General features: G+C 49.9%; 6 protein-coding genes across 14 annotated transcripts; 1 reads left to right on the forward strand and 5 right to left on the reverse strand.

Annotated features, from left to right (window-relative positions):
* Positions 1-4,116: 4,116 nt before the first annotated feature.
* On the forward strand, positions 4,117-8,794 carry PITX1 (paired like homeodomain 1). Its single transcript, XM_062189764.1, has 3 exons — positions 4,117-4,285; positions 6,282-6,514; positions 8,252-8,794. Exons 1-3 carry the CDS (start codon positions 4,117-4,119, stop codon positions 8,792-8,794), a joined length of 945 nt encoding a protein of 314 aa, XP_062045748.1.
* A 14,194-nt stretch (positions 8,795-22,988) lies between these two features.
* Positions 22,989-55,268, reverse strand: CATSPER3 (cation channel sperm associated 3). Its single transcript, XM_062189114.1, has 8 exons — positions 51,612-55,268; positions 47,899-48,052; positions 30,273-30,512; positions 26,715-26,897; positions 25,983-26,123; positions 25,536-25,655; positions 24,711-24,868; positions 22,989-23,211 (listed from the first exon to the last, which is right to left on the reverse strand). Exons 1-8 carry the CDS (start codon positions 51,707-51,709, stop codon positions 23,112-23,114), a joined length of 1,194 nt encoding a protein of 397 aa, XP_062045098.1. The 5' UTR covers positions 51,710-55,268; the 3' UTR covers positions 22,989-23,111.
* A 102-nt stretch (positions 55,269-55,370) lies between these two features.
* On the reverse strand, positions 55,371-108,087 carry PCBD2 (pterin-4 alpha-carbinolamine dehydratase 2). 2 transcript variants are annotated; one of them, XM_062189113.1, is made up of 4 exons: positions 108,004-108,087; positions 105,748-105,879; positions 57,214-57,294; positions 55,371-55,602 (listed from the first exon to the last, which is right to left on the reverse strand). In XM_062189113.1, the coding sequence occupies exons 1-4, from the start codon at positions 108,085-108,087 to the stop codon at positions 55,507-55,509; spliced, it is 393 nt and encodes a 130-aa protein (XP_062045097.1). In that variant the 3' UTR covers positions 55,371-55,506. The 2 variants fall into 2 exon arrangements, with proteins under 2 accessions (XP_062045097.1, XP_062045096.1); XM_062189112.1 differs by lacking the exon at positions 108,004-108,087 and adding an exon at positions 105,954-107,090.
* Positions 108,088-111,665: 3,578 nt separating this feature from the next.
* On the reverse strand, positions 111,666-162,023 carry C4H5orf24 (chromosome 4 C5orf24 homolog). 5 transcript variants are annotated; one of them, XM_062189107.1, is made up of 6 exons: positions 161,902-162,023; positions 156,317-156,581; positions 117,117-117,613; positions 115,729-115,892; positions 113,793-113,923; positions 111,666-112,368 (listed from the first exon to the last, which is right to left on the reverse strand). In XM_062189107.1, the coding sequence occupies exons 2-6, from the start codon at positions 156,576-156,578 to the stop codon at positions 112,172-112,174; spliced, it is 1,251 nt and encodes a 416-aa protein (XP_062045091.1). In that variant the 5' UTR covers positions 156,579-156,581; positions 161,902-162,023; the 3' UTR covers positions 111,666-112,171. The 5 variants fall into 5 exon arrangements, with proteins under 5 accessions (XP_062045091.1, XP_062045092.1, XP_062045094.1 ...); XM_062189108.1 differs by lacking the exon at positions 161,902-162,023 and adding an exon at positions 161,361-161,518; XM_062189110.1 differs by lacking the exons at positions 156,317-156,581; positions 161,902-162,023 and adding an exon at positions 125,185-125,343.
* A 6,168-nt stretch (positions 162,024-168,191) lies between these two features.
* DDX46 (DEAD-box helicase 46) lies at positions 168,192-224,440 on the reverse strand. Of its 4 annotated transcripts, none has more exons than XM_062189119.1 (23): positions 224,281-224,440; positions 219,814-219,999; positions 218,386-218,529; positions 214,533-214,629; positions 210,199-210,364; positions 207,493-207,644; positions 205,411-205,524; positions 204,614-204,779; positions 203,564-203,684; positions 202,506-202,681; positions 201,495-201,616; positions 197,147-197,225; positions 195,360-195,442; positions 185,535-185,699; positions 184,537-184,699; positions 183,256-183,449; positions 180,664-180,801; positions 180,209-180,358; positions 178,818-178,991; positions 177,283-177,501; positions 176,842-176,986; positions 171,096-171,169; positions 168,192-169,964 (listed from the first exon to the last, which is right to left on the reverse strand). In XM_062189119.1, exons 1-23 carry the CDS (start codon positions 224,295-224,297, stop codon positions 169,917-169,919), a joined length of 3,093 nt encoding a protein of 1,030 aa, XP_062045103.1. In that variant the 5' UTR covers positions 224,298-224,440; the 3' UTR covers positions 168,192-169,916. The 4 variants fall into 4 exon arrangements, with proteins under 4 accessions (XP_062045103.1, XP_062045102.1, XP_062045100.1 ...); XM_062189118.1 differs by having other exon boundaries at positions 178,815-178,991; XM_062189116.1 differs by having other exon boundaries at positions 168,193-169,964; positions 214,533-214,632.
* Positions 224,441-229,159: 4,719 nt separating this feature from the next.
* CAMLG (calcium modulating ligand) lies at positions 229,160-243,521 on the reverse strand. Its single transcript, XM_062189120.1, has 4 exons — positions 243,286-243,521; positions 241,303-241,751; positions 235,476-235,541; positions 229,160-230,211 (listed from the first exon to the last, which is right to left on the reverse strand). The coding sequence occupies exons 1-4, from the start codon at positions 243,467-243,469 to the stop codon at positions 230,020-230,022; spliced, it is 891 nt and encodes a 296-aa protein (XP_062045104.1). The 5' UTR covers positions 243,470-243,521; the 3' UTR covers positions 229,160-230,019.
* Between the last annotated feature and the right edge of the window lie 272 nt (positions 243,522-243,793).

Below are 243,793 nucleotides of genomic sequence, written 5' to 3' on the forward strand. Positions count from 1 at the left end.
CAGGCAGGAGAGGCTGTGGAAAGAACCTGCCCTGTCCCCTGTCCTTTCCCCCTAGCTGCTGGGGGGCTTGGGAGGGAAACAGAGGTGGGCTGGGGCAGGGAGATGCAGAGGCCGCAAGGGCTGACCCTGGAGGAGGAGACCCTCCAAGGGCCCTTCTCCCAGGAAAGAAGCTGCCTGTCGTGTGACCCTCGGGTGCCACCCTCCTGGGCTCTCTCGCCTCCAGCGCAGCCATTCTCAGGAACCAGATAGTGTCCTGTGGACATGGGGTGAGCAGTGGACCAGGAAGACCTACGGGCCCTGCCAGCGGCTCACAGAGCAGGGCAAAGCAGAGTCCCCAGCTCCCAGCCCTCAGGCTGTGCCCCGTGGCAGTCACCCTGCCGAGCCCAGGCTAGGAACCCCGACGGGCGGGAAGCCTCGGACTGGGGCCCTCAGCAGCCTGAAGAGCCCACTGGGGTTATTCCAGCGTCTGCCGGAGCACCCCTGCTCCCTGTCGCCCGGTAACAGCTTGTATTCTGGAAACAAGAGCTTTTATTGGGGAGGGGGCGTTAGATCAGGCACAAGGAGGTAGGTGGTCCCCGCTGTACTCCCAAAACTGGGTTTTCTAGTTTGAACTTCTCCACGGACTAAGAGGCTTAGGACTGGAATGTCCCGGAGAGTCATGGATGGCCCCAGGGGCAGGCCATGGCACATTCCTTCCTTTTTCCTAAAATCCCTTGGTCCTGGGAGCAAGGATTAGAGTAGGTACCCCCATGGGTGGGGAGCAGGGTGCCCCCATGAGGACCCTCCAATGATCCTTCCCAAATTAAATTACTAAGCCACGCTTAGGCACCGCGTCCATTTTCGAGCAAGCCCAGCTTTTCAGAATGGGCCCCTGTGAGTCTGAACCCTGACAATGGCCCAGGCCCCTCTGCTGAGCCCGGCCAGGACCGTAAACCCCAACCTTTTTGAAAGCGACAGTCATTCCTGGCTTCGTGTGGCTGGAATGGAATGGGCAACGCGGTTCCCGCTCCAATAAACCCCTTCCTCTCCTCTCCTCATGTCCCCACTGGAGGCCTTAACAGCAGGCACAAAGTCTCATGTCAGACAGAGCAACTGAGGCACAGTACAGGTGAAGCCATGCTCAGGGTCACACAGCAGAGGGGGGACACTGGACCTCTGCTCTTACTCCTCTGTGTGTGTGTGTGTGTGTGTGTGTGTGTGTGTGTGAGAGAGAGAGAGAGAGAGAGAGAGAGAGAGAGAGAGAGAGAAGCACTCTGGGACAGTAGGTGGTGGGTGGATGTAGCTAGGGAAGGAGAGTGTGGCCAGGTCCCCTCTCCAGCCAAGCCCAGGACCGTGCCACAGCCTCCATCAACCATTTCCTTGCCCCTTGGTCCTTCAAGGTTGTCCAAGCCCAGCCGCACAGACACCCCCCACCCCCGCCACAGGCAGTCCTCACTAGCCTCAACTCTTCTCTGGGGCGCAGGGCACATGCCATACAGGGCTTCACCCACAAAAAGCTGAGGGCCTGTCCATCCACACAGGCGGGCATCGAGATTTCCAAATAAAGAGCGTGTTATGCCTGCCTGGAGCACCGCCCAGAGGGCACACAGCAGGTGCTCAATATCTGCATTAAATTGTACCCACAGTGACAGAAGCAAGCCCCTCAGACAGAGTAGCTGGAGCTGCTGGGTGTAAGATCCCAGGAGGACTCGCCTCTGTGGGCCCCCTGGGAGTGGAGAGGCTGTGACGCCCACCTCTGGATGCCCAAGGGCAGAGCATTTATGTCTCTGCCGCTGCCCAGAGATGCCCGATGCTCAGCTGGCTTGGAGCACACTGCCTTCCCTGCCAGCCAGCTGTCAGACCAAACTGCACACAAGTGCACGTGTGTGTGTGCATGGCACACCTGTGTGGATGTGCAGTACCAGTGGGTGCGCCTTCTCTTGGGCACTGTGTCCAGGCTGTTCTGCACAGTACATTAAGGGGCGCTCCCTAACACCTGGATGTAGGGGGCATCTGCGGCTGCAGGAGACGCGGCCAAGAAACGTGGTCAAAGGTTGAGCAGAGGGCAAATGCCTGGGCACCCGCGCGTTTGCCCACGTCCCTCTCTCCCTGGCCCAGACTAACTTCACCCTGGGGGTCTCAACTTGCAAGGACAGGGGCCTTCACTCACTCGGACCAGTGGCCAGTGTCCTCCTTCGGAACTCAGCCTTGGAACCTGCCTCCCACGGTTACAGACACTGGGTGACAGCGGGGCAGGCCCTAGGGAGCTGCGTGGGGCTGAGGCCTGATTCCGCCGGCGCCTGCTGCCTGCCCGAGGAACTCAGCCTGGTGGCCCAGGGGGCCTCCCTCTGATGGGGGTGGGGACAGGGGGAGGGCTGGAAGGCAGAGCCTGGGGAGCACCCCAGACGCAGGCACCCATAATCAGCCCCAAGCAGAGGCCCCAGGAGGAAATGCAGAAGCCAGGGGCCCTGGGCCCTCGGTGGGGAGCAGTGCCTCCCTACCAGGCTGCAGTCCTGCTTAGCGCTGCTCCCCTGGGCCACTAGGTCCCGCGGAGCTGCTCAGCAGGTGAGGGGCAGAGGGCAGCCTGGGGTCTGCCTGTGGTCCGAGGAGCGGGGGTCAGGGACGCGCCCTACAACCGCGGCTATGGCCTGTTTGCTCAAGGCGCAGAGGCCTCAGGGCCAGTTAACAATTGTTCAGCGAAATCCTTCGACAAACCTCACTGAGGACACAGGCAGGGAATGCCTCTTGGGAGGTGGGGAGGGTGCGGTCTTTGCCTGTCCCAGAGAGGGCTCCTTGTGCGCAGCTCAGCTCCCACTGTAGGTAAGGAGAGAGGGTCCAGAAGACCCAGGGCTGGGAGACGGCAGTCACCTGGCCTAGCCATCCTGTGCCCCAAGCCTTGGGAAGCCACCCTAAGAAGGGCAGAGGTTGCCCGGGCCAAACTGGCAGCTGCCAAGGCCAGGGCCTGGCCCACAAAGGGGCAAAACAAGGGGAGAGGCCAGGAGAGGCAGCCGGGCGGGCCGCGCTCCCAGGGTCTCCTGCCGCACTCTCTGGGCGCCAAGAGCCAACCGAAAACGTTGCGTCTGATTAGAAGCCATCATTTCTATCCCAATCCCGGAAAATTGACTGCGGTGCAGGGAGGGAGGCCGGAGGAGCAGCCTTGGGGGAGAGGGTCCGAGCTAATTAGGAGGCAGCATCCGGGGGCCCATTAGCGCGCAGGCTGCTGTCACTCAGCCGGCTGGGTCCCCCGGCGGAGAGGACCGCGAAGGAGGGGCCGGCAGCCCCCGACGAGGACCCCGCTGGGAGCGGCCCCCCGCCCCGGCGCTGGCTCCGCGGCGCCCGCTCCTCGAGATTCCGCTCGGCGAACACTCACTCGTCCCGGGCTGTGCTCGCCGGGGCGGGGGGCCTCGCGGCGGCCCAGACGGGGGTGGATTCTGTGCCCAGCAGGCCACTGGGGGCCCGAGGTGCGCCCGAGCCGCGCGGGACTGCCATGCCAGATGCGTCTCTTTTGTGCGGCCGAGGGAGAGCGCGGTGTGTCACCGCGGAAGCAGGGAGAGGCGCGGCGAGGCCGCGGGGGGCGGGGAGCGGCAGGAAGGTGGCTGCGGAGGGAGGGCGCGGACGAGGCAGGGCGGGCGGGAGGGCGCGGCGGCGGGGCGGCTCGGGGCTGGATTCCGCCCGCGCGCCCTCGCCCGCTCGCTCGCGCCCTCCCTCCCCAGCCCCCTCCCACCCGGGCCCACCCCACCCACCACCCCTGGCGCAGGGACTGCTGGAACCTGGCGGTGCACGCTGTCGCTTTAAGACAGACTCTGCTGGCGCCGTCCGGAGCCTTAGAAACCGGCCCCGGATCGGGAGCCGGAGCCGGAGCCGGGGCCGGGCTGGCGGCGGAGGCCCGAGCGGCGGGAGCGCAGAGCGGAGCGCGGAGCCAGGCGCCCGGTCGCTAGAAGCCGCCGCTGCCGCCGCCGCCCGCCCGGCCCCGCAGTCCCGGGCGGTCCATGGGGCGGGCGCGGCGTCGCTGCGGGCCCGGGCAGCCCTGGGGGGCAGCCGCTTAGGAGCTGCACTCTTGTCCCCGCAGGTCGCAGCCAGGGCGACCGGGCGCACGGAGCCCCGGCCCCTGGAGCGCCCGCCGCGGTCCCCACCTCCATGGACGCCTTCAAGGGGGGTATGAGCCTGGAGCGGCTGCCGGAGGGGCTCCGGCCACCGCCGCCACCGCCGCATGACATGGGACCCGCCTTCCACCTGGCCCGTGCCGCTGACCCCCGCGAGCCGCTCGAGAACTCAGCCAGCGAATCGTCCGACACGGAGCTGCCAGGTAAGCACGGTGCCCACGCGGCGCGCACGGAGCGGCCCGGGCGCGGGGCGCGGGGCCTGGCGCCCGCTCCGCACGACCTGGCTCGCTCTCCGCCCCAGGAGCGCCGGGAACTTTCTTTTTTCCCTTTCTCGAGCCGGCCGGGAACGCGGAAATTTACACGCACGCACAGGAAGGTGCTCCCACGCGGGAGGCCGGCAGATGCGCGAGCCCGTGGTGGAGGGTTTGCGCTGAGCCCCCCGAATGCTCGGAGAGGGAGGCAGTTGGGTTTGCTCAGAAGAGCGCCGTGGGGTCGCTCGCACTCCGGGAGGCTAGCAGACCGAGGGCACACCATGGGGGTGACGGACGAGAGAAAGTGCCGGGAGGGGCGGGAAGGGGCAGCCGACGAGAACGGGCGAGTGGGGAGCACAGTGTGGGCCGGGGCGGGGGGTGGGGGGCACCACCGAAGGAAAGGCGCCGAGCGCGGGCCAAGGGGCGAACCCCGAGGAAGGGATCCCTGCCCACGTGTGCGGCCGGGGCCCGGCCTTGGCTCGGGCGCCTCTCCCCTCTCCCTCCGCGCCGCTCTGCTGTCCGAGAGCTCGACCTGCGGTCCCAGCCGGGAGCCGGCCGGGCGGGTGTCCGGCGCGGGCAGTGGCGCGGCCAGTCCGCGGCGGATGCCAGCTGCCGGGCGGTCCCCTCTGGCCGGCCCCGCGGGTCGTGGGCGCCGCCTCCGCGCTCACGCCTTGCTCCAGGCCGAGGGGTCTCTGCGGGCTTCCAATCTGTCTTTTCTCCCGCTCTGCATCCCGAAGCGACTTTGTGGAAGGCTCTGTTCGCTTGGCCGAAATGCAGTCCGCGCCGGACGGTGTTTTTTGTGCTCCCGAGTTGTGAACGTGGTCTGCGGCTGGCTTTTCTTTTTAAAGTCCAGAGAAACGCGTAGCTAGAGGTTGATTTTTAAAGTCAAATCTATGAGGATGAATGAACTATTCTAACTGTACGGGCGTTTTTTCGATCTTGAAAGAATGATTGCACGAAGTGTAGTTGTCTGGAATTAAAAAGTCTCCACGCAACATTAATCTTGGTGAGATTTTAAAAAGTCTGTCCAACATGGCGCGTTTCTCCAGGATTTTCTCAAAATCGATTTCAAGCGATATTATTTGGGGATTTTAAATTATCGAACTAGAATGCTTCTCCGGGATTTAAAATTTATCACTGCAAGGGCGTTATTGGGAAGGGGTTAAAAAAATCTATCTACAGCGGCACACTGATCAACAGCAACAATAAAAACATCCCCGAGAAACAAATGGTGCGTGCGCCCGCACAGCTCTGCGCTCGGTGGGCGGCGTGTGTGTGCGGGGCCCGGGCTTCCTCGGCGCGCTCTCTCGGCCCCGTACCTGCTGTTTGTCCGCGTTTCCAGGCACAGCGCCATCAGCTTTTCTGCGCTTCTGTGTTTGGGTTTTAAATTCTTTTTCTTTCTGTGCCACGGTTCCTGTGGAGACGGAGAGGCTACAGCCCGAAGTCGCCCGCACAAGAGTGCGTCCGGACAGCGGGCTCTGCAGGCCCCGCGGCCGAGGCCTGCGAGTCAGGCCGCTTCCGTGCCCAGCGCGGGCTCCCGTGCAGTCCCGGGAGGAAGAGAGCGGCCGGCCTTGAGGCCGCTGCCCCCACTGCTTTCAGACTGGAATGATCTCCTTCACAAAAGCAGGACTCCCTCAGAGTTAGACCCCCAGAAGCCCTGGGGAAAGAAAGCGCAAACGTTTGCGGCTGACAGCGGCCGCAGGGCCGGCGCCGGGCCGAGCCGCAGGAGCAGGCCCCGCGCGCCGGGAACGCAGGCCCGAGGCTCCGGCGCTCTGCGCCCCGGCGCGCCAGGCCGGACGGCCAGCACCCAGCCGGCCCTCTGCGGGGGCACGATTCCCAGGGCCCCCGGCGGGAGGGCGGGCTCGTGGCCGGCGCTTCGGTGGAGCCGGGAACGCGTGCGACCGAGCGAGAGCCTGCGCTGACGCGCGCCCCGTCCTGCCCGCTGCAGAGAAGGAGCGCGGCGGCGAAGCCAAGGGGCCCGCGGACGGCGGTGCGGGCGGCGCGGGCTGCGGCGGCGTGGAGGACCCGGCCAAAAAGAAGAAGCAGCGGCGGCAGCGCACGCACTTCACCAGCCAGCAGCTGCAGGAGCTGGAGGCCACGTTCCAGAGGAACCGCTACCCCGACATGAGCATGCGGGAGGAGATCGCCGTGTGGACCAACCTCACGGAGCCGCGCGTGCGGGTGAGGCGGGGTGCGCGCCGAGGGTGCCGGGCTGCACGGGGCGCAGCACCGGAGAGCGCAGGCCCGCACGGGATGCGCACGCTCTCCGCTCCCGAGACCCAACCTTGGGCCCCGGGTCCACCGGCATCCGTGGGGCTCCAGGGCCGCTGGTGGCCCCTCGCCCCCCACCCCTGGGCTTTAAGGCGGCCCAGGAAGCCCGCCCATGCCCCGTAGGGCCCGGGCCCCGCTGGGATGTTGGGATACCCCGGGCCAGACACTGCGCAGAGGACTCCCTGCCGCTGGGGACCTTGGGAGCCGCTGGCTTCCCCCGCTGGAAAACGAAAGGGAAAGGCAGGTCCTGCCTGGCTGCCTCGCGGAGGTTGAAGGAATGTTGCCAGGGTTCAGGGTCTCAAAACAGGGATCCCATTCTGCACCCAACTTGTCCAACATCGGGATATTTTCCTCCTTCCCGGGCCGTTCAGCCAGTCCACCACTGGACCCTCTGGCCAGTGCCCTCCCGGGGTCAGGTGAGGGAGGCCGCTCTGCGGGCAGAGTAGCCCTCGGAGCCCTTTTGGGCTGGAAGGTGCCGTCCCAGGCCGCACTGTCTCCTCTCTTCTTACCCTTTGGGTTCCCAGTCAGTGCCAGGCAGGAAGAGAATCCTTAGAATCTTTTCTTCCTGGACGCACAAAGATTGAACCAGATCCCAGGAGTTGGGTTCTAGCCAGACCGGAGTCCCACCTGGCCCCCAGACACCGGGCCACCCCTCCCCTCCGCAGGCCAGCGGTGACTCTCTACAGGTTTATGGAGGAAGAGCTGGCTGGGACCAGGGAGAGCAGAGGCGCAGGGGTGCTGCAGGCTGGGGGGGGGGGGGGACTCTGCCCAGAACTGGACAGGGGCCAGGAGGGCCCAGGCATTCGGTGGGCAGCTGGATGGGTGCAGACCTGGAGAACCGAGCACTGAGAGGTCCTTACCAAACTTCGCAGGAGAAAAGGGGGAGGAGGGATTAGGGCAAAACTGGTAAGAAGCAAAAGGAAATTAAATATTTGCAGAGAAACATATTTGGCATATATTTAGGCAGCAGGAAAGAAATTAAATATTTAAGGGCAAAGCATAAGGATCGAGTATTCAAGAAAAAGAAAGAATCAACTATTTAAGCGTAACACTGAGGGTCAGACATTTGGAAAGAAGGGGAAAAAAACTAAATATTTGGAGAAGAATCAAAAGGATCAAAAATGGGGGCACAGCAGAAAATAGACCATTTGAGTGCGAGGAAGGGGGTTCAGATAGGGCGGCAGACCGGAGGGAAATACACATTTGGGAAACGAAAATATCAAAAATTGTCCTTCAAGATGGAAACAGACGGTGCGAGCGAGGAGAATCCAGGGGAGTTGGGGAGCCCGGTGTTTCAGTAAGAAAATAACACCGTTGGCGTTTGCAGGGAAGGAGAATGGATGGCGCATTCGGAGGCACCCAGGGCCCCGCTTAGGGGAGAAGGCAGGAGGCGGACTGGCTGAGAGCAAGAGAAGGGAACCGAGTATTTGTTAAAAACAAAAACAAAATCCAGAATGCTCGTTAGGAAGAGAAAATGGACTTAATTCGGGGAAGAGGCTAAAGATCAGGGGGAAAAAAGAAAAATTTAAAATAAAATAAATTAAAAAAAAAAAAAACATGTTTTCTCGGGACAGGACCATCAGGGCGAACAGGCAGGGTGGCGGGTGGAGGCGCAGGGCTCTGACCCGTCTCCCGCCCCTTCCCCAGGTCTGGTTCAAGAACCGGCGAGCCAAGTGGCGGAAGCGCGAGCGCAACCAGCAGCTGGACCTGTGCAAGGGCGGCTACGTGCCGCAGTTCAGCGGCCTGGTGCAGCCCTACGAGGACGTGTACGCCGCCGGCTACTCCTACAACAACTGGGCGGCCAAGAGCCTGGCGCCCGCGCCGCTCTCCACAAAGAGCTTCACGTTCTTCAACTCCATGAGCCCACTGTCGTCGCAGTCCATGTTCTCGGCCCCCAGCTCCATCTCCTCCATGACCATGCCGTCCAGCATGGGCCCCGGCGCCGTGCCCGGCATGCCCAACTCGGGCCTCAACAACATCAACAACCTCACGGGCTCCTCGCTCAACTCGGCCATGTCCCCCGGCGCCTGTCCCTACGGCACCCCCGCCTCGCCCTACAGCGTCTACCGGGACACGTGCAACTCGAGCCTGGCCAGCCTGCGGCTCAAGTCCAAGCAGCACTCGTCGTTCGGCTACGGCGGCCTGCAGGGCCCGGCCTCGGGCCTCAACGCGTGCCAGTACAACAGCTGACCGCCCGGCCGGCCACGCGGGGCGGGCCCGCGCAGGACGCACGCGGGGCCCCGGCCGCCGCCCGCGGACCCCGCACCAGCGCAGCCGCTCCCCACCTGCCCGCCTTCGGGCTGGTTTTGTGTTTGCTTTTCCGGACCCCACTCCGCCCTCCACAAAGAAACAGAAACGAACCAAAAAGACGTCGGAGAAAAGCGCCGCGAAAAAAAAAAGAAAAAATGGATGAGTTGCAATTTCCCTCGGGGTGGCGCGAGTGGAGTGCGTTCGTTCCCACGGGCCCCGGCGGCCCTCTCCGCGGAGGCGACGCGGCCCGGCAAGAGAACGCGGAGGCCCGGCGGCCGGGAGAGGACGCCCGCGTAGCCCGCGTCCCCGCCGCGCTGGACCCGGACTGAGCGGCTGCGCCCGCGCCCGCGGACTGGACGTGCGGAGCCCGGACACGCCTGAGATCCCCCGGCCGCGCACGAACCAGACGTCCTCTCCGAGCTGGCCGGGCCGAGCGCACCTTAGCTCGATTCGGATCCGAGTTGGAGGGGGCGTTGGGCCGGGGATGACGGTGCCCAGCCCGGGATCGCGCGCTCGCCGCTCAGCTGCTCGCACACGGCCTCGGCGCCCCGCGCGGAACCCTCGCCGGCTGCGCGCTCCGGAGCCTTGTTTTAAGGCCACCAAGCCGCAGCGGGAGGCGAGGGAGGGCTCGTTGCGGAGCGCCCCAGCCCCAAGCTCAGCCGCTGGCCCAGGCCCTCTGCCCCGCTCCCGAGCCTGGAGGTGCCCCCTGTCCGGGCGAACAGCCCCCTCCTCACCGCCCGCCGTGCAAGAGTGGAGCCGGAAGAGCGCGGGGCGCGGCCCCAGGGCCCCGCGCCCACTTTGCACACCCGCTCTCCGGCCCGCGCCCCTGTTTACAGCGCCCCTGTGTATGTCGGACTGACTATAGAATTATAAATCTGTCTATATCGACTTGTCCATGTACGTCTATTAAAACCATAGTCCGAGCGTGCTAAGCACTGCCGAGCCCTGACTGCTTCATTCGGCCGAGGAGGGAGAAAGGGCACTGGGCCGCCCCCCTCCCCCGGCTCAAGGGATGGAAATGCCGAGGCAGCCTCCGCTGGAGTCCCCCTACCCCAATTCCCCACCACCGTTCCCGACCTGCTCAGCCCCGGCCCCACCGAGGGCGCCGTGGGCCGCTGAGCTCGCTTTGCCCGGTGAGCACCGGCTGAGCCGCTCAGCCTCCCGGCTCTGTGCGCAGGGCCGCCCCGGCCAGGGCGCCTTCCCCGCCACCCCCAGGCAGCGGCACCCTGCACAGGCTGTTGGCGGCGACCCTCGGGGTTACCAGGGTGCTAGAGCCCTTGCTCGCTGGGAGCACTGGGGTGGGGGTGGGGGTGAGGGACGCTGAGAGCCTCCTGAGGCACGAGGTTGCTCTTTCTCCCGTGGGCGCGTGGCCCTGACAGCTGCGGGGGATATAGGGAGCTGGATTCTGCCTCTTCCCTTAATGTCCCAGCCAGGGGCGTGGGACTGTGCTGGGGGAGAGTGTCCGTCACACAGGGCTCACTTCTCACTTCCCTTCCACCCCGGCTCATGGGGGCGGCTGCGGGCTGCCTCCGCCCTCCCTTGGCTTTTGGAAACTACTGAACAAGACCAGCCTGTAAACTGCCTGTAAAATTCTGCTTCCCTTAAGTAAGTCACTTCTAATGGCAAAACAAAATGTTTGCAGCTGCAGCCGGTGAGCAAGGAGGGGCTGGCATCCTGCTTTAGGATCACCTTGTGATGCGGACTGGCACTGCCCTGAACTGGCCCCGGGCAAGCCCTGGCTGGGAGGAGGGCACGGCCACAGGCTCAGTCAGGAGCTAATAGCTGCAGGGCCCTGTGCACACACTCTCCAGCCAGGGCAACACGGCCTCAGAGGTCAGGAGTGTCAGCCCCATTTTGCACAGGGAACTGGGGTCCCCGACTCTTGAACTGAGCCCAGGTCCCATGGAGCCCAAGGACTGGAGATTGCAAAGCTCTTCTCACCCCTAGCTGAGGAATGAGCAGGGGACCTCACTGCAGGATGGCCCAGGCTGTGGGGTTCTGACAGGGACAGGGCCAGATACAGACTGGGGGGGGGGGGGAGGCTGGGCAGGGGGCTGGAGCCAGACCGCCCCACCCCCACCGGCTCCAGTCCAGAGCTCCGACCCCTCACTCTCTGGAAACATAAACACAATCACATCTGGACTCAGAGTGCCTCCCCCAGCCTCACACATCTGCCTGGGGGCCCTGGTCTCAGTCGAGGGCAGGAGGCTGGGGAGACCAAGAGGGAGGTGGAGCTGGAAGAGAGTGGGCAGCAGAGAGGAAGCCTCTCCCCAGGGGGAAGCGCGGCCGCCCCGAGGAGGGGGTTGTACAGTGGAGATGCAGTGCGGCTACAGTCAAGTGGAGGGGCAGAAACAGTCCACAGCAACCCCACCACCGTCAAGGGCTGTGACCAGGCAGGTGAGTGCAGGATCCAGCCTGCTATCCCTGCCCCCAGCTGCCCAGTGGTTGGCATGCAACACCGCACCCAGGAGGGCTGCACGGCTGCAGGGTTGGAGCTGGAGGACCCCGAGGGGCTGGGAGGGGGTGCATTCTGCAAGTCCTAGCTGCTGTGCCTGAAAGGGATTAGGGGAGGGGGCTGTGGTTCATTCATCAACAGGGACTCTGCTGCTGCGGGTGGGGCTGGGGATGGAGCAGGGGGAGAGACCCAGTCCTGGTCCCGCCGCGGGCAACGAAGCCGGCAGGCAGGTAGTACCAGAATGAGGACAGGCAACGGGGTTCTGTGCACAGAGGAAGAACGGGGGGCCCTGCTTAACAAAGAGGGCGGCTCTGGGGAAGTGGCTCCGTCTGTCTTCAGGTCAGGCACAAGCACTCACGGCACACACCCACACTGGGAGCCCCCCCCCCCCATGCCTACATGGCACCCATTGCTCTGCTGAGGAGCCCGACACGCTGAGATGATGGCAGGGCACTGGCCCGAGGCCACGCAGCAGGAAGTGATGGGGCCAATTCAAGCCCAGTCAGTGCCCACGCTCTGTCCCCTGCAACGGGGCTGCCCCATACCGAGCACTGGGAACAAAACACAGGGTGGTTCCTGACCTTTCGGAGATGGAAGTTCTCGTCCCCAGACACAGCCAGCAGCTCTGTCCTTACCTGGTCCTGACAAAGGAAGCCTCCGAGGGGGCTGCAGTGCAGAGAGGCCACAACTTGGGGACGGGGTGCGGGCAGGGTGGCGCCCAGGCACTGTGGGCACCAGAGGAAGCGGCACTCTGAGCCGTCACCGAGGGAGAGGAACAGTCACTGTGGCTTGTGTGGCCCCCACTGGACGCCGTACCGCTGTGCCCAGCTGCCAGAGTTGTCCAGAAGGGGAGGGGAAGCCTCACCTGCGAGATGTGCTTTGGAGGGGGCACTGCCCCCGGGGGGGGGGGCGCCAGGCCCAGGAGGTGCCTGTGTGCCCTGCCCCGCCCAGGTAAGATAGCAGCAGGGCCTGGGCCACCAGGATGCAGGTGTGGGACGTGAGGGAGGGAGGGGTTGCAGCCCATTGCCCTCCTAGGCTTCCGGGCCAGTGTCTTGGCCCGGGTACACGGGAACAGAGTTTGGGCTCCACCTCTGAGTCGCCTTGGGCAAGAGACTTAATCAGCATCTCTGAGCCTCTCTTCCATAAAAGGAAACAACAATCACTTCGCACAGTTGCCGAAGGCGGGAGGCGAGACGCTGCACGCAGAGCCCCAGTGTGGTGGTCTGTGGAGTAAACACTTGGTGGTCACTGCGGAGGGCTCCTCACTATGCTTCTCCGGATTATTAAGACGCAGTGTCCCGGCTGTCCTCTGGAGGGCCCTGTTCCACACTCCCGGCATTAAGAAGGCGTCTCTGTCCAGGCCGGTTCTGAAAAGGTCCTCAAAGGGAGAACCAGCTTGCGCCCCCCGCCCCGCCCCAGCCCCGCTCCTGTCTCCCGTGTGAGTCCTGACAGTCCTGCCGAGCACCCCGTCGGGCCCTCAGTAACAGCCTGGGGTCCTGTGCCCTGTCTTCCTACTGTCCTTTGTGGGCCAGGCCTGAAGGGGCAGATCTAGAGGCCAGCAGTCTGCAAGATGAGCCACAGGAACAGCTCGGGGCACCCTACACTGTGGGGTGAAGATGCCAGGATGCTTGCTGGTTCCCCATCACGTTAGGTGTCGCTAACCTACGGCCCTGTGCACGCACTGACAACCACAGCGTGTGCGCCAGGCAGCGACCCTGAACAGCGAGGCTTGCCCTCCTATGCGGCACAGGAAGTCTCAAAGCCAGGGGAAATTCGGAACTTGTCCAGGATGGCTCAGTTAACAAGGGTGGGGGGACAGCACCTGACCTGGGGCCCAGGATCCTACTCCCCTGCTCTAGGCAGGGCCTGCCGTGAACACGGTTCTATTTGAGGGGAAAAGAGGAAATGAAAACAACATGTCACTCTAAGAGGCTGGGCTCAGCTGGGCCAGGCCGAGGGTGCAAGCAGCAGAGGGCATGGGGCCCCAGGGTGGTGGGCAGGGGTGCAGACAAGCTTTCAGGTTTAGAGGGGGCGCTGGAGTGCCAGCCATGACATCTAAACGCCCACAGCTTTTCCTTCTCTGGGCTTGGGTTTTGCGGTCTCTGCCTCCCCAGAACCCTCCTGGGCCTCTCCCAGCCCCTGCTGGCCCTCTCCTCAGAGGAAGCCCACTCCTCAGGGCTCTAGCAGGGCCCCAGGTCTTGCCTTCCACTGACTGGGTGGCCCAGGGCAGCTGTTGACCTGTCAAGGGGCTACAGTGTGCCCTCGAGATGCTGCCACTGGAGCCCGTGGTGCTCCATCTGGAGGAGGGGGGAGAGGAGGGCAGGGCGGCCTTCCTGGAGGAGGAAGACTGCTCTGGCCAACATGGGCACAGCTCTCCGTGATGTCCTGTGCTGTCACTCCACACGCTTCGTTTCTCTTATCAGCTTCCTTTTATAGATGAGGACAGTGAGGCTCGGGGAGGCCATGTACCTGTCCAAAGGCACTCAGACCCCAGTCTGTCTGACCACAGGGCCCATGGACTCAATTACTGCCCCACTGCCTCCTGGTGGCTGCCCAGGCAGCTGGAGACAGGGTCAGAGGCAAGTACAGGGCCCGAGTCCAACAGGCATGGACAGCGAGAGCTGGAACAGGGTCTGCACACAGTAGGTGCTCAATAAACACTTGTTGCATAAACCTCAGTGCACCCATGAGACATCCTGCCCCTTCCCCTTCTCCTCTCTCGCCTCCTTCCTTCCTCACTAGCTCAGCCCTCCCTGTGAGTAGCCCCTGGCACTGCTCTCGTCACTGCTTCTAAAAGTGAGTCTGAACAATTTTTTAAAAAAAGAAGAATTCAACTTAAAACTGGGCAAAGAAAAGGAATAGGCATCTCTCAAAAGAAGATAGTACAAATGGCCAATCAGCATGTGACAGGGTGTTCGACATCACTGATCATTAGACAAAGGCAGATCAAAACCACTGTGAGATAGCACCTCACACCCATCAGGATGGCTATTTAAAAAAGAAAGAAAGAAAGAAACCAGGAAAGAACAAGCAATCGTGGATCATGAAGATGTCGAGAAACTGAGTTTCAGTGCATTGCCGGGTGGGAACAAAAAATGGAGCAGCTGCCAGAGAAAATGGAACAATTCCCCCAAAAATTAACACACAGAATGGCCACACAATCCAGCAGTTCCACTGCTGGGTGTGCACTTACATGAGAGCAAGGACTTGGAGAGACTTCCGTTCACCTATGCTCACAGCACGAGCTAAATCTTGTTCCTCACAGCAGCCACAATGTGCAGACACCACAAGGCTCCATCAACAAACGGGTGGACAAAGGATGGACATACATACACTGGGGTATATTCAGCCTTAAAAAGGAGGGGGATTCTGACACAGGCCACAGCGTGGACGGACCCCGAGGACGTGGACTGAGATAAGCAAGGCTCCACAGGCTGGATGTGACTGCAGCTGTGAGAGGGGCCGAGAAGAGGCAAGTTCAGAGTCAGATTGCAGAACCGTGGCCGAAGGAGGTGGCGCGGGGAGCTGTTTAAAGGCACAGAGTTTAGGTGGGAAAGATGAGAAAGTTCTAGAGATGGGTGGTAGTGATGGATGTACAACAAGCTAAATATGCTTTTTGTCATGGAAATACACACATTAAAAAGGCTAAAAGGGCAAATTACATATATCTTACCACTTTTTAAAAGTGGAATAGATGGGACTCGAACCAGCACTCTGACATGGGATGCAGGCACCCTGCATGGCAACTTAACCCACTGCACCACAACACCTGCCCCCACCTTATCCGGGGGCATGGAGAGGCTGGTGCCCAGGACTCCCTGGGCTGCGGCCACTACCAGAGCAGGTTCACTGCTCCTTGGCAAGTCTTGTCCCTGCAACCCTCAGCCCTCACAGAGTGGAGGGACCCCAACAGAGACAACTTCTTCACTGGGTGTCTGCCATGCGGCATGACTTTTCCTACTGCCTTTTCTTAATGGAACTCTCTGTCAAAAAGCAAAACCACGACAAGCTGCAAAGTGTCTGTACACACAGTAACATCCTTGCTCTTAACAATGAACAGACATTTCTGAATGTGTACAAGTATTAACATTAGCTACTTCGGGGAATAAGGAAATGAGGTTTTTTAAGTTTGTCCTTTGCAGGTTTTCTTCTTCTTCTTCTTTTTTTTTTTTTTTTTTTTTTTGAGCGTATATTTCTTTTGTCATTAAACAATATTATTTTTAAAATGTGAACAGCTGTGATCCCCAGAACAGGGAGTAATCTTCTGTCCCCAGCAGCCCTGCCCTGAGCCCCAGGCCTCAGTCATCGCGTACCAGGGATGCACCCACCCTAACCATTCTGCCTCCTTTAGGGCGAGCCAGCGTGACAGGTGTTGAGTAAACCTTTACAGATTTTGACAGACATGAAATTTTTCTTTTCAAATACATTCTTCTTTGAACGGATGTCAAGCTACTGAAGGCCAATAAGAGTGTCCAGAGAGGAGAGGAATTTGTCATGATCTTGGACTGCTAAGCGGAGAGAGCTCAGTGTCTGTAAAAGGGGCACCTGGCCCTGCCCCCCTGTTCCTTGCTTCACCTCCTTCTCCCTGCCCTCCTACTCCCCAACTCCTGCACTCGCCCACCTTGCCCTGGCGCACACCCAGCCCGCACACACACACACACAGTCCATAGTGCACACACACGCCCGTGCACACACACACTCAGGCAAACACACGCACTGTGCCTGCCAGCCAGCGTGATCATGGAATCTTTATTGAAGACGTCCAAATTACCAGGGTTTTACTACACTACTAAAAATAGTCACGCTTGCTTCGCCTGTTTAATAAGCACACCGTTTCTAATTTTTCTGCCTGAGTAAACCGGAGCATCGTTCCAGAAACACGTTTTCACTGAGACGAGGCTGGTGTTTTCTGCCTCGTGTACCCCCAGCTCTCCGCCTTCCCCTCCCTCCTCTCCGCCAGTGTCCCCCGCGTCCCCCTCGGCGCCCAGGCCCCACCCTCCAGCACGTTCCATACACAAAGGGGAACGCAACAGTAATTTGGACTTGGCTTTCACACAAAATGGCCCAATTTTTTTTAAGTGTTGGTAATTTGTCCTGAAAGTGGATCTAGGGAGTTGGGCAGGAGCGGCTTTGAAGAACGGGGTTTTATGAGTGGAAAATGGGGCCTGGGCGTGTGGAATGCGCACGCCGCCCCTCCGTGCCTGGACAGTGCCGCACGTGTGAGAGCTCCGTCATTGCCATTATCACATTATATCATTAGTGCTCATCAACATCAGACAAAGCTTATTAACCCAGTTCACTGCGCGGAGGGTTTAACGTCCCAGTGCCTTCACGCACAATGCTTGGCAACCTCTCCCAGGCACCGCGGCTACAGAGTGCTGGCCACGCCGTCGCCTGCCAGGCCGTGGCAGCCGGCAAGGGTTTCCCCAGAGCGTTCCCGCCTGTGGCCTAGCTGGGCACTTTCCAGGACACACTGGGATGGAGGCTCGTCCCCAGCCGGGCTCCGGCCTCTCCAGGCACAGCTTCTATGGGCGCACACCCTCAGCCCAAGGAAGGTGACTGAAGGAGGAGCCCATGCACAGTAGGGCTGGGGACCCCAGGAGACACCCTGGCCAGGGGCTGGCATTGAGCTGGGTGTCACCGCTGACTCTCCCACAGGCTGGCAAGGGGTGGCTGAGGCCCACCCAGGCCCCTGGGTTCCCAGAGACTCCCCCAGTCCCCCACGCCAGGGAAATGGCTGAGCCAAGGCTGTGGAGGGGCCAAGAGAGCTGGATTCCAGCCCTGGGCTGGGCTCCTCCCCAGGGCCTGACCTTTCCTCCCAGAGTCCAGGCCTCCCTGGGTGAGTCAGCCTGGCCTGAGCCCAGGGGCTTCTTGGGCTGGTGCTGGGCTTCCAGGAGTGCTACGTGACCAGCACGCGTGGCCCTCCAGAGGCACAAACTCCGTGCTCATCTCTTCAACCTCCTGCCCTCTGGGAGCATCTCCGAGTCTCGGAGGGTCCCTGTGGCCAGCCTCCTGCCCCTCCAGACTCCCCCACACCTCCGGGAAGCACCTGCACTCCCAGACACTCACGGGTCAGGAGCTACCACTTGGGTGAGACGCAGCCCCCGCTCTCTGAAGTCACGGAGTCCTGGGCTCCCACCAGCCACCTCCAGGGCGCTGAGGACCAGACGAGATCACACAGCTTACAAGCACAAGCTTGCGACAGAACCTGACTCCACTCCTGGTGTCACTTCTTACTCACTGCCACGTAAGCTCTGAGCCTCGGCTTCCTCATCTGTAACGTGGGGAAATGGGGACCAGGGCTGTGGCACAGTGGGTTAACCCACGCGCTGTGGTACCAGCATCCCATCTAGGTGCTGAATGGAGTCCTGGCTGCTCCACTTCTGACCCAGCTCCCTGCTAATGCACCTGGGAGAGCAGCAGAAGATGACCCAAGTCCTTAGGCCCCTGCACCCACGTGGGAGATCCTGGTGAAGCTCCTGGCTCCTGGCTATGGATCAGCCCAGCTCCAGTCATTGGAGCCATTTGAGGAGCGAATCAGCAGATGGAAGATCCCCCCACCCACTCTCTCTCTCTCTCTCTCTCTCTCTCTCTCAATCTAGCTCTCTGTCCCTCTAACTCTGCCTTTTAATAAATGAATAAATAAGGGGAAAATGTGTAAAGTTGTATGAGTCTGCTGTACTGAAGCCCAGGGGAAAGTGACATCGTAGCTGAACCCCTGTGTGCTCAGGAGTCTGGGATGTGCCTGCCACACTGGGTCTTCCTGCTGCTCACCACCTCCTTCCCTCCAGGCATCAAAACCGGCTCATCTCAGGCAGCCTGGTCACTGGCATCCAGGCATTAGGGCTGAGCACACAGTCCATGGCCCTCACCACCTGGAAACACGGGTGTCCACAGCAGAGAATGAGGGTCTGACTCCAGGTGGTGTCTGAAAGGTCCAGGGTGAGAGTGGGAGAAACAAGAAGCCAAAGCTGACAGGAGCAATCTGGAGCAACTGCTGTGGAACAGACCTGGTCCCCAGCCTTGAAGGGCAGGCAGGAGTGGGATGGGTGGGCAGGAGCAGAGGGGAGACAGAGCCAGGCAGCGGGGAGCCCTGGGAGATGTGGGGAGACACAACAAAGGAGCTTCAGGAGCCAGGGGCGGGGGACAGAGCCACCCTTAGGAAGGCAGTGGCAATCAACTCTGGCCAAGTCCCTATTTGCTGATAGTCCACACTGCCCAACTCACACTCAAGCCCTTGGGACCCTGCTCCAATCTACTTCCCCACCCTGCAGCCCCCACAGCCCTGCTTAGAATACACACACACACACCAGTACATGTGCACACACATTGGTACATGTGTATACACACACAAGTTCATGCTCACACACACGCTGGTGCACGTGCACACACACACAAGTGTGCACTCACACAAGTTTGCACACACAGGTACACGTGCACAAGCACAAGTGCCCACACATCCACCAGTACATATGCGTGCACACACAGGTACACACGTGCGCACACACAAGTACATGCACTACATGTACACACACATACAAGTGCACAGACACGAACACACACAGGTTGCTTAACTTTTTTTCAAGGTGAAAACTGTGTTGCTTTTCCTGATCATAAGATACATATTTGTACTAAAAATTGAAATAATTCAGGAAGATGATGGGAGAACAGAAGTGAAGACCACTTGCGCCATTACTGTTTACGATTCCCTTTCCAACACGAACATACACTGATACAGGGGCACCTCAGAAAGTTCCAGAAAGGGAATTACAAGAGACAGGGGCAGGCGCTGTGATGCAGGTCAAGTCCCAGCTTCCTGTATGCACGTCCTAGGAGGCAGCACGTGACGGCTCGAGGACCAGGGCCCCTGCCACCCACGTGGAAGACGCAGACACAGTTCCAGCTCAGCCCTGACTGCTGCTGGCATCTGGAGAAGAAACCCACAGATGGAAGATGGCTCTCCGTCTCTCCCCCTCGCTAGAGGTCAAGGATGCCTCTCCTGCATACGCAGGTCACTGCCTGGTTCTATCATCTTTGACGTCTGAGAGAGGAGAAACAGCTCCCTACCACTTTGTAGGTGTGGCCTTCTCCGTTCTTGTGGATACAGATGTTCTCACACCTGTACAGCCCTGAAGCTGGCTTTTCCCATCTAATCCTTCTCTGCCTCTTTCAAGTGCCAGATAAAAAAATACCCATCGCAGCCACAAGGCTCCCCAGAGGCCCCCTCCTGGTGTCCTCAGCCCCCAGCCGCGCAGGTGTTCTCCACAGCTGTAGGAGCAGGTAGGGGACCACAAAAGACTGACCAGCTACCACCAAGAGGCCAGCCTTCGGGACCCCTGCGCGGCCCTGGCCGGGCTGGGCGTCCTGCTGGGGAGCCCGCTCACGCCGGCTGGGCAGCTCCCGTCTGCGGCCGAGCCTCCACGTGGGCCGGTTGTACCGGAGCCCAGGCAGCGGCGACGTCCAAGCCAAACCGCGCTCTCTGCCCAGGCTGTAATTTCCTGATTAGGCGCCGCAGTCACCACCCTTTCTGCACACACTGATTGCTTCCTGCCGTCCTCTCAATCTCAGCGGCTCCCAGGGCTCCCTGGGCCAGCAGACTTCAGAGCTCTGACCAGGCAGTGAGAAGGTGCCAAGAAACTGGGCAACCAAGGCCTCCTCCCACAGCCAGGCCCTGCTCAGGAGGGAATCGTGGCTGGGTTTCTAAAGTTCAAGAAACAGCTTTAACAAGAACAAGCCAGGCTGCTGTGAGCCAGGAAGCACAGGGGTACGTGTGTGGCCTGCGTTCAAACACCGACTCCGCCCCTTGCGAGGAGCGCAGCCAAGCAGGTCTCTCCGAGGGCCAGCCTGCCCCCCTACCAAACCAGTCCCAGCCCCTCAGAGGGCTGGGAGTCCGTGGGCAGTCACATCACCTCTGAGCCTCAGTGTGGCCACCTGGCTAACAGGAAGGACAGCAATACCTGAGCACGGCTGTCACGCCATTGCAGACGTACACGCGAAAGGATCTTTCAATGGGATGCAGGCAAAGTAGCAACTGTAGTTCCACCATCACCAAGGCCTGCCCTCGGCCAGGGAGCCTCCTCCTCCAGCCCAGCGGCCCGTTCCAAAGGCATCTCTTTATCTTGGGCCCTGGTCCCAGGCACCACCATCGCAGTGGGGAGGCAGGAAGGGAGTCTGGGCAGTGGGCCTCACGGATGCAGAAGTGCGGGCCAGGAACGCCATGGCGCCCCCACCCCAGTGTGCACACCTCCAAGTCCGTCCTGTCTTCCAAGAGCGTTAGAGCAGACTTCACTCCCCAGGGGTCTCCTGCACACCTCCCTTGTGAGACTTCAGTTGCATTTTATAAAAAGTCAGTAGCGCTTGGTGCCACCACGCTCTGGGGTGCTTCACCCAGAGGCCCTGAAGCCCTCTTATGGGGTCCCGCCTTAGCCCGAGACATCTTGTCTCTACAGGGTGGGTCTTTAAAAGACTTAAGTATTTGCTTATTTATTTATTTATTTGAGTGGCAGAGAGAGACACACACATATACACACAGAGAGACAGACACAGAGAGAGAGATCTTTCTTTTCTTTTCTTTTTTTTTTTTACAGGCAGAGTGGATAGTGAGAGAGAGACAGAGAGAAAGGTCTTCCTGTTTGCCATTGGTTCACCCTCCAATGGCCGCTGCGGCCGGCGCATCTCACTGATCCGAAGCCAGGAGCCAGGTGCTTCTCCTGGTCTCCCATGCGGGTGCAGGGCCCAAGGACTTGGGCCATCCTCCACTGCCTTCCCGGGCCATAGCAGAGAGCTGGCCTGGAAGAGGGGCAACCGGGATAGAAGCCAGTGCCCCAACCGGGACTAGAACCTGGTGTGCCGGTGCCGCAAAGCGGAGGATTAGCCTGTTGAGCCACGGCGCCAGCCTGAGAGAGAGATCTTTCATCTGCTGACTCTTTCCCCAAATGCCCTCAACAGTCAGGTCTGGGCCAGGCCAAAGCCAAGAGCTCCAGCCAGCGACCCTCAGGGGTGGCAGGTGCCCAAGCAGTTGGACCATCATCCATTGCTTTTCCAGGGGCAATCAGGGAGACAGGTCAGAAGCAGAACAGCAAGACCCAATCTGGCGCTCTGACATGGGATGCTGGCGTCGGCCGTGGTGGCGTTACCTGGTGCACCACAATGCCGGCCCCTACAGGGGTATTTTTGGTGTAACCTGAATAAAATCCTACCTCCACGTGTTGCAAAGTATCCATGGGGCTCCACTCTTAAAAGGTACAATACAGCAACCCAGAGTCATCTTTCAAGAAGTCCAACCATGACTTGCCTGTGCTGGCGAGCACGTGCGGGGATCCGACTCCTGACCCACCGGACACCCCCCCCCCCCAGGTGCCCATGCTGGCTGCGTCACAGCCACTGCCCAAAAGCCCCGGATGCCCAGCCCCCAGCATTCACTTCCTGGCCCCTTCTTGCCCCAACTCCCGTACGCACTCCTGTGTACGGGGCTGTTTTGCCCAGCGCCTTGCCTCTCCATGGAGGAGGAGCACACCAGGAGCTGGCCGGGACGTGAGAACACGGCCGCTCCACACCAGAGCCCACGACAAGACCCAAGACCAAGACGCGACTCTGGGTGGGGGGGTGGGGGACACTCCACCCCATCTGTCTTCTGTCCTTCACTTCCCTACCTCCAAGAATCAGATCAGCAATGGCCTCTCCCAAGGAGCCTGGCTGGGGACTCCCTGCAGGGGCTGCAGGACACAGGAGCAGCCCTAAAGGGCGTCGGGACAGGGCCAGAGGCACACGGCCCAAGGGCAGAGCTGACCTGTGGAAGGCCCCTCTGCCTTGGGAGGCAGCAAGGTGCAGTTTCCAACATCCTGGTATCGGATTTCCAGGGGCTGCCGGAATAAACCACTGCCTTTCCCTCCACTCTACGGGGACTGCTTCCTGCAGATGGAATCCACAAGCAGTTTAAAAAACAAAGTCACCTTCCAACACCCCCTGCACTGGATCCTTCCCACAGGAGCTGGGAGTGACCCAGGTGCCCTGCATCCCACTGCAGCCCCCAAACAACCAAGCTGGTGGGCTGGAGACGAACAGCCCACTGAGTAGAACCATGTGGAATCCCAGCACTGGGACGTCGGGTGGAGGGTCCTGCTTTCCACAGCCAGGCCTGGGCAGGCAGAGCCACTTCTGCCCCCAGCAAATCAACTGCAAGTCTTGGCCAAGCCTGTTTGAGTTGGTGAAGGCCCAAGTGGGAATTCCAGTCCGCCAGTGTTTGCTCTGCAGGCACACAGAGCCAAACACAAATGCTGCTTTGGGCCCCGGCGCCAAACATCCTTCGGCTTGTGCCGCCCGCAGCGCTGGGCCAGCCCCGTGCACATCACTCCGCCCCCCTCTCTGGGCTCAAAGCCTTCTTCTTGTGCCCTGCAAGGTGGCTTGCCCAGCCCTGCGGCACCCCTGCGGCCTGGGATGCAGGCCTGCCGGGTTGGACACACCATCTGCCCACCATAACCAGCCACACTGGGAGCCAGGTCCCTACCACCCTGTGCTTCCTGCGCTTGGCTCACACTGTCCTCCCTGCCCCCTCGCCGATGGCCCGGCACAGCTGCCGGGTGTGTCCTCTGGCCAGGGCGAGCCTTGAGTTCCCATCTCCCCAGTCCTAGGTCTGCTACGTCCCGGGGGGAGTCAGACCTCAGGGGCACCTACCCAGGCCCAGGTCCCGAGGATGGGGAAGCAGCACGGTCGCAGCAACTCTGGAGAGGCTGTCTCGGAAGCTGTGTTTAATGGGGCGCAGCACAGCCTGCAAGGCCCTCCGAGCCCGGGGACCCGCGCCAGCTACTCATCATGGGACCTTTGCGAGGACTGGGACTTCTGGGGCAGGTCTTCGAGCATCAGGCTCAACACGTGCACGATCTCATAGTACAGCCCTTGAAGCCTGGAAGTGGAGCAGGAGAGGGCACCTGAGGTCAGGGCGGGCTCTGGGCCACCCTGGCCCCACCCACCACACCCCTGCACCAGCACGTGCACCACACCCGGCCCATGAGGGGCTGGGGGAGGGCCAGGACTGCTGAGGGCCAGATCAGGCTGGGCTGGAATCCCGAGTTTGCCCCTTGGTGTGAGTTCTGTCACCTCATGGCCCTGAGAAGGGTATGACATGGAGGCGCCAGTCAGCACCTGGCCCACTTCTGAGCCCAAATGGGCCCTCTGTGACCCCTCCTTTTTAGCTTTGCTGGTCTCTGAAACCCCCAGGGGCTTTTCAGCGAGAACTGGGTTCATCGTGCCTGTCCTTGCTTGAGAGCCCACTGTGGCTCCCTAGCGCCCGCGGCTCTCTGCTAGATGCTCATAGTGGCAGGCCACTGCCCCAGTTCTGGGCCAGCCTGAGCACTGGGCTTTACATGCATGCTTTTTTTTAAAGATTTATTCATTTAAAAGAGGGAAAGACAGAGAGAGAAATCTTCAATCTGCTGGTTCACTCCCCAAATGGCCGCAACAGCCAGCGCTGGGCCAGGCCGAAGCCAGAAGCCAGAAGTTTCTTTCAGGTCTCCCACATGGGTAGCAGGGGCCCAAACACTTGGGCTGTCTCCTGCTGCTTTTCCCAGGTCATCAGCAGGGAGCTGGATCAGAAGTGGAGCAGCTGGGACTTGAAACAGCACCCATATGGGATGCTGGTTACAGGCAGTAGCTCTACCTGCTATGCCACAATGCCAGCCCCTCTTTTTTTTTTTTTTAATTTATTTATTTGTTTGCAATGCAGAGGTGAGAGAGATAGAAATAGAGATACAGACAGAGACAGAGACAGAGATAGAGATAGAGAGACAGAGAGCATGAATATGAAAGAATACTGCCATGTGCTGGCTAACTCCCCTAGTGGGTGCAATGGCCTGGGCCGCTCTAGGAGAAGGGCAGAGCCTGGAGGTCCATCCTGGTCTCCCTGTGTGGGTGGCAGACTCAGGTAGTGGCCCATCTCCCACTGCTTTCCCAGTTGCACTAGCAGGGTCAGAAGCAGAGCAGCTGCCACACGGGACACCAGAGCCACGAGCGGCAGGTGGACTTGCTGTGCCACAACACCGACCCCGCATGTTCTCACCAGATCAGCCAGCAGCACCCTGTGTGACAGGCAGGAAAACGGGAGGGACCTGCCCGAGGCCACACAGGGAAGCACCAGCAGACCCAAGACAGGAGCCTCAGCTCCTGACTTGCACCCAACGCTCTTTCCTCTCTCCCTGAAAAGCAGGGAGTGAGGAGCAGCCTGGAGAGCCAAGCAGCTGGCATCCGGGTCAGGGTGGCGGGCGGGCTGGGGGTGCAGCTCCCTCAGCCACAGGCTGGGGGCACGGGTGCAGCCCTGCACCCTCAAGGAGGCCTGCTCCACCGGCCCACCCTGCACGCCAGCCTCCATCCCCCTCGTCCTCCTGGGGCATTGTGGCGGGGACTGACTTGGTGACTGTGGTGTCCTGGTTGTCCAGAGTGGACAGGTAGATGTCAATGAAGGGCAGACTCGTGCCGAAGTCGTCCAAGACCATGGGGTCCGTGTGCCGCAAGGTTTTCTTGAAGTTCTCCACCAGCTCGCTGAAGCTCTTGTAGTCGACGCTTTTCTGGAGAGAGACATGGGCGAGAAGGCCATGGTGAGTGGGAGGGACCCCCCCCCTGCCAGTGAGTGTGGATGAGCTGGGGGTCGAGAGTGCAAAGTGGAAGACGTGGCACCTAGGATGGAGGACACGCGAAGGAACCTGTGAGAGGCCGAGCACGGCTCAGAGGTCACCTGCTGTAGCCCTGGACAAATCCTAGGCACAGTCATGACAGGCAAATGACCCCACCTCCGAGAAGAGCCTGAGGAAGAACGTGGGGACACAGCACAGCACCCCGGCTCAGCCACGGGCACTCAGGGCACCAACACAGAAAACATACACCCTCCAGCCCTCAGCCCTGGGTCAGAAAATGCCCTTGTGGTGGTCTCAGAAACACGGGAGGCCCAGCACAGGTGACCCCTGACAGAGCCCTCACACCCTTATCCTCCGTGGCCTGGGCCGCCTGGCACCCAGACACTTCAGCAGGGACAGTCCTGCCACACAAGACCGTTTTGCTCAGGGCGCATGCTGCAGCCACAGCCCTCAACACCCCCAAGGCAGTAAAAGGCAGACAAGCCACCTGCCTCACCTAAGGCCATCTGCTCTCTGGAGCCAGGCCCCACCCCCGGCCACTCCTTCCTCCCTGCCTGTGCTCCTCTGTCCGCCTGCACACGGCCGGCCGGCCGGCACCCACCTGCTTCCGCATCAGCCTGCTGACCTCCTCCTGCTGCCGCTTCAGGATCACCTGCTTCTCTTCCATAAGGGTCACGTGCCGCTCCAACATCAGCTCTCGCTCAAACTTCTTGATGGAGTCCTGGAGTCAGAAAACAGAGGCTGGGGCAGGCTTTCGCTGCCCACCGGCCCCAGGCGCTTCCTCTCACCCTCTCTCCTGGCCCCCTGCACACACAGGGTTCAAGCTGCCCGTGGCAGGGGCAGTGCCTCCCTGGTCCCCCTGTGCTGTTGGCCACTACCATGAGGCAAGGCAAACGCACCGGCTTGGCGGCAAGAGTCAGGCTGGGCAAGGGAAGGACCCACCTCCCCACCTCCACTCCCGCTCAGCGGGAACACATGGCTTGGGACTCTCCCCAGAGACCTGGCCCGCACCAAACCTGACCCGGCATGCCTGCAGGTGCAGCCTCACCTCAGTGTGCATGATCATCACACCCACAAACATGCTGAGGAAGATGAAGGAGGCGATCAAGATGAAGGTGATGGTGAACGCCCGACTCAGAACAAAATTCCGGTTGTCCAGCTGCTGCTGCAAGTTTGTCCAGCCATCAACCTGCTCGGGCAGGGAGGGTTCAGTGTCACGGTCGGCAGGGTGGGTGGGCCTCCCCAGCTCAGCTAAGGGAGCTCCAGCCCCAGTGTACTTCCTGGCCCCGTCCCTCAACACTTCCCCACACCCTGGCTCCAGTCTATCCGCGGTGGCCCAGGGACGCAGGGGTCGCTGTGTGTGGACACTACCGGTCAGCACGCCAGGCCCACCTCTGCAGAGCACACACGCTTTTGGGAGTCCAACAGGGTCCAGGGTGGGCTGTGTGTCCTCCCTCCAGGCAGGTTTGTGCCCGCCCCTTCCCAGAAGGCCAAGGGGTGTGTGTTCACTTGTAAATTAATCTTAATCCAAGTGAACCGGCATTTGCGGGCTTTTTCTAAAATGTCGCATGACCCTGTGGACACCCAGAATCTCTCTAAGGACTCAAGAGTCTGCAGGCAGAGCTGGGCTCCTGTCTGGGGCTGCCCCCAGCTTCCCCAGGCCCACCTGAGCTCCAGAACATGGGGAGGACCCTGCGAGACCCAGGATGTCCACACGCTCCCGTCACCTCCGTGGTCCCTCCTCAAAACCCAGCCCTCGCCCCGCTCCAGAACACAGTACCGTGGCCAAGCTGAAGAGGGTGAAGAAAGCCACGGCCAGGTTCCCCCAGTTATTCAGGTCACCTTTCTCCGAAGCACCAAACAGGCAGAAGCCCAGGATGGCGAAGATGTACATGAGGACGAAGAACAGTGTGAGCACGGAGGCCACGGTGTACACGGTCTGCCCCACGGCCGTGATGAGAGTCTGTAGGGCAGGGGCACACGGCTCAGGCGAGGGCGCCCCGCTCACAGCCAGCCCCCGCCACCCGTGCTCGGTAAGTGTCAGGACAACGAATGAAGTGAATTGGAGCTGTGCCCAGGTTAAGAGCTGGATCAATCTAGCTGGGCGTTACGGGTGTCTGATACACACCTGCTTCTCAGCCAGGAGCCAACCCTGGCCGCTCTCAGCCCCAGGCCACCCTAGGAGTGAGGATGGAGCAGCCTAGAGTGACGCGGCTCCTCTTCCCTTCCCGAGTCTTCTCCCTGTGGAGCGGGCATGTCCTATCTCCCTACTACAGCACCCACTCCTGCGGAGCACAGCGTGCAGCCAGCTTGCACACCTCCCTTGACACGTGCAGACTTCATTTCATGAGGGCCGCGGCCAGGGTCCCATTCCTGGACACTGTAGAGCTGGGCCCACTCCCAAGCCCTCCGCTCCAGGCCACCACCCCCAACCACCAGTAGGCAAGCACCAGGAAAGGAGGCATCGAGAGCAGATCACCTGCTGCCCAGACTGCTAAGGCAGCTGCCTGCAGGGGGCAGTGGGCCAATGCCTCCCTCCTCCCCAGGGAAGCAAACTTGCGTTTGGGGACCGAGCACAAGAGCTGAGAGATGAAATTGCCTCCCTCCCTACTACACGCACAACGTCCAGTGAGCCAAAACCCTCCAAGACCACTGCGGATTGGGCTCACAGGCCGGGAGGAAGAGCCTAGGGTGGGAAAAGAGTCTGATGCACCTGCTGAGAGTGGGGAGGGGTCCCGCTGGGTCTCACACCTCCAGGCCAGCCTAAGGGCCAGCACCAACAACAGCTTGGCTCGGTCAGAGGGAAGCAACTTAGAGAGTGGCCCCCCAAGAGCTGGTCTTGGCCATGGTTCTTCAATGCACAAGCCCTTCAGTGCACAGCCCAGGAAGAGACGGGTGGAAGTCCAGGCCCCTGGGGGCGGATGCCAGGACCCCCAGAGGCTGGCAGCTCCTTCCCTGGAGTCCGGGGCTCCAGAGGCCCCCAGCCCAGCCAGGTCTCCAGGGGACGTCTCATTTTACCTTCCCAAATTCTTTGGAGAGGCAATTCCTGGAGCCCAGTTCAGCCTTCCAGGGCTCTGGGTCAAGCCACACTGTCCTCCTGGCTCGGGACATCATGGATACGGAAAAGACTGGCAGAAAGGGCAGCCCTGGGCACAGGCTCAGGGCGCGGAATGATGCGGCCTGAGGAAGAGGAGCCCGTGCTCATGCAGCCCAGCCTCTGAAGGCCGCGTTCACACTGAAAAGCAGAGTGATGGAGCCATGTGGCCCTGGGGAGCCCAACAAACAGAGCTGCTCTGTGTGCAAGAAAGGGACTGCTGCCTCGTGATGCAGGTTCGGTGGTGCTGGGTGAACGGGACTTCCTTGTAATTAAGCAGGGCCGGAGATCCCGTCTGGGCACCAGGACTGCCACTTCTTCAAGGCTTTTTCTGGACTTCAGTCAAGACAAACAGGTGGGGCCATCACCTGCAGCACCAGCATCCCAAAAGGGCACTGGTCTGGGTTCAAGTCCTGGCTGCTCCACTTCCAATCCAGCTCCCTGCTGATGCACCTGGGAAATCAGCAGATGACCCACATGCTTGGGCCCCTGCACCCACATGGGAGACCCAGAAGAAGCTCCTGGTTTCAGTCTGGCCCGTCCTGACCATTGCAGCTATTTGGTGAGTGAACCAGTGGATGAAAAATCCAATTCTGCCTTTCAAATAAATAACATAAATATAAAAAAATAAAAAGACAAACGGGCATAGATGTGCAGTCCTGGCCCTCAGCAGCTCCAGCTCCCCAGCCAGCCAGCCACAGGGGCCGTGTCACCCCGGGTCATTACTATGGTATCCCCAAGGCCACAGCACAGCCACAGCCTGCCTGGCTGGTGACCCCCAGGGCCCGTGTGGGATACAGGCTCAGCTTAATATAGAAAAGCCCTGAGGCCCAACATGAGGCATCTGTGTTCACAAGGACATAGGTGGGGCTGACCTGCCCAGCCCGTGGCCCCAGGCACATTCAGGCCTTGGCCTTCTGGCCCAGCCCCGCACATGCCGCTGCCTCCCTGCCTTTCTGCTCGCTGCTCCTTGCACTGCCTGAGCATCCATTCCTACAGCCTGACGCCCATCACCCCCTTCTGCACATGACCCCCGCGTGTTTCTGCACCCTCATTTTCAGGGCAACCTCTCTCCTGTCCTCAGCTAAAGAGCCACTCTTAGCCCAGGGCCTCACTCCCAGCAGCTCTCTCCCAGGGGGCTACCTGCCCCCTGCTGGCCTCAGATTCAGGGGCCACCCTGTGCCTTCTGGGAGCCCCTGCCTCCATGGGCAGAGCCTCTGCTCTGGGTGGGGTCGGCTGCTTGGCTACCCACACCCTCACATCATGACACCTCTGCCTCTAGCTGCACCTGTTCCTTCTCTATGCCACCCTGCTCGCAGCCTGGGGGCTGACACCATCTTCATGGGCCACCCACCATCCCCGAGCAAGCAGTGACAGGGACGGCAAGGGAAGTGGCCGCTGGGCCAGGTGACAGGGGACAAGAAGCCAGGGCACCAGTGGCAGGCCAGGGAGTGGGGCCCAGAAACAGAGGCCCCTTTCTCCACAAGCCTGGCCATGAAGGGTGGGGAGGGGACGCACACAGGCATGCGACCCCTGAGGGCCACCAATGAGCGCGTGTGGGTGTGGTGCAGGCAGCCAACAGTCCACTTCCCTTCTCCAGGGCTGGGGCCATCGCTCGGCAGGCTGGGCGGGCACATGCTACGAGGCCCAAAGATGGTGGAGGCAGAGCCAGGGTAGGTACACTGTGCCCAGGACGACCGCCTGAGGGCCTGGCATGGGCAGGGGTCAGCCCTGAGGCTCATTCCGAAGCCTTCTGACTCAAGGGAAGACTCCATGACTTCAGCAACCCAGGAAGACAGCTTGGTGGAAGCTGCACTTCCAGGGCTGCCTCACCAAAGTAAGGAAACTGTTCCCACCGAGCAAAGCGGCAGAACCGCAGATGTGTGGGCCAGCAGCTGGAGAGAGGCAGAGGCCACCGGAAGCCGGAGTCCGTGGCATGCACAGCAAAGGGTCCACAGCACGCAGCACGGGACGGGGAAAGGCCAGATGCCGCTGGGGTCGGGCACACCTTTCCAACTCAGCTCTGCGTGACCTCGGGCCCCTGCTTCTTCTGCAAAATGGAGCTAATAATTCCTTTCTTACAACTGCTTTAAGACCAAATGCAATGGTACCGGTAAGAGCGCCTGCCACTCCGCAGGACTCATTAGCTGGAAGACAGCAAGAGCATTGTGGCACCCCCTCCCCGGGGGGCTGCTGGGCAGATGGGCCCCCTCCCTGGGCTCCTCACACCAGGGAGGCACTCACCCGGATGCCCCGGCTGTAGGTGATAAACTTGAGGATGCGCAGTGACTGGATGCCATCGGCGATGTTGAAGTAGGGGTAGTGCTTGTCCTTGATCTTTCGGAGGAGGTGGGGGATGAAGATAATGATGATAATGACCACATCCAGCAGGTTGTAGCCGTCCTTCCAGTAGTCGATGGGGTCCACATAGACCTTCATGGAGAACTCGGAGGCGTAGATGGACACAAAGATGACCTCTGAGATCTGCAGAGTGGCAAGGCTTGGAGGATCAGCAAGCTGCAAGGCCCATGGCCATGGCCCTCTCCCTGCCTGGGCCACCCAATCAGAGAGGGTGCACCTAAGTCCCCCACGTGGGCAAGAACCCGGGCGGCCGCTCAGTGTACCCGTCTCCGTTCCCTATCCCACAGCCCTATGCCTGGGGCTAGGTCTGACCCAGGGTGCTTGGGGAAACTGATGGATGGACAGAATGACTGCATTGGTCCCATTCAGCGCATGGCAACTCAACGCATCAGGCAACCTGAACTCAAGGTTTCCCAAGAGAAGGTCCCAAGAGCTTGCTGCCCACCCAAATATACAAACTTATAGGAATACTCGAGACCATTCAAATACCAGCATGCATCTATTAACGTAATCATATGTACTTAAAATCAGTTAACTAAGTCATTTCTCTCTGAACCAATCTTTTCACTCTTTCAAATTCTTCCCATACATCCATAACACCAATGGCTTTGTTCTGCCAAAAGGCACTTTATTTAAAAAAAAATTTTTTTTGAGGTAGAGAGAGAGGTAGAGAGACTGAGAGAGACAGAGAGCTCCCAGCCACTGGCTCACTTCTTAGATGTCTACAACAGCCAGAGGTGAGCTAGGGCTGAAGCCGGAAACCAGGAACCCAAACCAGGTCTCCCACACAGGTGGCAGGCACACAGTCCCTTGAGCCGTCGCTGCAGGCTTCCCGGGTTTGCATTAGCAGGAGGTGGGACAGTAGCTGGTGCCAGGACCAAACCCAGGCACTCTGATGTGGGGCAAGGTGTGTTAACCGCTAGGGTGGGGTGAGGGCTCTGAGGTGCAGGCAGGTAAGGGGCACAGGAAGGTGCAGATCTCCCAGAGGGGGCAAAGGGAGTGAGCCTGGTCCTGAAGGGGTACTTTCTGAGTCAACCGCTTCCTTGTCATCCAGTTTGATGCACCGGTCTGTGTACCATCCAAATCAATTAATGCATTCACAGTAAAAGCTCTGATTTGAACACCTATCCTGTGCAGTGTTTCAGGCCCTGGGAAATAAGCAGTAAGACAGAATGCCCAGCCCGCAGGAAGCTTACCATCTACTAGGGGCAGAAAGAAAGGCTTAACAAACACATTCAGACTCTAGCAAGTACACCAGCCAAAGGAGACGGAGGGGCTGGTCCTGGGGGGAGGCGCTGTCCCAGCCACCTGGTCAGCAAAGGACGTCAACGGACGGGGGAATGGCAAGCACAAGGCAGCGTGAAAGGCAGGCCGTTGGAGGACCTGCAGGGTCAGGACGCCCGGGGCCCGCAGAGGGCGCCCAGAGCAGGAGCGCGGTGGGAGGGGCGAGCTCAGGTTGAACCTCTGCCTGAGGATTCTGAGCAAGGCAGCCATCTGAGTCGAGCACAGGAAGACTCGCTGCGGCTGCTCCGTGGAGCCAGCAAGAGAAGCAGCTGGGAGGGAACTCGCAGCAGCCACCCAGGAGACAGACGAGGTCACACAGGAGGGGCCAAGGAGCATGGCTGCGATGGAGAGAGGGGACGCCTCCCAGGCACAGGGCAGAGGGAGCGACCACTGAGGACAGCAGGACAGACAGAGGATACTCCAACAAGTTCACAGACGATGAACGAGAGGATGAAGTGCACATTTCCGGGAGCTTTTTGAAGATCCCTGGTGTGTGTCAGGTGCATCCCAGGAAAAGCCCGGCACCCGCAATCACCCCTTGGGCTGGCGTTTGAGCAACCGTCGGTCCCACATGCATCATACTCGTGGTCTCCACGTGGCCACCGCGTACTATTTCAGATTCACAATTATTCTAGAACAATACAATGATGAGCCATTTACTTAGCACCCAGAAAAAACTGAACATTACAGGTGGTCTCTTGCAGGTCTCTCACGGACCAAATCTCCTGCACCACAGTGGCAACCAACCCTATCCTAAATTTGAAGCTCGCCATGCATAAGTTAATATTTTTTTCAAGGTCAAAGTCACAGAGAGGGACATTCGCTGGTTCACTCCCCAGATGGCTGCAATGGATGGGGCTCTGCCAGGCTGAAATGAGGAGTTAGGAGCTTCATCAAGGTCTCCGGCGACGTGGGTGGCAGGGGCCAAGCACTTGGGCCATCTGTTGCTCTTCCCAGGCACATTAGCTGGGAGCTGGATCAGAAGTGGAGCAGTTGGGGTAGGAACCGGTACCCACATGGGATGCCGGCATCACAGGCAGCGGTTTTACCTGCTACACCACAACGCCAGCCCCATGCACACGTGATCTTACCAGAGCTGTCCCTACAAATATATTGTTTCAGATTCTTTAGACATTACACAAATAGCATACACACTCACGTATTTTTCAGCGATTTGCTTTTTTCATTTAAAATTGTGCTTGTGGGAGTCACTCACGTTGATTTCTATAAAACAAATTAACTGTTTCATCACTACTTGGCAAGTCCACTTAAATTACTGCAGTTTGTCTAGTGCAACCGTACAAAGTCTGAACAATTCTTGTACGCCCTAGTGCACACGTGTGTAGTCTCTCTTACACACCCGGGAGTGGAAATACTCAGCTGCAGGCTATTTTCTTTTTCTTTCTTTTTTTTTTTTTTTTGACAGGCAGAGTGGACAGTGAGAGAGAGAGACAGAGAGAAAGGTCTTCCTTTGCCGTTGGTTCACCCTCCAATGGCCGCCGCGGTAGCGCGCTGCGGCCGGCGCACCGCGCTGCTCCGATGGCAGGAGCCAGGTGCTTCTCCTGGTCTCCCATGGGGTGCAGGACCCAAGGACCCGGGCCATCCTCCACTGCACTCCCTAGCCACAGCAGAGAGCTGGCCTGGAAGAGGGGCAACCGGGACAGGATCGGTGCCCCGACCGGGACTAGAACCCGGTGTGCCGGCGCCGCAAGGCGGAGGATTAGCCTGTTGAGCCACGGCGCCGGCCGCTGCAGGCTATTTTCAACTGCACTAAATTTTGACAAACTGTTTCCTGAAGTTGCTGAACCAATTTACTTTAATATCAGCAACGTTGCTAGTTTTCTACACCCATGCCCACACTTCCTACAGCCATGCTTGCTCGTTTGTATGAGTCGGATGAATGTGAAATCGCACCCTTTTAGTTTTCATTTCTCTCATTAATGAGGTTGGGCATCTTTTTCTGTTTAAATCGTGGACTGTTTCTGATCTTTTGCCACAAATCCTGTCAGGTGGTTTTGCCATTTTCTGGTCAACGTGGAAGATGTGTTGTACATCTCTTGGATCCTAACCCTCAGCCTGCTACAGGCTCCTCGCTGGCTTTTCAGTTTTTCAATGTTCTATTAATTGCAAGAAATTTAAAGTTGTAATGAAACAAAAGTTATCAAACTTTCTCTTCATTTGCGTGTTTTTTATCTTGGGAAACAGCTCCCTTGTGAGATCGCATGCCTGTTCTTCTCTATTTTCTTTCTGCTTTTCCAGTTGGGTCTCTAATCCATCCAGGTGTGCTGTGAGATAAGCAAACATGTTCTTCTCCATGTGGGTACCCAGTCATTATAGCATCATAGTACCATTTCATGCAACTTCCACCATCGCGGTGCGCCTGCATCCTATCCACCACACGCCAGGCTCCACATGAGCCAGGTCTCTCTGGGAGCCAGGTCCCTGTGGGGGTCAGGTCCCTCTGGGGGTCAGGTCCCTCTGGGGGCCAGGTCCCTCTGGAAGCCAGGTCTCTCTGGGAACCAGGTCTCTCTGGGAGTCAGGTCCCTCTGGGAACCAGGTCTCTCCGGGGGCCAGTCTCTCTGGGAACCAGGTCTCTCTGGGAGTCAGGTCTCTCCGGGAACCAGGTCTCTCCGGGAGTCAGGTCCCTCTGGGAACCAGGTCTCTCCGGGGGCCAGGTCCCTTTGGGGGTCAGGTCTCTCTGGGGGTCAGGTCCCTCTGGGAGCCAGGTCTCTCCTGGAGTCAGGTCCCTCTGGGAGCCAGGTCTCTCTGGGAGCGCACCATTCCACTGTGTTTGCCTGTCCGTCTACCCCTGCATCATGGCCTTGCCTTATTATGGCTTTACAAAAAACCATGTTATCTGGTAGTCAAACCCCCTCCGTCTTGGTTTTTCTTTCATCTTTCATTCTTTCATCCACATTTTAGAATTATCTTTGACACAGAAAAATCAATGCCAGACTTTATTGGAATTGCAGTAATTTTACTGAATGATTGGAAGAGATGGTATCTTTAGAAAATTTGCCTTTTTATCCATAATTGGTATGTGATTCCATTTCCTTACTTCTTTTTGCTTTTTTAAAAAATATTCTTATTTCGAAAGACAGAGAAACAGAGAGAGGGAGAAACAGAGATATTCCATCTGCTGATTGACTCTCCAAATGGCCACACCAGCCAGGGCTGGGTCAGGTGGAAGCCAGGAGCCAGAAATTCCACCTGGTTTCCCATATAGGTGAAAGGGGCCCAAATAGTTGGGCCATCTCCTATTTTCCTTCCCAGGCACATCAACAGGCAGCTGGATTGGAAGTGGAGTAGCTGGGACTCAAAATGACACTCCAATATGGGATACTGGCACTATACCCTTCTGTGTCTGGCTTATCTCACTTAGCGTAATGTTTTCAGGTTCATCCATGCTGTAGCATGTACCAGAGTTCCATTCCTTTTAGAAGCTGAGTGATAGCCTGTTGTATGCATATGCCATGGTTTGTTTATCCATTCATCTACTGGAGGGCATTTAGGGTGCTTCCACCTTTTGTGTATTGTGAATAAAGGAGCCATAAACATGGATGTACAAGAGCCTAAGTGCTGGGGCTGGTGCTGTGGCATAGTAGGTAAAGCTGCCGCCTGCAGTGCTGGCATCCCATATGGACGCCAATTCAAGTCCTGGTAGCTCCACTTCCAATGCAGCTCTCTGCTATGGCCTGAGAAAGCAGTGGAAGATGGCCCAAGTGCTTGGGGCCCTGCACCCACATGAGAGACCTGGAGGAAGCTCCTGGCTCCTGGCTTTGGATCAGCACAGCTCTGGCTATTGCGGCCATCTGGGGAGTGAACCACCAGATGGAAGACCTCTCTCTCTCTCTTTCTGACTCTGCTCTCGGTAACTCTGCCTTTCAAATAAAAATAAATAAAACCTGGGCCGGCGCCTTGGCTTAACAGGCTAATCCTCTGCCTTGTGGCGCCGGCACACCAGGTTCTAGTCCCGGTTGGGGCGCCGGATTCTGTCCCGGTTGCCCCTCTTCCAGGCCAGCTCTCTGCTGTGGCCCGGGAGTGCAGTGGAGAATGGCCCAAGTGCTTGGGCCCTGCACCCGCATGGGAGACCAGGAGAAGCACCTGGCTCCTGGCTTAGGATCAGCGAGATGCGCCAGCCATAGCGGCCATTGGAGGGTGAACCAACGGCAAAAAAAGGAAGACCTTTCTCTCTGTCTCTCTCTGTCTCACTATCCACTCTGCCTGTCAAAAAATAAATAAATAAAACCTATTAAAAAAAATAACCTGAGTGCCTACTTACCATTCCTTTGGGTACACAGGCAGAAGCAGGATTTCTGGGTCATGTGGTAATTCTGTTTAACTTGTTACGGGACTGCCACGCTCCTTTCCACAGCGGCTGTACCATTTTACATTCTCACAAACAGTGCACAGAAACTCTGATCTCCACAAGGGCTACCAAGGACACTCGCCACTTTGCATTTGCTTTCTTCTGTTTATAAAAGCCATCTTAATGGGGACAATGTAATGTAATGATACCTCCCGCGGTCCTGATGCGTATTTCCCTATGAACCAGTATTGCTATTTCTTCATTTGCTTACCACTCATTTATAATTTCTTCTTCACTCACGTCTTCTGTCCACTGATGGTTGTTACAGCTGGCAAGTTGTGGAGGTGCATTGTATACCCTGGGTATTAATCCCTTACCTAATACCAGATACATGGCTTGCAAACATCTCTCTCATTCTGTGGGTTATCTTTTTATCTCTTAACAGTGCCCAGTGATGCACAAACGTGTTTCATTTTCACGAAGCCAAATTCATCTGCTTTTTTGTTGTTGCCTGCTTCATACCTAAGAATCGATTACCAAACCCAAAGTCATGAAGATTTGTTTCTCTGTTCTTCTAATATTCTTAGCTCTTATATATAGATCATCGCTGCAGATTCAGTTCACTTGTATACCGGGGGTCCAGCTCCACTCTTCTGCATGTGGCTATCAAGTTGTCCCAGCACCATTTCTGGAGGGCTCATCCTTCTCTCCATTGGCTGTGCTTGACATCCTTGACAAAAAGTCAGCTGTGGGGTGGGCACTTGGCCTAGTGATTAAGACAGTGGTTAAACGACCCATGTCCCATCTAGGAGCATCTGAGCTCAATACCCGGCTCCAGCTCCTGACTCCAGCTTCCTGCTAATGTAGACCCTGTGAGTTAAGAGTGATAGTTCAACTAACTGGGCCCTTTCGACCCATGCGAGAAGCCTAGATTGAGTTCCTGTCTCCCAGAGTTGGCGCAGGCTATCATGGGCATTTGGGGGTGAACCAGTGGATGGGAGTATTCTTTTAAATATTTGTAAAAAGAGAGAAATAGTACACTTGTCACAATGACACTTAGAAAAACCAGTTAGCTAGAGATATTTGGGTTTATTTCCATCTTCCAGTTTTACTCCATTGGACTGTACATCTGTCTTTATACCAGTCCTGCAATGTTTTGATTGCCATGTCTTTGTAGTAAGTTTTGAAGTCAGTAAGTACAAGCCATTCAGCTTTACTTTGATTTTCAAACACCGTTTTGGGGGGGCCGGTGCTGTGGCATAGCAGAGGAAGCCACTGCCTGCAGTGCCGGCATCCCATATGGGCATCTGTTCAAGTCCCGGCTGCTCCACTTCTGATCCAGCTCTCTGCTATGGCTTGGGAAAACAGTGTAAGATGGCCCCGGTGCTTGGACCCCTGCACCCTCATGGGAGATCTGCAAGAAGCTCCTGGCTCCTGGCTGCAGATCAGCACAGCTCCGGCCATTGTGGCCAATTGGGGAGTGAACCAGTGAATGAAAGACCGCCCCCCCCCCTCTCTGCACTTCTCTCTGTGTAACTCTTTCAAATAAACAAATAAATCTTTAAAAAATAAATAAATACTGTTTTGGCTACTTGGGGTCTCTTACACAGCCATATGAATTTGAGGATTTTCTTTCCACCTTTGTAAAAAGGGAGGGAGAGAAGGAAGGAGGGAGGGAGAGAAGGAGGGAGAGAGGGAGGGAGGGAGGGAGGGAGTGAGGGAAGGGGTTGTTGGAATTCTGACAGGGATTGAACGACATCTGCAGATCACTTCGCAGAGCCCCGCCACCTTAGCAAGATTGTCTTCTAACCCTTGACCAAACACAAATGTCTACGTATTCAGGCCTTAATTTCTTTTAAAAGTGTTTTGTAATTTTCAGTATTTACATCTCTCAACTCATTCTTATGTTCTTTATTCTTCTGAGATGCTATTGTGAAAGGAATTTTCATAATTTCCTTCCCAGACTGTTAATTACTACCATATTGAAACACAACTGATGTTTGCTGTTGATCTTGTACCTTGCAGCTTTGCTGAGTTTGTTTAATAGATCTAATAGTTTCTTTGTGTGTGTACAGAATTCTTTAAGACTTTGTACATGTAAGATCAAGTCACCTGGAAACAGAGATAATCTTAATTCCTCCTTTTCAAGTGACATGCCTTTATTTTTTCCTCGCGTAATGCCTCTGGTAAGAACTTACAGTACAATTTCAAATAGTAGCTAAAGCAGGGATCCTTCTCTTGTTCCTGATCTTAGGGGAAAGACTCATTCTTTCACCATTTAGTATAATGTTATCTGTGGGTTTGCTTTTTTTTTTTTTTTAACAAATGTCATTCATCAAAGCTAAGGAATTTCACTCCTATTTTGTTGGTTTGTCTTTTGGACTTTTTAAATCTTTGATGATTTAAACATTTCATCAAATGTTTTCTCTGTACCAACTGAGATGACCATGTGTATTTTTGCTTTTATTTTACTATGTTTTTATTGTTTGACTTTCGTATTTTTTATCACTTTTGTACTTCTGGGATAAATCCAACTTGGTTATGGCACATCACCCTTTTAAACATGTTGCTGAATCCAGCTCAGTAAGTATTTTTGAACCTATATCCATAAGGGGTATCTGTCCATGGTTTTTCCTGTGCTGTCTTTGGTGTCAGGGTGACAGTGGCCTCACAGGATGAACTCAGAAGGGTTCCCACCTCTTCTGTTTTTGGTAGAGTTTAAGAAGGATTGGTATTTTCCTTTGTTAAAAGATTAGAATTTATTGGTGAAGCCATCTGGTCCCGGGCTTTTCTTTGTTGGAAGGTTTTTGATTACTGATTAATCTTATAAGACTGTTCCAATCAGTCTGTTCTCTATTTCTTCTTGAGTCAGTTTGGTAGTTTGGGTGTTGCCTATTTCATTTGGCATAAAATTTTTCACAGTATTCCCCAAATAACCCTGTCATTTCTGATATTAATAATTTAAGTCTTACTTTTCTCAACGTAGCTAAAAATTTGTTAATTTTATTAATCTTTTTAAAGATCAACTTTTTCCCACTGTGTTTTTTGTTTTGTTTTGTTTTTTTGTTTTGTTTTGTTTTTTTTTTTTGACAGGCAGAGTGGACAGTGAGAGAGAGACAGGGAGAAAGGTCTTCCTTTTTGCTGTTGGTTCACCCTCCAATGGCCGTCACGGCCGGCGCACTGCGCTGATCCGATGGCAGGAGCCAGGTGCTTCTCCTGGTCTCCCATGGGGTGCAGGGTCCAAGCACTTGGGCCATCCTCCACTGCACTCCCTGGCCACAGCAGAGAGCTGGCCTGGAAGAGGGGCAACTAAGACAGAATCGGTGCCCCGACCGGGACTAGAACCTGGTGTGCCAGCGCCACAGGCGGAGGATTAGCCTATTGAGCCGCGGCCAGCCCCCACTGTGTATTTTTTAAAGATTTATTTGCTTATTTGAAAAATAGAGTTACAGAAAGGGAGAGAGAAAGAGAGAGAGGGAGAGGGAGAGAGTAAGCGAGCTGGTTCACTCCCCAAATGGCCACAAAGGCTGGGGCTTGGTCAGGCCAAAGCCAGAAGCCAAGAGCTTCATCCAGATCTCCCACATGGCTTACAGGGGACCAAGCACTTGGACCATCTTCTGCTGCTTTCCCAGGTACACTAGCAGGGAGCTGGTCAGAAATGGAATAGCCAGGACTCGAACCAGCATGTGTATAGGATACCTGGGTTGCCAGCACCAGTTTTACCTGCTACATCACAACAGCAGCCCCATCCATTGTGTATTTTTAAAAGTTACTTGAGAGGCAGGGAGACGGATTAGAGAGACTGTCTTTGCTGGTTCACTGCCCAAATGCCAGCAACGCTGGACCAGCTGGGCAGTGCAATGTGTCCACAATGAAGCGTGCACTAATAAAGGACATTCTTCTGTCATTTCACTACTTGTTTTCTGCAGGTCATTATTGCTTCCTTAATTCCTCACTACTATTTTATTATCTCTTTGTACTTACAATTCTGATTTCTCATTTGCTTTTCTGTTTAGCTTTTGGTTATTTCTTAGTGGTTGCCCCTGCAATTACAATTGACTTCTTAAACTTAAATCAATACTACCTTAGCTTCACTAACAGAACAATTCTGCCCCCATGTAGCTCCATCCCCCTACCTTTATGTGTTTGTGTCAAAAATCCCATCTTTATACACTGTGTGCCCATTAACCGTAACTACCTGATTTACGTAGTTATTTTAAAAAGGGAGCTGCAGGGCCAGAGCTGTGGCTTAGCGGGTAAACCCACCGCCAGCAGTGCCGGCATCCCATATGGGTGCTGGTTCAAATCCTGGCTGCTCTACTTCCAATCCAGCTTTCTGCTATGGCCTGGGAAAGCAGTAGAAGATGGCCCAAGTGCTTGGGCCTCTGTACCCATGTGGGAGACCCAGAAGAAGCTCCTGGCTCCTGGCTCCAGATTGGCACAGCTCCAGCCATTGCGGCCATGTGGGGAGTGAAGCAGCAGATGGAAGACTCCCTCCCCCCCCCCCCCCGCCGCCTCTCCTTCTCTCTGTGTGTAACTCTTTCACATAAATATTTAAAAAGAAAAAAAAAAAAGCTGCAAACTAAAATGCAGTAGTGACTTGTCTACTAGTGACTACCTAACCAGTCGCCTTGACCAGAGTTCTTTCTTCATATGCCTTCCTGTCCTGGTTCACTTCCGCCTGACTTCCTGTAGTCTCTTTTAGCACAGGTCTACCAGCAACGAAGTCCTTCCTTCTGTGTACCTGGAACCCTTCATTGCCCTTTCATTTCTGAAGAACGGTTTTGGCAACTCTAGAACCCCTGGCTGACTGTATTTTTTTTTTTTTAATTTTATTTTAAGCATGTCATTTCACCGACCTCTGCCTCTAAGTTTCTGAGGAGAAACTTCCTTGCAAGGCGAGATGCAGGCCTCTGGCAGCCTTCAAGATCTTCTGTTCTGTTATGACAGGGTAATGACAATGTGTCTCAGCATTCTCCTTCCTGAAATTCACGGAGATTCGTTAATGTACACACTCACGTGTTCCATGAAATCTGGCCACGTCTGCCTCCCAGAATTCTCTGTCCATCACACGCATGCTGGCACGCGTGACGGTGTCCCACAGTTCTCTCGGCCGTTTGTCCTCGAGCTCTGCCCTGCTCCTCACCCGGGGTGACTTCCGCTGCCCTGTCCCCGGGTCCGAGGCTTCCCTCTGCCTGCTGCGTCTGCCGCTGGATCCCTGTAACCAGCGCTTCCCTCCAGCTGCGGCACTGCGGCGCCCCGGAACTTCGATTCCTTCTTGTGACTTCTGTTTACCGATGCTCTCTAGTTGTTGAGACAGCGTTCTCCTGGCCACCTGAGCTCTCGGCCCAGGACTTCCTTGAGCTCTTAAGCACGTTTGACACCACTGCCGTAAGGTCTTTATCTAGTTCCATCCAGCGTCCGTGCTTCCTCAGGGAGTTCCTGCTCGCTTCCCCTGGGTCTGAGCCATCCGTTCCAGTCTCTTTGCATGCTTCACGGCATTTTGTTGAAAAACCGGGTATTTCAAATATTACAATGCGCTCACTCATGATACCAGATGTCCCCTCCTCACGGTTCGTTCTGTTTCTGTGGGCCGTCGTTGTTGAGCGACTCTTCCAAACTATTTTTGTAAAGGACTGCATTCACATCATGCCCGGTCTCTGAAGTCTCTTTTTCTTTATTTTCTGGTCAGCTAATCTTTCGACATAAAGTTTCTTAGATGCCTTGTGAAGAAGGGAGGCAGGGAGGGGAGAGGGAGAGAATAAGACAAGGAGAGAAGAAAGAAACAAGCTCTCCTAGAACTTCCAGATAGGCTGTTTGGAGAACTTTGAAGCTTAGCCAGCCACTCACCAGCTGCCTTAACCTCACTTTCGGCTTGTGCTGAGCCTAACGATCAGCTAGAGATGAACACGTGGGATCTTCCCAGCTCTCTTGTAAACATCTGTCCGGCCGTGGGTGTGTGGCATCCTAAATTCCACTCTATAGTGGGAACTGTCCAGTGCTTCAATGTCCAAACCACCTCCCTTCCGGGCCTTCACGCCAGGCTTCCGCCCTGTCTACTGCTGGCCTCTTCTGGGACCGGTCAGCCCCAGGCAGCAATGGGCTGCCCTCCACGTGGGTTACAAACACCCTCCGCTTAGCCACCTCTCTGTCCTGACAAAGTTCCAGGTTCCTCAGGTGCAAACAGACCAAGCCAGTTCTGTAAGAACAGGGCCTGCTCGGCTGCCCTGGAACCAGGGAGCAGCGTCCCCCACGGGGACTACAAGCTGCTCACCTGAGGACGGTGACCACGCTGGAGAACGGGACAGGACGGGAGCCGTGTTCACCTGGCTGCTGTAAACCTCCGCCGGCTTCCCGAACTCTGGTGCTTCTCAGGTGTCCCTCGGGTGGAAGGACGCTGTGACGTTTTCGCTTTCTTTCATTTTTCTTAGTTTTTAAACATTTTATTTATTTGAAAGGCAGAGGGACACAGAGACAGAGCAGACAGACAAAGAAATTCCATCCACTGTTTCACTCCCCCAAATGCCCCCAACAGCCAAGGCTGGGCCAGGCCAAAGCTGAGGGCCAGGAACTCCACCCGGGGCTCCCTCGTGGCTGGCAGGGACCTGAGAACTTGAGCCATCACCTGCTGCCTCCCGAGTGCACAGGAGCAGGAAGGTGGAAGCCGAGGAGTCAGGGCTCAAAGGCAGGCACTCCAGCAGGGCACAGAGCACCCCGAGCAGCATCTGCACAGCGGGGCCCACCCCCCACTCTGACCTCTGAAGCACAGCTTTCCTGGATGTACAGTCTCTGGTGGACAGCCCCTTTCTCTCAGTACGAGTATGACACCCAGTGCTCCTGACCCCGTTTGCTGGTGAGCTGTTCGTCTCACTGAGGGTTGCTTTCATGTGATGAGCTGCCTCTCTGCTGATGCTCTCAAATTCTGTGTCACCACCTTTCAACAGTCTGATTGCTATGTGTCTAGCTGTGGATTTCTTTTTCTTTTTTAAAGATTCACTTATTAACTTATTTATTTGAAAGGCAGAAATACAAAGGGAGAGAGAGGGGCCAGCACCGTGGCTTAACAGATAAAGCTGGGGCCTGCAGTGCCAGCATCCTCTACGGATGCCAGTTCAAGTCCTGGCTGCTCCATTTCCAACCCAGCTCTCTGTTATGGCTGGGAAGGCAGGAAAAGATGGCCCAAGTCCTTGGGCCCCTGCACCCATGTGGGAGACCTGTATGAAGCCCCTGGCTCCTGGCTTCAGATCAGCACAGCTTCAGCTGTTGCAGCCATCTGGGGAAAGAACCAGCAGATGGAAGACCTCTCTCTCTCTCTGCCTCTGCTTCTCTGTAACCCTGCCTTTTAAATAACTAATCAGAAAGAGAGAGAGAGAGAGAGAGAGAGAGAGAAAAAAGAAGGAAAGGAAAGGAGAGGAGAGGAGAGGGGAGGGGAGGGGAGGGGAGGGGAGGGAAGGGGAGGGGAGGGGAAGGGAAGGGAAGGGAAGGGAAGGACCATTTTCCACTGCTTTCTCAGGCGCAGTAGCAAGGAGCTGGATCACAAGTGGAGCAGCCAGGACTCGAACTGGCATCCACATGGGATGTCAGCAATACTCAACAGCACCAGCCCCTGAGCCATGGATTTGAGTTTATTGATATTCTTGGATGTGCAGATCAATGTCTTCCATCAAATCTGGGAAGTTTCTATCCATTGTCTTCACATATTTTTTTCTCCCCTTCCTCTTCTCTCCTTCTGAGACTCCTATTACATTCACGTTTCTATGTCTGACAGCGCCCAAAGGTCTCTACTCATTTTATTTCTCAGGCTGGAGACTCTCAATTGACCTATTTTCCTGTTCCCTGATTCTTTCTTCTATCAGCTGTTGAGTTCCTCCAGTGATTTTTTTTATTGCAATTATTTCATCTCATTTCTACTAAATAATTTCTACCCTACTAATTTATATTCTCTATTTCATGAGACATTGTTTTCATACTGTCCTTTAATTCTTTTTAAATTATTTATTAATTTATTATAGAGACAGAGAGCTACAGACAGACAGAGAACTCCAATCTACTAGTTCACTTCCCAAATGTCCACGACAGCCCCAGGCCAGCCAGGGGCCACAGCTGGAGCTGGGAACTCATCCTGGTCTGCACGGGGCTGCAGGAACGTCGGTCACGTGAGCCACCCTACGGCTGCCCAGGGTCTGCTCTGGCAGCAAACCAGAGTCAGGATCTGGGACCAGGAATCAAATCCAGACATTCCAATATGGGACCTGAGCCCACTGCCTGTGACAACAAACACCCACACCATCCTTTAGTTCTTTAGATATGAGTCCTTCCGTCGCTGGAACGCACCTGCAAGCCTTTGTCTGCTACGTCCAGCAGGGGAGCTTCCTCTTAGGACAGTCTGCTTTCCTCTTAGGACAAAGATTATTTTATATACATAATTTCACTCTTTATTTTTAATGTTTATCCCACATACTTGAAAAGCAGAGTGACAGAGTGAGCGTGAGCAACACAGATAGGTACCTTCTACCCACTGATTCACTCTCCAAATGCCCCAAAATCCAGAAATGAGCCATGCTAAAGCCAGGAGCCCAGAACTCAACCCATGTCTCCCACATGCGTGGCAGAGGCCCGAGCACTTGAGCCATCACCCGCTGTCTCCCAGGACGCGTTAGCAGGAACAGGGATCAGGAGGAGAGTAGCGAGGAAACAAATCAGCTCTCTGACAGGGATGGGGCACGCCGCACGGTGCTTCAAGCTGCTGCCCCACAAGGCCAGCCCGAGGTGCATAAATGGACACATAACTGGACACGCAGACGGGGCACAGCAGGAGAACTTGTGAACACAACGTGTAGATGATCAAGGAAGAATACTTAGCATATTCATTTCCTATCACTTCCTCGTGTCTGCAGCCTTCCAGCTCCTCCCCTCGGGTCCTTCTGGAAACATCCGTCACCCCGGTGAGCCGCCAGCAGCAGCTCCAGGCCCTGCCTCCAGCGCTATGGGAGGCGTGAGCCAGTCTCTGCACGCGCCCTCCCGCTCCCCTTCGCAGCTGCTAATGATCATTTTATTACTCCCTTTTTCTATGAGATGAACTTTTTAGCTCATCCCATTTCTCTATCTCATCACTGTGTTGTTGTTACTGAGAACTTGACATTTAAAATAACATGCTGCAACCCTGGGGACCAGATTCCCCGCTCCTCCAGAGGTTTGTTACTAAGCGACTTTGCGGAATTAATTCTATAAAGTCTATATTTTTAATCATGTGTGGGCACCAAAGCCTCTGCTCGGTGAGCTTAATGGCCTTCTAATGAACGGACTGAGATGTCCTTGAGCGCCTGGAGCCACCATCTCCCAGTCTCCACCAAAGGGGCCTGCGTCTGGGGCACACAGCCAATGCTGCAGCAGGTTCCCACTCTGCCTGAGATTCCACCTGCCTCTGCCAGAGGTGAGAGACCAGGGTCATCATAGTCCTCCTTGTTACCCTCCCTGGGATCCCCCAAAACGTTCATCAGGTCTTGGTCCTATGTGTTATTTTCAGCAGCCGCTCAGCCACTCTGCAAAATGTATTTTGACAACATCAGTTTACAGATGTCGCAACTGAATTACAGCGCTTGAGTAATTTGCACAAATTCTCACAGCTAGTCTTAAGGCAGGAGAGCTGGGACTTGAACACAAATCGGTTATCACCCCAAAAGTCAATATCCTTCCCCCAACACAAAATATCCCCTAGGCTTGCCAACCAGGCTCTCCAGCCTCTGCAGACCATTCCAAGATTCACATCACTCAACTCATCTCTTCCCCTGACTCCCACCAAGTCACGTGTAACACGTGTTCTATGGTCCCCGGCCAGACTCTGGAAGGGTGGTGTGGGGTTCACTGCCAGTCCACACACTCACAGAAGTACTGCTATGGAGCAGACCCAGCACGTTCCGCATGCTAACTGGGGTATTCTACCACCCCCACTGCCACTGGCACGTGACCTCAGCAGGGAAATGCGCTACCCCCCCCCTACCCACACACAAATGAAAACAAAGTGCATTTTAACCTTTTACTATAAAACGAAGTGCACACACAGACCGCATGCAGTCTAATGAACTCTTACCTGGCCGGCATCCCCATAATGACCACCTTGGTCAGGAAGGAGAACTTTGACAACTAACCAGAAGCTCCTCCGTGTGCTCCATCAACCCCAACTCTCACCCTCCCCCAAATCATCCAGATTTGTATAATCACTTCCTTGCATTTCTCTAGAGATGGAAGCCAATGTACGCACCCCTAGAACTAATAACTTAGTCTGTCCCTTTTATATAGTGTTAAAATGTGGTCTTTTGGTCTCTCATTGTGCTCTTGCCTTAGTTTGCTGCTAAAGGACCCAGAAGTTTGACTTCTACATCCTCCCAGTCTGGACTGTGCCAACTGTGCACCTGTGGTGCTTTTCACCTGTTCCTCCCTCTTCGTGTCCTGAAAACAGGAGGCTGGACCCAGCGGCTGCTCAGACGCAGGTCTGAGCTCTACAGCTGTTCTTGCACAGTAGTATACAAGGTCTTGTTGTCTCTGTTATAAAAGGACAGCAGCTGGGGCATAGCAGGTAAAGCCTTTGCCTGCGGAGCCGGCATCCCATATGGGCACTGGTTCTAGTCCCAGCTGCTCCACTCTGATCCAGCTCTCTGCTAACGGCCTGGGAAAGCAGTAGAAGATGGCCCAAGTGCTTGGGCCCCTGCACCTGTGTGCAAGACCCAGAGGAAGCGCCAGGCTCCTGGCTTCTAATGATCCCAGCCCTGGTCATTGCAGCCATTTGGGGAGTGAACCAGCAAGTGGAAGACACCTCTTTTTCTCTCTGCCTCTCAAATAAATAAATCTTTAAAATAAAATTTAAAAAAAGATAGCAGCCACTAATGCTCATTGCCTAGATCCGATACTTCACTGGGAGTTAGAAAATAGTGATGTTCTAGCATTTCTTTTTTATTTACTAACTGGGACACTTCTATTGGAAAATGTTTTCCCTCATCTGCTATGTGCTTAGCCACTATTACATTCATTTAAGAGAGGCCAGCACCAGCACTGTAGCACAGCATGTTAAGCTGCTGCCTGCAGTGCCAGCATCCATTAGGGGCACCAGTTTGAGATCCAGCAACTCTGTTTCCAATCCAGCTCCCTATTAATGCACCTGGGAAAACAGAAGCTGGCCCAAGTGCTTGGGTTCCTGCATCCACATGGAAGACCCGGATGAAGCTCATGGCTCCTGCCTTTGGGCCAGCCCAGTCTTGACCAATGTGGCCATCTGGGGAGTAAACCATAGATGGGAGATCTATCAATCTCTGTCCTTCCCTCTTCCCCTATTCCTTCTTCCCTTTCAAATAAACAAATTTTTTTTAAAAAAATAATTTTAAAATACATCTCACCACTGCAGTTCCTGCCACAATCTTCCCACACCTTGGTGCATATTTTAAAAGTCCTGAGCGTGGCCAGCGCCGCAGCTCACTTGGCTAATCCTCCACCTGCGGCGCCGGCACTCCGGGTTCTAGTCCCAGTTGGGGAGCCAAATTCTGTCCCAGTTGCTCCTCTTCCAGGCCAGCTCTCTGCTGTGGCCCAGGAAGGCAGTGGAGGATGGCCCAAGTACCTGGGCCCTGCACCCCATGGGAGACCAGGAGGAGGCACCTGGCTCCTGGCTTTGAATCGGCACAGCGCACCAGCCGTATTGGCCACTTGGGGGGTGAACCAATGGAAAAGGAAGATCTTTCTCTCTGTCTCTCTCTCACTAACTCTGCCTGTCAAAAAAAAAAAAAAAAAAAAAAAAAAAAAAAAAAAAAAAAGTCCTGAGCGTTTTCTTCAGAGAAAAATTCTGGGAACAAAAGGCTTTAAAAACCTTCACACTTTCTGGAATGAAATAGATGGAAAGAAGACAAGACAGCTACGTTCTCTGCTTACCTCAAGCACTCTGAACAACTGGTATCTGACTTTGTAACTGGTCCACAAGACCATGAAAAAAGCATTCAGCGAGACGGTGCTGATCATAATGATCTGAAAGAGGCGACTCGTCACAACTCTCTTCACAAACGCGCGGCACTGATGGTCTCTCCTCCTGGCAGAAGGGTGGGAAGAGGCACGGTTACCACACAGCACAGCCAGACCCCACACCAGGCACCGCTGAGGGTCAGGAAGAGGCTCTGCTTTTCCCTCCCCCATGAACACAAGCCAGGTACACAGTCACCCTGGGGTAGCTCGGGGGTCACTGACCACCCACCCACCTGCCCATCGGTCCACGGACAACTCAGACTCTGCAATAGTAAAAGGAGGTGGCCACGCAGTGACCACAGCCGGCTGGCAGGTACTCCAGGTGTCTCTGGGTGGCTGTGATTACCTGCACTCCCCTTCTTCCCAACTGCAAAAGGCACGAGGACGGCCTGCAGGCCTGTGTCTGCGTCTCCATCAATGAAATTTCCTATAATAGATCTGTGTGCATTTCATAGCCTAACTATAAGCCAGTCTATTTGCTACATACAGTTTATGGGTTCATGACTTATCTAATTTTTTTAGCAATTTCTTTTTTTTTTTTTTTTTGACAGGCAGAGTGGATAGTGAGAGAGAGACAGAGAGAAAGGTCTTCCTTTACCGTTGGTTCACCCCACAATGGCCACCATGGCCGGCACGCTGTGGCCGGCGCACCGCACTGATCCGAAGGCAGGAGCCAGGTGCTTCTCCTGGTCTCCCATGGGGTGCAGGGCCCAAGGACTTAGGCCATCCTCCTCTGTACTCCCAGGCCACAGCAGAGAGCTGGCCTGGAAGAGGGGCAACCGGGACAGAATCTGGTGCCCCGAATGGGACTAGAACCCGGGGTGCCAGTGCTGCAAGGCGGAGGATTAGCCTATTGAGCCGTGGCACCGGCTTTTTTTTAGCTATTTCTATGATATGTAGCTATTCTGTGAGTTTTCTCAAATTGCCACTAATTTCAAAAGCCTCTTTTTTCAACTACTCATGTAGTTGAAACCCATCTTGTCCAAGGGTTGAGTTTACTTCTTTAAGATTTATTTATTTATTTACTTATTTGAAAGGCATAGTTACAAGAAAGAGAGAGAGAGCTCTTCCATCCACTGGTTCACTCCCCAAATGGCTGCAACTGCCAGAGCTGAGCTGATCCGAAGCCAGGAGCCAGGAGTGAGGAGCTTCCTCTGGGTCTCCCACATGGGTGCAGGGACCCAAACACTGGAGCCATCCTCCACTGCTCTCCCAGATGCGTTACCAGGGAGCTGGATTGGAAGTGAAGCTGCCAAGACTCGAACTGGCACCTGTCTGGATGCTGCAGCCACAGGCAGAGGCTTTTACTGCTGTGCCACAGTGCTGGCCCCTTGAGTGTACTTCTAAATGGCAATGACATGCAGAGTAAGTGACCACTGAAATGTGCAGTGACCATCAACGATCTGCCCTCACTCAGTCACTCAGGTCCCTCTGCTGGACCTCTGGGGGGTGGGGGGCGCAAAAAAAGTCACCACTCCTCAAGCAAAACAAAGCAGCTTCTTCATTTACACACTCAACAAAGCTTCAAGTGACTTCAACATGCCAGGTGATGCAGTCAGCACTGGGGACACACAGTGACCCAAACCAAACACAGCCAGTCCGGGAAGAAAAGCTGACCAAAGAAAATCACCCACACAAATGCTTATAAGTCAATCATTAAGAAAAAAAAAAAGGTAAACAGTCAATTCAAGAAAGAAATACAAATGGCCAATAACCACCCCCCTCCCATGCAGTTAACAATATTAATCTGGGGACATGCAACACAGACTCATCTTTCTTGCTTATGCAACGAGCAGAGACATAAACGTGGTCCCCGTCAGTGATGGCCTGCGTGTGGCTGGGCGGGGGAGGCTACCAGCACCAGCCAGGGACGGAAGCTGCCCAGCTTTTTTGAAAAGCCTCAGAACTACCCACAGCCTCTTCCCCAGAGAGCCCACCTGGAGGGAACACAACCCAGCGTGCAGTGAGGCTGCATGAAGATGGTTAGCCCAGCACGCTTTACAGTGGGAACTCGGAAACAATGCAAAAGTCTAACCAAAATGACTGGTGAAGGAAATGGTGGCATCTCCACTTCATTAGACACAGACACCAAAATCAACCTGTATGCTATTCATGATTCAGTTTATGACCCACTGGAGAGGAAAACACAAAACAAGACACAAGATTCTCTGTTCAGGGCCACTGCCGGCAACACCAGCACCCCACACGGGTGTTAGTTCCAGTCCCGGTTGCTCCACTTCTGATCCAGATCCCTGCTAACTCACCTGGGAAAGCAGCCGAAGATGGCCCGAGTGATTGGGCCCCTGCACCCACATGCAAGACCTGATTGAAGCTCCTGGCTCCTGGCTTCACCCTGGCCCAGCACTGACTGTTGCAGCCACTTGGGTAGTGAACCAACAGAAAGAGCCCTCTCTCTTTCTGTTTCTTCCTCCTTCTCTATAACTCTGACTTTCAAATAAATAAATAGATCTTTAAAAAAATTTCTCGGGCCGGTGCCACGGCTCAATAGGCTAATCCTCCGCCTGCAGCGCCGGCACCCCAGGTTCTAGTCCCAGTCGGGGCACCGGATTCTGTCCCAGTTGCTCCTCTTCCAGTCCAGCTCTCTGCTATGGCCAGGGAGTGCAGTGGAGGATGGCCCAAGTCCTTGGGCCCTGCACCCGCATGGGGGACCAGGGGAGGCACTTGGCTCCTGGCTTCAGATCAGCGCAATGCGCCAGCCGCGGCGGCCACTGGGGGGTGAACCAACGGTAAAGGAAGACCTTTCTCTCTGTCTCTCTCTCTCTCACTGTCCACTCTGTCAAAAATAATATAAAATAAAATAAAAATTTCTCTGTTCAGGGGGTCGGCAATTTGGTATGGTAGGGTAAGCCACCACCTGCACTGTCACCGTTCTATACAAGCACTGGTTCCAGTCCAGGCTGCTCCACTTCCAATCCAGCTCCCCGCTCACGCCTGGGAAAGCAGTGGAGGACAGTCCAAGTGCTTGGGGCCCTGTTTCCACGTGGGAGACCCAGAAGAAGCTCCTGGCTTGGGTCTAGCCAGCCCCAGCTGCTGGGGCCACCTGGGGAGTGAACCAGCAGATGGAAGATCTCTCTCTATATATATATTTTTCTCTCATCTCTTCCTCTCTCCCTTTCAAATAAATCTTTTTAAAAATTCTCTGCTCAAAATCACCTCACTTATACAAAAATGTCAAGGAAAAACTCAGTAGGAAACAGGCCAAAATGCTGACATGTCTGCTTACGGATGGCGAAGCTACAGGTGATCATTTTTCCTATGTGTTTATATTTATCTGTGCTTGGCAATTTTTCTCAAAGAAGATGTTATTTTTCCTAATATATCTAAGAAATGAATATAGTCATTACAATTACATTACAATTAAAAATACAAAACATACATTGACCATGAATACAATGTAATTTTCATGATCTAAGATGAGGTCTATTGCCAAAAACAAATGACAGTAGCTAACACAAAAGGACAAAACTGAACCAAAGCAGCCACTGGGTGTCCAGGTCGAGCAACAGAGGTCAGCCGTGTCAGGAAGGGGTGAGAGGTCAATGCCACTCTGCCTCCACGGCCGTCTGCAGCTCTCTTAGCAAGCGGGGAAACAGAAAGATATTTACTTAAACTTCTTGAACCGCGTATAAAACGCCAGCGACGCAGTGTCCAGCAGTGAACTAGAGACGACCCGCAAATGGTTCCGGCGAAAGACTTGAGACATTGTCCCAATTTTCCGTTTTTAATCCTCGCTTTTATAATCCAGCAGAAATTCTGCTTAGAGATTCCCTCTGCGTCTGGATTCCGGGAGGCAGCAGAGAGGAATCGTGCTTTATGAGGTCACTCTCGGCCATTCCAGTAGGTGACGGGCCTGGAGATGGAGCGCCTGGCCCCAGAGCTAGGAAACACCACAGAGGCCGCACAGAGGCCCTCTCTTCTTCAAGTGCGCCCATCTCACAGACAGAGGCCTAGAGTACTGTTTTTAAAAGATGAAGGGTCACTGGGGCCAGTGCTGTTTCACAGCAGGTAAAGCTGCCATCTGCAATGTCAACATCCCTTATGGGTGCCGGTTCGAGTCCCAGCTGCTCCTCTTCCAATCCAGCTCCCTGCTAATGCTCCTGGGAGAGCAGTGGAAGATGGTCCAAGTGCCTGGGCCCCAGCACCAACATGGAGAACCAGAAACTCCTGGCTCCTGGCTTCAGGCCCAGACCTGGCTGTTCCAGCCATCTGGGGAGTATAGCAGTGGATGGAAGATCTATCTCTTCTTCTATGTATCTCTGTAACTCTGCCTTTCTAATAAACAAATAAATAAATCTTTAAAAAAAAAAAAAAGTGGGGGGAGGGGGTGGGCAGCACTGTGCTGTGGTAAAGGTTTCGCTGATTTGGCCAACATCCTGGAAACCAACGTGCTCGGGTCCTACGAGAAGAGGTAACCATGCTCCCACCTCTGCTGTTCCTCACGTTCTAAAACCAGCCACATGGCCATTTCCCGTACGCAACCAATACACACTGCACGGGGATCTGATGATCAACAGCAAACTCTCAGAATCACTTGGATTAACACCCCAGACCCAAACTTGAACCCTATCTTCTCCCTCTTCCTTCTCTCCCTTGGAGCAGCTTGCGCTCCCACGGCCTACGTCACCCACACGGCCCCTGAGGTTTCTGGACCTCCTGCCCCACATGCCCAGAGTGGCCTTGCACAGCAGCTGCTCGCAGAGCCTGGACCAGCTCGCCACCTCCCATCCTGCCTGCCCCACAGCCGGCACGCGGACGAGGTCTGAGTACGGGTGTGCTCTACAGATTCCCAAATGCCTGGCCCCAGGGACGGTCCCCCAACCCCAGGGGGCTGAGCAGGGTGGGACAGCATCTCCGGGAAGCCCAGTGGTCCGCTCCCGGATCTTCCCTCTTCCGGCAGCGAAGCACAGCTCCAGGGAAACACAGAGGCGATGAGCATCATCAGGCACTGCTTCCCGATGACCGCAGGGAGAAGGGGGACGGCAGGGAGGAGCCCAGCGGCTCTCAGCCACGGCAGCACGGCCAGCTCCTGTGGACTTCGGTTGCCGAGGGCCCTGAGCCACACGTGCAGTCTGGGCCGGAGCTGCAGCTGGGTGAGCAGGCAGGAGTCAGAGGAGACAGCCTACCCAGGGTCCACTGCGATCATCCGCGTCTCCTCACAACAGCTGCAGCCCGGGCAGCCCAGGAGGAGAAGCCCAAGGGCTACGCCTCCCGCCCTTCTAGCAGCGACGCCCACTGTGCCCGCCCAGGCCGCAGGACCTGAGCCATGGCCAGGGGAAGGCGGCAGGCACGGCAGGGTGGTCTTCCAGTCTCAGTCACTGCTTTACAGCCCCAGGTCGCTGCCTTGGAGGCACCAAGCTCACACGTTTTACAGCAAACCCTATCACAGCGGCTACTTGCTGCTGATAAAGAGGCACACCTTAGTTCCTACGTCTTACCGACGTCAGAAAGAACCATCACTGTGAGAACGTGCACCGGCTTCATTTCAGAAAAGGACGCTGCCCAGCACGGGCCATGCTGCAGTTAGCGGAGGTCGCGTAGAGTCCCAGGTCACGTCTGTTTAGTTCCTCTCTACTCGGGCGGTCACTTAGGAAGAAACTGGAGGGAAAAGAAAGCTTACCACGCCAGAGAAGCCACCGTCATCACCCAGAGATTCAGAATAGACGAGAACATCGGGGCCCCCAACTTTGACGACGTCTCTCGGAAGACGAAAAGGCAGTCACGAGAAGCCCAGTCCGGGGACTCCTTCTGCGGGGATTCACGACGACGTGTACTTCTGCAGGCTTCTGATATGCCGTCTCTGACTCTGCTGGGACGCGTGTGAACCCCAGCGTGTGCATTCCCCTCACGGAGACGCTACGCAGTCACCGCGTTTCCAGGTCCTCTGCGTGGGTGATGAGCCACAGCCTGCAGTCTCCACTGAGCACACGTGACAGCTGTTAACAGCCATCAAGTCTAGCCCCTGAGACCGACATTCAGGGTTCAGCGACCAGTGAAATAACAACACAGGGGAGCCAACAAGCACACACAGAAGGGGACCAGCACCCCAGGTCTCCCGGCAAGTCAGCTCCGTGTTAAGGTAACCTGGCTTCTCCAGACTGAGCGGGCGTGAAGGGGCACCGTGACCAGACGGACAGGCGGACGTCACAGGAAGCCTGATGACAACAAGATCACCACCCAGACGCGGTCCTGACCCGGAGGCAACCTGGTTTCGCCACAGTATCAGGTGGTACCGAAGAATCGTGGTTTCTGTTGTTAGGTGTGATAACAGCATGGCGGCTTACACCGGAAAATGACGGTGCCTTTCAGAGAGAAGACGTGCTGTCGGGTTTGCTATTAAATACATTCGCAAGGAAAAGTGAAAACGGGGGTACTTTAGGAAGCAACCAGGGCAAACATTCGGGCAATCATTCCACTGATCGGGGTGATCAGAGCACTACTCACCCCGCTTCTGAGTACATCCACATTTTTTCACGTTCAAAACAATTCATATCTTTGGAAATAAAACGTGAAATTTCCAGATCTAAGTACACAGAGCTTTGCCTTTCCTTTGACAAAAATTCTTAGAAAGAGAACTTGGAGTGCTGGGCTCCGAGCTTTGGCTGCCAGAGGGCCCAAGGGCTTTTCTCCCTTGCCCACTGCAGACTGAGGGCCCTGGGACAAGCCCCGCCTCTCTCGGCTAACAGAAGCAGCCCCGGCGTCACGTTCCCACCTGGTGGCTCAGGACTGGGGCAGGGCAGGCTGGGTGGGGAAGGCTTGCTCCTGGCAACAGAGAACGAATTTTCTGGTCCCTCAAGAGGGGTGTACTACAAAGACGACCCCTGTTCCGTTCTGAGGCTGCAGACTCTCAATCAGGGGTCACAACACGCACATAATGAAAACCGACGGCCCGCAGCTCCCGCCCTCAGCATGTGCAGTGACAGCCTGGTGAGCCGCTGCCAGGACACTGGGTCCTTCTGCACAACTCCCAGAGCTGTCTTCCCCTCCACCCCCGGCTTAAAAGTCAAAGTCACACACTGGGATGGCTCAGCCAACTTTTTTGACTTCTGTGATCTAATTAATTACTTAAGTAGAAACAGCAGCTAACATTCAAACTTGAGCTTCACGAGAATTGTTGTATACGAAGTTAAAACCCACCATCTGCAGAGTTCTTAATTCTCTGCCCACCTTCCAACTGTGCTCCAACACAATGCATTTGTACAGTCTTGATCAATTTGAATTTCCAAGTTATAAAATGTGTGACTACTTCCCTATCTCCATTTCATACCTTAAAGGGTGCCACTTCTCTTTATGAATATTACTAATACAGTCACCTGGGTCAGTCTTTCTTCTGTATGTGATCAGATAGGGTGAAAAATGCCTCAGGATCAGGTTTCAACTATTTTGTATTTAGGCACTGATTTTTCAAATGCTGTATAAAGGCAGGGAGTTTACAATTTAATTTGTTGGTGTAAGCTGTCTCGCTAAGACATGCAGCAGACTGCACACGCTCTCTGGAAGAAATCACACGGAGGCAGCCGCTTTTTCGATGAACTTGGCCAGCTTCACATCTCTTCGGGTGAGTCCCCCACGGTCATGCGAGGTGAGAGTTATCTGCACCTAGGAAAGAAGAAGGCAGCTGTTAAAGCCCTGAGCTGCAGTCCTTGGGTGGCTCAGAGATCAACCTCTTACTAACATGCGTGTCTGAGAACTGAGAAAACACTACATCATGAAATGAAACTTAATGAAGAATGGGATGGGAGAGGGAGTAGGAGGTGGGATGGTTTGGGGGCGGGAGGGTGGGTATGGGGGGAAGAACTGCTATAATCTACAAGTTGTACTTAGGAAATTTGTATTTATTAAATAAAAGCTTTCTATTAAAAAAAAAAGAAAAGAAAATACTACATCATGAGTACACACAGCATTTCTAAAATGTGGCAAACTCCAAGGACACAGCAGGTGCCCAGGGATAAAAAGGCTGAGAGACAACTCAGCTGCCAGAACCTTAACTGCTGTCTTATAGAAAATGGGGTGCAGGGGTGGGGGAGACTGAGGTTCTGTTTTAATTCCCATTACTTTAATTATACCAACTATTTTCAGGCTGCAAAGGAAAAGCAGACTATCAACCAGAGTATCTTAGCAGTGATGTTAAAAAGGCACGTTTCCAAATGAGGAGGTTGGAGGGGGTAGCAAGGAGCACAATGCTGCAGGTTGACAAGTCAGCTACAAGAAAAAGAAAACCTTGGGGCCTGCAATGTGGCACAGCAGGTAGAGCCACCGCCTGCAGTGCTGGCATCCCATTTGGGTGGGCGGGTTTGAGTCCCAGCTGCTCCACTTCCAATCCAGTGCTCTGCAACAGCCAGGGAAAGCAGCAGAAGTCCTTGGGCTCCGGCACCTCCATGGGAGACCTGAAAGAGGCCTGGCTTTGGATCAGCCCAGCTCCAGCCATTGCAGCCACTTAGGGAGTGAATTAGTGGATGGACTGACTGACACACTCTCTCTCTCTCTTGCTCCCTCTGCCTCTCTGTAACTTAGCCTTTCAAATAAACAAATAAATCTTTAAAAGAAAAAAAAAAAGGAAACTATGCGCCGAGAGAAGCATCTGGGAAAGAAGTTCACCCCGTACCAGGGTGCTCTGAATTATGCCAATAAATCACGAGACCATCATGAAATTCTCTCATTTTCCAAGAGGACTAGCAGCGAGAAAACAGAAACTCAGGGAAGCCGGGATGCTCAGACGCACCACGGCGTGACCACGTGACCGTCACAGCGGGGACACTCTGGGGTCACGATGCTTCCCACCAGGTCCCCTCCAACTCCTCAGTCCGCCCTTTTTTCTTAAGAATGGAGGCCAGCTCCTGCTGAGGATCAGAATTTAACGGCTGCTATTCAAGGTTCTGAAGCAGGCTCGTCTCACTGCGATCCACAGGGCCACACTGATTCTATCTGCTACCACTTCTCTCCACAGCTGACCTGAAGTTTAAAACCTTGTCCGCGTAACTGATGTTCCAGCTCCATTCAAGAGCTGGCTCAGCATCCTCCTGTCACTGCCAGCGAGGACGAGCACGGAAACACAGGGCTTCTGCATCGTCCTTGTGAGTGGGCGTCAGAGAAGGAGCGAAGCACACGTGCTCAGGCACAGTGACGCTCAGCTGCACATGACGACAAGCGAGCAGGAAGTTTCTTAAGAGCCCTAATTCAGGTGATCCCAGAAGGCGGCGATGGTGTTACCTTGTTGTACACATTGAACCACTCCGGGTGATGGTTCATCTTCTCTGCCTGCAGGGCCACTCGGGACATGAAGCCGAACGCCTGGAGAAGAACAAGCCAGGGTAAGCATCGCCAGCGCCCCCGCCGGCCAGTGCCAACCAGGGCCGGCCGCGCCAGGGGCCTCGGGAGCCTGGGAGAAGCCACCTAGGGAAGCACTGCTCGCGGCAGGCCCAGAGGCACCGCGTAGCAGGGCTCTGACCTGCTGCTCCGCGGTGAGAAACAGTCGGGCTCAAATAAACAAACCAGGAAATTGGTCTCACCCACTGACCTGTCTGGGCTGTTTAATTGTCCTCAGGACGAGAGTCTCCCAAACAGCACGGGAACAATTTCCCCTCAGCCCAGAGCCCTGGGTCTCAGCACCTGGCCCCAAAGCCGGAGAGCCGCTCTCCTTGTAGCCTTGTTCCTTTTGTTTTCAGTGACGGGGTGGCTGGCTAAGGTGTCAACCAGAGGACCTCGGCAAAGGCCTGCTGGGTGCACCCAGAGCGTGAGCCCCGGAGGAGTGGGCACCGCCCCAGCCCTCCTCTCAAAGAGAGCAACACAAAAGACCACCTGCCCCTCAGGGTCTCCTTGCCGCTGCCCTGCTTTGCTAGAGAGGTGACAGTGACCTACAGCGGGACACAGGAGAGTGGGAGCATGTTCTCGTTAGGCAGAAGGCAAACTCATTCTGACAGGGAGAAAAGTTTTTTTAAGTTTTTTTCCCCCTTTCTTTCCAATTTGAATGAGTGCTGAGTTGCCAACAGGAACATCTGTGTCCTGTGTCCAGAGGCAGGGACTCCAGGCTGATGGCAGACTCACGACAAAGCTCCAGGGGCACTCAAGGAAGTACCTATGACATTCACAAAAATAAATATGTAGCTCGTGATCCCCATCCAGCAAAACCAGCATGATGCTAGCTGGACTACACTTTCTGGACCACCAGCTGTCAAGAGGGAACACTCCCTGGTCCACACGAGAAACGGGGGAGGTAGCATTTAAAATAATTCTGTGTCTGTCGTTACGGTTCCTGTGTCTGGGCCAGTTGTACTTGGGACGAAGACTTCCATTTTGACATTTAAGGCCTGAAGGTGTTCCCTCTTAGGAAAAGGAGCAAAATACACTTAACCGCGCATGGAATCATCTGTGGAAAAACAGCACTCACTCTCCCGGGCCTTCTCCACTGGACAATCTGATCCTATAAATGATGTGGAAGGAAGGACAGGACAGATATGAGAGTCTGCTTTAGTTATTCAAACACGGAGCCAGGGCACAAAACGATGCAGAATGAGCATTTCTGCTCTGCCTGCAACACCCTGGGAGTCTCAGCGCCATCACACGGCCATCAGGGCAGGGCCTTTCCAGCCAGCAGTCCTGGACTCAAATCCTGTCTCTACCACGTAACTGCCATGTGACTTTACTCTGAGCCTCAGTGTTCCTATCACAAATGGGAGTGATACCGAGCAACCCACGTGATCATTCTGCTAAAAGACGAGGGAGGCGTGCGTGCGGGTGCCTGGCACAGCTAAGAGGCCACGGTGCTTCTGGCTGAGCTGCACAGGGTAGTGCTAATGAGGCACGCTCAGAGGTAAGCTCTCCCACAGGTGAGAGCATCTACCACGCCGCCTGCTGCCTTCCCTGTTCCAGTTCTGCCATGGACAGAAAGAAACCCACACATACGTGCCAAACACACAGGTGATGTGCTGTGGGTAACACCCCGATGCACACGGGAAAACGGTTTCCCACTGGCAAGAAATCACGTGGGCACAGTCACTGCCAAGTTCTTCAGCCCTGCGGCCACAAGGTCTTTGCACACATCACCCCGCAAGTCCAGAGCAGTGCCTAGAATCCTCCCCGCTTCCCGGGGCACAGTCTGAACACAGCCAGCAGTGCTCCTCCAGGGTCTAACCAGCATCACACATGCTGCCAGCACAGCAGCAGAACCTCCTCCACAGAGCACAACGCACAGCAGCAGGCACAGTGCTCAAAGGAAAGGCACTGCCACAGCCACACACAATCCACCAAACGCACATATCCAAATCCGGGCGCCCCCCAGCTCTGTGGATCCCCCTTCAGCTGCTACCCAACATCCACCTCTAACAAAAGATCACAAACCCTGATAAACCATGTTCACGGGATTCACTCCTAATTTTTCCTTAGGGAAAAGAACACTCAATCTGCTCTGGGAGCACAGACAATTCCATAATCCTCCTTCTATTTAATGGAACCAGATAATCCCCAAAATATTTATTTTTAAATTTACAAATTAAAAACATCCATAACAATACACGTTCAAATTAAAGTAGAAGAACCACTGCAAGGAATACAGATGAAAGGAGAAGAGCGAAGCTTCAAAGGGAATCTGATTTCTGGAAGACAATGCAGAAGGAACAGGGCCAACTGGCTGACCGAGTGGATGATGAAAGCATTTGTCCTTTCCTTCTAAGATTTATGTTTATGGCCCTAACCACTTGCTCACTGGGATGCCAGTTGGAAACTAAAGGCCTTGAGGCAGGCCCGGCGTTGTGGACAGGGGGTTAAGCTGCCGCCTGGAGGCCAGCATCACATGGGCACCACCAGTTTTTGTCCCAGCTGCTCCACACTTGCAATCCAGCTCCCTGCTGAAGGTGGACCCCTGCCACTGACATGGAGACCAGGATGAGGTTCCTGTCTCCTGGTTCTTGGCTTCAGCCTGGCCTAGCTGTCGAGGCCACACAGGGAGTGAACCAATAGAGAAGTTCTCTCTGTCTCTCTCCCTCTCTGTGTGTGTGTGACTCTTTCAAACAAATAAATCTTTTTTAACAAAAACAAAGAAAAAGGGGCTGGCACTGTAGCACAGTAGGTTAATCCTCTGCCTGCAGCGCCGGCATCCCATATGGGCACTGGTTCTAGTCCCAGCTGCTCCTCTTCCCATCCAGCTCTCCGCTACGGCCTGGGAAAGCAGTACAAGATGGCCCAAGTCTTTGAGCCCCTGCACACACGTGGAGACCCAGAAGAAGCTCCTGGCTCCGCATCGGCGCAGCTCCGGCCATTGCGGCCACCTGGGGAGTAAACTAGCAGACAGAAGACCTTTCTGTCTCTCCCTCTTAATCTCTGTAACTCTACCTCTCAAATAAATTAATTAACTAATTTAAAAAAAAAAAGAAAAAGGCCTTGAGGTAGCTAAAAGTGCAAGCTTTCGAAAACCATTCATGGAAGCAAGCTGGAAATAGTCCACGGCAAAATATCACTGACAACCCAGCATGTGACTTGGAGGACAGGATCGAGAAAATGTGCACAATGAAGTAGAGATCAAGACTTCAGAACAATTCAGACAACAAATGCACAGGAGAAACAAAGGAGATCTAACACAAAGAGAATTGCGGTCAGAACAAAAAAGATGGACCAGAAAAAACCTGGAGCTTCAACTGAAGAAAAAAATTCCAGAAATAAAACACTTAAATCTACAGGTTGTAAGAATGCACCCACATTTACACATCACAGGAAAGTGAGTGATGCCAAAATCTTTTCTGGATCTGGTCCCAAAGACCAAGTCACCTACCAGGACAACCAAGAACCCGTCAACTTCAAACTTCCACCTGCCAACCATCAACACGAAGTCAGAAGAGCAATACCTACCAAGACTTCAGGAATGTGGCCAGTGCTCTGGCAAAGCAGGCTAAGCCTCTGCCTGCAGCACCAGCATCCCATACGGGTGCCAGTTCATGTCCTGGCTGCTCCTCTTCCTATCCAACTCTCTGCTGTGGCCTGGGAAAGCAGTGGAGGATGGCTCAGGTGCTTGGGTCCCTGCACCCATATGGGAGACCTGCAGGAAACTCCTGACTCCTGGCTTCAGATCGGCCCAGCTCCGGCCATTGGGGAGTTAATCAACAAATGGAAGACCTCTCTCTCTCTCTCTCTCTGTCTCTCCTTCTTTCTCTCTGTAATTCTGCCTCTCAAATGAATAAATAAAATCTTTAAAAAAAGAAAAGCTTCAGAAAAGAAAAAAAACAGAATTTTATACCCAGCTAAAAAATTGTTCAGAATTAAATGTAACACATAGACATTTCGCAAATCCATGGAATAATTCCCACTCTTCCTTTTTGAGAAAACTACTAAGAGATGAACTGTAAGTAGCTAAGAGATGAATGGAGAAACTATACACAAGAATCTGTGATGAGCAGTAAACCCATTCAGCTCCAGGAGTACATTTAAAACAACTGCAGGGATTACAGCTACGGAATGGAATGTAAATGTTATCAATACCAAAGGAGTGGAAAGAAAAAGAGATAGAAATATAGAAGGCAGATGAAAGTAAAACAAAATCTTTGAAAGAGCAAGGTTTAGACATACAAGTTTATTTAAAGGTACAAAACGTAAGCACTAGAACTAAAAAAGAACGTACACTACAATTAAAGAGCGACAGAGATGTAGAATAAAGTAGGAGTATAATCCGGATGCTGCTCATAGGGAGACCACAAATGCTATCTAAGAAACAGGACTAAATCTAAAACTGTAGGTTCAACAGTATTTACGAGAACCAAAATAAAAATACAAGCACTACCAGTTACATATAGGGAAACACAGTGAAAATGTAACAAAGAAAACACAACCCACATCATGACCTCCAACAAGGGAGAGGGACAGGCATTTAGAGTGGTTAAGACTCTGGCTAGGATGCCCACATCGGAGTACCTGGGTTCCATCCCTGGCTGTAGTTCCTCATTCCAGCCGATGCGGACTCTGGGAGGCAGTGGTGACAGCTCAAGTAATCAGGTTCCTGCAACCTACCTGGGAGACCTGGATTGCGTTCCTAGCTCCTGGCTTCAAATGTTCCAGCCACTGCAGGCATTTGGGAAATGGGACCAGTTGATGGGAGGTCCCTTTCTCTCTGTCTCTCTGACTCTCAAATATGTGAAAACATAGTATTAAAATAAAGAAAAAAAAGGATGCTGGTTCTATCATGCTTTCTAAGCTCAAACACATTTATTATTCAATAAAAACTGAGAATACAGCCTTTAAAACATCCACTGAACAGTCACAGAAACTGAACATCCATCAAAGCCACAGAAAAGATTTCAAACAATTCCAAAAAGTAGAAAAAGACTGACAACATTCTCATAAATAAATAGAAAATAAATAAAATAGAGGCAGGCGCCGTGGCTTAACAGGCTAATCCTCCGCCTTGCGGCGCCGGCACACCGGGTTCTAGTCCCGGTCGAGGCACCAGATACTATCCCGGTTGCCCCTCTACCAGGCCAGCTCCCTGCTATGGCCCGGGAAGGCAGTGGAGGATAGCCCAAGTCCTTGGGCCCTGCACCCGCACGGGAGACCAGGAGAAGCACCTGGCTCCTGCCTTCGGATCAGCGCGGTGCACCGGCCACAGCGGCCATTGGAGGGTGAACCAACAGCAAAAAGGAAGACCTTTCTCTCTGTCTCTCCCTCTCTCTCACTATCCACTCTGCCTGTTCAAAAAAAAAAAAAAAAAGAAATAAAATAGAAAACTCAGACATAAAACCAACAGAAAATACCATGTGGAAACTTCTTAAAACCCTTCCTTAATGATTCCTGAACCAGAGCTGGCAATGTAGCACAGCAGATGAAGCCACAGCCTGCGACAACGCGGTCCCATAAGGGAAGTTTGAGTCCCAGCTGTTACACCACTGATACAGCTCCCTGTTAATGTGCCTGGGAAAGCAGCGCAAGGCAGCCCAAATGCCCGGACCCTGCCGCCGATATGAGAGATCCAGCTGAAGCCCCTGGCTTCTGGTTTCAACCTGGCCTAAGCCCCATCCCGTCAGCCATTTGGTGAGTGAACCAGCAGACAGAAGATCTCTGTCTCTCCTTCTCACTAGCAGCTCTTCAAATCAATCAATCAATAAATATTTTCTTAAAAATTCCTGGATAAATGTGAAATAATGAAAACATAATATCTGAGCCGGCGCCGCGGCTCACTAGGCTAATCCTCCACCTTGCGGCGCCGGCACACCGGGTTCTAGTCCCGGTCGGGGCACCGATCCTGTCCCGGTTGCCCCTCTTCCAGGCCAGCTCTCTGCTGTGGCCAGGGAGTGCAGTGGAGGATGGCCCAAGTCCTTGGGCCCTGCACCCCATGGGAGACCAGGATAAGTACCTGGCTCCTGCCATCGGATCAGCGCGGTGCGCCGGTCGCAGCGCGCCTACCGCGGCAGCCATTGGAGGGTGAACCAATGGCAAAAGGAAGACCTTTCTCTCTGTCTCTCTCTCACTGTCCACTCTGCCTGTCAAAAATAAAAAAAAAAAAAAAAGAAAGAAAGAAAACATAATATCTGGTGATGTCCAGCACTGTGGCACAATAGGCTAAGCCACCAACGTGCAACACCGGCATCCCATCTGCCTGCCAATGCACCTGGGAAGGCAGTGGATAATGGGACAAGTGCTTGGGTATCAGCTACCCATGAGGGAGACCTGGGTGAAGTTTCTGGCTCCTGGCTTTCATCTGGCCCCACCCGGCTGTTTCGGGGAGTGAACCAGGGGATGTATCTCTCTCTGTCACTCTGCCTTTCATATAAATAAATACGTAATTCTTTTAAAAAAGAAGATATCTGGGATAAAACAGTAATTAGAGTAAATAATATTTAAATATTTAAATTAACAAAATTACAAGAATAAAAATAAATTAAGCAACCAATCCAAGAAAGTAAAAAATAACAACAAAATACACTTTAGGGATGGGACCGGCACAGTGGCATAGTGGGTAAGGCTGCCGCCTGCAGTGTTGGCATCCTATATGGGCGCCAGTTTGAGTCCCGGTTGCTCCACTTCTGATATAGCTCCCTGCCATGGCCTGGGAAAGCAGTGGAAGATGACCCAGGTCCTTGAGCCCCTGCACCCACATGGGAGATCCAGAAGAGGCTCCTGGCTCCTGGCTTCAGATTGGCGCAGCTCCAGCAACTGCGGCCAACTGGGGAATGAACCAGCACATGGAAGATCTCTCTCTCTCTCTCTCTCTCTCTGCTTTTCCTTCTCTCTCTTTCAAAAGAATAAATAAATCTTTTTAAAAAATACACTTAGGGAGAAGAGCAGGAATGAAAGAAAGCAAATAATGAGAAAAGCAGATGTAGATGAATTAAGAAACAGAAATATAGTAGAACTAGTAAATACAAAAGCTGGTTACCGGAAAAAATATATATATAGATAATAGGGAATTGGCTACTTCAACTAAAAACAAGCAAACAAAACAGGAAGACAGCAAAAACAAAACAGGAAGTAAGGTGGGGAATTACAGATACAAAGACAATTTTTAAATATATAAAAAATATACAAAAATATACAAAACTTTAACAAATGTATATTAAAACACAAGTAAAATAGTTTTCTGAGTAAAATTTTTAAAACTGACTCAGAAAGATGGAAATACCTAAAAAATTCAAATACAATAAAAGAAATGTGTTAAGAGTATCACCAAAATGGGACATATCCAGCCCATGTCACAGACCAGATTCTGTGAATCCACAGGGACTCTACCTGACCCTCCCAGGGCCGTGAACTCCAACACGAACCAAACCGCTCCAGAGCACAGAACTAGAAGGAATATTTCCAAATTATTTTTATAACCCATCCTAACATTGTCTCCAAGACCCCACAGACAGTACATACAATGAAACCATAGACTGACCTCCTACTGTTGAAATCTTAAACAAAACCAAGCAACACAGCAAAAGAACAAAATGTCATGACCAAGTAGGATGCATTCTCAGAGTGAAAGGGTAGTTCAGTATCAGGGAGTATGCTGACATGACTTACCATAGTAATAATCAAAGGAGAAAAATGTCATGACTTTCACAGATTCCAAAGATATCATTCAATATCTATTGTCTATAAAGCCTTTAATTAAAGAGGATTAGATGGAGCCTTCCTTAATATGACAGCAGTCTAAAAACAGCATCACTGTTAACAGGAAAATACTAGAATTCCCATTAAAGAATAAGATAAAAATAAATAAATAATCTTCACATACAAACAACAACTAATTAGAAAGAAAATATACTGAAAGAAAAGATCCCACCTAAAATGGCACCAAAAATGATCTGAGAACAAACTTAAAATGCTTAAATTCTATATGCACAAAACTTTAAACCAGTATCAAAAATTAGATCTTCCCACCATTAAAAAGTTTTTCTGGGACAGGCATTTGTCACGACAGCTAAGTCACTACATGAGACACCTGCATCCCATAATGTAGTACCTGAGTTTGAGCCCTGGCTCCACCCCCAACTCCAGCTTCCTGCAAATGTGTAACCTGTGAGGCAAATAAATAAATGAAAACTCTTTTTTTTAAATTTTATTCTTTTTTTAAAGATTTATTTATTTGAGAGGCAAGGTTACAGACAGAGAGAGAGAGAGGTCTTCCATCCACTGGTTCACTCTCCAAATGACTACAATGGCTGGAGCTGGGCTGATCCAAAGGCAGGAGCCAGGAGCTTACTCTAGGTCTCTGACATGGGTACAGGGACCCAAGCACTTGGGCCATTTTCTGTTACTTTCCTAGGCATGTTAGCAGAGAGCTGGACCAGAAGGGGAGCAGCCAGGACTTGAATCAGCACCCATAAGGGATGTCGCTGCTGCAGGCGGAGGCTTAACCTACTACCCCATAGCCTCAGCCCCAAAAATCTTTGAAAAATAGTATTTCCTATACAGCAGTCGAAAACAGCTAACAAAATAAAAGGACGAATAGTAGTGTTTGCGTGGACTTGTGCATTCCCTCAGCAGATAAAGAGTTCCATATATTAAGAACAAACAGGCCAACTTTCCAATTTTTTAAATGGATTAAGGACATACACACAGAAAACTGAAAGGAAATTCAAAGGGTTCTGAAATATAGCAACTAATCACCTTCATTCATGATTTAAAAAAAAAAAAAAAACACAAATCTTGGGCTGGTGTTGTGGCATAGGGGGTAAAGCTGCCACCTGCAGCACCGGCATCCCACATGGGTGCTGATTCGAGTCCCGGCTGCTTCATTTCCATTCCAGCTCTCTTCTCATGTGCCTGGGAAAGCAGCGGAAGATGGGCCAAGTGCTTGCACCCATCCACGTGGGAGACCCGAAGGAAGCTCCTGGTTTCTGGCATTGGTCTGGCCCAGCCCTGGCTGCTGCAGCCATTTGGGGAGTGAACCAGCGGATGGACGATTTCTCTCTGTCTCTCCCTCTCTCTCTATAACTCTGTATTTCTAATAAATACATAAATCTAAAAAAAAAAAAAAGCACAAATTTAGACTAAGAAAACCTATTGGTCTGGCAAAGATCTTGGTGAAAATACAGATGAATGGGAACTCTCTTTCATTGTTGATGAATATAAATCGATAAAAACTAACATGGAAGGCTATCTGACCATAGTTATCACCATTTACAATGCTCATGCCCTTAAAGTAAAACATGTCCATAGCTTAAGACTAAAAAATGCCACTTCCAAGCATCTACCCTGCAGACACCCTGAAACCTAAAGGGGCACTGCAGCGTTGCCTGTGTGGCTACAGACATGAAACAGCCAAGCGCCCAGCAACAGAGAGCTGATGAGACAGAAGGTCGTACCGCGCACAAGGCGGTACCAGGCAGTCGCTAAGCAGCATGAGCAAACCACTCATCCTCTGACACGGGCACACATCCAAGACGTGCTACTAAATGGACAGAAAAGGAGCCTCGCACGGGTCTAGGAACCGTACAGAATGGAAAGCAAAGGAGTCACGTGGACACAGCATCTCTGGAGCACTACACTATGATAAGAGGCAATGGTGATGATGAGGGAGGAAGTGGGAACTGGGCGGCTGACAACCAGGATCAGGAAGAGATGTACTACACTCCTGGTACCTCGCGACTCCGCACCACGTAGATAAGAAATTTTTTAACAATTAGTTTGTTTCTGGAAAAAGGAACAAGTCATGCAAATGAAGCTCCCACTGCTAAGGGAGCTGGGAGTCTGCAATGCACGTAACCTGGTTCATATTAAAATATTTTGGCTCAGGTTAACTTCTTAACATACGCCTACCTGTTTAGGTGGGTTTTTAGTGCCAATTTACAGCATAGTTTGTCTATGAGCCATGTTCTGTTGAGCCACGGCCATTTCAAACAAACATATGGCCAACAAATAACATATAATGGCTGATAATAGTTTCAGTCTTTCCTCTATTGCAAATTACAAACATTTTATGAACAAGTCAATGAATGCATGATGAAGTATGACTTTTTAAGTCACTCTGCCATTCTAAGGAATGTAAGCATTACAATCACTGTAAATTGGGCCAATGAAGTTTGTCATTTGGAAATCTCCAAACCATCAGCAATTAAAGATTTTTCCATGAACCCCAAATCAAGTATTCTTTGGGAACGTTAATTTTTCTTAAAGTTCCTTTTGTTTCCTTTTATTCCATGAAACTATGAAAGACTATCAGATGCGCAAAACCAAAACAAAAATCCTGTATCAATCTGTGAAATGTTTAGCAGCACCCTGAGCTTGAGATGTAGCTCCAGTCCAAACAGCATGTAGGATTTATTAAAGTTCTGAGACTCGACTTCTAGCACATATTTACAGTACGAACCTTTCATTACTCAGAGCAATTCTCTTTGATATATGTCCTTTAAATCAGCTGCCTTTCATATTTTGATTATAGACTATTTTAATTATGCACTAAAAAAGAACATATCTCCCACTAAGAAAATGAGCACCAGCTACTCCAAAGTAATTTCCCCGGTACAATCTCCATTAAGCCACTAAATACTTCCTTTACTAATTCAATGAATTAGAACTCTATTGTTTATGAATCACCTTTATGTTTGCAGGCCTATAACCCTTCTTTTATAAAACACAATTGCTATGGAAGGAAATGATATTTATGTCTGATTAGAAATGAAAACACTATTACATAAATCAGTTTGGGCATTTCTTCACGTCTTGAAACATGATCGGCAATTTACTCTAATTGGTGATCAAGGAAACTATCTTGTGATCAATTAAAGTAATTACCAGATTCCGGCAACACAACCTACCTTAATTTCAGCTAGAGTCTGCACTTCTTCAACTTTAATTAAAAATAATGAAAATTATTAAGCAAAATGCAAGCCAAGATGACTGCCAAGCACGCACATGTCACAGGACAGGACCTTCTCTTGGTGTTGGGGACTTATCAATCACATAAACTTTGCTTGGTACACCCTAAGGAAAGGCGTTCTTCGCCTCCAAATATGAGTGTGTGCCTCATCGCAAGTTCCACAAGGAACACGCTGTTCACTGTTCCAGCCACTGCAAAGGAAACACCAGATCTTAATCTGCAAGCAACACAAAAATATGCTGTGCAAGGAATAGACCCGACCAAAGCCGTACCCGATCCATGCTATCACGGGCACTTTGAGCACAGTGGTCAACTGCAAAGACTCTGGGGTCAGAGATCTGGGTTCAGGTCCTCATTCTGCCACTCACTAGCTATGTGATCTCAGAAAAAGTTACTTAACCTTTGAAATGAGCTTCAGTTTCCTCAAAGGTAACAAGGGGTAATTCACGTAACCCCTTCACAGACTGCCTGGCCGTCTGCTCGGTGCACAGCAGACACTGGTGGCTGCCAGCATCACCAACAGCGCTTTATTATCACAGTGCCTGTGGCCACAAAGCAAGGACTCATTTCCGAAGCTGGCAGAAGACCGACGTGAAGCCCACAGACATTTACCTTCGCAAGTCTGAGCAAATCGAAAACACCTTTACAACTGTTTCTCAAGTGGACGTCAGCACACGAAGAGTCGGGCCATCTATCGGGGAGCACCTAAGCCACGCGGTGAGCGAGTGGCACCATGCGCCATGCTCCCGAGGCCATGCCTGGGCAGTCCAGTGTTTGACTTCTGGGGCAGAAACAACACCCACTGATCTACCGACCCTCTGCTTCATCTGCTACAGAATTCTCCGTTTCCAGTAACTCAGGCCAAGAACAGTCAACTCAGAAATTAAAATGAACTTTCTTGGGCACTGAGGACAAAGTCCACAAGCTACTGACAGAGCAGCCTGCCCTGGAGCCATGTCCCAGGTTAAAATCGTGCTCACCTAGCCAGGGGTACCAAGCACACCATCTGCGAGGCGGCACACTCACTTCTAAACACTGCCTTCAAAACCTGTGTTCACCGTGACGTTCTGTGGCCTCTTCCAAAAAAGCACTTCAGTCATCATTTTTGGTAAACACCATAATATCCTAAATAGCCAACTGGAAAAATAAGGCAGCTCTCTAACGCCACGCCACCAGCTTCAACATACACCACCACATGAAAAAGCAAGGTGAAAAACAGCTTTCCTTTGCAGAACTAGACTCATCGCTGTAAGAGGGAATTCCTCCTGCATTCCCAGGCTGGGAAAACTCCTCTCTGACAGGGTTCTAGTAATGCGAGTCCCGTGTCCTCCAGGCAGCAGGGCAGCAGGGTTTAATCAAAACAAAGACCTCTACACAGAGTCTCACGAAGGGACCTTCACTCAACTCCACTTGCAGGGCAAGCTCTCAACCTGGATGGACTCACAGCAGGGGCGTGCCAACCAGCTAGAAGAAGGAACACTTCAGCAGGAATATCACAAGCTCGGAGTATCTGTCCCCTGCACACATCCCAGGCACTTGCATAGTCTTCTGCACACAAGTGTCAATCACACTGCCCGCATCTTCAAAGGCTACTACTGGGCGGGCCAACTGCCCAACGGATCAGCATCCTCCCCATCTCTCACGGTCCCTCAGCTTCGCTGTCCTGGGAGTCAGGACATTTCACCAGCTTTCCACCCTCTCTGGCCCTGACAGCAGATCAGACCACCACCTCAAAAGGAACGCCCCAGAAAAGGATCTCACTGAGTCCCCTCACGTCAACGCAACTTCGGTGCCCTGCTGTGCCCTGGCTGTTGCGGCACAGTCCCTCTGGAGGTGTTCTCCCCTAATCTGGGGACAATCCAAATTTGTCAGCTTTCAGGATGTGATGAGGTTGCAAAGACTACCGAAGTCTGCAGTTTATTTTAGCCACTCCTTTCAGAACTAGAATGTAAGCAGCATAATTACAAAATGTTTGATACTTCAGATTTACATATAGAAGTATCTTTGGGCTTCAACTTCATGTACCCAAACAACTAAGGTAGATATGTAAAAAAAATCTGGCCAAATGCTTTTTAAAAAGGAGAGAGGGGAGAGTTGGCAAAACGGCAAAGCTGACTCCCTTTTCTTCTTTATCATCCATCAGCTCCTTCCAAGGGACACAGCCACCAGCGCCCTACAGTTTCGGTTTATGTTGGACACAATGCTGCCTTGCCCCATTATCATAGTGGGATTTTCTAAGCATCTACTTCAGAAAGAAAGAAAAAGGATATGGAAATGCATCTGCTCATCCTCAAACATGTTACAGGAAACCCAGGAAGTCGAGATCCTCCACAATAACCAAAAGGGCACAGGAAGAGAAGCCAGGGCTCAAGGCAGAATACGCGCCCGGCGCCCCCCATCTGCACAGCAGCAGGAAAAGCAGGACACCTCCAAGGGAAACAAAGCAACACCTAACCTGGCTTCCTGGTAAGCGCACCGTCTACACTCAGTGCGCACCGTCTACACTCAGTGTGCAGTCTCTGCCACTTCACGGAACCAGATCTCGGCTGCGGTGCAGAGGCCCACACTGCACCCGTGGGTCCACATTCGCCCCCTCCCCTCCCCTCCCAATTTGTAATGGGGAGTCAATTCCCCTTTTAAGAGCTTTTAGGCACAGTTTCTACAACATTTGCTGCTATTTTCTGTGAGAAACAATTTAAAAACTGGAGCCTGAAGGGACACCCTACTAACTCCACAGAGGACCCGGGGACACAGCACCGGAAGACAAGAGCCTGCCAGACCCACGTTTCAGAAAACGATGCCAAGCAAGAAGGCCAGGAGAGAAACCACCCCGTAAGCTGTCTCATTTATTTGTTTCAAAGATCATGCAGGTTGTGAACTTGGAAAGGTCTCTGAACCTATCAGAATCTTCAGACAGCAAGCTGAAGCAAACCACAAACATATTCAGAATTCATCCTCAACCTGTTACGGTGAGGCTTACAGAGAGACGAGCTCTGTCCCTACAGACTGAAAGTAGGGACTTCGCTGTGTTTTAAACAAGTATTACTAAATAAGTAAAGGAAAAGCTTAGCACTGACGCTATTTTTGGTATGAAAGACTCACAAGGTCTGGTAGGTGGTGTCATCGGATCTGGGAAAATCACAGTGATCTCAGCCACGGCCCCTCTGTGGCCTCGCGGGAATCCCAGCCTCTGTAAGTCCAAGGCGCTCCTCCGTCTCAACCAGAGTCAAGAAGCCCAGCAGCCGTCCTCCCGGGCAATGGTGAAGGCTCTGGTTTGCTGGAATCAGGCACAAAGTACCACTGTGCCTTTTTTTTTTTTTTTTTTTTTAATTTACAAATTTTGTTCTGTGTGGCCAAGTAAACTAAGCCACCTCCGGAACACAAATGAAAAATTACAAGCCTGGCCATCAAACCCTCAGAAGTAATGCTAGTAACTCAGAAAACAGCAACCAGCAAAGAACAAATGCTTAAGCCTTTTTAAAAACTATATTCCTATATCAACTATCAACTTCAGCTGTTGATCTAGTAGGTTGATTCTGGGTGGATTTTTTGGGGGGAGAGAAGGTGGGTTTTTTGGTTTTTGTTTTTTTATAACTCACAATATCCTGGGGTAGGAGGAGAACGGTTTGTTTTCCTGAATGTATACAAACCTACACTGGTTTCTGCTGTCCCAGCACAGAGCAGTGCCCTGTGCGTGCAGGCGAGGCTGGCGGCAGACATCACACTGCAAGCTCCGGCTCCACACCAGGCCATGCAGCGCCACACGAGCCCGAGAGGACAGCGCCAAGGCCAGCTCTGAACACCAGGGCAAAGGCGCTGACTGACGGGGCGGGAGTGCTCTGCCACTCGACACAACTGCCGCAGAGAAACCGCTCCCTTTCGCTTTTTAAAGTTTATTATTTCATACTTTATGCAAATCATATTTTATATATTAGGCAATAATATTTGAGAAATACTATAGTCAAATTAAAGGCTTCAATAGCCTTGCCAAAAGCACTGTGATTTTCCTATAAAAAAATTATTCCAATTTGTTGATCTTACATAGGATGAAACATACTGTAACAATCTTCATAATTTATGTCCTGTTGGGACACAATGATTTAAAGTAACATAATACAGAGCCGCATCACAGCTAATCTAAACCACCTGACCAGATAAACACCAGCTTCCCTTCTCTCTTCAGCAAGGGCATTTCTGTTTATTGTCATATCATTTCCTCATTCTAGGAACACGCAGAACCAAGGCAGCCAACCTGCATCTCAGGGGGAGGGGGAGCCGCCTCTCCCGTGTCAGCTCTGGGAGCACACAGGTACCAGTACAGTGTCAAGGGCTTCCAAGACAGACAACAGTGCAGGAATTCCACCCTCAAAACCATCCACAGCAGAGCAGGCGTGGGCTCGTGCAGCACAGTCGGGACCAGGTGCCCTGCAGTAGACCGCAGTGCTGGTGCTGCTCTCTGTGTTGTTGCTGTGGCTGTTGTTCAATATTCCTCACAGCAGACGAGCGCCCTGTGAGCCCTTTCCTGCAAATGCTTCAAACACGCCTCTGGCCGGGCCCACGGGCACCAGCGATCCGACCGCCCCGAGCAGACCGGCCAGATGAGCCCTTGCTTTTCAGGAACCTTGGCAGAAGAAATAGCACTGGCCACGCTCCTCTCTGGCCTACAACGGTCCAGGCAGGTTTCACAGCACAAGGCTTCTCCAAGACCCAAATCCTTCCACCCTCCTCACACATGCAAAGCCTCACTAGGCACAGGGAGGGCTCTCGGAGGTTTTGGGGGGGACTGAAAGGAAGGGTTTAAAGTTTCAGTCTTGAAAGAAAAAGTGCAGGAACACATGTGTATTCGGCAGATAACAATTCACTGAAAATATTTTAAATCAAAACAAAACGCCTGTCTCACCAAATTTTTATAAACTTGGTTGGGGAAGAGGAAAACAAACAATTGTTTAAGGGTGGTTTCAAATATTACTTTCTGCTGTTACTGAGAATTTTCAAAGCTCTTCATGCTCCATTGGGGACGGCTCTGCTTCACAAGCTGTTCTGGTCGGTCCTGCCAAAGAAATGGTCTGATACACTTTATTACAACTTTATCAATCTGCTTACCCAGGCAAATATATATAATTATCTTTGCCCATAAAGACCAGCGTAAAAGAGGATCCCTCCACTGAAAGCAGTGAGACCACTAAAACATAGAGGATCAAACAGGACCAGTGTACACCAGCCACTGGCTCTCTGACCCAGCTTCCCTGCCATCCACAAGGCAAAATCCTAACCTGATTCCAGCCGGCTCAAACGTGCAGACCCAAGCCACCGTGACCCACGCCATTTTCCAGCCTCTCACGGGCATCTGTACAGGTATGGAGGCAGCAAGCAGTGACGGTTCTGTCACAGCCTGGAGCCTTTGATTTGAGAAATTAAAGGGAAAATATATTTGCAGAGTATCCTTTTTCAGACAACAGATACTCGGTAACTTGTGTTTTAAACTTGATACCAGGCATGTTTATGAAAACATAAGGGACCAGATAGATTATAAATCTGCAGTACTGCGACAATCCAAGTTAGTGCCACCAACAGTGGATTTTTGTTAAAAGTGGGTCTTTTGGGCTGGTGCCGCGGCTCAATAGGCTAATCCTCCGCCTGCGGCGCCAGCACCCCAGGTTCTAACCCGGTCGGGGCGCCGGATTCTGTCCCGGTTGCCCCTCTTCCAGTCCAGCTCTCTGCTGTGGCCCGAGAGTGCAGTGGAGGATGGCCCAAGTCCTTAGGCCCTGCACCCAAATGGGAGACCGGGAGAAGCACCTGGCTCCTGGCTTTGGATAAGCGCAGTGCGCCAGCCACAGTAGCCACTGGGGGGTGAACCAACAGAAGGAAGACCTATCTCTCTGTCTCTAACCCTGCCTGTCAAAAAAAAAAAAAAAAAAGTGGGTCTTCTTTGCCCTAACACACTCATAACCTGGACTGAGGCCCCATGATCTCTGTACTTGACACACGCACACCCAGGCTTTTAGAATCACTTCCAAATCAGCCATGCTGTTCTGAAATCACAAGGGCTAAGGTCAACCACTCTACACATGGGAAGGGGGTCTCCGAGGGCAAGGAGCCTGTCCCTGGGCCACAACGAGACCGTCACCAAGCCCTGACTTCCTCACAGTCCAGAAGCTTCATTCATTTCCATTAACATGTGTATCAATGGTTATCCCAGCAACTCCATTTCCGCATTTACATCCCAGGGAAAGCCTCACACCTGCACGTGAAGAAACACAGGACACTTGCTACAGACCTGTCAGCAACAACACACACTAGGAAGAATCTAAAGACCCATCAAAAGCAAAATGGATAAACTGTATTTAATTTATTTAAATATCTCATTCGCAGAGAAACAGAACATTCCAAAAACTACTTATCAGACACAGTGCAATACGAGAGGAAGAAGATCAGCCCAGGAATCTAAAACCTAGCTCTAGACCCAGACTTCAGGATGTGTACCTAACACATGGCACAGTGCCCCCACCCCCCATGCACACACACAGTTACCTGCAGTTTAAAAACCCTACCAAGGCCAATGCGGTGGTATAGCGGGTAAAGTGCCACCTACAGTGCTGGCATCCCTTATGGTCACCAGTTCTAGTGCTGGCTGCTCCATTTCCAATCCAGTTCTCTGTTATGGTTTGGGAAAGCAGCAGCATATGGCCCAAGGGTTTGGGCCCTCGCACCCATGTGGGAGACCTGGAAGAAGCTCCAGGCTACTTGCTTTGGATCGGCCCAGCTCCACCTGCCAGGACCATTTGGGGAGTGAACCAGCAGACGGAAGATCTCTTTCTCTCTCTCCATCTCTATCTCTGTAACTCTGCCTTTCAAATAAATAAATCTTTAAAAAAAAAAAAAAAAAAAAAAAAAAAAAACCTATAGCAAGCCAGACTGGTGCTGCGGTATAACAGGTTAAGCCCCTGCCTATATGCTGGCATCCCATATGGTCGCCAGTTCGAGACCTGGCTGTTCAGCTTCTAATCCAGCTCCCTAGTAATGTACTTGGGATAGCAGCAGAATATGGTCCAAGTGCTTCGGCCCCTGCACCCACATGGGAGCCCTGGTTTCAGCCAGGGCCCAGCCCCAGACATTAAGGCCATTTGGGGAATGAAGCAGTGGGTGGAATATCTCTCTCTGTAACTCTCTGAAATAAATAAAAAATAAATCTTAAAAAAAAAAAAACTAGCATGCACAAAGAACACAGTGCCTCTCATTACCATCTGATTACTTCAGTATTAAATATACATTAATAAAATAAAAAAGCTTTTCATTTTTGGCACTGCCATGGAAACACCTGAATGTAGACGCTCTCTGATCAAAACATGTTCTTGGATCCTAGCATCTGACCGCGGCGTCTCACTGCTCAGTGCAGGGACAGAGGAGAGAAGGGGAAGCCGGCAAGCACTCAGGGAACAACTCCTCTGGGCCACACCCGCCACGGCTGCCATTGTACAGCCCAGGGCAGGGCGGCTCCGGCAGGCTGCAGACTCACGCCCCTCCTCAAACTTGGGCTGGGACTCAAATTCAAGTCCACCCGAAGGCCCCTTGCTTACCGGTCTAAGTACAAATCCCAGCTGTCAGGTCATGCTTTCTCCACTTTTCTCTTTTATCTGAAAGTGGATTATAGCAAAACAAGTAAATTCTAGCAAAATTTCTGTATTCTACTCCCTTTCTGTGTTTCCCACAGCTGTGACTTTCACTGAACTGCGTATCCTGAACAAAACTGCTATTTACAGCGAAGCGCCCGACTCACTTTCCACAGCTTGTGGTCTTCTTCACCCACTTTCAGGAGCTGCCGCCTCCACAGAGGGGGCCACTCTCTCAGAAACCACTCCATGTGAATGCTCCATCATGTCACAGATGGACTGGGCACCAGCGCACCTGCTGAAGCCCAACCTCTGGCTATGAGTGCTCTGAGCGTGCCACACGGTGCAGTCTCAGGAACATACAAGGAGAGTCGTTATAATGTGGGGACTATAATAAAATAAAAAGCCTTTTTAAATCCTTCCCAGTGCCTAGTGAAAACATCAGTGTGAAGAAGTTCTCTTCAGCTGAACACCTATTAAGCAACCAATTGTTTCAAGAATTAATGATGACAAACTTGATAGAATAATTGACCCACCAAGCTGGAAATGATAGGCACACTGTCACAAAATCCTCTTAGATGCAGGCAGCATGAGCTACAGAAAGATCCCTACAGCACATTTCTCAGGGAACTAAGTTCTTACACTCAAAATATGACCAACAGCTATACCTGTGAGTGTGGACACATCTCCCACCTCCACACATACACAACTGTGGACATGCCTCCCACCTCCACACATACACAACTGTGGACACGCCTCCCACCACCACACATACACAACTGTGGACACGCCTCCCACCTCCATATACACACACAAACGCACATGACTGTGGACACGCCTCCCACCTCCACACACACACACATGACTGTGGACAGGTCTCCTACCTCCATATACACACAACCTTGGACACGCCTCCCACCTCCATATACACACACACATGACTGTGGACACACCTCCCACCTCCATATTCACATATACACACAACTGTGGACACGCCTCCACCTCCATATACACACACACAACTGTGGACACGCCTCCTACCTACACACACATACGACTGTGGACAGGCCTCCCACCTCCATACACACACATGATTGTGGACACGCCTCCACCTCCATATACACACATGACTGTGGACAGGCCTCCCACCTCCATATATACACATGACTGTGGACACATCTCCCACCTCCATATAACACATGACTGTGGACAGGCCTCCCACCTCCATATACACACGACTGTGGACAGGCCTCCACCTCCATATACACACATGACTGTGGACATGCCTCCCATCTCCATATACACACATGACTGTGGACACATCTCCCACCTCCATATACACACATGACTGTGGACACATCTCCCACCTCCATATAACACATGACTGTGGACACATCTCCCACCTCCATATACACACATGACTGTGGACATGCCTCCCATCTCCATATACACACACGACTGTGGACATGCCTCCACCTCCATATACACATGGTTATGGACATGTCTTTACCTCCACACACGTAACTAAACATGTCAACTACCTCCACACACACACGGTCATGGACATGCACCCCCTTCCACACATGTGACTGTGGACATGCCACCCACCTCCACACTCAGCCCCTCTTTGCCCAGAGGGCCACTGGCTCAGGAGCTGTGAGAAAGCCGAGGAAGAGGAAAGCGACAGAGCTTTCTGTGTTTCCGACTTCAGTGCTCAGAGAACACGGAGCACCACTCTGAAAGACCCACGCTCTGTTCTCACAACCCTGATGTCTAAAGAACTCCACAGTGAAGTCAAATTCCCCCTATACCCTCCTGGGCAGCTTCACCTCATTGCAATCACCCTCCTTAAATGTGGGGACAACTCCAACCCTGGAGTTCTGAGAGCTAATCCTCACTGAAACCTTGGAAGCTACAACCAGCTGCAAATCCAGAGTTAGAAGCAAACAAGGGGCCAGTGCTGTGGCGTAGTAGGTTAAGCATCCGCCTGTGGTGCCTGCATCCCATATGGGAGCCAGTTTGAGTCCCAGGTGCTCCACTTCCAATCCAGCTCCCTGCTGATGGCCTAGGAAAGCAGCAAAACACGGCCCAAGTATTTGGGCCCCTGCTCCCACGTTGGAGACCCAGAAGAAGCTCCTGACTCCTGGCTTCAGATCAGCCCAGCTCTAGCCATTGCAACCATTTGGGGAGTAAATCAGCGGATGGAAGATCTCTCAGTCTCCCTCTCTCCATCTGTAACTCTACCTCTTAAGTAATAAATAAATATTTAAAAAAATAACCAAACAAAAAAATATAGGCTGTGACCATGCGGGAGTGGCACGGGAACAGAGACACTGGATGGTTCTGAAGAAAGCACATGGCTCTGAGCCACGGGTCACGACACCAACAGGGCCAGCGTGGCAGGCACCTGCCCTCAATTCCCGAGGCTAAGAAAAGCGTACCTCACAATCTTTAGAATTTGAATTCATTTCATTTACAAAAGTGGCATTCTTTACCTTTGCATGTTCCTGATTTTTTTTTTTTTCTTAACTTTACTTGAAAAGCTAAGAGCCAGAGACAGACAGAAAGCTTCCATCTGCTGGTTCTCTCTCCAAATGCCCACACAGCCAGGACTGGGCCAGGCCAAAACAGGAAGCAGTAAATCTAAGTGGTTCTTCCATGCGGGTGGCAAGGATCCCAGCACCTGAGCCATCCCCGCTGCCTCCCAGGTGCCCAAGAGCAGGAAGCAGAAGCTGGAAGTGGAGCCAGGATTTAAACCCAGGAACTCTGAGACGGGATGCAGACGTCTCAAGCAGTGTTTAAGCTGCTCACCCCCACTCATGCAAAACCTGACAGAAAAGCACCCGGAGTTGCATGACACAGCCAATCGTGGACCGAGAAGCAAGGGTGGGCTCAGGGTGCAGACCCAGCCCCTCTCCCTAGACGGTCTCTTCCGCTCAGCCTCAGCTCTCCGACCGTGGGAAGGAGGAGGCAGCCCAGTGACCCACTGTGTAGTATCGACCAACACGAGGAGAAAAGTGCTGGGTTCTCAAGTGGTTTAGAAGGAAAAAAAAAAAAAATCTCATAGCACCCGTCAGCCTCTTAGGGCAGCAATCATCGTGTTAAGGAAGTGAGGGCTTGCGTCTATGGCCAGACCACCGTGGACACACCCGCTCTCGTCTGACCTCGGAGGGAAGGGAGGGCTTGTTCTTCCTGGTAGCGGCAGAGAACGCCTGTGCTCTGTCTGGCACACAGGGCCTACCCGGGAGCGGAGAAGTCTCTCACAGGCTCCAGGAGAACTTAACGGTCCAGCTTCTCTCAGTGTCAGAGACTGTGAGACAGGCCCAGGTCACAGCCGTCAGCCTCAGCCCTTCCACAATGCACCTCCTTGGACCTCCCCACGCGTCTCCCGTGAAGCTGTGCCTTCCCCAGCCGCTGTGCAGGCCTCAGGCCCCCACGCTGGCTGCTCACGGCAGATGCTGCACGCAACCCCTCTGGCCTCTGTGTCTGCAGAGCGGGGCTCCCTGCACCATTCCTCCTCCTCCCTGCCTCAGGTTTCCACTAAAACTCCCTCCAAAGATGATGAAGGCTCCTGCCAGGAACCAGCACACACCCAGGTACACCACACAGGCTCAACAGCTTAAGAACACAGACTTCCAAAGATTTCAAAATGTCCAAAAAAAATCAACAAAACTTGAAAACGAGAAAATAAGTACATTAACACAGGCTTGTAATAAAACTGTAAGTCCTGCCTGTCCACCTGCTAAGAAGTCGGCAGTCCTCCATGACAGGTACAACACTGAACTGTTTTAAGCTATTTTTGCAAAGTCTCTGTCTGGCGATTTCTCTTAAAATTTAATGCTGGCCAGCGCTGCGGCTCAATAGGCTAATCCTCCACCTTGCGGCGCCGGCACACCGGGTTCTGGTCCCAGTCGGGGTACCAGATTTTCCAGGCCAGCTCTCTGCTATGGCCCGGGAAGGCAATGGAGGATGGCCCAAGTGCCTGGGACACCCGCATGGGAGACCAGGATAAGCACCTGGCTCCTGCCTTCAGATCAGTGCGGTGCGCCGGCTGCAGCGCGCCAGCCGCGGCGGCCATTGGAGGGTGAACCAACGGCAAAGGAAGACCTTTCTCTCTATCTCTCTCTCTCACTGTGCAAAAAAAAAAAAAAAAAATTTAATGCTATCCTGCATTTTCTTTACATATATTTCCTTTCAACATCAAACACAATCAGGTATATTCCAAATATGCTTTTTTCAAAAACAATCAAAATATAATAATGAATTAAGGATCGATCTGTTCACAAACCTGACAATAGGGAAAATGAAGCACACATATGCCTTTCATTCATATTTATACTTAGGTTACTTCATTTAGGCAAAACCTTCAGATTCTAGATCTGCAACTAGGCCCCACTTTATTAAAATGCTTTAAAAAGTACAGTTAAGGCCGGCATCATGATGTAGTGGATAAAGCCACCACCCCTTGTGACACCGGCATCCTATATGAGCACTGGTTCAAGTCCCAGCAGCTCTACTTCCTTATAATGGACTGGGAAAACAGCGGAAGATGGTCCAAGTGCTTAGGCCCCTGCCAACCACGTGGGAGACCCGGATGAAGCTCCTGGCTTCAGCCTGGCCTGGCCCTGACTGTTGCACCCATCAGTGGGTGGAATACCTCTTTTTCTCTCTCTCTCTCCCTCTCTGTAACTCTATCCAAATAAATAAATAAATCTTAAAAAGAAAAAAGCCTAGCTGAAGAGTTTGTTGGTGCAATGCCTTTCTTCTGTGACTTGTAGTTTTACAAGTAGTCAGTGAGTCTAGATATATGAAAACAAATGGGGAATGGTTTGGGTTTTAATGTAATATTTTAAAGCCATGTAATAAATTCCCTTACTTACACTCTAAATGCATATTTATTAAAAGTAATTAAATGTTCCAAACCTCTCCGACAGTACTGGGTGTCCTAATTCCACTCCTCACTCTCCTGCCACTCCCCAGCACCAGCTCCCCGGCCTCTACTCTCACACAACCTAAGTCAAAGGTGAATTTCCATTCTAAGTCAAACTCTACTCCAAATAGCCCACCCAACACATAAGACTACCAAGCAAACAGAGGCTTCCAGAAAATGGGAGAAGTCGCTAAAGAGTGACACGAGACACCTCCCAGGACACTGGAAACCGGCTATAAAATTCCACAGCCCCACGGACACCCACGTCCCCTTTGTAGACAGAAGACAGTCGGTGAGAAGGCTCCTTCAGTCTACGTTGGACTCCAGTGCTCAGAGAGAAGGCAGTCAGCGCGACCAAGCCAACGCTGGCTTTGCCTGACACCCCCGTCAAGGGCAGCAGTGACGGATTTGAGACACGCGTGATCAACACTGACAAGGGTGGCGTGCTGGGTGTGGAGACGTCGGGAAATCAGACTCTCGGACCCCCACGCTGCAGAGCTCAAACGTTTCCTTCTGTGAGCAACACCACCAGCACTAACAACTTTTGGAAATAAGGTTTGATTCTTGGCTCCCAACCGGACAATTTCGTTCTGCACCAGAAACACTTCCATGCAAGTTCCCAAAGTCTTCGGGCGGCTTCGTACTGATTTCAAGACACAGTTTCCTTCCAAACCCAGCTAAATGAAAGGCAGAAACCAGCAAATCAAATAACATACATACGCTGGTTTGCCGTTTTATGAAAAACAAATGAAGAATTACACTCACATCACGCTGATACACCGAGAGGCTGCCAGCGGTTCTCAGGGCAGATGTAACATTTTAGCAAATGTGATTGTTTGTGAACGAAATAATTCTGATCAAAAACTTAACTGCAGCCCCAGTGAGCCCTGGACTGTGTCACCCTAATCCGCTCTGACAGGAAGCAGTGAGTGGAGATTCCTACTGTGAACGCAGCACATGTGAAAGGTCAGCTCTGGCCTGGGACTTCAAACCCGTTAACGTGTAAAACAGTGTGCATTAGAGCCCGGAACGGCCGGCCGCGGGATTAGCGGATGTCCGCTGTGTGGGTCTCATGTGCTCTGGGCAGGTAACAGTTAATTGGCAAACAGGCAAAGGAGCGTGGCTTTCTTCTTCTTTGCTCTTCCCAACGTTAACCGGCAGAGCCCAGCCTTAATTACAGCCCCGGAATACTGCCGTATTAGATTTGCTACGCGGCCTCAATGTCGCTTCTCAAATAAAGCTCATCTCTAACACTCCAGTGAACGCACAGTTGCACGCTTCTAAGAAATAAACGTGTACAGATAAAACGAGTGAAAACAAAGTTCACGTAAAATGGATATATTTGTTCATCTAACAGCAACTATTGTAGCCAGACTTTGTCAAAGGAGGATTTCATTAGAAGAAATATGTACTTTACTCATACAACGATCTGAAAAGTCAATTACCCAGTACTATTTTGTACAGATTAAAAAAAATTCTAAATGAAAATGCAGTTAATACCAGTTTGCATTTTTCAACATGGAACACTATTTATGAAAGAACCAAGCTAAATATTGCCTTATAAGTCAAAGCACGCAGAAGTACTTTATACCTATTTAGTGCTATAAAATTGGTCCAATTGGCTTTAAATTACAGCCATTTCTCCTCTATCTCAACCACTTACAGCAATGAGGCATTAATGAGTGATAAAAGCTGGCCCCGCAAGCCGCAGCGGCTATTTTAGGATTTAACTCATTTCTGAGCTGAGGGGAAATAATGCGCCTCTCTAAAAATAAGCAGGTCTTCTAAAATAAGTTTCATTTCTAGTCTCAAAAGCGGCTTTGGAAGGTGTGTCTTCGGCCCCGGGACACACGCAGCCTCCGGTTCTTTACAGATGAAACTGGAGACCCTAAAGGTGGCTCCACGGTGAGGTGGCCTCATCACACAGCTCCCTTCGCAGCACCCACGACGCCTTCACAAACAAAACCAGACACTGCTCCCAGCTGCCACGGACGACTGGGGAACCACCAGCTTCTCAGGGTTCTGCTCACAGCCCAAGATCTGAAAACTTGAGTGGATTTGAAAATTCCAGAATCCTCCTGATGGCTGTGCTACACACAACTGTCTGCTGCCCTGGGCCAAGCGCCGTCCTGGGCTCTGGGTCACAGTCCCTGCCCACCCAGCTCACAGTGTGGTGCACAGGGCAGAAGGGTCAATGCTGAGGAGCCGTTAGGAAGTGAGGGAGGCAGAGGCGAAAGCAACCAAGAAAGGGCAAGAGAGACCAGAGTTGAGCACCTCCATGTCATGTCTCTCCCCGGACATCCAAGCAGAAACTGTAGCAGCCACAGAGGCACCAGGAAGGCACCTCAGTTACCCATGGAGCCCAACTTACCCTGGGTACTCAAAGAATAGGCATCGTAATTCACCAGAAAAAATAGCTAACAAGGTTCCAAACCGGTCACCAGCGGTGTTGCTTTATACTGCTAAGTGATGAACTACACCTGCTAACACACTAAATTAGAATTTTAGCCCACTCTTAATCATTTTCTTTCATCACAACTATTTCAGCCTATTAACTCTTGTCTGCCATTCCACTTTCCTGATAAGACTCAAAAAAGCTTACAAGCTTCCCTCTACTTCGAAGGGAGATCAACAGAGCAGAAAGTAATTCCCAGCTCCAAACAGGTATACGGCGGCAGGCTCTGTGGCACAGCAAGCTAAACAGCCAATTGGGTAACCACATCCCATATCGGAGTACCTGGGATCAAGTCCCACCTCCACTTCCAACCCAGTTTCCTGTTAATGCACCTGAGAGGCAGCAGATATCTGTCCAAGCACTTGGGTTCCTGCCATCCACATGGGAGACCCAGATGGAGTTCCTGGTTCCTAACTTAGGCCTGGCCTGGCCTTGGCTGTTGCAGCCATTTGCGGAGTGAACCATGGATGGAAGATGTCTCTTCCCTCCCCCCCCCCCCCCCGCCACTCCAATGTCATTCTGTCTTTCAAATAAATAGATAAACAAACACCTAGAATTGTGTTTAAAAAGTAAACAAATACAGCGGGCGCACGCAGGCACTCAAGGTCAGGGTCTGTGCTGAGGAGCCTGAGGTGCCCTCATCTCCACCCCCAGCACTCACTGGATCCCTGGTCTTGCTCACAAGAAGATTACTGCCCAAGGTAACCACAACTACCAGCTAAGAAACAGACCTGGCTTATTTCTTCACTGGGGTCTATCTGTTTGCATGGTTTAAAATGTACAACGTCCAGAAGGCTGAGTATACACGTTAATTCGGTTCTGGACGGTGAATTAATTTCTGCAAATACCAAGAAACGTGTTAGCAGGTTTCTCTTTCAGGAGCCCTGTCGAATGGGAGGACAGCAAGCAAAGTCATCATTCAATGCCCATTTGCAGGAGCAGATTCTCTGTAACTTGTAAATTATGCTGATTTATGGTGAATCATATTGTATTCACAAATGCTGGAAAGTTAGTGAACAACATGATGTAATGACACCCCAAAATAATTTTCTAACTGCAGGTGTGCAGGCCACAACATGTGGGAGATGACTCAAAGGATAACGGGGAATAAAGCGGTTTAAGAAGGGTCGTGCCAAGGAGGGAAAGAGGTGAGGGCATGCACCCCCGTTCTCCAAGGCCAAGAGGCCTCTAGAGCAGTCTACTCCTGTACAGGCAGCGGCGCACTACAGCAGCGCCAACGGCCACATTTAAACAAGCAAAGGCAAAATGCTTCGTAATTTACAGCAACCCAATCACACTGCTCATTCTTTTGAGGTTAAATGCTACTGACATAAGCTACACCTGAATCCAATCAGTGCAGAGACGTTGAGAAGATTCACACGAAAGGACTAAATTTGTCACAAATGGGTTGGTTTCCGATCTCAATGTAGCCAAGTTGCTCGACTCTGACCTCCATTGAACAAATCAACTTAATGGGCACTAGGAGTGCTATAAAACTTAACAATGGAGTGATTTTTAACTTTTAAAATATAGTTATGAAACAAAATGTTGGATAGCTTCTACAATACTGGAAATCAAATTAAATCTAGATGTTTTTTAACAGTCTTGACAGATATAATCCTAGTTACCATGTAAATTTATGGTAAGCTGCTGTGATATTAGCCACAGGTGCTACTTTAATATATGAGCCGCATCTGGCTGGGAATAGAATTTCTCAGAGGACTGAAAATGACCTCACTATCAGACAATGGAAGGGAAAAAAAACAAGACCACTGTGGCATATAAAATGCTGAAGATGTGGCCCACAACTAAATATTTCACATAAAATTCATTTTAACTCTGCAGTTGTAGGTTAAAGGATATTATGCTTTCAATATTTAAGAGGCGTAGATATATTTCAACCAAATAGCCAAAAGATTAAGAATGGAAGACAGTTATGAATACCCTGGCTATGTATATAATACTAGTTTTCCAACCTTTGATCAATGTCGGAAAAAATGATGCACTCAGACTTGAAAAGAACATTTTTTTCATGGTTCCCAAGTACAAGACATGATTAGACACTGCCGAGCAGACCAGACCAGTGTAACGATTACTGAGCTGTAAGCAGCAGCAGCTCTCCAGGGCCTGGCCAGCTTCACTGGGTGTGCTTTTAAAGTTCTTTGGAGTCATTCATCACACCCAAGAAAACATTCTCACCAAGAGAAACTGTTTCTAAAAATCCTAACAAGTCATTGTCGTGCTGAGTTTGAAGACCGGCACTGTCACCCATAGGCAAACACGAGTCTCCTACCTACCCAGCTCAGACACAAGAAGATGAACGTGCACAGAACCCACAACGGTTTGCTTCTAAGAACCCTTCCTGAACCATTTGAAAGCCATCATTTGCCCGAGAACTGGCAAGTGTGGAAATGTGACAGAGGATTTACAAAGATTTAATTTCCTATGAAATAACTCTTCCTGAATTAAACAAGCCTTCTTTATCTGGGGGAAAAAAAAGGTCTCTAAAAGAGAAACATTTCTCTGAAAATGTTCCCTACACCATTGCACTAAGCTGTGAGGACGGTGGTTACAAAGCCCTGTAACATAACATTTTCCTTCTGGGCTTCTCGAGTCACTTGAAGGGCTTGATTTCTTAGCTTCGGTAGATCAGCTTTATCCAGGTGATGATTTCCATTTGCTTTGTTAACAAGTGACTGCTCTAAGCCTGACCCCAGGGGCATCGAGGTCCTGAGCATCCCCAGGACGGTCCCCTCACGCCTTTGTGCTCAACTGACAGCAAGAACACGCACAGCACTCAGAAAAGGCAGCTCGCAAGCTTCGCCGAGAAGATGGTCACCGCATAAAGGCAATGGCTAACTTAAAAACGGCCTTTCCATTCAGTCCGACAGTGCAGAGAACCTACAACAAAAAAAATCACAGGGTGTTAAGCCACTGCTTGCAACACCAGCAACCCATGTGGGAGTGCTGGTTCAAGTCCAGGCTCCTCTGCTTCTGATCTAGCCTCCTGCTTACGCATCTGGGAAGGCAGCAGAAGATGGCCCATGTGCTAGGGCCTCGCCCCCCATGTAGGAGACCAGAATGGGCTGCAGGGCTTCTACCTTCAACCTGGCTTAGCCTTGGCTGTTGTGGCCATTCGGGAAGTAAAACAATGGATGAAAGATCTTTCTCTTTCTTCGTCACTTTGCCTTGCAAATAAATCTTTTTAAAGAAATAAAAATCAGGAAGCAAAAATATTTTACTGTCATGGAAACTGCTTACCATGCACAAAAATAAAAAGAGCAATTGACCCAAAAGTACATACAGTATGACCCCAAATACACACACGTACACATAAACACAAACAAGTTATTCTTTAGTGGGCAGAAGGATTATAGGTCTATTGCCTTCTTTGTGTTTTTTAAATTATAAAACATATGATACAGTTAGAAACAAACAAAACACATTCTATTTCTGAAACAGCTGAACACACCACATAAGCCTAACAGGCTGGTTCCAGCCTGCTAAAAGTTAGAGGAGGGGCTCATGTCGGTGGGGTTGGTAAAATCCACGTATGTGAAAGCCTCTTCTTGAATCTTGCAGTTTAAAACAGAAAAAAAGGGGAGACAGACTCTCAAGCTTACCAACACCCAGAATCTGGGGCCAGCACTGTGGCACAGTGGATTAAGGCTGCTACTTGTGATTCCGGCACGCCACACCAGGGTGCCAGCTCATGCCCCATCTGCTGCACTTCCGACCCAGCTCCCTGCCAAAGTGGCCTGGAAGGGCAGCAAAGGACGGCTCAGGTGCTCAGGCCCCTGTCACCCACCTGGGAGGCCAGGGTAGAGTTCCTGTCTCCTGACTTGAGCATGGCCCAGCCTCAGCCTTTGTAGCCTTTAAGGGAATGAACCAGCAGATAGAAAAGAATGCTTTCTCTCTCTCTCTCTCTCCCCTCTCGTTGTCATTCTTTCAAATAAATAAAAAATAAATATTAAAAAAGTGGGGGGGGGGTGTGGCACAGCGAGTAATGCCACCACCTGAAACGCTAGCATCCCATATGGAAACCGGTTCATGTCCCAGCTGCTCCACTTCTGATCCAGCTCCCTACTAATGGCCAGAGAAAAGCAGTGGAAGACAGCCCAAGTGCTTGGGCCCTTGCTATCCATGTGGAAGACCGGGAAGAAGCTCCTGGCTTTAGTCTGACCCAGCCCGGGCTGTTGTGGCCATCTGGGGAATGAACCAGAGGATGGAAGATGTCTCAGTCTCTCTCTGACTTTCCTTCTCTGTCACTTGCCTTTCAAATAAACACATAAATCTTTTATGTGTGTGCGTATATACACATACACACGCACACACAGACTGATGCCCAGGGTTGGAATGAGAGCCCCATCACCCACCTGCTCTAAGTCTGAGCAGTTAACTCCCCTAAGTTTTCCACCATTTGGAAAATGGGGACAGCAACACCTGACCTTACGAGGCAGCTGGGCAATTATCATAAAACAACCTGTGTCACTTCAGAGGTCACCTAACAATGAGCAACTACCAGTGAGACAAACACTCATCAGTGCATAAAGTAACTTTGTGATTCTCCAAACTGCCACAGAGTCAACCAGCACAGCTGTCTTTGAAGTCAAGGATGCGATATAAAGAGTGACCACTGGGGCCGGCACTGTGGTGCAGCAGGTTAACACTCCGGCCTGAAGCGCCCGCATCCCATATGGGCGCCAGCTCTAGTCCCGGCTTCTCCACTTCCCATATAGCTCTCTGGTATGGCCTGGGATAGCAGTAGAAGATGGCCCAAGTCCTTGGGCCCCTGCACCCACATGGGAGACCGGGAAGAAGCTCCTGGATCCTGGCTTTGGACTGGCACAGCTCTGGCCACTGCAGCCAATTGAGAAGTGAACCAGCAGATGGAAGACTTCTCTCTCTCTCTCTGCCTCTCCTCTCTGAGTAACTCTTTCAATTAAAATAAATAAATCTTTAAAAAAAAAAAAAAGTTACCACTACACAGAATGATCTTAAAGCAGTATTTTACATCAAAATTTCCAAAACTAACTCCTAAAAATATATCTAATCTATGTATAACTTTTGTATGGTCATAGACACAAGAAAGGAAAATGAAGGGCCTGAGATTAAAAGAGCTGTCTGGAAACACAAATCCGCGTCTGGAGGCTAGCAGGTGAGCAGGCCTGTGGCAGCTCCCGGGCAGTGCATTGTGGGGACCTGGAGCAGCTGCCATGGGCCCTCAGGACAGCAGTATTCACAGCAGACTGTGGCTGGGGGTGGCTGAGGCCGTGGCGCCACAATCCTGAGCAAGCTCCAGCCTCGGTCGCTCAACACTGCAGGCCACAGGCAGCCACATCCTTCCACGGCACACCCAGCAGCGCTCTCCAGCGAAGATCAGCCTTCTCACCCACCCACAACAGCAACTGAGCAGCCAGAGACATTGAGCACAACTAGGAACCACAGGTGTCCAGGAGTACAGAGGCGCAGGAGAGAAAGGTCCCTGCTGAGAGTGGATTTAGAGAAAAGCCTGCTAGAGACAAAAAGGTGGAAAACATCGAATTCCCCTGTGGCTAAGGGCATGCACTACAGTGAACCAGATTATGGGGTCCCGTGTGTTCAAAACAAGCAACATAATGCAGGACTGAGACCTGGGGGAGGGGGGATCACGTATGGCTGGCCCAAGGCACCTCAGACCTTAGCTGGAGAGACACGCAGGACCCCACTGCATGACCTCAACCGCACTTCCTCTAATTCTGCCACTGGACTGTCACCCTAGGCAAACCACTTCACCCCCAGGCCTAGTCACCGTCTACTTTCTGACTCTGTCATTCACAATTTCAATGTCAAAGCTCTAAGATGCACAGGTTCAAGATCAAAACCAGGCTGAAGGAACCCCCAGAATAAGGTAACTCAAGGATCGAATTCCGGAAGGAAAGAACAGACGAGCCAGGCGATCTGCATGAAGCACAGGAGCACAGCGCCTCCTCGCCCCCAGGCTGGCCTGCGCCCCTGCCCCACCCCACCCTGCTGTGCTCACCCACAAGCCCAGCTGCTTGCTCCAGCAGCAGCCCTGGGTCCTCCCCTTATGTGGTGTCTCCACAGCCCTTGCTTCCTTGCGAACGTTATCTTCCTGACTTCCCTTCTACTGCTCAGCTGTCTTCTGCCAGCTCCTCTTCCATCCAAGCCCTACACAGACTCGGTAGTTTGCACCTGAGCAACTCATCTACTACCTGGGCTTTTTCCTTTATATACGTAAGACTCCCCAGTAACCTACAACCCCGGCTGGGAGTTCCTGACTCAGACATAAACGTACCTTCTTCAAGTCACTCTGTCCATGTCTCACGGCAGGTCACACTGTGTCTACACCAGAAACCTCGAGGGCTATAGCCAATCCCGCTCCTCCCCCACACTTCTGCAGCTCAGTAAAGGTCCCTTCCAACCGCTGGGTCCCTCCAGGCTAAGAGCTGCCTGCCATTCTTTTTTTTTTTTTTTTTTTTTTATTTGACAGGCAGAGTTAGACAGTGAGAGAGAGAGACAGAGAGAAAGGTCTTTCTTCCGTTGGTTCACTCCTCAAATGGCCACTACAGCCGGCGCTGCGCCAACCCGAAGCCAGGAGCCAGGTGCTTCTCCTGGTCTCCCATGCGGGTGCAGGGGCCCAAGCACTTGGGCCATCCTCCACTGCCCTCCCAGGCCACAGCAGAGAGCTGGACTGGAAGAGGAGCAACTGGGACTAGAATGCGGTGCCCATATGGGATGCCGGTGCCGCAGGTGGAGGATTAACCAAGTGAGCCATGGCATTGGGCTCCTGCCTGCCATTCTTAACACCCTCTGCTTCTCCTCCTTAGCGCCCACCACCACCTTCGCAAATCAGAGGAACCTGGCCATTTTCTTCACATTTGTGTTTTCTCTAAGAGTTCCATGTGCCACCACTGGCTTTTGATCAGGCCGACTCCTCAACACAGCTCTGCCCACTGCACTTGGGCTTCTCCGCTTCTCCCGAGGCAGCTCCAGTCCCCTCTCTCCTGCTATGTCCACCCCAGAGAACATCTCGCCTGGATGAATTCAACAGCCTCCTTTCCGGCTTTTCCCTCTACTCCATCCTCTACGTCCTCGGAATGACTTTTTTTAAATGCATCAGTTCACTGTTTGAGTACTGAGGCCTTCCCTACCACACTCCTCAAACAGAACCAGATCTCCCAGCACCCACACCTTCTCCGTCCATGCTGCCTCAAGGTGTGTCAGCCAGTCTCTCAGTATAAGCCTCAGTTTCCTTGTCCGTAACATGAAGAAAACACTATTTACTCCACCAGGTTTTATGCACCTGCCCCACAGTTTAAGTGTTCAGCAAGTGCCGGCTGTTAGAACCGTTCATAGCACTGCCCATAGCCTATGGTTAGAAATTCACTTTTCTGGCGCTGGCGCTACGGCATAGTAGGTTAAGTGTGGGCACCACATATGGGTGTCGGTTCAAGTCCCAGCTCCCCACTTCCAATCCAGCTCCCTGCTAATGCACCTGGAAAAGCTGCTGAGTATGGCCCAAGTCCTTGGGCTCTTGCACCTGCATGGGAGACCTGGAAGAAGCTCCTGGCTCCTGGCTTCGGATCAGCACAGCTCCAGCAGTTGTGGTCATTTGGGGAGTGAACCAGCAGATGGAAGACCTTTCTCTCAGAATCTCCCTCTTTCTGTCTATAACTCTGCCTCTCAAATGAATAAATAAATCTTTAAATAAAAGAAATTCACTTTTCTTTACTCTGAGTTCCATGAAGATGGGAACAGGACCTGTATGTGTAACTACTCACTCAGCATCCCACAGACTGTCTGGTTCACAGTAAGTCTCAGTAATGGTTTACTATTGTCAAAGATACAAAAACCAGCGACAACACTCCGGAAATGGGTAGGATGTGGCTAGGTGAGGGCAGGGCTGGGGGGTGGGTGCAGACGGGAGAAAGGAAGGAAGATGTCGCGGTTGCTCCAGCATGGCCACTGATGTGGGAGCCTCGGCCAAGGTGCTGTCCAGGCCCTGGCTTACCCACTTCTCCTGTGAAGGGATGACCAGGAGGCTTCTCGGGCACCTGGCAGTTCTAACATCTGAGCAAAGGGGCTCCTTGCAGAGACGCAGAGGAAGCACTGACGGGCGGCTCCAGAGACCCTCTGGTAAGATGATGGGCATCTTGGACGACACAGAGGAAGGCGCTGGGCTTTTCTGAGCAGAGACCAACTTGGCCACAACAAGCAGCCAGTGGAGCAGGAGAGCCTACAGGTGACAGGTGTCGGTAAGCTCCTAGCACAACTCTAGAAGGAAGGCAGTGCACCCAGACCGCAGCACAGTCCTGGTGAGAGACGCTAGAGGCCTGGACCGGTTCTGGGTGACTGACGACTGAGATCACTCTCCAGCGTCAGGTCTGAGTGCTGCTGCTGGGACAAACAAGCTGAAGGGAAGACAGAGAGATGGGGGTTTTCTTTCAGGAAGCTTCAACCCTGGGAAACACTGTGTCAATAATACTTTGGAGGAGGCCAAGGATTTGCCCTGGACCCCACAAACCAAACCAATATGGAGTTTAACTGTAGAAACCAAGCTGTGGCTGGTCACAGACGACTCTGTACCCAGTTAACTGATTAGGATGCAAACAGTAACTCATTAACCTGCAACCAACTGACTGGTGGCCCAGACTGAAGCCAATCAAGGGTGTTCTGTGTCTCACTTCTGCCTTCTGACAAATGCTATCTGACCGTGTTGCTGGTCGAAGTTCTAAGAACCTAATCTGGCTGGGAACGGCCTCTCCCATGAATCAGTTTTATTTTATTCTGCCTAGCTCAAACTTAACTAATGTAATATGCCTTTGGAATTTTCTTCTTTTAAAAAAAGTTCATTTATTTATTTTCATCTATTTGAAAGGCAGAGAAAGAGAGAGCTTCTATCTGCTGGTTAACTCCCCAAATGCCCACGACAGCCAGGACTGGGCCAGGCCAAAGGCAGAATCTCAGAACTCAATCTGGGTCTCCCACATGGGTGGCTGGGTCTCAAGCCCTTGAGCCATCCTTGCTCCCTCCCAAGGTGCATTAGCAGGAAGCTGGTTCAGCAGTGGAGCAGCCAGGACTCGAACTGATACAGGATGCAGGGTGGCCCAAGCAGCACTGGCTTAATCCACTGCGCTAGGTCATGCCTGCCATAAAGAACATTTCTTTTAACGTGCTAAACCTGGAGGCCAGCACTGTGGCGTACCAGATAAAGGCACTGCCTGCATCGCCAACATCCCATATAGGTGCCGGTTCAAGTCCCGGCTGCTCCACTTCTAATCCAGCTCCTTGCTATGGCCTGGGAAAGCAGTAGAAGATGGCCCACGTCCTTGGGCCCCTGCATGCACGTGGGAGACATGAAAGAAGCGCCTGGCTTCGGATTGGCCCAGCTCCAGCCATTGCAGCCATTTGGGGAGAGAACCAGCAGATGGAAGGCTTCTCTCTCTGCCTCTGCCTCTGCCTCTCTGTAATTCTCTGCCTTTCAAATAAATAAATCTTTAAAAAAAAAAAAGGTAAACCTGGAGGAGAGTCCACCACAAGGACTGCCCCCACCCTCAGCCAATCGCAGTCCAGCTTGCGGAGCCCAAGTCAGGGTCCTTATTTCTCCCAACACAAAGAAAACTAGATGTGCCCTCTTTCTTCCTCTCCCTGACCGACGCCCCCCGCTCACCTCTCCCTTGGCTCCCTCCTTCACAGAAACCTGCCGGGTCTTCAAGGACCAACTCAAGGCCCCCCTTCCCCAGCAGCCACCCTGGAGGGCACCCCGCTCAGCTCACTAGTGCTTCCCAACTTACTGCTCACTGACGTGGCAGTCTGAGCAAACCACCACAGAGCCGCCACGGTGGCACAGAAGGTTAAGCCACCACCTGCAGTGGCAGCCGCCCACATGGGCGCCAGTTCAAGTCCAGCTACCCCACTTCCAATCCAGCTCCGTGCTAATACACCTGGGAAAACAGCAGAAGATGGCCCAAGTGCCTGGTCCCCTGCACCCACGTAGAAGACCCACAAGAAACTCCTGGCTTCAGCCTGGCTCAGCCCAGCCATTGTGTCCATTTGGGGAGTGAACCAGCAGATGGAAGATCTCTCTCCCTCTCCCTCTCCCTCTCCCTCTCCACACCAACACTGGGCACCACTTCTGTTCCATCTTCCTGTTTGCGACCTGGGCCCAGGGAGGTACGAGCCGCTCGACGGTTGCCAGCTCAAGTGCCTCACTGCACTCACTGAGCTCCACAGAGCCAGACCCTGCGGCTCCTGGACCAGGCCGACTGGGGCTGCTCCAGGCCTCTGGTACACGTGCACAGCCAGGGCTACAATGGCCAGGAAAGGGCGTCTGAGACCAGTCTGATGAATGATACTGCAGAAGGCCACCGTCTCGCCCAGCTGGCTGAGAGCACACAAGCAAACATGTTCATCACTGGCACTTGCTGTTCTGATAGGATCGATGCCAACAATACAATTAAACAGCCTCGAGTTGCCCAAGACTGACACCTGGGTTATTCCCTGACAAGCACAGCTCGGTAAACAGTCACCGCCCTAGAGGAAACCCATATAAGGAAAAAAAATCCATATAATGAAAAATAAGATCTCTCTTGGGGAAAAAAAAAAGTCCCTTCTTTTTCTAGATCACAACAGGATCTAGAAATGCTGCTACAGGAACCAGGGATGTGAGTCTGCAACCTGCTACCTGTGACTTGACCCAGCGTGGCCACAAACAATTCCATGATCCCAGTCTGGTTCATGGGGCAGCACGCCCCGTGCTAGGCAGGAGTTCATCGACTTGTAGACCTGGGAGCAGGTCCACACCCAGCCGTGGCTTTTCTGCACAGCCGCCTGCTGATGCAGGTCTGGGGAGGCAGCAGGGAAGGCTCAAGTAACTGGGCTCCCACCACCCACCTGAGGGGCCGGGACTGAGCCGGCAGCTCCCAGCTTCAGAGCAGCTCAGTCCCAGTCTCTGACAGCATGTGGGGAATGAGCCAGCAGAGGAGGGCTCTGTCTCCATCTTTCTCTCTCTCTCTCTCTCTCTCTCTCTCTCTGCCTGCCTCACACATGAATTAATTTTTCTTTTAAAAATGCCCCATTCCAACACAGACCGGAAGGACTAGATGACAGTAAATTATCACCTGCTGCACAGAGAAGAGGATGCAGGAAAAAGAGCACAGACGGCTCGGAGCCAGGGAAGAAGACCCTCACTCACCTGTCTGCGCTGTGGGCCTGAAGTCCCCGGAGGGCCCGCAGCCACTGGCCACCGCCCAGCCACGCAAGGCTGTATGTGCTGCTGAGGGGCAAGCAGATGACACGGCCACTCGACATCCATGCTCCGGAACATCTGAATCACGTGTCAGTGTCACAGCCCACAGCACCCAAATCCTGCCAACCAAACTCACTGAGCAACCTCAACACCACTGATAATGGCCACGTTGGAGCAGAGGGCAGGCTACCAAAGAAAAACAGAACCAGAATGGGCAAAAGCAAGACTGCAACACTTCTAAGTTATTATTTAAGGTCTCCTTTCAATTATTTTCTGCCGTTATTGAGCCAGCAGTCCATTATTATTAATTCATCTTCAGCCTATTTAAGGGGCACCAGCAAGGCAGGCTGAGAACGAACGCCTCAGTAATTTTCTCTAACTCTTGAGTGTTATTTTCTTGTCAGTTAAATTTAAAGCAACCCATTTGTGACCACTTTATACCAAGTTAATCTCATCTAAAGTGCTTCACAAACTCTAACAGCTACACTAAGGTTTTATACTAATGAGAGCAATTTACATAAATGAAATTTATGTCAATGCATTTCATGACAAATTTTTTATTTTATAATAATTATAGTACTTATATGATAACATCTGTTGATATTCACAGTCTAAACCTGGCAAAGATTTAAACCACAACATTTTCCATGCATCATGTACATTATCTGTGAAAAGCAATAAAAAAAAGCAATGAATGCATTAATCATACCAATATCATCTGCAAAGCATAAATCTGAAATACCTTTCACGTCAGCCCAAAATGCCTTTTTATTTTTTTACACACCTGATTTTACGCCATCTGTAAAAAGGCAAGACAAAGACTGTTGAGGAAATGATATTTCTTGGCTGTTTGACTTTTACAAAATACTGGGGCTAAGTTCTGTAAACAGAAGATTTACAACATGACTAAGAAAAACTGATGCAGTTAAAAGTCCATTTTTATTAAAGGACGGCATAATGACCGCAGTGTTTGCACGCCGCAGCGCGCAGGCGCACTCGCACTGTTGACACCTGTTTCGCATTTCTTGACTATCTGCTGCACGTGCTTCCACAACATGTGTCGGGTCCGCACCGACTGCACGACACAAACAGCGAAGCAAGACGCTCAGGGATAACACTTTAGGCTCGCATCTCCCCACCTTCATGGGCACTGAGACCCAAGCTCAAGCCACCACCTGACAGCACCCACACAGCCCTGCCCAGGGCTCCCTGGGACTCCAAAGTGAGCACCCACACGACCCCACACAGACATGTGCCTCCATGCCTCAACTTTGAGGGAACGTTTGCTAAAATACGAGTACCCTTTCTCAGAGTTCCCGTCCACTGCGGTTACAAAGCCCTCAGTGGGCCCGACTCAAACCCAAGCTATCGTGTGCGACAGCCGCACACGTTTTCTCTGCACCTGGCCCCAGACCCACAAACTAAGTCTATTCTTCAGAGGCAAAACGACACTTTCTGACCTATACAATGCCCACCATTAGGAACATCCTCTCTGGGGGTGCTTCCCACCTGAGCACGCAAAATGGCTGCTTTGCTTGGTGGTTAGGGATAGGAATGTGCTTTGGCAGGGCCAGGGTCATGGCAAAGCAAGTTGAGCCCCTGCCTGTGATGCAGGCATCCCTTCTCAAGTCCCAGCCACTCTGTGTCTGATCCAGCTCCCTATTAACACACCAGAGAAGGCAGCAGAAGATGGTTCAAGTACTTGGGCTCCTGCCACCCACATAAGAGACCCAAATGGAGCTTCAGGACCCTGGTTTCAGCCTGCCCCAGCCTAGGCTGCTGCAGCCATTTGGGAAGTAAATCAATGGATGGAAGATCTCTCTGTCTCTGTCTCTCCCCTTCTCTCTGCAATTCTACCTTTTTTTTTTTTTTTTTTTTTTTTGACAGGCAGAGTGGATAGTGAGAGAGAGAGAGAGACAGAGAGAAAGGTCTTCCTTTGCCGTTGGTTCACCCTCCAATGGCCACCGCAGTGCGCGGCGGCCAGCGCACTGCGCTGATCCAAAGGCAGGAGCTAGGTGTTTATCCTGATCTCCCATGGGGTGCAGGGCCCAAGCACTTGGGCCATCCTCCACTGCACTCCCAGGCCACAGCAGAGAGCTGGCCTGGAAGAGGGGCAACCGGGACAGAATCCGGCACTCCAACTGGGACTAGAATCCGGTGTGCCGGCGCCGCTAGGCGGAGGATTAGCCTGTTGAGCCACGGCGCCAGCCTGCAACTTTACCTTTCAAATAAATACCTAAACCTTAAAAAAATTTTTTTTAAAATATGGCTTGGAATGCCTGCATCCCATATCAGTGTGCTGGGTTCAAATCCCAGATCTGCTTCTGATTCCAGCATCCTGTTACTGTGCCCCTGGGAGGCAGCAGTGATGGCGTGAGTGCTTGAGCTCCTACCACAGATGTGCAAGACCTAAACTAAAAGACCTAAAGTAAAGACCTAAACTGGCTTCAGGGAGGCATTTGGGGAGAGGACTAACAGATGGGAGTTTTCCCTCTGTCTGTCTGTCTCTTTCTTCTTCCCAAAAACATAAATAAATGTGGCAGCATTGTAGCACAGCAGGAAAAGCCACCGCCTATGACACTGGCATCCCATATGGACACTAGTTCAAATCCCAGCTGCTCCACTTCTGATCCAGCTCTCTGCTACTGGCCTGGGAAAAGCAGAGTTAGATGAACCAAGCACTTGGGTCCCTGCCACCCATGTGAGAGACCCAGAAGAAGCTCTTGGCTCCTGGCTTCAACCTGTCCCAGCCTCCACCATTGAGGCCATCTGGAGAGTGAACCAGCAGACAGAAGATCTCTCTCTCTCTCTCTCTCTCTCTCTCTCTCTCTCTCTCTCCCTATAACCCCTTCAAATAAATAAAAATAATAAAATGCAAAAAGAAACTGGCAAGCATTTGTTTAAAGATTGATTGATTTGAAAGCCAGAGTTACACAGAGAGAGAAGGAGAGGCAGAGGCAGAGGCAGAGAGAGAGAGAGAGAGAGAGAGAGAGGTCTTCCATCTGCTAGTTCACTTCCTAATAGGCCACAACAGCCCGAGCTGTGCCGATCTGAAGCCAGGAGCCAGGCACTTCCTCCAGGTCTCCCATGCGGGTCCAGGGGCCCAAGGACTTGGGCCATCCTCCACTGCTTTTCCAGACCACAGCAGAGAGCTGGACCAGAAGCAGAGCAGCCGTGACTAGAACCGGCACCCACATGGGATGGCGGCACTGCAGGCGGCAGCTTTACCTATTACACCACAGCACCAGCCCCCAAACATTTTTAAAATACTTTAACTATTTTATAAAATATTTAATCTTTCAACAGATGCATTACTGATTCATAACTATGTTATACACAAAAAAAAACCAAAACAAACAAAAAACCACAAAGCTCGACTAATCATCTGCGATGACAACTGCGGAGACGGCCACCACTGCCCTTGCAAAGGACCCCAGAGACTCTGGCCAGCAGCTCTCCTCTTCCTATGTCACCATACCTCTGACTCCGGTCAGTGCTTCCAATGTCAACCAGAAGCCCAAAGTCAGATTCCTCAACCAAACATTCGTATAAAGTCCGTCAGTGTCGGTTAACTGTCAACTGCTCTACAGCAACAGTCTCTCCGGGCACACTGAGAGAAGCATTTCACAAACCCCAAAGTCACATATGGTGCTAGCGAGGCCAGATGCATGCAACTGCGCCTCCTCCATCCCCATCCCGGCTCCAGAGGGCTTTCAACAGCAGCAGTCACAGCAACCAAAATGTGAATGAGATGGACAAAGCAGAGAACAAATAAGCTTGGGCTTTGACAAGCAAACGTTCCTAAACTTTGACAAGATACTAGACTGACTACATGAAGGTGCCATTTTTTTTTTCCAAAGATCTATTTTTTTTATTTGAAAGGCAGAGTTAGAGAGAGAGACAGGGAAAGGTAGAAAGAGATCTTCCACTCACTCGTTCACTCACTGAATGGCTGCAAGTGGCAGGAGCCAGGAACCAGGAGCCAGGAGCTTACTCTGGTGCTCCCACATGGGTACAAGGGCCCAAGGACTTGGGCCATCTTCCACAGACTTCCCAGGCACATGAGCAAGGACCTGGAATGAGCACCCAGGGGTTTAACCAGCACCCATGTGGGATGCCACACTGCAGGCAGTGGCTTAACCTGTTATGCCACCATGTCAGTCCCAGGAGGTGCCGTTTTTGAAGGTCAAAACCAGCTGAGTGGGGCTGATTTTGTGGTGCAGCAGGTTAAGCCATCCCCTGCAACACCAGCATCCCATATAAACACTGCTTTGAGTCCCAGCTACCCCACTTCTGACCCAGCTCCCTGTTAGTGTGCCTGGGAAAGCAGCACAGAACAGTCCAAGTAGTTGGGTCCCTGCACCCACCTGGGAGACTCAGATGGAGTTCTGAGTTCTCGGCTTCAGCCTGGCCCAACTCTGGCCCTTGCAGTCATTTGGAAATGAACCATAGAATGGAAGATTTTTTTTGTGTCTCCCTCTAACCTGCCTTTCAAATAAATAAATAAATCTTGAAACAAACAGATGAATAAGCCAGCTGAGCATCAGCTGTGGGCATGATCCAGGGTAACACAACGGGGTGCTCTGCTGGGCAAGGCACGGGAGCTCCTCCTCCGGGAACACAGGGATGACAGCGTGGTCCCTTTCTTGAGGATGCAGCCTCCATCACCGGTGAGAAACTCCTTCCATCACCTAGGACCTTCAGGCCCCAAGTCACACGCCTGCTCCTGGTTTCCACACTGAGCAGGATGACAGCCCCAGGTACCCCGCAGTGAAGGGACGGAGACAGTTTCCCCAGGGGGGTTGCGCTGCTGCTGGGCCATTCTGGGCTCCTTCCTTGGAGGGCTCCACCTGCTGGCATCCGGAGCAGCTGTTTCCTGGGCTTCATAGCCTCATCTTCAGCACCTCCTTCTAAAACTCAAATGTCTTGATTTTCTAAGCTTCCCATTGACCCCCAGACATGACAACGTGTGACCAAATGTACCTTTATGGGATACTTGCACACACATTTCCAACAGGCATCTCCCTCTTTCAAAGTGCACACCCTGCAGCTTGCAAACCTAGGAATGAGTTCACTTGCAGACCTCTCCCTCCTTCCACACAAATGCCACCCCCACCCAGTCTGCGTCCAAGCACTCCCAGTGTGTAAAGTCCCAGCATCAAGCTCTGGAACCTGCATGCTGTCTGCTCACAGAGCATCACTGTCACCATGGAATTGCCCACCAACCCAGGGCAACCGCACACCTGTGCGCAATGCCCCAGGGGAATCTCACGTTCAAAATTAATAAATAAATCTTTTTTTAAAATATTCTTAAATTGACAGAGAGAGATCTTCCATCCACCAGTTCACTCCCACAATGGTTAGGGCTGGGCCAGGCCAAAACCAGGAGCCAGGAGAATCTTCCAGGTTTCCCACGTGTGTGCAGGGGCCCAAACACTTGAGCCATCCTCCAATGGTTTCCCAGGGGCACTAGCAGGGAACTGGATCAGAAGTGGAGCAGCCGTGTTTCGAACCAGCACCCATATGGGATGCCAGCATCGTAGGTGGAGGCTTAACCTGCCATGCCACAACGCTGGCCCCTATCTCCAAATATTTCTAACCACCACAGCTATCAAACAAATTTGGAATATTTGCAACTGACTGTATCTTAGAAGAAAGCCTCTGAGAGAAAAGATGTTCAAATGCATTTTGCTGCCTATTTATTACTATAGGGAAAATCTAGAATGACACAAAGCTTTGAGAAATCAGTTTTTCATCCAGGGTCACTGAAACTGTTCCTAAAATGTACAGTTACTTTTTCACAGTAATAAAAGACTAAAATAAAGCTGTGATACCACTGTACACACACTACATAAGCAAATCATTTTTTAAAAAGTTACAGCCAAACCCTGAGGGCAACCATACTCCTAAGACTCTTACTGCAATAAAATGAACACTTATGAGGGATAGAAAATGAAGCAGAATGTTTTTATACCCTTCCCTCCAGTAAGAGTTAAAAAGCACACAATAGGGGTCGGCATTGTGGCATAGCCACCACAATGCCAAAGAAGCCATAGACAACCCATCAGCAAAGAATATCTATTCCTATAAAACCTTATTTACAGGGGCCAGCACTGTGGCGTAGCAGGTAAAGCCACTGCCTGCAGTGCCGGCATCCCATATGGGCGCCGGTTTAGATCTCGGCTGCTCCAATTTTGATCAAGCTCCCTGCTATGGCCTGGAAAAGCAGTAAAAAATGCTTCAAGTCTTTGGGGCCCTGCACCTGCATAGGAGACCTGGAAGAAGCTCCTGGCTCCTGGCTTCAGATCAGCACAGCTCCAGCAGCTGCAGCCATCTGGGGAGTGAACCAGCAGATGGAAGAGTTCTCTCTCTCTCTCTGTCTCTCTCTAACTCTGCCTTTCAAACAAATAAATAAACCTTAAAAAAATAACTTATTGGCCGGCACCGTGGCTTAACAGGCTAATCCTCCGCCTTGTGGCGCCGGCACACCGGGTTCTAGTCCCGGTCAGGGCGCCGGATTCTATCCCGGTTGCCCCTCTTCCAGGCCAGCTCTCTGCTATGGCCCGGGAAGGCAGTGGAGGATGGGCCAAGTCCTTGGGCTCTGCACCCCATGGGAGACCAGGAGAAGCACCTGGCTCTTGGCTTCGGATCAGCGTGATGCGCCGGCCGCAGCGGCCATTGGAGGGTGAACCAACGGCAAAAAGGAAGACCTTTCTCTCTGTCTCTCTCTCTCTCTCACTATCCACTCTGCCTGTCAAAAAAAAAAAAAAAAAAAAAAAACTTATTTACAAAAGCAGGCCAGGGTTGGGGGGAAGCCAGCAATGTGTTGTGATAGGTTAAGCTTCTGCCTGCAGCGCCAGCAACCCATATGGGCACCAGCTTGAGTCCAGGCTGTTCCACTTCTGATCCAGGTCTCTGCTAATACACCTGGGAAAGCAGTGCAAGATGGCTCAAGTCCTTGGGACTCTGCACCTACATGGGAGACCTAGAAGAGGTTCCTGGCTTGGACACACCATTAGGGGAGTGAGCCGGAAGATGGAAGATCTCTCTCTCTCTCTCTCTCTCTTTCCCTCTCTCTGTAACTCTTTCGAATAAGTCATTTTTTAGAAAAAGCACATGGTAACACCCAGCATGGGACGCACCGAACGGACAGGAACCCTGGTTCTGGCCGTGGCTCCCAGAGTTTGCAGAGCCAAGGCCAGGAGAGGTGTTGCTGCCCAAGCTTGTGGAGCATAGCTGGGTGTGATCTGACCCTGGTGCCATCTGTACATGGAAATGCCAGCTCCTAATAAACCAGTGTAGGCACAAAGGGCAATGATGGACATCCACGCACATCTGATTTGCATACACGGAGGGCTGCATCTAGAAGCTACGTGTCCAGGTTAGGACAACAGGTATGTGGATTTAAAAGTCAACAGCATTGCCAAAAGTCTCCCAAAAAGATCGAGCAGCTTTTCACCATCACAGCTGCACGTCCTCTAGGGCCCAGGACCACGTTTGAGCCCCTTCCTGGCATACACACCCTTGTTCCCTTCACCCTCTGTTCCTCCCCGCACTCATCTGGCCAAAGTGCAGCCCTGTTAAGCCTGCCTGCACCACTGGCAGCCGACCACGGCCAGACAACACATGCACCTTCACTTGAAACCTTCGACCACAAATCTGTACTGACACCAACAGCTCCACAAGCAGCCACGTCTCCCTCGAGACAGTTATCCTAGTAGCCAAGGCGACAGTCCCACTCGGTCTCCAGCTCCTGACCGCTAACGCTCTGCTCCTCCCTCCCACCCCTCCTTGCTCATCATCGACATCACTGAACACCTAGGAGTGGTAAGAGAACTCGCTCTTCTTCCCGGGATGCCTGTGGCCGTCCACCTCCACCTCGGCTCACACTCCACTGCCTTTCCCGTCATGGTGAATAAACCTCTCCTGCACCACCACTGCCATCTGTACCCTGTCCTCTCTTGCCCAGCCAGGACTGTGCTCTCTCCCCAGTGTCCCCTCTTGGATGCACCTGCTAACCCGGGATCTCAGACCTGACACAGCCAAAATACCGCTCTGAACTCCCTACTCTCCCTTCCCACGGGGTCTTTCCCAGCTTAGTACCTGGTACCAATGGCATCTTCACCCTTCAGCTTGAAACAAAACATTGGGGTCATCCTTGTCCCTCTCTTTGTATCTTGAAACTACATGAGACGTCTCCCATTTCTCCCCACCTCCTCCGCTAGCTCCATCACCTCCTATCAACGTGGCCCAGGCCACTGCAGCAAGCTCTTACAGGGCCAGGCAGCTCCCCCCGCTCCCGGTAGAGTGAGGGTGATCTTTTAGAACGGAAGCAAATAACAACACGTTCCTAATTGAAATCCTCCAACAGCTTCCCTTCACAGCAGGCGGGGAACCTTCTCCACCAAAGGCCATTTGGATATTTACAAGATCATTCACGGGCCACACAATACAACCAACTTAAAAATTACAGCCTGCTATAGATTTACTGAATTCCAAGTCCCATCTGTGGTCGGTCGCCTTGGCAGGACCAGACTAGGCCTTATTTGGCCCATGGGACCAGATGTTCCCCACCCCTGCTTTACAGAGTAAGATACAAATTTCATACCACGCCAACAAGGCCCCGTGCTCCTACCCCTCCCCTCTGTCCTTCCATTCTCGAACATTGGCCTCTGGCTTCAGCTAGTCCTACCAAGGCCATGGGCTTCAGAAACCCTGCACCTGCTGGCCTCTCCACCCAGAAGGCTCTTCCCCCACACCTCACACACTGAGCCCTTCCCTGTTACGGGGGCCTCGGATGTCCCCTTCCCACAGAGGCCTTTCCAGCCCAGCCCATCTTAAGCCATGCCCCGCCCCCGATCACCCTCTGCCCCAGCACCCCACTTCATCCTCCTGCACGGCACTCATCCCCACCGGAAACCACAACAGCTATTCACAAGCTGACCGCCATCTTCCCCAGGAAAATGGGAGCTCCACGTGCTTAGAATAGTTTCTGGCACAGAAAAAATGCTTAATGAAAGTTTGTTGAATCAATGAATAATAAACATGTATGGTAAACATTAAACCCATATTTTAACAATTTAACTGCGTGTACAATTGCCATACTGAGAAAACTAGACCTACAGAGAAAGAACCAAGTAAAAAGCAGTAGCAGTGGGAAGTTATTTTATTCGTATCATCCTATTTTATGTTGCTGTTCCAACAAAAAACAATGGTTTTTCTGTCCGAGATGAAAGATGCGTGAGGGTCGCTCAGTGCCAGAGGTCACGGCTCGCGAGCCCGAGAAAAGCAGCTCCCCGCATGTGGTAGCTGGCGTGGCCCCGTGTCAGACAAAGGCACTCTGTGACCGTGGTGGCTGCGACACAAACAGGACCACTCTGCAAGGACACACAGACACGGAGAAAGGTCGCTGCCCGACCCACACCCTGCTCCCAGCCGCTGGGCGACTCACTGCCCCGTCCTCTGCTCTCAGCTGCAGCCCTGCTCCGCCCCAGGCTCCCTCCACGTAAGATCAACTAAAACGCTGAGTCACACAGCTACCCACTTCCCGACAGCATCCAATCTGGAACTAAGTCCCGATTCCTTAAAAATCTCCCAAAGTCCCTGGCGCCAGCCCCAGCCCTAACAAATCTTCCCAGCCTCCTCTCCCTCCCTGAGATGCCCCGCGGCTCCGCCAGGCCGTGCTCCCTCCCTGCAGGGAGCACAGAGCCCAGCTTAGCCAGCTGGGGACCTGGTTCTGGCTGTCTGTGGCCGCAGGGCCCTGACAGTGGTCACGACACCAGTGGACACTGTACGTGCAGAAGTCACAGGAGCCAGGCTGAAAACCAAACAGACCCCAGGGTATACGCTCGAGGCTGGCTCTCTGAACACCTCCCCGGACACCAGCCGATGCTCTTGTCACCTGCCTCTTTCTCCCAACACCGGGTGAAGCGAAGGAAGACGTCTCGTGAGCAGTGTGACAATGCATCAGCCACCTGAGCACAGGGCGGCGTGGTGCTGGGGGGCTGACTCATGGGCAGAGCCCGAGGCAGCACCGCTCAAGTACTTTAAGCCACATGTTCAAGCCCAATAAATTAGCCCGGGCTTAAAGAAGTCAAGCTGTACGCATGTAAGAATTTTAATAAGCTTGGAAAATGCTACCTAGAGCTTATGCACAAGCTTACTGTACCAATGGGATTCCCTGCCACCAGCCGCAGAGTGCTAAGCCCCTGACAAGAGCTGTCGAGCACGTGGGGCAGCAGGGACAGGCAGTCTGCCTGGCCCAGGTTTCCTCTGGAGCCGGGGACTCAGCAGAAGCTGGCCGCCAGATGGACGGAGAACAGAACAGGGCAGCGGCTCAGCGGAGCCAACGGCACTCACTAGGAAAACACAGCGAGGGCTTCGCTGGTGGAACTCTGGTGCTCACACGCCCTTCTAGAAATGAGCAAACACGGTCATCAATGTCTGCATTTATCAAATGCCTGCTTGTACCCAGAACCGTGTTGGGTACAAAAGAGAGTTATTTAAGCAAACACGGTCTCTGACTTCTAGAAGCTGACACCTAATATAAATAAAAACAAGAAATCTGTCCAAAGGATTACTGAACTAACTGAACAAACATGAAACGGTCAGAGTCAGTTCCCTGCTATAGACACAGCGGGGCAAGACCCAAAGGGCAGTCACGGGAGATGACTCTGTAAGCGGGGTGCGGCCCACGTGGAAGCTACCTTGCTGAGGCTGACTCTCCAAGAGGAAGGACGAGTTTTACGAAAAGCCTGGGGGGAGATGGCAACAGCTTGGGAGACGGCTGAGTGGCAGAAATACAACCACAGGAAGAAGGGAAACTTCACAAGGGCACGGGGAGAGTGAAGCACACCGGTCCCATGGGTGTGCGTTTCCCAGTTTTACTCGAGGCCCCTTCCCATAAACAACGAAGCTCTCGCACCCTCTTCGAGCGTTATTCAAAATTCTCAGACACTAAATATCCTCATGAACACCCAATCAAAGAAACGGTGGCTTCAGAATTCGACTCTCCAAATAACTCAAACCACCCCTCCCCCCAGCAAAGGAACAACAACTGTCACCCAGGAAGTCATCAGTCACTGAGTTCCCAGGGGAGGGAGGGAGCTGGGATCCTGGTCCACGTGGGACCAGACAACCAGCAAAGTCAGAGCGGGTTACAGCCGAGGCTAACAGAAAAGAGCCACGTAACCAGCAAGCATTCACAGTAATTACCTGATTAAAGTTTTTGAAGGAGAACTCTTTGTAGATGGCGTCTCTCTCGCTTAATTCCGCCCATCCTGCTGCTTTGAGGTCAAGTACGGCTTCTCTCCTCTCCTCCGCCGTCAGCCACTGAGCATCCGCCGACTGCAAAGAAAATGCATCACATTTCTGACAGCACAGAGGTTTACTTGAACTCAGCTAAACTTGTAGCTCTTCACCTTAACGCAAGATGCAGAATAAGGTCCCAGGGTAACAAATTCCAACCGTCTTTCACCCCACTGTTCTCCAAAGATGGACAAAACCAAGGTCAGCTCTGCAGGGAACATGTGGCCTCCACGATACAGGGTCCCCAGGCCCACGCTGCTGCCTCTACTTCACAACTCAGCTTCCCTGGAGGTTAAGGATACAAGCAGACCAGGAATGCACCCAGGGCTCCAAACCCCCCGTCCGCGCTCTTTGCATGGGCACAGACCACCTCGCTAGCCTGTGCTGCCCATTCACATGGGTTTTCACCATGCGGGATTCCTGCTCCTTTTCTGTATGATGAAAATCAGCCCCACCTACACGGGGCTCTATATAATTACCGGGGGGCCACAGAGCCCCTGAGCCACGGGCTCAAAGTCCGTTCCCTGGTGGAGTGAGTTCGCGACACGCTTTTCTGAGCACCAGGACACGCTCCTAGCACAGGTTGGCCAGGACACTGTCCAGTCCGAAGCCCTCCTGCGCCCAGTCCACCCTGTCCCTCCTCCCTGGTGACGACATCCCAATCCCAGGCTCTGCTGCTTAGCGGGACCACATGTCTTCAGCCGCTCTGTTTCTAAACATCACAGCCAGCGAGCTAACCCTAACTCTCCACCAGAACTCGGGGATCTGGGTTCGCATCCCAGCATCAGCGCCAGCCAAGACCCCCTGCCTCATCCACCCGCAGGCCCACCACAGGCTCAGGTGAGAGAGAAGCCACCGCCCAGAAAACAGAAACTCCTAGACTCGGGGCTGAGCGGGGTTCTCCAGGCTCTGCACCATGAAGCTGCCACTCACTGCCTGCTCCAGGATCCCACGCATCTCTCTCGGATACTGACGCAAGTTTGTTCCATGAAAAGGAAAAAGGATGCTGAAGAACCACTTTCCTAGTTTCTCCTCCTTGCTAGGTCACCTACCTTTCCCCAAAACTGACAAAAGAGAAAAATGAGAATGTTTGCTACTTAAAACACGTAAAGGATTATTATGAAAAACAGCGCACCCTTAAGAACCAAACGAGTGGGTCAGAGTCTGCATGAAGTGGAATAAACTGTGCCCACTGCCAAAAAAAAAAAAAAAAAGAACCATCAGAGGGGCCAGCGCTGTGGTACAGCCGATAAAGCTATGCAGCGCCAGCATCCCTGCTGGGCTCAAGTTTCAGCCCCCACTGCTCCTCTTCGAATCCAGCTCCTTGTCTATGGCCTGGGAAAGCAGTGGAACATGGCTCAAGTGCTTGGGCCCCTGCACCCACATGGGATATGGCGAAGAAGCTCCTGGCTCCTGGTGATAGTCTGGCCCAGCCCTGGTTGTCGCGGCCATTTGGTGAGTGAACCAGCGGATGTAAGATCTGTCTCCCCCGCGCCCCCCCCTCTGCAACTCTGCCTTCCAAATAAATACAATAAAAATCTGTATAAAGAGCCCTAAGTGTGAAGGCACACAGCACAGAGCCAGGCACGTGACAACCACCGGCCCCCATGGGCTCACTGCTGCCTTCCCAAGACATCACCATTGCACCTGGTCGCCAGCACCCTGGGCAGAGGTATGCCCTGACACACGCCGAGGTGACAGCACTCCAGTCGCGCCGTGGACTTCGCTATGGTCCATTTCTGTTCCTCCCGCAGCGCCCAGTGGAGCAACCGAGGGAACACGCGGGCGAGTCGAATGCTGCACTGGTCCACCAGGTGGCGCTGCGCGGCCAACCAGGAGAGGCGGCCGAGGCCCCTCGCCAGGGGGAAGCCGAAATCCAGGGGCCAGCCCTCGGCAGATCACCGAGAACCGCGGACCGCCGAGAAGCCGCTGGTCACGGAGCGCCTCGGGTGCCCCTCGCAGCGTCCCCACCACCGTCCCTCCACACGGAATTCGCGCTCGTTCGTCTCCGGAGACCGCGGCCGAGGACCGCGCGACAGACGCTGCGGGCGCGCCCCGGGTCCCGCGCGCGCGTCGGGCAGGTGCCGGGTCCCGAACCCGAGGCCCAGCCCACCTCAGAGCCCGGCCGCGGCCGCCCCTCAGCCGGCTCCTCCCGGCACTCACCATGGCCGCGAGGCTCGGGCTCCGGCGCCACAGCGCCGCCAGCCAGCGCCGCGTCGCGCCCCGCGCCCCGAGCGCCGCCGCCATGGCCTCCCGCCGAGGGCTGCCCGGCGCGCTGCCTGCCCGCGGCCCGCCGCCCCCTGCGCCCCGGCCCTGCGGCCCGGCCCTGCGCCGCCTCCCCGCGCGCCCCGGGAGCCCAGGGCTCCGCACGCAGCCCGCAGCCGCGAGCTTGGCCGCCCGCACCGCGGCACCCGCCGCGCAGGCCCAGGCGCGGCCCGGGCCCCGAAGGCCCCCAGAGCGTCCGTGGAGTCCGAGGCGCTGGGCCGCCCTCCGGACGGGCTCCTCGGGCCCGGGCCTCGACTCAGCCCCGTGCGGGGCGGTGAGCGGACGGCGCGCCGGGGGCCGGGGCCTGCGGAGATGAGCGGCAGGTGAATTCGGTACTGGCGAGGGCGGCGACCCCTTTGGACAGCCGTGGACTCGAACCCCAGCGGCGCTCGGTGGTGAGGGCGTGGCCGCCGGACCCCTGAGCACACTGGCTCGCCCGCCCCTGCCCCGGCTGGCTCACCTGCTGGCTGGAGCGCCGCACCTGCACAGACCCCGGAGACAGGTGTGGCCAGGTTTACAGATGTTCTCTGGAATCCTTTGTAGGGAGGTGTTCTTTCTCACTTAAGTGTGTGTGTGGCTGTTCTTAATACCTTTTCTTTTTTCGAGATGTAGTTGACACACTGCGAAATTCACCCTTATAGTGTAGCTTTTAGTAGGTTCCCCTGTACTTTTTTTCTTCACTGAATCGCTTAAGAAAATTAATATAAGCACCTTACAAAAGAGGATATAGGAAAAGTTTAAATATCCAGAGACAGCCCATATAAATTCAACTTACTGGTTATTAGCAGTTATGTATCTCATATGGACTTGGTAAAAATAAAGCCGTTTGCCACAAAATAGCCTAAAATTCGTGGACTTCTGGCCTGGCCTTGCCTTTACCCACGTAACAAGATGTCAGGTATTTGAAAAGCAAGCCTGGGGGAGGAATCACTCAGGACCCTGGTCAGATGCCCCTGGTCTGAGGTATTTATCTGAGACACGGTTTCTCTTGCCTGATGCTGGAAGACAGGCCAGGGATGGAATTACAAGCTTCATCACCAGTGTTCAAATAGGGTGTTTTATGGTCATGAAAAATACTCTTCAAATTTGCTTACTAATGTGAATACTAGGGGCCGGGTGCTGTGGCATAGCGGGTGGAGCCGCCACCTGCAGTACTAACATCCCACATGGGCACTGGTTCAAGTCCCCGCTGCTCCACTTCCGATCCAGATCTCTGCTATGGGCTGGGAGAGCAGTGGAGAAAGATGGCCCAAGTGCTTGGGCCCCTGCACCCACATAGGAGACCAGGAACTCCTGGCTCCTGGCTTTGGATCGGCGCAGCTCCGACTGTTCCGGCCAATTGGGGAGTGAACTAGCAGATGCAAGAATTCTCTCTGCATCTGCTTCTCTATCTGTGTAACTCTTGCAAATAAATAAATAAATCCCTAAAAAAAAAAAAAGGAAATACTAGAGTCCGGTGTTGTGGCATGAAGGTAAAGCTGCCACCTGCATTGCCAGCATCCCATTTGGGTGATGGTTCATATTCCAGTTGCTCATCTTCTGATCCAGCTCCCTGCTGATGTGCCTGGGAAAGCAGCAGAAAGTGGCCCAAGTCCTTGGGCCCCTGCACTCACGTGGGAGATCAGATGAAGCTCCTAACTCCTGGCTTCAGCCTGGCCTAACCCTGGTAGTTGTGGCCATTTGGGAGTGAACCAGGAGATAGAAGATCTCTGTGGCTTCCCCCCCACACCTCTAACTCCGCCTTTTCAATAAATAAATCGTTTAAAGTAAATGATAATAAGGCAAGTTATTTGGGATTTCAGTTTACTCTGAAAAATGGATATTTAAATTTTTTTTTTTTAAGATTTATTTATTTTGAACATCAGAGTTACACAGAGAAAGGAGAGGCAGAGAGAGAGAGGTCTTCCATCCACTGGTTCACTCCCCAGTTGACTGCAATGGCCAGAGCTGCACCGATCTGAAGCCAAGAGCCAGGGGCTTTTTCCAGGTCTCCCATGTGGGTGCAGGGGTCCAAGCACTCAGGCCATCTTCCACTGCTTTCCCAGGCCACAGCAGAGAGTTGGATCGGAAGTGGAGCAGCCAGGACTCAAACCGGCGCCCCTATAGGATGCTGGCACTGTAGGTGGCAGCTCTACCCACCATGCCACGGCGCCAGCCCCTTAACATTTTTATTTCCTAAGAGACATTCTGTGGGACCTACTGTTTGCTGGTCCACTCTCCTGATGCACACAACAGCCATGGCTGAAGCTGGGAGCCAGAACAGAACCCACATCTCCTGCCTGGCGGGAGGAACCCACCTACTTCAGCCGTTCCTGCTGCCGCCCAGGATGTGCATTAGCAGGAAGCAGGAGCCAGAGCCAGGAACAGAACCCAGGTGTTCCAGATGTGGGCATCTTAGCCACTATGCTAAATGCCTGCCCTCAAATAAGGATACTTGGTAGTACCAATGCTATGGGGCTACTGTATGGGCAAGGGAAATAGCTGAGGTAAAACTGAAAAATAGTGCTTCACAGGCCGGCGCCATGGCTCAATAGGCTAATCCTCTACCTTGTGGTGCCGGCACCCCAGGTTCTAGTCCCGGTTAGGGCGCCAGATTCTGTCCCAGTTGCCCCTCTTCCAGTCCAGCTCTCTGCTGTAGCCTGGGAGGGCAGTGGAGGATGGCCCAGGTCCTTGGGCCCTGCACCCACATGGGAGACCAGGAGAAGCACATGGCTTCTGGCTTCGGATCAGCACGGTGCGCTGGCCGCAGCGGCCACTTGGGTGGTGAACCAATGGAAAAGGAAGACCTTTCTCTCTGTCTCTCTCACTGTCCATTCTGCCTGTCCAAAAAAAAAAAAAAAATAGTTCATGACAGTCACACAGTAGTAACTCAAATGTTAGGTATTATAAGAGATGGATAGATGGATAATCACTCAGGTTTTTTCCCCCCTTTTATTCGCCATCTGTGTAACCTGAGTAAGTTCTTTAACCCTCTGTGTCAGCTGTTCATTTATAAAACAGAAATAATAATGGCACCGATCTCAGCCACAGTCCCCACCCTGGCCACAGCTGTTCACAATGACACAATACTATAAAGTGGGAAGCTCTCACTCAGTGTAACACTTGAGGAGACCTACTAAGGTTCTATCTGTATGGACTTAGGGTACTTTATGAGGTAAATACTCAACTACTCCCAAACAACAACAATAGTGTAAAAGTCATGTAAGTCAGCTGTCACATCTGAATTTAACGGGTCTTTTAGAAAGAGCTTTTCAAAAGGTCTGCAGCAATCACGTGTTGTCTCTTTCCTGATTATGTCCTGAACTGGACTAGAATCAACTTGTGGCAAGAACAGGGCTTCACACTTCTTTTGGGGGAGGGGAGGGCTCACTAAACCTGGCACAGTGCCAGGAGCAACTGAAGGTTCCAACAACGCACACTGGTGAAATAACTTCCACCACAGTTTATGCTTGAGCACAGGATGGATCCTCAGTGAGCTTCTCCCAATATCCCTTACCCAGAAACAACCTAAACCATTTCAGTTTCTCTAGGCGGTGAGAGATGAGATTGCAAACGCCAAGGTATTGGACTGTTTTATTTTCCATCAGTTGTTACTTATGGGGTCACATTTATTAATTCCAGTTAATCTTCCCAGAACAAAACACTCCTGCCTGCGGACATGGAAAGAGAAAGTGCAAGCAACCGGAAAACTAACCTTCTTAGACAGATGGGAGGAATCAGGAGCTTTCTAAAACTGCAGTCCCACAGTGCTGTCTGCTGCCTAGACTGTACGCTAGGGTCATTATACTCAGTCTTCACATTTCAAACTGGACTCCTCTCTTAAAATACGGCATCCTGTTCAGTGGGTAAAACAAGAATGAGTTCTGGTGAATGTATGCACGTGCTTACTGCCAGCCTGGCTAAAACACCAGCAGAGATTTCTCCACGTCCAGTTGTTCAGCAGATGCAGGATTCCTCTTCTGTGACGGAAGCTGCAATCAGCACTTCCCTGGAGAAAACATTGAAACATGGCAGCGCCAGGTTCTGAAATGAAGGACTGAAATGCCTCTTCCCTCTGGGTCCCTCATCACTCCACGTGTTCCTGCTCTTGTCCTGGAATTAGCCACCGAATATTCTCAGTTCGAATGGTGGCGTACATAATAAAACTAATCAGAAAGAATAAGGAAAATACAAGCAGCCAGTCCACACTTTTTACCAAAGTGCTGGGCAGGGGGCCGACCTGGTCAGCTGGCGTCACCACCACGTTTTTCTTGGCTTCTATACCTGCAAGAGAAATGCACGGTTTCACATGAGCCGGCACACGCACCACGTTGGCGTTCTCTGAAGTAGCACACGGGGTATGCAAAATGGCACACAGTCCTAAAACAGCCCCCACTGGCATGTGCGGGGTGAAGCTCACTGTCTGTCCGTGTGATCTGCAGCCGCTCTCTCCTTGCCACATCAAGGGACTGGCTCTCCACTTGGCTGTTCAGAGCTAAAACACCAGAGCTGCTGGGAACTGCTCACAGGTTTCTCACTCAATGTATTGTTCAGAGTTGCTTTTTGTTCTCTTTCCAGATAAAAGTCCAACAAGTAACCCGCAGCCATTTTGAGAGGTCCACAGAATATATCCGCAGGCTAGGTAAAGCTAAATGCAAAAATTCTTTCACTTGCATTACCGAAAACTGTTAGAACAGCCAGCTCCCACTGGGATCAGTGGGCAGCAGAGATGCTGGGACTCACAGATTTAAGTTGTGTTCTAGGACTTCCTAGTGCACCAGGCCAAAGGCCTTCGTCTGCCCTTGTCAGTCAAGGATCTGGACAAGCCCTGCAACAGCTGACACTGCACAGCATCCCACTCTTCCTTCCACAAGCTCACAGCTCTTCCGCTTCAGCGCTAGCCCAAGGATTTACATGCAACCTAAAATATATAGAAAGCATGCTGCAATCTGCATTGACTCCCAATGACTGGACTTGAGGAAGAAGTGGGATTAACACTTTTTAGGAGTGAACTTTTCCGGTAGCAGAAATTTCAATTTGTAGTGCTCAAATTTTTACAGGCAGAGCAAAACATACATACATACATACATACGGACGTAAGTTTTAGCAAATACTAAGGAATTTAAATAGCATCTGCAAATGGACTGAGAAATGGCCCAGTCCACAGCAATGAAGATGAGCAAAACATAGCCACACATGGCCACGCAGGTGCAGCTCACAAACACAATGCTGAGCGACACAAGCCCAACAATACAGAATGCACTACGCGTCCACTAACAGAACGTGCTGAGCAGGCCACGGTGGCCTGCAGTATCAGGAGTCGGGCTGTGGCTACCTCTGGGGAGGGCAGGCCAGTAGGTGCAGCAGGGCTGCGAGAGCACTGCTTGTGTTCTGCTTCACAAGTTCACTGTGAAAATCCATCACCCTATATGCCAAAGATGCATGCAAATCTTGTGTGGACAAGTGAAAAATGTATGCAAACAGTATCTGCTGGTAAAGGGTGTGGCGTGCGATTTAGATTTCCATAAAGCTTGGTTCACATCTCTGTTTTGAAAACACAGAGTATCTCCAGAAGATAAGCTCGCCAGTGACTGTGACACTAACAGGACTGTGACGGTTTGGGACAAACCAAAGCCAATCTTGACTCCTTCCCTCAGGAAAAGGAGTTCTGCCATGCAGACAACCCTCGGGGCGCTGTGCCCACATACCTGTCTGATTGAAAATGAAGACTTTCAGCGTTTCCAACGTTCGATCCGTGTGATTGAATCTAGCCATTGGTTTTGCTCCTTGGAATAACAAAATGTTAGGAACAGCCACGGTGCCAAACCTGGTAGAAAGGCTACAAGAGAGAGGTCAGTCAGAAGACCCGATGGACGGTGGGCTTTCTCCCCAGCCGTCTGTGGGATGGACAGAAATCAGTGAGGCTCGGGGCTGTGTGCCAGAAGGAGGTTTCCTGCAGGCTTCACCTCGTTCCCAACGTCTTGCCTGCACAGCACAAGGGGGAGCATTCCTGTTCTGCGACCCACAGTGCTTTCCGTTAGCTGAGCCCCTGACAGTCACGACAGATTGACCAGAAAATTCTCACTCGTGGACAAAGTGCACCTGACGGAAAACTGCAGACTCTTCAGAATGCCATCACCACCCCAAGGAGGCCAACTTAGGGAAAACGACAAGGTCTGGGCATGGGGAAGGGAACGCGAGAGCTCACAGCCCCGCAGAGGGTCACGTTCAGGGCAGGACATCTCTGCAGCACAGGACCCGTGCACGGCTGGTTCCCCTGCCCATACAGCCTGGTTAGTGGTGACACTCCAGAGCCATCATGCCCAAGCCTCAGCGCTGCCACTGGTACGGCAGCCACTGCCTGCAGTGCCGGCATCCCCTATGAGCACTCAAGTTCAAGTCCCAGCTGCTCCACTTCCCATCCAGCTCTCTGCTGTGGCCTGGGAAAGCAGTGGAGGATGGCCCAAGTCCTTGGGCCCTTGTACCCGCGTGGGAGACCCGGAGGAAGCTCCTGTCTCCTGGCTTCAGATCGGCACCGCTCCAGCTGTTGCAGACATTTGGGGAGTGAACCAGTGGATGGAAGACCTTTCTCTCTCTCTGTCTCTCCCTCTGCCTCTCTGTAACTCTGCCTTTCAGGTGAATAAATAAATCTTAAAAAAAAAAAGTGCTGTGGGGGCAGTGCCAGAGCCCTAACCAGGAGTGCTGGGTGTGCCCGGGGGCAGCAGAGGGCCTGCTCAAGGCTGGACACTGATCCACACCGTCCTTGCCATCAGTCTGTTCCCCTGGCACAGGCCACCTAACTAGGGATTTTCCTCAAGCGGTATGACCACAGACTACTTTGCTGGGCAATTTCGTTCCTCGTCAGTGGTGTTGGGTCAACACTGGCAGTTAAATTCCCACAATGCAAATCAGCGGTGTGCAGATACAGTGTCACTCAGCTTCATTTCACCCCCACTGGACGGCTTCCTGACATCCCAGATGCATCCACATACGACCTCCCCGGGACCTGCTACGGAGCATCTCGAATGAGAAGAGGGGGCTAACACACACTGTGCAGGACCCCGGTGCGGCCACAGCACTGAGCGGAAACACAGCATCAGGACCAGGTTCTCAGGGACAGATTTTACCGAATACTTCCACAAGACAGAAGCCCAAGGAACAATATAAAAGAAGCAGAAAGCAAGGGCCCATGTCATTTCAAAGAGCTAAGTCAATTCATGACTTCCTTGCCTAGCATGCACAAACAAGTGTACATAAGAAGAAAGGGGGAAACAGAAAGGGGAGGGGAGGGGAGGGGAGGCAGACACAGGACAGGGTGCTGGCAGCTAGGCCGCCAGGGGGTGTGGTCTAAGCTGTAGTTTAAAGTCACAAAGGGATATCCACTGTGATACCAGCTGGGCTACTTCAGTCTAGCCAGGACCTGGAAAGCCTGCCCCTTGAAATCCACCACACAGAGACCGGGCCTCTTTCTCCAAGGGGCCTCCAGCAAGTGAGACCACCAGCCCCGGCGATGGGAGAACCTGCACCACTCACTCTTACCTTCCCACACCCCGCATCCTGCCCGCCTCCTCTGCTTCTAATGTCATAATTACTACCTCTGAACAAGCGTCAGGAGGAGGCGCAGACCCCTCCCGGGAAAGACACCTGCTGTGCTGAGATGCATCCAGGGCCAGGAAATGAAGAGCTGGAAACGCCCGGGGCAGAGAGTTAAAGTGAGGGGCCAAGCTGGCAGAAAAGCGGCACCATGGGGTGTAGAACAGGACGAGGGTACAGTCGCTGCCGTTGGGGTTGAGGAAGTCCATGAGGTCCTGCGGGAAGAGAGGCGAGCACAGGAGTCAGCCACACGCAAGGACACTGGAGAAGCATCAAACAGCTGCCAGAGGGAGAGGAACTGGCGGTGGGGCAGGGACGACCTTTGGGATTCTGACCCATCCGAACCCACGAATGTGCAGAAAGGGCCCACCGGGGCAGCGTTGGCCTCACAGGTAAGGCACCAGCGGAGACACCACTGGAGTGCCTGGTCTGAGACGCCGCTCTGCTTCCAATCCAGGTTCCGGCCAATGTGCACCCCAAGAGGCAGCAGGTAAGGGCTCAGGCAGTTAGGGCCCCTGCACCCATGTGGGAGACCCAGATGGAGTTCCTGGCTCCTGGCTTTGGCCTGGCCCTGCTCTGGCTGCTGTGGCCATTTGAGGAGTGAACCAGCAGATGGAAGATCAATCTCTCTGCCTCTTTCTCTGTCTCCCTGTTGCTTTGCCTTTCAAATAAATCTTTTTAAAAATGGCTACAGGGAAATTTTGCTATTTTTCATAATTCATTAATAGAAACACAAAGTACTCCCAGGTACTCACTGCCCCTACCTTTGAACTGTGCTGCTCAGTCTAATGCGGCATCAGGTGAGCAACGGGATCTGAGCCTGCCGCCTGGGCAGAGCTAAGCCTGGACTAAGCAACCAGACGAATGTAACTGTCCAAACACTGATTCAGTTCACTGGCGCAGCATCCCAATGCCCACCACTGTTTACACTGTGGCTCAGGCTGTCACGTGTGTGACGCCTGCGAAATGGCCTCCCAGCACTCAGGAGGGGAGGCAAGGCCGGCCCTGCCCCTGCCCCGGAGGGGCTCTGAGCACTACGGTGGCCTGGTTGACAACACGCAGTCACAGCTGTCAGAACTAGCGGAGACTCCTCTCACATAAGCAGCCCAACTCTCCTGCTCGTTTGGCTCCTCGGCCCTCCTCCGTGGGCAGTCCTGACTCCAGGATGCCCTGTGGGATCACCTTTACCCAGTCTGCCTCCTGGAACTTCATCCCGAGGCTTGGTGGGAGGCTGCCTCGAGGCCACCTGAGAAATCAGCACCCACAGCAGTTCCAGCTCCGCCTTCCCCACAGACCCCAGCGAGGATCGGTTCTCAGGGGAGCAGCCACTAGCCAGCCTCCCACTGACGACACGGGCGGCCCTCCATCTGAAAGCTGCTCAGGTATCAAATCACAAAACCAACAGCCTGAACGGAAGTCTTCCGTGATGGTTTCCTTACCTGGGACATATTTAAAATTTTCAGAGTGAAATTTTCTAGCCCCGTCACATTTCTCTCCTCGCAGCTGACCTTGGGGGACTTGGGGCTCTCGGTGCTGTTGGAGTCCTCGGCGGGGGCTGGGGCCGGCTCGGCCACCTCTGGCTCGCCGTAGCGCTCCTCCTCCTGATCACGGCCGCGGGAGCTCGACCCCGCACTGTCCAGCGAGAGGAGGCTCTCCCGGGGCTGGCACCTCGAGCCCTCCTCGCCGTCTGCCCTGCACGTGCCATCCACGCTGGGCTCGGCACTCAGCGGGTCCTCAGCTTCCCCGGGCACCACGGACAACACCGCCATGGGATGGCCAAGCGTGTCCAGCCCCAGCACCGTGTCCGCCTCTTCTGCGGCCCCGGCCCGGCTCCTTGGGTTGTGCGGGGGCTCCTCCTCGCTCAGGTACACGGCCCCCACCTGGAGAGGGGCCGCAGGCTGCTCCTCCGACCACAGGTGACCACTTCCCTCTGCAACTAAAACAGGCCACCATGAGCACGGTCATGTTTGACTCGAAAAAGAAGACAGAGAGCTCCCAAGAATTACAGTTCTCAAATCAGAAAGTCTCCTTTAAGAGAAAAAAAGTTACCCATTCCATTAAACCACCAGCCACCAATGCGCAGCTTCACCTGAAACCTGCAGCTTACCAAGTGCAATGTAACCAAAAATAAGCCGGCGCAGGCACCCGACTAGGAAAAGATAATGTAAACACTTCAACATTTTCCTTTCTTTGGTAAGACTACCAAGAAAATAATAGTGGTGTTATATAAAATTCTGCCAGGGCAAAGCATCTTTGCACACATGCTAACAGCTCTGTGAGATGGCAGGACAGGGTGATCAAGGCCACTGCTGTGGTTTAAATGGGATTTGGCTCCCTAATTTATGAAGATGTTTAAGCCCCCAAGTCATGGGTTGACTTATTATGGTGCCTGCAGGTAGGGCCTGTGGGGAGTGAAGGCACTGCACTGGCCTGGGCTGTGACCGTGGGTTTCCTATAACGGAACAGCGCAGGCTTCACCAGGACAAGTGACAGATGTGCTCCCTGGGTCCCGGCTCACCACATGGTCCTTCCCCTGCAGGTGATCTGCCACCCATCACCCTCATCAGGGACTGGTGTTGTGGAGCAGTGGGTTAAGCCGCTGCCTGTGATGTTGGCATATCATATGAGTGCCAGTTCAAGTCCTGGCTGCTCCACTTCTGATCCAGCTCCCTGCTGGAAGATGGCCCAAACCCTGGGCTCCTCCCCGCCATGCAGGGGACCAGGATGGGGTTCCAGGCTCCTGGCTTCAATCTGGCCCTGTCCTTGACACTGTGGCCATTTGAGGAATGAACCAGCAGATGGAAGAAATTCTCTCTCTCTCTGCCTTCCTTTCTGTCTATATCTTTCAAATAATTAAAAAATAAATCTTTAAAAAAAATAAAAGGCACCAGACTAATGGGACCACCCAATCTTGGACTGTGACCCACAAAAACCAGGAGCTGAAGTAAACCTTCTTTCTTCATGAGTAGCTTGTCTTAGGTAGGTAGCTGGAGTAACGAAAAGCTAACTAGTACACCCACTGAACAGACGACAAGCCCACAACTAGCATAACTAGTATACCCCCATAACAGAAGACAGGCTGAGCCCCAAGCATGCTGAGCACTGCGCCCAAAGGCATACAGCTAGAAGCGCAGAGCCGGGTCCAGGAGCAGTTTTCCAGCTGCTGCTCTCAAAGGGCCTTCCCTTCCCCACCACGATACCCTGGGGGATGCTGGCCCAGGCCGCTGGAGGGAAACAGCTCAAACCAGCCTGCAGCTCCTCACCGGGCGGCCCCTGTCAGCGAAGCTCTGCTCTCCTGCTCGCAGCCCTGGGGAAATGGGCCCAGCAGCACAGGCACAGCAGCGGGAGGAACAGGGGGACTTTTCTCCCACACTGGAACCAGCGACTGGTCTTGAGAAAGATGATCAGAAAAGGGTGAGTCCCAGGCAGTTTCATACACTCACTCAACAACCTCCGCGGACCTCCAGTTCTCATCAACGCCACGCCAGGCACCGGCCCAGGGAAATGAAGGAGGCAGGAACACCCCAGGCAGCCAGGGAACCGCCGGCTGCTGGATGACCTCTAGGTGCCAGCAGCGTGTCAGCAGCATGTAAATAACCAGCTGGTTAAAAAGCTGGGGCTTGAGAGGCCTGGGAGCCTCCCGAGGCGTGCACATTTGTACAAGACCTCAGAGAGCTCTGCGGGTTCATCCGGCAACTCAAAACCATTCCCTGGGAATCCTGTTCTGAGCTAGAAGGGGTAGCAGGGACCAGACTGACCTCCGTACTAAAACAACTGAAGAAAACAGACAAAATACATGAAACAACAGCTTCAAGAAACCAGATTCTCATACAATGGTCCTCAAGAAACAGGAGCCTAGTGAGGGGAGCCCTGCAATTCTCCAGCTTAGTGCCCCGAGGGAGCTCCAGCTGCAGCTCAGGGCAGCGATCCCAGGCAAAATCCATCAGATGCTCCCCAGTCAAGAGTCCAGGGAGGCCAGCCGGCCAGAGACTGCATTCAGAACACTGGAGATGAGAGAGCTGCCCAGGAAGAGGACTCCGCCCCCACGGGCAGCACATAGACACGAGCATATACTCAAAACCAGGGGAAAACCATCAAGAGGAGTAAAGGGAGGGGCCGGTGCTGTGGCGTAGCAGGTGAAGCCGCCACCTGCAGGGCCGGCATCCCATACAGGCGCCCACTCGAGCTCCAGCTGCTCCACCTCTGATCCAGCTCTCTATTAGGACCTGGGAAAGCAGCAGAGGATGGTCCAAGTCCTTGGGCCTCTGCACCTGCAGGGGAGACCCAACCCAGAAGAAGCTCCTGGCTCCTGGCTTCCAACCAGCACATTGTGGCCAACTAGGGAGTGAACCATCAGATGGAAGACCCCTCTCTCTCCCTACCTTTCCTTCTCTTTCTCTGTAACTCTTTCAAATAAATACATTAAAAAAAAAAAAAAAAAAACATAAATCCAGGGCTAGCACTGTGGCACAGTTAATCCTCTGCCTGTGGCACCAGTATCCCAAATGGGCGCCTATTTGAGTCCCAACTGCTCCTCTTCCAATCCAGCTCTCTGCTTGGGCCCCTGCACCCTCATGGGAAACCCTGGCTTCAGATCAGCCCAGTTCCAGCTGTTGCAGCCATTTGGAGAGTGAACCAGCAGATGGAAGACCTTTATCTCTGTCTCTCTCTCCCTCAGAGTCTGTAACTCTACCTCTTGAGTTAAAAAAAAAAAATTATTAAAAGAAAAAAACAACATATATCCATAGATCCAAGAAGCTCAACAAACCCCCACACCCCCAAAAAACTATACCAAGGCTATTCATAATGAAACAGCTCAAAACCATTCACAATGAGGAGGGAAAGAAAAAGACACATATAAAGGAACAAAGATAAGGATGATAGATTTCTAGCTGGAAACAATGTGAGCTAGAGCAACAACTTTTTTAAGATTTATTTACTTATTTGAAAGAGTTAGAGAAAGAGGGGGAGAGAGAGAGAGAGAGAGATCTCCCATCCACTGGTTCACTTCCCAGATGGTCACAACAGCTGGGACTTGGCCAGGCCAGTAAAAGCCAGGAGCCAGGACCTTCTTCCAGGTCTCCCCCATGGGTGAGAGAGGCCCAAGCACTTGGGGCATCTCCACTGCTTTTCCCAGGCCACTGGCAGGGAACTGGATCAGAAGTGGAGTGGCCAGGACATAAAGTGGCGCCCATACAGGGTGCTGGCATCACAGGCAGCAGCTTTAACTGCTACACCACACCGCCGCCACATCGCTGACCCCAAGCAGCATCCTGGAAACACAGAAAGAAAACAGCTGTCTATGCATCTAGAAGCCCATGCCCAGCAGGAGTGGCTTTCAAAAACAAAGGTTAAACACATCTTCATAGAAGCTGATCCCTATGACAAAAACCTCAACAGAACGCCTTAAGGCAGGAGCAAAAGTAGACCAGGTGGAAACAGGTGCTGCCTCCCACGGTGTCCATCAGCAGGAAGCCAGGTCAGAGGCAGACAAGACTGAGGGGCTCCTACTGTGGTTTTTGGAACACAGGAGCAACCTAAGGGTCTATGACGCTGACGGGGAAAACAGGCAAGCTGGGTCAGGGCAGAGATGAGGGACTTCCACGACTACAACCCAGAGAAGGGACTGGCTGCCCAGGCAGGCGGCTCTGCCGATTCGGCAGTCTTTCTACAGCCTTCGGTCGATGAGCGTGTTCTGCTTGTATAATCAGAAGAAACAAACAAACAGGTTTGCTGTGTCATCCACAAGACAGAGCAGAAAACGAAGCCAGAGGGGCTGAGTCTGGAGAAGAAGGGAGGTTTGGGTCTCCCCCTACTCCTGAACACCCCAGCTGATGGAGACCTGCTCTAACACCAGTCAACACCCCAGGCGCCACAGACACACGGAGCTCAGCCAAACAGTCGAGAACCTCCAGAGAAGAGCGTCACGGCACGAAGGAGAAGCTGGCTCTCTGTGATCACCCTTCGAGGGACGGCTCCAGCAGAAAACCAACTGCAGGGCCAGGGGTGCCGAAGCGGACCTTGGATGCCCAGGATCATGGTTTTTCAAGTACACAGGACAGACTGGGAAGAAAAACACTCTTTTTTATTACTCTTTTAAAGATTTATTTATATATTTGAAAGGCAGGGCCGGTGCCACGGCTCACTAGGCTAATCCTCCACCTGTAGCACTGGTAACCCGGGTTCTAGTCCCGGTTGGGGTGCCGGATTCTGTCCCGGTTGCTCCTCTTCCAGTCCAGCTCTCTGCTGTGGCCCAGGAAGGCAGTGGAGGATGGCCTAAGTCCTTGGGCCCTGCACCTGCATGGGAGACCAGGAGGAAGCACCTGGCTCCTGGCTTCGGATCGGTGCAGTGTGACAGCCTTGGCAGCCATTTGGGGGGTGAACCAACGGAAGGAAGACCTTTCTCTCTGTCTCTCTCTCTCACTGTCTAACTCTGCCTGTCCAAAAAAAAAAAAAAAAGGCAGAGTTACCGAGAGGCAGAGGCAGGCAGACGCTGAAGACCGGTGACCGGCGCTCAGCCTTCAAAGAGATGGAAAGGCACCACAGCTGAGTCCTAGTAGCCGGAGACGCTGCTTGGGACACCCGAAATCCACATCACTCCCTACTGCACCTTCCTGCTGCTGGGCTCCCTGGGCTCAAGTAGCGGCGTCCCTGCCACCCACATGGGAGACGCGCACTCCATCCCTGGCTCCCAGCTTGGGACTGGACCAGCCCCAGCTGTTGGAAGCATCTGGAAGTGAACCAGCAGACATAAGATCTTTCCCTGTTTCTCTCTTTCTCTCAAATAAATAGATCTCCTTTAAAAATCATCTTCAGGGGCCGGCATCGCGGCTTAATAGGCTAATCCTCCACCTGCGGCGCCGGCACACCGGGTTCTAGTCTCGGTCAGGGCGCCAGATTCTGTCCCGGTTGCACCTTTTCCAGGCCAGCTCTCTGCTATAGCCCGGGAGTGCAGTGGAGGATGGCCCAAGTGCTTGGGCCTTGCACCCCATGGGAGACCAGGAGAGGCAGCTGGCTCCTGCCTTCGGATCAGCGCGGTGCGCCAGCCACGGCGGCCATTGGAGGGTGAACCAACGGCAAAAAGGAAGACCTTTCTCTCTGTCTGTCTCTCTCACTGTCCACTCTACCTGTCAAAAAAAAAAAAAAATCATCTTCAGGGGCTGGTGCTGTGGCACAGCAGGTAAAGCCACTGCCTGGAGGACCTGGGGGCCAGTTCAAGTCCCGGCTGCTCCGCTTCCAATCCAGCTCCCTGCTATGGCCTGGGAAAGCAGCAGAAGATGGCCCAAGTGCTTGGGCCCTGCACCCATGTGGGAGATTTGGATGAAGCTCCTGGTCCTGGCTTCAGCCTGACCCAGCCCCACTCATTGTGGCCATCTGGGGAGTGAACCAGCAGATGGACGCGCTTTTTCTCTCTCTCTTTCTCTCTGTCTCTGCCTCTCCTTCTCTGTAACTCTGACTTTCAAATAAATAAATAAATCTTTACAAACAAAAATCACATTCAGGAGGCCGGCATTGTGCCATAGTGCGTAAAGCTGCCACCTGACATGCTGGCCTCCATATAGACACTGGTTCAAGTCCCGGCTGCTCCACTTCTGATCCAGCTCCCTGCTAATGCAACTGTGAAAGCAGTGGAAGACAGCCCAAGTGCTTGGGCCCCCGCACCCATGTGGGAGACCCGGAAGAACCCCCTGGATCCTGACTTCAGCCTGGCCCAGCTCTAGCCATTGAGACTATTTGGGGAGTGAACCAGCAAATGGAAGATCTCTCTCTCTGTATAACTCTGCCTTTCATATAAAATAAATCTTTTTTTTTCTAAGTTCTAAAATAAAAATCATATTCAGAATCCATCTACTTCCCCCATCCCTTAGCACTCCGCAGCCTGGCCACTGCTGTATCTCCCCTGGACAATGGAGGAAGTCCCCTAACTGTCCCCAGACAGCCTCCTAACCGCTTCCAGACCCTGCTCCTCAAAGCTGGCTGGCCAACGTGATCACGTCACTCCCCTGCCGGAACCCTTTCACTACCCCGGCAGCATCAGTGCAGCCACCCACAGCTCAGCTGCTCGGCCTCACGGGATGTGGCCTCTGTGTGCACCGGCACCTGGCACCATCACCCATCTCCCCGACCTGCCACAGAGTGCGCCTGCTTCTGCGCGGGGAAAGCCTCCCCTCTCCCTCTCCTGGCAAACCCACTCACCCTTCAGATCTCAACCCAAACTTCACCTCTGCAAGGGCACGGTCCCAGACCCCCAGACCAGGGTGGGAGACCCCCCATGACAGCAAACGAGCCCTGGGGCTCTCCCACACAGATTTGCCAGTCCTGCAGTTTACCCAGTTGATCTGGACTCATTGCCTGCGTTCGCCCGGCCGCATGGCCTGGCTCCCCACCGCCCTCCCAGGGCCAGCGCACAGGTGCGCGGTAAGAGCTGACCGCCCAGGAGAGACCTGAGCAACGGTCCGGAAGCGATCCACTCCACCTGTACCCCTCAATTCCCGGTCAGCACTGCCACCTCCAGCGGCTGCAGTGCCCGTGGCGCCCTCTGCAGGAAAAAAGGAGGAACCTGCTGGCCTGGCCAAGATGACCGATGACACACCAGGTGGCTTGGGCCATCCTCACGGTGGACCCGAATGTGACCCTGACTGCCCAGGTGGGCTCGCATTGGCCCCTGAATCAGCAGGGGCTCGGCCAGCAAACAGCGCATTTACCTGGGCGACGTGAGGCAGTTTTAGTTCACGGACCACCATTACGTGGGGCCAGGCCCAGAGACACTGAAGGTAATGGCAAGGCACTCCGAGGCCAGGAACGGCACCGGGGACTGCTCACCACTCACAGGCCCTAAGAGCCCAGAGGCAGAAGCAGCCACGGAGCCTCAGAACAGCAAGGCAGCGTTCAGCGGGGGTCAGAGCCAGCCTGCGGGGACCTCTGGGACCACCGCCACCCTCGTCTCACTCACTCGGACCCAAAGGAAGCCAGAGGGCAGGAGAGCCGGCCGCTATTCCATGCAGGGACGCCGGCCAGAGTCCAAAGCTGCCGCCGTGACTAGGGGTCACGCAGGTGCCGCGGCCTCTCGGGCTGGCGGCCAGGCAAGACCCGGCCTGAGCGGCTCCTGAGCTCCCAGCCCTGCGACCCCGGCCAAGGATCCGCTGGCCCTGAGTCTGAGCTCGTTCGTCCACAAAATGGGAAACTAACACCACGAGCTCCGTTGTGACGAGGTAGTGCACGCGGGAAGCGCGCCGCTGTGCCTCCGCCTCGGCGCCTCGGCACCTGCCGGGCTCCCCCCGGGAGGGCTGCCCGGCGCGGGCCTCGGCGGAGCGCTCGCCGCGGGAGGGCCGGCCTCGGCGGGCGGCGGACGCCGGGGCTCCCCGTCGGGCCGGTGACACCCCGGCTCCGGCCCCGCGGCCCGCGCAGGAGGCCGCCGGGCAACGCCTGGGGGCAGCGAGGCGCGCACCGCGGCCGGGCCTCCCTCTCGTTCTGTCTGCACACACGGCCTGCCCGGCCCGCACTCACCCTCCAGGCCGCGGGCGGGAAGCCCCAGCACCCACAGCAGTGCCTGCCACCAGCCGAAGACCCTCATGGCGTGGGGCGGGCGGCGGCCGGGACCACCACCCAGGCTGAAGGGCAACCGGCTCTCGGCGACGCGAGTCGCGTTCCCAAGCCGGGGGAGGAGGCTCGGGAGCGCGGGCGCGGCCCCGGGTCGCCATCTTGGCTCCTGGCAGGCGCCACGGGCGCCATCTTGGAGTCGGGCGGACGCCTCTGGCGAGCGTCGCAGGTAATTCCCAACTCGACCCCAGTCCAGCAGAGGCCTGGACGCTTGAAGCGTTGGAGGCTGCAAATCCTGGAATCTCTTGCCTCACCCTAGCTAAGCGGCCTGCCGTGGCCAGAGAGAACACAGGATGCCCAGTTAAACTTGAATTTCACGTGAACAGTAAATATTTTACTATCAGGGACATACTTTGTCACCGAGCTTCCTGTAGTTTTATTTGATGCAAGTATATCTGGAAACTTCAACCCTACCTGTCCACTCAGGGCACGTGGTTTTGGGGGGGGCTGGGTGGTTCTAATACTGAGGCTCCAGAAATACCATGCACTTTGACCTGCTGCCTACTTGAAAGGACCTTGCAGGGCCTCTCTCTGCGCAGTCCACACCTGGAAGTGAGCTGTAAAAACCACAACTCCCCTCTCCCAAAGCCAGCCATGACAACTAGAAATAGCATTCCAACCTTCCCATGAGTTTGTCTGGGAGCCATAATGAAATCCTCTGATCTGCCCATGTTGGATAACAGATCTTCAGACTCAGCGACAACAGGCTACTGCCTATAGGCTGCTAGGTTTCCCCACTGCCTTCTCTTACCCTAGGTTGTACCCTGTTTGTCCAATCACATTTCTGCATGGCTGTACGTGCTTTATTGAACCCGAGCATAAAAGAAACATCCCCTGTGACTTGGTCTTCATTCCAAAGCCTCCAAGTCACATAAAACCATGAAGAAAGGCATCACTGGCTGTGCTCTTGTTACCCTGTGTTTTGTTGCTCATGACCTTTACGATGAGGAGGAACGGGATGGCCCCTTTGCCGCCCCTACACTAACCTCCCTAAAGCACCCACACAGTGCTGAGACCCTGAGCATCAGCATAAAGCCAGAGACAGGCTTAGAATAAGGGAGATAAGCACAGCGTTACTGGCGCAGTGGGTAAACCCACCCCCCATAGTGCTGACATCCCAGCTGCTCCACTTCCCATCCAGCTCTCTGCTATGGCCTGGGAAAGCAGTAGAAGATGGCCCAAGTCCTTGGGCCCCTGCACCTGTGTGGGAGACCTGAAAGAAGCTCCTGCCTCCTGGCTTCAGATCAGCCCACCTTGTGCCTGAATGTTAATAAACAGACGTGTTCACCAAAACTTGTCTCCGGTGCTTCTTGTTGAAGAACGCCATCACCCCACCATCCTGACAGTGTGGGCCTCGTAGGATGAGTTCACAGGCCACAATAGCCAGGGAGGTCAAAGTCAGAAGTCTGGGGCCAGCACTGCAGCATACTGAGCTAAGGCTCTGCCTGCATGCCGGCATCCCTTATGGGCACCAGTTGTGTCCTGGCTGCTCCTCTTCCCATCCAGCTCTCTGCTATGGCCTGGGAAAGCAGTGGAAGATGACCCAAGTGCTTGGGCCCTGCACGCACGTGAGAGACCTGGAAGAAGCTCCTGGCTCCTGGCATTTGGAATCGCCCAGTTCTGGCTATTGCTGCCATTTGAGGAGTGAACCAGAGGATGGAAGACCTTTTTGTCTCTCTCTCTCTCTCTCTCTGTAACTCTACTTCTCAAACAAGTTAATTTAAAAAAAAAAAAAAAAAGTCCAGGAGTCTCGAGCAGGGAACTCATTCTCCATGTGGGTGGCAGAAACTCAAGTCCCTGAGCCATCACTGCTGCCGCCCAGAACCTGCACTGGCAAGAGGCTGGAGACAGAAGCTGGAGCCGGTATGAAAGCCAGGCACCCCCATGTGGCCACAGGCTTCGTAACTGGCAGCTTAACTACCAGGCCAAGGTTGTGTGTCAGTTCTATCATCTGAACTCTCTGAAGTACCCTCGTCCACTCGGTGAGGACAATTCAGAACATGCAGTCAACAGCGTGGAATCCTCGTTTGACGGTCTCACCACCAGGTGGCACAAGCACTTGTTCTCAGGGAGAAAATTTCCTTCCGCTTTCTCCTGGTTTCCGTCAGGTTTCTAAGGGGTGGGAAACAAAGTGGACCCCATTTCTTCCTTTGACTATTATTTGGCAATAATGTGCAGCCTGGGATTGTTCTTAGAAGAGCCCGGTAAGAACTGGATTGGTGTGCCTGGGGTTCCTGAGGCGGCAGGAGAGGCAGCCCCCTCCCCAGACTCCTCCCCCAGACAACATACAGACAAGTATTGACTTGGGTTTAGAGTCCCCAGCCCATAGGGCTCTGCGGTGCAACCTGGCCACTGTCGCATCAGCAGGTGGATTTTAATTCCCTTCCCTTGAAGCTGTGTGGCTCACTGGTCACCAACAGAACATAGCCTAAGGGATCCTGTGGGGCTTCCCGGGCTACACAACTCCCACTGTTTGGGCTGGAAGATTTGCACTGGAGCCTTGAGCCACAGTGTGAGTAGCTGGGGCTTCCCGAGTCTGCCTTGCGGTGAGGAAGCCCTAACTTCCTTGCATAGAGGGGCCCTGATGTTACAGAGGGAGCTGCCCCCCCCAGCCACACCAGAGCTCAGCCCCCATCAGAAAACATCTCAAGAAACCCCAGCCAGAAATGCCTAAATTCCTCACCTACAGAAACATATTTTTTTAATTGCTTCCTTAAGTTACTAAATTTTGGTTAAAGAACAGATAACTGGACCATTGTATTTTGCAATGAAATATTGTTAACCTGAAGAAGATATGTGAATTAATTTAATAAGTCAGTGCGTTGGATATGTACAGGGCTACTTCACGAAGGTCACGGAGGCAACACAGCAGTACATTGAGCCCCACGGAGCCGGTGCCAGGCAACTGAGAGCTGGCGGGTGCTGGGCGACTCTGCACCTCGCTGAGGATAAAGCGCCGTGAACAGAGGAGACCCCAGGAGGACAAGGGGCAGATCTCATCAGACGTGTCCCTTGTGCAGACTTCCCAGGAGGAGCACAAGAGGCAGCACCCAGATGCCCCCATCAACATCTCAGTTCTCTAACAAGACCAGGGCGGCCAGAGAGAGACAGGCACAGCGGCCAAGGCTCGTTGTAAGCTAACAAAAACCTCTGTCCCCACAGCACAGAAACAGAAAAGAAGTTCAAGGACCCCCAACGCATCCAAGAGCCCTTCTCTGGTCTTCTTGGTTTGCTCTTAGTATCGCCCAAAAACCAAAGGGGAACATCCCACGGCCTACCCACGGCAGGGGGAGAGGACCCGGGAGCCAGTGCAGCGATGACACTGCCACCGCCACCATGCAACCTCTGGAAGAGCAAGCTGCTGAGCGGAAGGAAAAACACAAGTGCAGCTCCCACGTACCGAGCTGAAGGAAAGCCCGACGCAGCAAGCAAGGGAGATGTCAAGGCTGAAAACCAGTGGAAGAGGAAGATGGAAAGGACGAAGATGAAGGTGATCGTTATGAATATTTTCTTTATTTTCTTTTCTATGAAGTATTTAACCCTCCTGTATACAGTGACTCCTTGACAGTTATTTAAATGTAAGGGCTGGCCGGCACCGTGGCTCACTAGGCTAATCCTCCACCTGTGGCGCCAGCACCCCGGGTTCTAGTCCCGGTTGGGGCGCCGGATTCTGTCCCGGTTGCTCCTCTTCCAGTCCAGCTCTCTGCTGTGGCCCAGGAGGGCAGTGGAGGATGGCCCAAGTGCTTGGGTCCTGCACCCGCATGGGAGAGCAGGAGGAAGCACCTGGCTCCTGGCTTTGGATCAGCGCAGTGCCGGCCATAGCGGCCATTTGGGGAGTGAACCAACAGAAGAAGACCCTTCTCTCTGTCTCTCTCTCACTAACTCTGCCTGTCAAAAAAAAAAAAAATGTAGGGGCTGGCACTACAGTGCAGCGGGTGAAGCCTCTGCCTGCAATGCAGCCAGGATCTCACATGGGACTTGCCAGCTCCAGTCCTGGCTGCTCCTCTTCCCATCCAGCTCCCTGCTAATGTGCCTGGAAAGGCAATGGAAGATGACCCAAGTGCTTGGGCCCCTGCACCCATGTAGGCGACCCTGATGGAGTTCCTGGCTCTCAGCTTCAACCTGGCCCAGCCATTTGGAGGGTGCACCAGCAGATGGAAGCTGTCAGCCTCTCCCTCTTTCTCTGTAACTCTGCCTTTCAAACACATGTTAAAAACTGTTGTTTTAATGTAAGGCTGGGTAAGATTTGTTTTTAAACCATACAGTGGTTTTCTGTATGGTTAACACCCTGCCAAAAGTGTCTTTAGACAACCCTGTCCTGGTGGTATATTCCATAGCCACTAACCCTGCCTGGTACAGTATGGGGGTTAAAACCTGGCATGGAAATTTAAAGCAGGTTCTTGTTGGTGCACAGCACAAATTAGCTACGTATAGGGACAGGACTCTTCATCTTCAGTTGTCTCATGCAGCGTATACAAAATAATCGTTCTGTTAACTGAACCCTACTCTGTAATTACAAAAAAAACAAGTTGCAGCTGTTTTACAGATATTTGAATGTTTCTAAGATAACTTTTATTATTTAAAAAAGGTCATGGAAAATGGAAAGAAAAGTTTATTTCAGTACAACAACAAAAAAAAAATCTTAAAGTCCAAACTCTTTTTTTAAGGACCAGCTATTCCGCTTCAGGGTAAATACGCAATGGAAGTGAAAACAGCATTTGAGACACCTGTACTCCCATGTTACTGCAGCACTGCTCTCACAGCCAAGATCTGCAACCAAACTAGATGCCTATCGATGGATGGCTTCATGAAGAAAACATGAGTGATACGGAGCAGGCACTGTGGTGCCTCAACAATAAAAGGAAAAGTCTGTATATCCTTCCTTAAAATATTTATTTGGAGGGTAGAGTGACAGAGCAAGAGAGAGAGAGATCATCCATCCCCGGGTTCCCTCCCCAAATGCCTGCCAGCAGTGAGGGCCAGGCCAGGCTGAAGCCAGGACCCAGGCACTCCCTCTGGATCTCCCACCTGGGTGGCAAGGACCCAAGCACTTCAGCCACCATGCACTGCCTTTGCAGGTGCTTTAGCAGGAAGCTGGCTGAAAGCGTAGCAGCTGGGAGCTGAACTGACACTGCACTATGGGAAGGCATCTCAAGCGACGGTTTAACCCGCTGCGCCACGATGCCCACCCAAAATTTTGCATTTTTAACATAAGCACTAAGCCCTCAGCATATATGTTTTCACTCATTTTCTCCCAGAGATTGACTGGATTGACTCATTGGGAAAGAGAGAGAAAACTAACCTGCTCATTGTCACACAGGGAATTGCTGACAACGCTACAGCTAGAATACCCATCTGGTTCTGAGACATTCTGTATCAGGGTGCACAACCACTATCACACTGTCAGTACTTTAATAACTGCTTATGCAAATAAGTGATAGATTTACATACATGAATAGTGAGGATCCCATAAAAAGCGATTTAAGATACGGGAGAGATCATCTCTAAGAAGGAAGATTAGCTTCCAGGGAAGGATACACTTGAGACGCAAGAGGAATACCTCCTCCACTGTAAGACTAGCAGGCAATGCCAACACCTGCACGCGTCCCTCTGCCCAGAGGAAGGCCGAACGCTAAGGACGGTGCCTCAGGACAGTGGAGAGTGGAGCTGGGCAGTCGCCTGTGTGAGAGGTGGCAGAGCGCTGAGGACGGGCACACACAAGGAGCTTTTGGTCAGCACTGGGCAGGCAGCCGGGCGTGGAGAGCAAGCACTGGCAGCGGCCAACAGCACAGGTGTGCGCTTTTCTCCAACAGCACTTACAGCCCACGAGTAGACGGTAGGCAGAATTAGCCCAGAGTTAGTGTTCTGCCAGCCTGCTGGGAGGGGCCGTACGGCAAGCTGGCTGCCGACAGTGAGAGTCCTCTTTTCTTCATCAGTATAATTTAGCTTCATCATTACTTTGCAAGAGAACGCCGATGACTTGGTTATTCCTTAGACATGTGACTGATGTCTTAGTGATCTATTGCTATGTTACAAATCACACCAAAACTGGAGTCTTCTAAAAATACGTATTTATTTGAAAGGCAGAGTGACAGAGACTGATCTTCCACTCACTTGTTTACTCCCCCAGTGCAAGCCACAGCCAGGGCTGGCCCAGGCCACAGCCAAGGACTAGGAACTCCATCTGGGTCTCCCATGCGGTGGCAGGGACTCAGGTACTAGGGCCATCATCTGCCGCCTCCCAGGTGCTTCAGCAGGAAGCAGGATTAGTAGCAGAAGTAAAACTCAATCACAGGTGCTCCGACGTGGAATGCAGGTGCCCCCCAGGGCAGCCGGACCTGCTGTACCATGAGGCCCACCTCATGTCTAGAACAACGATCATTTCTTATCTCACACCATTGATGTAGGTCAGGAATTTAGGAATGGCTTGGCTGGTGGGTCTGGCTCAGGATCCCTCGTGAGTTTACAATCAAGATGTGTCTGCAGCCATCTGAAGGCTTGCCCAGAGCTGGGCAATCTGCCTCCGACGGCAAGCTGGCAGTGACTACTGGCAGGAGGGCTGAGCGCTTCACCATGTGGCTGTCTCCACGGGGGCTGACTGTGTGTCCTCGTGACATAACAGATGGCTTTCCCCAGACCAAATGGCTCAAAACAACACCAAGGCTGCAATGTCTTTTATGTCCTCCTCTCAGATGCCAGACATCGCCATTTTACAATATCCTATTGGCTACACTATTGAGCCATAGCATGGGAGGGGACGGCACAAGGACACAGGGACCAGGAGGCGCAGATCATTAAGAACCATCTTGGAGGCTGGCACGCCACACCAAGGAGGACTTAGGCGCCTACAGGATTAACATTTGATGATGTTCTAAATAATAACAGAGTAACATTGTAAACATATCTACCCCAAACCCTCACCTCGTAGTCAACTACCTACTCATCTAGTGTGTTCTAGCTCCATTGCACAGGACATGTTTGAGAAGTTCTGCTGAAGAAATGCCAACCGCTCAAACCACAAAGCAACTGTTTACCTGGGATTCCACCCGCCCTGGCTGGCAGGGCATGCTGTGCAGCATTTGGAGTGACTGATCTCACCAACCCCATATTTAAAATATTAAAAATGACATAAATAAAAACAGAAGAGACAATAGGCCATTATACGTTCTGTTTTAAAATACAGTATTTCTTTACCACATGGAATTGCTAGGAGGGGAAATCGAATCATTCAGGAGTTGCCAGCGCCTTACAGCCGAGTCTTCCGGGCAAGAGTGACTGTGACGCCCTTGTGTCGTCCCCACACCCGCACCCAGATGGCCTGAAGGTTGAAGGATTCTCTTCTAATACCACCTGGCGTCCTGCTCATCCAGGTACCCGGATGCCTAAATCAATAAGCATGCATCACAAAACAAACAAACAAAAAAAAAAATCCAGCATTCATTTTCATCTTATAAAGAAAATTTCATGTTAAAAGACCTCTCTGAATTTGTAACAAAAATTTAAATTATCATAAAATATGCTAAATGTCCAGTTGTGTATTTTTAGTTTGGTTGTGTAGCCTGTAAAATTCTGGCAGTATCCCTGGCACAGGTATCACATGTACTTTTTTTAAGTGAAAAAAAGAAAAGATAATACAATCTGCCTAGCGTCCCTCCTAAGCGGCAGATCTGAAATCTGAACCCAATTTGAGTGCTCAGCCAGTTTGCCACAGGGCTCGTCTGCACCATGTTCCTTTAATCCTCGCTGAAACCCCACTCCCGGGGCTTGCAAAGAGTAAGGACTTTGACAAGGGCATACACTAGCGAGTGACCGTCAGCCACTCAAGTCCAGATCCAACATGCTCTGCTACAACACAGAAACAAAGTTTAAAAAGCAGTATGTTTGTATCATAAACACCAAATTAGGAAGATGAACCAAACAGGTTACTGCAATAGGCAAGTGTTCCCGTGAAGAACGGCCCTGCCAGCACTCCGTTCCATCTGCTGGGGAACGGAATCAGGCTTCCAACATGTCACACAGGCCAGCTCAACAAGTAAATCGCAAGAAACAGCTCTTCGTGAGAGGCCATGAAAAGAACAACCCTTTATCCAAGGGCTTCTCTCTCGGCAAGGCTGCTGTGGGTGTGGCTGGCAGGGGCGAAGGGGAGAGGGATGGAGTTACAGGGTGCTTTCTCAGCGCAGGGAACTGTGCAGCTCAGCCCTGGCTGTCACTGGCATTTGGGGAGTCGACCGGCAGATGGAGGATCTCACTCCATCTCACTGCAATTTGAAAACAGAAGAAATGCGCTCAGAAGTATACATTGCACCTCGGATGTCTGCTCAGAGAGGCACCCTAGGGTCAGAGCTGCACCCAGGATGGATCTTGGGCTACAGGTGGTACTTCAGACCGGAGCTTCTTCCTTACCCCACCTATCTTTCTTCAAATACATTTTGTTTACAAAAAAATGAGCTTAAAAATAAAATAGCATCATCGTAAGGATTTTTTTCAAAAAGTGTAAAGTTTTTGCAAAATAGCAATTCCAGAAAATGAAGGAAATTCTTCTAAAAACCATATATTCTAAAACTCAAGGCAGAGGACAACTGCTGTGTTATCTCAAAAGACCTTTCTGTGAGTCTGGGACATCTTGTCCTACTAAGAAGTGCAAAGAATCCTACAGCCATGTCAAAACAACCGCAGGACAGAGTAGGCACTTGGTGTAGAGCCTAAGATGCCACTTGGGACACCCACATCCCGTATCTGCGGGCCTAGATCTACTGCCTACTCCAGCTTCCTTCTAGCACGTACCCTGGGAGGCAGCAGGGGGTGGCTCAGTCCTTGGTCCCTTCTGCCCGCTTAGGGGACCCAGATGGAGTTCTGTCTGCTGGCTTTAGTCTGCCCAGCTCCAGCGGCTGGAAGTACTTGGGGTATAAACCAGCACAAAGGAGATTCTCCCTCTCTCTCTTTCAAAGAGAGAGAGAGAGAGGAACCAAACTGGCTCCTACTATCCAAATATGGGATAATTTGAACAAATAAATGAGTAATTTCAATAGACTGAAATTCAATAAATGAAATCACATGTTATGATCCATGAGTTCCTATCAATACTAACAAAATTCAAGGGGTGGGTAAGAGGGCATTTGGCACAGCAGCTTCAGCTGCCACCTGAAACACCTGCACCCCAGCTCAGACCGTCTGGTGTGAGTATTGGCTGCTCCACTGCCAACCCAGAATCCTTCTAATCCACACACTGGGGGGCAGCGGGTAGTGGCTCAAGCACCTCTGTTCCTGCTACCCACAGGGAAGACCCAGATGGAACTCTGGGCTCCTCAACTCTGCCTGGCCCAGCCTTGGCTATTACAGGTATTTGGAAGTGAATCAGCAGGTAGAGAATCAATCTCTCTCTCTCAATCTCTCTCTCTCTCTCTCTTTCCAGCTTTTAAATTAAATGAAAATAAGTAAATTTGAAATTAAAAAATTTTTAAGTAATCACATTGGAAGATGCTGCTGAAGCAACTCATTAATCTGAAAACTGGTAGGTAAAAGGAAAGAATCAGACATTCATTGTCGTTTCTGCACAAAGTGTATTTCAGACTAACCAAATACTTCAGGAAGGGAAGCTTTTTTGTATGGAAGCATTTGGGCGAGTGGAATTGAAAACTGTCATTGTGTAGCCCCTAAGGAAATAAGGGAAGCAGACCGAGATCATCAGTGCTGACATCGTTTTAGATCAGCTGGAGCAGGCTGGGAACAGCAGGACCCACAGATTAACTTTAGCATCGCAATAAAGAGACAACCAGTTACTGTGTGCAGCCTAGCACAATGCAACAGAAGGCACATGTACACATCATCACCTACGAAAAATTCTTGTGCAGAAAATCAAGCAGGAACTCATCAACTTCTTGATCTCATTACCAGTTTTCAAACACTACAGGAGTTAGAAAAGCAACAGGAACAACAAAACAACAGCATGGAGATGCAATCAGCAAAATCAGAATTTGGAGAGAAATAACTTAGCTTCTTCAATAAATAAGTTATGGAAGGGAAGGAAGTGAGATGGAATCCATCAAAGAGACTCCAGAGACACAGGTTAACCGAATACAATGTGGGACTGTATTTGCATCCTGATTCCAACATTTACGTGGCAAAAACCCTTAGAAAAGTATTATCCAACCAAATCTAATAATATGTAAAAAATTATATACCATGTCTATCCCAGGGATGCAAACTGGTTTAATATCCAAAATCAATTCATGTACCACACCAGATTTGTATAGTAGAGATTTGTAGAATAAAGCACAGGATCCACAGATGAAGGAAAAGCATTTTACAATGTCTGGCATCCATTAATGACTTATAAAAAAAATTCTCAACAAACTAGGAGCAAACTAGGACCTTCCACAACCTTTTAAAGGACATCCATCACAGGGGAGCCGGTGTTGTGGCACACCAGGTTAAGCTGCTGCCTCCGATGCCAGCATCCCATTTGAGTAGTTACCAGTCCTGGCTGCTCCACTTCAGATCCAGCTCCCTGCTGACGCACCTCAGAAAACAGCATAAGGTAGCCCAAGTGCTAGAGCCCCTACCACTCATATGGGAGACCCAAACGGAGTCCCAGGCTCCTAGCTTCAGCCTGGACCGGCCCCAGTCATCGCAGCGTTTGGGGAGGGAACTAGTGGATAGAAACTCTCTCTATCCTCTTCATAAATCTACCTTTCCAATAAACAGATCTTTTTAAAAAAGAAAAATGAAGGGCATCCATCATGAATGTATAGTTGGGGCTGGCAGTGTGGCCCAGTGGGTAAAGTTGCCGACTCTGATGCCAGTATCCATATGGGGGCCAGCTCAGGTCCCGGCTTCTTTTGATTCAGCCGCCTGCTACAGGCCTCGGAAAAGCAGAAAATGGCCCAAGTGCTTGCCACCTATGTGGGAGACCCAGATGGAGCTCCTGACTTCAGCCTGGCCCACTGCTGGCCGCTGCAGCTATCTGGGGAGTAAACTAGTGGATGGAAGACTAATCTTTCTCTCTCCTCCTCCCTTTTCTCTCTGTAACTCTTTCAAATAAATAAATGAATGAATGAATAATTAAAAGGTACAGTTAAGCCGGCGCCGCGGCTCAGTAGGCTAATCCTCCGCCTTGCGGCGCCGGCACACCGGGTTCTAGTCCCGGTCGGGGCACCGATCCTGTCCCGGTTGCCCCTCTTCCAGGCCAGCTCTCTGCTGTGGCCAGGGAGTGCAGTGGAGGATGGCCCAAGTACTTGGGTCCTGCACCCCATGGGAGACCAGGAGAAGCACCTGGCTCCTGCCATTGGATCGGCGCGGTGCGCCGGACGCAGCGTGCCTACCGCGGTGGCCATTGGAGGGTGAACCAACGGCAAAAGGAAGACCTTTCTCTCTGTCTCTCTCTCACTGTCCACTCTGCCTGTCAAAAAAATAAAAATAAAAAATAAAAAAAAAATTAAAAGGTACAGTTAAAATCACACTTAATAACCAAAGACTAAAACGGTTTTTTCCCTGACATGAAGAACATGGCAATGATGTCTACTCTGTTTTTTAAGATTTATTTATTTATCTGAAAGGCAGAGTTAGAGACAGAGAGAGAGAGATCTTCCATTTGTGGGTTCACTCCCCAAATGGCCATAATGCCCAGCGCTGGGCCAGGCCAAAGCCAGGAGCCAGAAGCTTCATCCAGGTCTCACATGTGGGTGGCAGGGGCCCAAGCACTTGGGCTATTTTCCGCTGCTTTCCCAGTCACATCAGCAGGGAGGTGACTCAGAAGTGAAGTATCTGGGACTTGTCCATTTGGGACGCTGGTACTGCAGGTGGCAGCTTCACCCGCTGTGCCACAATACCAGCCACTCATCTCACTATCTCTACTCAACATTTTACAGTCTTGTATGGAACATTCCAGGCAGTGCAACAGACAACAAAAAGACATTGAAGGGTATAGTTTAGAGAGAAGGTGTAACTGTTTTGGTTCTCGACGATGTGATCCCGTAGGCAGTCCCTGCCTTAACGATGACTTGACTTGAAGACTTTATGACTCTATGATGGTGTAAAAGTCATATGTCTTCAGAAGAAAGCTCCAATGTTGAGTTTCAACCTCATCCCAGGCTAGCAATCTCTGATACAATGCTCTCTTATTGTTGGGCAGTAGAAACAGCTGCCAGTCAAGTAGACCAGAATGAGTCAGCAACCAATGCTCAAGAGTGTACAGTGTTGCCAAGCTGTGATGTTTGGTAGGTCAGGTGTGTTAAGTGCATCTTCAACTTAAAATATTTTCAACACATGATGGATTTATATCAAGGTATAACTCCACCATAAGCTGAGAAGCATCAGTATAGAAACTTCTAAGAAATCTATCCCCCTACATCTTCCTAAATCTATTGAGTTTTACAAAGCCACCAGATAAATCAATATTTTAAAAATGGATTCTGGGGCCTGTGCTATGCTGTAGTGGGTAAAGCCACCACTTGCAGTGCCAGCATCCCATACGGGCACCAGTTCAAGTCCCGACTGCTTCACTTCTAATCCAGTTCTTTGCTGTGGCCTGGGAAAGCAGTAGAAGATAGCCCAAGCCCTTGGGCTCCTGCACCCATGTGGGAGACCCAGAAGCTCCAGGCTCCTGGCTTTGGATCGGCTCAGCTCCAGCTGCTCCAGCCATTTGGGGAGTGAACCGGTGGATGAAAGACCTGTCTCTGTTTCTCTCTGCCTCTCCCTCTGTTATAAGTATCAGCACAGGGACTGGCACTGTGGCATAGTGGGTAAAGCCGCTGCCTGCAGTGCCAGCATCCCATACGGGCGCCAGTTCAAGTCCCAGCTGCTCCACTTCCAATCCAGCTCTCTATGGCCTGTGAAAGCAGTAGAAAATGGCCCAAGTCCTTGGGCTCCTGCACTGCTATGGGAGACCCAGAGGAAGCTCCTGGCTCTTGGCTTCGGATCAGCATAGCTCCGGCCATTGTGGCCAATTGGGGAGTGAACTAGCAGATGGAATACCTGTCTCTCTGCCTTTCCTTCTCTGTGTAACTCTGATTTTCAAATAAATAAAAAAAAAATCTTTAAATAAGTATCAGCACAAAAATCAATGGAACAAAGAAGTGTAGATATAAACCTACATGTGAATGGCACATTGACTTTCAGTAAATATGACGCAGCGGGGCTGGTGCTCTGGCATAGTGGGTTAAGCTGCCACCTGCAGTGCCCGCATCCTATATGGGCAGAGGTTCAAGTCCCAGCTGCTCCACTTCCTATCCAACTCTCTGCTAATGTGCCTGGGAAAGCAGTGGAGGATGGCCCAAGTGCTTGGGCCTCTGCACCACATGAGAGATCCAGAAGAAGCTTCCGACTCCTGGCTTCAGTCTGGCCCAGTCCTGGCCATTGTGGCCATTTGGAGAGTGAACCAACAGATGGAACACTTCTCTTTCTCTCTGCCTCTGCCTTTCCCTGTCTGTAACTCTGCCTTTCAAGTAAATAAAAGTAAATCTTTAAAACAGGAAAATGACATGCCAATTCACTGGAGAAAGAATAGCCTTCACAACAACTGTGCTGGGAGGAGTGGACAGCAACGTAACAAGACCAATGGCCTCGGGGCCAGCACCATCGTGCAGTGGGTTGTGTCGCCACCTGGCACACCAGCATCTCATGTGAGCACCACTCAGACCAGTGGCTGCTCCACTTCCGACCCAGTTCCTGCTACTGTGCCTGGAAGCAGCAGAGGATGGCCCAAGTGCTTGGGCCCCTGCACCTACCTGGTAGACATGGTTGGGGTCTGGGTTCCAGGTTTCAGCCTGGCCAGCCCTGGCTGTTGGGGCCATTTGAAAAGTGAAGCAGCAGATGGAAGATCTCTTCTCCATCTGTCCTTCTCTTTCTGTAACTTTGCCTTTCAAATAAATAATAATTAGATGGAAGAATTTCATGGTTTAGTATTTAAGAAAAAAACTGTACACTTAGTTTGCTACACTTATAATGCATGGCATTTCATGCTATTACAATGAAAAGACACTATTAAAGACAAAAAAATTTCATTTCTTAAAAAGATTTATTTATCTGGAAGTCAGAGTGCAGAGAAGGAGAGGTAGAGTCAGATAAAGAGAGAAAGAGATCTTCCATCCACTGGTTCACTCCCGAAATGGCCACAGCGGTCAGGACCGGGTCATACTGAAGCCAAAAGCCAGGAGCTTCATCCATGTCTCCCATGTAGATGCAGAGGCCCAAGGATTTGGGCCATCTTCCACTGCTTTCCCAGGCAGGGAGCTGCCACGTCACCAGCCCCAAAGAAAAAAATTTAAGTGCTGAGACAATTTTAGCATTGGATACTTGACATTTAGGCATTATTAATTTTTAAAAATTTTTATTTATTTGACAGAAAGTTCTCATCCACTAGTTCACACCCACAAATGCTAGTAACAGTCCCTAGGTAGAGCCTAGAACTCAGTTCAAGTCTTCTACATGGGGGCAGGGACCCCACCCTCTGAGCCATCACCACCGCCTCCCAGGGCCTACACTAGTAAGGAACTGGAGTCAGAGGCACAGTGGGCGCTGAATTTGCACACTCCAATATGGGATGTAGGCCTCTTTTTTTTTTTCTGATAGGCAGAGTGGACAGTGAGAGAGAGAGAGACAGAGAGAAAGGTCTTCCTTTTCTGTTGGTTCATCCCCCAATGGCCGCTACGGCCAGCGCGCTGTGGCCGGCGCACCGCGCTGATCCGATGGCAGGAGCCAGGTGCTTCTCCTGGTCTCCCATGGGGTGCAGAACCCAAGTACTTGGGCCATCCTCCACTGCACTCCCGGGCCACAGCAGAGAGCTGGACTGGAAGAGAAGCAACTGGGACAGAATCCGGGGTGCCGGCGCCGCAGGCAGAGGATTAGCCTAGTGAGCCATGGCACTGGCCCGGGATGCAGGCCTCTTAACCACTAGGCCAAATACCCAACCCAGGAAGGAAAAATTTTCTTTAGTATAATAATACTATCATTATTTTCAAAAGAGTCTTTACTTTCAGATGTAGGTACTGCAATATTTTAGGGTGAAATGATATGGACAATTTATTTGAAAATAATTGGGGATAGGGCAGAGAAGGGTTTGGCCTAGCAGTTAAATGCCATTTGGGATACCTGCAGCTCATGTCAGAATACCCGGGTTCAAGTCCTACCTCTACTTCCCATTCCAAGTTGCTGCTAGTATGTGCCCTTGGAGGCAGTAGTGAGGGCTCAAGTTGTGGGATCCTCCCCCACTCACAAAGGAGATCCAGAATGAGTTCCCAGTTCCCAGCTTCAGCCTGACCCTCCTCTAGCTGTTGAGGATATTTGGGGGGGTGATCCAGAAGATGAGAGATCTGTCTTTGAGTCTTTCAAAGGCAGATAATATTCTAAATTTAAAAAAAATATATTTGAGGGGGGCATGGAAAAAAGTGGGTATACAGAAAAACGATAGGTCTTGAATTTTTCATTGCTAAAGTCACTGTTGGGCACCTGGAGGGCCATTACACTCAATTTTTTACCTTTTATATGTTAAAGTTTTCAAAAATTAAATGTTTAAAAACATAATTGTTACCAAAAAGATTATTTATTTGAAAAGTAGTGACACTGAGGAAGGGAGAGAGAGATAAATCTTTCATCTATTGGTCCACTCGCCAAATGCCTCTAACAGCCAGGATCAGCCAGTCCAAAGCCAGGCGCCGGGAACTCCATCTGCATCTCTCACGTGGGTGGCAAGAACCCAGGTGCTTGGGCCACCATCTGCTGCCTCCCAGGCACAGCAGTAGAAAGCTGGAGCAAAGTGGAGGAGGCACAACTCAAGCAGGCACTTCCATGCAGAATGTCTACCCCCACAATGTATTTTATAAAAGACTCTGTGTGTATGTGTGTGCGAGACAGAGACAGAGAGACAGAGAGACTCACAGAGACACAGAGAGAGGCAGCCCTGAAGTCACTTACTCTGTTTCAGTCATCAGCCACGGTGCACCTGGCACACCCAGGCTGCATAAGGCTTGGGAGCTATTTGTCTATGTGACCGAGGGAGCACAATAGCCATACAAGGAGCTCCCATCATGATATGAAAGCCAGGAGCATCATCATTTATGCATGAGCTCTTAGCTGATACTTCTGAGCTTAAAGGGAACAAGCACAATAACCAGTTTTCTCTCCAAATCCATCTAGAAACTAGTGACGGTACAGGAACAGGCAGAGGGACTGAGTGTCACTTCCTCCATGCTGAGATCATCAGCTACATTGTGAGATAAAGCAAGTGAAGTGATCCATTCAGGATGAATAATAGGTGAGTGCCTTAAGTTCTGCACATTAAGGCATCAGTTTTCTACTGTGAGGTCTATGAAGGCAGGGACTTGTCTTTCTTGTTCACTACGTGAATTGGCACACTGTGGACTGGACACTCAAACTACCAACATTTTGTGAATTTGTTAAATCAATTGAAAATCTGAAAAAACACCTCTAATTAAAATACTCTGCTCCTTAAAAATAGAAGAGATTCAGGGCCAGCATTGTAGCCTAGCGGATGAAGTCTCCACCTGTGATGTTGGCAGTCCATATGGGTGCTGGCTTGTCTGTGAGCCACTCTTCTGATCCAGCTCCCTGCTAATGGCCCGGGAATAGCAGTGGAAGATGGCCCAAGTGTTTGGGCCCCTACCAACCATGTTGGAGACCCAGATGCAGCTCCTGGATTCAGCCTGGCCCAGTGCTGGCCACTGCAGTCATCGGGGGAGTCAACCAGTAGATGGAAGATGGCTCTGTCTCCCCCTCTGTGTTAACTCTTTCAAATAAATAAATCTTAAAAATAAAAAAAGAACAGATTCGCTAAGCAATAGTTCCCTTTGACCCATGGTCTCCATCGTTTATAACAGTGCCCACTTTCACCTATGAGGGGCACATCTTGGGCTATACTAGAAAAAAATGCAGCTCCTGAACATGACAGGAGCAATCTGAACCCGTCACACTGGCCTTGGATACGCACACACTTGTGCTCCCTACACTGGTAACACGTGACATGGGCTACTCCCACCCCTGGCTTGCCTGGCACCAAGATTACTGGCCCCTGTCTCAGATCACAGTTTGTCCACTTCCCCTCCAATGAGGACCTCACCCAAGGAAGATGCTTCCCCCCCTGCACCTGCACCTGCTTCCCTCCTCTGGGCAGCCCGGAACCACTGAGGTGAGCAAGTTATCCTGATTTTTTTTTTTTTTTGACAGGCAGAGTGGATAGTGAGAGAGAAAGAGACAGAGAGAAAGGTCTTCCTTTTTGCCGTTGGTTCACCCTCCAATGGCCGCTGCGGCCGACGCATCTCGCTGATCCGAAGCCAGGAGCCAGGTGCTTCTCCTGGTCTCCCATGCGGCTGCAGGGCCCAAGGACTTGGGCCATCCTCCACTGCCTTCCCGGGCCATAGCAGAGAGCTGGCCTGGAAGAGGGGCAACCGGGATAGAGTCCGGCGCCCCGACCGGGACTAGAACCCGGTGTGCCGGCACCGCAAGGCGGAGGATTAGCCTGTTAAGCCACGGCGCCGGCCCGATTTTTTTTTTTTTTTTTTTTTTTGACAGGCAGAATGGACAGTGAGAGAGAGAGAGAGAGAGAGACAGAGAGAAAGGTCTTCCTTTGCCGTTGGTTTACCCTCCAATGGCCGCCGCGGCTGGCGCACTGCGGCCGGCGCATCTCGCTGATCCGAAGCCAGGAGCCAGGTGCTTCTCCTGGTCTCCCATGCGGGTGCAGGGCCCAAGGACTTGGGCCATCCTCCACTGCACTCCCGGGCCATAGCAGAGAGCTGGCCTGGAAGAGGAGCAACCGGGACAGAATCCAGCACCCTGATCGGGACTAGAACCTGGTGTGCCGGCGCCGTTAGGTGGAGGATTAGCCTGTTGAGCCACGGCGCCGGCTGTCATCCTGATTTAAAATCTTCCCACGGCTCACCATTGCTCTCAGAAAAATTCTTTAGATTCACTTTTCAGGGCCCTTTTATGATCTGATCCATTTCCTTTCCCTTTGCCATTCTTGTTCACTACCACTACCAAACACAATTATTATGTATGTGTATGGGGTTTTAAAAAAAATACTTATCTGAAAGACAGAGTGACAGATATCTTCCATCCATGGATTCACCCTCCTGGGCAGGCCAAAGTCAGGAGCCAGGAACTCCATCCAGGTCTCCCAAGTGATCTCCTGGGATGCCAACTGGCACCCTAACATGGGACACAGCCACCTTCAACAACAGCCTAACCCATGACACACACCTGCCTTCCTGCTTCTTTTGTCTCTCATGCTCTCCTCTCTCCACACACCAGTCTGCATCGCTCAGTTCTCGGCCTGGGCGCCACTTCATTTTGGCTATTCCGCCACCTCCCCCAACATTTACTCTAGAAACGGCATTCATCATATCGCAACTATCTGCTCCTTTGTCTAGCCTTTCACTAGACTACAAACCAGTAGCCTCCTGCACCCAGGACAGGGTCTGACTTGAAGAACAGCCCTCAACTCTTTAGTGAACTAATAACCTGTTCAAAAACGAAAAGTGCTAATCTAGGTTCTGGAACTTCAATTTGCTCTCATGTAACTGCAGGTATTAATCTTTGTTTCTAGATCCTAGTCCAAACTCCAACCACAAATCTTACCCACAGGAATGTAGACTGTTACTAAAATCCATCCTCTTCTTGCACAGTAGCAACTGGACCTGGCTGTCCCAGGCAGGAGCTCTCCTTCCTAACACCTGTGTACCCATCCTCAGCCATGGGATGAAACTCTTGTCAGACACTGAGAAATTACCTGCCACCTCGTTTGCTTAAAAGAGCTGGATTTTCACAACCTCTCTCTCTCCCAGACTGTCTAAAGTAAAGAGAAGTTATTGGTTTTTTCGTTTTTTTTTTTTTTAAAGATGCATTTATTTGAAAGGCAGAGTGATGGAGAGGGAGACAGATCTTCTATCTGCATCATTTACCCCCAAAATGGCCACAACAGTTAGGTCTGGGCCAGGAAAACATCCTGGCCTCCCCAAGTACTTGAGTCACCTTCCTCCACCTCCCCAGGCATTATCAGAAAGCTGGGTTAGAAGTGGAACAGCTGGAATTCAAACTGGCACTTCAACATGGGAAGCCAGCATCGCAAGCAGCAGCTTGACCTGCTGTGCCACAACACTGGCCCCCAGAATAACCCTGAAAACGGCAAAAGCAGTGAGCCCTGGTCTTTAGAAATCTACATAGAAACACAGTATGATTCTGAGAAATATCCTAATCGTACCTGAGACTCTGCATCTTGGGGTCTCTTTACCACAACTACCCTTTCTAAGGCCTAACTGAAACAGGGTATAGACATGCAGATGAAATAGAAAACTTCAGATATTTACAACTATCGATCTAACAAAATTAAGATTAAAATTTCCCACAATATGAAAAACAGCATTAGTAGGAACCAAGAGTCACATAAATAGAAAAATGGGGAATTTTTGAAGGCAGCAAAGAATTTTTTTTAAAGGCAGAAAGAGAACACCCATGATGGCTGAGGGTGGGGTGAAGGATGGGCAGAGCAGGTGTGAGAATCAACTTTACACGTGCACTTCAGGAATGGACTCAGACTTGGGAGTGCAGTGAAAGCGAGACTTTAGCAGTCTTGCAAGATGGGTGGCTCAGGGCCAACACTGTGGTGCTGCAAAATAGAGCCTTGGCCTGCGGTGCCAGCATTCCGTATGAGTCCTGGCTGCTCCACTTCCAATCCAGCTCCCTGCCAATGCGCCTGGGAAAGCAGCGGAGGATGGCCCAACTGCTTGGGTCCCTGCACCCACCATGTGGGAGACCTGGAAGAAGATTTTGGCTCATGATCAGCTCAGCTCCAGCCACTGCAGCCATCTAGGAAGCGAACCAGCAGATGGAAGACCTCTTTCTAACTCTTCCAAATAAATCTCTTTTAAAAAAAAGCTGTCTTGGCCGGCGCCGTAGCTCAACAGGCTAATCCTCCGCCTTGCGGCGCCGGCACACCGGGTTCTAGTCCCGGTCGGGGCACCGATCCTGTCCCGGTTGCCCTGCTTCCAGGCCAGCTCTCTGCTGTGGCCAGGGAGTGCAGTGGAGGATGGCCCAAGTGCTTGGGCCCTGCACCCCATGGGAGACCAGGAGAAGCACCTGGCTCCTGCCATCGGAACAGCGCGGTGCGCCGGCCGCAGCGCGCTACCGCGGCGGCCATTGGAGGGTGAACCAACGGCAAAAGGAAGACCTTTCTCTCTGTCTCTCTCTCACTGTCCACTCTGCCTGTCAAAAAAAAAAAAAAAAAAAAAAAAAAAAAAAAAAAAAAGCTGTCTTAAAAAATAAAATAAATAAAATAATAAAATAGAAGATGGGGTGTCTGATGGGCCAGCACACTTGGGGGTAGTTTACGATAAGTGGTTTATCTCCTAACACGCAGGTCACTTCCCTGGTTCCTCATTGGCTGATTAACTGCGGGATTACCATCTTTCCGAACGCCACCTAAGTATTTCCAAATGTTTAGTCCTGGCAATACCCTGTTTGCTCCAGGCCTTTTCCAGGTGCATGTACTTTGTGGTTCATAACCTAACTGTTAGGCTAGCTAGCTGCTTAGATGCTAGTCAGTCATTTTCTACTCACAGCTTACCATCTTACTTTGGTGGACCAGTGGTCTTGTCTTCTCACACTGGGAACTGGGAACTCCGTCTCCCTCGTGGGTGACAGGAACCTGGCTACTTGAGCCATCACTGCTGTCTAACCAGGGTCTGCACCAGCAGGAAGCTGGAGTCAGGAGCCAGACTCACAGATTAAACCCAAGCACTCGGATATGGGACACAGAGACCCTAACTGTTACCTTAACTGCTAGACCAAACACTCACCCCAGGAATATTTTTATTAATGACTCAACATTGAAGGTGAATCAAATTAAAATCAGCAAGATATTAGCAAGTGGGGTTGGCATCGTGCACAGTGGTTTAAGCTGCCGCCTACAACACCAGCACCCACTGAGCGCTGGTTCCACCATCGGGGTGAATGCCAATGATCCCAAGAAAACCAGGCCAGAGATAAACGGTCACAAACCACAAAGCAGCACCAGGCAGAACAAAGACAAAAGGGGCAGGCTGTACTTAAAAATACAGGGAAATAAACACATAACCATAAACCAAAAAATTCTAAGTCAATGGAAAGACAAACGGCAGGAAAACTCAGAGTAACTGTCGTTTTCAGTCTCTCTCTTGAGAAGCTACTCCAAAGCCCCTAGGCTCTCACAGCAGAGGGGTAGCGAAGATAAACTGAAATGCACTTGCCACCATCACCTAGCAAGACAAGTGGAGTCGATCAGCTTCCCAAAGCTACATTTAGGTAGCTCAGAGCCAGGACAAAAACACCCACCACTAAAAGCAGAACGTCACTTAATAAACTTCCCAACAATGAAGAGGCAATAGTGAAGCGCCCCCATGCCGGATTAACAGGGTGTGGGCTCACACGCTGACCTGAGCTCCCGCCGCATGCATGACGCTGGGCAAGTTAACCTCTCTGGGATTCAAGTATTCTAATAAGCCAAAGGGATATTCCAGCTCCTCTGGCACCATTCACCAAAACTACAATGACTTAGCGAATGAAATAAAGTGTGTGTAATAGAGTGTTTATTATATGCCATGCACTATACTAAGGAGCCATTACTACTCCAGTGTATATTTTCACTTCAGTGGTGTTTTGTGTCTGAAAAGATTCATAGGTGGCATTAATTTAAAGCAGTTATAGGTTCTCACGGAGGCAAAAGGACACATTACATAGTATTCTGTATTTGTCGACAGCAAACACAAGCATCTGTGTAAGTCATTACATCTCTGCTATTCTCACAGAAACCATGTATTAAAATCCCCATCTACTCTGCAAGATATCTGTGATGCACATCTCAAAACATGACTGATATTCTGATGATGAAATCCTATAAAACCAGAACCAAGTATTTTATGTGCTAACAAAAGTACAGAGTGGCAACACATGTATGTCTGCCATACACACTTAGCACCTAAAACATTATAGAACACTGAATTCACAATTTCATATTGCTACAGAACAAATGAAAATTGATGAACACTGACTATAAAGTTACTTCTTTTTTTCTCTGGCTCACTACCCAAATGCTTGCAACAGTCAGGGCTAGCCCAAGCCTAACCCAGGGTCCAACAACTTCATCTTGGTCTCTCACGTGGGTGCCATGGGCCCAAGCACTTAAGCTCTCACTTGTTGCCTCCCAGGAAGCATCAGCAGGAGCCTGGATCAGAAGCAGAGCAGCTGGTTCCCTAAGACAGGCACCCGCTATAGGATGTGGGCGTCCCAAGCAATGCTTTAACCACTGTGCCACAACACCCACCTGGTTTTTTGTTTTTAAAAGATTTATTCATTTGAAATGCATTATGAGAGTAAAGAATGACCTTCCATCCACTGGCTCACCCCCCAACACCCTCAATAGTCAGGGCTGGGAAAGGCCAAAGCCAGGAGCCTGAACTCCAACCAGGTCTCCCACAGGGTGGCAGAAGCCTGAGTACTTGGGCCATCATCAGCTGCCACCCCGGTACATTGCCAGGGAGCTGGATCAGTAGTGGGACCAGCATGGTGGGGTCAAACCACCCCATGACTGCCTTGTGATGCCAGCATCCCATAAGAACGCCGGTTCCCAGTCCTGGCTGCTCCACTGGGAGAGCAGTGAAGATGACCCAAGTACTTGAGCCCCTGCACTCAAGTAGGAGACCCAGATGAAGCTTCAGCCCGGCCCAACCCTGGTCATTGTGAGCATCTGGGGAGTGAACCAGCAGATGGAATATCCCCTTGCCTTTCAAATAATTTTTTTAAAAGCACAGTAGCCAGGACTCAAACTGGTATTGATATATGGAAGGTTGGCACCCCAAGTGGTGGCTTAACCCACTGTGCTGTAACACTGGCCCCCAAAAGTTTATTCTTGATTCTCACACCATGGCAGCTGCTGAGAATAAAAAACACAAGACTGATAATACTCAGGGTATGAATTATAGGTGATAAAGGGAGATTACCTTCTCTCCTACCTACAGATCTTCACTTGCTTGGATTTTTAAACTTCCTTTTTATTTGAAAGGCAGAGACAGAGGGAGAGAGAGATCATCTATCTGTTGATTCACTCCCCAATGCTTGCAACAACTGGGGCTGTGTTGGGCTGAAATCAGGAACCTAGAACTCAATCCACATCTCCCAAGTGGGTGCATGAAGAGCAAGCTGGAATTTCAAGTCCAGCCGGGACTCCAAGCCAGGCACGAAGAAGTTGGAATGTAACACCCCAAGAGGCCGCTCCCACTGTGAAACACCTGCCCTAGGCCAGCTCTTTCCACTGAAGGACACTGGTCTGCCCTGACATTCGCCAGAGAAATTGTCACAAATATAATTTCAATGAATAAGCATTTGTTAGAAAATGTTATAGGGCACAAAAGTGATTAAAAATGTATCTAAGTCACCCAGTGAGTTGCAGCAAAGATCCAGTATTGGCATGGTATTGTATTTTCATAGATCAGTGAGTAGACCAAATCAACAGTACATTCCCGTAAGTGAAAGAACTTCCACAATCTGAGAAAAACAACATACAAAATCACTGCGAAGTATCATTTAAAAAAAAAAAAAAGACATTTATTTGAAAGGCAGTTACAGGGAGCAGAGAGAGGGGGAGGGGGAGAGCGGAGGGAGGGGGAGAGAGAGGTCTTCCATCCGCTAGTTCACTCCCTAGATGGCTTCAACAGCCGGAGCTAGGCCCATCTGAAGCCAAGAGCTTTTTCCGGGTCTCCCACACAGCTACAGGGGCCCAAGAACTTGGGCCATCTTCTACTGCTTTCCCAGACCATAGGAGAGAGCTGGATTGGAAGTGGAACAGCCAGGAATTGAATCGGCACCCAAATGGGATGCTAGCACTGCAGATGGCGGCTTTACCCACTACACAGAGCTGGCCCAAGTCATCTTATCAATATCAATTATAATCCAAAGGCAAAAAAAAAGAAAACAAAAAAAACCCCTCATTATCAATTTCATGTATGTTCTCAAACTCAAACTATTTTACTGGCTGTTTACAACTCCACTTTAACGTTATAGATCAGAGGTAGGCCATGTCTGGCTTGCACATCACCCAAGGCCTGCAAAATCACTTGGTCTGGCCCTGCCTAGACAACTGCAGGTGGGATTAGAAATTAAAAAAAAATCTACAGCAGTTTTTAAGTTGATGATTTTGTATGACCTACATATGATGTTATAAATATCCAAATGGCCCTTGGCAGGAAAAAGGCTACCCACCCGTGTTCTACATGGAAAGTCAGCAAGTTTTTTGTGTGTGTGCGAAGAAAGGAACAGATAATCTTTTAAGCTTTGCAGGCCCTTATGTCACAACCGGTCAACTCCGCCACTAAAATGCCGAAGCAGCCTGACAACCCGTAGCAAAGACTATCTATTCCAATAAAACTTTATTTACAAAAGCAGGCCAGGATGCAGGGGAAGCTGGTGTTGTGGAGCAGTGGGTTAGGCCACTGGCAGCAATGCCAGCATCCCATACGGATGCCAGTTCACGTCCCAGCTGCTCCACTTCAGATCCAGCTCCCTGCTAACATGCCTGGGAAAGCAGTGGAAGATGGCCCAAGTCCTTGGGCCCCTGCCACCCACATAGGAGACCTAGAAGAAACTCCTGACGTCGGATCGGCCCAGCTCCAGCTGTTGTGGCCATTTGGGGAGTGAAGGAGCAGGTGAAAATCTCTGTAAACTCTTTCAAATAAATAAATAAATAAATCTCACAAACAGAGGCTGCACCTTGCTAGACATCAGAGAAAGTGGAAAAGGCAATCATATGTTTAATTAAGGGAAAATATATTTTAAATATCCCAAATACTTAACAGTTACAGAAGATGATGTCCCTGTTCATCATGTTTAAAATTAAATATAGGGGCCAGCACTATGGTGTGGCAGGTAATCTGCCACTTGGAATGCCAGCATCCCATATGGGAGCTGGTTTGAGTCCCAGCTGCTCCTCTTCCAATCTAGTTCCCTGCATTGGCCTGGGAAAGCAGTGGAAGACAGCCCAAATCCTTTTGCCCTGCATTGATGTGTGAGACCCAGAAGTTCCTGGGTCCTGGCTTTGGATCAGCTCAGCTCCAGCTGTTGCAGCCTTCTGGGGAGTGAACTGGTAGATGGAAGCTTTTTTTTTTTTTTTTGACAGGCAGAGTGGATAGTGAGAGAGAAAGGTCTTCCTTTTTGCCGTTGGTTCACCCTCCAATGGCTGCTGCAGAAGGCGCATTGCGCTGATCCGAAGCCAGGAGCCAGGTGCTTCTCCTGGTCTCCCATGCGGGTGCAGGGCCCAAGGACCTGGGCCATCCTCCACTGCCTTCCCGGGCCATAGCAGAGAGCTGGCCTGGAAGAGGGGCAACCGGGATAGAATCCAGCGCCCTGACCGGGACTGGAACCCGGTGTGCCAGCACCGCAAGGCGGAGGATTAGCCTGTTAAGCCACGGCGCCGGCCAGATGGAAGCTCTTTCACTCTCTTTCTGCCTCTATCTCTCTGTAGCTCTGCCTTTCAAATAAATAAACAAATCTTTTAAAAAAATTTAAATATAAGCCTTCAGTAGAAACACTAGCCTAACTTATCTTCATAATGGGAAGAAAATGCAAAGAAAACTGGATCAATTTGTGAAGATTTTAAATTACAAATACACACATCACACACTTTACGGGGCAGATTTCAGAAGGCAAAATCTCAAGAATAAGGTTCATTGTAATGAAAAAAGGTGACTTATTGGCTCTAAGCTGAAAAGCCCTTCACTCAGCCCAGCTTCCAAAGTGACCACTGCAGCTGAGGGGACAGCCAAGTAGGGTCAGCAACATTGAAGGCAGAACTATAAATTTCTTGTTAGAGATGCCACCTGCATTTACCTGACCAGCTCTCCTCCCAGGCCTCTAAGTAAGGAAAGTTAACAGGGTGCCTTCCTCCAGGAGGTTCACACCTCCCTTAGGATGTACTCCATGTGAAGAGATAGATAGGCCTGGGCCTCTTAACTTACAAGGCCTAAAGTCCAACAGATTATTATCAAGCCCCTTCTGTCAGGTTCTATTTGCCTCTCAATCAGAAAACTTAATTGTAGCTTAGACAGCACCTTTCTTAGCTCCTCTAATAATGACTCTGTCCTTTGTTCTAGACCCTGTCTAGCGCACTTGGGCCTCATTCCTTTGTAATCATAACCTCTACTCTACCACCAATGGCTCTACTCCCAACCTGTGTGTACTGATGGTCCTCTTCCCCACTTAATGCTGTATAATTGTTCAGACCTGGTTAATGCCACTCTTAGGATCATTGGTTACTATCCTCACCCTGTCTTTTATGACCTTGTCTAAATATGATCAGTCGGTGAACTTGGAAGGCTTCCATAGCTTTGGCAACTCATGACGAGAGCCTAGGGTTGTTACTGGCGCCATAAACTAGAGTGTCAATTTGTTGGGTCAACAACAGGAGTCACTGTGCACTTGCTCCTCATGTGGGATCTCTGTCCTTAATGTGCTGTACACTGTGATTTAATGCTATAACTAGTACTCAAACAGTATGTTTCACTTTGTGTTTCTATGTGGGTGCAAACTGTTGAAATCTTTACTTAGTATATACTAAATTGATCTTCTGTATATAAAGAGAATTGAAAATGAATCTTGATGTGAATGGAAGGGGAGAGGGAGCGGGAGAGGGGAGGGTTGCGGGTGGGAGGGAAGTTATGGGAGGGGGAAGCCATTGTAATCCATAAGCTGTACATTGGAAATTTATATTCATTAAATAAAAGTTAAAAAATAAAAAAATAAATAAATAAAAGAAAAAAAAAAGAAAAAAGGACTGCTTCCCCACTGTGAAGTGCAGTGCTACACAACAAAGCACAGCCACAGTTGGTTTTAAAGTAGTGACTTTATTAATAAATATACATCCATATGATGATGTAGATACAGATCATGAACACTACTCCATTCCCATACACATAATTGCACACGAGTAGCTCGAGTTCATGGACATATAACATACAGTTATCTATTCAGACTCTTTACAGCAGAGGACAGCGTGCTTAGTATCAGTTAATCGGTAATTATCTTTCTCCATAATTATCTGTGAAAAGGAAATTGTGAAAACTTAAAGAATCAAAGTGAACTGATTACTTTAAATCACACACTTGAATTACTACAGCATTAAACTCTCCAAAAAATAAACACATAATATGTGAGAGCACAGTTTGTCTACCTGAAAGGAGGAGGGGCAAAAAGCAATGGAAAGATCAAGATACATCCTAGAGTTGAAGAGCATATAGTTAAGTCATTAAAAAAAAAAAAAAAAACCAGCATCACAATTTTTCATGTCCAAGGAAAAAACTGTTTTGAGTAACTGTTGTGAATTCTCCTAGTTCACTAGCAAGGGATCCCAACATTTCACTGCATACAGAGACAACGACTAACAATGATCATCCGCAACCCCTGAAGTGTTCTTACAGCTTCCTAGAATATAAACAAGTTCAATTTTTTTTTTCTGTAGTTCACACACTGTGGTTATTTCTAACACCAGATGGATCATTCTTAACCTAATAAATGGATCCAGATGTTTTCCCCTTTCTTAACTCAAAAAACTATTCTTAGTTTGTGAAAATATATATGCAAATTCGCACAAATACCAGTTTGGAATGAGGATTACTTTGACAGATGTTTCTTTTAAAAAGTAAATAAAAATATAAAGAATTCTTAGTCTAATTGAAACAGTGATTTAAAAAAGTCCCCAAATATTAAAAATTAAACCAGATGCTACTTCTTTTCTTGTAATACATGGTGCCAATGTATTTTTTTAATATCCAGTGCAAAACTCCAAAGATAGTATCAAAATCATCCCGTACTAAAGATCAGTTATGCAAGGTTATATCTGTCAAAAAATGAAAATTTCATCTGTACTAGTTCCTTATTTGTTAATATAAGAATAATAAATAAGGCATGTTAAAATATTTTTTAAAGAAAAAAGTAAAGCAACCTTACTTGAATAGATCATTTTCTGACCAAGAGTTTTAACATAGAATAGTGAAACCTATTTGGTAAAGACAGAATTACACAGTATAAAATTAGCAATTTACCTCTCAAGGAACAATCATACAGTGGGAGGGGATGGCGAGTTTTCCCCAATTGATTATATTAAAGTATAGGCAACTGTTTAACATGCTATTTCAGTGTTTATCATGACAAGAGACAGTGTTACAAAAGATGCACAATGTGGTCTTTCGATTATATAGAAGTAAAAATATTTTATATCTGAAGACTTCATTCATATCATCACTTAGACGTCCTTCTCTTCAGCATGGCACCAGGGAACTGTTCATAAGAAGAGAAGCTAAGTAGACAGGAGATGCTCACCAGTGTATACAGCTAACACTCCAGCTCAGGTAACTGCTCACAGCACAGTGAATCCAGCTGCCTGAAAGATGTTACTCATTCACAACTGTAACCATTCACCCCCCACCCCCCACATAGCTCTTAACAATATACACTTTTAAGAACATACTCCCTTTAGCTGATCTCACCATTTCATAAACATGTATACAAAATTCATTATACAATAATACACCTGCTTTGTCTCCTGACACAGTACAGCACCACTGTAGATGTGCTGGAGGATGGGGAGAGGGGAATGAACGTAGGAAAGGGCAGGGCAGAAAATGAATATGAATAACAAAATCAGGACTGAAAGCAAACCGGAAGGGGAATGGATTTCCTATAAAATACAATATGCAACCACATCTCTGACAGCGGTGTGTACTGTGTACTACCCTACGGCAGGGTGCTCAAACAAGCGCCTTCAGAGAGGCTCTCTGAGCAGCTAACTGCTGAACATCACTTTGAGAAACAGCTAAACGACAGACACGTAAGAAAAGTGAGCAGATGAACAAATGAGTAAAAATGAAAGCATCTGTGTATGTCAGAAGTTATACTGTTGTGAGGAAATATTAAAAGTTTTAAATTTTAAGCTTCTGCAAGAAGTAACTCTTGTAGCAATTTAGCTGCCAGAAGGTTACAACTGATTACATAGTCACCCAACATTGTTCTCTAGGGTTTGCTTGTGCAAAGCTGATGCTGAGGTTACCGTGCCCAGGCACAATGCAACATCTCTTCCTGTAAAGAGCAGCATAAAGTCCAGCTCACTGTGTCAGGCATCACTGGAACACCTGAAGGCTTGCTGCTTTTTTCCTGATAAAAAAGGTATGGAACATGACATCCATTTGCAAACAGAGTGTGCATTAACCGGGAGCAAGCCCAAACAATGCATTATGTGCCCCTCCACAACTTCAATTATTTTTAAGTTTTTGGGTCCTTCAAATCTACATTTTAATCTCAAAGGCATTTAAAATTCCTAGTATGAACAGTGTGATTATAACGCAGCAGAAATTTTTCAAATCCCAAGTTCCTATCTTCTTTAGAACAAACTCAGAATAAATAAAATGAATATTAACATGGAATATTACTTTCAGAAAGGAAGGAAGAAAGGTTTCCCTCTGTCCATAGCATACACATCTAGCAAATACTATTATTCCTTTTCTGTCTTGCTTCTAAAGCAAACATTACTGGGGGGAGCAGGGGGACTTTTTTTTAGATGAAGTGGTCTCCCAGGAGTCACAACAAGATTTTTTAGTTAAATTAACCAACATATTTTTCATATTTCATGCATAGATGGATTTCTGTATATTTCTTCATATCTTGGTTCTGATGGTCGGCAAAATGCATTCGGTTTACATCAGTTTTACAGCCTACGTAACAACGTGAGTCCTTTGGTAGATATAAACCTGAAACAGTAAGTGCTAATGCAATGGGACGATTTCTCAGAAAAACCAAAAACATTACAAATAAATGAGCAACACTAATATATATTTTTAAACATACTTTAAAACTCACTAAATATATGAAAGAAAAAATACAGTGACTATAGTTACATGCAGACCTCAGGAATGTTAGTTATATTAAACACACTACTCTCAGAATGCATTGCATTTCATCAAAAATGTAATGTGCAGTTTTTATAAAAGATTAATTTTTTTGTAAATGGTAACTGATTGTGGTGTTTGGTATACATGCTCTCAGGTAATCCAAAAACACAATAACCTATCAATGCTGAAAGGTAAGCACTGAAGGATTCTCTCAGGAATAATGATTAAATCAATTAATGCCACAAGATGGATAAATAACTGCTTAAGCCTAGAACGCTAAAAGTAAGTTTTTTAAACATGTGAAGACTACTAAAATGCCAAAGCATACAAGTATCTGTGTCCCGTCCATTGAAAATAAGGGTTACAAAAACTCACAGCCATTACCTCAAGTAATCCTGAATCGCTAGTTTGCTTTTCTGCTCCATCAGTTAAAAATACTTTAGATTGTACATTATACTGCAGATTTATTTCCCAAACTAATAGGTATAATGGTTTCAGTTGTTCAGCACACAAAGCAACTATTCAGAATGGCCCAAAAGAAGCAGTGAAACATGGGACCCGATCATGACACTAACGGGAGAGAGCACTGATTTAGCTAGGTGTCACATCTGGGCCCATGGACACACACAGTGCCCTACTCCTGCCCTGACTGCCTCTGTCTGCAGACAGCAGCTTCTGGGCAAAAGCAGGGGAAAATCAAACAGGCATACAAATTTGGAAAGCCCAGGCTGTAAAATCACTGATGTCAACATAAAACCAAGAAGCTTTGGGATCCTGCACCACCTTCCTTCTGCACCTGGCCCTCCTCTCCTGCCTCACTCACTCATCGGGCGGCTTCACTTCACTGCTGGCCTCCTCCACCCCATGAACTGCCCTGCTGTGCATCATCGGGTAAGGAAAGGCAGCGGTGCCGCAGCCATAGCCGAGATCTGCGAGCCGGGACAGAGCCTTAATGCTACCTGGAGGTCTCCCCGGGCTGACTTTGTATCCCGCAGCTTTGGTCGTACCCAGAGGTCTGCCTGGACTTGTCTTAAATCCAGCTGCTTTGGTGGTCCCCAGGGGTCTGCCTGTGCTGGTCCGGTATCCTGCTGATTTGGTGGTTCCCGAAGGCCGGCCACGCTTACCAGATCGGTTGAGATTTTTCTTTTTCTTTAGTTCATCTTTTATCTCTATGCTTCTGCCACTTGTAGTCTGCAAGTGTGTTTCATTTAACGGGTCTTGCCTCTGACAAACCATGGGTTTGTGGCTGACCGTGTGGCTGTACTTGCTTTGCTGGGAGGAATATATGTCAAACTGATCGGTGGCTCTCATGGCATCTTCAGTGAGGCAGGAAGGCTTGCCAGGCCCACAGAAAGCTGGATTACTGCTGGCAACAGGATGCATCATTTTCTACCAGAAATAAAAGACAAATATGCATAAATATACATATACAAATATGTTGTATCTGTATGACAGCATTCAATGGCAAATAGTCTTCCAACATCTATGCAGACTACCAAAAATTAGGCTGACAGGCAAGACTCCAGATGACCTATAAACATACACACACACCAGCAGATTCAAAAGACACTTTTTTCCCTCAATTTTATCATGGGTAAAGACAAACATCATACAAGAGAACTTAATTTTAGCACAGATTTAGTGGCCATACAATTCTCTGATTAGGAACTGGAAAAGTATACAATCACAAAACAAACACCACATTTTATAGGCTTTTTTCTTTTAGATTACTAAGCCCCAAAAGGATACCAGTAAAGACAAGAATTCTTACTAACATTTTTTTCCAGTTGGTGGAACGTCGTTAGGATGCCTTACTTTGGCCTGTTGTATCTCACACATATAATTCTGATTTGACCACATTTCCTATAATGCTTTGTAATTTAATATTCACACAGAACCCTGAGTCTATGTTACGCCTACAAAGCACAGAATGTGCCAAACAAAAATCACAATCTCTTGGTCCAGGGTACTAATTCCTTTCAAAAACACTATCCGAGCAGAAGGCGGAACCAGACAAAGTATAAACAAATGAGGGACACTTCCACAGTTAAAACATATTACTGGGAGCAGAGCTGTGGCACAGCAGGCAGAGCCGCAGACTGAGACACCAGCATCCTGTGTGGGTGCCAGTTCAAATCTCGCTGCTCCACTTCCCATCCAGCTCCCTGATGATGCCCTGGGAAGGCAGCGGAGGACGGCCCAAGTGACTGGACCCCTGCACCCACGTGGAAGATCCAGAACAAACTCCTGGCTCCTAGTTGAGGTCTGATCCCGGCCTTTTGTGGCCATCTGCGGCCATTTGGGAACTGAATCAACAGATGGAAGATTTCTTTCTCTCTGTAACTCTGTCTTCCAAATAAATAGAATAAATCTTGGGGGGGGGGGGGGGGAGGACAAAACGTACTCCTGGGGCAAGTGCCGTGGTGCAGCGAGTTGAGTGGCCGCAGTAGAGTGCCGTCTCACTACCAGCTGCCCTTTCCTATGCCTGCCATCTATCTGGAAAGGAAGAGACAATGGCCCAGCTACTCAAATCCCTGCCAGCTGCCTGTCAGACCTGGATGGAGCTCCTCGATCTGACCTGGCCCAGTCCCAGCTGTTGTATGCATTTAGAGAGTGAACCAGCAAGTGGAAGATCTTTCTCGGGTGACCTTTCAAATCAATCAATCTTAAGAAAATAAAACCTTACACCACCAAAATATGAATAACAACCATAATAAAATACCTCTCATTTTGAAGGCACAGTTATCAAGACAGAAAGTTGAACGTGTAACACTGCCCTCTCTCCTGTTCATAAACACACTGTGGATTTACTTCCAAGAGCCTTTCGACTTATTAACAAAGAGTCCAAAGTCTTTGTTTTGTCTGTGTTTTTTTTTCTTTATAAAGAATGCATTAAAACCAACATCACGGTCCAGCACTGAAGAGTCATATAAATAGACACACAGGAAATCAAAGTTTTAGAGACCACAGCACTGTATTGCAATGAAAAAAGATTTAAAAATATGGATTCTAATTCATGTTTAGAAAGAGTCACACATGTATATTTATGTCTAGCCCTAAAATTTTTAGATAATTCTTGCTTGAAATTTTTTTTTTTAAGATTTATTTGTTAGAAACAGAGAGAGAGAGAGAGCAACAGAGAAAGATTTTCCATCTGCTGGTTCACTCCCCAGATGGATGCAATATCCTGATCTAGGCGCTTCACCCACAACTCCCACACTGGGGCAGAAGGCATCTTCTGTTGCTTTCCCACGCTATTAGGATGAAGCTGGATCAAGGCAGAGCAGTTGGGAGCCAAACCAGCACCCATATGGGATGCCAGCATCACAGGCAGCAGCTTTACCCCTCTGTGCCACAACACCAGCCCCTGCCTGAATTCTTCCAACACATAAAAATGCACCAAGACTTCAGTTAGGAAAGTTACTCTAAGAGACTGCAAACTTATTTTAGTATACAAAGGCAAAAGGAAATGAAAACCAAGTCACAGAGACAACTTCTGTTAAATTACTAAATATTTTCTAAGAATCAACACAGCATTGTTGGCCAGCTGACTTAACTATGAAGGAAAAACATCTAAAATAAGGAACTATTTCTTTACAGCAGATACCTCACAACCTTGAGGACATAAAATTAGATTAGGCCGAACACAAATATTAAAAGGAATAATTTTTCACAAACAAGGAGACCTAAGTTATGAATTATCACCTTACATGAGCTCAAAATTTCAATTACAAATGAGAAAAAGCAGAGATCCTCAAGATTAGTTCCAAATGCAGTACTAGCTGAAAGGTGACAGTTTTCATGTATCAGGCAACAAGCTGGTTTGGTGCTTTACACATCATTTAATCTTCAGCACAAACCGACAAGGAACTCATTATTGTTAGCTCTATTCTACAGAAACACAAATTTTTTTTTTTTAATTTAAAGATTCATTTATTTCTTTGAAAGGCACAGTTAGAGAGATCTTCCATCTGCTGCACTCCCCAAATGGACACAACAGCCAGGGCTGGGCCAGCATCCACCGCTTTCCCAGTCAAGTTAGCAGGGAGTGAGAAAGGAAATGGAGCAGCCGGGACTGGAATCTGTGCCCATATGGGATGGCAGCGTCCAAGGCGGTGCTTAACCTGCTGGGCCACAGCGCCAGCCCCCAGAGGCAGGAACTTTGAGCAACTTGCCAGAGCCACACATTAGAAAGAGTAAAGTCAAGTAAGCATGTGAACAATGTGACTTCAGAACCACAAGCACTGGCGGTACTTCCTGCAGCTGCACCAGTGCGGTCATCGGGGTCAGGTAATTCTTTGCTGTGGGGGCTGGCTGGTGAGGGCTACCTCTGATCTCTACCCACGAAATATCAGTAGCAACACTTCTCTCGCTCCCAGTAAAGTTTTGACAACCAAAAATTTCTCCAGTAGTTGCCAAATGTTCCCGGGGACAAGATCCACCCCCACAACATTAAGAATTACTCAACTACACTAAAACGAAAACAAAGGGGCGGGCGTTTGGCACAGCAGTTGAGACACCACTTGGGATGCCCGCATCCCACGGCAACTCCAACTTCCTGCTGATGTCTACCCTGGGAGGCAGCAGGCCCTGTGACCCACAGAGAAGATGCCAGAGTACCTGGCTACTGGCGTCCAGTGCTGTGGCTACTAGATAGAAGACAGAAGATCTCTTTGTTTCTCTCCAGTTCCAATAAAATTTAAACAAATAATAACAGTTAAAAAAAAAAGAAGAACCACAAGATTCAACTTAAAATATTCCTGTTTAAGTTTATTCACCTCTTTAGCCTCCACCTCTCCAAACAGCCACTGAGCCGTTCTGTTGGGAGCACAAAGTCAAACAGATTTATTTTCCAAACCGAAGAAAAGCCAACGCCGGGATTTGTGACGGACCCAACCACATTCCTCTCCCCGTCGAATTATAAACTGAGAAGTATATACAGGAAAAGACGGGACCCAAAATAGCTTACTGACAATAAACCCGCGCTGGGCTCAGGCCTGTGAGCCCAAGACGCAGAGAAGGGAACCCTTTTCAATCGGGCCATTCAGGAATCACCCAGCTGGAAGGCGCTCATAAAAAGAGGTGAAAGGCACAAGCTGTCCTCCACAGGTAGGACTGCCAGGAGAGGAGAAAATATTTCTTACCACAATCCGTTTCCATGTTTTATGGTTCATGCCTTTCAGTTCCTATCACTAAACTTAGCAAAACCTTCCCTCCGGACCTCACCTCCCTGCCTCATTTTCTCCTAATATATTAGAACACTCACCATCTATCAGCACTCAGGATATACAGTCTCGGCTTACACCACGTTACGCTTTTAGAGGCAAAAACACTGCCGCAGGTCCTTTACCAGGCCATCAGGCCACACCGAAAACCGCACCATTGAAAAATGAGTCCCGCAACTCTGAAACAGCTCTCATCTCCGATCCCCTTCGTCTCCTCCAGCCAGTCCTGCCTTGGGTCAATATTATGTTAATTTACCTCTAAGGCCAACTCCGTTCACAACACTCCCCTAAGCGCGGAGACACAAAATAGGGAACCGCTGCTTCTTCCAAGGGGACGACGTCCAGGGTGCAGGCCTTCTGCTACTGCCACCCACAGTATCCTGCTTTCTCAAACCCCGGACGAGAAACTGGCTTCAACCACAGAGCTAAAAGCAACCCTCCCTCCTCCACTCTGACTTCAGTCCTACTGAGACGGGAGGCGCGCCGTGAGCTCCGTGGTTGCGTAACCACCGTCTCTGTCCCTACACGCAGGGATGTGTGTGTTTACGCAGGATTTGCACAAATAAGCACGAACCACACATTTTACAATGCCTCTCTCTTCCCACGTGAGGGCTCTCCGGGCAACTCTTCTTGATTCTCGCCATAATAGACCGCGCTGAGCCAGGTTTCTTCAGAGTCTAAGGGAACACGGCATTTCTACAAGCCCTGCCACTAGGCAGCACACTGCGAACACTACCAAAGGCCGTTTGTCAAAAACGGTTCAACTTTTGAAAAGGAAGGGAAGTCCACGAGAGCTGCTGCGGCTGAAACACCAACTTCGAGGCCTACCCGGGGAACGGCCCGTCCGCAGGGTAGCAGAATACACACACCGCGGTGACCTCCGGCACACGGACTCCTCGGAGACCCACGTCCCGCCCCTCGGCCACCGCTCCCACGGACTCACCGGCGACCCGCTCGGCGGGCGCCGGGCAAAGTTTCCCCGCCGGCCCCGGGCGCAGCTAACGGCCTCCTTTGTCTGCCTTCCGTCCCCTCACTGCGCGCGACGGGATCCTCCTCCACTCGCGCTGTTTAAAAATGCATCACCTGTGGGGCGCCCGGGCGCGACGGCGGCTAAGGTTTCCGCACCCGCAAGTTGCAAGAAGATGCCCGGCCACCCCGGGGCTGGCGCTGACGCCGCGCCAAGAGCCTAAACGCGCAGCCCGTCGCCGGCCCCTCGGAGCCGTGCGAGCCCGCAGGCCTTCGCCCACGGTGGGCGCAGGACCGCGGGTCCCACCTCGCAACGGAAAAAAAAAAAGAGAGAGAGAGAGAGAGCCCCCGCCGGCCCCGCCGCACGACCAGCCTCCCCCGGGGCCCTGCTCCACGCCCAGGGCACAGCAGCGGCCCCTCCGCGCCGCAGGCCGGAGCCCCCCGGGCAGACGCGGTCCTCGCCCCCGCTCGGCTTCTCGGCTCCCGGGCCGCTGACAAGCCCGCGCGCGCCCACCCACCTCGGCTGCGCGTCGTCCAGCCCCTCAGCGCGCCCAGGGGCTTCCCATCCGCCGGGCCCGGCCCGCCGCCTGTGCACCGCGCGCGGCGTCCAAGGCCCAGAGGCGGGCGGCGGACGCGGGCTGTCGGCTCCGGCCGCGGCCACCGCGCGCGATCCCCGCCCCGGACGCAGCAGGAAGAGGCCGCCGCTGCCCCGTAGTGGGAGAAGCGGCGTGCGCGAGCTCGCGAGGACCGGGCACGCACACGCACGCACGACGCATCGCGAGAGCGGATCTCCCGCCGCCCGCCGGCCCGCGCCGGCAGGACTGCGCTTGCGCGGCGACTCCCCCGGGTCCGGCAGCGTAGGCGAAACCCCCAGTTATGTGAGGTGGGCGCGACGAGGGAGCGCACTCCTCAGAATACTGCAATGAGAGTTCGGACCCGGCGGTCTGGTCCCAGGGGCGGCCTTTTCTCGCTGTTGGTAGAATGATGTTTTAAATTCTCGTTCTGCTAGGAGCTGCCCAAAATCTGTGAAAGGGTCGTAGCGTCTGTCTGACGGAGGGGCAGCGAGAGCTCCTACCTGCAAACAAAACCACGAATATTCAGACTGCTGGGTGCTGGGGCCGGGACGCACGGTAACTGTTTTTGTAGACAGCCGGGCATCCCACACGGGCGCCATTTCGGGTCCAGGCTTTTCCACTTCTGATCCAGCGCCCTGCTAATGCGCCTGGGATGTAGCAGCGGAGGGTGGCCCACGTGCTTGGGCCCCTGCACCCACGGGGGAGACCTCCGGGGGAGGCTGCTGGCTCTGGCCTGGCCCAGCCCTGGTCCTGGTGGCCATCTGAGGAGTGACCCAGTAGATTCACCTTTCTGTAACTCCTTCAAATAGCTCAATCTAAAAAAAAATTAAATTCTCCACCCCATCGTCACAGGAACAGATAGGGCTACTGTACGTACTCTGTGCGTACTTACTGTAAAGTTTCCGGCCTGTCAGTCACCACCTACAAACCTGCTCTCCCAGAAGAGGTTCCCTTCCTCGGTGTTTCCCGACACAGGAGAGGCCCCAGAACCGCAGCAGCCGCTAAGACACTGTGGGCCGGTGGGAAAAGGGTGGACAGAGGAGGGGGCCATGCCCCTTTCCTGGTACAGTGACGTCTCCTGGAGGGGACGAGTGATAGCACTGAGTGCCACCGTACCACAGCCCTGGGTGGGGCGCTGCCTGCCAGTGGGAAACAGGGGGAACAGCAAATCCCGTGGGTACACGCACAGCAAGGAGTGAAGTCAAATACAGCACCTCATCCAGTGGCCTGGAGATGGACGTCCACCCCGGGTGGCTGCTCACACCCAGGAGGAGCGCCACATAACCTCCTCAACCCCACTGCCCAGCAGGCTGGGAAGATGGGATTTCCTGGCAGGCAGTTTTGAAACATCATTTCAACTACCCCCATAAAACACCAGGAAACAAGACCAACTGCACCAGTAGTGTTTGTATTTAACAGCAAAGACAACAGAGTTGAGAGTTCATAAAGGGCAGGTGCACATAAACACACTTGAAGGGGAGTGGGCCTAGGGGCTGAGATGCGGGCATCCAGTGCCACTCCAGGTAGACAATGCGCTGCTTCCTGCCCACGCAGCCCTGGGGGGGGGGGGGGGGACGCCAGCAGTGATGGCTCAGGTAGGTGGGTGTGTTTCCTGTGCCCATGTGGGAGATCTGGAGGAACAATTTTCCCATGCTGAATGTCACCAGAAAATGTCAGAAGTGGTCTTAAAACTGCCACATTATTCTGGAAAGATCTTTCACATGTATGTATGCATGTGAGCTGTTGTGCCAACAGTCTAACAATATATTATAAAAAAACTTACACACAAAACCTGTCTAAAGAAAGGATGGTGGTTAAGATGTTGATAACCCAGATTCAAGTACCTGGGTTCAACACCCAGTTCCTAAATCCAGCTTCCTGCCGATGTAGACCCTGGGAGGCAGTGGCGACCTCTTAGTGACCAAGCTCCTAACACCTGTGTGGGAGACTTGGCTTAACTTCCTAACTCCCAGCTTCAGCCCTACCCAGCAAGCTGTCGTGGGCATTTGGAGAGTGAGATAGTGGACATGTGCTCACTGGCTTGCTCGCTGTCCCCCTGAGGAAAAATAATGCAAGAAAGGAGAGAGGGAGAGAAAGAGACAATTACAAGCTTCAATATTTCCTTCTTCCACCTTGCAAACTAGTTTTAGATAACAAGCAATCAAAATCCAAGGGCAAAACAAAGATCATCAGTGACTTCCAAGCCTGAATGTGTGTCACAGAATCACTACACATTATTAACCACAACATTAGACCATTAAAAAGTTAGAGAGAAATGTTCATTATCTCTGAAGCTTCCAATCCCCACCAAACTTTTCAAATTTGAGACCCACACCTAGGCCCTGGGCTGATTTGGGGAATTGGAAAACTGGATTCAGAAGTCCACAGTAGTGGCTGGCGATGTGGTACAGCAGGTTAAACATCCACCTGCGACACCAGCACCCTATATGAGAGCCTGTTCTAGTCCCGGCTGCTCCACTTCTGAGGCAGCAGCCTGCTGACATGTCTGGGAAAGTGGAGGAAGATGACTCAAGTGCTTGGGCCCCTTCAGCCACATGGAAGACCCAAATGGAGTTCTAGCCTCCTGGCTTCACCTGGGCCCAGTTCAGACATTACAGCCACTGGGGAGTGAACCAGCGAATCAAAGATCTCTCTCTCTTTACCTCTCTGTAACTCTGCCTTCCAAGTAAATAATTTTCTTTAAAGATTTTATTTATTTGAGAGGTAGTGTTACAGACAGGAGACAGAGAGAGAGGTCTTCCATCCACTGGTTCACTCCCCAGATGGCTGCAACGGCCAGAGCTGAGCTAATCTGAAGTCAGGAGCCAGAAGCTTCTTCCAGGTCTCCCACGTGGGTACAGGGGCCCAAGCACTTGGGTCATCTTCTGCCACTTTCCCAGGTGCATTAGCAGGGACCTGGATTGGAAGAGGGCAGCCAGGACTCGAACTGGCACCCACAGCGAATGCTGGCACTGCAGGAAGCGGCTTTACCTGCTCTGCCACAGTGCCAGCTCTAATAATAAATCTTTAAAAAAAAGCCCACAGTATATTTTGAGAATCTGAACTCTCAAAAAGACTCCTTTAAGGGCCTGGTGCTGTGACACAGTGTGTTCAACTGCCACCTGCAGTGCCGGCATCCCATATAGGTGCTAGCTCAAGTCCTGGCTGCTCCATTTCTGATCCAGCTCCCTGTTAATGCGCCTGGGAAAGCAGCAGAAGATGGCTCAAGTATTTGCGTCCCTGCGCCCATGTGGGAGAAGCTCCAGGCTCCTGGCTTTGGCCTGGCCCAGCCCTGGAATGTTATGGCCACCTCTTTTTCTGTCTCTCCCTCTCCCTGTAATTTTGTTCAAATAAATAAATTTTAAATTAAAAATAACTCCCTTAAGCAAAAGTATGTGGAAAAGATGCCACCTTCAAGTGTCCTTGGGTGAGTGGAAGGCATGAGCGCTCCTTAGGAATTCCAGGATCATCGGATGGCGAAGGACACCTGAACATCAAATGCCTGTGGTTGACAGCCTGCACCATTCACTATCAAGTCCAAATGATTAAATGGGAAACTATTCCAACCACTGGTTCACTTCCCATATGCCCAAAACACCTAGGGATGGGCCAGAGCAAAGCCAGGAGCCTGGAGCTTCTCCCACATGGATGGCAGAGACTCAAGTACCTGAGCCATGGCCTGCGCCTCCCAAGATGCACATTAGCCAACAGCTGGATCAGAAGCTGAGCTGGGATTCAAACCCAGCCACTCCAGTATGGCAAGGAGAGAAAATTGTGGTGGAAATGACATCTAGGATAAAAAGTCAGTTTTAGGAAAATGCCTCATTTTTTCACTTTTTAGATAAGAGTTCTGCCAGCAAGCAAGTACTGAATCCTCACATTTCCTTTATTCCATAAGATACAAAACTGAAAAGATGATACTATCTAAAACATGAGCTACCAGGTATTTCCATATATTAAAAACCATTTCTTGTATTCTGTAACTGCAGCTTTACAACAATCCTAGAAAATGCATGAGAGTTAACTCTGAATTCCATTTCTCCAAAGGGGTTCAACTTCCCTTTTTACTTCATACTTTTTTCAGCATTCCCCAACAGAACAATGTCAATGCAGTCAGACTTTCTTCTTAGAGGCTGGAGCTCAAAAATCACGAACTCCTATAAGCTGATGCCATATTTGGAAGTGAACAAGGTCAAGAAAAATAATCAAAAGTGAATTCCTCCCTGGTCATGTGACTTGACAGTATGCTCTCGCTGGCTCTCTGTTTTACTTACACACACACACACACACACCAGTTAACCCATAACAGACTAGTAAGGAGAAACCAGCACCGCAGGGATTTCATAAAGATTATGTCTGTTTACTTTTTCTTCACATTCCTACTCGGTTCCCCTGCTTGAGAAAAACTAAACCAAAAACAAACAAACAAACAAACAAACCCACACACCTTCAAAACCCTTAGCTGCCAGCGTCTTGGACTCAGCGCTGAGTGAGAGGCATGGGGAACGGAGCGCTGAGCTGTGGAGGGCTGGCCTCAGAGCAGAGCAGCTGTTTCATGAAGCAATGTGCAAAAAGACACGTCCCACCGCAGCGCGAGCTCACTGCTCAGTTTCCAGACACCACCTCAAGTCAGTGAATCTCTCCCACCCCTCTCCCTTCCCTCCACTCACTCACTCTCTCCTGGCTCCTTCCTTCTACACATGAACACATACATCCCTTTCTAAAAGACAAACTTTAGCTTCTCCTGACAAGAGACTCCCGTCCTTACATAAAAACCACGCACCAGCATGGGAACAGCCGGTAGCTCTGTGAAGAGCTTTTTTGCAGACCACACTGGGCTATCCATTCAGAACTTGCCTGCTAGAACTGAGCCCTATCTAAAAAGTAGCAAAATGGGGCATTTTCCTAAAAATGTAACCATTTACCTTCGACTTCACTGCCAGCACCTATCTAAAATACACACCATGACCATCCCTAACTAAGGACCTTAGCTGATGGCCTCAGACACAATCGCCTCACAGCTCTGTGGGCCTGGCTTGCTGGGAGGCCACTCTAGACGTTAACGTGCGTCCTACAACTGGCTTAATGGGCTTACAAATTGCAACATTCAAGAACTGGTTCTCCTTTAAAACAAACAAAACCAACTCTCTATGTGGAGGGAGGAACTGCCTACTACCAAAGAACAGTGGTCCCCTGCACACCAACAGTGAGACAGGAAATGAGGCAAGTGTACCCGGGGTCCTAAAGGATCAGGGCAGGACGCAGCCTTCATCCTTTCCCCCTAAGCCTCGGCTCTGTAGGAGTGTGTGTCACTGTGGGACAACTCTAGCTTGTAAATGAGCATTAATCTCCCCTGTGTTTGTCTTATGCTAAACATCAAGAACATCAAACACCAAAAGACTTCCTGGAATAAATTTTTGGTGTAAAACTTAATTTTGGATAGTAAGTTGCCAGAATTGTTTTTCACTCTTTATTTTCATCTACTTGAAAGACAGGGAGAGAAATATGGAAAGACAGTAGGAGAGAGGTAGGGAGTGGGGGAGAAAGAGACAGACACATCAGTTTTCCATCTGCTGGATCATCCCCCAAATGCCCACAACAGCTAGGACTGGGCCAAGCCAAAGGCAGCAGCCTAGAACTTGGTGGCAAAGGCCCAAGCACTTCAGCCATCTTTTTCTGCCTCCCAGGATACACTAGCAGGAAGCTGGCTCAGAAGCAGAGGCCAGCATCCCATAGGAGCGCCAGTTCAAGGCCTGGCTGTTCTGCTTTGGATCCAGCTCCCTCCTAATATACTTGCGAAAGCAGGGGAGAATGGCCCACGTGCTTGGGCCCCTGCCACACATGTAGGAGACCTGGATGGGGTACCGGGCTTCTGGCTTTGCCTGGCCCAGCACCGGCCATTGCGGACATTTGGGATACTTCCCAGTGGAAGATCTCCATCTCTCTCGGCCTCTCCCTCTGTGTTAACTCTGGTCTTTCAAATAAATTAATTAATCTATTAAAAGGGGAGGGGGGCAGAAGCCAGGACTTGAATTCTGATTTTGGTCTTGTGGATCCCAAGCAGTGGCCTAGCACAATGCCCACTCCTAGATTTTTCTCACAAACACATCTGTATAACATGTCTCTCACATGAACACCCATATCAACAGGATTAGAGAGAATAGCAGTGGACAAAGTATTTTAGGAAAGATGATTTTAGAAAAACGCATACAGAATTAACTTTATTTTAAAAGGAATTTAGAAAACATGAGCAAATATTGATATTGCATTAAAAACAAATTGAAGTCTGTACATCATTCAAATTTTAAAAATGAGTTGGTGACACTAAAAATGTACTAACAGAGTAATTATGCTTCATTTTAAATCAAAATACTATCAGTGGCTCATCACAACATGTAAAAACACAAAGGAAATGCTAAAATGATATAAAACTCTGAATCTGGGAGTGATCCAGTTGGCTGACGGGAGCACCAAAGTGTCACCAGTGTGGGACCGTCATGTACTGTACCACAGGAACAAACGACCACCAGGTGGGAAAGACAAGCAAAGAAACAAACTCGGGGCGGGGGGCCACAACGCCTGGAATTTTAGAGTATTTATCTGGTTCTGCTGTCATACGTGTTTCATCTGTTTTCTTCCTTCAGGAAAGTAAGTAAATATGTGAGGAGTCTAAGAATATCTCCCGATTGGACTATTTTTCAATAAGGTTAAGCTCCTATGGAAAACTAACGACTGACACTCCTGGTCACGTTCTCCACTGACTATGCTATTAAAATGACTATAGTATGCTTTGATTTTTTTTTTGTTTGTTGTAAAAACTGTAAGCCAATAACATCTAAAGAATTTTTGTGTAACTTAAGAAAAAGAACTATTTAATTCCTGAAAAAAAAAAAAGTTTTCAAGAAATGACAATAATATGAAGTCTAATATACATCAGAAAAGAAAACTTGGTAAGCCAACTATAGCAATTTACATGAGAATAGTCAGGTACTAGGTCTTGAGGGCTCGAAAATAGAATTTATGATTCCTTTGCATTCAATTTCACTGAGAAATGCTGAAGACATATTAATCCTAAAACGTGGATACCACTATGCTTTAAAATTTCTAAGAAAAAATTCATAACCTACTCAATAATCCTGAAGGAAATCAGATTACAAGTCATAAGGTGTATGCACGTACTATATATACAGATGTATAAACACTTTCAGGATGAAAAAGCTATAGGACCTAATATTTATAGGCTACAGTCCCTTTCTTTTAAAGATGATTAAAAATTAGTAGCTGGGCACAGAGCCAGAGGCTGCAAGAGGAACCTGTAAGTAGTAAATACTAAAACTCTTTGCAGTGTAAAGAAATGCAAAAAATTCTTATTCTATAAATCTTTAATTTTACAAAAAACAAAAGTAGTCCAACTATTGCCCATTTACAGTAAAAACTGAAACAAAAACTCTGAACCTACTGTGTAAAACTTCGATTACAATATCCTTAAATCCAGTTCATATTGTTTCACTGAGTCAAGTAAGATAGAATATCAAGGTGGAAGGGGGCACAAAATATGGCAGAGAATTTTACATTTTTTTCAGGAGATGATCACAATTTCATTGACAGAGGTTAAGGTGAGGAGACCCCAGTGACTTGTGCATAATTACCGTGAATGCAAAGTCCAAGTATCTCCATCTGTTAACCCCTTACTATTACCCAGACAGCTAAAATATCAGTATTTAAGTTTTACATTAGAGGACATTCCACTCTGAAAACAGGTCTGTTTTAAATACAGTTTGAATAATGGTGGGGTACTTACTGACAGAGATTTTCTTAGCAAATACTGGTTTCTTGTATTTAAAAATTTAGCAAGACAGAATTTTTAAAATCTTAATTTACAATACATTGTAAACATCAGACAACAACTGTCACACATATTACAGACCAGCACAGGTAAAAATGTTTTTTCCAGATGTTTATAAGACTTTGTATCTTCCTTTATTTGTCGGTTGGTATGAATTTTGCTAAAATAAGAAAATAAAAGATATATGGTCAGGCAAAGAAAAAAAGGAGAAAAGTTAAAATCAAGCCCTCTATCACTTTATAAAACTACCAGATACTTAACACAGAAAGTGTCAGTTATATTGCACTGAGGAAGAAGAAACCATTCAATAATGAATCCTTTCTCTTTGTTCACTCAACTACTCCCTGGCAACTGCATTCTGGCTCAGCTGGGTTCTTTTCCCTCCTTGGTGAAAAGTTTCCCGCACTCATTTAGGGGCTACTCCCTTTTCTCTGGTTTTGTGCACACTCCCTTCTTCAAACTTCCTACCCTTCCCCCAAAACAATGTTCGCAAGGAGGTTCCTAACCTCCCCCTGGCGATGAAGACACAGGGATATGTCTGCTTCCTTGGGAAAGGCGGCCCGGAAGGGGGGCCTGACTGAACATCCAGCCGGTCATGCCTAAGTCTAAAAGCACTGGCAACAGCGTGTGCTGGCAGACACGAGGAGTAGCTGCAATCTTCATACGCTGCTGGCGGAGTGTGAATTAGTGCAACTCCTTCAGCAAACTACTAAGCAAAACCTCCTAATAGCTGAACCACACAGACCTTATAATTAGCAATTCCACCCCAGGTGCACGCCCAGGAGAAAAATACACTCATGTGCAAAAAAGGGACGTGGGAAATGTTCACAGAAGTGTTAGGCTTGAGACCCAACACTGGAGTAACCCTAAAGTCCACAATGTCACACATTCATGTAATGTAATATCACGTAGCATCAAAATACAGGAAGTACCGCTGTATGCAACACCACCGACTGAGCCCCTCAAAATAATGCTGAGGGAAAGCAGCAAAATACAAAACGTGCACACGGCACTCGCCTGCACGTACACGGAGCTCAACAGCAGGCAAAGAGGACTCGTGGCTTACTAGTCACCCCAGGGGTGCAACTGGGGGAGGTGAGTGGTGACATGGGGGTGGCTTCTGGAATGCTGCTGGTGGTCCACATTTCTAGATCTGAGGCGTGATTACCCTGGTATGCTTCCTCTGTGGAAACTCAGCAAGCTCTATGTTTATGATTTGTGTACTTGTCTATATATTACGTGTAATAAAACAATAAAAGCAAGACAAATAAGCCCCAAGGTTTTCACTCACCAGCCTTATCAGTTCTTCTTTTATGAGCCTGGTGATTTCTGCTTTTGCTTTCTGCACGGCCAGTTCATTGGCACCTGGTGATTAAGTGGAAAACATATTACTCATGTTATTAGAATGACAATGGATTTTAATCTATGTCATGGACATCCACGAAAAAACACAGTAGGTAGCTTTTAGGGACACCATGCTGTCTGTTAAGATCACTTTTCAAAGCCTGGTAGGACAGCGCCCACACTCTTACTGCTGGCTGTTACTACTCTGCTCACCCTTATAGTTTCCAACATAATCACTAGCAGTCACATTACATGTACTATTTAGTGTTCTTTTTAAAATAGTGCTACTTATTTCAAAGGCAGAAAGAGACACATAGACACAGAAAGACAGAAAGTGATCTTCCATCTGCTGTTTCACTCCCCAAAAGCCTACAATGGCTGTGGCCACAGCAGGCCCAAACTGGGTGCCAGGAATGAAACCCAGGACTCCAGTGTGGGTGGCAGACTCAACACCTGCATTAGCAGGAAGCAGGCACTGTGGTGCGGCCCACGTCACACGAAGTGGCCACCCCACTTTAAGAGTTCACGGTATGTTCATTAAAAACAGCAAAGAAAAGATGACGAGCAATTTGCCTAGAAAAGGCTAAGAGGAAATGAAACATCCTTGGCTTAACAAATACTTATTAGACATCTGTTAGGTCCTGGGAACACAGCCTCACAGATCCACGGAGGACTACCCCAGCTGAGGAGGGAGGACATGGAGACTGTTCTGCAAAGAGAACCACACGTGAAGTGGAACAGAATGAGGAAAGGCACGCACAGCAAGGCACCAAGAGTGAGAGAAGTGCAGCATGGCTGAGAAAACGGTGTGAAGACAGCTAGCTTACTGACAGCAGAAGATGGGCTGGGGACGCTCATTCACGGTTACTCACTCAGGAACCATCGGGCCGGCACCACCTGTGATACCCTGAGAGAGAATGATTATGCAAACAACTCCTCTTCATGCTCTGTATGGTCTTGTAGAACACCAGACAAACCTGTGACGATATTCTACCAGGCAGGTGGGAAGGAGCTCAGCAGTCGCTCTTACACTCACTGCTAACCAGCTCCCTGCCTCCCCAGGCAGAGTGCCCCAGAGCCTCACAGCACCATGCTCACACCTGCAGGGATGCACGCTCTCCTGAGGCACCGCGGACAAGGGGATTTTACTGACAGAACGTGAACAGCAAGATGGTAAGATGTGCCTATCAAGTTAAATGAGTAGGCCGGTGCCGTGGCTTAACAGGCTAATCCTCCGCCTTGCAGCGCCGGCACACCGGGTTCTAGTCCCGGTCAGGGCGCTGGATTCTGTCCCAGTTGCCCCTCTTCTAGGCCAGCTCTCTGCTATGGCCCGGGAAGGCAGTGGAGGATGGCCCAAGTCCTTGGGCCCTGCACCCGCGTGGGAGACCAGGAGAAGCACCTGGCTCCTGCCTTCGGATCAGCGCAGTGCGCCGGCCGCAGCGACCACTGGAGAGTGAACCAACGGCAAAAAAAAAGGAAGACCTTTCTCTCTCTCTCTCTCTCTCTCTCTCTCTCTCACTATCCACTCTGCCTGTCAAAAAAAATAAAATAAAAGTTAAATGAGTAACAAAGGTGCTGAATTTCGGGAGACGGCTTTCTCAACAACGCTAAGTGCAATTTAATTGAGACTGCTGTAGCGAAAGGGCTCACAGGACATCCAGTAGGAAATGGAAATGAAACCAGTGGGCACGGGCCGGAAGGTGAGGAGAGGCAGAGATCAGAGGGCCACCAAGGGCAGAGTGTGAGACGTGCAGTTGGCACAATGTCCACGAGCAGGGAGGCACCAACAGCACAGGCCACACTGACTGATGACGAAAAGCTGGACGAAGGAAACCAGAGACTGGTCTGGCAAAGAAAAGGGGTGGCAATGCCGAGAGCCACACTAGTGTGATCTATATTTTAAAAACTAATAGTAGAAAGAATTCCTAAGAAAAAGAAAGATTTTCTCTCTTACTAGAGGTGAATAACTCTTCTGACCCCAGAGAGCGAGAAACAGAGAGAAAGCCCGACAGGAAGGAAAGAGTTGAGGGTATGGCTGTGCAGTCACAGCCCTGTACAGACACAAGCCACAGCACTTCAAAGCTGTGTGGGGACAGTGGGTACTGGGAAGGAAGAGACGCGGGGGAAGGGGAGCGGAGGACAGAATCAAACACCAGAGCAGACAGCACTACAACCAGAACGGAGTGTGCGAACGCCAGTCGGCTGCCAGGCATGAGACAGTGTGACGCTCACCGCTCATCTTCCTGTGCTATTTTTTTTTTTTTTTTTTTTTTTTTTAAGAAAACTGACAGTCTCAGTTAGGTCCACACAGCTGATTTTTCGAGCTCAGCTAAGCCTGGCCATTGCAGCAGTTTAGATGTTTCACTTGCGTAACTTCTCTAGGTAATAGATTACCTACGTTTATAGGCAGACATGAAAAACGGGCACTTCCTCTCATTGGTCCTAAAACAAGTGTGGCTGCTTTTGAGGGCTTCTCTACTAGTTAAAAGAGAGGGCCACAGACCAGGCTATATAAATTACACAGCGGCACTGCGCACAAAAGTCCTTCCTGTTCTTCCCTCCGCCTGCTGGGAGGCCTGAGCTGCCAAGCCACACAGAGGGCCTGGGGTCCCTCCAAGCACAGAACTACAGATGACACCAGCTTGCCTTGCACACCAGCAACACGTGTTTTCTCTCTGTCAGCGCTGTATTTGGCGCTTCAAAGTCTAAATGACCTGTGAAAACCCTCCCTATCCAGCAACCTCCAACAGCTCCAGGTCATGCTCATCACTGGTCTCAGCGCTCCTCACAAGCACCTTGTCTCCAGCACACCCTTCACAGCCAGTCTCAACAACAGGACCTCTCTGTGGGGAACACAAAATTCACTCCAGATTATTAACAAAAGCAGATGTTACTTCCTGAGTGCAGGATGACAGAGGAGAGACGGGACCAGAACCAAACCGAGAGGAAGGAAAAGGAAGCAGAGGCTGTGCGCTGTATGCAGCGGACATCTCACGTGGCACCCCAGGCAGCACAGCAGAGCTCTGATAAAGTGATGTACAAAGCCGGGTCAACAGCCAGGTCCGCATCAGGCCAAAGCCAGCAGCCAGGAACTCCAGCCGGGTCTCCCAGGTGGGTGGCAGGGGTCCAATCACGGGGGCCATTATCTGCTGCCTTCCCACACGCATTAGCAAGAAGCTGGATCAGCAGCAGAACAGCCGGGACAGATGAAGCTGTCCGATGCACGATGCCAGTATGGCTTAACTCTGCATCACAACACTGGCCCCTACCAAAGGCTTTATCATGAAGCCTCCCTGAGTACCCTGTGTCTCCATCTTGCACGGCCTAATGAACACAGAGGCCAAGACCTGTGCAAAGCTAATGGAGTCATTTTCTCTGCTTGAAGCCCTAGGTGCTAGCAACCAAATAATAATAATTTTACCAAATAATAAGAACATTACATGATTTATACACACAGAGTCACTGGCAAGTCAAAAGTCTCTCAGAACACATGAAAGGAAGCCATTTTAAAACCCGACTTGAAACAGCTAAGTCAGTTTCTCAAAGTCATAAACATGAAGAATAAAAAACATGCAATGTGCCTACTTCTGGACCCATATGCTTTGCATAACATTTTTTTAAAGATTTATTTATTTATTTATTTGAAAGTCAGAGTTACACAGAGAGAGGAGAGAGAGAGAGACAGAATCTTCAATCTGATGGTTCACTCCCAAATTGGCCGCAACAGCCAGAGCTGCACCGATCCAAAGCCAGGAGCCAGGAGCTTCTTCCAGGTCTCCCACGCGGGAACAGGGGCCAAAGGACTTGGGCCATCTTGTACTGCCTTCCTAAGCCATAGCAGAGAGCTGGATCGGAAAAGGAGCAGCCAGGACTAGAACCGGCGCGCGTATGAGATGCCGGCACTTCAGGCCAGGGTATTAACCCACTGCACCACAGCTCTGGGCCCTTTGTATAACATTTAAAAACATGCAGGCAGCTTCCTGGACGGCAGTGGTGCAGGGTGAACACATAAAGGCTGCATCTCAGTTTTACCTGTGCCACAGATCATTATTCTTAATTCATCAGAAAATCTAATCGAGAATCCAGCATAGCAGGGAACTCCAAAAGCCTATCCCTCCCTCCACAAAAGGAAATAAATTTAGAAAAATACAAATTTAGGCCGGTGTTGCGGCTCAACAGGGTAATCCTCCACCTGCAGCGCCGGCACGCCAGGTTCTACTCCTGGTCAGGGCACCGGATTCTGTCCCAGTTGCCCCTCTTCCAGTCCAGCTCTCTGCTGTGGCCCGGGAGGGCAGTGGAGGATGGCCCAAGTGCTTGGGCCCTGCACCCGCATGGCAGACCAGAAATATCTAGCTCCTGGCTTCGGAACAGCGCGGTGTGCCAGCTGCAGCGGCCATTAGAGGGTGAACCAAAGGAAAAGGAAGACCTTTCTCTCTGTCTCTCTCTCTCACTGTCCACTCTGTCTGTAAAAAAAAAAAAAAAAAAAAAAAAAAAAAAAACCACTTTATTTGGGCTCTGGAAACCAATTAGAACTTTCTAATATCCAAACACAAAAGAAAGAAGAAAAGGAAATAGTAACCAATAGTAACCATGTCTCGGGACCAGAGCATTTAGTGTGTTAACTAACTCTGACCCCACCTGCCCTTCAACCTCTGCCAGCTCCCCGCTGCCCACCCACAGCCTCAAAGACAGCAGTCCACATGCCTAGGACCATCTAGCACGCTACTCTCCAAGCCAGCTGTCTGGTGGCTCTCTGCTCAAAAGGCTTGCATTCACTTCACCTAACCCTGAACTCTCCCCTCTCCCAGGAGAGAGCCAGCACTAGGGGCGGACAAAGGCACTCTCAGCTCCAAGGGCATTAGACACTACCCCTGGGGCAGGTAACAGGGCAGAACACAAAAAGCTCTAAGGGCTTTGTACAGCTGCCATACATTTGTAGGAATCTAGAAGGCCACGTGTGGGTTAGGCCTGTGTCTGGGCTCGAAAAAGACCTGGGAAGGCTCTTGGCTGTCACCTCTGAGATGGCTGACCCCCAGACTGTGTAAGCAGACAGTGAACGCTAACGCCGAGTTACAAGCTGTCTGGCTGAAAGTGCCAATTTGCCCCACTACAGAACACCTGCAAAGACTAAGAGATTTTTATCTCTCCCCAGACATTTAAGGAGCTCTATAAAATCACTTGCTGACTTCAGTAGCCACACACAAAAACGCAGAGACCATGCAGAGACGTGGAAGATGCTCCTGGCTCCTAGTTTCAGATCAGCCCATCTCTGGCTGTTGCAGCCATTTGGGGAGTCAATCAGCTGATAGAAGATCTCTTTATCTCTCCCCCTCTCTCTCTAACTCTGCCTTTCAAGTAAATAAATAAATCTAAAAAAATTCATCATATGGCCTAATATTGTTGATTCACTTTCTAAACTAAATTATGGCCAGAACACTCCCCACAGTAGAAGCATGAATGAGTCAGTCCTTTCAGAGACTTCAAACTTGACTGAGCTGTCAAAACGGAGAGAGTCTCACAAACAAATCAGTCACCTTTGTACAGATACCAAACTTCTAAATAAAGACTCTCCCCCAGTGATTTAGGAAACATCGTTTCTTAGAACTGCTCCTTATCTCCACCCTCTCTGCAAGTGACCTCACGTTCTCCTGCGGCCAGGACACCGACATCAACCTTGATCCTACACGACATACTTTCAATCGCCAAGTAGATTTTGCGTTCTCCTTCCTTGGGCTCTTTGCCAGGAGGGAAATACGTTCCTCTGATTGTGATTGCAGCTTCCGAGTATTCGCTGATTCTCTGCAGAGCCTCCTTGGAGGTAACCTTCCACCTGGCAGTCTGAAACAAAGGGTGGGGAGGATTTTTAAAACCTGATGTGCTGACAAACAGTAGGGTGGCTAATATTACATTATCCACAATGTCAAGATTATCATTAATGTATGCCTGCATTAGGACTCCATTTAGCTTCTAACCTACCTAGGACACATTTGCAAAAATCAAATTTCTATTGTTTCCCTCATCTACGTAGAAAGTAAGTAGCCATTACAATTTTCACGGGTCTTAAAGAAGGGATTTTTGCTGCTCAAGAATCAAGAGTTCCTACTTCATGATGAAGTTCAAAACTTGTTACTTGCCTGTGGGAAGTCGTTGATCTCTAATTCTTCCTCATATCTCTTAAAAGACTCATTCTGTCCACCATCCTGTCTCTCCTCTTCTTGTTTCTCTAAAGGCACATAATTGAGCTTGGCATTGATCTTCTCAGCAAGCTGCTCTGCAATGGTTTTCGCAGACACAGTAGGTGCGAGGATGGTGCCGCCTCTGAGAATTGCATTGGTGGCCTGCTGCATCACATCCTGCAGGTGAGAAGATCTACTGTCAAATCTCAAAGGGACACAGAGACAGGTCCAGGAAGTCCACCCCAAGTTCTTCTCTGCAAAGTCACTAACTCTGTTTAAAAGACCAGCATTGCACAGCACAGTAAACTGCTGCCTGCAACACCAGCATCTCATACAGGCACGGGTTCAAGTTCCAGCTGCTCCACTTCCAATCTAGTTCCCTGTTAATGTGCCTGAGAAAGCAGCAGAGGATGGTCCAAGTGCAGGGTCCCTGCCACTCAAATAGAGACCGAGACGGAGTTCCAGACCCATGGCTTTGCCTGATCCAGCCCCTGCCTTTGTGGCCCTTCAGGGAGTGAACAAGCACATGGAAGGTCAATCTCTGTCTCTGCAAATAAACAATATAAATCCTAAAAATACAAACAAAAATAAATAAAAGCATCTTTCTAATGCAGATTTTCCCACCCATATGCGCAATGGACCAGTATGAGAATATATTTAAGACTAACAGTTTAATACATCTTCCTTTTTCTTGATGAGAAAACTAAGAATGTTCTATCTTAAATATTCTAACAGATTTTTGATATACCCTTAATGATTGAGGAACACTTGTATCAGATATAGTACAGTATTTCCAGGATAACTGACATACTTTGTGTTTCTTAGGAGTTTCCTTTATACCATTACCATTACTGAGTACCTCCTCCAGATGGGGAACCTAGCGTTCAATAATAGAAATGACTTACTTACAGTCTTCAAAATACTGTTCAGATTCATAAACCATTCCTTGGGTATGCTACAGAAATTAACTGCTAGTGAAAAATAAACAAGAAAGCTTCCAGGAAAATGCTACAGGAAATATTTAAAAACATATTTTCTCCACTGTTTGAATCCATGTTAGTTTGAAACACATAGTATGTGCTTCTACATCCAGAGGATTGTTTGGTGTGCCAAATAACTCAACTAATAAAAGCAGGTTAAGAAAGAAAAAAAAAATAATTAATCTTGGGGGTGGGAGGCCGTTTATGAGGGGAAAGAACTGCTATAAGCCAAAAGTTGTACTTATGAAATTTATATTTATTAAATAAAAGCTTTCTAAAAAAATAATTACTCTTACGATAACTTTGGTAAGATGAGCCAGAATAATGCTCCACAAAACTAAGCCCAAATGCACACTAGAGAAATCATCCAAAGACAATTATGAAAAAATTCTGGGTTAAGAATGCTAAATTTTCAAAAACTCAGAATCTAGGACATCTTATTTATTGACATCCAACATAATTAAAGAACTTACAAAAAGTCTTGACTGAGACTCGGAACAAATTACTTAATACCTGAGACTCGATGCCCAAATTCTTCTGAGCATTGATTCGAAGAGCCAGTCTCTTCGCAATTTCTAACTTCTCAGCATTTCCTGCGGTTGGAGCAGGGACACTCGAAGTTCCAGGAGCAGCCATATCCTTTACTCTCTTCTTTGAATTAAACATGCTTTCAATTTGCTCATCAATCTAGACCAAAGAAAACACAAGGAGGATTAGTAAAAAGTGAATTAGAAACACAAGTTTACAGGGCCGGCACTGTGAAACTGCTGCCTAGGAGGCCAGGCCCACATCCCACACTGGAGTGACAGTTTCAGTCCCAGCTACTTCACTTCTGATCCAGCCTTGCTAACGAGCCTAGGAAAACTGTGGAAGATGGAACAAGTACATGGGTCCCTGCCACTGACATGAAGACACAGATGGAATTCTGTGCTCCTGGCTTCAGCCTGGCACAGTCCCCACTGTTGCAACCATTTCGGGAGTGAACCACCAGATGCAAGATCTCTTTCTTTTTCTGTCACTCTCTGTCTCTGTGTCACTCTGCCATGAAAATAATTAGATCTGAAAAGAGAAAGAACAATCCGTTTTCCCCATCAAGGCAAAAGGAATAATGAAAGCCTCAGCACCCCAGGAGTGACGAGCCTTACTGCCCTTAGCCACATTCCTAGCGAGAAAAATCAGCCTGTGTACAATTCTCTTTAAAGATAAGGCTGACCCAGCAACAAGTGACTTCTGATACTGAGTACAGAAATACAAACATAGAGAGGTCTTCCATCCACTGGTTTGCTCCCCAAATGGACACAATGACCAGGGCTGGATCAGGTTGAAGCCAGGAGCCAGGAGTTTCTTCTGGTTCTCCCACATGAGTGCAGGGGCCCAAGGACTCAGGCCATCCTCTGCTGCTCTCGGGTAAATTAGCAGGGAACTGGATCAGAAGGGGAGCAGCCAGTACTCGAACGGGTGCCCGCATAGGTTGCTAGCGCTGCAGGCCAGAACTTAACCTGCTATGCCACAGCACCACCCCCCAGAATAGTATTTTTTACATAGTGAGTATAAGAAAACAACCCATATATTCAAAACCAGGAGTTTGGTTTATTCAACTGCAAAACATCCATATAATGAACTAGTATATTGCTATTAACAGGTTAAGGGTCAAAAAAAAAAAAAAAAAAAAGGGAAACATTTCTACAAAATGTTGTTTTAACAAATGTAATAAAACAAGAAACTTTCATTTTATCAAAGTACATAAACACAAATACAAAAACCCTCACCCCCACCCCCCAACAGACACACAGGAAAGGACAGGACAGGTACACATCAAGGTTTCCAATGACTGGCAACTGGGTAAGATGCAGTACAGAAAGGATGGCGTCACTTGGTGACCAAGGGCTTAGAACAACGCTTACATCAACGGCAGCGTCCTCGTCATCGGAATCTTGCAGTCCAAGAGCTGCTTTTTGTAACTTCTTCCTTTCATTGGCCAAAGCTTGTTCTGTTTCATCAAACTTGAATCCCTTACCAGAGAACCCACTACTCTTTTTAATTATTTTTCCCTCCTTTCAAGGAAAAATAGAACAGTTAATTTCATAGTAAAAACTACAAAGCTTAGGAATTTACAGCAATAAAGTATTTTTCAAGGCAATGTATGTCAATGTCACTAAAACAGCCCTCAACCATGAAAAAACAGCGCTGTCTGTAGTCTTCAAAAAACACCACGCTCCAACAAGAGGGAGTTCTGTTTCACTGTGTTCCCTCCAAAGATAAACTGAGAATAGCACTAGCAAGACTTAGACAACCAGGTACTAAAGATTCAGAACACAGTAATGATTTGCATAAAAGTAGTAAGAGTTAAAAAACTCACAGCTTTCTGCTGATCCTTGAAATCACTCCAAAGTTTCTCAAGGTCAGAAGGCACTGTCGTCCCTGACAATTCAAGAGCTTTAATTATGTCCCCAGCATAGCGAGCCTGATCTTCTGTGATAAAAGTATAGGCATAACCCTAATGAGGGATCAAAACATGCCATTATTAGACACCAAGAAAAGAATCCTACTTAGATCACAAACAGGATATATCTGAACCAATTTTAAAGGCCACAGGGTCCTACTAAATTCTTCAACAGTTCAAAGTATAATATATGAGGTCATAATCCTAAATTAAGGCAAGCAAAAGAAGAAAATGCCTAATTTCCATATGTATTAGAAACAGGCAATTTTACACAACTGCACTGTCCTATACATTTACATTCTTTTTTTTTTTTTTTCCTGACCGGGACTAGAACCCGGTGTGCCAGTGCCGCAGGCGGAGGATTAGCCTATTGAGCTGCGGCGCTGGCTTGCATTTACATTCTTTCATACAGTGTTTCATTCTGTTTGCTTTTCGCTGGCATCCCCTGCCTCTGCTACCTGCCTACTGCACTGCTTTAACCTACATTAACTTGTCAGGATACATATTTTGATAGCTCTCTGAAAGATCAAAAATAGATACAAAAATACATGTCTTAATATATTTATATACATATGATTATAGATACATGAGTGTTTATTTATTATTTATTTTTGTAAGCTCCGCTACCTCACCTTCCTGGGATTCTCTAAAACCCAGGGCTCACACAACGCCAGCAGCAGCAGCTTTTTGGTTCAGGTGAGGGAAAGACAAGTTGAAAGTCTAAGGGTAATAAATCTTATTCAGCTTGCTATCTTCAATAAAACCTTCCACACCTAACAATTAACTGCTGTAATTTTTAAAACACAGTTTAAGATTTCATTTTAGGACTCTCAAAACAATATCACAAAAATTGGCTCCTCGTCTGATTTGTTCTGCCCATGAGCTTAAATTATATTTACACTTTCATAGGATTATAAACACTCATAGTGACAGGTGTTTTGGGGCAGCTTATGATCAAAGCGCCAATTCAACTCCTGGCTGCTCTGCTTCAAATCCAGCTCCCTGCCAATGTGCCTGGAAAAGCTGCGGAAGATGACCCAACTGCTTGGGTCCCTGCACTCATGTGGGAGATCTAGAAGATGCTCCAGGCTCCTGGCTTTGGATCAGCCTGGCTCCAGTGGCTGCAGCCATGTGTGGAGTGAACCAGTGGATGCAAGAATGCCCTCTCTTCTTTCTCTCTCTCTCAAGAACTCTGCTTTTCAAATAAATAAATCTATAAATCTTAAAAAAAAAAAAAAAAAAAAAGAGCCATTTAGGGAATGAGCCTGTAAAAAGATCTGTCACCCTCTCTGTCACTCTGCCTTTCAAATAAACAAATCTTAAAAAAAGAAAAAAGCAGTCATACAGAGTGAGAAAGTATATTTCACAGATTATATGTATTCCAAAATCAGATTTTAATTTTAATTTTTAGGATCTAACATTTTTCTTAACTATCATTGATTTGTATTTATTTAAAAGCCGCTGGTGGCCGGCGCCATGGCTCAACAGGTTCTATTCCCGGTTGGGGCGCCGGATTCTATCCCAGTTGCCCCTCTTCCAGGCCAGCTCTCTGCTGTGGCCCGGGAAGGCAGTGGAGGATGGCCCAAGTCCTTGGGCCCTGCACCCGCATGGGAGACCAGGAGAAGCACCTGGCTCCTGGCTTCGGATCAGCGCGGTGCGCTGGCCGCAGCGGCCATTGGAGGGTGAACCAACGGCAAAAAGGAAGACCTTTCTCTCTGTCTCTCTCACTATCCACTCTGTCTGTCAAAAAAAAAAAAAAGCCGCTGGTTTGCATTCCAAGTGCCCCCAAGAGCTGGTGGTGTGCCAGGCTGAGCCAGGAGCCCCAGGACTCAAACACTCAGGCCACCAACTGCTGCCTCCGAGGATGCAGATTCCCAAGAATCTGGAATTCAAAGTGGAGCCAGAACTTGAACCTAGGCAGTCTCATAATGGGATTCAGGTTCCTGGCTTCAGCCTAGCCCAGCCCTGGCTACTGCAGATGTTTGGGGAGTGAACCAAAACGCAAAAGATCTGTCTCTCCACCCTCAAATAAAATAAAGAATTCCAATGTCATCTAAAATACTGAGTTAGGGATATACATAAACCTAGAGGTTAAAAATCTGATTCAGATTCCCGCATCCTACATTGGAGTACTGTGTTTGGTACCCAGCTTCTGCTCTTGACTCCACTGTCCTGCTGAGCCAGACTCTGGGGGATGGTGGTGATGGGACAAGTTACAGCGCCCTGCCATCCACACACTCCCCTGGCTGTTGCAAGCATCTGGCATGCTGAATCAGTAGATGGGAGATCACTGTCTTTTCTGCCTCTCTCCCTCTGCTTCTCAAATAAAATGCAAACAAATACTTTTTTTTAAAAAGATTTATTTATTTGAAAGTCAGTTACGCAGAGAAAGGAGAGGCAGAGAGAGAGGTCTTCCATCAGATGGTTCACTCTCTCTCTCTCTCTCTCACTGTCCACTCTGCCTGTCAAAAAAAAAAAAAAAAAAAACCACACAAAACCTCTTTTTACCTTGTTGCCTGCTCTTCCAGTGCGTCCTGCTCTGTGCACATAATCCTCATAATGGTTGGGGCAGCTGTAATTGACCACAAGAATCAGATGCTTCACGTCAAGACCTCGGGCAGCAACAGAAGTGGCCACGAGAAGTTTGCACGTCCCATTCTTAAAGTCATTTATGATGCTGTCTCTGTCGTACTGGTCAATACCTGCGGGGGTATCAAAGAGCCAGGAAACATCATGTCTCAATTCAATTTTCCATTTCCTCTGACACAATCCAAACATGGACTAAAGAATAAAGAATAAATCCACACTTCTAAACCTACAACACAGAAAATGAAAGACCAGGACCAGCATGTGGCACAGCAGGTTAAGCTGCTGCATATGATACTGGTTCAAGTCCCAGTTGGCGCCAAATCTGATCCAGGTGTCTGTTAATGTGCCTGGGAAAGAAGCAGAACACAGCCGAAGTGACTGGGCCCCTGCACCCATGTGGGAGCCCTGGAGGAAGCTCACGGCTCCTGGCTTCAGCCTGGCCCAACCCAGTCATCTGGAGAGTGAACCAGTAGATAGAAGATCACTCTCTCTTTGTCTCTCCCCTGTCTCTGTAACTCTGTCTTTCAAATAAATAAATAAATCTGTAAGAAAAATTGTGTTTGAGATGTAAAGGGACAGAGATAGGCTAAAGCCTGAAAGATCCTATTCCTAGTTCATTCTCCAAATGTGCAATGGCCAGGGGGCCGAAGCTGGGTGGACTCCCATGTGGGTAGCAGGAACCCAATTACTTGAGCCATTACCACTCCAAAACAACTTCTTCTAATGGACAACCAGGGAGGCAGCAGATGATGGCTAAAATAACTGGATCTCTGCCGCCCACATGGGAGACCCAGACTGAGGGCTGCATTCAGGAGCCCCAGGCCTGGCTGTTGTGGTTATCTGAGGACTGTACTGTCAGACGGACTATTTGTCTCTCTCCTTCAACCTCTAACCCCACCTCCCCTTCTTTGAAACAAAATTAAAATATTTAAAAAGAAAAAATAAAGTTCAATTCCTAACTAAGAGCAGCACAATATGATCAAACTGATGTATGTCTGCCTGGAATTCTTTATCTCTGAGAGATAAAAATGTGTACCACACAGTGCAATTGTGAGGGAAAACTGAGATAAACAACACAACAGACTGCTGTCAGTCAGAGAACAAAGTAAACACGGCACTGTGGCGGCAGCTGTCTCGTGTGTGCAGGAAACAAGCGCTACCTCCGTGGAGAGACACGCACGGGTAAGGAACAAGAACTACCTCCGTGGAGAGACATGCACGGGTAGGACGCTCTCATCAGGTCCTTCAGGAGACCGTCGGCATGCTCCTGCTTATCCACAAATATGATGACAGACCCCGACTCTTGATAATGGCCCAGAAGCTCAAGCAACTTCAAGAATTTCTTTTCTTCTTCAATCACAATCTGAAAACACCAAATTACACCAAGTTCATGGAATGAAAATGCCAATCACTCCCTTAAACAAAAAGAAAATCATTGTATCTGTGGTGATTGTTAATATCTTGCTGTAATTTTTAGGAAAGGGTATCGAAATCTTAAATTTAACTGCTAAACCAGAAGGAAAAAAAAAAACGTGCAAACTTTCAAAGAATAAAAGGCTTGCAAATGTTGGTAAATGACCCTGTGTCCTCTCTGTGTGTTAACATCATATTCCAGGGCAGACACCATGGCATAATAAGTAAAGCCATCACAGCCTGCAGTGCTGGCTTCTCATATGGGCGCCAGTTCAAGTTCCAGCTACTCCACTTTTGATCCACCTCTCTGATGTGGCCTAGAGTGGTGGAGAATGACAGAAGTCCTTGGGCCCTTGCACCTGCATGGGAGACCTGGAAGAAGCTCCAGATTCCTGGCTTTGGATCACCACAGCTCTGGCCATTGGGGCCATGTGGGGAATGGAGGATCTCTCTCCCTACCTTTGCCTCTCTGTAAGTTTACCTTTGAAATAAGTAAATATTTAAGAAACAAAAACAAAAACAAAAACATCGTATTCAAGTAACCAAAGATAAGACTAGTATACATGGCACTACTATTTTCTGGTCTACCACTTCTGGTGGCAGAGTCAAAGAATATTTTAAACTGTTCCGCTAACTCAAGTTTATCTGCTAAAACACTGCAGGCTACAGTTGATGGGCATTACTCAACTGTAAAAATCATTTGCCTTCCTTCCAAACATGATCCCCAAATCAGCATGCACGCTGCTGACGCATCAGGGGCTGGAGGTTTCCTGGGCGGTACCCACCACTTGCTGTTCCACATCTGAGCAAACCACACTCCTGCCTCCAACCTGCACTTCAATGGGTTTACTCAGGATTCTGCGAGCCAGAGCTTCCATAGCTCTGGGGAAAGTCGCTGAAAACATAACTGTCTGCCGATCAGGACGGACATTATCCACGATGCGCATGACCTGAGAAAAAATTACAAAGAAGTATCATTAAAACAAAGCAAAGCAGAATATTTTTTGAAGATTTATTCTGGGGCCAACACTGTGATACAGTGGGTTAAGCTACCACCAGAAAATTTCAACAATCCAAATGGGCACCAGCTCAAGTCCCAGTTGCTCCACTTCTGATCCAGCTGCCTGGAAAGCAGCAGAAGATGGCACAGTGCTTGGACCCCTGCACTCACACAGGACACCCCATTGAAGTTCCTAGCTCCAGCGTTGGCCCGGCCCAGCCCTGACCATTGTGGCTACCAGGGGAGCAGATCAGCAGAGAAAGATCTATATCTCTCTGCCTCTGACGCTCCTTCTCTGTAATTCAACCTTTCAAATAAATAAACAAACCTTTAAAAAACACTTATTTTTTGAAAGGCAGAGTGAGAGCAAGGAAGAAACACGAAGAGATCTTCCTTCTGCTGGTTGACTTCCCAAATGGCCACAATGGTCAGAGTTGGGCCAAGCCAAAGCCAAGAGCCGGGAACTCCATTTGGGGCTCCCACATGGGTGGCAGGGGCCCAAGGACCTGGGCCATCATCTGCTGCTTTCCCAGGCACATTAGCAGGGAGCTGGATCAGAAGGGGAGCAGCTGGTACTCAAACCAGTGCTCTCATAGGGGAATGGGCCTTGCAGGTGGCCGTTTAACCTGCTGCACAGCAATGGCCCTAAAGGAAAATTTTGAGAACTATTCCAGTTACTTTCCAATTCCTTACCCCACAATACCAGTTTATTTTGTCCCCTAACTGCTCAGCTTTCCAAGCTCCACACGTGTAGACCACGCTACAGGAATCCCCTGGGGCTCATCTCTCACCTCACAACCAACCCTTCAGCACGCTCAGCAGCAGCTGTCTTCAAACTGTACCTAGCATGCAAGTGCTACTGACAACTACAAATTCTCCTGCATTTGCTGAACACTTTTCTTTCCATTACATGCCAAGAGCAGATCTAAGTGTTAAGATTTTGTAGTAAGAGATAACAGAAGGATTATGGGAAGGAGCACAGTGTGATGCATCAGAAATCTATCTGATTAAACTAGCTTGGAACTGTGAAGAAAATTGAAAGGTTCCAACTTCGGAAGTCTTGGAAGGCAAACTGTGGTTCATTTCCACCAATGTTACCTCCTAGGACCACAGCAGACAGTCATCCCTTACCCCAGCCCCACAGCAGGCAGGCACGCACATGGTCCCACAGCAGGCTACACACACCTCATGGGAGCCAGAGCTAAAAGGAACCTGTCCTCCAAATGCTGTGGTTCAGGGACCAGCGTTGTGCCGTAGCAGGTTAAGCCACCACCTACCACGCCAGCTTCTCATCTGGACACCAGTTTGATTCCTGGCTGCTCCCCTTCTGATCCAGCTCCCTGCTAACATGCCTGGGAAAGCAGTGTTAACAGGGCCCAAGTGTCGTGGCCCTTGTACCCACACAAGAGACCCAGATGAAGTTCCAGGCTCTTGGCTTCAGCCCGGCCCAACCCTGACTACTGCAGTCATTCTGGGAGTGAACCAGCAGATGGTAGATACTTCTCTCACACTCTGTCTCTTTCTCTAACTCTGCCTTTCAAATCAATCAATCTAAAAAAATTTTTGAAATCCACGCATAGTATCTGCTGTCTGTGTTCTGGTGACTGCTTAGACCGCAGAGGGGCAAACAAAGAGGCACTGGCCACTGCTGCTGCACTCACCACCATGCTGGCCGCCAAGGTTCCTGTCCTAAAGCTGAAATGCCTTGCAGGAGATTTAAAGGCCCAGGTGCCCTTTACCTCAATCCTTCAATCTTCTACCTCATTCCTTTTTGGAGCACTATATTGAAGATTAAGTTATTCAAACAAAAGCTGAGGGGCCAGCACTGCCATGCAGCAGATTAAGCTACAGGCTCCAAGGCTGACCTCATTGATGGGTGCTGCCTTGAGTTCCAGCTGCTTCACTTCTGTCTTTCAAATAAAATAAAATCTTAAAAAAAAAAAGTTAAAAATGCAGTGAGGGAATCAAAAGCAGGTGTAAGCAAGCAGATGGAATATGAATGAAAATGAAGACAGGACAATGGGAACCTGCGAAGCAGAAAGAAAGATTTAAGAAAACTAAACAGGGCATAGGGACTTGTGAGACCTGTGAGGAGTGTGACAATACACAAAGTGTGGGTGTCCCAAAAGGAAAAGAGAAGAAAAGGCAAAACGAGTATCTGAAGAAATAACACATGATATTTTACCAGATTTTGATGAGCCATGAGTATGAAGATCTAAGAAGCTAAACAAAGTCCAAGAGGAACTCAAAGAGACCCACACTAGGACACATGATAATCAACTTTCCTGGGGACCAGCGCTGTGGCATAGCAGTAAAGCCACCACCTGCAGTGCAGGCATCCCATATAGGTGCTGGTTCGAGTCCCGGCTGCTCCACTTCCGATCCAGTTCCCTGCTATGGACTGGGAAAGCGGTAGAAGCTGGCCCAAGTCCTTGGGCCTCTGCGCGCACGTGGGAGACCTGGAAGAAGCTCCCAATCCCTGGTTTTTGATCAGCACAGCTCCGGCCTTTGCAGTCAATTGGGAAGTGAACAAGCAATGGAAAACCTCTCTCTCTTTGCTTCTCCTGCTCTGTGTAACTCTTTCAAATAAATAAATAAATCTTTAAAAAAAAAAAAAAAAGTTAAAAAAAACTTTCCTAAAATCCTAGAGAGATCTTACAAGCAGAGAGAAAGGACTTCTCACATAAAAGTATCATCAGTACAATTAACATATTTCTCACCAGAAACTGGTAGAAAGAAATTCAGTGAACAGTAGGCAGATATATTCAAAGCACTAGAAGACACAAAGCTTTACCAAGAATCCTATATTCAGCAAAACTGTCCCCCAAACGTGAGGAGGAATACCATCTTCTCCGATATTCATAAACTGAGGGAGTTCATTAGCACTCGATCTGCACTGCAAGAAATGCTCAGGGGGCTCCTCAGGGTGAACCAAAGGACCCTGGCCAGTGGCCTACAGCTCCGTCAAGAACTGAAACAGCCCAACAGGGTCTGACTGAGGTAATGCAGGCCTCAAAATACATGTGGAGCAAAGGTGTGGTTCAATGGTTAAGAAACCACTTGGGACACCTGGAACTCACATCAGAATGCCTGGGTTTAAGCACTGGCTCCACTTTTTAGTACATTTTTTATTAAATTTAATTTATATAAATGGAACAAATTTCACGTATCTGAGTTTTAAGAACATGACATTTCCTGCCCTATCCCCGCTCCTGCACTTTCAATTTTCCTCCTAATGCCTTCCTTATTCTTTTAATTTTTATGACAATATACGTTTCTTAAAGATTTTTTTTACTTATTTATTTGTTAAGCAGAGTAACAAAGAACCTCCTAGAAATTATTTCAGGAAGATGAAACTGATAGACATATTGGTAGTTTAAACTATTTTTTTTAAAAAAGATTCATTCATTCATTTATTTATTTGAAAGGCAGGGTTACAGAGAGGCAGAGGCAGAGAGAGAGGTCTTCCATCCACTGGTTCACTCCCCAGATGGCCACAATGGCCAGAGCTGGGCCAATCCAAAGCCAGGAGCCTGGAGCTTTTTCTACATGTATACAGGGGCCCAAGGACTTGGGCCATCCTCTACCACTCTCCCAAGCCACAGCAGAGAGCTGGATTGAAAGTGGAGTAGCTGGGCCAGCTCTGTGACTCACTAGGCTAATCCTCCGCCTGTGGCGCCGGCACCCCGGGTTCTAGTCCCGGTCGGGGTGCCAGATTCTGTCCTGGTTGCTCCTCTTCCAGTCCAGCTCTCTGCTGTGGCCCGGGAGTGCAGTGGAGGATGGCCCAGGTGCTTGGGCCCTGCACCCGCACGGGAGACCAGGAGGAAGCACCTGGCTCCTGGCTTCGGATCAGTGTGGTGCGCTGGCCGCAGCAGCCATTGGAGGGTGAACCAATGGAAGAAACACCTTTCTGTCTGTCTCTCTCACTATCCACTCTGCCTGTAAAAAAAAAAAAGAGAAAGAAAAAAAGAAAGTGGAGCAGCCAGGACTCGAACCGGTGCCCATATGGGACGCTGGTACTACAGGAGGTGGCCTTACCCGCTCCACAACAACGCCAGCCCATCAACTGACTTTATTTATTTATTTATTTATTTAAAGTCCAGAGTCTGTGTGAGAGATGGATCTACCTTCATTCTTTAAGTGCCTGCCAGGGATAGGTAAGGCCAAAGCCAGGAGACAGGAATCCACCTAGGTCTCCCCCACTGGTGAGGACTCAAGTGTATGAGCCATTACCTGCTGCCTCTCAGAGTAGCCATTAGCAGGAAGCTGGATCAGAAGCAGAGAATTCAGGAGTTTACCAGGCACTCTGATATGGTATGTGGGCAACCTATGGGCGTCTTAACTTGCCCCAACCATTGGAGACATTAAGATAATCAGTAAAGCGTGGCAGTAAATTAGTTTTAAACATATAAGGACTAAGAAATCCAGCAAACAAAACAACAAGAAATCTACGGACAACAAAGTTACACAAAGAGTAACAACAATCAAAGTTTAAAATACTACCCTGACATGAGTAATGTTCCTAACACTGCATACCAATCCACTTAGAACACCAACAAAATTCTGCTGGGAAGATAGGCACAGGAATTCTACAGGATACATTTATTTATTTACTTATATTTATAGTCACAATCTGCCTTTAAAATAAATAAACTTTTAAAAAGTTGAGATATACCAACTTTCTATCAGTTGCATCTACCTAAAAGAGTGTCTAGTATATCTCTCTCTCCCTCTACTTCTCAAATATATAAATAAATAAGGGCCCAGTGTTGTGGCGTAGCAAGTTAAGCTGCAACCTGCAAAGACAGCAACCCAAATGGTTGCTCCATTTCCAATGCAACCCTATGCTAATGCAGGGAAGATGTACTTGGGCCCTTGTACCCACATGGGAAACTGGACGAAGCTCCTGGCTCCAGCCTAGCCCAACCAACCCTGACCATTGTGGCCATACGTGGAGCAAATCAACAGACGGAATATCTCTCTCTCCCTCTCTCTAAAACTCTGCCTTTCAAATAAGATAAGTAAGTTTAAAAAAAAAAAAGTGAATAAATATACCACATACCATTTCCATGCCTATCTTCCCAGGAGACTTGAGTGCCTTTTTAACTGGATTGGTTTACAAGTAAATGTAAGTAAATAAATAAATGACCAAGAAAGGGAAGAAAACACAGACAACTTCTAGGTTCCACCATGGGAAGTTAACAAATGTTGTTGAAAATAGAAAAATCAAAAAGTGGGGAGAAAAAAGTATGCCATGTAGGAGTAGAAGAAAATATCAAAGTAATCTGCCAGGGGATGAAGGGAGGAGGTGTTACTATTAAATTTGTGCCCAGGTGAAATTGGAAAAGAAATCAGATCAGGATTCGCTCTGCTGGGAGCCCTCCAACAACCAGTAACAATCTCAGGATAAATTCCTAGCCTCAGGAGGGACGATCTGACACTCATACCACCAGCACCTCCTTCTGCTTTCTCCTCCTTCACTCTGCTCCAGGGGCCCTGGTCAGCCTCAGAGCTTTTGTTATTCTTCTGTGCCTGTCACAGCTTTCCCACAAACAAACCCATGGCCCAGGACTTAACTTTACTCAGGTCACGCCACCACCAAGGCCTTTTCAACCACACTGTTCAACATCGCTTCCTTCCATCATTGTCTAACACCTTGTACTATTTTTCTGTCCAGCAGAGATCATCTGGTAAGTGCAATTTGTCTGTTTCTGCTCATCAGAAAATAAATTTCAGGTTAGGAATTGGTGTCATGGTTGAGACACTACCTGAGATGCCACATCCCGTATCAAAGTGTCTGAATTCCTTTGGGTATTGGCTCCACTCCCAATTCCAGCTTCCTGCTAATGTGAACCCTTGCAGGTGCCGGTTCAAGCATCTGGGTCCCTGCTAATATGCGTGGGGAACCAGCAGATGATGGTAAAGCACCGGAGTCCCTGCCACCCGTGTCGGGCCCCACATGGAGTTCTTGGCTCCTGGTTTTGGCCTGGACCAGCCCCAGCTGTTGCAGCCAACTGGGGAGTAAACCAGTGGAGGGAAGATAACCCACTTCATCCCAGACACTCTGCCTTTTAAATAAAAATAAATAAATGAATCTCAAAAGAACAGACAAGGCCGGCACCGCGGGTTCTAGTTCCGGTCGGGGCGCCGGATTCTGTCCCGGTTGCTCCTCTTCCAGGCCAGCTCTCTGCTGTGGCCCGGGAGTGCAGTGGAGGATGGCCCAAGTGCTTGGGCCCTGCACCCGCATGGGAGACCAGGAGAAGCACCTGGCTCCTGGCATCTGATCACCCGCAGCGGCCATTGGGAAGACCTTTCTCTCTCTCTCTCACTGTCCACTCTGACTGTCAAAAGGAAAAAAAAAAAAAAAAAAAGAAGAAAGAAAAGACAAGAAAGAAGTCAGTGTGCCAGTCAGTCAGCAGCACTGGCTCTGATTTCCATGGCAGTGTCACTTCCTGCTATACTTCCATGGCCCTGAAGCCTCACTCACTAAAATCTCTAAGAGAAAAAAAAAAAAAAATCACAAAATAATAGAACTAAATCTAAATTTTCCTCTCCCTAAATTGATTTTAGTGACCAAGGTAATTATCCAGTGATGCCTCATCATTTAGTTATGTATGTGCACACAGTATACACATGTACATGAGTGATTACACACACAACAAGCACACACACCTAAGTGCATGCACACACATACATATACGAAGAAGAAATGCCAAAAAACAACTGATGTTGTTGCAATCTCTTTTATGTACATTTGAGTACATGTGTGTCCTTTTGGCAAATGAAGCGTTATACATTGCACATCAATGGAAATGCTTTGAACTCACCCTGAAAAAAACTGATTTATCAGAAATGTGCTGGGGCTGGTGCTATGGATCAGTGGGTTAAACCTCCAGCCTGCACTACGGTTTTGAGTCCTAGTTGCTCTACTTCTGATCCAGCTCTCTGCGATGGCCTGGGAGAGCAGAAGATGGCCCAAGTCCTTGGGCCCTTCACCCACATGGGAGACTGAAAGAAGCTCCTGGCTTCAGATCAGCACAGCTCTGGCCATTTTAAAAAAGATGTGTTTGTTTACTTGAAAGGCAGTTGCAGAGATAGAAGGAGGGAGGGAGAGACATCTTCCATCTGCTGGTTCACACTCCAAATGGCCACAATGGGTGGGGCCGGGACAGAGTGAAGCCAGGAGACTGGAATTCCATCTAGGTCTTCCACATGGGGGCACAGGCCCAAAGATTTGGGCCATTTTCTGCTGCTTTCTCAGGCGCATTAGCAGGAGCTGAATCAGAAGCGGAGTAGGGGCTAGAACTATGGTTTGTCAGGTAAAGCCGCTGGCAGTGCTGACATCCCATAGGAGCACCAGTTAGAGTTCCAGCTGCTGCACTTCCAATAGAGCTCTCTGTTATGGCCTGGGAAAGCAGTGGAAGACGGCCCAACTCCTTGGGCCCCTGCATCCACTTGGGAGACCTGGAAGAAGCTCCTGGCTCCCAGCTTTGGATCGGTGCAGCTCTGGACATTGCAGCCAACTGGGAAGTGAACCAGAGGATAGAAGACCTCTCTCTCTCTCTCTCTCCCTCTCTCTGCTTCTACATCTCTGTAACTCCGCCTTTCAAATAAATAAATCTTAAAAAAACCGGGCCTGAACTGCTGGCATGCCATATGGGCACTGATTCAAGCTTTGCCTGCTCCACTTTCCATCCAGTTCCTTGCTAATATGCCTAGGAAAGCAGCAGCAGATGGCCCAAAGGCTGGGGACCTTGTACCCAGATGGGAGACCCAGATCAAGCTCCCAGCTCCTGGCTTCAGCCTGGCACAGTCCCAGCTACTGCAGCCATTTGGGAAGTGGCCCAGCAAATGGAAGATCTCTTTCTCTGTCTCTCCTTCTCTCCCTCTGTAACTTTGCCTTTCAAATAAATCTTAAAAAAATAAAATAAAAAAGAAAAGTCCTAGCACTACATCTACCTAAACAGATGTTATTCATTATCACAAAACCTAAGAGCTCCCATGACTGTGAAAGACACTAAGGCGCATGTAGTTCCATTTTCCAAAGGATGCTTCAAATGCCTCCAGCCCGTTTTCACAAATGGACCCCATCACTGCTTGAACGCCTGGTGGTAAATATTCAATAGCCACTCTCCTCCAACAAAGCAACTTGTTCTAACTCCAACCCATGCTTATTCAACCTGCCACAAACTAAGTTCAGGTGCAGTGACCCATGGCTTTCGCAGTCCCAGATCTACCCCTCAGACTAGAACAAACTCAAGGCATCTTTTGTACAAGACTTTAAAACATGTGAGGAACAGCACCAACTCCCCTGTGCTGAGCTAAACATTCTTCACGCCTGTAATTGTGACTCATATGATTCAAGAATTATCATGGTTCTACTTACTCTTTATGTTCCTCTATTTTTAACTCATTTAGAACACAGTCCCTAAATCCAAGCACAACAAATGCACAAGCATATGACAGGCAATACATTTTTGAAGAATTAACGAATAAGCTGGAGACTAAACAATATTCATATCACCCCTTTCCCAAGTAAATTTCTGTTACTGCAGAAAATTACATATTCTGTTGTTTTTTTTTAATTCGACAGATAGTCAGACAGTGACAGAGAGAAAGGTCTTCGCTCCAATGTCTCACCTCCCAAATGGCCACCATGGCTGGAGTCACGCCGATTTGAAGCCAGGAGTCAGACACCTCCTTCTGGCCTCCCACGCAGGCACAGGCACCCAAGCACCTGAGCCATCCTCCACCGCCCTCCCTGGCCACAGCAGAGAGCTGGACTGGAAAAAGAGCAACCGGGACCAGAATCCAGCACCCATATGAGACGCCAGCACCATGGTGGAGGATCAACCAAGTGAGCTACGGCGCTGGCCCCTGTTCTTTTTTTTTTTTTTTAAAGATTTATTTATTTAATTTGAAAGGCAGAGTTATAGAGAGGCAGAGGCACAGAAAGGTCTTCCATCTGCTGGTTCATGACCCAGATGGCTGCAACAGCCAGAGCTTGTCAATCTGAAGCCAGGAGCCAGGAGCCTTACCGGCGATGGGTTCAGATGCTTAAGGAAAGCCTGTACAAATCCCTCCTGAACAACTTTTTTTTTTTTTTTTTTTGACAGGCAGAGTGGACAGTGAGAGAGAGAGACAGAGAGAAAGGTCTTCCTTTGCCGTTGGTTCACCCTCCAATGGCCGCCGTGGCCGGCGCACTACGCTGATCCGAAGGCAGGAGCCAGGTGCTTCTCCTGGTCTCCTGGGGTGCAGGGCCCAAGCACTTGGGCCATCCTCCACTGCACTCCCTGACCACAGCAGAGAGCTGGCCTGGAAGAGGGGCAACCGGGACAGAATCCGGCGCCCCGACCGGGACTAGAACCTGGTGTGTCGACGCCACTAGGCGGAGGATTAGCCTGTTGAGCCACAGCGCCAGCCCCTCCTGAACAACTTTCATGAGCAATCTGAAATATAAACAACTACTTCCATGCTATGTGTCCCAGACTCACTGTACTATCATGCAGCACAGGCATGTTCTTTCAGAAGCCCAGACACTGCATTCTCAGGGCAGATACAGTCATACTCACATTACAATTACAAAACACTAATGAAACTTAATGGTTACCTGTGGTTCAAAACCCATGTCAAACATTCTATCTGCTTCATCCAAAACAACATATGTCACTCTTCGAAGATTTGTGACCCGACCTGAGATGAGAAGAAAAAAATAAAGACAAAAAGAAAACTAAAAATCAGTTACAATACATTTTATGAGCACCAAGAACTTTAAAAAAAAATTGTAAAGGGAACTAAAATGCCTAACTTAACCAGAGGGGTAGGTTAGGTATCTTAAAACAGTGAAAAAAAAAAAAAATTTGGTCTACAGTATCTTAATCTAGTGACAAATATTTTCTGACAATGGGTGTATATGAGGCCCTTTATTTTGTCAAACTCGTCTCTTGCATACCATCAAAGGGCCTGAAGAACCTGTAAAATTCAGAAAACAGCCCTCTCCAAAACACATCATAAAACTAAGACTGAGATGAAGCATCGAGCCACATCAGCCATTATCTGACAGCACCACCTAGGAAAAAACATATTAGAGATTACAGCGTATGTGTGGAAAGCAAGTTCCAGTACTAACTACTTCAGATGCAAAGATTTCTCTTTATATTACTTCATAGCCTACTTCCATACAACTAGAAACTTCTTAAATGGGTATGTCAAATCACTGATGAGAAACTACTACATAAATGCACTTTTCTGTACAAAGGTACAACTCCAATTTTTATTAAGAGCTTCCACTGGCTTAAATAAACGCAACTGGCCTCTTAGCAGGTAAGAACAACATGTACACACAGGAAACCCTTTCTAAAAGATTAACAAAAGTGTTTGCTACCAACTGTGGAATCAATCACCTGGCAAAAACATGTGAAAAAGTTATTAAGGTAAACCAAAAGGACAGATAAGAGAAAAAGGTAACATTAATCGAGACAAATTTCAGGAAATTTAATCAATGCAGCATTGGAGGGGTAAAAGGGGATTATTTAACCAGCATTCATCTCAAAACTTTTCATATGCTGTATGAGCACAATAACTTACCAAACAATATCCAAATCACCTTGCCAACTTCATGTAGAATTAGCATTACGTTTACACAGAAATTCAAGCAGAACGCTATTAGAAACATGCATTACTCAGTCTTAACACTCTTTAACGTATAATACTGAATATTGCAATGGAAACCTTTGAAAGCACTTTCTTCCAAAAAATGAAGAAGCCAAAATAAGTGATTTCTAAGTATTCCGCACTAACTTTTGCAGCCCCAATTAGTTTTGCAAGGTTGGGAACAGCAGTAAGTTACCTACCTTTGCTGGCTTAAGTCTCGGAAGCCCAGTTCTATAAATCTTGAAGGGCCTTTCTCCACAGAAGTTGAATAATGTCAACAGTTTAGTAACAGTTTTGATAGGGAATAATTTAACAAAGCATAACAATTGAGCTAAAAACATGCAGAATTTACAAAAAATAAAATTTCTTGAAGCTGCAATATCTTAATTTATCTAGTATTGTAAATTACAAATGCCTATGTAGAAAAAGTCTAGATGTCAAAAGAAAGGGAAAGAATGATACACCTTTTTAAAAGCAAAGCTAGGTCAAAAATGGACTAAGAATTCAATTAAGTGCTATAAAACCAGAGGATGCCAGCTCTAAAAAATGTTTTAATTGAGTCACAAAAATATTGGTGCTTATTAAAACATTATAGTACAAATGATATTACAATACAAATTTTAAGATATTACAGCTTTAAGAACAAACACAGAAACCCTTTGTTGGTTTCTTATATTTGCTTTAGTTTAACCAAAATGTATAGAATTCAAAAATAAAAGAGAACAAAAAATACCTCTGACTTACCACTGTTAGCGGCTAACATGTCAATCATTCGACCAGGTGTGCAAACGATAATTTCAGCACCTCTTTTCAGCTCAGCAATCTAATAAAAAGATAATGTTTCACAGTGTATCTACCACTTACACCCACATAGACAGATCTGAAGATATTACACATGGTCCTTCACAGAGGACTTCACAGTGACCTGCTCAGTTCCCTGGAACCAGAGCACTACTAACGGAACAGGCAGAAGCAGCATAATGACAGTGATGTGTATCTGAAACCAATGAATAAAAATTTTATCAAGTTTACTTTTGGCACTATCTCTCAAAACCAAAAAAGGAACCTAAGAGAATAGTCAAAAAAATAAAGTGATCATATCAATCAACATTGTTCCAACTGACAGTGTTGCCACCACCAGCAAGCTGTAAAATCAATTTACTGGGACAGGCTTTGTGGTTCAGTGGGTTAAGCTGCTGGTTTACTTGCCCATGTCCCACATGGCAGTGGTAGTAGTCCGTGTCCTGTCCACTTCTGATAAAGCTGCCAGCTAATGTGCCTGGAAAGCAAAGGATGATGTCACAAGTATTGAGTCCCTGTCACCCATGTGGGAGACCCAGATGGAATTCCTGGCTCCTGCCTTCAGCCTGGTCCAGCCCTACTATTCTAAACATCTTGAGAACGAAGCAGTGGTTGGAAGATCTATCTCTGGCACTGTTCCTTACACATAAATAAATCTTTGGGGAAATAAATGAATATATTAAGTCATAATCAGCGTTTAAAAAATGAAATAATCACAAAACAGAATGTTCTAAACATCACAAAATTCTGCTTCAACTTTATACAAATATAAAATGCATGTATATACCAAGTTATTTCATAAATTATTCCTTACTTCAGGCTGTGGTCAAACAAACTGACAAGGAGATGAACCCAGAAAATGAACTAAGTCCAGATGTTTAAAGTAGTACAGGGATAACAAAAGCAAAGATTCCCAAAGTTTATTTTTATAACACTACTCTTTTTTTTTTTTTTTTTTTTTTTTTAAGATTTATTTACTTATTTGAAAGGCAGAGTTACATAGGGACAGGAGAAGCCTTCCATCCACTGGTTTACTCCCCAGTTGGCGGCAGCTTTACCTGCTACACCACAGCACTGGCCCTGTAATACTACTCCGAAGAAATGGCTTTGCTGCTGGCGCTGTGGCATAGCAGGTTAAAGAACCAGCCTGCAGCGCCGGCATCCCGTGTGGTCGCCGGTTCAAGTCCCAGTTGCTCCACTTCTGATCTGCTGTGGCCTGGGAAAGCAGTGAAAGATGGCCCAAGTCCTTGGGCCCCTAAACCTGTGTGAGAGACCCGGAAGCTCCTGGCTCCTGGATTTGGATTGCCTCAACTCCAGCCACTGCGGCCATTTGGGAAATGAAGCAGCGGATCAAAGATCTCTTTCTCCTTCTCTCTCTTTGTAACTTTGTCAAATAAATAAATAATTAAAAAGAAATGGTTTTGTTTGGGGCTGGTGCTGTGGTGTAGTAGGCTAAGCATCCTATATGGGAGCCAGTTTGTGTCCTGGTTGCTCCTCTTCCAATCCAGCACTCTGCTATGGCCTGGGAAAGCAGTGGAAGATGGCCCAAGTGCCTGGGCCCCTGCATCCACGTGGGAGACCTGGAGGAAGCTCCTGGCTCCTGGCTTTAGACTGGCATATCTCTGGATCAGCTCAGCTCTGGCCACTGCAGCCACTTGGGGAGTGAACCAGCAGATGGAGGACCTTTCTCTCCTCTGTCTGACTGTACCTCTCTCAAATAAATAAATCTCAAAAAAAAAAAAAAAAAAAAGATATTGTTCAGAATATGTAAATAAATTTATCCACCTTTTTAGCATCTTAATATACATCATCTTATTAAAGATTAAGCAGGTTTTGCAGGAAAGATAACTATTTTCATTTTATAATATCAAACAAGTTCAAAACTCATTTCACTACAGAACCCATGTTTTCCAGTTAAACAAGGTTTTGATGACTATCATTCTTGGGGAGAATCCTGGCCTAGGTTTATTATTTTTGGGTAAAATCATGGGGTGGGTATGTGGCCCAGTGGTCAAGATGCTATTCAGCACATCTGTACCCCAGCTCGGAGCACCCAGGCCTGAGTACCAGCTCCATTTCTAATTCCACCTCCCAGCTCATGTGCACCCTGGGAGCAGCAGGCGACTGCTCAAGTACCTGAGCCCTTGCTACCGACATGGGAGACCCAGACTGAGTTCTGGGCACCTAGTCGTGGCCTGACCTAGCCCCAAATCTCACAGGCAGTGGGGAGTGAACCAGCGGATGAAACATCTCGCCGTCTCTGTCTCTGTGCCTTTCAAACAAAAATTTTAAATAAAATAAATATGACTAAAAACATGGAAGAATGCAAATGTTAACTACTATGAGTACATTCCAATCATCATCTTTTTTTTTTTTTTTGACAGATAGAATTAGACAGTGAGAGAGAGAGATAGAAAGGTCTTCCTTCCGTTGGTTCACCTCCAAAATGGCAGCTACGGTCAGACCTATGCCAATCCGAAGCCAGGAGCCAGGTGCTTCCTCCTGGTCTCCCATGTGGGTGCAAAGCCCAAGCACTTGGGCCATCCTCCACTGCCTTCCCAGGCCACAACAGAGAGCTGGACTGGAAGAGGAGCAACCGGGACTAGAACCCGGCATCCATATGGGATGCCAGTGCCGCAGGCGGAGGATTAACCAAGTGAGCCACGGTACCGGCCCCCAATCATCACCACTTTTTAAAGATATCAGCATGCATTAGAGCAAATTAATACTGGAGTAACCTGAAGATCTAGGTTCTAGGGCAAGCTCCAGGTCTTACTATAAAATGGAGAAAATATCTGCCTTCCTTGGGTGGGAAAAGAGGAAGCAGAAAGAACATTAAAAAGATTCTAAACATTCCAAAATAGAATATTACCATAATTCACCCTCCCCTCCTCCAGGTTTACCAAAAATGTAACCGAAAAAAACTTTATATATTTAAGATATACAATGTGATGGATTTTGTTTAAAAACTCATTTATTTGAAAGCTAGGGTGAGAGAGAGGGATGTTCCATCTGCTGGTTCACTCCTGACCACAAAAAGCAGGGCTGCGACTAGACAAAGCCAGGAACCCAGAACTCCAAAAAGGTCTCCCACATGGGTGACAGAGATCCAAGCAAGAATTGAGCCATCACGTGCTGCCTCCCAGGGTGTGAATTAGCAGGAAGCTAGATCAGAAGTGGAGCAGTCAGGGACCAGTACTGTGGTACGGGGTAAAGACACAGCCTACAACTCAGGCATCCCATATAAGCTCTGGTTCATGTCACAGTTCCTTCATTTCCAATCCAGTTCCCTGCTAGGTCACCCAACTGGGGCCCTGCCACTCACATGGGAGACCCTGGATGAAGCGCCTGGCTCCTGGTTTTAGCCTGGCCAAGCCCTGGTCATTATGGCCTCTAGGAAGTCAATCAGAAAATCTCTGTCTCTCTCCCTCTTACTGTAACTCTTTCATGTAAGTAAGTAAATCTTAAAAACAGGGGGGTAGGAGGTAAAGGCAGGTGGCTGGCTTTGTGACACTGCAGGTAAAGCCTCCACCTGCAAGGCTGGCATCCCATGTGGGTGTCAGTTCGAGTCCCAATTATTCCACTTCTGATCCAACTCCCCGCTAATGTTTCTGGGAAAGCAGTGGAAGATGGCCCAAGCACTTGGGCCTCTGTATCTACATTGGAGACCCAGAATAAGCTGTGGGCTTCTGATCCGCCTAGATCCAGCCAGTTTAGCCATTTGGGGAGTTAATCAGTGAATGGAAGATCTCTCCCCCTCTCTGTCTCTACCTCTCTCTGTAACTCTGCCTTTCAAATAAATAAATAAATCTTTTAAAAAATTTAAATGTTTTTTTTAAAAAGTAGAGTAGTTGGAAGTCAAACCAGCATTTATATACGGGCTAAGGGCATCCCAAGTAGCAGCCTAACCCACTGTGCTGCGAAGGTGCCACACACTGTGACGTTCCAATACACACACACTGCGAAACCAGCACCCCAGTCAGGCTGATTAACATCACCGCACAGTTAGTATTTCTTCTTTTAGATCTACTTAAAGATCTACTCTCTTAGTAAGTTTTAAATACATGACACTATTATTAACTATAGTCTCCACTGTCTACATTCAATCTCCAGAAAGTATGTATCCATCATAACCTAATCCAATCCTACAACTGTTTGCACACTGAGTATGTTTCAAGGTTTTAGAGGCAATCACTAGTTGAAACACTAAAATTCAAGATCACTCCGTTTACTAATCATTCAATTTGAGAAAAGAATGGAGAACTTGAACGTTTCATTTATAAATACCTACCTGCTCACTGATTCCTGTTCCTCCATAAACACACACCACTCGAAGTCCCAAGGTCTTTGAAAACTTTTTACATTCTTTAGTAATTTGCAAAGCCAATTCTCGAGTCGGAGTCATGATGACAGCTGAAAAGATAAATATGTCAAATCTCTAACCATCAAAATTCTTGAGAGGCTGTGCTTTCAACTGTTAGATCTCTCAGTCTAATTCTTCTTTGTATTTGTTTTATGAACCTCTGAAAGCTCTATTTCAAAAGCTTTAAAACAGCAGAGGTTGTGGTGAAGGGTAAGTGTTGGTAGATTTTAGGAACATGCTACAGGAAAATAAATGAGTTAAATGCCACACTCAACCCTTGGGAAAATGGTTGGTTGAACAGAATGCAAATAGTTCTCAACTGCAAATCACAGAACAAAGAAAATCACGTGACTCACTGTGCTGCAGAAGCCATACCGCTGCTTCCGGGAACAACCTTGGTCTGAGGGGCACAGACAGAGGAGAAAAATGCTGTGCCCTGTATTTCCAAGAGAGGGGCTGAACAGCTTTCCAGAGCTCTACTTACATTTGCAGAAGATGCCCAAATGAAATCAAGAAATAGGAATCAGAAGGCCTAACGCTGGAGCAAATGCTGGCACTACAGCCTTAAGGCCGTTACAAAGGAAAGCCAGGAAGTCACATCTGCCTAGTTCTCAGCACATCCACCGACACTCGGCTAAGAACAAACCTCCACGCAAATGAACAGATAGATGCACGAGGAGTCTACCTGCTGCGTCAGAGCTTAAAAACTGAGCTGTGCCGGAGAGGCTGTTTTTGTACTTCTGAGATGTCACTCCAGAGCTCCGAAGAGTCTCACTCCACCTGCTGGTAAGGGGAAATCAGCCCCAAAGTGCCATATTGAAAAAGGATATGGACACAGAGACATCTTTATTGTCATAGTTAAGAAATGATATCATGTCCTTCTGATTAACTGACAACAAAGCTGTTAATCCTTTAAAAGTTTAATGAAAAATATTATACCTATTGGCCCCTCTCCTTCTTCTAGTGACCTCTGATCCATGATGTGTCTAAACATGGGCAACAGAAAAGCAATGGTCTTTCCACTTCCTGTTTTGGCAATGCCAATCAAATCTCGTCCAGACATTATGGCAGGAATTGCTTGGGTCTGGATAGGTGTGGGCTTTTCATAGCCATGCCTGAAAAGAAAAACCAAAGGAAAAACAGGTAAGAACTGAGGACTCCAAGTTCCTGAGAGATGTTAAGAATGAGCTCTTCCAAAATGTGAGTAATCCATACAACAAAATATTATTTGGCAATAAACAGGAAATAAGAACTAGGACATTTTACAACACAGATGAATTTTCAAGATATTATCATTATGCTAACTGAAAAAACACACACCAGTGACTACATACTGCATAACCCCATTTTTATAAAAGGTCTAGAATAGCCAGTTCTGTAGTCAGCAGTACAGAGTGGCGGAAATGGGAGAAGAATGACCACTAATGGACACAGGTTCATTTCGGAATGACAAAAAAAGCTCTAAAATTACATTACGGTGATGGCTGCGCAACTCCATAAATCTAACATTGAATTACAGACCTTAAGAGTTAAATTTCATGATATGTAAATTATACAACAGTACTTCAGAAAGGTCATGGAAATTGTGCCTTATCATCTAATTCCATTTTCTACCAACTTCTTGAAGTACATGAAAACATTTAAGAAAAAGAGCTTTTCTCTGTGTGGGTGCAAACTGACGAAATCTTTACTTAATATATACTAAATTGATCTTCTGTATATAAAGATAATTGAAAATCTTGATGTGAATGGAATGGGAGAGGGAGCGGGAGATGGGAGGGTTGCAGATGGGAGGGAAGTTAAGGGGGAGAAAAAGCCATTGTAATCCATAAACTGTACTTTGGAAATTTATATTTACTAAATAAAAGTTAAAAAAAAAAAAAAGAAAAAAAGAGCTTTTCTATTAGAGTAAAAACACAACACAGGGAGCTATTTGTGTGAAAGGGTTATTTTGAGTACCAACACACTGCAAAATGTACACAATCACCACCACTTACTTTTTGAGGGAATTTAAGATCTTCATGGAAATTCCACACTGGACCCAAGATTTAATTGGTTTGGGACAACCTTTTCCTTTGACTGTAATACCTTCCATTTCCAATCGAAATACATTCACCTCTGCAAAGCAAAACCCAGATTAAAAACCCTTAAATACTGTTTGTTGGTGTCTCCTTTTCAGTTAGGAATGGGACGATCAAGAATTCTAACTCTTTTCTTTTTTAATATTATCAAAGATATTTTCATATCGATAAATTTCTTTTTTAATATTATCAAAGATACAGGAGGAAGCATCAAAAGATTTAGAAAAAAAGCGATTACCGTCATAATTAACTGAAAATAAAAATAAAAAATAAAAACCCAAATTTCAACAATTAGTTTTTGGTTTTTTAACAGCACAAAAAGGCAATGTCGCCAGCACTGTGGCATAGCAGATAAAGCCACGACCTGGAATGTCAGCATCCCAAATGGGAACCAGTTCACCTTCCAGCTGCTCAACTTCCAATCCAGCTCCCTGCTAATGGCCTGGTAAAGCAGTAGAAGATGGCCCAAGTGTTTGAGCCCCATGCGGGAGAACCACATAAAACTCCTGGCTTTAGTCTGACCCAGCTCTGGCTGTTGCAATCATCTGGCAAGTGAACCAGCAGATGGAAAATCTCTTAACCGATCTCTCCCTTTCTCTCCGTAATCCTGACTTTCAAATAAATAAATCTTAAAACAAAGAATAGTGAACGGTAACTCAAACCACTTACCCTCCTAGCCAGAGTTGCCTACACTATCTCTATCCAACCAATAACACACAAAAGCTAAAGCTGCTAACTCAAATCTCAGAAGGAAAGGACTCACAGAAATATTATTTTTAACATCACAGAAGTATTTTCAATGCTAAAAATACCAAATGCATAAGCTGAAGTGATTTTTGCACACTTTTCTAATAATCCCCATCACATGCCCCTTTAACTCACAGCCCACCCCGTTTCTTCAGGACAAAATAAGACATATCCTCCTGTGTTGCCATCGTAACCAACACATGAATAAAAGAATTTTACCCTCTTGAGACATTTTTGCTAGTTCTGGAACTTCAACATAGAAGTTTTTTCTGAATGGTTCATATTCAATTTTTCCATGATCAACGGGTTCCAGAAGTTTCCTCTGTTTTGTCTGATAGCCTGTAAGGGCCGTCTGTAGATCAACTTCTTCTTCCTCTGAAGAATACTATAGTTTAAAATAGAGAGTTCAGGTTCAGTACTCTACCTCTTACGAGAAGTAACAGTCCTAGTGTTTAAAAGTCTCTTCTTCCAGACACCACTCGTTAGCTTTTATTTTTTTGCTTTCTAAAATAGATGACTTGGCCTGTACTTCTGTGCTGCTCCAAAAAACTTAAAACTCCTAATTTCAAACTGACCTAAAATGAAGTCAGTTTTTATGAAAGTACTACCATGTTCTGAGGAATTTTTCAATTTCTTTTTTCTCTGCCCTTACAGAAACTTTCAATGCCAATATAAAGCAAAAACCATTCTCAGAGATGGCTTTAATGAGCTTGTCCTACTGCTCTCGCTTATTACATAAACCTTCACAACATGTTAGTGGAAGAAATGTAAAACTCACTGCCATTTCACTTCCCTCTATATTCGACTCCTGGGGTGAGGTGGGTGGGATGGGAGAAGGAGAGTGAAAGGTTCAGAAAGATTCACAGTGGTCTCTTTAACAACAGAACTACTGCACAGATAAGACAGCAGGAGTCCCTTCCAGTGCCAATCTGCAGAACTGACCAGTACAGCACCGTCACTGCTGTGCTGGACACCCTGCCAGGACAGGATCACAAAGTCCCCGAACCAAGAATCACCTCCATGGCATCCTGGTCGTTCTCCATCAGCTCCCCCTTCTTCTTATCAGCGTCCACGACTGCTTTCTTGGTTGTCACAACAGTGACAACTTTTGTGACCGTGGGTCCAGACTTCTAAAATCGAAAGGGAAGATACAAGTTTGCAAAAACTGAAACAGAACTCACATGCCAAACGAAGCACAATAACAGTCACAACTTATGATTCAAATCAACTTCATTGTGATCGTTTAATCATAGAGAAGACTCTGCTGTGCTCCTTAGTATAAAAGTTTAAATGAAAAATATTGTATTTTATAATGGATTCAAGTATGGTTTGTTGCATAATACAGTTTTATAAAATGATTATATACAGACAGTATTTTTCACTCATGAAACAAATCAGGCACTATTCTAAGAGTTCAGATGAATAAATAAGCAAAACATTGGTGCTCACAGCCTTTGGGAAATTTTATTTTAGAAGGGGAAAAGCACAAACAGTAAATGCAAAAAAAAAAAAAAAAAAAAAAAATTTCATTGTATAATGATGGGGCCGCCGCTGTGGCATAGTGGGTAAAGCCATCTGCAATGGGAACATTCCATATGGACACTGGTTCAATCCAGCTCCCTGCTAATGTGCTTGGGATGCAACAGAGCATGGCCAAGGCCCTGCACCCACTTGGGAGACCCAGAAGCAGCTGCTGGCTCCTGGCTTTGGACCAGTCCAACTGGCCACTGCAGCCATTTGGGGAGTACATGAGCCAATATAAGACCTCTCTCTCTGTCAATCCCTCCTTTTCTCTATAACTCTGCCTTTCAAATAAATAAATAAATACTTTTTAAAAAATCAAAATTTTATAATGTTAAGAGGCAATAAATAAATGCTATTTAAAAGGAAAAGGGGGAAGGGGCAGCACCATGGCAGAGTGGGCTAAGCCTATGCTTTGTGGTGCCAGCATCCCATGTGGGCACCGGTTCTAGTCCCACCTACTCCTCCTCCAATCCAGCTCTCTGATATGGCCTGAAAAAGCATTGGAAAATGGCCCAAGTGCTTGGGCCTCTGCACCACCATGGCTCCTAGCTTTGGATCAGCCCAGTTCTGGCCATTGATGCCATTTGGGAAGTGAACCAGTAGATGGAAGACCTTTCTCTCTGTCTCTCCCTCTGTATGTAACTCTACTTCTCCAGTAAACAAATAAAAATCTCATTTAAAAAGAAAGAAAGAAAGAAAAGAAAAAGAGAGGCAATGGTTGGAGTCTTGGCAACTCCACTTCCAATCCAGCTCCCTGATAAGTCCTGGGAAAAGCAACAAAAGATGGCCCAAGTGCCTGAACTACTGCCATCGTCATGGGCGACCCAAATGAAGCTCCTTGCTCTTGGCATCAGCATGGTCTAGTCTTGGCTGTTTCAACTATCTGGGAAGTGAACCAGATGGAAAATATCTCTCTCTCTCGTCCACTATCTCTATAACTGACGTCCAGATAAATAAATCTTAAAAAAGAAAAAAAAAAAAAAAAAAAAAGCCAGAACAGGATGACAAGGGTCAAGTATGAAAAAGTGCTGAGGGCCAGCGCTGTGGCACAGTAGGTTAATCCTCTGTCTGTGGCACTGGCATCCAATATGGGCACCAGTTTGAGTCGCAGCTGCTCCTCTTCCAATTCAGCTCTCTGCTGTGACCTGGGAAGGCAGTGGAAGATGGCCCAAGTCCTTGGACTCTCTTCACCCATGTGGGAGACCCAGAGGAAGCTCCTGGCTCCTGGATTTGGTCTGGCCCAGCTCCGGCCACTACGGCCATTTGGGGATTAACCAGGGGATCAAAGACCTCTCTCTCTGTCTCTCCCTCTCACTGTCTATAACTCTACCTGTCAAATAAATAGCTAAAATCATTTTTTAAAAAATGGAAAGTGTTGGAGAAGTCTGTAGAGGACGTACTGAGAAATAATGAGCAAGGAAAGACATTGCACAAACATAGTATGGAGGGCAAAGTGCCTGCGGAAGAACATTCACACCTAATCTTGGTGTCTCTGGTACCAAGAAACAGTACTGCCAGCTCTGAGAAGGGAAAGACACAGAAAGCACAGAATTCACATCTAGAGAAGAGCACACCTTCTCATTTCCCCCGCCACCTTTCACACTTCTCATGTTAAACTTCTTCACTTCCTCCTTCACTTCTTCCATGTAAGCATCGAGTGGGTCCAACTCCTCACCCTCTACTTCATTCCCTTCCTTTTCAGCTTCTGCAGCATCATCTTCATCATCTGAAATAACAAAACACACTGTACTTGTAGGGGTGTTCTGCAAGACTGACGACCACACCCACCCTGCTAACCCTCTCCCACCCCTTCACGCCAGGCACACTGCAGTTCGGACGCTTACACTTCGAAGTTCTTACATTTATGGAAAGCAGTGGATTCCTTCTGAATAACAAGAATAATGATAAATGAAAAAAGCCAATGGCCTACAAATCAATTAACTGAAAAGGGAAAAAAGATGAACTGCACCTTAAAAATGGGTCTCCAGTATTAGATTGTACAGCTACACTGCTAGAAGAACTAAAAAGCCTGTCGTTGGTGTAACAGTGAAGTCACACTCCACAACAGAGCATGAGACCACGTCCCACGCCCACTTCTAGTCCAGCTTCCTGCTGATGAGCACCTTGCAGGGGGCAATGGCTCATCTGGGTACCTGGCTCACACACAGGAAACTCAGACTGAGTTCCAGGCATGTGGTTTTGGCCTAGACTAGATCTGCCAGGTGTGAACACCCAGGAAGTAAACCAGAGAATCTGAGATTCTTTCTCTCTGCCTTTCAAAGAAATGAAGGGCCACCGATGTAGCAGGTTACGCAGGTGAAGCCACCGCCTGTGGGTCTGCCATCCTATATGGGCACGGGTTCGAGTCCCTGCTGCTCTACTTCTGATCCAGCTCCCAGCTAATGTGCCTGGGAAAGCAGCAGACAATAGCCCAAGTGCTTGGGCTGCTGCATACACTGGAGACCTGGAAGAAGCTCCTGGCTCCTGGCTTCAGCCTGGCCCAGCTCTAGCCGCTGCAGCCATTCAGTGAGTGAACCAACAAACAGAAGACCTCTCTTTCTCTCACTCCATCTCTAGATCTGCCTTTCAAATAAAGAAATCTTTTTTAAAAATGAAAATAAGTTTGTTTTAAAGAGTTTCTCTGTTAAAATATGTTTTTAATTTTCTCCTCAATTATCTTTAGGAAAAAAAGCACCTCTATTAAATCAACACAGTATAATCTTTCTCACATAATTAAGACCACTTATAGACAGAATGCATTCATCTAATTAAACCACTCTTAGTAACTTTCACTAGAAAATGGACCAAAATTCAATATTCCTATAAAAGTCCAAAACCTTCTAATTTACTAACAGAAAATCTGATATGGAAGGGAAAAGTGTCTCTCTTCAATTATGAAACATCAGGAAGAAGCTAAAAGCACACCCTTAATTTGCTCTCATTACCAACATTCACACAAGCAGTAAACAAATAAAACCGCTATTTACAAACTATGCCTATAGCTCTCTTTACTCTTAAACATCAATCAGCAATTCTTACTGAACTCTACAAGTGAAATTTAAACATAAACATTAAAAGGAGCATTTAAAGACACATTATTGATCCAGCAATCCTACTACTACACATAGACCCAAAGAACTGGGAACAGGAACTCATCAGGTGTTTCTACATCCATGTTCACAGCAGCACAGCTGGCGATGATCAAAAGCTGACACCGGCAGGCGCTCGGCCTGCCTGTCAGGACTCTGGAGACTTGGCTCAGCCCCATACTGCAGGCCTGTGTTTGAGACTGAGCTCCAGCTCCCGATTCCACCTTCCTGCTAAGGCAGACCTCAGGAGGCACCAGGGTTGGTACAAGTAAGTGGGGCCCTGCCCAGCACCTGTGAGACCTGAACTGAGTTCCTGGCTTCCTACTTTGGATAGGTCCAGTCCTCGCCACTGTGGGTATTTAGGAATTAAACATGCAAATTAGTGCTGTGTCATGCTGGTCTGTCTCTCAAATAAAACTTAAAAAAGTGAAAAAAATCCAAGTGAGACCAGCGCTGTGGCACAGCAGGTTAAAGCCCTGGCCTGCAGTGCTGTCATCCCATAAAGTGCTGGTTCAAGTCCTGGTTGCTCCATTTCCAATCCAGTTCCCTGGTAATGTGCCTAAGCAAGCAGCGGAAGATGGCTCAAGTCCTTGGGCCCCTGCACCCACATGGGAAACCAGGAAGAAGCTCCTGACTCCTGGCTTCGGACTGGACCAGCTCCAGTGGCTACGGCCATGTGGAGTAAACCAGCAGACGGAAGATCTTTCTCTTTCTCTGTCTCTGTCTCTCTCTCTCTCTCTCTATCTTTCACATAAATAAAATAAAACTTAAAAAAAAAAAAATCCAATCATCCAGGAACAGATAAATGGATGAACAAAATGAGGCAGAGATATATAAAGGAATACAATTCAGCCTTATAAAGGAAATTCCACAGCACAAATGAACCTTAGACACATTACGCCAAGAGAAGTAAGCCCGACGTAAAAGCCAGGTACGCTGATTTTCAGATTCACAGAGGCTGTAAGATTCGAGGCTACAATGTGGACGGGGAGTAGAAAGGGAAGCTCTTTAATGCGTACACAGTCTCTATTTTGGACGAGAAAAAAATCCCATTTACTTATTACCACTAAATTATACATGGTTAGGTAGTAAACATTATGTCTGTTTTTCTACAAAACAAAAAGCCTCCCCAAATCCCATCATGAAGTCTGACTCATAATTCTACAATATTAGGCTAAAAACCAGATATACCGTCGTCATCCTCTAAGCTCCATTTCTTCCCTTGTTTCATCTCTTCAATCTCCTTTTTCAGCTCCCCTATGTTTTCCATGGCCTTCTTACGCTGCTCTTCTCGCCATTTTTCTACTCTTTCTTTTCGCTTTCTCATTTCTTCTTCCAGCTTATTCTGGTCAAAGTTCTTAGGGGGTGAAAAAAGAGAAAAGGGGAAAATAAAAGCAAAACCAGCTTAAAAATTTCTAAATGACAGCCCAAATAAATTCTCCAAAGTATAAAAAAGGGAAAGGAAAAACAGGCTTGCAAATTTCAAAATGCAGACTGGATTTACTAAGTCACAGATCTTCATAAGTGCATCCACAAATAAATTACAAAAACAAAATCCCAATTAAAAAAGAACCAATTACGAAAACTGAAAGATTTTAAATATCATAAATTAATTTCGTAGTGGTTATAAGCCATATGCACACATGAGTTCAATTTCTTCCTCAGAATATCAAGTTTCCCAGTTACTCTCAATTTTACATCCTCCAAACTCCTCCAAGGCCACTTCCATGAAAAATAATGTTCTACTACAAACCTGTGAGTCCAGGACTGCTAGGGACCAACACGACTGAGAAGTCCCGGGGTGCAGGCACTGACCTAGCATTTAACACACCCACATCTTCTATCAGAGTTCCCGACTCTGCCTCCCGAACCCAACCTTCAGCTAATGCAGACCTTGGAGGACAGCAGTTGACACCTCAAGTGACTGAGTTACTGCCAGGCACATGGGAGGCCTGCAAGGAGCTGCTGGCTCCAGGACCTGGCCTTGAAACAGGACTGCGGAGAAAATTTGAGGGGCAAAGCAGGAGACACAAGCTTAACCTTTCTCTCCCCTCTGCTTATCAAACATTTTTTAATAAGTTTGGTCTTGGCCAGCGCCGTGGCTTAACAGGCTAATCCTCCGCCTTGCAGCGCCGGCACACTGGATTCTAGTCCCGGTTGGGGCGCCAGATTCTGTCCCGGTTGCCCCTCTTCCAGGCCAGCTCTCTGCTGTGGCCTGGGAAAGCAGTAGAGGATGGCCCAAGTGCTTGGGCCCCTGCATCCATGTGGGAGACCCGGAAGAAGCTCCTGGCTCCTGGCTTCGGATCTGCGCAGCTCCGGCAGTTGGCCGTTTGGGGAGTGAACCAACAGAAGGAAGACCTTTCTCTCTGTTTCTGTCTCGCTCTCACTGTCTGTAACTGTAACTCTATCTCTCAAATAAATAAATAAACATAAATTTTTTAAAAAGATTTATTTATTCAAAAGGTAGTTACAGAGGGAAAGAGATCGTCCACCCACCGGTTGACTCCCCACTGGCCGCCTCATCCAGGAGCTACTAGGTCTCCCACATAGGTGCAAGGGACCAAGGACTTGGGCCACCTTCCACTGCTTTCCCAAGGAGCATTAGCAGAGAGCTGAATTGGAAGTGGAACAGCCAGGACTCAAACCAACAGTCATTCAAGATGCTGCCACTGCAGGCAGCAGCTTAATTAGCTATGCCACAGAGCCATTCCCTAAACATATTTTTTTTTTTTTTTTTTTTAATATTTGAAAGACAGAGTTACAGAGAGGCAGAGGCAGAGATAGAGGTCTTCCATCTACTGGTTCACTCCCCAAATGACAATGGCCAGAGTTGAGCTGATCCAAAGCCAGGAGCCAGGAGCCAGGAGCCTCTTCTGGGTCTCCCAGGTGGGTGCAGGGGCCCAAGGACTTGGGCCATCCTCTACTGCTTTTTCAGGCCATAGAAGAGAGCTGGATAGGAAGTGGGGCAGCCAGGACTCAAACTGATGCCCATATGGGATGCTGGCGCTGCAGGCCAGGGCCTTAAGCTGCTGAGTCACAGCGCCAGCCTCTAAAGATAAATTTCTTAAACAAAAACTTTGTTCTTCAATTTCTATCCTCTCTTTAAAGATGATCCCTAGAAAATCTATTTGTTTTTCTCAAGATCACTCAGTTGTTCAATAGCAGCAGCTCATTCAGAAACCAGACCCCAGCACTTCCTACACTGCATCCTTTCTTAACCACCCTGCGCACCACCCCACGTCTCCAAAACAGGAACGGGGGAGCAGGGTTACAGAGGAGACAGCAGGCAAAGAGCCCATGTAGAACTCCCACATTCCACAGGGACGTGCTCAGGTGGGAATCTTCCCGCTGATCTCAACTGCAGCTTTGCCCTGAGAGCCAGCAGATGATGGCTGAGGAGGTACCTGCAAGATGCTACACGAGTAAGGGACACAGACTGAATTCCGAGCTCCTGGCCTCAGTCTGGCACAGTCCCTGCTGTCACAGGTATCTCAGAAGTAAGCCAGCAAATGAAGTATCTTTTCCTGTCTATCTCTACACCTTCCAAATAAAATGAAAATAAATAACAAAAATTGGGGGGAAAAAAAAAACTAGGGTCAGGCATTTGGCAAAGCAGTGCATACGTCCTTGGGACCTCACGTCCACACAGGAAGGCATGCATTGGAGCCCCAGCCCTGATGGATTCCACATGCCAAGGGGTGCCAGGTGGAGGCTTGAAGGGTTTAGGTTTCTGTCACCTACATGGGAGAAATGGAGACACCTCTGGGTTAGGCCTGGCCCAGCTATCTCTGCCGAGGCACTTAGAGAATGAAGCAGCAGATGAAAGCCCTATCTATGTCTATCTTTCAAATAAATAACATTTTTTTAAACAAAGGAACTAGTAAAAAATAGAATATGTTAAAATCAAATGTGAAGCTATAGGCTGGCGCCGTGGCTTAACAGGCTAATCCTCCACCTTGCGGCGCCAGCACACCGGGTTCTAGTCCCAGTCGGGGCGCCGGATACTATCCCGGTTGCCCCTCTTCCAGGCCAGCTCTCTGCTATGGCCCGGGAAGGCAGTAAAGGATGGCCCAAGTGCTTGGGCCCTGCACCCGCAAGGGAGACCAGGAGAAGCACCTGGCTCCTGGCTTCGGATCAGCGCGATGCGCCGGCCGCAGCGGCCACTGGAGGGTGAACCAACGGCAAAAAGGAAGACCTTTCTCTCTGTCTCTCTCACTATCCACTCTGCCTGTCAAAAAATTAAAAAAAAAAAAAAAAAAAAAAAAAAAAAGTGAAGCTATAAAGTATCCTAAATTGGACCAAAAGATATGAATAGGAAGTTAAAAGTGTAAATAGTCTAGGAATTTAAAAAAATCAGTCTTATTTAAATACTATGCTCATAGCATTTAAATATTCTCTCATTTTAAGATATGAAACCAAAACAAGGTATCAAGTGCTTTCTATAAACTTTGAAACTCCCGTATTGGCAACCAAGCAAGGAAGACACGGTATGATCACATTTTTAATTTAAAAAGATGAAGTATGGAAATGTACAACTTTTTTTTGTTTTTGACAGGCAGAGTGGATAGTGAGAGAGAGAGAGACAGAGAGAAAGGTCTTCCTTTGCCGTTGGTTTACCCCCCAGTGGCCGCTGCGGCCGGTGCACCGCGCTGATCCGAAGGCAGGAGCCAGGTGCTTCTCCTGGTCTCCCATGCGGGTGCAGGGCCCAAGCACTTGGGCCATCCTCCACTGCACTCCCAGGCCATAGCAGAGAGCTAGACTGGAAGAGGAGCAACCGGGACAGAATCCAGTGCCCCGATCGGGACTAGAACCCAGTGTGCTGGCACCACAGGGGGAGGATTAGCCTATTGAGAAGCAGCGCCAGCACAATATTTTTTAAAAAAATATCTATCTTATTTATTTGGAAGGCAGATTTACAAAGTCAGAGACAAAGATGTCTTCCATCTGCTGGTTCACTCCCCAAATGGTCACAATGATCAAGGCTGGGCCAGACTGAAGCTGGGAGCCAGCAGCTTCACGAAGGTCTCCCACAAGGACTTTGGCCATACTCTGCTGCTTTATCAGGCACATCAGCGTGGAGCTGGATCTGAAGTGGGGCAGCCAGGATTCAAGCCAGTGCCCACATGGGACATGGTGCTGCAGATGGTGGCTTAACATGCTATGCCACAACGCCAGCCCCACACAAAATTTTTGATTCATTTATTCATTTGAAAGGCAGAGAGATAGAGAAGGACAGACAGACAGATCTTCCATTTGCTGGTTCATTCCCCAAATGCCTCCAACAGCTCGGACTAGACCAGGCCGAAACCAGGAGCCAAGAGCTCCATGCAGGTGTTCCAGGTGGGTGGCAGGAAGCTAACACTCTGGCCATCATCAGCTGCCTCTGTGGGAAACTGGACAGGAAGCATACAACGGCCAGGACTCACACTAGGCCGTCCAACATGGAATGTGGGCATCACAAGGAGCAGCTTAACCAATGGCACCAGTCTACCCTTGTACGGTCATTTTTAAATTAGTGAACTTACGCCAGCATCTTTTTCTTTCTCATCGTCCTTGTCATCTTTATCTTTTTTCTTCTCTTTCGAACTTTCTCCACTATCCGCTTTCTCTTTGGACCTCGATCTACTAAAAAATTAGAGAAACAGAGAAGTATTATCCATCTGTGCTTGGAAACATTCATTTAAAAATTCAACAACTGCATTTTGATATTCCATCAAAGAATATTTTGAAAATATACTACAAAGGTAATCCCACAACACTAATGGCAAACATTGCTAAATATCTGACTCTAATCAAGAGAACACATTTTATCAAAACAATTACAAAACTTAAAGATAATTAAAATTTGGTAATTGAAGAAATAACCAAGATTTTAATATTCTACTAGATAAATTATGTATGCAACAACATTTAAAATCCCAATGAGCTTCCATTTTCACTTTACAACTCTATCTTTTGTTAAAAAAAAATTTATTTATTTAGGGGGCTGCCGCAGCGGTGTAATGAGGAAAAGCCACCATCTGCAGTGCTGGCATCCCATATGGGCGCCAGTTTCTTGTCCTGGTTGCTCCACTTCCAATCCAGCACTCTGCTATGACCTGGGAAAGCAGTAGACGATGGCCCAAGTCCTTGGGCCCCTACACCCACGTGGGAGACCTAGAGGAAGCTCCTGGCTTGGACTATCTTCTGCTGCGTTCCCAGACACATTAGCAGGGAGCTGGATCAGAAGCAGAGCAGCCAGGACTAAAACCAGCACCCATGTGGGACGCCAGTGCCACAGGCAGAAGCCTTACCCATTACACCACAGCACCAGTCTCAAATGTATGCTGAATTTAATAAAACTTTTTTTACTGAATGTATTTTGAAAATCACATTTTTTTCTACTTGAATCTTAATAACAGAATCACAATGATTTTCTAAGTTTAAATCAACCTTCCATTCTTGGAAGAAGAGTAACATGCTCATGACATATTACCTTTTTTATATATTATTGGATTTGGTGTACTAACTTTTATGTTTAGACTGAGTACAGCCTGTAATTTTCCTTTCTCATATTGCCCTCATCAGGTTTATGTTGATAACAATGTTATTCTCAATTCATGATGAACTGAGAAATGTTTGTCCTTTAGAGCCAAATACCAGAGAACTGACGAAAAACAAATACCCAAAAATTTTTAACACAAAAACTTTAAAATTTAAGTTTAAAATGTTTAAATTTAAATTTTACTTGGGGCTGGCGCTGTGGTGTAGCAGGTAAGGCCACAGTCTGCAGTGCTGGCATCCCATATAGGCACCAGTTCGAGACTCAGCTGCTCCACTTCTGATCCAGCTCTCTGCTAGGGCCTGGGAAAGCAGTGGAAGATGGCCCAAGTGCCTGGGCACCTGCACCTGGGTGGGAGACCTGGAAGAAGCTCCTGGCTCCTGGCTTCTGATTGGCGCAACTTCAACTGTTTCGGCCATTTGGGGAGGGAACCAGATGGAAGACCCCTCCCTGCCCCCTCTCTCTCTGCCTCTCCTCTCTCTGTGCAACTCGGACTTTCAAGTAAAATAATAAATAAATAAATCTTTAAAAAAAAAAAAAGAAAGAAAGAAACTATCCATGGATTTCATAAATTAAAAGGCTAACAGACTGTGTTAGAGAGAAAGAAAGGCAGAAGTGTACTATCAGCTATTTAATTCCCCAACTGCCTTTAACAGCTGGGACTGGACCAGGTCAAAGCCAAGAGCCCAGAATTCTATCCAGGTCTCCCCAGTGGGTGACAGGGACTCGAACTAAGCTATCGCCTACTGCATCCCTGTATGCACATTAGCAGGAAGCTAGAACCAGGAGTGGAGCTGGGACTTGATCCATCGTACTCTGAAATGGGATGTGAGTGCCACAAGAGGAATTTTTTTTATTTTTATTTATTTATTTATTTTTTTGACAGGCAGAGTAGACAGTAAGAGAGAAAGACAGGGAGAAAGGTGTTCCTTTACTGTTGGTTCACCCTCCAATGGCCACTGCAGCTGGCGCACCACGCTGATCCGATGGCAGGAGCCAGGTGCTTCACCTGGTCTCCCATGTGGGTGCAGGGCCCAAGCACTTGGGTCATCCTCCACTGCACTCCCGGGCCACAGCAGAGAGCTGGGCTGGAAGAGGGGCAACCAGGACAGAATCCAGCACCCCGACTGGGACTAGAACCCGGTGTGCCGGCGCCGCAGGCAGAGAATTAACCTATTGAGCCGTGGCGCCAGCCACAAGAGGAATCTTAATAGCTCCATCAAATGCCTGCCTCCCACATTTTATTTATCTGAAAGGCAGAGAAAGAGAAATCAAGAGAGGGAGCAGAAGGGTGCAGCACTGTGGCATAGTGGGTCAGACTGCCAGTTGCAATGCTAACATCCCATACGGATGCCAGTTCGAGTCCCAGCTGCTCCACTTCTGATCCAGCTCTCTGCTAAACGCCTGGGAAAGCAGTAGAGGATGGCCAAGGACTCAGACCCCTGCACTGTTATGGGAGACCTGGAAGAAGAAGCTCCTGGCTCCTGACTTGGGATTGGCCCAGCTCTGACCAATGTGGCCATTTGGGAAGTGAACTTGCAGATGGAAGACCTTTCTTTCTGTAACTACCTCTCAAATAAATAAGTAAATATTTAAAAAAAAAAAAAAAAAAGGGATGGGGTGGCAGAAAAGGAAGAGAGAGATGGGAGGGAGGGCGAGCGAGCACGCTCTTGTGCTGGTTCACTTCCCAAATGCTTGCTATGGCCAGAGCTGAAGCAATGCGGGTCTTGTACACATCACGACTGCCTCCCAGGGTCAGACTGGCAGGAAGCTGGAGGCAGGAGATAGACTGGCAGCAGAACTCAGGTCACTAGCCAGTCCTGCTGGTGTCTCAGGTGCTAAGCCCAGCGCCTCAATCGATCAATTACTTATTTATCTGTTTTTGAAAGGCAGATTTACAGAGAGAGAATCTTTTATCTACTGGTTCACTCTGCTAATGTCTCCCATAGCCAAGGAGCTGGAATGGAAGTGGACCAGCCAGGACTTAACCGATGCCAGCTTTCAGTCTTACCCGCTGCACCACAACACTGGCCCTATTGCTACCAATGTAAAAACAAAACACAGAACTCAAAAGGAAAATGAGCAAAGATTTGCTGAACATGTACTTAAGAAATGACAAAGTCCAAATGACAAGAAAAACATTAAAAACACTCTCACTACTAATTAGGGAAACACAAATTATAACCACAAGCAGCACACATTTACCCACTTGCTGAAAATAGAAATGACTGAAAATTCTAAATACTACAAAGGGCACAGAGCAACAGAAGTCTCAAATACTGATGGTGGGTGTATAATTAGCACAAACTCTCAGGAAAGTAATTTGGGATGACCTATTTTTTTTTTTAAGATTTATTTATTTCTGTGAATGTCAGAGTTACACAGAGAGAGGAGAGGCAGAGAGAGAGGTCTTCCACCGATGGTTCACTCCCCAGTTGGCCGCAATGGCCGGAACTCCAAAGCCAGGAGCCAGGAGCTTCTTCTGGGTCTCCCACGTGGGTGCACCCAGCTTCTGGCCTCGAATCAGTACAGTGCGTCGGCCTCAGAGCACCAGCTGTAGTGGCCACTTGGGGGGTGAACCAATGGAAAAAGGAAGACCTTTCTGTCTCTCTCTCTAACTCTGCCTGTCAAAAAAAAAAAAAATACTGAAAGAGATTAGTACTTTGCAACTGAATTACAAGCTTTATAACCTATTTAAATTAAATTATAACACCAAATCTTGGTGAAGCCCAAGAATAAGAATAAATTTAAAGGTGGAAAAAAAAAAAAAGAAAAACGAAGCAGGGGAAGGGAGCCAGCTCCCCCTGCACAGCAGACACCGTGAGTGGTAATGTTACCGATTCTCAGTCTTCTTGCTTTTATTGCCAGGACTGGAGGATCGGGACCGTCGGCCCCGGCTTCTACTCCTTGAGCGTCTCCTGTCTCTGCTGCGAGATCTTCTTCGTTCTCGGCTTCTGTCTCTCTCTCTACTTCTGGAACGTCTAAAAGGAGGGCACACTTGTCACTCTAAAGTCCAACGGAGATGTTATTTCAGATTATGATTTCGTCCATGCTAAAAGAAGCATCTAAACTGCGACCACTATTAAAAGCAGAGGCATTAATAAACTATCAGCTAAAGAAGAAACAAGTAAACCCACCCTTACAACTACTCAATAAAAAAAATGAGTACACCAATTTCATAGTGACATGTGATGAGAAACGTAACAATCTGTAGTGACAGCTACTTAACATCTGTCATCTTAGAGCAGAAACCAAATTTTCAAAGACAGCCCAAACCCAAGTAAAAAAAACTGGGTGACCAGGGCTGTGAACAGATAACTGACGTGCGGAGTAGGAGGCAGGAGTGTCTAGGCTGCCACTCTCAGTGACCAGTGACAACACAGGACACACCTTCAACCTCCCAAGTCCCAGTTTCCTGATGGAAAATATGGGGGTTTTGCTAGGAAATCTTAAAATCACTATGCTCTAAAATCTTGTGATTCTACTTTCAGACCAAAAAGTCTAAGACTGATGTTAGATGAGCAAGTTTACTTCACAAGTACTTGACTGAACGGTCTAAAATTGTTGCTGGGGCCACAGAGTACAAGACTGCGTAAGCAGGGCCCACACTGTCCCAGGTGAGTATTTCCCCGAGCACTCTACGGTATCAAGGCACTCTGCTTCCAACGCCTGAAAAAGGCAAATTGTTTGTGTGAACAGTACACAGCACCACCTTGTATTACTTTACCACTTTAATGGGAAAATGTACTAGAATTTCGGTGTACCTGGCAAGGGGAGGGAATTATTTTTACTTAAAGACTCTTTTCCACCTCCAGAAAAGTTTATGGTCACTCGACTGTGCAAAAAGAACCCATGAGCACGTAAATGTGAAATGAAAGTAAGAGTGTTTGGGGTTAGATTGCAGACAGCTGGCTAAAACGGCTGAGCACAGCGCAGAGGGTCTGCAGAAGGCCCTGTCCACTCCTGTCTGCTGTGGCAGTCGCTGGGCACACACTCAGCTCTCGGGCAGACCCGGAGCAGAGGTCCCACGAGAAGAGCACTTTTTCCCTCTTCCTTCATTTCTTACATCTCTGGGAGCTTCAGAAGTTCTCCTTCAGTTACAGGGAATATCAACTGAGGTAGCCAAACTGAAAATACTGCTTGAGTCTTTGTAGGCAGATCTTACAGTCTGATCCAGCAAGGCAGGGCTGCCAAGAAGCAGCCAAACAAGCCACTCGATGCGGTCCAGAGACCGCGGAGAAAGCCCCACCTCCGCCGGCACTTACCTCAGACGCTTCCTGTCCCGGGACCGGGATCTTCTTTTATCCCTGCTCCGAGACCGCTCCCTCCTTCGATCTCTATCTCTGCTTCTAGACCGTCTGTCATCTCGCTTACTCCTTTTGTCTGAAGGTGAGCGACTTCTAGACCGACTTCCAGAGCGTCCCCGGGATGCTGATCGCTTCCGATAGTGGCTAGAACAGCATTAAGCCAACGATTAAACTAGCAAGCACAGTCGGCTTCCATTATATTGCATTTCTACATTTTTTAAAAAAAAATATTAGAAGACAAATTAAATAAAAACCGACAGGACCTTCTGTAAACATTTTTACAACTAGGAACACTGTGCTGCAGCATATTAAACCCTGGCTTGGGACACCTACACCGAACATCCGAGTGCCAGCGCACATCCTGGCCCTTCCACTTCTAAGCCAGCTCCCTGCTAACGCACCTGAAAAGGAAGGATGATGGCCCATGCTCCTGGGTTCCTGCAACCCACATGGGAGACCAGGGTCAAGTTTTAGGCTCTTGGCTTGGCCTGGTCCAGCTCTAGCACTTATGGGCGTTTGCAGAATGAGCCAGCACACAGAACACTGACTCTGCTCCCCTATCACTCTGTCTTTAAATAAATAAATCTGGAAAAATAATTTTAAAATAAATTAGGAAAATCATCTCTCTGCTACAGGACATGCTGAGGGGGACAAAACTGCCTTATGAGCCCCAGGCAGCTTACACTTGGGTGCAAGAAGACCTGACAGAAAGTAAAAAGACAACTGTACACTATACAGGAACTGTGTTAGAAAAACACAGATCAGAGCCAGGGACAAGAACGGGAGCTGGGATGTTTGCTGCTTTACAGCCACTGACTGGAGACGGCCTTTTTCTCGGTGACATCTGCAGGACACACAGGAAGGAACCACAGGACAAGAAGAAAGAACGTTCCAGGCAAGCAGCTCCACAAGGACACTATCCCTAAGGAGGAGGCGTGGCGGATGTGTTCAGGGAATAGCACGCAAGCCAGTGGTGGCCAGAGCTGAAGAACAGAGAGAAGTAACAGCGTAAACAGAGACGAGGGCTTGGCCTTGGGCTCCAAATGGGATGAAAAGCATTCCGAGTGGGTTGAAAACCCATCAAAACACTGTAGGCAGAGGAGTTACATACCCTCACTAACGGTTCTTAAATATTCTAGAGGGGCTGGCGCTGTGGCGTAGCAGGTAAAGCCGCCACCTACAGTGCCAGCATCCATATGGGCGCCGGTTTGAGTCCCGGCTGCTCCACTTCTGATCCAGCTCTCTGCTATGGCCTGGGAAAACAATACAAGATGGCCCAATTCCTTGGGCCCTTGCACCCACGTAGGAGACCCAGAAGAAGCTCCTGCCTCCTGGCTTCAGATTGGCGCAGCTCCGGGCCTTGCAAACAATTGGAGAGTGAACCAATAGATGGAAGACCTTTCTGTCTCTCCTTCTCTCTGCCTCTCCTTCTCTCTGTGTAACTCTGACTTTCAAATAAATAAATAAATCTTCAAATAAAAAAAATATTCTGGGGGCCGGTACTGTGGCTCGTAGTTTAATCCTCCACCTGTGTCACAGGCACCCCATATGGGTGCCAATTCCAGTCCCCGCTGCTCCTCTTCTGATCTAGCTTTCTGCTATAGCCCAGGAAAGAGTTAGAAGACAACTCACATGGGGGAGAAAAACAGTTACTCAGCAGTGCAGACAAGAGCTGTAAATAATCAATTCTCAAAATGCCAATTTCACTAATACATTTTACATTGTTTTGTACTCTATTATTTATCACAGATCAGGGAAAACATATGATATTTGTCTTTTTGGGACTGGCTTATTTCACTAAGTATAATGGTTTCCAGTTGCATTTGTTTTGTTTAAAAAGACAGGATTTCATTCTTTTTAATGGCTGAGTAGTATTCCATAGTGTATAGATACTCCATTTTCTTTATCTGGTCATCAGTAATTGAATAGTTTGAGAAGAACTGAAATTAGTTCTTCTTTAATAGTCTGGTATAGGGGCCAGCACGGTGGTGTTGCAGGTAAAGTCACCGCCTGCAGTGCTGGCATCCCATATGGGTGAGATCCAGAAGAATCTGCCCATGGGGGAGATCCAGAAGAAGCTCCTGGCTCTGGACTGGCCCAGCTCCTGCTATTCTGACTACTTGGGGAGTGAGCCAGTGGATGGAAGACCTTTTTCTTTGTCTCTCCCTCTCACTGTAACTCTAGCTCTCAAATAAATAAATAAAATTTAAAAAAAAAAAGTGGGGTTGGCACTATGGCGCAGCAGGTTAACATCCTGACCTGAAGTGCCGGGATCCCATATGGGTGCCAGTTCGAGACCCAGCTGCTCCACTTCCAATCCAGCTCTCTGCTATGGCCTGGGAAAGCAGTAGAAGACGGCCCAAGTCCTTGGGCCCCTGCACCCACGTGGAAGACCCGGAAGAAGCTCCTGGCTCCTGGATTCAGTGCAGTTCCAGCAGTTGTGGCCAGTTGGGGAGTGAACCAGTGGATGGAAGATCTCTCTCTCTCTCTCTCTCTCCCTCTGCCTCTCCTCGCTTTGTGTAACTCTGACTTTAAAATAAATAAATAAATCTTTTTTTTTTAAGAGCTTTTTTTTTTTTTTTTTTTTTGACAGGCAGAGTGGACAGTGAGAGAGAGAGACAGAGAGAAAGGTCTTCCATTTGCCGTTGGTTCACCCTCCAATGGCCGCCGCGACCAGCGCGCTGCGGCCGGCGCACCGAGCTGATCCCAAGGCAGGAGCCAGGTGCTTCTCCTGGTCTCCCATGGGGTGCAGGGCCCAAGCACTTGGGCCATCCTCCACTGCACTCCCGGGCCATAGCAGAGAGCTGGCCTGGAAGAGGGGCAACCGGGACAGGATCGGTGCCTCAACCGGGACTAGAACCCGGTGTGCTGGCGCCGCAAGGCGGAGGATTAGCCTAGTGAGCCGCGGCGCCGGCCGAGCTTTTAAAATTTTTAATTTTTGTTTCTTTGAGAGGTAGAGAGTCAGAGACAGAACTCTTGTCTGCTGGCTCATTCCCCAAGGGGAAGCCAGGAGCTGGCAACTCAACCCAAATCTCCCACGTGGGTGGCAGGCATCCAATCACTTGGGCCCTCACTGATGCCCCCAAGGGCCTGCATGAGTAGGAGCTGGACTTGGGAGCCAGAGCCAGGACCCCAAAGCAGGTACTCCAATATGGGACACAGGCGTCCCAACTGCGTGGGCCAAACGCCTGCCCCTCACAAATAAATCCTTATCTTCGAAGCCAAATCTACAAGTCACACGCTTCCGGGCCCGCGTGCTTCTCAGACCCACCTGCTCCTACTTCCCTCTATCCTTGCAGGAAAGCTACATCTGAGGGCGCGCTGGGCTCTGACACCCTGTGCGCTTTCCCACCTCCCAGCCTTTCACGGTTCCCTGAGCAAAGCCAGAAGACGGGCCAAGGGGAAGGCCGAAGGGCTCGACTGGACCTCGCAGTCTGACTTTCAGCTCGGAAGCTGTGGGAACCAGCGCAGACCGAGGAGGGGAGAGCCGGGACCGACCCGGGGGTCACCCCAGCGGCAGCATGAGGGATCCAGCATTAGACACGGAGAACAGTCTGCTTCGACTAAGTCAGCGGGAGCAGAAGCGGGGAGACCACGCACAGTACGACGGGATGTCAGCCGCAAGGGAGGGGCGAGCCAAACCAAAGCGCCCAGAATTCGAGTGTGGGAAGCCGGAGGAACAGCAACGCCAGCAGCGATCTTCTCAGGGATTTTCGAAAGTTACGGGAATATTCTGTATCTGTGATGGGCACAGTGTATCTGCGCTAGATTTCATAAAGCTCTTCTCCAACAATTCCCGTTTCCCTGTTAATTAATTACGCCAACAGAAAGTACTTCTAGAGTTAAAAGTAAAACTTTCACTGGCCCTGGATAGCAAATAATCATATTTAAGATTTTTTAAAAAAAAACCCGGATCCCAACCCAGTTATCAGCAACTTCAGTGTTTAAGCCCTCACAGACGTGGGAAGAGCTCCTGACTCACGGCTGTCATGAACTCTGTCTGCAGTGTACACGGTCCACGCAACAAATGCTGCCAACAGCCCAGGGAAGGCCAAGCCGCGCACGGGGCCGCCGGCGCGGTCAGACGCTGCCCACTCGCCCCCTGGGCAAACACCACGCACGCACCGCGAGCTGGCACGCAGCGCCGGGCGCCCGGGGAGCGCCGCACACGCCAGGCCGCCGCGTTCACCTGGGGTCGCGCACCCCGGCGCGCCCGCGGCAAGCAGAAGTGGCGGGAGGAGGTGCCCAAGCACCGACAGCCCGCACGGCCGCTCCCGCTCCAGGCTCCAGCCGCCGGCGCAGGCTCGGCCTTCCCCTCACCCGGGGTCCCGGCCCCTCCAGCGGCCGCCGAGCAACGCCGGCCGCACGTGGGGACGCGCCAGCCCCGGCCCAGCAGCCCCCTCGACGCCCGGCCCACCGCCTCACCGTGACTCCCGGCCCATGCTGCTGGCCGTGGGAAAGCCGGCGCCCCCGGGAACCACAGGCAGGCGGACGGGACAAAGGAGGCGGCGACGCTGCCCCCGGCGCGCCGAGCGGGGACCCGCACTAAGAAGCGGCGGCAGCTACCACGGCGGCGGCCATCCCAGCGCGGCCAACGAAAACAGGACGTGCTGGCGCCGGCGGCGGGAGGACGGGCACAGCCGGCCGGAAGCCGCCTCCGCTCCACAGCGCCGCCTGCCGGCTGGAGGGCCCGTGGCACCGGCCGCGCCAGGCGGGGCGTTGCGGGGAGGGCGGCGCCTCCGCCTCGCGGACCGCACAGGTGTCCGGCTCGGCCACGCCACGGCGTGCACGCGGTGTATCCGGTGCGCTCTGAGCTGCCCGACACAGCTGCGTGCCTTGGTACCGCTGCACTTTCCCACAGCCCGCGGCAACCGGAAAACACCGGCGGCCGCTGACTGGCTGTGCTGTTTTTGTCAAAATTCATCGAGCTACATGTAGACGTGTGCTTCCTTGTGCTTTATTCCCTAGCAGCCAAGAGGCCACCAGCTGAGCCCTCAGCGGCCCACGTGGGAGCTCTCGGGCACGCCCCGGGAGCCTCAGTGGTCAGATTGCTGCAAGCCCCGTGGGAAGCCTGAATTGAACTCCAGGAGTGGACCACACGTGGGAATGCCCCCCCCCCCCGCCACGCAAATTCCGTGACACTTTTTTAGCACGTGGCCATCTGCTGCTGGGAGCTGGATGGGAAGCGGGGCAGCCTCCGTGGGTGTGCTGTGGCTGCCGGCCGGGGAGGTTCTGTGCGTGTGTGCTACCATCTGTGAGCACCCGTGGGAGGTCACGCCTGAGCTCTGCTACTACAGGGATCCTGAAGAGACTGAAAAAGAGCAGGCCACTCCGAAAGAGCTGTGAGCAGGGAGGAACTTCAGGGTGAGTGGGCTGTCCCAGCGCCCGAGTTTACCGCTGCTCAACCTGAGGTTGCAGACTGGTCTCCAGCGCCTCCAGCAGCTCCCTACTGGACCCTGGTCTGCAGGGAGCCGAGAGGGTGGTGCAGCGGGAAAAGCCGCCGACTCTGATGCTTGTGCCGTCATGGCTCATGTGCACCGGGTCATGTTTGCTCCACTTTTTTTTTTTGGACAGGCAGAGTGGACAGCGAGAGACAGACAGAGAGAAAGGTCTTCCTGGCCGGCGCCGCGGCTCACTAGGCTAATCCTCCACCTTGCGGCGCCGGCACACCGGGTTCTAGTCCCGGTCGGGGCGCGGGAGTCTGTCCCGGTTGCCCCTCTTCCAGGCCAGCTCTCTGCTATGGCCCGGGAGTGCAGTGGAGGATGGCCCAGGTGCTTGGGCCCTGCACCCCATGGGAGACCAGGAGAAGCACCTGGCTCCTGCCATCGGATCAGCGCGGTGCGCGGGCCGCAGTGCGCCATCCGCGGCGGCCATTGGAGGGTGAACCAATGGCAAAGGAAGACCTTTCTCTCTGTCTCTCTCTCTCACTGTCCACTCTGCCTGTCAAAAAATAAAATAAAAAAAATAAAAAAATAAAAGAAAGGTCTTCCTTTGCTGTTGGTTCACCCTCCAATGGCCACGGCGGCCGGCGCACTGTGGCCTGGCACACTGGGGTGATGCGAAGCCAGGAGCCAGGTGCTTCTGGTCTCCCATGGGGTGCAGGGCCCAAGCACCCGGGCCGTCCTCCACTGCACTCCCTGGCCACAGCAGAGAGCTGGCCTGGAAGAGGGGCAACCGGGACAGAATCCGGCGCCCCGCCCGGGACTAGAACCCGGTGTGCCGGGGCCGCAGGCAGAGGATTAGCCTATTGAGCCGCAGCACCACTTTGCTCCACTTCTGATCCAGTCTCTGCCAGTGGCCTGGAAAAAGCAGTGCAACATGGCCCAATCGTTTGGGCCCCTGTTACCCACATGAGAGACATGGAAGAAGATGCTGGCTCTGGCTTGGCTCAGTTCTGGCTGTTACAGCCATCTGGGGAATGAACCAGCAGGTGGGAGATAGCGCCCTCACTTGCTCATTCTCTCTCTCTCTCTCTCTCTCTCTCTCTCTCTCTCTCCCTCTCTCCTTCTCCTTCTGTATATATAACTTTTTCAAATAAATAAATCTTTAAAAAAGAAAAAAAGACTGGTCTGGTGGGAACAACCACTGGTTGGTCTTAAGCTGCTCTTCAGTCTCTGAAGCAAAAAATGGAAATGAGGTTGAGAGAGAATAAACACCAGTTTCTATAGAAAAAAAGACATTATTTGAAAGGGTTACAAAGAGGGAGAGTCTGCTGACTCACTCCCCAGATGGCTGCAATGGCCAGCGCTGGACCAGGCCAAAGCCAGGAGTGAGGAGCTTCATCTGAGTCTCCTATGTGGGTGCCAGAATTACCTTTTAGATCTTTAATGGAAGGAATAATAGCTCTTTGCTGAGTAGCTGAGTGTTTCTCAAAACCATAAGCATAGAGGCCCCAAAGAAGAGACGCCTTTAAATTCATATCAAAGTTATCAACAACCAGGGCTGCTGTTGTGTGGTGGGTAAAGCTGCTGCCTGCAATGCCAGCATTCCATATGGGCACCGGTTCATGATCTGGCTGCTGCACTTCCAATCAAGGCCCCTGCTAACGACCCGGGGAAAGCAGTGGAAGATGGCCCAAGTGTCTGAGGCCCTGCCACCCACGTAGGACACACCAAAGAAGCTCCTGGCTTTGTTGCAGCCATCTGGGGAATGAACTAACGGAGAAAAGATCTCTCTTTCAAAATAAATAAACCTTTTTAAAAAGTTATCAATGGGGCCGGCACTGTGGCACAGTGAGTTAACGCCCTGGCCTGGAGTGCCGGCATCCCATACAGGTGCTGGTTCGAGACCTGGCTGCTCCACTTCCGATCCAGCTCTCTGCTATGGCCTGGGAAAGAAGAAGACGGCCCAAGTCCTTGAGCCCCTGCCCCCATATGGGAGACCAGGAAGAAGCTTCTGGCTCCTCACTTCAGATGGACACATCCAGCCACTGCAGCCTTTTGGAGAGTGAACCAGAGGATGGAAGACCTCTCTCTAACTCTGCCTTTCTAATAAATAAATCTTAAAGCAGACACACACACACACACACACACTCGCATCCTCTGTTAGAATGCCTGGGTTCACATCTGGGCTGATTCAGATTTCAGCTTCCTGCAAACACAGACCCTGTGAGGCAGCATGTGATGGCTCACGTACTTGAGGCCCTGCCACCCACACAGGAGACCCAGCTTTAGCTGGCCCAGTCCTGGCTGCAGGAGTCACTTAAGGAGTTAACAAGTGCATGGCTGATTTCTCTCTTTGTGTCTACCTTACTTCTAACTCCCCTTTAAGAAAACTCATTAGCACAACAATTCTGACTAGGATAAATACTTCAAATACTTGAAGTATTTTCGGTGAGTTCACATCTCTCCCGAGTCCTGATGGAAGTTGCTTTTTCATATAGGAGGTCAAAGAAGTGATTATAGTTCACTCTGTCTCTGATACATCACTCTCAGGAAACTGCCCTGGATTCCAGAGCCACAGATTTTGATAATTTACCAAGTTGTTTCTTTCTTTTCTTTCCTCTCCTCTCCTCTCCTTCCCTCCTCTCACCTCCCTTTCCCTCTTTTCTTCTCCTTCTGGATCGGAAGTGCAGGAACTGGGACTCCAACTGGCGCCCATATGGGATGCTGGCACTGCAGGCAGCAGCTTTACCCGCTACACCACAGTGCCGGCCCCTTACCCAGTTCTGATTGTCTTATATCCCACTTGCTGTTTTTAACACCAAATGTGATCCACGTGCACCGGCATCCCGTATGGGCGCTGGTTCGAGTGCCGGCTGCTCCACTTCTGATCCAGCTCTCTGCTGTGGCCTGGGGAAGCAGAAGACGACCCAAGTCCTTGGGCCTCTGCACACAGGTGGGAAACCTAGAAGAAGCTCCTGGCTCCTGGCTTTGGATCACCTAAGCACTGGCCGTGGCAGTCATTTGAGGAGTGAACCAGCAGATGAAGACCTGTATTTCTTTCTGGCTCTACCTCTCTCTGTAACTTTGCCTTTCAAATAAATAAAACAAATCTTAAAAAAAAAAAAAAAAACCTACTACTTGCAAACATGGCAGAAGATATCACTTCCCAATCATCTTTGTCACTCTAGTTTTGTAACTACCCTGAGCACCGAGAAACTTCCATTTCTACACTTAAGGAAGTGATCACAGAATGTCAATTTATAAGAAGTGGCACTAAAACAGATACATTATAGTACTGATAAATGAATTTGAGGGCTGGTGTTACGGGGCAGTGGGTAAAGCCACTGCCTGTGACGGCAGCATCCCATATTGGGAGGCACCAGTCTTGTGAGCCTCAGCTGCTCCACTTCTGGTCCAGCTCCCCATTAATGCACCTAGAAGGCAGCAGAAGACGGCCCAAATATGTGGGAGACCCGGATGGAAGTCAAAGCTCCTGGCTTCGGCCTAGCAGAGCCGTGAGTGCTGCAGCCATCTGGGGAGTGAACCAGTGGGTGGAAGACCCCTCTGTCACTCTGCCTTTCAAATAACTCTTAAAAAAAAAAAAAAGAAATGTGAATTTGGTAATGATCTACAATTAGCTAAATCTTGCATGTATTAATTAAGTGAGATTTTGTTGAGGGGTAAGGAAAGTGCTAAGAGTGTAACCGAGGACCACGGGGGTCGCAGCCAGGACACTGCAGCTCTCCACAGGGTCCACAGCCAGGACACTCTGCCATTCTCTACACACAAGACTCACGCAATCAAGAACTGTGTGTGCTTCTAATCTTAATCCCAAATCTAAGGAACAGACTTTAAATTACGGTACTTTTTCTCCATTAGTCAGGTAAGAAACAAAATGACAAAAACCAGTACTTGGGGAGTAATTAAAAAGAGCAAGTGGTTTTAATATCACAAGGATTAACCAAATAGACCATATAAAAAGCTATGAGAAAATGAAACACCGAGTAACATAACACTTAACATTTATACTCTTCAAGAAGGTAAACCCTCCGACTGACACTGCTACCAAGGTAGTCAGGGGGACATTCACGCCACTGGGTTGCGTGCCTTGATTGTTCAGCTTCCAATCACTTTGTTCCAGTTTGCCTGAAACACAATATTTCTGAAAATAATTCAAAATTGAAAGCTGCCAAGTATGAAACATAAAGACTTTTTAATTCTACACTTATGAACCTTAATCATTTCTTCTATTAAATATTTGTGCTAGAATAAAAATTAAGATTCCAACTCAAAAAGAACAGGTAAGATTAGCTACCTTATTCAGCCCTTACGTTGAAACGTACAGACTTAGCATTAGACAATTCAGTTCCTTTCATTTTATTGTTAAAATGGCTTTTCTCAGGACAGAATGACACAAACACAGGAACAGTCCTCAGGGCTCACCAAGACCTTGTTTATCTGCTCTTCTAAAAGCACTAGCTCCGCCCCCAAACGTAGAATGACAAATCTGAGAAGTCAGGAGAGGCATAGCCTAGAGATTCTAACCAAATAAGAAAAATCAGCTAATGACACTGGGACCCTATTCTTCATATCAGTACCAATGCAGGCCCAAGCCTTTTACATCAGGGGATCTGCTGTTTCATGCCTGATAAAGTGGTTTTACAAACCCGAAAGAGTAACAGAATAAGTAATGGCGTAAGCCAGTCTGCCTCCTCTTAGGATACTGCGACACGGAAGAGAAACGGATTCTGTGAGCTCCTCCTGCCGAGCTCTACAAGCATCATGGCACTTCAGAGCCCCAGTAGCCAAGCAGTTCATGACAAAAGATAAACGTGAAGAAGTAGACACAGAGATCTGTGAAGACTTCCCCCATCTTGCTGTAGGTATCCATTGATCGATTTATCACTTCAGCAGGAATTCCAGACAGCAGAAGTGCGGCTGTTAGCACTGTGGTCTTGACCTTCTTTTCACTCTGGAGAGAGAAAGACTCAAATCAATACTACAGCTATCGGCAGACTACTTAAGCGCTACAGAAGCGTGATTGACACTGCTATTTTTGCCTCTGATTTCAAAACTGTTAATAAATTGCAGACAAAAAGTCAACATTTACTGAGCAAGTTAACACACAAATCAGCAAATGGCTAGGCAATATCAGACACCACCGGAAGTAACATGTAAGTAACAATTCAAGAGATACACAACAGCATAAGAGAAAAACAGAAAAACAGTACTAGGCAAGACATATAATAACTGACAAATGAGTGACACGGATACTGTGTGGCATAAGGGCTCAAAGGACTTAGAAACTGATCCAGTGTTCTACATAAATGAAGTACCAGGAAGGGTTTCAGAGGAAGCAGAATTAAACACAGGCCTTCCAGGATGATAGGCAGAGAGAAGCAATCTTATTACGTCAGTCTCATGACAGCAACGTCAGCATCGCAGCACAGCAGGTTAAGCTGCCAGTCAAATGCTGCTCACTCCACTGCAAGCCAGCTTCCTGCTAACGCACCTGCGAAGGCAGCAGAAGGAGCAACAATACTCGGGTCCCTGCCACCCACACGGGCGCCCAGCATGCAGCTCCTGGCTCCTGGTTCAGCCTGGCCTAATCCTGGCTGTTGCAGCCAACTTGGGGGGGTGGGGGAGGAGGGGGAATGGGTGCTATGGACAGAAGATCTCTCTCTCTCTCTCTCTCTCTCTAAATACAACAACAAGAAGAAAAGAGCCAGAGCAGACTGCCAGGTGTACTGAGCAACAGTGACTGATCTGTGCCAGTATCACAGCAACATCCTGCAGAGCCCTAACTGCTACGCAAAAGCATTCGCCCTCCACTACACACAACAGGGTAGCACTGAGCAGTCCAGGACACTCTGGGGAAAACAGAGAATACAACTTACTTCCTGATATGATTCTATTTCCTAATATAGTTTTCTGGCCTCAATTTTTTGAGAGTTTCAAAGCTGAGTTTATATTAACTTATTTAGTATCATGAAATATACTCAAACGGCTCAAAAATTTTTTTAGTAAAAGCTATGTTTGGGGTCGGCGCTGTGGCAGAGCGGGTTAACGCCCTGGCCTGAAGCACCGGCATCCCATATGGGTGCCAGTTCAAGACCCGGCTGCTCCACTTCCGATCCAGTTCTCCACTATGGCCTGGGAAAGCAGGACAAGATAGCCCAAGTCCTTGGGCCCCTGCACCCACGTGGGAGACCTGGAAGAGGCTCCTGGCTTCAGATCGGTGCAGCTCTGGCCCTTGTGGCCAACTGAGGAGTGTACCATCAGATGGAATACACCTCTCTCTCTCTCTCTCTCTCTCTCTCTCTCCTTCCCTCCCTCCCTCCCTCTCCTCTCTTCTCCTCTCTCTGTGTAACTCTTTCAAATAAATTAATTAAAAAAAAAAAAAAAAAAACCACGCTATGGTTACCTAAGAGGAAAGCTATGTCCACAGAAAGACTCAAATAACAAATTTCTTAGCAGCTTTTATCATCCTAACCAAAAATTGACAACAACCCAGATGCCCATCAATAGATTAAATAAGTGGATATATTCGTAAAATGGAACGTTAGCACAAAAAGGTAAAATAGGTAAGAACTACAGGTACTTTCAACAATATGAATGAATCTCAAAAATATCAGGCAAAATGAAAGCAGACTTATCTAAAAAAACAAAAGGGGCAGGCACTTGGGGCAGCTGTTTACAGATCTTCTATCCACATCCCATTTCAGACTGCCTTTGCTTCTGAATCAGCTTCCCATTAAGGTGCACCCAGGGAGGCGGCAGATGATCACCCAGGTGGGTGGCTCTCTGAGTTCCACAGAGTTCCCAGCTCCTGGCCTTGGCCTAGCTCAGCACTGGCTGTCGTGGGCAGCTGGGAAACAAAACAGCGAATCAAAGATCTCTGTCTGTCTCCCTATGTTCCAAACAAAGCACTAATTAAGAACAAACAGGAGGCCGGCACTGTGGCTCACTTGGCTAATCCTCTGCCTGTGGCACCGGAACCCCAGGTTCTCGTCCCGGTTGGGGCACCGGGTACTAGTCCCAGTTGCTCTTCAGTCCAGCTCTCTGCTGTGGCCTAGGAAGGCAGTGGAGGATGGCCCAAGTGCTTGGGCCCTGCACCCACATGGGAGACCAGGAGGAAGCACCTGGCTCCTAGCTTCGGGTGGGCGCAGCGTGCCGGCTATAGTGGCCATTTAGGGGGCGAACCAATGGAAGGAAGACCTTTCTCTCTGTCTCTCTCTCTCTCTCACTAACTCTGCCTGTCAAATAAATAAATAAAAAGAACAACAGGAATGATTACATGTGTTAAAAAATTAAACCTTTAGCACATACAGGCTGGGACTGACTGAAAAAGGGCATGATGGAACTTGCTGAGTGACAATCAAGTTCACAACCTTGAAAGAGCTGGTGTTTCACAAGTTGTTAAAACTTCACCAGGCAGCCAGCGCTGTGGCGCAGAAGGTTAATGACCACGACACCAGCCTCCCATATATCAGCACAGGTTTCAGTCCTGGCCGCTCCACTTCCAATCCAGTTCCCTGCTAACTGCCTGGAAAAGTAGAGGGAAAATGGAGCGATGCTTGGGCCCCTGCCATCCACATGGGAGACTGGGATGGAGCTCCTGGCTTTTGCTTTGAACTGGTAACGCCCTGGCTGTTATGGGTGTCTGAGGGGTGAACCAGCAGATGGGAGATTCTCTTTTTTTCTCTGTGCCTTTCAAATAAGTAACTTTTTTAAAAAAATTGTAGCTAATGATATGAGAGAAGTGAAATATATTAATGTGCACATTTACAACATAATGTGAAATACAGCAAGAAAAGTAAGGCAGATGGGAGGGGCCGGCGCTATGGCACAGCAGCTAAATCCACCACCTGTGACACCAGCACCCCCTGTGGGCGCCAGTTCATCTCCCGGCCGGTCCACTTCTGATCCAGCTCCCGGCTAATGGCCTGGTTAAAGTGGTATAAGATGGCCCACAAGGCTGGGGCCCTGCCACCCATGTGGGAGACCCAGATGAAGCTCCTGGCTCCCAGATTTGGTGTGGCTGAGTCCTAGCCTTTGCAACCATCTGGAGAGAGAACCAGAGGGTGGAAGGATGGAAGATCTCTCTCTGCTTCTCCCTCTAACTCTGACTTTCAAGTAAATAAATCTTTTTTTTTTTTTTTTTTTTTTTTGACAGGCAGAGTGGATAGTGAGAGAGAGAGACAGAGAGAAAGGTCTTCCGGCCGGCGCCGCAGCTCACTAGGCTAATCCTCCACCTTGGCGCCGGCACACCAGGTTCTAGTCCCGGTCGGGGCACCGATCCTGTCCCGGTTGCCCCTCTTCCAGGCCAGGTCTCTGCTGTGGCCCGGGAGTGCAGTGGAGGATGGCCCAAGTCTTTGGGTCCTGCACCCCATGGGAGACCAGGAGAAACACCTGGCTCCTGCCATCGGATCAGCGCGGTGCACCGGTCACAGCGCGCCAGCCGCGGCGGCCATTGGAGGGTGAACCAATGGCAAAGGAAGACCTTTCTCTCTGTCTCTCTCTCTCTCACTATCCACTCTGCCTGTCAAAAAAAAAAAAAAAAAAAGAAAGGTCTTCCTTTTTGCCGTTGGTAAAGAGAGACAAAGAGATGTATTGGAAATGGATTAAAAAATTACATAAATGATAAATATAATGAGAAGTCAACTGTAGAATCTATATGCTAAGAGTAGATGGGTGCTTAATGCGCAATTCTTTCAGATTTTGCTTATTCAAAAACTGCTTCAACAAAATATTGTTTTCTAGGGAAAAAGCAAATCTCTCTCCTCTCTTTCCCCTTTACATTCCTATCACAAATACCACTGTTGCTATGTCCCTGTGTCTTCTTCCAAGTTTCCTTCTGTATATACATGCAAAATGTAATGTGTTACTTTTCTTCCTTTTCACAAAAGAAAGAACACAATGGATCCTATTCTGCCTTTTGGTGTTTTTGGTCTTCATTTCTGATGGAGAGCTCACTGCTAGCCCTACAAAGAGAACTCCAACAGTCTGAATACAAGCTATTTTTTTTAACCTAGTCACTTAGAGGTGCACATTTTGTTTGTAATTTTCTTTTTAAGCAGTGGACATTTGCTTCCAAACCTTTGCTACTGTAAAACGGTAATCAGTGTTCCAAGGGTGAATTTCTAAACAAATGTTTTACTTAAAATCACATTAACTTCTTACTTTCTTACCTCTAAATGCTTCAAATCCACTAAAAGCATACATGAGTCTGTTAGCCCATTAGAAATGACTACACATACAGCCAAGTAGGCGTTTTCAGCAAAAACCCTGTATGTAACTCAGCAGAGTAACGTCACTGTGTATGCTGGGCAAGCCAGGCCCTCCACCTGCAGTCGGGCAGCAAGGGCAACACAAAGTCTTCCATCACCCTGTGCTGGAACTGCACCCAAATATTTCCTGCAAATATCAGACCTTCCACATCAAAGTTCACTGCTACCAAGTGTCCAACAGCTGTACCATAAGATAACTGAACCCATTTTAAAATTGATTTCCTTTACTGCAGACAAAGTGAGTTCTTAAATTTACTAAGTAACTAAATTTGGTACTCTCTTAGAATAGCACTATTCAAATTATGTAGTAAAGCAACAAATTTGGGGGCTGGTGCTGTGGCGCAGTGGGTTAATGTCCTGGCCTGAAGTGCCGGCATCTCATGCGGGCACCGGTTCTCGTCCCGGCTGCTCCTCTTCTGATCCAGTTCTCTGCTATGTCCTGGGAAAGCAGTAGAAGATGGCCCAAGTCCTTGGGCCCCTGCACCCTCGTAGGAGACCTGGAAGAAGCTCCTGGCTCCTGGCTTTGGATCGGCGCAACTCCGGCCGTTGCGGCTATCTGGGGAGTGAACCATCAGACAGAAGACAGACCTCTCTCTCTCTCTCTCTCTCTCTCTCTCTGCCTCTCTTCTTTCTGTGTAACTCTGCCTTTCAAATAAATAAATAAATCCTAAAAAAAAAAAAACAACAAATTTCCCCCCAATCCATCATGCACCAACATTTTTATGACACAAAATAAAAATGTTACGGTAATATCAAATTGCCATGAAAGCTTCTAATTCTTCAGGTTTTAAATGTAAAACATCACAAACACAAACATTTTGAAGATAAGCACTGGTAGATGAACTCACTCACTTAGACCACAAGCCGGACTTTTCTTAAAACCTAAAATTAGCTAGTCAGCAATCATTCTAAATACATCACTATAATTTAAAAAATTGTAATTTACCTTGGGAAAATATTTGTACAGTCCCATGTACGCAAGTTGTAAAGTAAGAAATGGAGCAAATATGGACTGTGAAGACAAAAGATAAAATTAAACATGTCCAACATAATCATTTAAATCACAGTAAATCAAACCCACACCAGCTGGGAGATCCCAAGCAAAAAACTACAACATTTAATTTTAGCGGCTGAACGTAATCATTTCTGCAACAAGATACAAAGACAAAGAGACTGGATTCCCTAACACACTGGTGGCTGTAGCAGGGCGGCTAAGACACCCGCGGGCCATATCGGAGCGCCCGGCTCTGGCTCCTGACTCCTGCTGCCTGCTGTAGCCCTTGGGAGGCAGCAGATGATGGCTCAAGTACGTGGGTCCCTGCCACTCATGTGGGGCACCTGAGCTGAGTTCCTGGCTCTAGGCTTTGACCAGGTACAGCCGTGGCTACTGCAAGCATTTGGGGACTGCCCCAGATGACAGGCGCTCTTTCTATATATATATTCATTTTGCAAATAAGTAAAATTTTTAAAAAACTGTGGGTGGAGGCATGTTAAGATGCTGTTTATAACACTGGCATTCCATATCAGAGTACCACAGTTCAAGTCCTGGCTGCACCGCTTCCAATCTAGCTTCCTGCTAATGTGCCTGGAATGCAGCAGATAACAGCTCAAACACTTAGGTTCCTGCCACCCACATGGGAGACCTGGATGGAGTCTCTGTCTCCTGACTTCTGCCTGGCCCTGTCCTAGATACCAAGACCATATGAGTAGAGCAGCAGATGCAAGATTGTCTGTCTCTACCTCTCTCTCTCTCACCCTGTTATTCAAATGCATAAATACATATATATTTTTAAGGGTTTTTTTGTTTTTTTTTTGGTTAAAGATTTATTTATTTGAAGGCAGTTATGGAGAGGCAGAAGCAGAGAGATGGAGAAAGAGGTCTTCCATCCACTTGTTCACTTCCCAGATGACCACAACAGCTGGAGCTGGGCCGATCCAAAGCCAGGAGTCAGGAGCTTCTTCCTGGTTTCCCTCATGGGTGCAAGGGCTCAAGGAGTTGGGTCATCTTCTACTGCTTTTCCAGGCCCATTAGCAAGGAGTGGCATCAGAAGTGGAGCAGCCAGGACTGGAACCAGAGCCAATATGGGATGCTGGAACTGCAGGTAGAGGCTTTATCTGCTACACCACAGTGCCAGTCCCAACGCGTATATTTTTTAAATTGAAAAAATGTTTTTTAATGCACACAATTATTTCACATTATTTCATTGTCCCAAAAGTCTTCTCATAAAAAATTATCTTTTTAACTTTTTCCTTAAGAATTATGAAGTTAGAGAGGGAGAGGCATGAAGAGAGAGAGATCTTCCATATGCTGATTCACCCCCTAAATGGCCACAGTGGCCAGGCTGAGCCAGGCTGAAGCCAGGAACCCAGAGCTTCTTCCTGGTCTCCCTGTGAGTGACAACGGCCCAAGACTTAGGCTATCTCCAGATGTTTTCCCATACACATTAGCAGGAAGCTGCATGAGAGGTGGAGAAGCTGTGACTCGAATTGGCACCATTATGGGATGCCAGCACCGCAGACAGTAGCTTAAACCATTGTACCAGCTCCATTTTTTAAAACAATTTTTTAAATTTATTTTTTATTTGAAAGGCAGAGCCAACAGAGAAAGTGAGGGACAGAGAGAGGGAGAAAGACTTCCATTTGCTGGTTCACTCCTGAAATGGCCTCACCAGCTAGGCCTGGGCCAGGCTGAAGCCAGAAGCCAGGTTCATCCAGATCTCCAACATGGATGCAGGGACCCGAGCACCTGGGCCATCTTCTGCTGCTTTCCCAGGCCATCACCAGGGAGCTGCATCAGAAGTGGAGTAGGCCAGTGTCACAGATCAATAGGCTAATCCTCTGCCTGCAGTGCCAGCACACTGGGTTCTAGTCCCGGTTAGGGCGCCGGATTCTGTCCCAGTTGCCCCTCTTCCAGTCTAGCTCTCTGCTGTGGCCTGGGAGTACAGTGGAGGATGGCCCAAGTCCTTGGGTCCTGCACCCCATGGGAGACCAGGAGAAGCACCTGGCTCCTGCCTTCGGATCAGCACGGTGCACCGGCCGCAACACGCCGACTGCAGCAGCCATTGGAGGGTGAACCAATGGTAAAGGAAGACCTTTCTCTCTGTCTCTACCTCTCTCACTATCCACTTTGCTGTAAAAAAAAAAAAAGAAAGAAAGAAAGAAAGAAAGAAAGAAAGAAAGAAAGAAAGAAAGAAAGAAAGAAAGAAAAGCAGCACAAAAATAAGATATAACTTCAAACACATGAAAGCACAGAGCACTTTAGATGAGAGATGATGTCTGGTGCTGTGGCTCAGCAGGTTAAGCCACTTCCTGCAGAGCCAGCATCCCACATGGGCACCAGTTCAAGTCTCAGCTGCTCCACTTCTAACCCAGCTCCTTACTAATGGCCTGGGAAAAAGCAGTGGAAGACGCAGAAGAAGCTCTTGGCTTCAGCCGGGCCCAGCCACAGCCATCACAGGCATTTGGGGAATAAACCAGCAAACTGAAGCTCTCTCTCTCTCTGTATCTCTACCTTACAAATAGATGTGAGATAAAAAAGCAACCATTCCATCCTTGATCTTTGCTATTATAATTCATAATCAGGGGAAAATCAAATCAATTCAGTTCAACAGAATCTATTTATGAAAAAAAATTGCAGGGCCTGGCATTGTGGCACAGTGGTTGGGCTGCCGTCTGCAGTGCCAGCATCCCATATGGGCACCGGTTCAAGTCCCGGTGCTCTAATTCCAATCCAGCTCCCTGCTAGTGCATCTCGGAAAGCAGCAGAAGCTGGCCCAACCCCTGAACGCAGGTGTGAGACCCAGAAGAAGCTCCGGGATCCTGGCTTCAGCTTGGCCCAACCCTGGCTGTTGTGGCCAGCTCGGGAGTAAACCAGCAGACAGAAGATCTATCTCTGTCTCTCCTTCTCTCTGTAACTTGGCCTTTCAAGTAAAATAAGTAAGTCTTTAAAAAAAAAAAAAAAGAAGAAGAAGAAAAACAAAATTGCAGAGGCCAGCATTATGGTACAGGAGAAGCTGGCTGCAGGGCTGATATCCCATGACAGGCAGAGTGGACAGTGAGAGAGAGAGAGAGACAGAGTGAAAGGTCTTCCTTTTACCGTTGGTTCACCCCCCAATGGCCACTGCGGCCGGCACGCTGCGGCCAGCACACCAAGCACTTGGGCCATCCTCCACTCTACTCCCGGGCCACAGCAGAGAGCTAGACTGGAAGAGGGGCAACCGGGACAGAATCCAGCGCCCCGAGCGGGACTAGAACCCGGGGTGCCGGCACTGCAGCCGGAGGATTAGCCTATTGAGCCGCGGCACCGACAAAATAAATCTTTAAAAAAAAAAAAAAAAAGAGGCCGGCGCCGTGGCTCAGTAGGCTAATCCTCCACCTTGCAGCGCCGGCACACCAGGTTCTAGTCCCGGTCGGGGCACCGATTCTGGCCCAGTTGCCCCTCTTCCAGGCCAGCTCTCTGCTGTGGCCAGGGAGTGCAGTGGAGGATGGCCCAAGTGCTTGGGCCCTGCACCCCATGGGAGACCAGGAGAAGCACCTGGCTCCTGGCTTCGGAACAGCGAGGTGCGCCGGCCGCAGCGCGCCGGCCACGGCGGCCATTGGAGGGTGAACCAATGGCTAAAAGGAAGACCTTTCTCTCTGTCTCCCTCTACTGTCCACTCTGCCTGTCAAAATAAAAAAAAATAAAAAAAAATTAAAATTAAAAAAAATAAATAAATAAAAAAGAAAAGAAAAAAAAGAAAGAAAGAAAGAGAGCCGGCACCGTGGCTCAACAGGCTAATCCTCCACCTTGCGGCGCCGGCACACCAGGTTCTAGTCCCGGTCGGGGCGCCGGATTCTGTCCCGGTTGCCCCTCTTCCAGGCCAGCTCTCTGCTATGGCCCGGGAGTGCAGTGGAGGATGGCCCAAGTGCTTGGGCCCTGCACCCCATGGGAGACCAGGAGAAGCACCTGGCTCCTGCCTTCGGATCAGCGCGTTGCGCTGGCTGCAGCACACCAGCCGCGGTGGCCGTTGGGGGGTGAACCAACGGCAAAGGAAGACCTTTCTCTCTTTCTCTCTCTCTCACTATCCACCCTGCCTGTCAAAAATTAAAAAGAAGGGCCGGCGCCGCGGCTCACTAGGCTAATCCTCCACCTTGCGGCGCCGGCACACCAGGTTCTAGTCCCGGTCGGGGCACCGATTCTGGCCCAGTTGCCCCTCTTCCAGGCCAGCTCTCTGCTGTGGCCAGGGAGTGCAGTGGAGGATGGCCCAAGTGCTTGGGCCCTGCACCCCATGGGAGACCAGGAGAAGCACCTGGCTCCTGGCTTCGGAACAGCGCGGTGCGCTGGCCACAGCACACCGGCCGCGGCAGCCACTGGAGGGTGAACCAACGGCAAAATAAGACCTTTCTCTCTGTCTCTCTCTCACTATCCACTCTGCCTGTCAAAAAAAAAAAAGAAAGAAAGAAAAGCAGAGCAATAGAAGTGCTTCCTCATCCCCCATGTAAGTGGCAGGGGCCCAAGTACTCAAGCCATCTCATGTGCCTTCCAGGCACATTCATAGGAGGCATGACCTGAAGTGGATTAGTGGGGACTCGAACCAGTGCTCTGACATGGAATGCAGCAGCTTAATCCACTGCAGCACGATGCTGACCTCCAAAATACCTCTCTCCGTAACTAAGATGAATAATAAGGCCTGTAATACATCTCCAGCCACGGGCACCTAGCAGATGCGATGTTAACAGGGACAATGAATTCTACAGAGTAAAAGTACTCACGGGGCTGGTATTCAGCATAGCATTTAAGACACCTGCACCCACAAGGGAAAACCTGCTTTGTAACTAGGATTGCCTCTCTCTCTTTTTTTTTTTTTTTTCTTAAGATTGTATTTATTTATTTGAGAAGCAGAGAGAGGAAGACAGAAGAGAGGTCTTCATCCACTGGTTCACTTCCTAAATGTCCACAACAGCCCAAGCTGCACCAATCCGAAGCCAGGAGCCAGGAGCTTCTTCTGGGTCTCCACGTGCGTGCAGGAGCCCAAGCACTTGGGCCATCTTCTGCTGCTTTCCCAGGCCACAGCAGGGAGCTGGATCAGAAGAGGAGCAGCCAGGACTAGGTTCAGCACCCATATGGGATGCCGGTGCCACAGGTGGAGGCTTAGCCCACTGCGCCACAGCACTGGCCCCAGGATGTGGCTCTCGACTGCAGCTTGCTAATGAAGACAACGGGCGCAGATGAGCCGGCACTCAGACTGCGTTCCCGACTCACAGCTCTGGGCCCAAGCCCAGCTCTGGTCCCTGAGGCATTTTGGGAAGAACAAACAGATGAAACCTCGTTCTCCCTCTGTCCTTCTACTTCTCAATTACATTTTAAAAAATTTTCAGGGCCGGCCCTGTGACACAGCCAGTAAAGCTGCCACCCGCAACACCGGCATCCCATATGGGTGCCAATTCGTGTGCTGGCTGCTCCACTTCGAGTCCTGGCCGTTCCACTTCCAATCCAGCTCCCTGCTAATGCTCCTGGGAACGCAGTGGGAGATGGACAAAGTGCTTGGGCCCCTGCACCCGTGTGGGTGTCTTGGAAGAAGCGCCTGACTCCTGGTTTCAGCCTGGCCGGGCTCTGGCCATTGTGGCCATTTGAGGAGTGAACCAGCAGATGGAAGATATTCCTCCCTCCCTCCCTTCCTCTCTCTGCCTCTCCTACCATGTAACTCTCAAAAAAATTAAAATGTAAAAGCATTCATTATAAGCAATTTGCATATTCCATAAGTTAGTTAGCAGCCCGCAGTTCTTTTCCTTACCAAGTATTTGCAAACAAAAGCTCTGACTGCTAGAGCGAGAAGAGCACATCCCACCAATCTAAATACTCGAAAAGAGTCAAACTCTTCGGCTGCGCTCCCGTCCTCCTGACTGGGCTTCTCGCTGGTCAGCTGCTTCCGCAACTTCATGGCTTCCTCGAATCTGGAAAGGTACTGCTCCAGCCCGTGGCGAGAGGCCCTCTGCACGGCGTCCGCTGCCAGCTCCCCTCTGCTGCGCAGCCGGAGCTCCAGGTTCAGGTCGTCAGGGCACTCGGGCGGCGGAATCAAAGAGTCCAGCGCGTCTCCCCGGACCTCAGCCGCACCCCCGTGCTGGTCCGCTGCTCCCGCGCCGACCGAGTCGCCCAGCACCACGCGCTTGGAGACCGAAGGAATGCCGAGGGCGTTCAGCCTGTCACTGTCCTGCTGCTTCGATTTCGCTTGGCTCTCTTCTTCTGAGGAGAGAAATGTACGTCTCATGTATTCCATACAGGCGAGCACTTTACACGTTAATATTTTAAAATAAGCGGCTGCGGCTAGAACTTGGCAGTCTCTGAAATGAAATACACACTGACTGTGCATAAAACGAGAGCTGGTTCCTCCCTCCACACCCTCAAAGCCAGCCGTACACAACAGAGCGTTCCGGCAGAGCAAACAGCTCAGCCTTGGCAGGCAGCGCGGGAGAGCAGGCATGGACAAACCGTTCTCCTAGCGCTTCCTGGACAGTACATCCCACAGTTCCTGCTCTAGCGTCTCTGGCTGAAGACATAAAATCATTAAGCCTTTTAAAAAGCAGTGTTTGTTTCTTTCTAACTCGAATGTTAAGTTGGATTTTGAATCCAGAGCTCTGTGAGCACAGGGTGTGGCCTGTCCCCCGGCCACTGTGCACGTGGTCAGGCAGCCAGCGTGTGTCCACACGCAGCCTTAAGACGCTGCCATGGCTGTTCTTCCTAAAGCAAACCTGTAAAGATAAAAATTTCAAAGCAAAAGAACAAAATGAGAATGCATCTCCAAGAAAGATGATGAACAATGCTTTGGAAAGACAAGCCTCCTACCATCGAAGGGAGAACTGTTCTCCCAACCACCGTTCTGGACAATTTGGAAAGGGGCTCTCACTCCCCCAGGAGTGTGTCTGCAAGCTCGGAGCTACACTCACATCTCGAACCTCCCGGGATTCAGGAAGACCTAGGGAGCTTGCACCCAAAAACCAAAGGCCGATTACTAAGAGAAACGCTGGACGGAAACCTTCCCACCAGCGCGCTAAGTGCTTCGTTCTATTCACACGGAAAAGGATTCTTTAAGAAAACACCTCGACACCCTCTTGGGGACACTGCTCCAGGTCTCAATGCAAACCCAACCTCAGTCACACCCGTCTCGGCTAACAGGGACCGCCCAGCTCGGTGGGCGCGGCGCACCTGCTGCTCTGACTTCTGGAAGACCTGGAGCTGCCCGCGCTGGGGGCGCTGAGCACAGACACTAGCTGGGGTGGGGGGTCTTTCTTCCGTGCAGGGCCACTTGAATATCTACAACATCATTTGCGCGTCAGTCAAACAAAATTATCAACTTAAAAAATTAGCCTGCCACGGATGGACTGGACTTCCAGTCCCGCCTGCGGCGATTTCGCGGACCTCAGGCCGGGAGTCCCCCAGCCCCGCGTCCCCGATCCACCGCGGACCGCCCGGGGGGGCCAGAGCCGACCAGCGGCTGTGCCCGACGGCAATTACACAGCAAACGGCAACACAAGGCAGATGCCAGGGAAAGCCGTGGGAGCAGAGGCCCCAGGAACGGACAGCAGGGGCCGTCATCCTCCCGGGGGCACCGCGAGAACGGCCGTCTCCAGGCTGCCGCCCGCAGCGACCCCGGAGTCAGGCAGGGGGACGCAGGGCAGGGGCGAGGCCAGCGAGACGCAGTGGGGGCGGGGGGGAGGCAAGATGACCCCGAAGGTGCCAAGCAGCGGGCAGGACGCCGTGGGGAAACGGACGTTCTCACCCGCGCCGCTCCCGGGCCTGTGGAAACCCATGATGCGGTTGATGCGCTGTTCCGAGTTCATCAGCAGCTTTCGCCGCCGCAGCTCGGCCCGACGCTGAGAAGCCGACATGCCGGACCCCGCCGGGGCCCCCGGTCGGTCCCCGCCATCGGCAGCGACGGTCACCGGCTCCATCCGCCCATCCATGGTCTGCAAGTGGCGGCGGCACCGGTGAGTTCGGGCAGGGCCGCACGGCGCCCCAGCGCGTCCCAGCGTAGACCCGCCCCCCGCGCGCGGGGCGGGGACTGCGGCCCGAGCGCGCCCGCGCCGCCCGATGGGAAGGAGCGCGAGGCTGAGGCCGCCATTTTGAATGAGGGCAGCGCCTGTCGTCCAGGACGGCCTGCCTAGCATTCCGCTGACAGCTGGTCTCCTCTCTTCTTCAGTAAGAGATAAATAAAATGGTCCGTAGCCTGGCGATGTGGAAAAAGATGAAACTGAGGAAAGCGATAGGCGTGTAGTTCACAGGTGCCA

The sequence above is a fragment of the Lepus europaeus genome, chromosome 4 (genome assembly GCF_033115175.1).
Source record: "Lepus europaeus isolate LE1 chromosome 4, mLepTim1.pri, whole genome shotgun sequence".
Lineage (NCBI taxonomy): Eukaryota > Metazoa > Chordata > Mammalia > Lagomorpha > Leporidae > Lepus > Lepus europaeus.

Excerpts from the sequence above, each read along its gene's own strand:
- C4H5orf24 (XM_062189107.1), bottom strand. The coding sequence starts at position 156,578 with ATGATGCATCCTGTTGCCAGCAGTAATCCAGCTTTCTGTGGGCCTGGC. Across the intron at positions 117,614-156,316 it reads GAAAAATCTCAACCGATCTG|TTGCAGAGGGAAGTGGTCAC; the intron begins GTAAGCGTGGCC and ends GGCCTGTTTTAG. Across the intron at positions 115,893-117,116 it reads AAATTTTAAATATGTCCCAG|GACCTCATGGACTTCCTCAA; the intron begins GTAAGGAAACCA and ends CTCTTCCCGCAG.
- DDX46 (XM_062189115.1), bottom strand. Across the intron at positions 203,685-204,613 it reads AGCAAAAATGTCTCAAGAGG|AGGTGAATGTATTTCGATTG; the intron begins GTAAAATTCTTT and ends TTTGCTTTGCAG. Across the intron at positions 177,502-178,814 it reads TGGGCATCGAGTCTCAGGTA|GATGTGATGCAGCAGGCCAC; the intron begins TTAAGTAATTTG and ends TCTCACCTGCAG.
- CATSPER3 (XM_062189114.1), bottom strand. The coding sequence starts at position 51,709 with ATGTCTCAAGTCTTTCGCCGGAACCATTTGCGGGTCGTCTCTAGTTCA. Across the intron at positions 24,869-25,535 it reads GCAGGCTGATGCGGAAGCAG|AAAAGCGTCGACTACAAGAG; the intron begins GTGGGTGCCGGC and ends GTCTCTCTCCAG. Across the intron at positions 23,212-24,710 it reads CAGGACACCACAGTCACCAA|GCTTCAAGGGCTGTACTATG; the intron begins GTCAGTCCCCGC and ends CTCCACTTCCAG.
- CAMLG (XM_062189120.1), bottom strand. The coding sequence starts at position 243,469 with ATGGATGGGCGGATGGAGCCGGTGACCGTCGCTGCCGATGGCGGGGAC. Across the intron at positions 241,752-243,285 it reads CAGGCCCGGGAGCGGCGCGG|AAGAAGAGAGCCAAGCGAAA; the intron begins GTGAGAACGTCC and ends TTCTCTCCTCAG. Across the intron at positions 230,212-235,475 it reads TGTACAAATATTTTCCCAAG|AGTGAAAAGAAGGTCAAGAC; the intron begins GTAAATTACAAT and ends TTCTCTCTCCAG.
- PCBD2 (XM_062189112.1), bottom strand. The coding sequence starts at position 106,061 with ATGTTCCCTGCAGAGCTGACCTTGGTTTTGTCCATCTTTGGAGAACAG. Across the intron at positions 105,880-105,953 it reads ATTCTGCATCTTGCGTTAAG|TCGGCGGATGCTCAGTGGCT; the intron begins GTGAAGAGCTAC and ends TTTTCTTTGCAG. Across the intron at positions 57,295-105,747 it reads CCTTCAAAAACTTTAATCAG|GCGTTCGGCTTCATGTCCCG; the intron begins GTAATTACTGTG and ends GTTCTTCTCCAG.
- PITX1 (XM_062189764.1), top strand. The coding sequence starts at position 4,117 with ATGGACGCCTTCAAGGGGGGTATGAGCCTGGAGCGGCTGCCGGAGGGG. Across the intron at positions 4,286-6,281 it reads GTCCGACACGGAGCTGCCAG|AGAAGGAGCGCGGCGGCGAA; the intron begins GTAAGCACGGTG and ends TGCCCGCTGCAG. Across the intron at positions 6,515-8,251 it reads TCACGGAGCCGCGCGTGCGG|GTCTGGTTCAAGAACCGGCG; the intron begins GTGAGGCGGGGT and ends CCCCTTCCCCAG.